The sequence below is a fragment of the Diprion similis genome, chromosome 13 (genome assembly GCF_021155765.1).
Source record: "Diprion similis isolate iyDipSimi1 chromosome 13, iyDipSimi1.1, whole genome shotgun sequence".
Classification (NCBI taxonomy): Eukaryota; Metazoa; Arthropoda; class Insecta; order Hymenoptera; family Diprionidae; genus Diprion; species Diprion similis.
The window spans coordinates 1,407,198-1,650,000 of NC_060117.1; the positions used below are offsets into that span (position 1 = coordinate 1,407,198).

Sequence of the window (242,803 nt, forward strand, 5' to 3'; positions counted from 1 at the left end):
CAAATACTATCCCATATGTTCTTCGTGTAGGTGTTCGTGAAGACAAGGTATGATGCATAATGTTCATCTACTACAAACATATGTGTATAGATATTAGTGTTATATGATGTTTCGTTTTAATATTTTCCTTATTTCGAACCGCTGGGTTACCACTCTATTGTAAAGAAAACTTTTCAAATGATATTTCTACGCAAGTTTCGAAAATTTTCGTGCACGACTTTTGGTCAGAGGGTGGAGAGTTGATAAGGGTATGAGTTTAGGTCATCTGTTCGCTATCAGCTTTCCTCGCTGTTGAATGTTATGTTTGTTGCGATATTTGGAGCTAAAAACTCATCTCGGATCTGATTAGGATTATCCTCTGTACTGTACACTCCGAGGAATCCACAAAACGCATTTAGAAGTCTCATGACCAACAGCCGAGGAAATATCTTGTTTTTGGGCTGTGACTTTTGATCCGCTGTTCGCAGTGACTCTGGACCACTCGCAATCGATTCTTTTCACAAAATGACCTTGATATAGAGTCTTAATGAATAAATTCTAGCTGTTTTAAAAATCTCCGAAAAAATTGGCGAAAATTACGAAGGACGTAATCCTACTTCCAGCGCGGCTTTCCGGGTAAGTTTATTCGTCTTAGAATAGATTAGCAGATGCTGCTTCCTAATAATTGGACCATGAGGAATTTATTCAAAAGACATTCAGACCATTGTAGAATCAAATACTGAACAAATACGATAACATAGTTTTGTCTCTATCACACTATCTTGGAAATTCCTATTCCGCTCAAATAGAAACAAGACGCAATCGACATTGGCCACAAAATACTGATCTTAACACCTTCAAAGTTTCTCAAAATTTTCATTCAAATATGGAATCTAAGTTCAATGCGTGGTAAATGACTACTGGAAATTGGACAATGTCGCTGATTCAAAAGTGTTGAACTGCGGGGAAAGGAAAGGGATTTTAGTTTTGACGCACTCACATTTCCACGTCATGATTTTCTTACTTCGTCTTCGACAATACTCTATAGAAAAGTATTCATAAAACAATGTTCGATTTCAAATGGCTTTCCGAAAGGGTATTATTAGATAAATAAAAATAGTCTGTGTGACTTAAAAAATTGACAGTGTGACAATCATTGTAGCAGTTACAAGTATTACAGACTATTCTATATGGTATGTGATAGAATTTGATTGTACTACGTTTGCCGCGTTCTATACGTGGTGTAAAATCATCGAGGAAAAATGACCCGATGATGAAGAAATAATAAAATACAAATTCTACGCAATTGCTATAATAGTAAAAGAAGACCATCATTAATGTTTTATAATGGAAATGATGCCACTTGCAGCGTGGGTCACCTCCGTTCCAGAGTTAGTAGGTACAATACACCATGAAATCCAACAATTCAACGGTCTTACACAGAGGTTTCCAAGTCCGGCAAGACCGAATTATTTCAATTCTTAGGATACTTTCTTAATCGATGACGAATGTCTCTTCTTTGATGAAAAACTCAATCGATTCCTCCTCAACATTCTTCGTATCAGAGTCCAGCTCGTCCGTGTCAATATCTAATAAAAAAAAAACAAAGAAATTAGTACGCGATTCAGTACACAAAAATATTAGCAAATCGGTACACATTATTTTCTATCTCCAGTTCAGCGACGGTAATACGTACTATTGCGTAGCTCAAGGCGACGCTTCTTTTGGCTGTTCCATTCTTCGATACGTTTTGATCGATATTCTTCGAATTCCTTCATCAGTGTACAACGCTTTTCGATCAATTCCTGGAAAAACAAGGGTAGAAATCATTCGAGGGTACGGGTAGTTTTTAAATGTTACGATAGAAAAAAATGAACTATACAAATAACTGAAAAGTCGCTAATTGATCACAAATATTCCGCATTGGAGTAAGGAAATATTACCTTCGAGGCGCGAGTGAGCCTCATTCGATCTTTGCTTTCGAATTGTGCCGAATACTTCTTCAGGTTCTTCTGAATTTCTTTGATTTGCTTGGCGGTCAGAAGCGTGACTGGCCTTGGACGCCATAGAAGCTGATTGAACGCCGTCAAATTGACTCTCTTCAAAATACGACCTTGGAACGACCAAATCCAATATCCGTTGTCAACGCTCGTCTTCCAGCTTGACACTCCAGTCACAACGTATCTGAAAGAAGGCGTATTTCATTTTTGATTCGTGTCATTTACCCACGTTCCCTGCTTCATTTCTAAGCTTATTATAAAACTAAATGTTTTCAAGTAGCTAGGGAAGAGATTAAAGTAAACTTCACAAGCAATAAAGGAACTTGAATTGGCGGTGCTAAAAAAAACAAAAAATTAGGCAAGAGAATAAATCAAATGAAATGAGAATAAATACCGGCCGGTAGGGTCCCACTCGACGTCAGAGGTCTGGTAGTGATCAGTGGTGTTCATTATAGTGAAATCGTTGGTATCAATAAACTCCAAGGCACCAGCCATGGTGGTAAGACCAGCGAGTACAATGAACTGGCCAGCAGGAGACCAGAACAGGTGATTGCACGCCTTCTTCTCGAGTTTTTCTAAAAAAGAGTTTGAAAAAATGAACAACTTGAAGGGACATTACAAGACTGAAGAACACGTGTTTGTTCTATAGACTGATATAGATATCTTCAGATATATACAGCACACGATTTCGTCTTATTTAATTGAATATAATTACTTCGCAAAACATTGAAACTGGATTGAAAAGCTTACTGAGAAGATCGGGATGTAGTCCAGGGCGTACACCGTAGAAGCTAACGTTTACGCTGGGTATTTCACCGTGAATGATGGCGAATTTACTACCCACAGGTTCCCAGGCGAACGCGTGAATCGGTTCCTTCATTTCGACACTATCGACCGGTATCTGCTTTTCACGCATGTGGAATATCTCGAAGTTGTACGACATTCCCTGCAAATAAATCAAGATAGCAAATTAAATACCAATAATATACTATAATTTAGGTAACTGGAAGAAGTTTAAAGAGCCTTTACTACGTGCTATACTTACAGTGTATTTTTGTTCAGTTTTTTCTTTCCTCTTTGCAAAACGGTCCACCTTGACACAGAGGTAATCACCACATTTTTGCCAGTGAATTTTACAGTCGGCAACATTGAATAGATTTTTGTTACGAATTTCGTTGCGGCTAGAAGGGAAAAAACACAAACACACATGAATTCCGCGAATCGGTATAAGAACCTAAGTTTTAACACAAGCTTTTGGTTGGTTAACTGACAAATGTGAGCAACATTTCAATTCCAACCTTGAACTCTATGCTATACCTGGGAATTTCCAAAAGTGTGACCCTAGCTGGGACGTCTTTGTCTTCCGGCACCCAATAGGCTAGAACATTATCAGTGGGAGACCAGCTGAAGTCTCTTATCCCTGGTATCTTGATGCTCTTTTTGTCAAGTAGTCCAAATGACTAAAAAATCAAAGAAATGCAAATGCTTAGAAGGGACTATAACATAGTTGAACATTCACACAATATAAAAATCGCCCAACTGGCGGAAAAAATGTAACATTGATGTGCAGATAGATCAAAAAAAGATAGTGAAAAAAACCTACAGGCGTTTCGTAGATACTGAGCACATCTTCGCCCATGCGAGCGAGATATTTGTCGTCGTGTGACCATCGAAAAATGGGCCAGACCGAGGACCCGTCAGGATTAAAAGATCGTTTTTCTTGACCGGAGAGAATATCCCAGACAACAAGCCGCTTCTGATCGACGCTGCTCTCAGCTCTGGGTGAATATGAGACGAGATAACGTTCGCAAGGTGAAAAGTCAACGCACTCGACCCCGCGCTGACCAAACTTTGCCTTCTGCTCGAACTTTGGACCACCCCACAATGCGACTCCTGGCTTATGGAAAGTCGCTATGTATGTGCCCAACGGAGACCACTTGACGTATGTATCTGTCCATCGCTGAGGTCAATTAAAAAAGGGGATTAAGCCGTGTGTATTTCAATTTGCACATTGATCTAGTCGAACTGTGAAAAACTGTTACCGGTCGGTCCTCCAGCAGCGTCGGTTCAGGTGCAGAATTTTGCCATATCTGAACAGAAACCGCAGGTCCATTTCCAGAGAGGACGCAGAATTGGTCGTACGCATCAGGATCAAGGAGATAGTAGTGAAGGTCACCGCTCGATGTATATGGCTGGGGCTTTGGCGGTTCCCACTCGTCCGGTGTATCCTCAAACTTTTTGAAATCCGTGAACAAATTCACCTTAAACGTGTGCTGCTTGTCGAGCTTGTAATTGTTCGTCAACTGGACTGCAGCTAATGCGTTCACCGGACTCTTGTACTCCAGGAATATGTAGCTGCGATACCAGTATTAATTAACAAAAAACCCAAGGAGTGGAAAGAAACAAGTAACGAGTTGTTTTAGTTTTTCTGCTATTTTAGCGTTATAGAATTAAAATTTATGCTCTTCTAATGATCTTTACCCTTTAGTCAGGCCATCTTCGTTCTTGGGGTACCACTCGTTGACGATGTCGCCAAACTTTCCAAACAGCTTGTTGATCACCATTTGGAGTTTTTCCAAACGCTCGGGTCCAACTTGCGGAACACCGTCGACGACAACGACAGCTTCAACGCCATCGGTCTCAGATGGTTTCTGCCTAATGAGCTCGCCAAGTAGTTCTAGGCAAAGGAATAAAAGTTGAATGAAAACATAACAAACTCGATTTAGAATTAAACGGCGAATCGGTGGCTGGTGTTAAATAACATTCAGGGGCTATTATGAATGCAAAATGTTATTTTGAATGTGTGCCAATACAAAATTGGGAAAATTAATTGACGCTCAAGTACCGAGTTAGGCCGTGTCACGTCTGAAGGAAAAATATCGCACTAACGTTCGGAGGTTAAAATGCTAAAGCAATAAAAAAAATTGAAGAGGTTATTGAAACTGGGCGGAAAATCGTCGGGATCCCGAGATGAGAAGGTATGGAGTTCGGAGAAGGTGTGCATATGCGATAACTTTCGTGCCACGCCATGCTAGCCATGCCATGCCGTGACCGAGCCCCGAGGAGTGATCGAGATGACACGAGTGACGCGAATGTGAAATGTAAGAGTAGAAATACCTTCGTCGGTTACATCGTCAACGAATCCCTCGGGATCGCTGAAGTTCGGCTCGTCGTCCGCGTTGATATTCTCATCGTCGTTTTTACCAGGATCATCGTTATGCGGCGTTTTATCCGCCTCCCGTTTCTTTGCCATCTTGGAAACCTCTTTCTAAAGGGACTGAAAGTGGTCGCAGAAAATGTATATCAACGCTTCCGTCTGACCCCATTCGATCTATCGCGACTCGGTTATATCGAATGAATCGATTCAGGCAGACGCATTTTGCTGACACCTTCGCGTTGTTGGGTTTGGCCAGTTGCCGCCTGTTAGGCGCTAAAGAGGGTCGGCCAGCCTGTGGATAGGCAATTTGTATTACGTTTTGTGATCCGTATCAACGTTGATATTTAATTTCATTTTTCTTCTCATCGGTTGCAATATAGTATTAAAAGAGAGTTCGTTTATATTTCTGCACATCTGACACAAGAAACGTGTTTTTCAATTGAATAAAAATTTGCTTTAGTCGGTGTCATTTCAAACAGCTTTGCAAAACTGGTACACAATTTTCTTCAAATAAATTCTCTTCAGCGATATACGTGATTGGGAAACCGAAAAATTGGAATCGAAAAGATACTACAGCTTTATTCACAGTGGTGTAATACACTATAAAACGATACCAAGTAAGTCATTATATACTTTTGCCATGTTTCAAAATATGAAATTCGGTGAAGAAAATGATTACCCCAGAGTTGAGCAATTGCTTTGTTGATTTGCAAGTTTGCGAACATTCGCCCTCTATTTATTCAGTTGAAAAGTATGTTTTCTTTATTTTTCGTTGCATGGAGAAACATTTTAATTTTAGTCTAAACTTCTGTGGGCTTCAAGCATGCGAAGAAAAACTGATAATAAATTACTGTGTCTAGTGTGAATGGTAAATTAATTGACAAAAGAAATAGGAATGAATCTGTCAAATTATTGGGAAAAGATCAAGCAAATCATTTCACAGTTGGAAATGCCACAATTTGACGTATAACACATTATAACAAAGAAATTAGACTAGAGGACCTTGTATTATCGGAACAGATATTAATGTCTTCGGGATATGGACTTTGAATACATTCACTTTAGCGATTGCACGTGATTAGTAATGTGAAAAGTGTCAAGTGTGACAGTATATCTATATAAAACATAATTGTTCAGTGTATAGCGTTCCGACAGTCGCCGAAAACAGTTCCGTACACTAGCTAACGAATTTCACTTTCAAATATTTCTCCATATATTACATAGTTCAAAATATTCCTTACATTGATAGACAATGTTTTAAACCTACTAGCGGTAAAATGTTCACTGTAAAAAAATCGTTTCTTCTTTTGATTGCGATTTCTTTGTCAAGGTGTGAAGTTATGTACCAAAAGTCGAATCATTGTTATGCTAAGAATGCCAATCCGTACGTAAAAATGGGTACCAGAACTGCATATCAATTCATTCACGGTAGAACACCGTTCGAAAAAGTACCAAGTAAGTTGCATAATTCGTTGGTTAATGTTTCTTGATGGCACTTTTTAAAACAGGAGACCAGTGTTTGTCGTTAAAAATACGCAAAACAATAAAGCACACTGTGTAAATTTATGTGCAGATTGCAAGCCGGTACAGATTTGGATGATGATAAGACACGGAACGCGATATCCAGGGCGACGAGTAATACAAACAATGTTGACCCTTTCCGAGTTGCGAGATCAGATAATTCAGAATCACAAAGTACGAGGATGTAAGTACGGAGAGGTACAGAAGCTTGCCAGTCAATTTACAAAAGAATGCGACGATTTACTTAGTCTCAAAAATTCACCGAGAATAATATTTATGTCTTATTGATACAGACGGCCATTTGTGTCTGGAGGATCTAGAGAATTTGAAGCGTTGGCGTCTCAGCAAATCAATCAGCATTGAAAATGCCGAAGCACTGCACCCACAGGGAGTAAAGGATATGAGTATGCTCGGTAAACGTATCAGAAATAATTTTCCTGAATTATTTCCACCATACGTGACTGACATCAGTCCAACGAATTACAAGGTACCGCCAAAGAGATTCTTAAATGTTTAGTAGAGTTGTTTGAAAAGAGAAGATCGATTCGTTTCTGTATTTCAGTTCCGTTCGTTGAGTGGAGGTCGATTGAGTTCCAGCGTAAAGGCGATGATGTCGGGACTCTTGGATGGAGTCGATATCCCCGGAGAAGAACTTTCAATCAACGAAACATTATTTGCGGTATGTTTACCGATCCACTAATAAATCTGAAAACAATGATGCTTTCTTACTCCAAACAGTTTTTAACACGCTTGAGGTTCAATGGATATGCTTGGCTCGCGAGCACAAAAATTTTACTTAGAGAAACAAATAATTGCATACCTGATGTTAATTACAGTAAAATTTTCTTAATTCCAGGCGTATCAACGATGTCCAAAGTGGAGAACCGAGGTGGCTAACAATCAGGAACATCTTGTAGAAGTGTCAAAATACATCCACGGCCCAGAGTATCGAAAACTGTTATCAAGTGTGAGTGAACGGCTTGGATTCCAGGACAATGTCGACATGGGTATGTCAGGGATTGAAAGAATACCGTTTCCACTATGAAAGAAATTTTTTCCGTGATCAATTGGAGCAGGAATGACAGATGATGAAAAAAATTTTATGCTTGTTAATCAGAAGTTAGTATAAACTTGAAATATGTAATTACCAGCAACGGTTCATCATATGTGGGATATGTGCCGTTATGAAATGGCGTGGGAAATCAACAAGTTGTCACCGTGGTGCGCCGTGTTTAGCGAAGAGGAATTAAAAGTCATCGAATACAAGGACTATTTAGTTGACTTCTACAAACGGGGATACGGTCACGAATTCAACATTCGTTTGGGGTGCCCTCCTCTGCGGGACATGATCCATAGTTTCCAGTGAGTCGTAGCGGAAGTCCAAGTGGATGGTCCAAGTCCTTGCCAAACATCTGTGAAAATTAATTTATGGGTGAAATTATTTTGTACAACCTATTAAACGTGCGTGCATCGAATCTTTACAGAAAAATCGAAAAGGACAATTACAGCTACTCGAAAGAACCGAAAGGAATATTCAACATCGGACGATCGGGAAGCTTGCATTTATTTATGACCGCGTTGGGACTCGCCAAGGATCCTATTCCTCTATTATCTAGCAATTTTAAAGGAATGAGTACGTATCAGTGGAGTACCTCTGAAATTGGATCATTCACCGCGAACGTCGCCGTTATATTTTACAAGTGAGTTGACATCGTTTAAAACAATCCAAATTTTATAAACTTTCGCTAAAATTTTCGAGGCATTATGTTCTGAGAATACTTTACACGGAGTATGTTTATTTTCAGATGTGACGATCCTGTGACTTCGAATAAAGTGAAATTTTACCTGGCCGAGAAGCCCGTAGACTATCCAGGATGTAAGAACGGTTTGTGCGACTGGAATTACTTGAAGAATAAGTTTCAAGAATTTGTATCGAATTGCAACGATGATTTTTGTCACGAAACTAGCAGCGATGCTTCATCGGCAAAGTTGCAAAAGATGTTCAAGTTGTTGCTGGTGCTGCCTGGCCTGGTCTTCCTTTTGGTCCACATACGACGTCCGAAACGGAAGTTGAGACAATTTTCTTTAGCTTGCAACAGGTACAAAAATAATCCGATGATAATGTAAAGAAAATAGAATTTTGTCAACTACAGCATTTGTCTGAGTGCCTGATGAAAAATTTTCAAAGAGGCGAAAATCTATCTTATGAAATGTCAAAATTCAGAAAGTCAGAATACAGGAAAGTCAAAATATAGTCTACATTCTAAACATATTCAACCCCACCTTATGAACTCGTTCTTTGCATACAAAGCAAAACCGCAAACGACTCGCAATAGAAATAAAGATTAGAAAAGATGGAGTTTTTTTGATTTCCACTGTTCAGTTATGCTAATTCTAAACTTTGATAAGGTTTTCTGAAACCTGAGGATAAATTAGTAAACGAAGTGATAGAATCCGAAAAAATATTACTAAAAGCGACCTCAGTGGAAAAAAATAACTAAAAGTAAATATAGTGATGCAATGTCAGCCTAGTTAAATTCTATTGTGATCTATTAATACTTGCACAAACACATTACGAATTGCATTTCCACGAGGCAGCTAGATATTTGGTACTTTGTAAATATCACACACATGTTACTTGTGTCGTATGACTACCGTGTTTTGAATAAAATTTAAATGAACTCGAGTGTATTTAATTAATGAATAAATATTTGAAGTGAAATATAAACGCACTGAAAATAGACACGATTTAAAGCTATCCGTTCAAGACAGAATTTTACAAAGTCTGTCGAGACGATCTGTTGTGCGGAAGGATTTCTCACAGTAAGAGAAAAAAATTTTAGTTCCAAATATTTCACCACGGTTTAACGATTTCTTAATTTTATCATTTGCTTTAAAGCATTTTTCTGAAACAATTCAAGTCTGTCCACGACCAAATGTTACGAGTAAAAGAATCGCTACTTATTCTAATCGCCACGTTGTTATCATCCGGCCACGTTTTATGTCAGAAAGCTGAGTATTGTTACGCTTACAATGAGAATCCATATTTAGGAATGGGCACGAAAACTGCCTACAAATTTATTCATGGCGGTGAAACACCGTACGAAACGGTACCAAGTAAGTTACGTTACATTATTTTATTCTATTATGCTTCTTCTTTATTGTAAAATTTCTACCCTGAACTAATGTCACATTCTCATTGCGTACAGTTCGTTTTACCGTTCGAAAAAAATTCAATAATTGAAATACTTTTAAGACGTTTCGATAGTTGAATCCCAAACGCGTCACGTTTGTGAATTAATGTCGTGTTTCTTATTTCACGTATGCCGATTGATCATGGCCTCAAATTATTTAACTGGCAAAATGCTTTACGTGGCCTTCATTACCAACTGTGCAAACAAGTACGAACAACCTTGCTTCGGTACAATTTGTCAATCTTAGTATTTGTATTGTCAGTAAGTTTTAACAGACAAAACGGGTGTTTTTAAATACAGTAGTTAGCGAGAAATTAATATTGTTGAAACTTATTCACAGACTGCAAGCCGATACAGATATGGATGATGGTAAGACATGGAACCCGATATCCGGGTACAAGAGAAATCCGCGGAATGAGATCCCTTCCAAAGTTACGAAATCAGATAATTTACAATCACAAAGTACGAGGATGTAAGTTAAAAAATATATATATACCGTGTGTCCATGAGGAAAGTGCACACCTTATGCGCTTGCTTAAAGTCGTTTGAATTTTATTGGACGACAATTACCACCTGATTAGAACTTACCGACAGTTACCGACAGTTACCGACTGTCAGAAAATGTCCCTAGGAGGAGACCATTAGCTGTGGGCCTAGGGACATTTTTTAACACTCGCGATTGGTACTGCGTCGGCTTCTCAATCAGGCGGTAACTGTCGGCCAATAAAATTCGAACAAAGAAAATAATCGAGAAGGATAAATATCGATGCACATTGACTGTAAAGCTGACAAATTAAGTTTTTTTCATCCGTGTTACAGCGGGTCGTTTGTGCCCTGAGGATCTGGAGAATCTGAAGCGTTGGCGACTCAGTAAATCTATTACATACGTTAACTCCGACCAACTAAATAGCCAGGGGATCGAGGACATGAATCAACTCGGCAAACGTATCAGGACTAATTTTCCGGAATTATTTCCACCTGCGGTAACTGATGTCAGCGCAAGGAATTACAAGGTATGAGTGACCGTAGGAAAAGAGAAATAATGTCTCGCAATTTAGCTTTGCAGGTGAAAGAAGAGAGCGGCGAAGAGGAGGGGGAGGGGGGGGGGGGGGGGTAAATACTGATCCTTGATTACAATTTTTTTCCATTCTATGCTCTTTTTATTTTAGTTCCGTATGGCGCGAGGGGGACGAATGAGTTCGAGCCTGACGGCATTTAGAGATGGACTCTTGAACGGAGTCTATGTTCCAAAAGATGAACTTCCAGCCAACAGCACATTGTGGGTGGTTCGTTTTTGATTCTACGATTTACAGTTTTTTTTTTTTATTTTGCTCGTGTCTGTGGTTTTTATTCGAATGATCAGGTTTGTCGAAGAACTCAGGTTTCTGCGTCATAAGCATAACTCTATCGCGCACCGAATCCTTTGCGCCTGATACACAAAGGCTGTTTTCCCTTTACTTCAATTTCCTGCCAAAACTCGACACGAAATGATTTCATTCAACGACATCACTTACAATTAGTATCGCGTTGTGTCAAAAAATTGAGGTAAAAGGCACTTTTTGACGAACTACTGGTATCGGTACAAAAATGAACCAAAGTATAGTTTACGTCACACACAATGTGGTTCTGGTACACTTTGGTTGCTATACCAGTGAATCGCCAAAAATTGACGTAAAAGGAAAGCGACCAAAGTCTGATACACATCCGTTTTAAATTCAGAACAAACTTGATGAACTGTGGGTTTTGAAAAAATTTCAGGCATATTCGCGTTGTCCAAGGTGGGAAACGGACGTGGCAAACGATCCAGTGCACCTCAACGAAGCAATAAAGTTTGTCCATGGTCCAGAGTACCAGAATCTGATAACAAACGTTAGTCAACGACTCGGATTCCACCACAATGTTAGTTCAGGTATGACAGCGTACGAAATAATGGCAAGATAAGAATAGGTGGCGAATTAATAACTGTGCAACCATCTGAGGGAAGAAATGAAGGTCAACGAGAATATAGAAATTCAAGGTTTTAGATGTTGAAAAAAATTAGTATAATTTTGAAAAAGTAAATATGTAATTACCAGATGCGGTTCGACAAATGTGGGAAATGTGCAGTTACGACAAGGCGTTGAAGGTGTCAAAGTTGTCGCCATGGTGCGCGGTCTTCACCGATGAGGAAATGAGGGTCTTCGAATACAAGGACGCCTTGATTGACTACTATAAGCGTGGAAACGCTCACGAATACAACGTCCGGTTGGGCTGCCCGCCTCTGCGAGACATGGTCGATAGTTTCCGGTGAGTCTCGATCGACGTCCAAGTTCCTGCTCGATGGTTGGAAGAGGGAAGAAGAATCCGATAGAGCCTCGTGATAAATCAGTGTGTGCGAAAATTTCACAGAAAAATCGAAGGCGAGGACGGTGGCTACTCGGTGGAGCCGAAAGGCGTTTTCAACGTCGGGAGATCGAGAAGCTACCATTTGTTCATGGCTGCCTTGGGCATCGTCAACGATTCCTCGCCCCTGCTAGCGAGCGATTTCAAACTTAGGAAAAAATACTTGTGGAATACGACGGAGATTGGATCATTCGGAGCCAACATCGCGGCTGTATTTTACAAGTGAGTCGAAGCGGGTAAGATGCCCGGAATTTCACATTTTTCAAAACTTTCGCCAGAGTTCGTCGTACTCCAGAAGTGCTTCGGAAAGAAAACGATGATATTGCTTCGAAGATCCCACTTGCTCTCCGTATTCTCAAACAACGTCGATTACTTTCCAGATGCAACGACACGGCCTCGCCTAACAAAGTCAAGTTTTATCAGACTGAAAAGCCCGTCGACTACCCGGGATGCGTGGAGGGTTTGTGCGACTGGGAGTACTTGAAGAGTAAATTTGAAAAAGCGGTAGCGAGATGTGACGATGTCGAGTTTTGTGGCCAAATTGTCGTCGCCGAACCGTTGATCGAGATTTTGCCGTCGTCGGAACAGTTCATGCTCGTACTTTGTGTCCTGATTCTCCTCGTCCTCAACGGACCGCGTCTGAAACGGATATTAAGAAAAATGCCACCATGTTGTTATTACAGATGCAGAAGTCGTCCATTTGTGATATTAAATGTATAAAATTTGACCTATATATAACACCAATTTGTCCGTATTACCTGATCGAACGAAAGGCAAACGATGAGTTGAATTTCACGTTTTCGTGAATGTTTTCACACGCCTGGTAATTGTTTACACGAAGTGCGGTAACGAGAACAAATATTTTATACCTACTCAAGGTGCAATGTAGATCAATGTGAGTATGTTTCTGCAGCATGAAAGTGGGCGTTAAACGCAAATGGCCAAAAGCCACGTTCAAATTCAATAATACATCAGTTTCAAGTGAAGCTGTTATACCGCTTGCGACATTCGCGCGCTTGTAAGACTCGTGTCGGTTCATCGTTACGTTCTAATCCCATGATTAGAGTTAATTGAGTTTACTGGAATAGGCAATACACGAGGAAACATTTGAACTGCAGTGGCGAAGTAAATTCCTCCCCAAATATTTCGTCGCAAATGAAATAGTGATATTATTTTAATACATTGCTCGTGTTCTAACATTTTTTAATTCTCTGTAATCAAATGTTTCGAGTAAAGGGATTACAGCTGATTTTATTCGCCTCGATTCTATCAACCAGTCAACTTTTCTCCTTAGAAACTGACCATTGTTATGCTCGTAATTACAATCCGTACGTGAAAATGGGGACGAAAACTGCCTACCACTTTATTCACGGTGGTGAAACACGATATAAAACGATACCAAGTAAGTTAACTAACTATTTGATGTACCGTGGATCCATGAGGAAAGTGCGCCCGTTAGCTGTGGGCTCCTAGGGACATTTTTTGACAGTTGTGATTGGTATTGCGGTGGCTGCTCAATCAGGCGTTGGCTGTCCGCCAATAAAATTCGAACGACTTGACGCACTCGCATAAGGAGTGCACTTTTCTCATGGAAATTCTTCAAGGCACTTGACTTGTCCGCACAGGCTTACCAGCCCTGTAATAGAGATGCGAAATAAAAATAACTAGATTGAAGTTGGTGACATTGCGTGACAAAACATTGGGGAAAAAATCACTATCTTTTTAATTTTACAATGATTCTTAAGGATATAAGATTTCGAAGTATGAGTGTGTTTTGGTTTATTACGGTTTACCGAATTTCAGACAGTTTAAAAATGGCAAAGTAACAGTTTTTACTCAGCATGAATCGTTGCGATAACGTTACTAACTTCAGTACGATTAAAAATAGTATTTCAAACTTTCTCATACATGTTTCTAATCTTATCGATCCAAATCGAACTCTACAATTGTCGATCACCACAATTTTTCGTAAAAATTTTTGCTCTTGCATGAGAATTCATCGAGTTCATAAAAAGTTATACTTTTCAACCAAATACTGAGATAATATAATACGAGAAATACAAAATTCATGTTGTCTGCATCCGAAATTTTTATTGTTTTTCAACGAAAATTGTAGATTTTCATCATTTTTTGCGGAAACTGGTAGTTTTTTTTTTTTTTTAGGAAATTCTACGAGTTCCCGCGAACAAAAAAAAATCTATTTCGTCCGTTATCGGAAATTATAATTATCTTTTATAGAAAATTGTAGAGTTTTAATAATTTTCCGTAAAAATTCGTCATTTTCTTTGGCTTAGAAATTATTTTCATCAGGGTTCCATTTGGATTTTGCTGCGATATCGGAGGTTGGTTTACGTAACCCTTAACCAGTCGGCAAACGACTTTATTTGCCATCTGTATAAAGTCTGTGAAGAACCTCGATGACAGTAGCTTTGAACAACAAATAAAAAATAAATAAATAAACAATAAAAGCGGGTATTTCGTTCGTATCTCAATATATGCGAAGCTTGTGAATAAAATTGTACAAAGTATGAACTTATCTGCAGACTGCAAGCCTGTAATGATATGGATGATGATCAGGCACGCAACGCGATATCCTATTCCAAGCGAAATCGAGAACATGAAGTTCCTCCCGAAGCTGCAAAGTCAGATAATTTACAATCACGAAATAGGACGATGTAAGTTGAAAGCGATATATTGGAAAGCATGAAAAGTGACTTGTAAGATGAAATGATATTTGCCTTCGATACAGCTGGTCGTTTGTGCCCCGAGGATCTGGAGAATCTGAAGCGTTGGCGACTCAGCGAATTCATCACTTACGAAAATTCCCTAAAAGTCAACGATCAAGGAATCAAAGAGATGAATGAATTCGGCAAACGTATCAGCCGTAATTTTCCCGAATTATTTCCACCTTCCATAACTGAGATTAGCGAAGAAAATTACAAGGTGAAGATATTTTTTTAGAAAAAAACAAAGGTCAATTTGGAATAAATCGACCATACCTAGATCGAAGAAAATCGATCGGTGATCATGGTTTCCCTCCATTTTTATTTTCATTTCAGTTTCGTGCGGCAAGTGGAACACGAATGGCTACCAGCCTGAATGCATTTATGGGTGGACTTTTAGGCAGAGAGGATATCCCGGAAGAAGAACTTGGAGCCAGCAGCAGGTTGTGGGCGGTTAGTTACCGATTCTTTTCCTTTTTTTTTCTTTTCTCCTCAATACAAGATTCTCCGAAAGCAAGTTTTTTTACATGCAATAAACATTTGTTTGAATTTTTCTTCGTTATCCAGAGGATTAAGTTGATCGACTTAAATTTTTGAGGTGGAAAGCAAAACGGACGCAAAAAATATCCTTGGAAGCTTCTAGAGAAAGTTAGATACGCACTTGATGTTGGCTAAGGTGAAGTTTGTAAACCGATTTGTTATAAATTTCAGGCTTATTCGCAGTGTCCAAAATGGGAAACGGACGTGGCGAACAATCCTGAGCATCTCAGAGAGATAAAAAAATTTATGGATGGTTTAGAGTATCGGAATATGATGTCAAGCGTCAGCGAACGACTTGGATTTCCTTACGATATCAACAAAGGTATAACGACTGGTTATTATCGATTGTACCGAAAAGTGTCATATGAAAAAGTTGATGCATTTGAAGGGGTAAAATGAATTTTGGAAGTGAATGTCATCTGAAGGTCATATCCTATGAGATTTCGGTAGTCGTGATGATTTTTTTGAATGGGGCTGCCTGTTTTCTTGCTCACTACAAGAAAGCTGGCATCGAAAGGCGTTCGAGCATGTGCAACAACATGACTTTCGAATGACTTTCGGATCCAAAATGCACTTATCCTTCGTTAAGACGCGTATTGACAGGTGCATTCGGGTTGTGATGCACAACATTGTGAACACCTGATAAAATGAATTCCGCAAAGGAAATATTGAATCCGCAAATACAATTCATTCCCCTTGAATTCCCACTTCCATTATTTGATGATGAATTTTGGATCCGCAGGTCATTCGAAGGTCGTGCTGTTGCACATGCATTTCGATGTCAGCTTCCTTGCAGTGAGCAAGAAAATAGGTAGTCCCATTTAAAAAAACATCGCGACTACCAAAATCTCATAGGATATGAACGTTAGATGACATTCACTTCCAAAACTCATTTTCCCCCTTCAAATGCAATAACTTTTTCATATGAAACTTTTCGGTACAATCGATAATAACGATCAAGTTATTCGGGGTGGACGGGTGGTCTGGGACACCCGGTATAAATGGCGAAGTAATTGTTATGATAATACAGAGAGAGAGAGAGCAGTTATAACAACTGAAAATGTTATAAATTCAGTACAAATGATCGAAAAACTTGGTGAAAATTTGGAAGTACAAAAATATTCAATTACCAGGATGGCTTTACCGCATGTGGACCATGTGCGGTTACGACATGGCGCTGAACGTCGGCAAGTTGTCACCTTGGTGCGCCGTTTTTACCGCCGAGGAAATGAGGGTCTTCGAATACAAGGACGCCTTGGTTGACTACTATAAGCGTGGAAACGCTCACGAATACAACGTCCGGTTGGGCTGCCCGCCTCTGCGAGACATGGTCGATAGTTTCCGGTGAGTCTCGATCGACGTCCAAGTTCCTGCTCGATGGTTGGAAGAGGGAAGAAGAATCCGATAGAGCCTCGTGATAAATCAGTGTGTGCGAAAATTTCACAGAAAAATCGAAGGCGAGGACGGTGGCTACTCGGTGGAGCCGAAAGGCGTTTTCAACGTCGGGAGATCGAGAAGCTACCATTTGTTCATGGCTGCCTTGGGCATCGTCAACGATTCCTCGCCCCTGCTAGCGAGCGATTTCAAACTTAGGAAAAAATACTTGTGGAATACGACGGAGATTGGATCATTCGGAGCCAACATCGCGGCTGTATTTTACAAGTGAGTCGAAGCGGGTAAGATGCCCGGAATTTCACATTTTTCAAAACTTTCGCCGGAGTTCGTCGTACTCCAGAAGTGCTTCGGAAAGAAAACGATGATATTGCTTCGAAGATCCCACTTGCTCTCCGTATTCTCAAACAACGTCGATTACTTTCCAGATGCAACGACACGGCCTCGCCTAACAAAGTCAAGTTTTATCAGACTGAAAAGCCCGTCGACTACCCGGGATGCGTGGAGGGTTTGTGCGACTGGGAGTACTTGAAGAATAAATTTCGGAAGCAGGTGTTGGAGTGCGACAACGTAGACTTCTGTTACAAAACTTTAAACGAATCATCGCGAGTTACTTTGCCACCAGTGGCAAAGTTGGTGCTCATATTTTCTGTCCTGATTCTCCTAATTTTCCGAAAGCCGCACCTGGAAAGAATGTCGAAGAGAATTCTAGTTTGTTGCGTTAGGCGCAGAAATACGCGGCTCTTGTAATGGGAAAATGAAACAAAAGCATGCCGTATCAGCTGGGATAATTTTTACGCATCCTCGATCGATCGGAAGATGAATGTTGAGAAATTTTCTCTGCTTCCGGTAATTGAATAAACTGTAAGTCATGTGCACATAAGAATAAGTAACAACGCCACAAGAAAAATGTAATTAATCCCCCCAATTATAACTCTCGTATAAAAATTTGGTTGAATCAAATGAAAAGCGAGGTCATGAGATAATGCAGAAAATATTGGGCTCTGCATTGCCGACAGCGGCGCTGATAGATCCTCTATCGATAAAATAGAGTCCAGCCTTGACAACAAAGCAATGCCGCAATTATTGATTTTTTTGACATCAATTTCTTATGCCTCGCGTCATTGTTAGCGCTCACCGTTCAATCATTGTTTCAATAATGATCATAAGTAAGGTTTCCGATTACAATAAAGAGGAAAAAAATTCAAGGAAAAATCGTTGCGTATTGTTCACATATCGATTGCTGTAAAAGTCGATTCGACGCGTACCTTCGCACTAAAAAGTCAATGAATCGCGTATGCAGTATTACAGGTGAAATGAAAGTTTCAACTGGTTATACGGCGACACGATTCTCTTCAGTCAGCGAGCCAGCGAGCTGTTTCGCAATACAGCCGTACGATACTATTTCACATCATACGATGGTGTATGCGCACACATCCATACGTGCATTATGCGCGTTAAGCACGAGTCAAGACCTGAGCGCAGCAGCAAGAATCAGCTCTAAACTTTAACGGTAGTTTAGCCCACTGCGGTTTGTCGCTCGCTGCTCATTGGCATCAAAGAGACGCAAACATTGTCCGCAACGATAACCGAAAAATTAAATAACGAATCAACTGATCAAGTATAATTGAACAGAGTGAGTTAAATGATGTAGGGAATGGAAAAAAAAAATTCGCACGTTGATGCTAAATTTTTTTTTTAGTTTTAATCAAATCTTTCGCATTGTATACACGGTATGAATTGAATAAATATTAATATAACAACAACAACAACAATAGTAAATTGGTTTAAAAAACTCGTCAAATTTCACATCGCTTCGTGGGAAGATCTCGAAAATATAAGTATCGATAAGCAGGTGAGGGTTCAGAGGCTACACGTGTTGTCGGTATATTATTTATACATGTGTGTGTTTTTTGACCAGCTACGCCCGCTATCGAGTTTATCGTGAGGTGGACTATATATAATTAGCAAGTGGCACAGAGGTAAATACGCGTGTGTCGAATCGAGAATAAAAAAAAAATAATAATAAGGATCAGGAACAGGAGCAGCGAGACTGACCGGGACCGAATTTTTTTGGTAAGAAATCAAAGATTTCACATTTTTCCGTTTTCATTTTCATACGTATATATATATATATATATAAACTATATATATATATTCAGAAACACGTTTTGCATTTGTGGTTTTCATTTTATTACTCTCTTGTAACCGAAATCAAACTCCTACAATATCTGAGAAAAATAAAAAAAATAGAAATTTTTTGAAATTTCAAGACAAAAATTCCTTAGTTTTTTCACCTCCTTTGGAAGTTGTTCCTTTTATTTTACCTTTGCTCTTCGGCGAGATATGAGGTTAAAAATTGAAAAGTATTAATGGAAAATAGCGATGATAATGATAAATTTTTATAATTCGGAATTCGCGTTACGTGTACATCGTTGCTGTTTTCACAACATCGATATTCAGCCGCGAGTCATTTACACCGTCTGTAATAATCATAATTAGAGGTATAAGCGTATTACGTATGGCTTAAGAAGACGCGTGAGATCATCATCTCGTCTTCGCTTCGACTATTTGTACTGTATATTATTATCCACCACGTGATATTGTGGAACAACATGCGTCTTTAATCGTTACAATGGTAAAAGGTAAAAATATACATTTTGTAACAAATAGAAAGAAAAAAAAAACGAGAAAAAGATATTGGAAAAGAAAAAAAATGGGAGGAACAAAAAACCGCTTCCTTAGTGATATAACTCCCATCATCATCATCATCTCTCTTCCCACTGCTACTATACCATACTAGTTGTAACACAACTTGTTGAGGACACGATAATTGAATACACGAGTATGTAGGTAAAATTTTTACACCGTCGCATCACCATTGCGATAGAGCCGTAAGTAAGCGCATGAAACAAACAAGCAGTCAGTCAGTCAGTCAGTCAGTTAGTCGTTGTATAACATCCGTACGTAATTTATAGTTAAACGGATCAAAGAGTGAGTGCAAAAAATAATATTAACCATTAAATTGCGTCGAAATTGATCATATCTTTCAAATATTATGTATGTATACATATTTTTCTGTACTTGGTAAAGAAATTTTTTTTAATAATCGAAATTTTTTCACTTTTCAGACGGAGCTGAAAATGTTGATTGGATTTAAAGAACTGGTCCTGATTTCGCTGGCCTTCGGTCAAACGATTTCACGAAGCACGGATTACTGCTACGCTGAAAATGATCAGCCCTATTTGAAATTCGGAACAAAAACTGCTTACACCTTTATTCACGGTGCTAAAAGACCCGCCCAAAATATACCGGGTGAGTCGATCGAGAATCATATTCTTCAATAAGTACAATAAACAACCGTGAAAAAATAAGATAAAACTTACATTCGCGATTTTGTTTTGTACATTTAGAAGGATATTAACGGTTTCTTTGTACGTATATTTATTTTTCACACTTCAAGCTGTTTTTTTTTATCTCGTAACTTCGTCAAATCAAACCGGTAATCACAGGGGGGGAGATCCGCATGGAAACCCGCACGACGGTGACGAAAGACTGGTTGCAGGATTTTCAGGCGTATTTTAGAGGGAAAATCAAATATCCGATTCATCCTGCAGTTCGTGTTTCTGTGTTTCTCACGTTGACGATATTGACGAGATCGTTAGTTTAGTCTTCAGAGTATATTTTTTTAACAAGTCAAAGACCGATTCTTTACGAAATCGGATAATAATACAAATTGCAGAAAAAGATTGAATAAAAAAAAAAAAAAGACAAAATTATCGTTCACTCGCAGGTTGTAAACCGATGCAAGTATGGATGCTGATGAGGCCAGGAACCTCGTATCCGGAAGCAGAGACGATATCGAAATTGAAAGCTCTGCCTAAACTCCGGGATCAAATAACATACAACCACGACACTTTGGGGTGTAAGTTAATTTGCAAATTTTTTAAGCTATTAATTAATAAACCGATTTCTTCAACTGTTTTTTCACTTTATTCGACAGATGGCCACTTGTGCGATCTCGATTTAGAGAACCTTAGAATTTGGCGCATCGACTCAGCAATGACGATGGAAAAGGCTGAGAATCTCGTTCCTCAGGGAACGGAGGACGTAATGTTGCTGGCTAGGAGACTGAAAACGCACTTGCCTGAACTATTTCCCCCGACTGTCAGTGACGTTAGCGAGAGAAATTACAAGGTGAGGGTGAATTGAGGAGGCCGTTCGTTTGGATGGATTCGGGACAAGAAAACTATCCAACTTGCGACTTTAACGCACTTTGTCGCGAAAAAAGGGTCCAAGACTTTAAACATTTGTTCTCAATTTTGTGATTTAATATTAAAAAACCCCGCGCTTTTGTCGCCATATTTCCTACTTCCAAACGCGCCAAAAGCGATTAGCCGATAAGAGAACGAATTGTGGCGGGAAAAAGCGCGGGTTTTTTGAATATTTAAACACAATATTGATTTTTAATGTTTTTTTACCGTCAGATCACTGATCCATGACTCGAAAAGAAAATCTATTCTTGAGCTTTAACGAAAGTGAAATAAATTCGTACCTTCGATCTGCGATCACGATTTTTCTCGTTTCAGTTCCGTTCAACGGGTGGAGAAAAGACGTCCAGCAGCCTGACGGCGTTCATGACGGGTCTCTTCGATCAATGGCAAATGCCGCCGACGGAGTCGCCGATGAACGACACGCAGTTCGCGGTTTGTCCTCAATGCACATTGATCCTGAAAAAAAAGAACATGCAGATTTGAGATACGCTCGCGATTGTTAACCGCAACGAATTTCAGTCTCACCTGACTTGTCCGGAGTGGAGGGAGGAGGTTTCCAACAATCCCGAAGCCATGATCGAGGTGACCAAATTCAAGTCCAGCCCCGAGTACCAGAATCTTCTGACAAACGTCAGCCGTCGACTTGGCTTCCGGAACAATATTACCGAAGGTGTTGTTTTAGCCTGAAATCAAGATAAATCGATCGTTTGATCGTCATTGCCGGTCATAAAAAATCGGCAAAAAAATCGCGACAATGATTCAAAGTATGCAAAAGTACCAATTCAAAAATTTCTCACCGCAGCTTCGCTGAATGCGATGTACGACATGTGCCGCTACGAGAAAGCTTGGACCCTGGACTCGATCTCGGCATGGTGCGCGGTCTTCAGTTTGGAGGAGCTCAAGGTCCTCGAATACAGGGACGACTTGACCGAGTACTACAAGTACGGCTATGGCAACAAGGTGAATCTGCATATGGGCTGCTCGCCGCTTCAGGATATGTTCAGGCACTTCAAGTGAGTGAGAATACAAAAAAAAAAAAAAAAAAGAACGACAACTTAGGTAACTTCTGCGACTAAAATGGTAAAAATTTTCAGGAAACTAGAGAGCGGCGATAACGCGAGCGAACCCAAAGGCTTGTTCAGCGTCGCGGAATTGGGAACATTGGAGCTTTTTATTGCGGCGATGAGATTCGCGGAGGATTCGACGCCTCTGCTGGCGAGCAATTATCAATCGATGAGTAAACGTCTGTGGAGAACGTCGGAAATCGGATCTTTCGCGGCGAACATACAGGCCGTATTTTACAGGTGAAATGAATTCCGTGATACGTTCGAAATTCGAAATTCGAAATTCAGGAACTAGTCGTGTATAGTCAAGTTACGGCTTTTGTAACGTTTTTTTTTTTTTCCAGATGCGACGATACCCAGGATCCTAACAAAGTGATATTCTACATGGGCGAAAAGCCGGTTCCTTACACGGGGTGCAAGGTCGGCCTATGTGATTGGGACGACTTGAAAAACAGATTTGACAAAACTTTGTCCGACTGCGAGTCCAACTTTTGCTATGCAAGCGGCGCGTTCTCGTCGCTAATTGCAGTGCCCACTGTGTTACTATGGCTCGGACTTCCGGCGTTGGCTTATTCCAGTCATTAAATTGAAGGCTGAAGGAATGAAGATTTTTTTATTTAATCATTAATACGTTTTACTTTACCTATAAGGTTAAATTTATATCGCTTTTTAAACCGCAAGTGTGAATAGATCTTGCAGGCTTGATATTTTAGCACGTAAGTCATCGACTAATTTTCCGTCCCAGTATCCGTCCACTTTTAAACGAAAAACTTGTTTTTGCAGTATTTTAAAACTGACTAATCTCTGATCAGACGTCGTTGGACAGATTTAGAACAAGTCCGGCTAGTTCAAAGTCTGCAACGTTTTTTTATGTTTGTTTTTTTTTTTTTGTATGTATTCGTTTTTTGTAACTATTGTATAACACGATTATCTACAGTACTGTAAATAAACAATGACGAAGTAGAAATTTGAATTAGATTATAGCTGTAATACAGTAGTGCGATAGATTAGAAATCGTAAAATAAAGTTTGACAAATCTACGGTCACGATATCAAGTTCAAACCTTTCGCAAATAATTTCATTTTCAGTTTATCAGTCTTTCCGCATGATATTACGCAATAATAAAAAAAAACGTACAGAAAGCAAGTCGAGCTGCGCTCTGACCTATGAAGCAGATACTGTTGAGTTTATCCACATATCGACAATATTTTCGAACAGATTTCCTCACTCCGTGGCGCAAGTCGTGATTACATAAACACTTTCTGCGAGAATGGATAGTTGAGTTGGGAATTCGGAACGACTGAAAGTTTCAATTTTTAATTGAGAATAGTTTGAAGAGTATAACGTAGAGCTACGAGGCTGTTGGGAAAAATGACAGAAGTTTGGATGATTTTCATCGCCTCGGCCTTAGTCGTCTTGACTATAATCTACTATTATGGTACACGCGGTTTGAGTTACTTCAAGAATAGAGGAATCCCGTATCTACCCGGTACACCTCTTCTGGGTAATATGGGAGACGTTTTCTTCAGCCGGAAGAGCCTCACGGATACGATTTTGCACGCCTACAATTACAATCGCGATGCAAAGTACGTAGGATTCTTTGACTTTGCAAGTCCCGTCGTTGTCATCAGAGATCCAGAGCTGATCACGCAGGTTTCCATAAAGAGTTTCGAGAGTTTTCCGGACCACAAAATGTTCGCCGAAGAAGTGCCCGATTTGTTCTTAAAGGACAGCTTGTTTGGGCTGAAAGGCGAGCGTTGGAAAGACACGAGGACGCTTTTGAGCCCCGCGTTTACGTCGAGTAAAATGAAGACGATGTTCAAACTGGTGAAGGAATGCTCTGTGAATTTGGTAAGACACTTGAAGACGCGGGGCGGCGATGCGAACCTCTTCGACGTCAGGAACATCTTGGCGAGGTACACGAACGACGTGATACTGACATCAGCGTTTGGCATAAGCATGGATTCGCTCGAGGAGCCGGAAAACGACTTTTACTCGATTGGTACAGAGGCGGTAAACTTCGAGGGCACCAGATCCAGGAAGTTGTTCATGCTCCGGATGTTTCCGCGCCTTTCGAAGCTCCTCAACGTGAGACTGTACGACGACAGGACGGTCGGTTTCTACAAGGACGTGGTTAAAACGACGGTCGCGACGAGGGACCAGAGAGGAATTTACCGCCCCGACATGCTTCAGCTGATGATGCAGGCGAGGAACAAAGCCCAGAAGTTCAAACTGACGACCGAAGAGATGACGGCTCACGCCTTCTTGTTCTACCTGGGCGGTTTCGACACGGTTTCCTTACTGATGACCTTCGCCACCCACGAGATAGCCGTGAATCCGGACGTACACGAGAAGCTTCAAGCGGAGGTCGATCGGGTCGTCGAAGAGTGCGACGGCGAGGTCACCTACGAGGCTCTCCACGCCATGCGGTACCTGGACGCCGTCGTCAACGAGACCCTGCGACTTCATTCGCCGGCTACGATGATCGACAGGGTTTGCAGAGAGAGATTCGAACTGCCGCCAGCGCTGCCAGGGCTGAAGCCGTTCGTCGTCGAGCCTGGAGTATCTCTGTGGTTTCCGACCGCAGCGTTGCACAGAGATCCGGAATATTTTCCTGACCCGGAGAAATTCGACCCTGAAAGATTCAACCACGCTAATAAAGCCTCAGTCGATTCCACGGCTTACATACCCTTTGGGATCGGACCCCGCATGTGCATTGGGAACAGATTTGCCCTCATGGAAGCTAAGTTAGTCTTGTTCGAACTGATGGCAAACTTCAACCTGTTACCGTGCAGCAAAACTGAGAATCCGATAAAAGTTAGTGTTTCGAGTTTTGTGTTTCGGCCTGAGGGGGCGGTCTGGCTGAAAGTCGAACCTAGAAATCACCAATAGGTTTAGAGATGAGAAAACGGTATTCACAGTTTCATTTTACGATAGAAAGGAACGAGGAATAATAGTTTTGAAGTAATAATTTTGGAAGCGTACCCTGCTGGAGAATTTATCTGTTTCTAATATCGACTGACTTCTCCGATGGTTTGTCACTAAACATTTCACTTTAGCTACGGTATGAAAATGCTTAAAACGAAGCAGGTGTCAAAGTTGAAAAAATAGCAATTTGCTACCAGAATATAAAATCTGCGGATATTAATATATGCAGTGATATTCTGACAGAGTAGAAATATATGTGCATACACATCCGTTCCAATTTAATATAAAATTCCTTCTATAAAAACTAAACTGTGCATGCGTAATCTTAAAAACTTAACTACGTAGCTCTCGAATGTTACGCTACAGTAGATATTGACACCGACGCATTTCAAAACGATGATAACAATAACAATAATAATAACAATTGTGTGAGTAGCATCAGTAAAAATGATGACGGAGTGTGGAAAATTCGTCTCTTTTTTTCTTCTTTATACAAATGATATCAAACAATACTCCCCGATTAAAAATAAATAGTTTTACATACAATAATTATTGACAGGACTTCCGGCGGTGGCAGTAATATCAACACTCGCTTCGATCGATACTGATCTTCGACGATACGATTCATGTCTGAAAATACGATAAATCGGTCGTTAGATCGTGTGTACAGGTAAAATTTTTGAAAACACCTGAGGTAATTACGAGAAATGAGTGAAAAAGGGGAAAAAGCGAGAGAAAGAAAGAAAGAAACTAAATAAATATTTAACCAAGAATAAATCAATTTGACAATTCGGTTTACCCACAGTTCCGGCTGACCAAAATCCTTCTTCCCCTTCTTGTCCTCATTTCCGCCTTTCAAACTCTTTCTGTTATCAATTTATTCACGTACCAGCCTAGGTCACGTTGTCTCGGACGATTTTCTGGACCTGTTAATTTTTTTCTGCTTGGCATTTTCGGCGGAGCTGTCGTTATCGGATACCGAAGAATCCCTCAGGGTTTTTCTACCTCGGCCTACGTTTCTTTCCTCGTTTTCAGAGCCGATCGATTCCCTGTTCGACTTTCGCCTTTGTCGCTGAGGCGGCTGATTGTGAGGCTCCATTGCCTCTCTTAGGTGCTTTCGCTTTGCCTCCCACAACATTTCCTGTCTCTGAGCAATTTCCGGATGTCTGGAAGCCCGGATAAGATCCATAAAAATTTATTCTCATCTCGTAAACGTTCAATATGAAGCCTAATTAAACTGTCGTATCGTCGGATTTTACCTGTCCAAAAAATCTTGATTTCGAGGCAGGATTAGAGTCCATCCTTTCTTAGTCTGATGACGGGCAAGATTTGTAAATATTTCAGTCACCTCTTCGGATGGTAATTTTACAACCGAAGATATAGTCTTGCGATCGATATGCTGAGATTCGGTGAACGCCAAAAGCTGGGGAAAAAATATTTGATATCATCATCGCTTACGAGCGATCGATAATTAATTTGAAAGACAATAAAACTCGCCATCGATGAAACACTTACGACGTAATCCCGGGCTCGACACATCAAGTCGGAGGGGATCCCGTTGTGCGAGGAAATTGTGTCCTTTGGATAAACCAGCTCGCTGTTTACGATCCAATTTCCTTGAACCAGCACTGCTACTTGTTGAAGGTACTTCAGCACGGCGGCGGGATCGTGCCCGCTGGAGAGAAGAATTCGCAGCTGGGAGAATGCCATGACTTTTGCTGTATGGATTGAAAAAATCACGTTGACGATACCGACGACAAGTAGCTAGCATATTAATACACTAAAACGTCGTAACATTGCCCAAATACTTGTGAGAAATTATTTATGCTTGTCAAATTACCATCCTTCACGAATATTCGTATCTGATCGAGAAGCGGCAGTGTGCGAATATATTTCAGAGACATGGTCGGGTTGGGAACAGCAGCCTTTACGATTTCATCCTCTTTCGGCGGCGGAGCCAAGAGTGAGAGGTACTTTTCACTACTTAGATTCAGAGTATTGACAGAGTCCTCGGTCGAAGCAGAAATCATTTCCATCCTAGTCAACTGTAGGAAAAAAGAATAATTAAAATAACATATAACACCAACGATCATCTGTAATGGAAAGAAATAATTTACTTCAACAGCCTGATGCTCACCTCTGCCTTTCCAGAAGTGGGTGTAACATATTCTGTGTGAATCCACCGCTCCTCTAAGCTCTTTTTAGTATGATGTTGAAACGACTGTTCCCGCATTTTTTTCAAAAACTCTGGCTCCTGTCTAGCAAATGTTACGTTCACCTGCTTGACAGTCTCCTCTTCGTCTTCAGCCTCTGCAGAAGGAAAAGCGCGGTATTAGCAAAGAATATCAATGCCCTTAGGTAGCTAAAAAAGCACAAGTTTACCTTCTCCAGCCACTTTAGCCTCGTCCTTCACTCTCTTGTCGCTCTTGTCCAGGTAATGGAATTGCGGACGCATTTGAACCACGCCTTTCAGTGGCGTTAGGTGCAGCTCTCCGTCCTGGAATACCCCAACAGCATAGTTTGAACAGTCGGGAAGAGCGCGCATGGAATGAAGAACTGTTTTGTCCATAATGTGACTGAAACCCGAAAATAAACAATCAATATCAATACAAGGCAAAGTTAGGTCCTAATCTGATTTATTTTCATACAAAACAACCAAACAAATCAGTCGATAAGTCTGATTGAAAAAAAGTTCAGGCGTAATAATCATACGGATAATATGATCGGACCGATCGCTTGTACCTGTCGAATGCTCTTTCGCCTTCCTGATCGTGTTTCAGAGCACCGTCGACATTGAGGGCGATCTGTTCCCCCTTGCTGTGATCGTAATTGACATTGTCGGTGTCGAGGGAAACCTCGAGTCGTACTTCCTGGTTTTCCGGCTTTATGGAGGACTTGGAGATGTTGAAGTTGTCGAATCCGCCACGCGACGACCGTAGAGGGTATTGGAAGATGAAAAGCTTCTCGGCGAGGGTTTTCGACAAGAATACGGGAATCTGGATGATTATAGAGTTGGTAAAAGGAAACATGCCACAATGATTGCTGAGTTAATGTTGAAAGTTAAGGCAAGCATAAACTGCGCCTAACCTCACCTCCTTGACGACCGGATCGGAGGCGCCGTCCTCCTCCATCGCGGAATCGCGATATTCGTCAACCAGGAATTACCGCGTCCTGATCCCCCTCACAAGTGGATTTCGATGCCGATCGGAAGGTCAATTCATTTCCGTAGACGCCGAAAGCTTCCAACTTGGCCAACCTGCTCCTAGAGTTCCGACGCTGATCGCGTAAAATGTAACATAACCTATCTAATTGAAGAAAATGGACATGTCGGTAATGGCGGAATCTGCATTAACACTTATTCCGAGACTTGCTGTGAATATGGATATCTGAATACGACGTCTAGAGACAAATTTGGCCACTCGCGGCGCTATTCGATTCGCTCTCGGTCCCTTACATTAAACTCTTAATACTCCATATAACTCAGGCAGCCTTCAAGTAACTAACAATTGATCATTGGCGACGTCAGTGTTTATATTTTTGATGAATTTATGATTATTCTACTTGGATGATAATTTCAAGACTGGCACATTCCCGTGCGGAAGAAGAATACTTGAGATATAAGAGTAATTGCGAGACTGCACGTTACTTGACATGAGCATGATAAATCACGCCTCGCTACATAACCTAAAAAAAGAAGTAGATGTCATTGAGAACGGTGACAATTCACCCGAGGTAAGATTATTATATATAGTATTATTATACGCTTAAACTTTTATACTTTGCTTATCGACATTTTTTTTCTCCTGTCACAATTCCATTGCAGAGACGTCATATTGAGACAGGAGAGGGCACGGGCGAGTGGGGACAAAACAATGTCAGTTACTGTGAGGAAATTATCATCTGCGATACGTTGCCAGATGATATTGACAATGAGAATTGTCAAATTTCAAATGAAATCGAATGCCTCGATCCATTGCAGATCCCAACCGAGCTTGAAGTTCCGGTATAAAATTGATTAGCAAATCAATCGTTTAGGCATGGATAGAATGAAGATTCTTAATAATTTTTCAATCTTCCGACAACTCGATGGCAAACTCTGACTCGACTAATCGAATTTTTCTTTTTTCCCCTAAAGCCGATGGTGTTGATAGAAGGAAACGTGCCCGGAACCGTTAAGTATGTTTGGTCTGGTCACATCTACTCGAGGGAAGGAGATTCACAATCGTTTGTTTGTTCAAATAGACAAGTCAATCAATGCAAAGGCAGAGTTATAGTGAGAAATGGTCATGCTGACGAAATTGAACCACATAAGCATCAGAGAATCATGAGCAAAATTTTCGGGGCCGAAATAGCAAAGAAATCAATGCTCAGGAGGGCACAAACTGAACCTTCGGTCAGTCTCCGCGACATTTATGACGACGCTTACAAGAAGTGGGTGGTATTCTTAATTAAATACATCGAAGTACGAGAACCAATGGGATGACAAGAAGAAGGACGCATTTTTCTCATATTAAGAATATTTTATTGTGTTTTCAGAACGCCTGGGCTGAGCTCGATTTACAACTGCGATACCATGATGAGATTGATGATGAAAGCCAGGTATGGAATGTACTCGACCGATAAGCCGATCCGTAAGCTGAACTTTGATATCGAATGGGCAAAAGGTGCGAGTATATCAAACTATATACCTAATAACGTGTCTGGAAAATTGCGATATCGCGACAAGCGCGCGATCGTTCCAACGCTGACTGATAAAATTTTGCATTTTGTTGACGCAGACTGGGCGGAGGTGGTGCCCGGACGAGTCCCAAAAATATTATGCAGGATATGCCAAGAGTACATTTTTTCTCCAACGTCAACTAAGATGGTTCGGCATCTTCATACCAAGTTACACACCTTGAATGGAAAGATCTCCAATGTTACAACAAAACAAAAGGTTTATGAGAAAAGCCACCGATTACAAGCGAGAATTGATTCGGTATATCTATTGAGGAATATTTTGAAAACCTGTGTTTGTATATTTACAGAGAAGCCGTCAAGATGACTCGGACTCCACGGATAACGACGAAAAATCGAAAAGACCGAAGACCGCCGACAGTCTGGTATTAGAAAATGACTTAGTCGTCGTAGAGCCGCTGCAACAAAAACGCAAAGAAGATACCAAAATGGTGACCCAAAAAATTTTAGAGAATAAGCGCCAGGACGACGCTGCCCGCCCGTTTCGTTATCCTGTAGTGAAGAAACAAGAGTGCGATGACCGTCTGACGTTTGCACCAGATCTCGTTGAGCTACCGCAACAGAAACGCAAAGAGGATCTCAAAAACGCGGATCGGAAAACATTACAGAAAAAACACCAAGACGATGCTGACCACCTAAGCAATAATGAGAATTTGAAGAAACAGGAGATTGTCGCTCGTTTGACGTTTCCAAAAGACTTCGTCGAGCAACCGAAACAGAAACGCGCGGAAAGTCCGAGAAACGTGAACGAAAAAATTTTAGAAAAAAAGCGCTGTAACGATACTAACGACCCGATTAATTACAAGAAATTAGGGAGACAACAGATCGTCAATCACATGGCATTTGCAAAAGACTTCTTGGAGGAACAGCAACAGAAACGCGAGGAAAATCTCAAAAACGTGGAGAAGAAAATTTTAGAGAAAAAGTGGCAGGACGATACTTATTACCCGATGACTTATAAGCAATTAGGGAGACAGCTGGTAGTCAATCATATGGCGTTTGCAAAAAATTTCAGAGAGCGATCGCGAGAGAAACCTGAAGAAAATTCGAAAAACGGGGAGCAGAAAATTTTAGAGAAAAAGCGACGGAACGATGCTTACAACCCGATCAATTGTGAGAATGTTAGGAGACACGACATCGTCAATCATATGGCGTTTGCAAAAGAACTCGCAGATCCACCGCAACAGAAACGTGAGGAAAATCCCACAAACTGGGACAAGAAAATTTTACAGCGACTTCTCGAAGGCGATGCTGATCGTCGGGTTAATTATGAGAATTTGAGAACACAGGAAATCGTCGATCACCCGACATTTACAAATGAACTCGTAGAGCAACTGCCACAGAGACGCGAGAAAAATCAGAAAAACGTGTACCAGAAAATTTTAGAGAACAAGCGCCAAAACAATGCTGATGAGCCGATTAATTATGAGAATATAAGGAGACAGGAGATCGTCGATCATCCGACGTTTGCAAAAGATCTCGTAGATCCACCGCAACAGAAACATGAGGAAAATCCCAAAAGTGTGGAGAAGAAAATATCAGAGAAAAAGCAAGAAAACGATACTGACTGCTGGATAAATGATGAGAAATCGAGACGGCAACAGAAACGTGAGGAAAGTCCCAAAATCCAGGACCAGAAAAATTTACGAAAAAAGTGCCAGGACGTCGCAACGTGTCCGAATATTTACGTGAAATTGAGAAGACAGGACATCGCTGACTATTTGGCGTATAAAAAGAAACTCACAGAGCAACCGCAGCAAGAACGCGAGGAAGATCCAAAAGAAGTAAAGAAGGAAATTTTAGATGAAGAGCACCCTGACGAGGCTGACCACACGAAAAATGATGAGCAATCAAAAGGACCGAACATCAACGACTCGTCGGTGTCTGAAAAAAATATTATAGAACCGCCGCAACAGACAAGCCAAGAAGATCCCGAAAACGCAGACGAGAAATTATCGGTACGGTAACAAGTATAATCAAAAAACTTACGTCAGGGTTTTTTCATTCAACATTTCATACAGTACAATATAAGTTTTTGTTTCATTTCAGATCGGGAGTGGCATGCTGCAATCCGTATCGCGAATCAGAGTTAAGACCGAAAATATTTTGGAACCTACGATATCCGAACAAGTTGATCCGGACCAGAATATATCGGTATGAAAACAAGTATCATCAATAAATTTGTGTCAGGATTTTTTCATTCAACATATCAGCCAATACAATATTACTTTTTCTTTAATTTCAGATGGAGAGCAGCACGGCGCAATCTATGCCGCAGATCACGATCAAGACTGAAAATATTTCGAAACCTGCGCTGTCCGTACAAGTTTTTGAACCCAGTACAGGTCAGCCGTCATCGGGGCTTGAGATAACGTTGCACATGTTGGGAAATGGCGTCTGGAATTTTATTGACAAAAAGTTTGTATAGCGCTAACTACAAAAACTGTTGACAATTTTTAAACTTTGACTTTTGGATTAAGTGTTGATTAACATGGTATTCGATTACAGGAAAACCGATCGGTTTGGTATATGCAGTGATTTGTCCTACGGTGAGAACGCAAACGTTGGTTTCTACAAATTGAATCTCGATATTTATTCGTACTACACCGAACGAGGGCAAAAGTGTCTTTATCCGTACATCGAGGTAAGTTTGGCATATAGTTTTTCAAAAGCGGTGACTCATATTTTTCATCGCCCGTTCCTCCTTTTCAGATACCTTTCGAAGTTGAAAATGCCGAACAGTCGTTGGATTTTCGTATCCAGTCGAGTCCTTTTGCTTACAACGTTTGCGGAAATTCAAAAAGTTGAGCTGCGGCGCAAAGAATCTCAGAATCTTGAATCGCATCGACAAGCAAAGCGCCCGTCTATTCAGACAGTATGTCTGTGAATGAGGTGACAATGCCAATAAATGAAAAAAGAAAACGAGCTTCCAAGACGAGTTTCATTCTCATTTGGCGAATAGTTTGCGACCATATAGCTATATTTTGGGCAGGGTGGGGATCTGGTCGCGGTCCAGAGACTAGAGACAACTATAAATAAAAATTCTCTTGGCGTCGTGTATCTGGGGTTGAGATTTTGGAGAAATCCATGAGCCGGACATTTTCAGAACAACAGTAACACGTCGCTGGCTGTGACTCGTTAGGTTTGAAATCTGCGCAATACTTGGATAACTTTTTTTTTTTTTTTTTTAATGCTAATGAAATTTTGAATCCATTCGAATTTATTACCAAGATCCTGAATTTCATTTCAATATCATTAGCTTATCCGTTTGTCAAACCTTAAGCTCGGAATCCGTCGTTTTACTAGGTATGAAAATTGACTGAACAAAATAGGGTGAAATTTTTCCATGATTTGTAGATAATAATTTTTATCAACGTCGACGTGTGGCGTCGAAACGTAGATTTTATTTTACTTTACGTAACGTTACCGTTGTCACGCGTAGCCGACATTTGTTAGTATACTAACACAGAAGTCTATTTTAATCGATTAATACGACTCGTGCGTGAGCCGTTGCTGACCGATACAAATATAAACTTCCGTCCTGTACGAAAAAGCTTGCCCAGTTGTGAACGCGCAAAAGAAGCTCGTGTTAATTTTTCTTACGGATTTTACCCGACATTATACAATATACAAATTGTGTTGATTTTTCTTAATTTTAAAATATACCCAAATTATATTAAGAGTTTCGCCTTTTCCTTGTCAATTCCTCTTTTAAACGCGTGCAGCAGAAACGATTTTCATACGCAAGATGATTACTTTATTTATAATATACATGCACATCTACTTTGCGAAAAGGTAGGCGGATTTCATTTCGAAAATATCTAAAGTTAAACGTAGCAGACTTGTAATACCGAGTAACGGGCCAAGTAGAAGAGAAGTAGAAGAAACGTACAGGCTATTAGAAAAAAAAAAAAGAGAAGAATCGTTAACTCAGTAAAAAAAACGTTTCAATTATCGTTATTCTTTCTTGTACAAGATATTGTACTAATGAAATTGCTTTTCGACACAAAAAGAAATAAATAAAAAATAATTATTCGTAAATGAATCGTTCCCTAGTTCATATATATATATATATATATATATATATGTATATATATATATATAATATTATATTTCAAACGGATCAAAATTAATAACATGTATCTATGTATTATATTATCACTAATAATATATTTAGCTCTTATTCTTTATTTATTTCATTAAATAATTACACTTTCGTTTTGGCATTTATACAAGACGCTATATTAAGAATCGTGCGCGTGTAAGCATAATCATTTTCCTTACAATACAATACAAAACAAAAAAACAAAAAAAAAAATCAACAACAAACAAAAAAGAAATTCCTTTCAGCGTTTGAACGCGTGTGGAAACATGCAGGTAATAATAAAATATCCATAACGTGGTACATTGTATTGCAGTATACACTATAATACAAATCATCGTCTTCGCTGCAATAATTACAGTCATAAAAAACGGGGAAAAAACAAAACTAAAAAAAAAAAAAGAAAGAAAAAAACTAACATTTGAGAAAAAATAAAAAATCAAATCATCTCTATAAAAAAAAAAAAAAATTAATACGTTTAAATTTCTCCCGTTCGGAATTATTAATTATTTTTTTTCATTAATTTCGCTTCGTTTTTTTTTCTTCTTCTTCTTCTTCTTCTAGTAAACCTCGACTTGCTTTTTCCTAAATAAATCTTTCGCGTATATTTCCATTGCTTCGCGTCAATGTGACGAAATGAAGTAGATATAAGTAATACGTAATGCGCGTAGCGATACAATTATGTCTAGAAATTATTTTGTATATCGCTTATATTATTATTTTATACATAATTGATTAATAATTCATGAAAATAGATTCATAAAATTACAATTACTATATATATATATATATTTATGCTCTGTATGCTTGCGTGTAGTTTCTACAGTATTTAATTATGTGATATGAAAAAATATCAGGTATGGTAAGGCCGATTTGATTTGTTTAGTTATCTCTTTAATTTCTATCCAATTACTATTATTACTATATCGTTATTGTTCTAGACTATTCAGGCGTTATATATGCAAATATCAATGTGCACCGATATATTTTTATATATAATACCAATATTGGGCAGAAAAGCTCGATTCGATTCTACATATAGTATTTCTCAAATATTCCAAGCCATTTAGTTATTGCAATACAATATTAGTAATGTAATATATTGTTGTATTGTATATATGATATTTACGTATACGTATACGTACCTACACAATATTCCATGCCCGACGAAATCTTACTGATTCCGTAAAATTTTCTCATCATAATCATGTGTTTGTATATATGAAAAATATTATTTAAATAAAAAATATATCATACTTTTAAAAATTTCATTTCATTCACGTACCCTGCTGTATGTATTTCTTGTAAAACGTCGCTTCCGCGGCTTAGAATAAAAGAAGAAAAAAATAAAAATAAAAAATTAGTAATAATAACAATAACGACATATTATTAAACCTACCGTTGTTACCGGGGTAGACATACAATAAATTATGATTAATAAATAATCGTATATATATATATATATATATATATATATATATGTACTTCCTTTTTTGATGCAAGATTCTTTCTTTCGTAAAATATAATATCAGTATCTATAAACTAATACTCATAAGACACAAGCAGTTGCGTTGCCGTATGATTATCCTATTATCATGCTACTGAGACGATTTTCGGTGATTTTTCCTTCCGTGTACATCAGCTGCAAGCATATATGCATATAGTATTACCAGTGTTAATCCGTAACAACGTCAATCAATCATCGTAATGATCATGGTCACTCGCAAATACGCGCAACTACGTAGTGAAATAAAATCTATATGCATATTTATACATGATACATACATTTATTTATTTATACCAAGAAAAGAAAAGAAAAGAAAAGTAAGTAAAGAAGAAGAGAGAGAAGAAAAACAGAAGAAAATCATTTTTTTTTTTTTCTTTCTTTCTTTCTTTCTTTCTTTTAAATAAATAAGAATAAGGAACAAACTCGCCTTACAGCTATGTATGTATGTATATTGTATAGTGTATTACACCTAATAGTGAATGCATCCATTTGTGTATGTATCAGTATACGATGTTAACAATAAGAGTATTAGCACTATATCCGTTGAAATTTGGCAAAATTTCAGTACATCCGTGATTGGAAAAATTGCACTATACCGTAAAAAAAAAAAAAAAAAAAAAAAGAAAGAAAAAAAATAGAAGAACGGAAAAAGAGATTTAAAAAATATGCAAGTAGTTGCTATTATTCCCGGTTTCACTGTAAAGCGTCCGCGAGAATTTCAATCTCCCCGTTCGGATGTAAAGTTCCAAATTCAAACTATAAAATCAGCACCTAATTAATAACGCGCCCTCTTACACATACACAAATCCATACAAATACTTATGCACAAATTTCCAATTTATCCACATTACAGAGGATAATCAATCAATCAATCAATCAATCAACAAAATTAATTCAACTCTCATTTCATCGTCCATCAGTTCCACGACCTCCTCTCTCGTTGTCACGTCTTTCCTCCATCGCTGCTGAGCGCCATCCTCTAGGTATGACTGACTTCAGGTGGAGGTAGAGGAATCGGTACATCGGAAACGGGTTTCGGCTGTTTCGTCTTTCTCGTCTTCCTGGGTGACTTGGTTGTAGTTTTGTCCACAGCCGCGGCGGCGGCGGCGTCGACGTCCATCATTTGCTGCTGGTGTCGATGTTCCCCCGGATCGCCTCCAGCTTCATTCGACTCCATCGGTTCGTCAGAAGTTTTCTCCGCACCATCCGCAGCGTCGTCCTGCTGCTGAGTTTCCATCGCCGTGACGGAGCCGGATTTTTCAGTCCGTATCGACGCTTCCGCGGCAGCAGCAAGAGCTGGATCATCATTGGCTGCATCCTCGTTCATCGGTTCGTCATCGTTCCGACGTTCCTCAGTTCGATGATCCTGGTCCTTCCTCTGTTGCGATAGGGAAGAATTTTCAGGTGGCGGTAAAGGTATCGCGACATTTTCGTCCCCCGTGCCGCTAGGATTGTTACCATCGTTCTTAACAGTCTCGGCGTCAGTCTCCATCGGTAATGCAGATTTACCCTGATCGGTGGTTACGGCGTTGTAATCGGAATTCTCGTTATCGGTGACTTCCTGACCGGGAATCGGTACCTTCGACTCTAACATCGCGATGCAATCCTGTATACTCTTTATCGCGTTTTTCCTCGCCTGCCTGACCTCGGGTTTACCTTCAGTCTCGATATCGTCGAGCTTGATGAGCTCTCTGGTCAACATCTCGTCGAGGTACATGTACTCCTTGCTCTGCCTCGAGTCACCCTGATACTTCTTGACCTCCTCCATCAGCGAGTCGACCTCCTTCTGAACGATGGCGACCCTCTCGAGTGGTTCCTTGGGTTGAATCTGTTTCAACTTCGTCGGTTCAGCCGTTGGTTCATCTTCCTTCTGTTGCTGTTGCTGTTGCTGTTGCTGTTGAGCAGCCCGTTGTTTTTCGGCCTGCTGTTGCCGATACTGTTGCTGTTGTTGCTGGTAGTGATTAGCCTTAGGGATCTGCTGCTCGTGTTGACTCGGCGGCGTTGCAGTTGGTTGCTGATGATAAAACTGTTGCTGGGGTTGCTGCCATGGCTGATGATGCCTGTTACCACCGCCTGCGAAGTGTTGATTGAAGTGCGACGGTCTCTGAAACTGAGGCGGTGATTGCGGCCGTTTCTGTTGCTGATGACTGGTGAACTGACCCGACGACGGCGACGACGACGACGACGTTGTCTCGTCGACGACGTTCTTTGGAATCACAGGCTCGTCCCTACCCTCAACGAATATCGGTATATGCCTGACGTTGCTCTTCGGTTGATGGGGTTGCTGCTGGTGCTGTCCCGACGATGTCTGACTCTGAGGTTGCTGTTGCTGTTGCTGTTGCTGTTGCTGTTGCTGTTGCTGTTGCTTAGGCGACATCGGCGGTTTAGCGCTGTCGGCCTGCTGTTGCTGAGGAGTAATATCGACCCTGGAAACGAATCGTTGATTAGGATTCGATCCCTGACTCTGTGGTTGAGCAGCTTGTTGCTGCTGGTGATTGTGCTCGTTGAAATTCTGTGCAGTCTGTCGATTCTCCGGCGGTGCCGAAGCGGATCGTTGACCCCGGTTCGTCTTCTCGTTCTCGCTGTTCTCCATGTTGTGACGATGCTGCCCGATGTCGACGGTGTTTCTCAGTCCGTACTGAGGAATGGGTTGATAGTGTTGATTACCGTTCCCCCCCTTCCTACTACGATTGTCGTCGTTCCTCTCGCGTTCGTCCTGTGGCTGTTCCTGGTTGTAATATCCCGTGTCCGCCTCGCCGTGAGAACTCACGCCACTGGCTCCGCTAGCCGCGCTTGCGGCGCTGCCTCCGCTCGCCTGACTCCTCGCGTCTTCGTCCGGATGACTCTGGTACGAGGACGAGGAGCCCAACCCTGAACCCCGTCTTCTGTTCCTCGGTGTGCCAAGGGGGAACGGAACGTCGCCCCAAGGCGGGCCCAGAAGGTGATCGGCAAACTCTGGATGACGAGCTGCTAGGTCGTCCAAATGGGATCTGATGTTGCCGCCGGCGCGTCTGCTGCCGCCGTCGAATCCGTCGTCGTCAAACGGGAAACCCTGAAACGATATAATCGAAGGTTTTACGTTAGATTTAAAGATCGTAGAATCGTGATGTTTGCTTTTTTTCTCGTATTTTCTTTCTATTGTCAAAAATTGCGGTCAGATTTTAGGTTAATTCTCGTAACTACTGCAGCCGGACCGCCATTTTGGCAATGCGTATGCAACAGACTGTAGCCTGAGCAGTAGGAAAATACGATAATCGTTATTAACATCGTCGTCATCGTCATCTTAACCGATTTATCGATAATTCCGGTTAATCGGTTTACCGATTAATCGATCAATCGACGGTTTAGATTAATCGCTTTAGCAAACGACGATATGTTAAATGAGTTGCGATTCGCGTACCGGTTATTATCGATCTGTAGAATTATTATTCGGCAACTTCGATTAATCGATTAATCGGAAAAACTTGATTAATCGATTAATCGCACAGCACTAATCCGTATAACTATAACTTGTACACTTATTTATTGGGATCTTGTTATCGAATGAAATAACAGAGACGACAACACCTCTGAGATACTCTACGAGAAAAAGAAAACATGTTAGGTTTAAAAAAGACACTCGTTCGCTTAGGAGAAGAACAATGCGAGTGTAATTATATCGGTTTCTTTTCCATATTCTTACTCTGGCTTGTTTGCTTCTTTTACTTTATTCCATTTCAATTTTTCTGACTGACTTAGCGCGTTTATCGTTTGTTCCACGAAAGTCTCTCCGAACGTTTCTTCGACATTCAATTCCAACCATAATGATCCCCGAATACCTGCACGTTACAGAATATACTACATAATATACTGAAACAAAGGTGCGTGCTTAACGATTTCTCGAACAATGAATTAAAAACGGTATTTATTTATTCCTTCACCACCGTCAAGCAGTCATCGCCATCTTCGTATACGATATACATATGAATTAGGCATTAGGAGCATGATCTTTAAAAAGAAGCAGCTCGACATTTTCAACTCGTGCATTTTATTACACGTCATTCGAAATTTGATCCCCTAAAAGCATGTTCGATTTTTGGTCTCACAAGGAACATCAGTTTGGTGTCCCCCTCTGATTTCATCGAGACTAATGTTTGTTGTTGAACATTGAAAACTAGGAGACACGCATTTTTTTTTTCATCTGCAAAAAAACAGTTTCAACGGGTGAAAACGACCCCCAAAGATGGGCACTAAACGGAGTGATTTCTCGACGCAATGCCGATCTTTCATGCCTGCCGGTAATTTTTTACCGACATTACACGCACGCATTACCGGCATGCGCGTAATGTCGGTAACAAATGTCGCCAAAATGAGATTTCGGTGTACTTCGTAATCGAAAACCAGATGAGCTGCCATTTCGTCATTTCACCATCAAATCTCATGGGACTGGGCTCAAAATGTGTGTTTCATCACCGCCTAGTGGCATCATACCGGATAGTTCGATCCATTCAGTGCAACTGTGAAAATTTGGCCAATTTCTGTGAATGGTAACCAATCTGTAAAATTTTTTTCAAAATTTCGAAAAAGTAAAAAGACGCACCACTTTTTGCCAAAATAAGGCATTAACTGCCCAAGTTTCACTCTAATCGTTTAAGCGGTATAGGAGTTCTGCATCCCCGCGTTTTCGAGGTGTACAACGGGTCTTTATAAGCACCTTAAAGAACACCAAGCTGATGTTTGTTGTTAACGATTGATCGGATTATTCGATTCTCAAAAATTCTCTCTCTTTCAGTTCTCCGGCTCGTAGTTAGCAATCGTAGTAACGCAAGCCGGTCGCAACTTCATTAAGGACTTACGTCAACCCCTTGACGTCAAGCCATAAATCGAAGGATATTCGACCTCGGATCGAATCCAATATGGCTAATGAATTCGGGCCTGTATAGCGTCTCTGCACATCCCTATATCCTATGCCCTATCGTATCACAATCATCATCACATATCTCACTGCGAAGGACGTTGACAATCTTAAAAGCAGCTTCAACGTAAAATAATACGTGTAAATCCGTATATATGTATGTATATACTTCCTGGTTTTATCGATCGAGTTATACTCAAGTTCGTTGCACGAAGGAAGAAGAAATAAAACGTCAAATGACAATTGAATTGAATGAATCGAATGACGTTCGTTCGCGTTATATCATACGAGAAAATTCATCGTGTATAATACATTAAAAGTTAAAACACGATCCCATCGATCCATTGATTGATTCATTCATTCATTCATTGATAAAACACTGTACACACATGCATACGTACATACGTATACATATATATGTATACATATGTATTTATACACGAGGGCGGTATAAACCGTGAGTTATAAATTATTACAGACGTTATACGCGAATGGAATATCTAATTACACGTCCATCTTTTCATTGTAAAATTACTATTTAATATGTATATTATGTACGTACACACTGGCTTTCAATGTCATAACTGCGATTCACGTGTCGTTTTAAAAAGCACCGCTAATTCTTCTTCCAATATCAAATAAGTTTATAATAATAATAACGATAATAACAATAATAATGATAAATGATTTTTAACAAAAATTACAATCAAGTGAGTGAAACTATCGACTAAGGACCTGTACCATAATTCAGTTCAACGTTCTAACTGAAAACTAGGATCAGATCGATAGGATTGTCCACCTCAGTTTATATTTCTATAAGGTGTGATTTGATTTATTATTTTCTTCTTCTTCTTCTTCTTCTTTTTTTTTGGTTTACTTGAATGTTCATACATAGTTTTGCATATTATTTATTATTATTTAAAGCCATCAACGCTGAACTGCCTCAGAATGATTGGAAAAAAATAATCACCAACAGATTAAACGTTGTGGAAGAAAATTTGTAAAAATTCCGGATCACTTTTTTGTGAGATAGAAAAATTGTATAAAAAAAAAAAATTCTGAAGCAAGGGTGGAAAAAAAAACAAAAACACAAACAAAAAATAATCAACGACCGATTGCGAGGAAAGATAATCGATTATACACTATTAATCGGGAATAAAATAATCAATTTAATCGAAAATGGATTGTTTTTAATCATTAAAATGAAATGATTCTACACAAGTTGTATCACGCGTCACTGCATCACGAGATATTATAAGCTGCGTGTAGGATATAATGCGTGAATAAAAGGTAGAAGGAAAAGAAGAGAGACAAAACAAAATATTTATGTGTCTTGCAGTTCAAACAACCTTGCTCAATATATATATATATACGTATACAAAAAACTTGCGAGTATTTTAATTGTATATTGAAACAACTTGGAATACCACGATCAGAATTAAATAATCGTTCAAAACGCGATAAGAAACGAAGGCTCGTTAAAATAACGATAAATTGTATATTATAAACCAGTTTTATATATATATGGGGCATTCCAGCTAACTTCGACCTACGTATACGCACCTTGACCTCTTGTATTTGGCCTAAAATTTTTTACACGATTTTTCTCAATTTGAAAAGCACCAATTTTTTACCGAATCAAAACTTTTGAGCCTGTTTCCGCGAGAAGAAAAAAAAAAAAGTTTTCCATTCTTTTACTTTAAAATCACCCTTGAATATTTCTTGTTCTTTTTTTTTTTTTTTTTTCTTTTTCTCGTTTCTTTCAACTCTGATAAACGATCATAATATACAACTCAGAGACGTACGTGAAGTTGGCAACCTTGCAGTGAATCGAGTATACATATATGTATAAGAAATGTGTCAGGCACTGTATATGCAGTAATATTATAGCAGCTGAACTGAACTGCATTGGCAGTGACGTTTTCTTATACCTATATATAGGATGTATATGTATTTGGCACCACCTCCTCGGTGCCTTACAGAGAATTCTTTTGTCAACTCTACTCTACTCTAGCTACTGCGCTGCATATGCGGAATGAATCGTTGAACGACATTCATTCGGCGTGAGACGAAATGTGCAGGCATAATTTAACGTGTCTGTACATATAAAGTAACGTGTATGTAGTTGGTTGTTACTGTATTAGCTATACCCGCGACAAGAATATTTCAAAAATCGATTTTCTTTTTATTCACGTTTCTAAAAATTTAAATCACGAAGAATATCGTGTGTATTAATTGCAAAATGAAATTTTGAAAAATCGCAGAAGTTCCGAACTTTAAACTCGACTATCTCAAAAACGACGGATCCAATTTTCACCAAATTTGGACAAAATGTTTTTGTACACTTTGTTTCGTTCACTGTGTATGGATTTTGGTTATTTGCTAAAAACAAAAACTTTTCTACAAACTTAGGCCGGAAAACAAAAGTTAAAGTCGAAACGTTCACCGTTTCGTTGATTGGAAAGAAGAAAAAAAAAAAAAAGCTTGCATTTTTTTTTTTTTCAGTCTTCAAAATGAAAAATTCCTCGATTTCACCTGGAATGTCCCATACATATGTCGTCTACATACGTATTATACATATATATACGTACGGAACGTTCGCGAGCAGCGTCTCATCCTTTTTTGGAAAAATTAGGTCACGGCGGCGTTTCGACGCAGTTTTTCTCCCCCCCCGCCCCCCCCCATCGCTGCCGCTACCAACCGCTCAAAGATCAATTATACGGATATTATTCGCAAAGTAAATCGTACGATACACGGTAACCCGCACATATGAATATCATATATATGTATTGTATACATATGATATGGGTGGGGGGGGGGGCAAAACGGGTTACTTAAGGAAATTACTTAGTTTTCGAGGGCTGAAATATGCTAGAAACCATTTTTTCTTGCTTTTTTTTTTTCCTTTTCGAATTTTAAAGAAAGAAAAATAAAAATGATTCGAAGCGGGGTGAAAATGATTTGTGTCTCAATTTCTACTGCGTTCGCATTATATATCCTATTCAACATCACGCGTGTATATGTATATGTATATATATATATATATATATATATATATATGTACAATAATAATTTATTAGGGTAATTCGGAATAAATGAAAAAAAAAAAAAAAAAAAAAAAAAAAAAAAAAAAATTTCGCGCAAACATTGCAGGCTCAAAACTTTCCTTTGCAATGTAAAAGCAAGCCTGTAAAAATTTTTTACACCGCACTTAACATTAGTATTAAGAAAAATCATTTTTTCCGTCTTATTTTTATGAATAAAAATTCACCCCCTATAACCTAATAAATATATATACACACACACACACACACGCACACACACACACACACATTTCGTGACGAATTTACAAACCGTTTGGAAAATTCCAAAAATGGGCGAAAGAGCGGAGAAGAAAAAGGTGGCGACGCGTGGGGGGGGGGGGGGGGGGGGGGGGCGTCTGCCGATCACTTTCATTTCTATTCGTTGCCGTCGTCGTCGTCTCGAATTCTCCGGCTACACAGAGATCAGCATCAGCATCAGCATCAGCATCAGCATCAGTATCAGAGATTTCAAGCGCAATACTTAAACTTCTCTCGCCCACGCCTCTGAATTCGGTAACCCTATTTCAGTGCACAACGTTGCCAAACCACATTTCCGTTCGCCAATATCACACACGTCATATATGTATAAGTTTTACAGCTTTTTTACATACACCTATGTGTTCAAGTATCTACATACATGTATACACATGTATTTTATACATACGTATGTATATGTATATGTATATGTATATAGTATACGTAAGTGTCAATGAGCGGCATGACAGATGAGAAATAATGAAAAATCTTACTACGACCAATATGTTACTGCTGTATATGCATATATATTATATGCAAAAGTATAAAAAAATTGTACTTCAATACCTATAAACAATAATAATAATAACGACAATAACAACAACAAAAACGACACATCGTGGCAAAAAAAAAAAAATTGTAAAAAAAATGGAATCTCTCGTTCGATTCTTTCTTAACCCCCCCCCCCCCCCCCCCCCCCCCCGCCCTCCGTACTTTTCCTTTCTTTTTTCTTCGTTCCTATACATTTCTATCTGTACAGAAAAAGTTGATAAACAACGAGGTAAAAAAAAAGAAAGAAAAACCACATCACTGGCTGATGATTCTACATGTACGTATGTAATATAAAATATATGTTTGAAGAGAGAAAAAAGAGAAAATAAAAGAGAAAAGAAGAAAAAAAAAAAAAAAAAGTAACGTAACGTAACGTACTTGTTATACGTGAACATAGTTTGATCAGGTGTGATATTGTATTGTAGCAGAGGAGGTATAATAACATCTCGTTCCTGTCTCGCTGAGAGATTTTCTAATTCGCGCAAGCAAATTGACTGGAAACTTGAATTACCACAAAAATAATAATCTTGAGAATAGGATTTATTAATCATAATAATAATAATAATAATCATAATCATAATAATAAGAAGAAGAAGAAGAAGAAGAATCAAAAGAGAAAAGAATGAAACGAACAAAAAAAAAAAAAAAAAAAGAACAAAAAAGAAAACGGTAAATACATCGCATCATGTGTATATTTGTTGTTAAAAAACCGGTTTCCACTCTTTGGAATAATTATACGTACTTATTATTACATATGTATACCTATACATATACGTACGAACATTATACACCGCATGATCTTAACGTGCAGTTCGATTTCATTCTCGCCTCGCACCGCGAGAAGAACAGAGAGAGAGAGGTTGGTGGTTGAGTGGGGGGGGGGGGGGGGGGGGATCGGTTAGATCACGAGTAAAAATATGTAAGACAGACGTAAGTGTACGCACGTAGGTGTGTGTAAAGAGATATGTGCAAAATTTCGCAGAATTTGAAACCAATAACATATTATACGTATATTATAATCGTTTGACTCTCAATGAAAAGAGAGAGAGAGAGAGAGAGAGAGAGACGAGAAGTGCCTGAATTGCGGAACAACTGCAATAACGTGTCATAATAATTAACGAAAAGATAAACGTCATTTTCGCATTTATTAATATTTTTCGCGACAACTTTTACCTCGCTAACAATAAATATAATTAGCTACGTGTATATATACACATATTACAGGTATAATTATATATTAGACTGTATAAAAAAAATTGACCATTTTTTTTTTTTTTTAATAGTATACTGAAAATATTGTTCAAGATGACGAAAAAGAAATAGCATAAAAATTTCAGATTTTAATATTGATATTTAGAGGTGCCTCGTCGCGATTTTCTACTTTCCATAAGAATAACATGGCAAAAATGGTTCTTGCTTCTTGCGATTTTTATAACTAGATAACGACGCGTTGTACAGAAAATTCATAAACATGTTTTTGTAGGAAATTGAACGTTCTACAAAAAAGGTCTCTTGTCATTTTACGATAAATCTACTCTTTCAAAAGTTATTTGAGGTCCTTTGCTGATGTTTAACCTCAAATAACTTTTGAAGGAGTAGATTTATCGTAAAATGACAAGAGACTTTTTTTGTAGAACGTTCAATTTCCTACTAAAACATGTTTATGAATTTTCTGTAGGACGCGTCGTTATCTAGTTATAAAAATCGCAAGGAGCAAGAACCATTTTTGCCATGTTATTCTTATGGAAAGTAGAAAATCGCGACGAGGCACCTATAAATATCAATATTAAAATCTGAAATTTTTATGCTATTTCTTTTTCGTCATCTTGAACAATATTTTCAGTATCCCATTAAAAAAAAAAAAAAATTGTCAATTTTTTTGATACAGTCTAATATATATATATATATATGTGTGTGTAATATTGTGTATATGTGAAGGATTGTAAGTAAGTAACTAAGATGAACAAAAACTGATAAGAAGTATCACAGGTGTGTTAAAAAAAAATTATCACCATACGTATATAGATTCATGCAAACGTCAAAACTTAGTTTCAATCATCATCGCGATTTTGAAAAAATATCTCGGTTCGAAGGACATAAATACATATATACATTTTTTCGTGGTGAAAGAATAAAAAAAAATTTCTTTTGTTTTTTTTTTTTTTGGCCCACCCTATTGCGTATATCCACACACACACACACGACAAATATATGATGCGAGCAAATTTTTTAACACAATGCGCAAACGCAGGCATGCAAAAAACGCGTTTTTTTCCCCTCTCTTCGATTGAAAAACATAATTGATAATAATAATTCATTCAAAGAGATGGTGATGACGATGATGATGACGTTAACAACGACAAAAAAAAAACAACAACAACAATAATAATAATAATAATAAATGAACACATAATGCAGAAATGGGTTTGAAAATATTGAAAGAAAAAAGAAAAAAAAGTCAAAACGAATGCGGAGATGATGGAAAATTTTTTTTTCTTCTTCTTCGTCCGGCACAGTGAATATGTATAATAATAAATATCATTTTATTATGCAATTAGACAAAACTTACAGGAAATGCGCGATCCTGCACGTACTGTCCAAATTCCGGTGTGCTGTCCAAGATGATAGGGGAATCCATGTTTGGTTGTTTTTTTTTTTGTTTTTTTGGTTATCTCTTATTGGTTCTTTTTTCTTTTTGTATTCGCTTTGTTCTTATTCTTTCGGATCTTTTGTTATATAGAAATAAAAAACGATGTTTGCATTATTCGCTTGTGAAATATGGCGAAGATAGATAAATAACAATAATAACAACAACCATAATAATAATAATAGTAACGCGTCGATCGGCCGAGATTTTATACCGATTCTATAATATGGAAAAATATCTCCTTTTTTTTCGATCAAATCGACCTTCGAGTTTAAAAAAAAAACAACAATAAATGTAATTGAGGATGTATCGATTAATTATCATTACTCTTAACGGTTTGATGACTGAGAAGGGAAGAAAAAAAAATAACAAAGAAAAAAAAAGGAAAGACCACAAAGATTGCGCGAACAAAAAGAGCATGGATTAGGAAAGCAAAAGAAAAAAAGGATTAAACAGAAAAAAAAAACGCACACACATCACCAACAAAAACAACAACAATAATAAAAACAACAACTACGGTAAAGGGTTTCAAGTATAGAGTAAAAGAAAAAGCAGATATAATTGAAAAATCGAATTGTTACGACAATCGAGTTATTTAACAATATAATTGTGTAAATTAATATAAAAATTTGACGAGAAAGAAGAAGAAGAAGAAGAAGAAAAAAACTTTACCAAAAACTTTTATCCGACTGATCGGATATTTTATTTATAATTTTTCTCTGTCTTTACACCGAAATATAATAAAAGTAGATACTTAAAAGTTGTTTCTCCTCCCTCGCTTCTGATTTAAAAGTTTTTTTTTTTTTTTTTTTTTTTTCTTTCACCACGAAAATTATATCCCTTCCATTTCGACAACTATTACTATTACTATTATTATTATTATTACTATTATTATTATTATACCTGGACGATTTAATTGAGCTATTTTTTTTTTTTCAAAACTGTGTAAATTTTTTTCGGCAACACTCTAGATTTAATTAAAATCACTGCGTTTAGACGTGTCATAATAACACGTTTAGTAGTAGTAGTGGTAGTGGTAGTGGTAGTGGTAGTAGCAGAAGTAGAAGTAGTTCGAAAACACTAATAATTTATATTGTTAAAATTTGTTTCATTATCATTATTATTATTTACGTACGTTACTTCCTTTACCTTTATTAATTTTCCGAACTTCTTTCCATCCGCAAACTCTCGTATCTTATTTATTATTATATGAAGTTAAGACAGATCGCACTGGTTAGTATATATATATATAGTTATACTAGTATACTTATTATTAGTATACTTGTACGAATGTGAATGTGTGTGTGCCTATATTTATTTTCCGTTCTGAGTCACTTTGGTGCGTCGACTGTTATAATAATCTATGTATTATATATTCTACCACCACCACCACCACCACCACCACCACCATCACCACCACCACTACCACTCGACTCGACTGTATTATACCTATCCAATCCTATATAGGAATGTACCTTATAAGTACGCAGGTACTCACTGTGCCAAAAATAACGACAATAAACAACAATTAAATCACCTTGTTTGCAGTCGTCAAAAGTTTATTACGTCATCCATTTATTTATTCAATTACTTTCATTTCGTTTGTTTGTTTGTTTGTTTGCTTTGCTTTTCCTTTCCTTTTTTTTCTTTTCTTTCTATTTTATGGTTTCTTTTTCTTCAAACTTGAAATATTATTATTAATAATATTGTTATTATTATTATTATCACGATTTCTCACTGTTATATATATATTATATTCGCGAGTTTTCTCTATAAGATAAGAGACGAGATCGTATATATCTAATATACGAAGGGGAAAAATAAGTAATATAATTGCAACGATTTGAAACGATGAAAATCGGCGTGAATTACGCGGAGTCCGCTTCTCTCGGCGTTAAAACCTTTACTGAAGACTAGGGTCAGGCATGTACGCGTTATATCTCTGAAACGAACGAGAGAACGTGCGAGAGGAGAGAAAAAGACGGAGAAGGAAGAGAGAGAGAGAGAGAAGGAGGGAGGAAGGGAGGGAGGGAGGGAATATATACTCTGAACAAGAATATATATATAAATATATGCGACGAGTAATCCTCACACTTGCAAATTCCTAAGCATAATACATACACGGATTATACATGCATATATAGTCGATGCACACCCACGTATTCACGCACATTGTTGCACTCTTCGAGATCTGCGAAAAGAGGGAGGGAGGGAGGGAGAAGAGGAGAGAATTTCGATGCGAGGCCATAAGAACATTTATACGTCATGTGTGCCTGCGAGTATGTTACACACGTGTGTGTATTATGGGTATACATGTGTGTGATGCAGTAACTGGTGTGTGTTTGTATTCGTGTATTATTCGCGGCTATTCCATGGAACGTGCCAAGTCATTCCACCGCCTTCGAGAAGCACACCTTTCTCGAATTTTATTCATCTATACGAAAAAAGGTATTTATATAGTGTATAATATACGTACGTTTAATTTTTGTGTATATATATATATATATTAGACTGTATAAAAAAAATTAACAATTTTTTTTTTTTTAATGGTATACTGAAAATATTGTTCAAGATGACGAAAAAGAAATAGCATAAAAATTTCAGATTTTAATATTGATATTTATAGGTGCCTCGTCGCGATTTTCTACTTTCCATAAGAATAACATGGCAAAAATGGTTCTTGCTTCTTGCGATTTTTATAACTAGATAACGACGCGTTGTACAGAAAATTCATAAACAGTTTTTTGTAGGAAATTGAACGTTCTGCAAAAAAGGTCTCTTGTCATTTTACGATAAATCTACTCTTTCAAAAGTTATTTGAGGTCCTTTGCTGATGTTTAACCTTAAATAACTTTTGAAAGAGTAGATTTATCGTAAAATGACGAGAGACCTTTTTTGTAGAACGTTCAATTTCCTACTAAAACATGTTTATGAATTTTCTGTACAACGCGTCGTTATCTAGTTATAAAAATCGCAAGAAGCAAGAACCATTTTTGCCATGTTATTCTTATGGAAAGTAGAAAATCGCGACGAGGCACCTCTAAATATCGATATTAAAATCTGAAATTTTTATGGTATTTCTTTTTCGTCACCTTGAACAATATTTTCAGTATAACATTAAAAAAAAAAAAAAATATTCAATTTTTTTGATACAGTCTAATATATACACACACATTAGGGTGTCCCTTATTTAGGGTGTTGACGATTTTTTCCCGGCCCAACCCTCGAAATCAACTTCAAATAATTAGAAAACAATTGCATAATTTTTTCACATTTTTACCTCAACTCTAAGACAGTCCACTTTGTGTTCAAAGTTTCTTTTAGAAATAACATATGGGAAAAACTTTTTTATTCTCAGTATATATTTTATTGTGAAAGTAATAATGTTGAGCAAAAATTTGTAACCGTGAGGTTATAGTCGGCAATAGTATTGCCGTCTGGGAAAAAATTCCCATAATCGTATCGGGCAATATCGACGAATTGCACACCCTCGAAATCTGAACTTTTTTTTTTGCATTCAGAGGAAGTGCAATTCGTCTATAGATTTGCTGGTATCGTGATGTAAATTTTTTTTACACATATAGTAGCACTAAAACCCACTAAAAACTCGCGTTTACAGATTTTTTTTTCACTGTTATATTACTCTGGCAACTAAATATATGCCGAGGAAACAAGATTTTCCCACGTTATTTCCATAAGAAACTTCGTTTTTTTTTTGTTTTTTTTTTTTTTAAACAAGTGTAAATTTTCAAATTCACTAAATTACATAATTCACATTTTTTTTCAACGGAATGATGACGATGACGATAATGACGACGACGACGACGACGACGATGATGATGATGATGATGATGATGATGATGATGATGATGATGATGGTGATGATGATGGTGGCGATGAAACAAAACCGTCAAATTCTACGAGGAATGAAAAAATAAGTAATAAAAAAAATAGAGAGACAAGAACGAAAGAAGTAGATCGAAGGACCTGAAAAGAAAAAACATGGACGCGAAAATCGAAAAAAGGAAGAAAGAAAAAAGGGAAAAACGAAAGAAAAGGAAAAAACATGTGTACAATGTACGTATATGTTTAGGTATGTATTTAACGCACCTCTCGACTCGACGTGAGAGAGGAAGAGAGAGAGAAAACGACTCTCCTCCCTGACTCAACCTCGGAATCGAGACCGACTCTGTTACGTGTATGAAACGTGTTTATTCCGTAGTATGTATGCATGCATATGCATGCATGTAAGCTATATGTATATATACGTATATAGCGGCGAACCGATGCGACGGTCACCTTTTATAGTCTTTTCGACGCGCTGCTAGTTAGTTAGTTAGTTAGTCAGTCAGTCAGTCAATGTAATGCACAGGCTGACACGTATACGTATGTGTGTAATCGTGTACATGCGTAGTAGAATGATTCGTTGAGTGAACTATTTTTCTTTTTTTTTTTTTTTTTTTTTTCCTTCACTATTAGCTACCTAAGATTTTATCGAAAATCTCGAAATAAAATATTTGCAGGACAAAAATTGCAAATTTGTTCATTCACGCAGCAGGGGTGAAAAAGAGCCCCACGCGTTATTACAGGAAAAGGGTTCAAAGGTCCTTCGTTATTTTTATCATCATACGAGGATAGGAAAAAAAAAGGAAAGGACCCTCCGAGAGAATGAAAGTGAAAATTTTACACCCTCATTATCCTACTGCTGCGGCGGAGAGAAAAATCATTTGACGTCCGAGTTGTCATAAGAAGAAGAATAAAAAAAAAAAAAGGTCGCACAGAATATACACATAACATAGCATAGGGGTAAAAACTTGGAAAGATCAATATTTGGAATGGCCGTAATATGACAAAATTTCAAACATGCGAAAATAAAACATTTCGAACAATTCATCTTTCTTCATTTTATTTCCAAAATGTTTGAAATTTCGTGATATATATATATCGGCCATTCGAAATATCGACCCTTCCACCGTCGGTAACCAGTCGGTAACTGTCGGTAAGTTCTGATCAAGCGGTGACCGTCGGTAACTTCTGACGAGGCGGTAACGGTCGGTAACTGTCGGTAACTTCTAGTCAGGCGGTAACTGTCGGCAAATAAAATTCGAGCGACTTGACGCACGCGCGTAAGGTGTGCACTTGCTTCATGGACACACGGTATACCTTCTCGAGTATACATACATTCTATGTATTGATTAGGTAAATGTACGTGGTACAAATTAGTATACATAGAGAGTCTATCCGAGTTGCGATCGATCGATTTTGTGGATCTTTCCCTCGTAAAGTATGACACAGGAACTAATTACCTCTCTGTACATACAACGAGTATACAAAGGTACGTATATATAGATATATATGGGGTATTCCACGTCAAACCAACGGGTCATTTTCGACCTGACTTTCTAGGATTTTGGTGTTCAATGGATTTTTCATTCGTTTTTGGTTGAAAATAATACCTCTAAATTTTCCAAAATTTTTTGCAACTTTTTAAGAAAAGTCTAGCGACACAAAATATCTTTGACACGAAGATGGAATCGATGAAACTTCTATTTTTTTTTTTTTTTTTTTTTTTTGTAATATCGGGTACTCGAAAACACACATCTTTTCTTAAAAGTTTTTTTCTTTCGAATTTTGTTTACCAGAAAAAGAGAAGAGAAAAAAAATAAAAGAAAATTATCTTGGAATTTATTTTTAATGGTCGATTTTCTTGGTGAAATTTGATTTTTTATTTTCAATTCAAGAGTGAAACGAAAAAATCAGGTTTCTCTTTTCTTTTTCGTATTAAGCATCGTTCCCTTCGTTTTTCTCTTAAAAAATGTTTTAAAAATATTTTTTTTTATACACATACGGGGTCGAACACCCATCTGGTAATTCTATTTTCTTTTCCTTATCTAGTTCGCAAATCGTTTCTATATATATACCATTCAGACTGCCTCATTATTTCTTCACATGCGGATAAAGCAGAAAGAGAGTAGAGATTAACAAAATATAAATGGCTGGATGGAAAAACAGGAGGAAAAAAAAACAGGGAGAATTCCCCGGAGAGTTATTTATTGACTGTCTGTGTGCAGACTTCCGATTAATTAACAATGAGAGGAAATGAAGAAAGTGGAAAGAGGAAAGAGGAAAAGAAAAACGTCAAGACTTCACTAATATTAATAATAATACAGACGCAAGAAATTGACGTGTAAGTTTATATATAGTACTGCACATATAGTGCATCATCATCATCATGATACCGTGATCAACAACGTTCGATTCGTCGTGGTTAATTCTAGCTACCGATTAATCCAATTCAAATCTCATGCATGATACGAAATGCAGGCCCACGCAAATTTTCGCGCCAATTAAATTATAGCGCACATGACGACGTACGATCGTACGTTTATTTGATAAAAATAAAAAAATAAAAAAAAAATAAAAAATTTTAGAAAATGGAATATGTATATTAATTAAGGAAATAATGCTGAAATGAAATAATAAAATCTTCCGTTATTATATACACGCTGTAAAATTGTCACAAAGTGAAAGAATGTGAGAGATTGAGGAGAAAAAAAAAACACAAACAAAAATGTATTGCAATATTGTTTTATAAAAGAGAATATATATAATTATAATAATGGTCAAAGAGCAGGTGAGAGTGAAAAGAATAATGTAAATTCTTCGCATTTTTCGTGTGTATATAGATATTTTTTGTTCTTTCTTTCTTTCTAAATCCGATGCTTTATTTTTTGTTTGTGAATATTATTTTAATTCTTTGTTCAGAAAAATTTGAGGTAAATAAAGTATTTTTTTGAGGATTTAATAATCGCAAGAGAAATCCGATAGAGTTTCGCGTTCCTCGGTCGATGTGACAACGACGACGATCTATAAGACAGGAATCATAAAAGAGGAGAGGCGATCGGCTAAAGGAAGTAGAAGACTAGTCGAAGTGGTGAAGGAATTTCGTCTGTAGAAATGCCAGACGAATCAATGGCAGCTATTTCTAGATGAGCAGCAGCAGCAGCAACGGCAGCGAGATGCCGAAGACCGACCACCGCTGACAACGAACTAAAACTCTCTTTCTCTTTCTCTCTCTCTCTCTTCTATTTGCGCAAACAGAGTCTCATGAGTTATGCGTGAAAAATATACAAAATATTCTCTAAATCCCTTTAGATCATACTAAAACGATGAGAAAATCATTTTTCGAATGTAGACCCAAATTCTGCTAGGCAACTTGAATTGCCTGCCGTAACGTATAGCGGTTTTTCAAAAATTCCTCGAATTTACAAAAATTTTTACTTTTCAACGAAGTTCTGAGAACACTGCGAGAAAAAAAAAAAATTTACGTTCTCTGGGTACGGAAATTGTAATAATATAATATTTCATAGAAAATTTCGAATTTTTTGCAGAAACGAAAAGAAAAAAAAAAAGAAAATTTTAATTTATCCTTTCCCGTATCAGAACAATTATGAACATCTTTTACGGAAAATTGTAGGCTATTTCTAACTTTCCTTAGAAATTTGTAATTTTCTATGCATATATGTATATATATATATATATATGCAAAATACTAAAGATTTTCGACGATTTTGCAAAGAATATAAATAAATTTGGAAAAAAAAAAAAAAAAAAAAAAAAACGTTCCATACTTTTCGACAAGTTCCTACGATTCTCACATATTTTCTACAATTTTCAATAAACTGTTCTACTTTATTGCAGTTCAGCGTGCAATAAACGAATAATATATGACTCGCGATGCACGTTATCCACATATTATGCAGCATCAGCGTCGTCAGCAGAATGCAAGAGGGGTGAAAATTAGATCAAAGATTCATAGAAAGTCATAACTTCTTATTATTATGCATATATATATATATATATTTATATATATATATATATCCCGCAGCAGCTGTTACAACGTGTAACGAATAATAAAACTCGATGGGTTTCCCCGACCCTCACATAATAATATATTAAGTTTTATGAAGCGATATTGCAATACTTTCTTTCTCTATCTCTAACTAGACTTGTATTTTGCGTTTGACGGATAAGAAAAATATTGAAACTCTTCTTTGATGAAGAAAAGCGTACGAAATGAGAGAGGAAGAAGAAAAAATAAAGAGGAAAGAAGAGTGATAGCGTGAAAAAAAAAGCGCTAAAATTTATATATCCGTCATATCGCAGACGATGATTTGAGAATAATACATATATATATAATATTTTTGATGTCTGTACGGTTGACATTAGGATGAAAAATTTTTTTACTTCGGCGTACGCGTTTTAACATACGTTAAAATCTGTATAGTACGTATATCGCCATGTATATACATATAGGCGTAGGTTTAAGAGAAATATTTAGGTTAATTTTACCGTTCCATTCTCACTGTGATATAAAATATGTATACATATAAATGGTGCGTTCCACGCCCAATCGGACGGTTTGAAAAATTTTGATTTTTGATTTCCTGAATTTTTTTTATATTCTTTAGTACCCCTCAAAAAAGCGTTTCTGGTAAATTTTGAGATTTTTTTCATGACTTGTTGGAATAATATAAAATTTTCAATAAAATCGCACTCTTTAGAAGCTTTTTTTTTTTTTTTTTTTTTTTTTTTTTTTTTTTTTTTTTTTTTTTTTTTTTTTTTTTTGCAAACATTGTTTTTACATGACCCTTACAGAAAGAAATACAAAGAAATTAAAAAATCTTCAAAGTGTTTTTGATTAAGATTTTTGAGTTTGTAATTTTAAATTGTATTTTTGTAAGTGAGTGGATATTTTGATTTTATTGAAAATTTGATATTTTTTTTTAACAAGTGATCAAAAAAATCTCTAAATTTACCAGAAACGCTCTTTTGAGGGATACTAAATGATATAAAAAGAATTGAGGAAATAATAATAAAAATTTTGCAAACCGTCCGATTTAGCGTGGAACACCCCATATATAAATATAATGTACTACCTAAGGCCAAGTAGGAAGAGATGACGCGTATGGAAAGCGCAGGATTATAACAGTAAATTCGCAAAAATGATTAGAAACAAATACAAGCATAACTTAATATGTATATAGTTTAATATAAATTATGAATAATTATGGTTTACAGTAAAAAATCCGCAACAAATTCAAGGACATTTTCAGGTTATGTATTCGAGGACATAAAAAATAGAATATTTCCAGGACGCAAGGAAAATTCAAGAATAATTTCCAACATGCCTTTTGAAGTTAATTCCACTTCTCTTTTTTTGTATACGAGTTTTCAATTCATTATCATTATTATTATTGTTGTTGTCGTTGTTGTTGTTGTTATTTCGAAGCAAGAAAAATTTTCGACAATCGATTATTATTATTCGGCAAAGAAGCTGATCGTGAAGAGTTAGAAAATAGTTATAGTTAAATGTACTTATTTACATACATATACGCCTTATATACAGGCAATGACTGTTCGACGCGACCGGAATTCGTATAATAGCCTGTCTATTGTGTGAACCTAACCTATGTACACCTGAATATACTTGCGTGTATATGTTAGGTTATAACCTAACCTAACCTAACCTAACCTAACCTAAGCTGCAGCACCCATTTCAGTTAGAATGTATGTATCTTATAGGACCCGCGATCGTCACGATTGTCGTCACAGCCGCGTCGTCTTCGATGTGCTAAAACACGTTTCCGTGTCAACAGAACAGACGCTCGACATTTAAGTATTCTCCAGCCGTCGTCTTGTCGTTCTCTTTTTCCGTATTCCATGCGCGCGAAAAGAGTGCTAATATACCAACATATATCGTATTATATACCTGTACTTATGCATGTGTGTGTGTGTGTGCGTAGTGTATGAAAGACACATTCTGTATGTTTGCGCATCGTTTAGCGCACGCGACCTACTTAAACGCCCACCACCGCACCCCAATGTCGAGAGTTGTAAGTTTTGCGTACACTTGTACATACTATTATTTATAATACATAATACAACGAAGAAGTAGAGGATGTTTCATTTTATCACCTGCAGTAATATCGGAATTTAAATCCGCCGCTACAGCCTATACGGCGGTGGTTAGTTTTAGAAATTTTATCAACAAATATGGCAGCGGCTCCATATTTCGCGGTCTTTTCGAAGATATTTCAGAAACCGCTCGACGTATCTGGATGAATTTTTTTCCAACGAATTACTTTCACCGTTTCAGGGTCAGCCGACGTTCCGGAACTCGCAATTTTCGCTTGCATTCCTTCAAATTTTTTTACCGCTTACGCCATCGTGTAAATGAAATCGAATGCATTGGGTATACGCGTAGCATCGTTGTCGGTGAACAAGACGTACTGTGAGGTTTATCCGTAGTATGTAGTAGAGATGATAATGTAAAATATAGCCGCTAGACATATATTTTTGTCGATTTCTTGTCATTTTTTACCTTCGTTTAGCCGTTATCTTTATTATAATAATTCTTTGAATCGAATAGATTAAAGCTGACGCGTTATCTTTTATCAGAGATATTTCAACGAATCATCCGTGAGACTAGGATTATATGTATTAAATGAATAATATATCTAACTACTTCTTAAACATGCATAAATGATTTAAGGTATAACAGCAATAATAATATGCATCAATAATGATATTTCGTGATGAGAAATGACATATGTGGTGTAAAAAGATTACAGCTATACGGCAGGAAATTGTTAAAAAAAAGAGATAACAACTAGAATGTATTTGTAGGAGAAGTAAAAAAGAGAAGGAAAGAATATATTTCTCGGTAAAGCGTCATCAGAGAGTGTATATGAAGATAAAGGAAAAGAGAAGAAGATGAAGAAGTGGAAAGCGAAAAAGAAAACCGACATATATACACATCCAAGCTTATAATTCAGTTTTAAAAATAGAGAGAGAATATCTGGGATGGGCTCGAGTTTCCGCTATATACATACATATATATATATATATATATATATATATATATATATATATTATAATGCCAACAACCTAACACTGCGATTTTGTTATCATTATTATCATTGTTATTTCATTCCAAGTTTTCTTTTAACCGGCAACATCAAAAAGATCCAATTTACTCCCCCCCCCGCCGCGAAATCACAACCTACCGCGGATGAAAAAATAATTGTTCAAGAAAAAATATGTTTTGATATTAAATCTCTAATTTTTTCAAGTTCCGACCTCATTACCGACGTGACGTAATCACTCGATACATGACGCAGGTCGCTACTGTACCTACATGCGAATCTCTATATGTATGTATGGAAAAAAATTCAACGAATGAGATTAAAAAAGTTCGCGTACACACGACGTGCATAATTAAACATTGAAGCGTAACAAATTGGAGTAATCTTAAATCTCTGTTAAAACAACTCCGTTGAATCTGACCTAGAACTTTTAATAGTTAATCGCCCTGATGATCATAATGATGATGATTACACCGAAAAAAGATCTAAAACGTATCTAGCTACGTCGTTTATTTATAGTCACAATCATCTTCGTCAAAAGAGAGTCGGAGACGAGCACAGCTGCTGCTACTGTCACTGTTGCTGCTGCTGCTGCTGCTGCTGCTGCTGCTCTTGGCACAGAAGTCATGCATCACCGTACAAACGACAAGGATATAGAAATAAAAAGAGTAGGAAAATTAAGAAAGAAGACAAATTGCGATCTCCGCCAAGTGTTTATAAAAAGTTTGTAGTTTTCTTTCAGCTTGCGGTTCTCTACAGTTTCGAAGAATTCAACAAAAAACATTCTCTACCCCCCCCACCGCCACCCTCGAACCATGAACATGTTTTTCGAGAGAAATGTCCCTGCATTATTCGGCGAAATTTTTTCATCGACTTCAACCAGACGAACGCATTTCTGCCGACTTGTGATGATGAATGTATATATAATATATACAGGATCATCGTCGACGCGCGTGTCAGCGTAGAAAAACACAACAAATCGTTACGCAACGTGCGAACGAACCTGCGATACGGAAACTTGTTTAAAAGAAAAAAAAAAAAAAAAAAAAAGGTATGAGACTGAAGTTAGTAACGTTACTGTAATGATTCGTGTTTCGGAAAACCCGTTAGAATTCCGTAATTTGTTGAAGAATTTCTGAAATGCAGTAAATTACAACCAGGCAAAACGGTAATGCATATTTTAGAAACTTCAACGTCACTGCAAAATTGGGAAATAGTGATTTTTTTCCGGCCAATGTTTCGTCAGGCTAACGTTACTAACTTCAGCCTGATAGAAAAGCGTATATCGTAAGTATGGAAAACAAGAGAGCATCGATAGATAAAAAACCTGGAAAATAACAAATGAACGCCAAACATTGACGAAACGAAGAACAAAAGACTATAAACTATAAAATTTGGTAGATTCGAGTAAAGAATGAGTCCCTCTTACCCTTGGAAAGCCGGTGTGATGACGTTCGAAGGGGTGATCGCGATCCCTGGAGCCGCGTTGCTGACTGCCGGTGCTCGTCGTCGTCGCCGGTTCGAAGAAAGATTTACTGTCCTGTTCAAATTGTCGTTTTAGCGATTCCAGCAGATCATCGCCGTCGTTAGCTGCAGCAGCAGGGTTGCTAGTGCCACCACCACTGCCTCTCAGTCTGTCACTGAACCTGATCGGTTTATCACGAAAATAATATGACATACCTGCCGATGTCCTGGTTCGCAATATTATTTATTTATTATAATTTTGTTATTTCTCTCCTTCGCTTATGATATTACTAGATTACAGTAGGGAATAGAAATATATATATATATAGAGAGAGAGAGAGAGAGAGAGAGATTTGAACAAAACACCGAGTCGTCGAGAAAAAACAAACGACGATAATATCAACGATTAATACTAATTATTTATACCTATGTTCACGTTGCTGATACAGTGACCGATATATTTATTGCATGTAAGAAATCGCATGGAATTTCGGTCTACACCGAATACTTGAACCCACGCGTCAGGGGATAATTCGTATGCGAAAAATAAGGTGACGAGAATATAGAGAAAAAAAATAATGAAAACACGCACGACGCAGCAAAGAGAGTAAGTATATGGGGCACACAATGCTAAACTCGGCGAGTTCGAGTTGTTATCGGCGCAGGTAGAGTGGGCGGTTAGAGTGAAACTGAATCAACGAACACCGTCAACGGTGAGTAGGAGGGAGGCAGGCGGTGGGTAGAACCACAAGGTGAAGAGCTGCGCCACCGAGAACCGTCGAGAATATTCGTCGGCATTCTAGCGTTTTCACTGCGGTAGCGATTATAGCTCGCAAAACTAGTTGCGGGGCCTTCCGCTTGCGGCAGCACCAAAGCCACGCGGCGACTGTCGAATGTTTCTTGCGTCATGGAGAGCCTGAGATACGTAGAAGAGCTGCGGGTGAGCCAAAATTATCGACGTGACAGTCGGCCGTCCCTGGTGGCGAAATATCGAACTAATCGAGGGTAAAATGCGAATTGCTTTACCGACAATCCGTCGACGCGGTAGCGTTGCATATTTTTTCTAGTTCAGATGGTTCAGAAATCACAGAGGAAGAGATAAATTCTGATTCTAGTTTTATTTCACTTATTGTTAGAGATAATAAATATGGTAATCTTTGCTGGGAAAATTCTGAACTGAATAACGAGGGTAGTTTATCGGCATATCGATGAATAAGTGTATTTTACAAGGTGCGATCACTTCACCGATACAATTTATCGCCGACTTTGATATTGCATCCGATTATTTGGCCTCATTATGAAAATAATAATTCACTCAATTTGAGTTACGGTAATGCTCGTGTGCCGGGTTACCTGTATCAAATGGGAATTAAATTCGAACAATGATCGATTGGACGAGATGATCTATGTTTTGCAATATTGGAGGGTGAAAAAGGCTCGCAATACTATACGGTGAAATGTCTCATAGAAAAATTTTCACCATCCGTTTACACATGAAATCACGAACAAAGTACCCAACATCTCGATCACGTCACTTTAACAGATCGCATGCGAGACTTACCGATCGCTCGATCTGGAGTAAACGACTCGATGTTTCCAAACGTAGAACCTGCCGAATCAGCTCACCTTGTCAATGAAAAAACGTCACGGGTTCGTTGGGGATGATCTTTGGTAGTTTTTAGCTCTGGATCAGCTCGCATATATCTGCTGCAAATTAAAAATAACACGGTTATACATACATACACATATCTGAATGGATACATAATCATATGGAATTTTTATAATTAATGATATATTGATATCAATAAATATATTGATTGATAATTGTAAAATATATAAGATCTTGTGTAATAAGAAATTGCAACAATACGTATTTCATTCTTTTACCTACATAGAATTTCCATTGTTCCTCCACAAGTCCTCTAACCCCATTCGCTTATCCTCAGATTATGGATAAATTCTTTATTCTTTGTCCCATTTGTCCCTCGATTTTAAATAATGGCGTCATTTAATTGAAATCGACCAAAAATCGGCGCATGCGTAGTAATTATACGGCAAAATTTTAAATTTTACCACGAAAACGGAAAAACTATCAAAGACGGTTAACAACATGACAGAAGGTGACTCGCTTTGTTGTTATTTATCTCATCCGTTGTTATTACACCCGATATTCCATAAGCATGAATTAAAACGTCTCATCTCTCCCTGGATTCACCAAATAAGATGGAAAAAATCTATCTCCGAAATCCATTTAAATAACAAACCCTTTTACAAAGCCTATTATAAGGTTATGTCAACCTAACCTACCAAAAGCGCTATTCCCTGGCGTCCCCAGTATTTAATTTCATCCTGGTTACAAAACCTGAAACTGATTGAGTTAGAATAAAACTTCTAACTAAAACAAAAAAAAAACAAAAAAAAAAATAGAATAACTAAAGAGCAACGATAATAATTATATTATATTCATAGAAATTTTTTTTACTTTCAGAGTATCTGAACGGGTGGAAACAAGCAGAAACCGAAGGCGGAGTTCCTTATTACATCAAGTAAGCGCTAATGTAACGACTCGAATTTAACTTTCAAAAATGTCTCGTTACAAGGCAAAATAGATTTTGCAATCTTAATTCGTCTCAACGTAGAAGGAGCACAATACATACACGATAATTTCGGTGTCACGATTAATCGATATTCTTTTTTTCTGCTATACAGCCACGCGACCAAGCAGACAGAATGGGATCATCCAAGAATGCGAGAGATAATGCGATCGGTCGAGGAATGCAATGTGATAAGATACGCGTCTTACAGAACAGCGGCTAAGATGAGAATCCTCCACAGAGATCTGAACAGTAAATGAATACATTACATTTTACCGAACTTAACGCATTAACTCTTGATACTTAAATTTAAACGTATTAAAAGTCGACGTAGCCTTTGATTGCTAATATTTTTCCATCTATTTTATTTTCATAAAGACACGAACGAAAGCCGTATTACAATTTGAAAAATAATAGCCAGTGAAAAGTGGCAAAAGAAGGCAACTGTATAATTTCTACTAATTCTTCCAGTGCAACAAGTTCGTCTAGAACTGATAGCCGGGGTTTTTGAGCGTCATCGTCTGTCCGTGACGGAGAATTCCGTCACCCTAGATCCTAGCGAACTGGAAGACGTGCTTTCTGACATATATTTCGCGGCCCAGAAGGAGGCGAACATAAATTTTAACACGGACCTTGCGACCAAGCTCGGTGTAAATTATATACTGAACATATTCGATAAGTACGTAACTACATACGCTTCACGTTCTCCTGTCCATGATCTTTTTTCCATGCTTCGTTATTTTCATTCGCAGAAAACGCGAGGGTAGCGTCTCAGTCTTTTCGGCAAAAGTTGCGCTCACATTGGCAAGCTGCAGCAAACTTCAGGACAAATACGGCTACCTATACCAACAGCTTGCCGATCACAACGCCTGCTTGTCCAGAGCTGCCCTGTTCTCGCTGCTCAGCAATATCTGCAAAGTTACCGACATGCTAGGCGAAAGCATCGCCTATGGATCGCACATGGTCCAGTTAGGCGTTGAAAATTGCTTCGTCGAGGTACAACGACGACGGTTATAAATCTTCTATAGTATACTCAAAATATAAAGATAAGAGAAAAAAAGACAGACAGAGAATGGAAAGTGTTAGCGAGTCTGATTTACACCAGAATCTCTTACGTTGGAAATCTAAATTGTAGAATTGACGAAACATTTACAGGCGATAATGATTCTCCGTTCCCTAAATTCCACTCTTTGGTATTTTGTTCAAAAGTCGCAGGGAAATCTTGGAGTCAGCGAAGTCGAATTTGCTGCTTGGCTGATGCAGGAGCCGCCGTTACTAATGTGGATAACAACGCTGAATCGAATGCAGGCAGCGGAAAACAGTAAGCGACGACAAAGCGACCGTTTACGTGCCTCGTGTACCAAACTTATTGTCGAAAATCTCCTCTTCCACAGTAATCCACAACGTCAAGTGTTCGTCGTGCAAAACTACGCCAATTCAGGGCCCGAGGTACTCGTGTCTGAGGTGCGCCGGTTATCACCAGTGTCAAGGTTGTTTTCTACTCGGAAAAGCAACGAGCAAACACAAGCTGAAACATCCGGTCAGGGAGTACTGTGTAAAGGTATTTTTCGAGTTGCAGAAACTATTGTTTTTTGTTTTTTTATGAGGGGAAAAGTTCACCCATGGTAGTCCCAAATCTTGTTTTCAGACGTCGAACAGAGAAGTGACGAAGCTGATCATCGAACTGATCAGAAACAAGCTGAGACTGTGCCCATCGAGGACAGTAATAGCAGATCCTGACGAGCCACCGCCAGAGATGCAGCAGTGAGTTTGACCGGCGTTCGCGCATCGGATTTTCACAAGTTTTTCAATCGATCTAAGATAATTTTCTTCGTCGCAGTTTAACGAACGACGAAAAGGACGGGGACAACGTGTCGCTGAGGAGCACGGTCAGGAGGAAAGTACTAAACAATCCACAACGTGAGTTGCAGAGCATAATAAGCCACCTCGAAGACGAAAACAGGCAGCTGCAAGCCGAGCTTTTGGAACTGTGCGGGACCAGAGCGGAGAGACTTCAGCGTCACAGAGCAACGATCGAGTCGCAACTTCAGCGTCTCAAGATTTTGAAGGTTTTTTTTCTTGTCTCTTTTGTCAGAACGTTAAATTTAGCGACGATGAAATTAGGTTTTGGGACGAGATCGAATTAAGTCGCGCTCAATGACTATGTTTTTTTTACCATATTTCAGAAATACCTCTTCAACCAGCCTGTTCAACCGCGCGTCATGACGCACATGGAAAGCACTCCCATGCTGCGTCCGATAGCTTCGAGAGTGACGCCGTTACCCTTGGAGTTTGAGCTCAGTCCAATCGTTCAGCAAGGAACAATCGAGAGAAAATTTAAGCGCGACTCGACTCTGAAAGGAAGAGACGCGCTGGCTATAGAAAACCTCGATTCGAGCCCTGTTACTTCTATGAATTCACGGAGAGACAAACTGAGGACGCAATCGTGCACAGATTCAAACTATCCGAGTTCTGGATTTGGCGGAAATCTCTCGGAATTCACGCCCGTCGATTTGAGCACCTGGATTGGCGGTGAGGAAATTTTTAGTCTATCTTATTTGGCGTGAATCTCGATTTCTTTCTCTGCGATTCAAGACTTTCGTTGTTCTCGTAATTTGAACATTGTTATTTATTGATATTCACATATGAAAGAACGACGAAACTAACTGTCCCATGAAATTGAAGTTAGTAACATTACTTCGACGATGTATGTTCAGAAAAAATCAATTCTTGGATCTTTAGAATATTCTGAAATTCAGCGAGTAAGTATAATAACAAAGAAAATATGTTAATTAGATTTGAAAAGTCAACTCTTTGAAAATCGTTGTGAAATTGAAAAGTAACAGATGTTTTCCATGACGTTTCGATTTCGTTACGTTACCGTCATAAGGAAGAATCAATTACAGGTGGGAAGGGAGCGAATGGAACGGGGCTGGTACCAAGCGGAAGTGGATTTTCGCAGTGGCTGCGATCGGGTAATACAGGAGAGAAGCCGGTAAAGCCAGTGGCGACGAGCAGTTCGCACGGGGATTCCCCACCGGCTGTTTCTCATTCGCCAATCGGATTGCCGAGAGAGAATAACACGCCGTCGTCTCTCCAGCGTCCTGACAAACATTCGCAGCACAGTAGTTTGCAGAATATCCAAGGCGACCTGAACGACATATTGGATAGACTGCAGAACATGGTGGCCAACGATTCTCTGCTCGAAGGTAAGAAAACTTCTCCAGAGTCCGATGATTGCGAGTTGTTTGTCTTTAATCCTTATTCAACGATCATCGAACAACGTCAATCCTTTCCTTGTGTGACAGGGTCACGTGCCCGTGTTGCAGGATCGTTCAGCGCCAATGATAATTGCGAGCTTAAACGAGCAGCTACGGAAATGGAGGATCTTTTAACCGGGCTTATTGAAGGCATGGAGTCCAGAAAGGGAAAACTTGCAACGGTAGTATAAAACCAAACGAATAATAATAATATAGGTATGACAAGCTCTCTACGAAGCTTGGCGAGGCACAAGAGGCTTTTTTATCAAACCAGAAATGAAAGTTTTGCAACATTTTCTTACTTTAAAAGAATATACATACGTGTATGTATGTAATTTGTATATGAAACTACTTTACCTGTAATACTTTGCGTGGAAATATTTTTTAATTCATTTAATCCAATTCCACCTTTTACAAAAAAAAAAAAACCGATATCTTTGAACAGAGATGCTTCGCGGAAGCGATTTATTGCAATTACAAAGATAAAAATTTCATACGATTGTAGGTATAAGCGTAATCGAAACAAACACTGCCCTTGCAATTTAGTATTACTGTAAGATGTACGAAAAGAAGACAGTAACTTTTTTTAATTTTATATGATTATATAAAATATTGCAATTACCAGATGCAATTGTAAAAATGCGAGTATTTCAAATACGTTAAAAATGCATTTATAGTTTATATGCACACATTATAATTTTACTCATTATTATGTATATCAGTATCACGCACATGAAATTATTTTACCTATTATACCTAGATATGTATGTACATACCATGTACGTAAACGCAATGCCTTTTTGATATTAAATTTTATACTATTTCTAAAATTCTGCACAGGTTTTCAGCTTCATTATGTCGTTTCCCCATTTTTATTTTCTCTTGAAACCTAATTTAAAAATTTTAATCGTTCAACTCAGTCTTGACCCGCCTATTTCTAGGCAACTGTATTTACGTAGGTGAAAGGATTGCCTATACACAGGCGTGTTCATAAGTCGATCTCTCAGCGTCAACTGAAGATATTCTACGACCTCGTGGATAATTGCAACGGATAAAATATTAGAGGGGAAATTAAAAAAAAATCATCTTACGTGTGACTGATCTCAAATCCTGCGTTGATGAAATTCTTGGAAATCCATCCGATTCAACTGCAAAACGATTTACCGAGTGCCGAGCGAACGGAATAACCAGTGGCCATTTTCAAAACTGACAAACCGCTCACTTCACGCCGGTCGCGATTTTTTTTCATGATACAAATTTGAAACATATTTCGTATGGAAATAAATGACGTCAATGAAATAGAAACTAACTAAATACACGGTTTGGAGCTAAAACCATCTCCTTGATTATCGACATAACCGTTGGATGAAACTAAACCATGTTCATCACACTTCGAGCAGATAACAATATCACAACTATATTTGTACATACAAGCGTTGACTGAGGATCTATATTAATAACGATGAAAAACAAGTCGGCCATAACCATACAAGGAAATTGTAACTGGTTACGCCGGAACACAGCAGCATCGTGTAATTAAACTTTAGATGGCACTTGTAGTTTCGATCGCGTGAGAAAAACAATCCGTATCAACAAGTTACACACGCGCGAAGAAGCTAAGAATTGACAGTCACTTGTATAGCCGTTAAACAGCGTTAAAATTAGGGGCAAAGCATCGCACAACACGTTCAGCACACCAGACATCGATTTTCAATCAATAATAACGTTCACTCGCTCTCGTCAAGTCGGATAATAATGAGAAAACATTCAAAAGAATCTTACCCGACGGTCGACCGCGATACTCTGAAGCTGGTCACTATTCAACGCCTGGAAATGATCAGTCAATTGTTTCGGCCCGCGAATCGTTCGAATACCTGTGGCGTCCGTTATTTCACACCTGCAACTAAAATATCCACTTAAGTAATAGTAAAATCGATCCGTAAAATGAGATTTAATTTTAGCGTTATGAAAAAGCTGATACCATATGATAATCAAGTGAGATTTACCGCTTGTTGCGTTGTTTCATAGATTAATTTCCAAGCTTCTTTCATCAGCATCTCCAGGTTTGCCAACCGAGCGATTCAACAGATTTCAACCAGTTTTACCAACCGACTTGATTTTTTCGCCAGGGATTAGGGAAGATGTTGGGCGGCTGAAGAAGAGAAGGATGTGAGCCTCGCGTCAGTTGGGTTCAACACGCTAGAACAGGATCGCTCTGATTTTTCCATGGAAAAGCAAAGAGTCAGGACACAGTTAAGTCTAACCCAAAAAAAAAAAAAAAAAAAGAATTCCGGGCTCTCGTCGAAGCGAACGTCTCGATCACGCGACCCGCGACGTGCTAAAATGCATTCGATAATTACATAATAATTCCGAATGACATGACATGACAGCATCGAACACACACACACGAGACGCATTCACACGAATTCATTTACGTGTTCCGCCAGACGGCAAACGTCAAAGGGAGTGAAAAATCACTAAACAGGGAACAAAGCAATAAAAATAAACATTCCAAGGGATTTTCACGCGATTTTCGCCTCTTTCAGAATAACTTCTCCAATTTCCAGCTATATTTATTCATCACCGCTTTTCTGATAATAATATTTGAATTATTCATCAGGCATGTGGTTTTCCTATATTCAGTTAACTAATCGCTTCTTCTGTACTACATATTCCACATTTTTGAGTAATTTTAATCCAGGTTGTCGCTCTGTTATGACACGTTTTAGAGTATGAGTCTCCGACGTTTCCCGTTGTCGATTCGCCTCTTCCACTTCTCGTCAGTTTATCTTCTTCATCTTGCTTCGGCAGTCGAAGGTGAAATTGGCTGATCGCGAAGTTTCGTTTCACTTCCGTCGCCTCACGCTCAAAGTCCTTTTTTCCTGTATTCCAGTAGCCTGTGGTCAATCAACGGCAATTGACGCCTGACCGACTTCTCCGGGGAGGGAGGAAACCGACTGCGAGAAAACGAAGAAACCATCGTCAGCAATCATGCCTGCCCCACCTCCGCCGCCTCCCAGCCTTCCAGAGGCCCCATCCAGGGACAAAACTGCCGACAATCGCCAGTCCGAGTCCCTTCCGCCCTGGGCCAAGATTACGCTGACTTCAGCCGAGGCTGAGATTGAGAAACTCATATCCAGAAACGAGCTCAAGGATGCCGAAGTCACCTACTTTTGCCAGGTTGAACCGATCCTGCAGGACGGACCTCAGTAAGTCACCGACCGTCTTGAAGCTCGATTCCTTGACGAAAGAAGCAAGATTTATTAAAAAAATTACGCTGTTTATATTTTTGAAAAACAGATGCGGCCTCGTTGCACTAGCGATGGCGTCGCAAGAGTACACCAAGCCAGTCTCGGTTACGCAGCTGCTAGCGGAGGCCAGAGTGAGGGGCTTTACGCAGCACGGAGAAGTCTACAGCGTCGACTACATGGGAACACTGGCGGCTGAATACCTGCCCGAACACAGGCCTGATATTCTGATAGATTTGCAGACTTGTCCAGATTCGTTGACGCACGCACTCGCCCACGGAGCGATGGTCCTCATTCCGTACGATTCGGACTTCAATCACGCTCCGTGTTTAAAAAGGGGACACAAAGCGCACTGGGCGTTGCTGGTGGGTCTTATTTCGTCGAGGTAAGTCGTAGAAAAGGACGCAAAGATAACTACTAGACAACGTTTGGTGTCACAAAGTAACTTGTCCCTCGTTTCAGACAAGGCTATCACGTCCTGGCCCGCCACGGCAAGTCTCGTCATCTAGCCTGCTGGCCTCTGCGGGATCTGATCGAGAGCAACGGGAACTTGGAGGAGGAAGGTGCCGCCAGGCACGCCGGAGGCTACGTCGTGCCCAAAGGCGGTGTCGGAGGACAAAGAGGTCTGCGTGGCAGAGCGCTGGCCCTTCATCCGTACATCTAGACATACATGGTGGAGGATAAACGGCAGGAAGTCCAACATCTGCGGGGAGTCGATTATAAATCCCAAAGAATAATGTAATTTTTACAGAAATTTTAAAATCGTGTGAGCCAGAGAGAAAGGAAAATAAGTCGAGAAGTATCTATGATCACGGCGATAAAGTGATGGAAATAAAAATGGCAATCAGCACTACGAATAAACTCGCGAAAAGAGTGAATTAGAAACACAAGAAACGTTGAAGAACAACGCGATCCATTGTAAGCTGTTTAAGATCTTCGTCGTCTAAATTGAAAACTTCAGATTCGGAATTTTCATTTTCTCCTTTTTCTCATACGGTTTCTTTGGATTTAGCAATTTCTCTACTACATGTCGATCGATGACATATACTTGCGATATAAAATGAATCTGAATCGTCTAGATCAAACATGCGAATGTCGCATGAAATGATGAAAAATTGAGCAAAAAAAAAAAAAAAGAAACTATTATAATTAGGTAGGCAGATTATCAAAATGATTATGCATCATTGTATGAAAATAATACGATCAAAAATCCGAATCGTGAAAAAGTTCGGTTCAGCTTTTTACGGAATCATAGTAAAAATACCACTAAAAATTTATCATATTATTTATGTAACGAATATTTAAATTATCAAATGTAAATTCGATTATTTATCATTGGTTAAGTTTGCGTCCCTCCAAAGAGATGAAAGAACATTTAACGCCAAAAAACAGAACATAGCTCGTTAAGTATGGGCACTAGTTTAGTAAGAATCGTGAATATCGAACAAATACCTAGTTAAGTATGTAAATTCGTTTAAATGTTAAATTGTTTTTTGTTCTATGTTGTTATTTTAAAAACGTTTTCTTTTCTTTTCTTTTCACTTACGTTGTTTCTGTTCCGAAATTCGCTACCATTGTTAAATTCGCGTTTTAACGCATTTCTAAACACATCCAATTAATCATAAACATACTTTATACATATATATATATATATACATATGTGTATAAAATATATATACATATATATAGGTATATGAAAAATAAATTCGCGAATGCAACGCACTGTGTATAAAACCGCGCGTAAGTTGGACTTTTTTCTTTCTTTTTTTTTCCTTTTTTTTTTTTCTTTATTCCAACAACGTCAACTGCAAAAATGCATTCTCACAGACAATTGCAAATTTGTTAATTATCATTAACGGCAGTATACCGGGACCATCTCTAGAAACTAAACAGGAACTGCGCATGCGCGAATTTAAATCCGCCGTCCGTGCAGTCTGGCCACCCCGAGACCCTGCTGTCAAACTCTGTTTCTGTCGGCGATGTAGTTCACATGCATTTTTGAGGTTAGAATCTCAAGTCATTGAGATAGTCACTCGGAAAGGCTTGGGAAGCATTTGTTATTGAAAATTGATTGTTCAAAGAACGGTCGGAATTTAATGCTGATGCTCTTTGAAAATTCGTCCTATTCGATTGAAACAAGAAATCTGTTCAAATGTTGGGTGCTTGGAAGAAACGAAGCAGGTAGGTGGGGACAATTTATTCAATCATTTTCATTACTTCATACATTATGAATAACAATGAAATTTTTTTCTTTCAACAGAAAATACAGCCAAAATAATAGCATCTCTGCTGTTAGCTGATGTCTTCTCTTCCCATTCAATTCGTGACACATGCAGAGATCATCGGCCACTTTTGTTGGTTGGAAAAGGAAGTTGTAGATCTTACGGTTTCTTTCAATTTCAAATCTAATCTAAAGAAATCTAATCCGAAGAGTAAAACTCAGAAACATTCTGTGACACAAGTTAAAAATCAACATTTTCAAAATGTGCCTCAGTAATTAACTTTAAGGATAATCATGTTTTAGAGTAATGTTCAGAACATTCATATGAAAATATTGACTTATCGGATTCAACATTGTACCCCTTGTTCCTTTGAAACAAATGAATATCTAATTTTCACTGAAGTTCATGAAAATATTTACTTAAACCTAAATCCAATACAATATCTTGTTCATAGTGCTCCGAACATCATCCAGTAACATGAATATCCGGAAGGAATCCCTCTGTCGCAGAAACCGTTATAAGGTTCTTTGTTTTTAACTTGTGCCACTAGATAACTTTTGCATTGCAGATTCCATTTCCAATCTTAGGATGAGATTTTTTGTTTCGAACAGTGTTAACATGGGATGCAGAATTAATTGTAATAAATGGAGATTCACAAACTCTCAGTTTCAATGAAGGACCATTGTAAGAGTATAAAATTGAATCTGGTTTCAAGCTTTCAATAAGTTACCGGATGACTCCCTGATAAAGATTCATCATAAAAAAGTTAGCCAGCAAGTAAGTCCTATTGTAGACAAAGTGATCATTTGTAACGTGTACTAGTAAGTGAATGCATTCCTTAGACCTTGCTGGGGTTGAACGAGGCTCAAGCACGGATGATAGCTGCAACTAGCTAGTCAGATGATACTGTCGATTAATATTGATTTTAAAGACATTTTCAACTGAAGTTATCCAACATTTTTAGATTGAGATTGGTTCAGTTTACACATCAAAATTCATCCTTGGAATATGATTTAACACTTGAAACACTATTCATCTGAATTGAATACCAAGAGAGTGAAAAATAAAATATCAAAACTGCCGAAAATAAAATTTGAAAAATAATGCGGGCCAATAATACTGCTTGGATTACAATGGTGCACGGAATGATTGCTCTGTAAAATTAGTTAGCAGCAATTGTTGAATAACAAACTTATTACTATTGGCTCGATAGATCTAAAATGATGGAATATTCAAACACCATGATCTGTAGTGTGTCGTGCTCTTCAATTTTGCCACGACTGATGTTCAGAAGGTGGCGATGACCAGAAGAAATTCCTTCGGATACCTGTTGTCTAATGGAACAACGGAACAACCAGGTTCGATGGTTGGAACGGTGGCACCAATCGAGAAACTAGGGTCCTAGCCACCAAAACGTTTCGACCATCAGGTAAGGTATGATTTTCATCCTATTATCCAAACTTGAAACTTCAAGTCTGTCAGAACAAACGAATTTTATCATTGAATACATGTGAAAATATTGTAATATGCAAATATCATAGTATCAGAAATTTACTTACACGCTTCAACGCCTGACAACTTTAGTCTCGCTTCGATGATGTTTGTTTCCCACATGAAAATATTAAAAGATATTATCATCAGACAAGAGCTTCTAATTGTTTTGAATACCACTAATTTTCAATAAATTGCGACAGAAAAACGAATTGCTACTTTTTGTACTCCTAAGCTTTGTGTTTCAAGATACACTATTTCTTTTATTCCTTGTTACTGATTTTATTTTAATATTTCATGTTCATTGGCACTGATTACTGGCTTCCGGAGCACTGCACTGTAACAAATTTACTCTGGAGCAACCCTCTACTGGGTTTCAACAATCCATTTATTTTTAATTTTATGTAAATAAAGAATCTGTTTGAAATAAACAATATTTTTACTTACCTGCCTCAGTTTGTCTAGACTCCCACTCGTTGATGACGTTCCACATTTAATTTCAGTTTTCTTCTTTCAATAAATAACTGATCCAATTTCTGTAGCTTTTGATATTTGTTTCTCCATTGACGCCTTTATTGTGTCGATTAAATATCTGCTAATATCAACTACGGTATTGCTGAATGACACTTTTCTTAGAAAATTCACGATAAGTAGGAATAAATAACAACCTAACCTCAATACGCTACTTTACGCGCGAGATATTCAGAGCCTTGTCACATTTCGTGTACGTTGGTCGCCTTGGTTAGCTGACGAAAATTACTCCGCGGGGCAATTTCGCTGGCCAATGAAATTGAATCATTTGGCGCATGCGCAGTTCCTGTTTAGTTTCTAGAGATGGTCCCGGTATACATTGTAAAAAATACCAATTATAATGATAATTACCGATTATGAACAATATAACTGTAATCTCTAGTCAAGAGTTAACAATGAAAGATACAAAATGATAAAAAACGAATGTAGAAAATGCAAATTTTCGATAAACTATAGATATTTTAATCAGGTAAATAACGTAACGTGTTATATATATATATATATATATATATTATAAATATTTGGATTTAATCATTGCTCTTTGTTGAAAATATATTCAATATCATTCAATTATTATCAATTAAATGTTTATATTTATATGTATACGTATTAAATATATTAAAACGTATATATACATATAATTATAAAACGTAAATTATGTATGTAACGAATATGCGATGTTGAAAAAACGAATTATTTCAATGAAATGGTCTTGTAAGAAAATCATTTGAGGATAAAGAGAAAAAAGAAGAAAAACAAACGTGTGTGTCTATACCTATCTATATACTTACTGTATAAAAAGAAGTGTCAACAAAAGTTACTCCACGGCAATTTACAGCGTACGAAGGATGTAACGATGAATATAATTAACAATCGTCTTCCTTTGCCATTTGTCGTAATGCTGCATATTAGACAGAGACGAGAGATTTTAATATTTCTTTACAACATAGAAATAAACATTTTCAAAAACAAGGAAACAATACCAATAATAACAACAACAACAATAAAAACCAGGCAAGATGTATTGAACGTATCACTTACGATATATTGACGACGTCGACTTCTGACAAAGTGGCCTTTACATTGTCGCTGGAAGAAATAATAATAAGAATAAGAATAACAACAACAACAACAACAACATGATATTATGGTATGTGATTTTAATTGTGCTCTTAATTATTATTATACACCTCATAGTAATGTGTAAACAAACGAACGAACGAAAGAAAATATTGTTATGTCTTAGAAATTTGAGAATTTATTTCATATTGTTTGTTTGTTTGTTTGTTTATTTATCAATTTCTTGACTTCTAAATCAACCGAGAAACGTTTGCTAAACCATGTTTCCTTCTCTCTATTATTACGAATTATTTTCTGAACGCTTTTTCAAACGGTAAATATGTAGTATTATTCGTGTATAAAAACAGGCTAGACAAGGTGTTTCTAAAAATTCAATCACACCGGTGATGTATCAAGGAAATAAAACTACGGCTACGAGTATCTGAGCTGAGGGCGCGTAACAAAATCTTTGTAAAAAGGAAAAATGCGTTACACTTATATTTCAAGCTTACAAACATCAACAACATTATTAATTCTTAATAATAACTATCAATATTTTCGTAATCACTATATTTACCGTTAAATTATTCGTCTTAAATTTTACTTATTGTTGCTTATTGATTATTTATTTAACATACACATACGTATGCAAATATGTTATGTATACATATATGTATATTGTATCATTTATTTGTTTCTTAGATAAACTAGCGGCTTTTTTATTATCATTATTATTATTATTATTATTATTATTACTACTGTAATTTTCTATCGCTCTAATTATTACTCGAGTCAGCTGCAGCTTTTTCATTCTCTGTTTATCAGTTACGTTATATATTAGCGTGCCCCACGTGAGAAAACGATTAGTTCGATCGTTGACATAATTTTAAGGATATTATTATTTCAACAATTCGCCAGGCTATTTTATTTTCAGTCTAAGTATCGTCTTTCGTTATACAATATTATCATTATTAGCATTTTGTCACATATTAATGATTATTCCGAAACAATATTTATGTAGGTAAATTGAATTATATAATAATTATTATATATTTTATATTATATAATATTATTATATAATAATTGTAACAGTTTTCTACGGCTATCTTCCAATGACAGACGAAAATGTCCGTTATTGTTATTATTACTATTATTGTTATCGTTAGCGATTACTTTGTGTTCTTGAACCAGTTTAATTTCATTTCATTATTATTATTATTATTATTATTATTATACAGGTATTCCGTTCGTCGGGGGGAGACATTAAAAAGAATTTGTGAAATCGATTCGACAGAAATAAACAACAACCGGTCGAGAGAGACGAGTAACGAGGGGCGCAATAATTATTTCTATTCTACCGAATAACTTGGGCGGTATAGGTATAACAACGTGATATCCTATACCGAATATAACGTTCAATAGTAGTAGTAATAATATATAACTATATCACATGTATAGGTATGTTTAATATTTATAAATTACAATATACGTATTACGAAAACCAGGGCGCAGGAAATTTAATCAACTTCTTTCTACCTCTTTTCATTTGTCACCTAACGTGTCAATTTCACTTCTTTACTTCTCGTCGAACGTATCGACTGATAATTGTACTCCTTCGAAAGAATCCGATATTATTGTTATTTTGAAAATCAGACAAAAAAGAAAAGAAAAAAAAATACAGAAAATTGTCGCTCGAATCGAAGGAAGATTGATTTTGTTCGCGACTCGCCTCCTTACGAGGTAATTTAATTAACTACGGTCTAAACTTCTTTTTGCGATTAAGCAGAATAAAGAGATATTTTAATCATAATATCGACCGATGATTTCAATTTTTTTTTTTCAATATTACACGTATAAGAATGTATATCGCCCTGATATTATCGACATTGAAATTTCTCTTACAGGATCAGTTTATAATCCTATCTTTTTTCTTCTCTTTTTTCTTTCTAATAGTTTGTTCTTTTCTTTTCTTTTTTTTTTCTTTTTAATTATTGTAACAATTGAGCTTTTGGCATCTGCATTATACCGATTGATAATTTCCATTCATTCGTCTAATTGCGTTTACTAATTCTAGCTCTAGCTTCTTATATTGTTTCTATTTTCTATCTCGTTATCCGAGCTTTGGATATTTCGACTTTGCGACTTTGCGTTATAATAATTACATTGACGGATACATCGCGGAGAGAAATTCAATCGTCCTATGCATTTTGACACAGCGTCGATTCCTCAAGTTCCTGGAATCTTTTCATTTATATTCACTCTAGTAAGTCTAGTCGTTATAAAGGACAATCTCAATTCAACCGATGTGTCGTACCGTAAATTTTACACCCGCAGAGTAATCGCACGATACATAATAATTCATCTAAACGTTATATATATATATATATATATATATATGTGTGTTTGCATGATATATTTATTTCATAACTCTGGAATTTTCATCGGATATATTTTCAACGATAATATAAGTTTATAATCTGACACGAGTCGTGAGTCTTGTTACAATTAAAGTTCTTCTTAACGTCTATTTTAGCTATAGCTGCGTACCTTATATTATGGTAATAAAATGATAAAAAAAATTCTTTTACAAAATCGAAATTACACGCAAGACTCGCTCAAAGTAGGAACAAAAAACAATAACGACTTTAACAATATCAACTAATAATTAATGAAGAAAAAAAGAAAGATGCGTACCAAAATGACGAGGAACTTTTCCTTTAAATAATAATAGTAGTAGTAATAATAATAATAATAATAATGCTTACTAAATAGCGCGCCTGTAGTGAGAGAAAGAAAATAAACGATCGAGAAGCACGAAAATTCACACGCATAATACACACCCATGTACGTAAATAATATCGCATAAAATACTGACTATTGCATGTATTATAATCTCCTCGATACAGATGCGATTTCCATGCAAATATTCATTTGTCTTCCCCTTTATTGATTTTCTTCGTTATCGTATAAATAAAAAATGTGGCCTCTTGGTTAAAATTGAATTTACAATTAAAACATAGATATTGCCGAGCATGATACTATGTATGTATAGTATATTACGTTTGTCTATTAGATATCCGACGACGATAAGATGTATGCGAGTATGTACGATAAAAAGTGTATCGCTTTTTAACTTAGGATTAACGGCAACGAAAATAATATAACGAGAACGACATCAATGATAATAACAATGATAATAGTAATACTACTATGCAATACGTGTGTATGTGTCAAGTTTTTTTTCTACACATGTTTCATTGAATTCCTCTTGTAAAACGTATCAAGAATGACAAAATCTTTCGTCTCTCAATTCTTTCTTACAATTATATCATGTGTGTGTGTGTGTGTGCGCTCGATAGCGTGATAAAATATTGTGCAAGTAAAAGAAAGAAGAAGTAGAAGAGAAAAGAATAAAAGTAATTTCATAATCATATAATTTTCGCCTAAATATTACGATATACTCGTCAGTCGTTATCCGCGGTATAAAATTACCCCAAATTATTCGATTAGAAAAAGCTGTGAGTATTTTTCTCTCCGTTTTCTATAACAATAAAAAGAAATTATACACAATAATATAACGTAAGTGCGAAGAAGTTTGACGAGTTATTTTGGCGCCATCAAAGAACATTGAAAAGACTATTTCTTCTGTTGATTTGGCAAATAATTTCAACGTCACACGTATTCCCTGGTTTTTGACGAGCGAAAGGTGAAAAGAGAAATAAAAAGTTGAAAACCTTAGCTATTTTCACTTACTAAACACGGAGCGAGAGTCCTACGGACTTTGGTATTTAACAAACGGTCGAGAAATTTAGACGAAAGAAAAAGAAGTAATAATATATGTATAAGAGGAGGGAGTCGAGAATATAAAATATATATATATGTATATATATGTATAATTTAATACTACCCATAATTATTACTGTTAAATTTAATATCAAAGTACGGCGTGCAAAGTTTCTTCACTGCCATTTTTTCAAAGGATGCTGCAACCACCCGTATACATATATATTATATATTATATAATATATATTATACATCGACTATGTATCGTAAACGTAATTTTATACTTATATGTATATATATATATATATATATATATATATATATTTAATATGTATAATATATACATAATTGTAACCAATAATTGAAAAATTGGTAGAATAAAGAAAAATAAATAAAACTTCTAAATCATTTAAACAATATCGTTCGTTCATCGTCGGTGTGAAAAGAAACATTAAGAGAAAAGAGAAACAATAACATGTAAATAAAGCTTGGATCTCGTTGCACGCGTCTCAAATTTAGAAAAAAGTAATCGATAACATAAGAAAAGAAATAAAATATATATATATATATATATAGGTATATATACACAACAGCCTGGTGAAGTATGATTAGAATTATCATTTTTTCGGACAACTTGATTTCATTTCCTTCGGCAAATTAATTAATATTTCAAGGGGGAGAAAAACAAAACAGAAAAAATAAAAATAAAACGTAATTTTTTGTTAAAGCGAGCTTTTGCGAAAACTTGCGTCTTTCAAATCAGCAGGATTTTCATATTCATAACGAGTAAATGAATAAACGAAAAAAACAATTATATCAAGCATGTATCTTTACACGAGAGAAGAACAATTTTCAAATCCTATTACGCGCACACACGTGTTTGGTATATTCTTAAAAGGAATATCGTGTGTTATGATTATTGGAAAAACAATAGATTCACCTTTCATTTATGCCAAACGCAAAGCGAACGCAGACTGACGATGCGACGTCAATGAAAATTGATTATTTTGTCAAGCGATACGATGATATGTTGTTCAATTCCTGCCGAATACTCAATGATTAATGTGTATTGTCACAAGTCTTGTTTTCTGCTGTTGTACAAATATCGGCGAAAGAAAGAAAGAAAGAGAGAAAAAAAAAAAAAAACAACAGAGAACAAAACGTAATGGTATTTTTTTTTTGTTCCTTAATACGAAAAGGGCAGAAGACATCGTAGATAAATTTGATTCATCGGAAGATTCTCGCCTAAAGATTAGATCTTTTCAAAATTATTGCACTTGAAGAAAAATATATATATGTATATATATATATATACTTATATATGTCTATAAAGTATAGGATAATTAAATAATTTGAAATATCAATCGAGGATCGTATTTTTCTTATAACTCGACGGATATGATTTGGCGTATCGCAGGCATAAGTACGGAAGAATAATAATCGATTTGGAATAAGAATTCGATACTACTACTACTACTACTTACACCCGATTACCTATTAAATCGTAATCCTACTCCGTTTGTAGGATCTTAATTCTCATAAGAGGATAAAATATATAAAACATGTATGAGATGAAATAAAACTGAAGAAACTAAAGACAACAGAAAAAAAAAAAAAAAAAAACACAATAAACGTAATGCATTATATATACACTAAATACCGGTAATGCAGAAAAAAGGAAATCAGTAGTACGTGGCCGATCAGGGCTGAAATCACTGTAAGCTGCACATGTCAAAGTCGAACTTTACTCGTGTCAATTGCAAGGTTTAGGTGATATTTAGGGACTGTTGCTGTACGTTGTAGGCCAATAACGATACGGGGAACGTCTTGATATGCGTCTGCCACTGCGCCGACAGCTGAAAGAATTTTACGCCGTACCATTCGGTGCCGTCTATACTGACTGGAAAAGAAAAATATACAAGGAGGAAATAATTCTTGTCCCGTATCTTTGTTTCGGTTTCTTAACAGAACGATGAGAAAGTATCTCTTTTGCATTTCTCAGTCGTGCGAAACTTACCTTTCAATGGAATGTTGTGGGTTTTTGCCGAGCATATCAGTCTCGCCACACCGTCGACAGTCTGACTTTTTGGCTCATTTTCCTTTTCCTTCTCCTTCTTCTTTCCCAGTCTCATTACTGTGATAAAATCAATGATTAAATACCAGAAATAAAACGTTTCGTGTTTACGTTGATAATCAATCAAATACGGGACATGAAAATTTTTAAATTAATGATCTTGAGCTGCTTTTTAATTAAAAAAAATTATTGGAAACTTGGTTTCAGGAAAAAAATTTTAAGAGTCCTGAATAAGTGTATATTGATGTGGAAATGAGAGAATTAAATTCCAATCTAAACCTGTACGATCGAGAGAAAATTATTGTACATACAACCTACCGAGACATGTTATTTTTTGCTCAAATTCTAACTCTATTATCGAAAAAATGCAATATTCAACATAAATGTGTGTTACTTTCTTAACATCTTGTTAATTACTATGTTACAAGTAATTAATATCAGTACCAAACCAAGAAAACCATTATTCATGTACATCCGTTTTCACCGCTGAAATTCTGATTCAAAAATCAATTTACAAAGAAGGTAGAAGACAGAAGTAGGCTAAAATCTTGAACCTGGTTGAATGGCGAAAATTCGGTAGCAAAGACTTGGCAAAATTTCACTACATGTAAAAGAAATGACTCCTAATCTAAGAACGGTGTCCAAAATTCGTTGTGACTTTGAAAAGAAGGCAAACTGACTTTTCTGCTTCTTCTCCTTTGTCGTGTAATTCATCGACATATGATGTCCAGGGTTTTCGCCGAGCGGTGGTAGCCTCTGGACGTGAAGCGCTCTGAACGCCTGCCTCAGCGTGATTTTCCCCTTATCTCCTATAGTTTGTTTTCCCCAATAGTCCAGTTGCAGCTCGACCGGCTCCCAGCCGTCCCTCGGCTGGCCAACGTTTGGGCTACTCGGAGGAGTCAGTCGGCTGGGAGGTGGAACTGGCAGACTCGGGGGAGGCAGGGAAGGCGGAGAACCGGACACAGCCATCGCCTCTTCCAGGTCGACGGAGGCCGACGCGCTGCTGTCTGGACAGCCGACTCGAACGTCGTTCACAAAGGGTATGAATATCTGGCTACTGTCGTCGGTCTCCCTGGTAAAATATAAATGTAGTACTTTGAGAAAAAAAAGTGCATTCAAAACCGAGCAGGGATGAATGAGAATTGGATGAAAAGAATTTATTTCAATGCTGTTGTATTCGGAGTTTCCATTCTTGTCTGCAAATGTTTTCAAGTATTAATGGGTTCCGCTGTGTCAATGAAATATTAGGGAAAAAGATGATTCGATGCTTTTGAACCGATTCTAACGTTTTTGGGCTAATTTTGTAAAGATTTTCGAATCTTCACCTGAGTAAGATTTCTTACAATCTGTCAGGATCTGGTCAATAAACAAAACGAGTTAAAAAAAACATTAGAATCGGATGAAAAAAAAACACAACAATTCAATCACTTTAAACATTTCAACGACTAACTTTTCTCAAATTGTTGATATCTCGTAGGGTCGTTGTGTAATTCATGCCCACAATCGACGGCGCAGATAAGATTGTTTTAGATTTTTTAGACGGTTCTTTTTTGTTCCCTAACTTATTATTCAACCAGCGAGGTCCATCGATTATCAAAATTCTGTTAGTTTCAAGTTGACTTGACTTTTCAACAAGTAAATTTAAATTCCCACCTGTAAGTCACCATCGCCTCGGCAATGGGAAGAGATAGGAGCGGTCCACAGGTGGCCAAATATTCCGTGACCCTTGCAGCGCCTTCGGTGGCGCCTCCGCCCTCGCGTTCCATGATTTCTTTCCACTCCTCGCCAAAGAGCATCGAGTACCTTGAATCGACGGAGCAGAGATACCTCGCTAGAGTGTTGGAGCCGAGGGGAACGACGAGGAATCTCAGGTAATTTTGCCAGTCGGGTGGCCTGAAGCTGAGGAGATCGACGTAATGGCGAAGCACAGCGTTGACGAAACTGTCTCCGCCCGCTATAACCACCTTAATGGGAGCCGGCGGTTTAGCAGAGCTGTTGCAGCTGTGGAAAGTCAGTTTTTAAATAAAACCGATGGTGAAAATTTCCATCCAGTTTCTCGTCTTCGCCTCAAAACCAAACTCACAATTTTTGAATGCGAGCAACGAGACAGGTGAACGTCGCCCTGATGTCGGCTGGTGACGCGGTGGTCAGAACGCGCTGATTTCGCTCCTGGAGTCGAGCGGCCAGAACCGCGCCACCTGGATCGGCGAGAGAAACGAGAGACACGGACTCTGGAAGACTATCGTCGGGCAGAACTCGACCCAATTGTTCGACGAGGGCCTTTCTCGGCTGAAAAGTTAGGATGAATGAGCGACGGCGCGGATTTGACGGCGCATAGATTTCTTACCTCGGCGTTGTTCATATCGGTAGCTGGTTTGAGGTCGACGCTGAGACTGTGTTTCTTGGACTTGTTGCTTCCCGGCGTTCCCCGATCCCTGGCAAAAAGTCTGCTTCTTCTGTCGGCGCCGTCACTTTTGTTGGGATGATCCGAGCTGGATTTTGGCGGTGATCCGGCAACCGCCTGTGGCGCATCGTTAGCTTCGTGATCCGTCCAGTTTTCTGGATGCGAATCGCTGTCTGCCCTCCTCGAACTGTCGTCGCTGAGTCGGTCCACCCCGCGTTCTGCAATATTACCAATTTTAACACGACAAGCGGAAGCGGATTTACCGGTGAATGGAGAATATCGGCACGTAGTTATACTTGTATAATTGTATTTCAAAATTGGCAAAAGAGATAATACACATCGGTTAGAACAGCTCGGAATGTCGGATCGAGCGATCGACGAAAGGTAGATGGGTGGATACAGCTCAGAGACAGATAAAAGGATAGACGCCGGATAAAGTGTGCAGCAGACAAAATTCAAAACAGGACAATCGTATTTGAAGACCGAACTAAAGTGCAGAAAAATGATTAAATGAATGGAAGAAACGATACGTTTTCACATACATATATACATACATACATATATATATATATATATATATATATATATATATATATATATATATATATATATATAGATGTAAATAAAAACACCTCTGGCGTGATGACAATAATTTTTTTTTCCTGCATTTAAATCAATATATTAAAGTGAATCAGCGTTAGACGTACTGTCAAAGAATGCCAAGGCTAGCATAGAGGCGCATATCGATCGTTACGTAACCACTGCATTAGCCAAATTCAGTATACGGTCATGCTAATTTTGCCAAGGATGCATTCGTTTTGAATAAGCTTTATTCGCCCCAACGGATTTATAAGTTTTTCAAACACAATAGGTTGTTACGGGTTGCGAGGTAATAGATGCGTTATACAAAGGCTGACAGAGACGTGCTGAATTGTGAGATTATGTATGTTATAATATACTCATAAATGTTTGTAACAATAATGATCATAATAGTCATAATGATAATAATAGAAACAACAACAACAACAACAACAACACAACAACAGCAATTACTTATAATTGTACCATCAGACAACGAAAATGAAGAAACGAACAATTTATTTATAGAGACACCCAAAATTTGTAAAACAAAGCAATAGAAACTGCAAATAGAAACGTACGAGTAAACATTCAGGCTGGTTTTTTTTTATTAGATATAGATGTACGTACGTTACACAGGTAGGTAGATAGATAGAAGCTTCGCAGCTGTCAGTATAAAAAGTTTAACAATAATAACAATAAGTAATAAACGATGGAAACTTATTCAATCAATTCGTTGGAAAAATAAAGAAAAATAAGGCAAACAGGAAAAAACACACAGCGTATTACATACTTTACGTACACGCACGCACGCACGCACACATCGTGTATATTATATATATTTATATATATATATATATATATATATATATATAATATACATATTCAACTGGGTTAAATAGCAATTTGATAGACTTTTGAACACGGCTCTCTACTAAAATATCATATACATGATAAAACATACAACATACCAAAAGACAGTGAAAATTCTCTACGATTCCGAACGACTTGAAGTAAAAAAAAAAAAACATTGCAAGAGACTATATTTGAAATCGAGAGAAAAAGAGATTGGTAACTTGACTTGAGAGAAATTCGCCGACAATATTCGAGACGACAAAACCATAAAAACCAAAACTAAAAAAAAAAAAAAAAAAAAAAACAAATTACCGTCATTGAATCGTAGCGTTGAAAGAAAACTTGCGAAAACACTATGGTTCGTTGTTCGTATCTTGAATCGAGATACTACGACAGATATTCGGCAACTAGTCGGCTTACGTACCTGGGGTAGTGTGTCCGATACGATTCTTCTCTTTGGTAGCCAGACAGGAATGAGGTTGAGCTACGGCGTTAGCGGAGTTGGTACCGATTTCCTCGCCGGTTACTACTACCGAATCGTACCATGCAACAATGCAAAGCCAAAAACCCACCAGACTTGAACATAGTTATTAATATGCGTCTGACTTACAAACAAAAGAAATATATATATTTTTCAAATTTTTTTTTTATGTCCCCCTCTTTCTACATTCTCGAAAAATTCTCCTAATCGAAAGCCTAAGGTCATCGTGTTTGAATGGAACAAAATTAAGGGTAACAAGAGTTGGTTGAATGTTCTCTCAAAGTATCAAAAATAACAACGGATCGTTCTACAGACAGCGTTCTTCTTCATACAGTTTTATTCAAGTGTGAAAATAATTATATTGATAATCAATTGATGTGATGATTAAATTATTATAATCTACGAATAGATGTGAAATTTTTTTTTTTAGTGAGAATTTAACTCATTTCATTCTCTCTTTTCCACGTCATCGTTTCACTACCAACCACGCACACGCTTTTTGCGAATTCATCTGCTAACGTGAAATACGGATCATTATACATATTTTTACGTATTATAATATTTTCTACACAACGTTCTGACATACAGACGACAAACGTTCTTCCGATAATGATTGTAATGATAATAATAGTAATAATAACAACATTAATTATAATAATAATGAACGTAATGAAAACGAAAAAGCATTATTACGAACACTACGAGCGAGAACAATTAAAAATACATTTTACGTATGTATAATAATAATAATGATAATAATAATAATGGCGGCGAAGGTAATAATAATAGTAGTAATAATAATAATAATAATAATAATATACTATAAACGTAATTCATTTGGTAAAATTAATGATGATTACAATAATATTAGTCAATAAATCAATCAAACAATCGATTATTAATCAATTATCTATTGTTGACTGTCTCAATGACATTCAACAGTAATAATAATAATACCAACTTGCCTCAATGTCTTATATTTTTTTAGTAACAGGGGGGGGGGGATTAATTTTCGTTGAAAAAAATTCGTCATCCCCCGTAAAGCGACTTTAACTTACCTGTGTGCGTCGGCGCCAAAAGAGATCGACTAGAGCTGAAGAACGGTCTCAATGACGGCTTTGGCGTGCTGCTGACGGACATTGTGTCTAGTTCTGGTCCGCTGTCAGACAAATCTTCCAGCTCGTCAAACAACTCCTCGATTTCCATGTCGCCGCCTGTAGTACAAAAACCACAATCGATGATCGATAAGATATGGATATCGATTAAATTACAAAAAAAAAAAAAAAACAAAAAAAAAACCATGAACCAAGCTTTACCTGAAAGTTTTTGCCCGATCTCTTCTTGGTCGTGTTCCAGTTCCTCGGAAACTCTAAACCTTTTCAGTAGCGCAATGAATTTCTGCTTCAAGTTTCTTTGCTGAAAGTAAAATTCGATTCAAATGAAAAACAACTTTAGATCCCCGCAATTAGCGATCTATCACAAAATCTGACTAATCAATAAGAATCAACACGCTTGTACATCAAGATTTATTCCCAGTTGTCAACCGTTGGACGCTCACCCTGGCGTTGGCGGGTATTTTTGCTCTACTCTTTCTTCTGTGTACTTCCAGTGTGGGTTCGCTGTCGCTGCCTTCAGCCTCTCCTTCGGAACTGAACTCTTCCTCGTCGTCGCTGAATTCAGTACCCAGTCTTTCGCTGGGATCGTTCAAAAGCCTCTTGTCGTGATCCACGGGCTGCGAACTCAACGCGACGACGCTAACCTTGGCTAGAACGACGGAATGACCGCCATACTTTTCCGACTTGTCAGAAATGAGCTCGAGCTCGAGGTCCATCTGCTTCTGCAGAACCTAAAAGCATGGAACGTTGTATCAGGTTTTGAAAAGATTTTATTTTGCTATTGATAAAATCCTTGGCCATGTGACTGCGAAAGCGCGCATACCTGTGCCATGTTGATGACTCCTTCAGCAAGGGTTTTATAACCAAGCATTGTTCTGTTCTTGTACCTCTTACGTCTTTGCAAAAGTATCAAAAGCTTGTTTCCGTCCCTTTTAAGAAAGTGGGGGTACTGAAGGGCGAACTGAAGTTCCAGTTCGGTGTCCAGCATACCGGCGGCTGGTACAGCTATCTCGTTCGATCTCAGCGTTCTTTTTGAACTCTGCATTTTAACAGCTAGACTGATCGACGCCAGATCGGCACCCAACGGTCTCAGAAGAACCAACCGACTCAGCGTCAATGAACAAAGTCTGCACAAACAAAACCGAGAATTCTTTAAATGGTACTACGAAAAGTTTTTTCAGAGTCAGTAAAGCGTGATTTTCAAATTGTAAATAGTTTGAAAATTGGATAGAAGATAATAATAACCAGTGTTTCTTTCACCGAGCTATTTTTTATAATTTGTAGATAAATAATTTAACGATATGATGGATCGATTCTCATCAATTTTTATTCGATACATGTACATCTACGAGTGAATTTTGCGCTGTTCATTCTCATTTTTTCACAACTTAATTGAAGGTAAAATCATACGCTAGACATTCTTGCCATAGTGCTATTTACCGTGAAACAGTGTACCACGACCGACGAGGCCTGGAAATAAATCTGACAGTAAAAATAAATCTGCAAGCGTGTCAAACGGCAACCACATTGGAATCCCGCAGTAAACATGGTCACATTTGACACGATTGCGATTTTATTTCGTCTGTATGATTATTTCAAGGCATCGTAAATCGTTAAACACCATTTTACAGTGTATGAAAAGATGGCAAAAGTATACAAAGTAGAATTTTATCACCGACCATATTCTAAAAATTTTGAATTTGGTCATAGAAATTCACTCGCGCCGGTGCGAGTTGCGTTGCGTGAATTTGTCCCTCAATTTCGATACTAACAGCAAGTAATGAAAGAACTAGAGAAAAAAATTAAATTACACGAAATTGATTAATATCTACATTTCATTTCAATCCTCCGTTGTCATATTTATACCTCATTCTCCCCCTAGTGCGATAAAAAAAAAAAAAGAGAGAAAGAAAAGAAGAAAAACAATAATAAAAATTTATCTTTATTTCCTCCCGGTTAAATTGGTAAAGCACACGCAATAACAGGGCAAGTTCGCGGTACGGAGGGCTGTAGGATAGATGGATGGATGGATAGGCGAACGTGGGGCGGTCGGTGACATTGAATCGATATTATATCGGAACTGTGCAGAAGGCAGGCAGGCAGGCAGGCATACCGGACGTGGAAAGCGTCGAGCCGAAGCCCAGGCACAACATTAACCCACACAAGCATTTCACCTCTCCCTCCGAGTTACGGTCAGTTGGTTTATGCGCATAATTTATGTCCAATTTGTTTGACATTATCCGAGTTAAAACACCTGCGTGCAAGCAGCTCGTGCTCGGGGAAGTAGCGCGTGTTGCCTGCGAGTAGGCGGATTTCACAGTCTCATGTTCGGCAAATAAAAAAATCCCTATGCCGTGATAATTCGCACGAAACGTGACGTCATCGGGCAAGAGTTCCTACCCGCCTGAATTCAGGCAACACCCTCCACAGGGATCGAACTGTACGGTTTATGAATCACCACGGCAAAGGGAATGAGTTTATCATGAATGGGGAGAATATCCAGAGTCCTCGTTGCGCATAAAGGAGTGACAGCGATGGGGGGGATGGACATACCTGTATAGCATACATATAGAAAATACAAGTGTATTGCGGGCGGAAAAAAAAAGGAAAAATCCAAAAAATCAGACGACAGATAGATTACAGGGAATCTCTTCTCTCCGCACCACTGAAGAATAAATACACAATCCGTGTACCTATATACATATATAAACCTATAACTCTATGGATGAAAATAGCAAAACTACGCCTGCAGTGAGTATAACCAGCAGCGCACCGATCCTTACGTCACTTGAGGTTGTCTGACGTATGCATAACATCATAGACACATTACGTTAGGACTCAAACCTCCGAAATTCAAATAATTCAGCGGAAGATATGTAAAATTGGAAACAAAATTCTATACGATCTTTATCATCTTCTATCTACCTACAGATGGCATATATAATATATTTATATAGTGATTATAATAGGAGCTGCCTTATCAATGTGAATTATTTTTTGCCACTCTTTACACTATTCACCTTATGTATAGATATAATTAGTTATACGCGTATCACACATGATATGAATTGATAAACCCTGTCGTTATATCGGTGTTCTAGAAAAAAAGAAATCCATTACCGTGGACATGTTCTAAAGATAATAAATGGAAGAAAAATAAACCAATAGTCACACCCCGACAAAGAAAAAAAATTGCATCCCTATATTTTCTACAAAAATAAATACAAAATAAAACACTGACCGATGTCAAAGAATAAAATTTCGCACTGCAGAAAAGAGAGAAGAAAACAAACAAAAAAAAAAAAAATCATTCGCAACTCGATACTGCGCACGTTATAGTTAATTGAACATGTTTCGCCATGCGGCGAAATCATACTTGGCGTTAAATTTTTTTCAAAATCTTATGTCCAATTACATCCAACTGACTGAAGCCTCGAGCGAAATACCCACAATAATAATAATGATAATAACAATAAACTTTCCTGTCCCGCACAGTTTCCAATAATCAATCTCTCTTTCACTCCTTCCCTCCATCTCTTCGCCCCTTCTTCCCTCTTTTCCTTCTTTCTCATTCTTCTCTTCTATTTGTAGCTGCAGGTTAATTAGAAACCTCTACACACACACACATCATCATCATCGCAGCAGCCGCAGGGTCACGACGTATTTTAGTTGTACGTAGGGGCGGCGATTATGTGCACATTATATACATAATCGCGTATATATACGTATGTATGTACATACATATATGTAAGCTTGTTACATAGGCGTGTACGTATGAATGTACGATATGTATGTACATACATACATAGCTTCTACACTATTTGCAGAAATCAAGGCCGCGCCGGCAGGCTGCTGTGTGATCTACGATGTGATTATACGTGTGTGTAATGTGTGTACCCTTTGTCATACATACATCGGAGATATCGTCATCTATTTTCGTGCATATTAACAAAATTTTCAATTATCTACAATTTTTATCGCCATTAAATCGACAATACATGTACATACATACTACATACATATTCAGTGCACATTATAAATAAATCGCGATACGAGAACGATGATTCATTTTTCACCGAAAGAGGAAAGAAAAAAAAAAAAAAAAAAAAAATCAGACAAGACACAATAATGGCATGAGGTGGATCAGCCTTCTCCGTTCTGCACAATGAATTTCACGTGAAGAAAAAATATATATAATACTGTATTATATATACAGTCCCCTATCGTTTCGTAAGATTGACGAAAATATTTTTTCCACGCATCTGCGATCACCTTCTGATTCTTTTTATGCATAATTTTATTTGAAGAGGAGAAAAAAAAAAAAAAAAAAAAAAAAAAAAAAAAAAAAAAAAAAAAAAAAAACTTTGGCAGAATGCGCATGGATCGATTTTATACATGCTCTCATCTGTAAATACCTCCCCTCCCCTCCCGCCCCTCGCGCTCATATCGCAACACGACGGCAGCAGAACGACGCATTAGATTCATACATAATACGGTATGTATGCATATCTACTCTTCTCGTCCCTGTTATACATAATGCATTGTATAGGTATGTACGTACATAAATGTATATGCCAAGCTGTTTCAATGATTTGAAATTAGCATATTTCGGTAGCACATACAAGGTATATACATATGTATCATACAATACATGCGCGTACGTGAGAAATAAGTGAGGACAACGTGACCGGACTAATATAGAGGAAGAATAATGAAGAGATGAAGGAAAAAAAAACAAAGGAAAAAAAAATTGCTACGTACATCAGACCCACGTTTTTCCGTTCCCTCATCATCCTCCTCAATCTTATCTACATTATTCTTGATACTTATATTAATTAGTTGAAAATAATATATATTTGATACTTAGGGTGCGTTCTGAAATTAGCTGCGGTGCGCGAAAGAGATAAAAGAATATCGACAGCACTGGAAGCAAATTTTTGGAACGCACCCATTACAGAGAGACTAGATCAAGTTTTCGTTTGTTTTTTCAATTTTGAAACAATCTACTACCGTCATAACGAATACACATATTACAAAAATTTTGAATCCGACAATAAATTGAATAACTCGCCATATAAATATCTATGATAAACAGATAGATTGAATAAATAAAGAAAAAGATACTCATCATGAATTAGGTGCGTTTTCCTTCCCCCTAGAGATCTCTAGTCGTTACATTATAAAACACTGTACAGATATGTTATATATATATATATATAACCTACCTATATGTAGTATACGGTGATTCAACAGCCGTATTATTATATTTTATTGCAAATATCCTGCACAGTGGCCGCAAATTTCAATGGGGAGAAGTATACCTATAATAAGACAGTACTATACATATGTCCATAGAATATATATACATAATATAGCATAGCAGCGCAAATGCAAATTAGTCTGCTTCACCGCAGACTGTAAACGAATATTGTATATATAAATTTGACATACAAAAATTATCGCCATATTTACGTATCCGATACCGTTATACAGGTTTATAATATTTTTCTGCATTTGTCATAAAAATTAATCAACGCGTACATACTTCTTTATAAATCGATATAATATACCGAGCGAGCATCTACGTTATTATAGAGTGAATGCGATTATCATCCCGTGTCTATAAATACATATCTTTATATGTATACTATTTTTGTCGGAGAGAGGCGAGAGAAAGAAAAAAAAAAATGACACAAACATACACGTATATGTACATACATGCAAAGAGGGACGGACTCGTTATCGATTTGGAGATAATTATTCATACGCTCTCTCGCTTTCTCTCCCCCTCAAAAGCTTTCTGTTTATCTATATGCATCTATGTATTTGTATATTTCATAAAGAATTCTACAGAATACAAAAAGATGTTATTTTGTGATTTTTGGGCTCATCGATTACAAGTCTGAAGTCAGATTTAAAAAATTCTCAAGATGGTGGATCCAATATGGTGGACGAAAATTTCAGATTTGATCGAATACAGTAAAAACACTTTATGCAGGAGTTTTCCGGGTTGCTAATTGGATACGCCATACCGAATTTTCAAAATCTGATTTCAGATTCGTAATCAGCGAGGTAAAAAACTCCTGGGCACAGTTTTTTTCTACATATTTGATGGAATTTAAAATTTTCGTCAGTCATGTAATATACGCCATCTTGAATTTTTGAAATGCACTAAGTACGTAACAAAAGAATTTTTAGTATTTTAAAACGTACTTTATCTACAGTATATATATAACAATAAACCGATTGTTCCGACGTTTAAGAATTTGTGAAAAAAACATACTTCGTGTCGCGTATCCGACCATAATACTACAAGAAGACGCGTAGTGATATAAATATTTGTGCAAAGAATTATCGTCATGACCGGCGATTGGTTGGTTTCACAGAAAAAATATCAATAATCCGATCAAAGTCCCGTCCTGTAAGACGTTACACACATACATATACGATCCAACGTTAAATTGTAATAACGTGTATAAAAATTGTATATATTTATCTTGTTTGTTTATTTTTAACAACCTGCATGCGAGTTTATTCGATCGGTGAAGAGATTAGAAAAATAGAGTAATGATAAGAAGAATCAGACGTCGTAATAATCATTGGCTAATTGAACGATAGGTAAAAAACGTCTCGCACACTGTATATGATGTTGTAAGTATGAATGATGATTGAGAGTTAGTGACCTAGATTACGATCTCGACTTTGAAGAGATTATCATGTTGATGAATCGTTATTATTCACAGATTTCCTCGCATCATCAGAGAGTTTCGTGATAATAAATATGATTTAGTCTATAGCAGCTGAATTAGGACGTTTGAAACGATAAAAAGGTAGTTTATTTTTTTTTTCTTCTTTCTTTGCGTCGTATAAAAATTATTACAATGAAGTTAGTAACGTTATTGTAATGATTGGGCTTTTGGAAAACCCGTTGTTATTTTGTAATTTTAGAAATCACTGAAATTCGGTCAATTATAATAAAGCAAAATTAATTCTATATTTTCACAAGTTAGCCATTTCAAAGTCACTATAATATTGCGCAAAATAGTGATTTTTTTCCCCCAACGTTTCGTTATGCTGACGTTACTAACTTCAGCCTCATGAAAAATCATGACCGCGAGGCTGGTGAAAATCCAGATTAAAAATACTGAGAAAACTTGCGAGGTAAGTGTAAGGAGAATCAACGGAAATAAGACTGCGCATTCCTTTAAAAGACATTGCTCGATTTATACACGCGGTATTTCTCTCGAAACAGTTACATATACTTGTCAGAAGTATTTCAGTACTATAGAGGAGAAAATGTCACGAGTCTAAAGTTAGTGACGTTATCGTAATGATTTACGTTTTGAGAAAATCGATATTTCATAATTTTAGGAACGACTGAAATTCAGTAAATTATAATAAAGAAAAATAAAATTATATTTTCATAATTTAGTCACTTCGAAGTTACTACAATATTGCAACATAGTGACTTTTTCCCCCCAATTTTGATAATTCAACTACTTCATAGTCACTAAAATATTACAAAACAGTGACTTTTATGCCAGTCAATGTTTCGATACGCTAATGTTACTAACTTCAGTCTGATAAAATTTTGTACATACATACATCGTGGTTATAGAAAAAAAAAAAAGAAAAACGCGTCATACAAAAAGCGTGTCGGCAGTCGGTTTCTTGCGTTGCGCGCGCGACAGCTTTTGACAGTTAACATCCGCCGTTGAACGACAGCCAAACAACGCAAACGTCAAACCGACCGTATAGTAGAGAAAACGCGCTTCTGACTAAAGAGTTTCGCCCTTCCCGATCCCTTCCGTCATTTGTTCAATACTACACGATGCATTCATGCGCCTATGTTCACACAGGTATTAATAAGAAAAAGAAGAAGAAGAAGAAGAAGAACCGGTACGATTGTATAGCTGTAGGCCGGAATGTGAAAACAAACAGCTCGAGGTATTCTCGGTACATTGTCCGATGCAGCAGCAGTATTAAGGCATAAATCGCAAGTTGCAAAAAAAAGTAAAAAAGAAATCGATCGACTTCGGTTGCAATATACAACAGAAAAGAAAAACAGACGAAAAAAGTAATTGGTCGTGAGGACAAAAGACGGTCGAGAAGAAAACGCTAAGATAAAAACGAATAAGTAGGATAAACACATGGTGGTATGTAGCCACCAGAAGCTGCGCGGTGAGAAACAATGTAAGTATTCCAGTTTGGAAAAACAGCAGCCACGTCGTCGTCCTCTTTGTTGAACCGGAGTAAGAAAGAAAGATAAGGGAGATAAGAAGGTCGGGATAAAGAGAACGGGGAAAAAGGGCGTGTTGAATACAGCTGCGCAGGATGATCTGAATATACTCGCAGTTTGTTGCGGGCGAGACGAGAGGAGAGAAAGAGAGAGAGAGATAAATAGATAGATAGAGAGAGAGAGAGAGAGTGTGTGGGTGACGAAAAGGCGGCAGGTTAATTACCTCGGTATGCAGTTGGGCGGCGTGCGATCGACTTCCCACGTAGCGAAGAGCTTCATGGGGACGGGCCGGGAAGCCGGGGTCGTTACCTTGTTTCTTTCCGCCATTTTTACGGCGCCAAGATACGACACAATACCTTCGGATGCGGATGACTCCCCTCGGGATTACCGATGATGCGGGGCGAGCCGCCGCTCCTCGCCGCCGCCGCCGCCGCCGCTACCCGCCAACATCAGAACGAAGGGAGACCGACGCAGAGGCTCGGACCCGGGAACAAGGCGAAGACGACACAACCTATCACTGCCACTCTTTCTTTCACTGTTTTTCACTGTTTTTCACTCGCACGCCCGCACACCGACGACGTTCGAGCGAGTCACTGACCGACTTCCCAGTTCCCACCACCGATGCACAGCAGCCGATTCCTCTAATCGCGGTGGTTTCTCACGGCCAACTGATGATGATTCGCTCGCTCATGTCTCATGGATTCGCCCTCCTCCTGGCTGCTGCTGGCCGCAAACTACCGCGACGTGAATCATTTGTTTCGGATTTAATCCTAGGTGGCGACACTTACAGGCCGATTTGCTGGTAACTGTTTACCGACCGGACTCTAATCGCAGAGAATGAATTGATGGTTACACTAAAATTAGAATTTATACATCGGTAGCTCAAACATGTAAAGATAAGTCGGTTGAATATTTGTAATTCGAGGGTGCCTGATATCGCTGTACGTATTTTTTGTAATTGAAGTTTTTTTTTTTTTTTTTTCTCATTCATCAACTTTCGGATCCTGGTTAAATGTCTTATCTATTCTCGTTATCGAGCAGCGACGACGGGCGGAGTTTTGTCTGCTAATTTTCTAACCTCTCGAACTGTCAGTGTCCGTTGATCGTACGTAAACAGGTGGGAAAACTAAAGCGACTAGTTTTTTTTTCAGGTCGTTTACGAATCTCTGATGTTTGTATCCTCTTCTTTATTCAGATTTGAATTTAGCGAAAGCACTTCGACGGTTATTCTAGTTCTGGAACGTTTTTTTTGACAACTGTCAATTTGACGTTTGAACAAAATGAGTTCTAACATTTTATGTACTACATACTTAATCTCTGTTTAATTGCACAGAGAATCGGAGACTCGCGAAGCTTCAAAATGACGTCCATATTCGACCAGTATGAGCAGGATTCCCAGAGGTCAAAACATCCTGTGGCTCCGTCCATCAGGCCTGATATCGTGAGTATATTTTACCAGCTAGCAATAAAACATGTAAAAAACTTGACAAATATATTCGATTAACTCGGACTGCGGAGATTGATTTCTGCTGTTTCAACTATTCGACAGAGACGATTACCGATTAACTTACCGAATAAAGAATTCTTTTTCTCAGAGCACAACTGGATTCATTCACATGAAGCTTCGGGATGATGGTCCCATATTCACCAAACAGAAAGTCAATTTCATGCCCTCGGACGACATCACGCATCTTGCGGTCAGCAGCAACTTGATCGTCATCGCCATGGCTAATAACGTTCTATTACGCATAGACATGAAGCACCCGGACAAACCTGAGGGTATCTTAATTTGAAAAATTGATATTTAGTTCCATTCCACCATGGATTTTGATTTAAAACTCAACTTTCAATTTGATCAGAGATCGACATCTCAAAGTACTCGGCGAACATGAAATTGTCCGGTCTTTTTCTGGATCCCCTTGGTCATCATCTGCTGCTCGCGATGGTTCCCAACAAAGGAGAGACTCCACCTGCAGAGCTCTTCTATCTTCACAGAAAAACGACGAAACTTAAGCAGGTAAGACGAGTTAGTAGCTACTAGAAACTTTTTAGAGTTAAACCTGCGATTCTAACTTTCAGGCTGGAAAATTTAGAGGTCACGAGATCACTGCTGTAGGATGGAATTTCGCCAACACTTCGGAGACCACCTCTGGTCCCATACTGCTCGGAACGTCGAAGGGGCTGATTTTTGAGACTGAAATCGCACTCGATGGTGACAAGATATTCAACACGAGCCTGGAGCAGTATTGGAGGCAGGTAAGTTGAGATAAAAACAAGTTTACGCGATCGACGTTGTTAGAAAATAGAAGCAGTAGTGATAATCACTGGTATTCGTTTCAAAGCTTCCCAATTATCTACCTCTCTACGGCAGTAAAGAGGTGGACGGACTCGTGAGTATAAGAAAATAACAAAAATTTAACTCGGTATCATATTTACTAAGGTAATTTAAGTCAGTCGTACATTTGGAATCGACTGGCAATTCCTCCTCTACGTTGCACAGTTCGTCGGTCTTTTTTTCAGGTATTCGACATAGGCGAGGAGAGCAAGCCGCCCATCACAGGTCTGGAGTTCCATAGATTGGGAAACAGCGACAGATACGTGGTGGTGGTTACGACTCTCATCAGGATTTATCAGTACATTGGGTCCGTCACTACTTTGGACGAGAAGCCGCTGCTTCAGCAGATCTTCAACAAATATTTAAACGCCAAGGGTAACATTTGCCGCATCATGGTCAATCTGTAGAACAAGATTCTGATCTATCAACATTGAATTCATTTGCACTTATTCCACAGAGAGATTCAATCAGTTGGACAGTACCCTGCCTTATTCAAAAATGCAGTTCTATTATTCGGAACCGAAACAGTTGCCAAAGTCTTTTGGCTGGTTGACCGAAACTGGCATAGTATATGCGCAGATCGATCCAAACGTCGACCCGAAAAACGTGTTGGTGAATAAAAAGGTGATAACATGCCCGGAAACGAGTCTGATCGGTGGAAACATTTCGCATTCATCAGAAAGGCCGCTATCTTTCGTGCTGACTGAATTTCATACGCTGCTTTTATACTCGGATCGGGTCAAGGGACTTTGCCTTCTCAACCAGGAGCTGATCTTTGAGGACATCTACAACGACGTACGAATTTCTTTTCTCCTATCGACGCGCTTCTGCTTATCCTTAAAACTTCTTAATCTCTTTCGCAGGCGTTCGGTAAGCTCGTCAACATAACTAAAGACCCCATGACAGGCTCTATATGGGCCTTTAGCGAGCGCGCCGTCTTCAAGTACAAAGTCACCAAAGAGGACAGGAACGTTTGGCAGGTAATGTTTCTCTCTTCGATGTTCGGGCGATTTCTTTGCCAAGAATTGTCCGTTTGCTCATATTAATTCGCCTCTTACTTCTCACAGATTTATGTTGACAAGGGAGAATTCGATCTGGCCAAGAAATACTGCAAGGATAATCCGGCGCACATTGATCACGTGCTGGTAAAACAAGCGGAAATGTTGTTCGCAAACAAGGAGTACGTGTACAATTCGAAGCAACTCATTTTGCACTCCATCGAAGATTGCTAATTTGATCTCAATTTCAGGTACGAACAGAGTGCGATCATTTACGCCGACACGCACTCGTCGTTCGAGGAGGTATCCCTGAAATTTTTGCAGGAGTGGCAGATCGAGGCGTTGAAAACGTTTCTGAAAAAGGCAAGGCTTCCGGGATTGTTGGACAGATTGGTAGGAAATCCTGGACTCATTATCGATTTTTGCAGAAGTTAGAGGGGCTCAAACCGCAGGATAAAACTCAGGTGACAATGATAGTCGTCTGGGTTGTGGAACTTTTTATGAACCAAATGGGCGCTCTGAGGGGCGACCACACTTCGCATCTCCACAATCCGCGGTATCAAGAACTCCAGAAACAGTTCGACAGCTTTTTAGCAATACCGAAAGTCGAGGTGAGATGATACGAGTGATAATTTTCGAGCCATTTTTTGTTATCGTATTCGTTTTTCACAGGAGTGCATACGAACGCACAAAAGCTCGATATACGACCTGATGGCGAGCCATGGAGACAAGGAGAACCTGATTCGCCTGACGATAATGCACCGCAATTACGAGGAAGTGATACGCCAGCATCTGTACAAAAACAACTACTTGGAGGCTCTGAACGTTCTGAAAAGTCAGGGAAACAGAGAACTGTTCTATCAATTCGCAGGCACGCTTTTGCAGGAGCTTCCGAAACCAACTGCGCTCGCACTCATCTCTCAAGGCTCGATGCTCAAGCCGTCCAAACTTCTGCCAGCCCTGGTCTCCTGCAACAACGATGAGAAACACGTAAGAACAGAAATCCGCAAAGGACTAGTAAAGGGCGTGAAACAACTTAATCGACACGTTTCAGGCCCAGGAAGTGATTCGCTACCTGGAATTCTGCGTCTACAAACAAGGCTGTCAGGAGCAGGCGATACACAATTACCTCCTGTCTCTGTACGCTCGCTACAAGTCAGACGAGGTGCTGCGATACATCAGTTCGCAAGGTGAATATCCGATCCTTTGTTACAGCGTTGATTTCCGTTGATTAAAAATCACTCACCCTATGCTCGTTCCATTTTCAAAAAAAAAAAACAACTAGGCCAAGACATCGGCATGGTTCCTTATGACGTTCATTTCGCACTGCGGCTATGCAAGGAGGCGAAGCTGACCAAAGCCTGTGTCCAGTTGTCGGCTCTGCTTGGGCTCTGGACGGCTGCGGTGGACTTGGCGTTGACGATAAGCGTCGATTTGGCCAAGCAGATTGCCTCTATGCCGTCGCAGAACGACGACGAGCTGAGGAAGAAGCTCTGGCTGAAAATAGGTGAGTGCGACTCGATCGGGGAGGCTAAATCCCAGCGTCGAAGTGACGCTTGAGTGTTTTTCACAGCTGAGCACGTGGTCAAAGAGCGGGACGATATCAAAGAGGCAATGGAGTTTCTGCAGCAGTGCGATTTGGTCAGAATCGAAGACATTCTTCCGTTTTTCTCGGATTTTGTTACCATCGATCACTTCAAAGACGCCATCTGCAACTCGTTACAGGTAAGAAAAGAAGAGAAGAGAAAACGGTATACTTGATCGGAGGTAATGGTTCGAGATTAACACCCGTTTAATAATCATAATTAGGAGTACAATCAACACATCCAAGACCTCAAGGAGGAGATGGAAGAGGGGACCAAGGCGGCGGAGCTGATCAGGAAAGACATACAGTCGTTTAGAAACAGGTACGTCCATCCCTCTCCCGAGAGCGAAGATGGAGTCTCTTTACTATATGAAAAAACCTGGAAGAGCAAGATGCAAATCCGCTTCTCAAATTTCAGATGCATTTTCATCCCAGCCAAAGACACCTGCAACACTTGCGATGTTCAGCTGCTGCTCAGATCGTTCTATGTATTTCCCTGCGGGCACAGATTTCACAGCGATTGTCTTGTCGCCGCCCTTATTCCCATGCTCTCCATGGAGCAGAGAACGAAGCTTGCCGATCTCCAGCGTCAGTTGACTACCGCCTCTGGGAAGGCCGAGGACACAAATTCCATCGGCTCAGTTTCCCTGTCCACCAAGGATCAGATCAAAGCCGACATCGACGATCTTGTCGCCTCCGAGTGCATCTACTGCGGAGAGCTAATGATCGAGTTAGTGCTGACTTAATTTTTTCTTTTCACACTTTTTCAGTGCCATTCAGGAGCGCCGAAGTCTATAAAGAATTTGCGTTAGTCGGAATTCAGTATTGAGTTGTGCTTTTTTTGCAGATCGATAGACAAGCCGTTCATCGAGGAGGAAGATTACGAGAGAGTGATGAAAGAGTGGGACTGAATTACGGCGCGGATAATAAAGGGAGTCGTATTCTTGATTCTCTACAACAATTAGCGGAAATTATTTTCCTAAAAACCCCGAAGCGAGATTAAAATCGAAGGGAAGGGCAGGTCGGAGTATTCAAAGAACAGAACACTGGCTTGTTATTTGTATAGGATTGTTTACAGCAGCGACAAAGGTCCGAGTAGGTATGTAAAAACAAGAGCAAAAAGTTAATGCAAAAACAATGTTTCTTTATAAAAGATACCAACATTTATCACAAATCGTTGTTTATCATTATCACACATGCATTGTACGGGAATTTGCCTCAAAAAAAGGTAATACTGTTCTGGTATATCAGGGCGTGGCATTTAAAAGAGCGTAAATTACCATTGGATTCAAGTTATTACTTAATAATAGAATTATACTATAAACGATGACGATGACGCACGCGAAGAAGACGGCGAGCGATTGCGAGTAGTACAAAGAGAATTAATAATCTTTCGTCTAGAAACTACATTCTGAGTTCTGCTTCAGCTTTTTTGTCTACTTTGCTAACAGACCGATCGCCGAGGACGTAGAATCTCAGAGGTTTCATTGCCCATTCGGGGCCAGCACTGTCGATACCGATTCTCGGGCACTCAACTATTTCGATGACACCAGCGCCGTCGTTTTCTTCGTCATCCTCGATCCACAGTCCCCGCCATTCGCACGCTGAATACTTTGTGTGATCTCTACTGAGCGCGAACGCTATGCAAAATTTTGATGGACCGTTGCTGAGCTCGTGTACTTTGAAGTTCTTCTTTGCCAATTTTTTGGCCCCGTCGACGCCTTGCTTCGGCTTCGAACCCGGTAGTGGCAAATTTCGAAACTCTGTCATCTGGTCCATTCCCTCGATAGGCGCTAGCGCTCTGATTAGCACACCGCTTCCGTCACCTGGAAAGAGCATACGGTCATTCGAGTGATCAAGACCGGGTGCAGACCGGAATAGATTACGGTTAAACTCACTACATGCTCATCGTCTACTGGAATTTACAAGAACTCTAAAAAGTCGTTATAGTGGTTCATTGGCTTATGATCAGAACCAATTTTCGCAGGCGAAATTTCTCTGGCTGACGCTAGTGTTATTGAATATATAAAACCGAAGGGGCTTTGCGGCCCACTCTGACCCCGCAGACTCGATGCCGATGCGAGGCGCGGATATGACTGTGAGGGGAGTGTCGTCCTTGGACTTGTCATTCTCAACCCAGAGTCTCGAGCATTTTGTGATGTCTTTTTCATTGAAGGTTTCTTTGTCGATCTCGAGCGCTGTGCAGAGTTTCGAAGGCCCGTTGCAGAGCTGGTGCGCCTTTAAAATCCTCAACTTCGACGTCATCACCTTCTCCTTGGATCCCTTTCTAAGCTGCGTATTGCGCAACAGTTCCATGTAGCTGTGACCTATCATCGGCTCCAGCGCTCTGATGAAGACCGAAGCTCCTGGCACTGTGGCGGGGAGGATATTAAATATCGAAGACCGAAAAGGGATCTCCGACAGTGATTTTTGGCGCAGCGACTCACCTTTGGAGGATATGTTGAAGCAGTGATACATGCCGTACGTCAGATAGACGTAAATTGTTCCAGGCGGCATGTACATAGGGACGTTACGGGGGGTGATTTTGTTCCCGTAGGTCTGCGACGCGCGGTCTTCGCCACCAAGATACGACTCCGTCTCGACTATTCTGCCCTTCAAAATAGTGCCATTCTCCAATCGCCTTACCAGAATCTTCCCTGCGTTTGTACAAATAGTCAGCCAACAGGGGGAATTAGTGTGCTACATTACTGCCTGGTAATAAATATTGAAGATGACTGTGTAATACCTAGAAGATTTTTCGCCAGCGTCTCACTGGGGACGTCGAAAAATTCGAAACTAAGTCGGTTGGCGGACAAAAGCTGTTCTTCGGGAGTTGTGGGTGGATCTTGACGCTGTTTTAGTTCGCTTTTCATCATTTCCATATCCACGACTGCCCGCAACGGACGTTTGTTAGATTTTAATTTCTCTGGTTCCGTTCCTACAGTGAAATTATGGTAAACATCGAGGAATTGTTGCCTGATTTTATGTTAAAAAAATTTTTTTCCTCACCAGCTTTAGGCAGCAGGCTTCCCAAGTTTAATTTGGCCTTTCCCGTCACCATTCCCAACGTAGTGCTCGTCTCAGATGCAACCTTGCTGACATCAGACTGCAGTGCTGTGCCATTTTCTGCTTCAAGCTACAAAATCGTGGAATCAGAGCCAGATCTGAGGTATTTATGTTATTGTTATCATCCGACGTAACGCCTGAGTGCAAATATTGAATAGAAAAATTTTAATTCGCTCATCTTGTGACCAAAAGTTGAACGACGAAGATACATAAGTAGGTGAATTGTTTCACTTTGCGATCGATACTGTAGGAAATTGAGTAGCTTGTGCGGGCAGTCACCTGTTTTCTATTTCTCACGAGCTTCTGAACTTTGGTGGCGAGTCTCTGTTTCTTTGGGGGCATGTCGCTCGTACCAGTTGATAATATTGACTGATCCGGATTCCTTGACGAGCAATTTGTATCGCTAGAGTCTATTACCGTTGCTTCCTGAGTAGAGGACAAACCAGTCGCAGACCTCTGAAAGACGAGGCGACACGTATCTGTAATATATCGTAGTAGAATCGATTAATTTTGAGTGAAGAGTGAACAAAACAGAAGGAGAGAGAAGTATAAGTGTTTTTCATTTTTTCTCTGTCTTTGTGTTCGCGCCGTTTTTATTTGGTATTATATAATTTTTCTTATTATCATCATCATATTATTACTTCTAAGGGTCGGATAACAAAAAAAAAAAATTGAAAACCAATAATACATTTGAGTTTCGAAACTGTGTTTATCGCCTAACGTAACCTATTCTAACCTCTTTCTTATAATTCAAGAATTCTCATCCGTTAGTTCTTGTACTCTTTGCTGTTATAACCATAACCACGATTCATTGTCATCTGCTGTCTTCTGTCAATTTTTCGTCTTTTGAATGTGATCGTTTGTGCAAATCACTTGCGAATGAATGAATGAATGAATGAATGAATGGACTAGTTATGGTCTTTACCGCTAGGGGCATTCGCGGAATTTGTACTACTCTACAGGTGCATGGGAACAGGTGCATAGACAAATGGAGCCGGTGCAGTAGCAAGTGCTAATCCTGTTAGTGGAAATACTGGAAATTAATTGAATTAGCACAGGTGCATTATGGCTGCATCGGAGCACGTGGTATGTATACCATGTATGAACGCCTGTGCCAGAGGTTTCAGGCTATCGAACATGCTGCTGAGTGTGTTGGGTTGCCTTTCAAAAGCGCATCAGGCGTATCGCACGATACAAGTCTGGTTATAAAAGTTTGACTGAATTGAACGAAAAAAAGTAAGCAAATCAAAACTAATGCAGGATACTTCAGTTTGTTAGCGAGTAAAGGGATCGAAGATTCCGATGGAAATATAAAAATTGTTAACGATTCTTAGAAAGCAGTTCTAGTTTTGTAACGTACAGCTTCATACTATGGGTTCGGAGTTTAAAAAAATACTAATATTTAATATATAACATGTAAGGTAATACAATCCGCGTAATTTATGCTATCGAAAATTATCCTGCGACTAATGACATCTTGAGTCTTCAATATTTTGATTAAATTCGAAGCCTTGTGGAGTAAGTTCAACTTACCGATAAGTCTCAAACTCCTTGTTCCAACATTTCGCGAACTGATCAGGAATTTTGGCAACAGCATGACGATAATTTTTCTTCTTTGATCATGTGTTGAATTCAACGATATTTGTACGTCTCTTGTGCACACAAACGTCAGAATATGATGATATTAATCTCGAATATAAGCGAGGCGTTGATCAAATGTCTCAATCACTATACCTATGACAAATTCATAGTGACCAACTTCACATAAGTTTACTTAAATATTGACTAACAATAAGAAATGGAACACCTTAATTATTATTACATATTTTATTACAACATTCTGTTTCTTTTAATTTATTGCAAATCGTCGGAAAAACGATGGACAAGGTTCGGTATCATATTCAGAACGTGTCTATTCGGCACAGTAAATGTCGGGGTACGGTTAGGGTTCATCTTCATCTTGTTTCACCTGTCTCAAAATCGTAAAATAGGATGCTGCAGAGCTGAGTACCTGCGGATAACGAGGGAGGAGGATTAATTATTTCATTCCGCTTCAATTGTCAAAGCTGCACATGTAACTGGATCATAAATATTGCGTAAGGATTCGAACTTGTCCGAATGTTTCCATGTTCATTATCTGAAGGTTGGCAGCAGTGAGTTAGCAGCACTTCTGCGATCTCTCTATGGTGAGTTGAAGGTCCAGTTGAAGACTGACCGAAAGTTGGTGCCAGGGAAAATCGTGGAAAATGGTTTCGCCGATGCTCCCGCTTTCACGGGCCAGAACCTCGCCCGCCGTGCAGTAGAAGAATAATTCAATCGATGTGCTGCAGAAGAAATTGGTAAACCTATAATTAGGGACATCCACGAAAACTTCAACTGAGAGAAAAACGTAATTGAATGAACAAAATGTCCGTTCACGGGCGATGAAATGAATATTTATTTGTGTCAATTCAAGATCTGTTGGTCCATAAAAATTTTTGGTTGATTTAAATAGTCTAAAATGATAACTGATAACTATAAACCTTTCTCTCAGTCTGTCCTCGAAGTCGGCCATTTTGTCGTTCCCGATTTTGATAAAAATTGGCTCTGTTCTATAGGCTGAGGGGTTTTGGAGAAAAAGAAAAACAGAATCGGGTCACTTTTCTCGGCAAATTTTTATCGAAAAATTTCAGACTTTTCAGGTATTTGACAATTTTTCAGAGATGCCTGATGCTACGAATGGAATCCTTCTATGTCCACCAGCATTCACTGCTTGACGTCTTGCTCGTGGGCGAATAAGTATTCGACGTCGAAACAATAAGGCTGTTTTCTCGTAAAAAATTTCGTACATGAAATAATCGTTACAGTTGTAAAAAAAAATTTGTTTGCTTTTTAACGAAAGGCGAGAAAGAATTTCAATTTCGTTTTTTATTTCACTGCCAATTTTCATCTAATTTTCATGTTTTTAATCAAATGTTACACCATTTTAATCTATGTGTAAATCAGCACATTAATCCAATCTTGAAATACGTAAGGACGTAACATTGTTATTGTTATTTTCGATTAGCTTTACCACTGAGTTATTATCGGCATACTTTTCACGCATCTCACTTCAAGTCTACAAATCGATTTTGCTTTACCGAACTTGACACGAATGACATTATATGTATGGATGCTACGTCAAAATCATGCGCTCTGCATTATTATGCTCCTGAAACTTGGATAAACTTGACGGATCGTCACTAAATTTTTTTTTTATAATAGTTTGACGACAGAAGTGAAAGATAATTTTAGAAGAATATGGTCAATTCATATTAGTTGATGATAATTGTTTAACTCAGAGTATTTGTGAATTTTTTCTACGGGCATGGCAGCTGGAATTAATAAAGCTCCCCGGGTTCAGGAGCATTCCAAAAATCATCTTGAAACCAACTCCAGGTTAAGAAATCCCCTCAATGTCGTTGTGGAGAAAGTTGGGAAGACGCGAGCCAGAGTTCACGGGGATGTGAGGTAGGTATTTGAATGAAATTTTTATCATTAAAACATCTCGGAATTGAGTCGCCGTGATTACTAAGCATTGAGCATTTCATTGCATGCTCATGATTTTACTTGCAGTGTCGAAAGCCTGAAGGAATTGTTGATGTCATCGCTGTCGCTCTTGCCAAATGCGAAGCAGGCTGATGCCCGTGGAGATTTGGAAAATTCCGCGACTGACGAAGGAGGAAAATTGTCGGCTGAGTCCAACGGCGGGAAAGCGAGACAAATCGAGGGTGACGGAGGGCTCGATTTTTCTTCGAAGGATGCGTATCGACGATACGGAAAAAGGAAAGACGCCTCCGAAGCTGCGGTGAAAAGGAAAATGAAAACCGAGGGGAAATCTCGGAGGGGGAAATTCTCCGGAGGACGATCCAACAAGCGTCGAGGATATAACGGGGAAGACGATGACGCTGTGGAAGCTGAAGGACTCGAAGCGGACGAGCAAGGAGCCGTCGAAAGCCTTCCGAGTTGCTTGAGCATCTCTGGTGAGAAAATCTAGTTCCTTTTTAAAAACTTACTAAAGACTTCTTGCGTCTCAAGCTATGCGGGAAAAATTAAGGAAATTTTAGCTCCAACGATTTTCAAACTTGAGCGATCATGAATACAAATTGTTTTTCTCTTACTCTTCCGGTTACGTCGTTGCAGCAGCCGGAAGTGAAGAATTACCGCTTTCGCACGACGGTCGTTGGCTGCGTAGACACTTCAAGAAGCCGTTGACACGCGCTTTGAGAGATATAGCGAATAAAAAACCAGCCGATCCTGTCGACTACCTCGCATTTTGGCTCAGGAAATATCGCAGCAACGAGGAACACTGGCAACGGAAACAGCAGTTTGAAAACGAGCTGCGTAGTTTGAGAATTGAGCCGACGATCCAGCAGGAGGTCCGACAGAGAGATAATATTTACATGAAAAAACAGCAAGTTGTTTATCGCATATTTTTTACTTTCTTTCTTTTCCAATTTATTCGCATTCTTAGGAACCCATCGAAGACCTGGAGGTGGAGTATTCAGTAGGAGAAGAAGGCGGTGGGAATGCTGACTGGAATTACCAAAATTATCATCCTACAACTCCAAATCTAGATCCGTAAGAGAAGAACAATTTATTATTTGGTTTTATTGCGTAAGCAAGTGGACCAAGGAAACGAATGACTATTCCGTTATTTCTTTTGAAACATTTATTTCATTATAAACTCGATTTAAAGAAGGTAATAAATTAGTAAGATCCACCTATGCGAAGACGGCTGATAGTGCTTCAAAGAGATTCAATGATTTTCGATCAGATGTGAAGCAATGATTTTTATTCGACCAAATCATGAATCTCGGGAAAAAAATGTGGATAACAACATTGCGGTTATCATACGTTCATAACCAACGATTTAAAATTAAATTGGTACGATTTAAACTACTTCTTCTAGGCGTCCGAAAAAAACGAAACCTAATTTCAACGTAAGATCAACGTCGTCGCCGATGATCAGATAATTCCGCTGACACATCTGCGATTCCGGTTGCCGCTGACAGGCGTCAGTTCGGCTTAAAAGAAGACTATGATCGCCTGCGATTAAAAAACCCCATCGCACGCATGCGTTCCCAGTTGCCGAAATCAGGGGCAAGTCATGCACACACGTAGCTTCTAGACGAAGACAGAGATGGCGCCACAAGCGAGGCGTCCGTTAATCCGCGAGTCGCAAACCAGCCGCGGCGCAGATTCAACTCGAGCCGGGGATGCCGGTGCGGTTATGAGAGGGTGGGTTTAACTCCGCTTTCCACCCCACCTGTATTCCTCGCAAAATTTCGTCGAACCTCGTAGGTTTCCGTGTGCGAAAAAGTTGGCTCATGCGTGGGAAAGGTGTCAACTCACAGTGTGCCGCGCGCAGTCGCCGAGAAAGGATATTATGAGGCGTTCGCAGCTGTGCGGGTAGAAAATCGCACCCCATCGTTCTATAAGAATTCTATCTGTCCGTGAAATAAATACGAGGTATCGCGAAAGGGGTTGCCGCGTTCGAGCCGAGGTGAAAACTCGGCGTATCGTCGCGCGTGTCAATCAATCGGCAAGTCGCGACTGGTCAACAGAGGCCACCTCGCTCTGCCCCAATTCAACCCCCGACCTCGGGACGCTGTGCGGAAAGGAAAGCAAAGACTTTCAAGGGTGAAAGCCGAGGCGGAAAACTAGGCCATTCGGATCTCTAGCAAACACTCGCCGCGTGTGCGACTCACTCGGAGCGACAGCCAGCGAGTCCGAAGTGCAGTGAGACAAGTGACAGGCTGGCGGACAGGTGAAAATTATTGACGCGAGGCTCGCGGCGGCCATGTTCTCGGCCTAGTTTGGGGGCCGGAGGCGAGATGTCGGGCGGGTCGTCGGGCGGCGGAAATCGCGTAGTTACGCTACCCTCGGCGGCGGCAGCAACGCGGAGGATGCTTGACCTGATGCCAGGGCGCGAGTCCCGCCTCGAAAAAGGCGCAGCAGCGAAACGGCGAGCGTGAATCCGCGCGGTTGATTCTCTTTTGTTTTCGAGGGCGGCTGACCCAGTGACGCGTCTGGTGTTCGCGAGAAAAACATCCCCCTCCCCCTGATCGGCGCCATCTTGCCTCCGCGTGCTTCCGTGCTTTAGGAACACGCAGAATTCCGAATTCCGAATTCCTAATTCCGATTTCCGATTTCCGCGCGTCTACGCGTGTCCGGCCGATCGCATCGTCTCGTTGCCAACTTCAGCATCCCCGCCAGTCTCACGGCGTCCCGCCCTCGCGATATTCGTACATACATACCTACGTGCAACATACGTACGATCGATAGTGCGATCAAGAATTAAATGCCCGTAAGTTTTAACGCGTGGATACTTATGTCGTCGGTACTCCTGTTGATTATCGCCTGCGGTGTGAAAATAATCAAGGAAACGAATAGGTAGATGAATAGATATAGAATAGTTACGTATAGATGGATAGATTGATCGAAACTGTGCGCGAGCGAAGGTTCAACAATAGATCTGAAGTTACCCGAAGTTGTTGTTGTTGTCATTTGTTCGTTAGAAAAACAGCGCGGAAACCGGATACGTAAACAGAAATGTCGATGTGAAGATGGAGATTCGATGCCGATGCTCCGCGGTATCATTCTTATTGTAGAATGACGAGGAAGAGGAGGAGGAGACGGATGATGGATGATTAGGTATATACTTAAACTTGAGCGCGGAGACGGAGAGTGAGAGAGACAAAATAGTTTTTCGAAAGCGTTAATATTCGACGTAGGAACACGTCTGCGAGTATAAAACGATCGTATTCTTTTGTGCATGGCAACAAGGCTGAATCGACGTTTTAAACTGATCGCTAGTTTCTTTTTTTAAATTCAACCGTTTCATTTCTCTCTCTCTCTTTCTCTTTCTCTCACCCTTTCTCTATAAATCACGTGCTTTAGCGCATTTCATTTTCCGTTCAAATATTTTGTTCTCTTTCAACTCCCTCGTTTGCGTAGTTTCGTTTTCTTAACCGTTCGTTTCTTCGAAACAAAGCACGATCGAACGAAAAACAAACATCTCTCTTATGAAGAAATTTTTGTTCACATTAAAAAAAAAAAAAAAACAAACGAAAAACAACAAAAATAACAGAAAGGAATTAGGAAAAAGATGAAGAAATTAAGTGCGAAAGAGAACAGTAAAGATGAAAGAATAACGTTCTGTAATTTTTATAGATACATATTTGCACAGTTGGTGCGAATCGTTGCCTCGTATTTAAACTGCGATGATAAAATAGGACAAAAATATCAATTTTTCTTTTTCACACAAATATATTTCACGCGTATGTATATATATCTGACCTAAGTGGTAGAAAGAAAAAAAAACAAAAACAAATCTGTATCGTTGTGATATTTATATATATATATATATATATATATATATATTATAATCGAATTTGTGGGGTGACAAAGCTGTTTCTGTGCAGAGTGAAGGTGAAATGAATAATAACAATAACAACAATAACAACGACAACAAAAACAATAATAATAATCGTAACAACAACAACAACAATCATACCGAGAGTAATTTTAGGCAACGATGATTCTCTTCGTCGATTTTAGTTTCGTGTAGTGCTGGTGGTGTTGGTGGTGGTGGTGGTGGTGGTTGGTGCTGGTGGTGGTGGTGGTGGTGGTGCCACTTTGGATAAGGATAATAAGGATAAAAAGGATTATATCGCACTTCTACCTACGCTACTTTGATCGCCACCTTCTGCAGGATACACACGCAGCAGGCTCCGACCTTATTCGCAACTTCTTACGCCTCGTTTTTCACACCTGAGAGAGAAGGTAAGTCGCGTATATATATATATATATATTATAAGAGAGCTGTGATATTATTAGAGAATTAATTAGACTTAAGTTTTAGTAACGTTTTCAAAACGTAAATTATTATCGACACTTTTACACTTTCGGGATTATTGACGAGAAAAGTTGAGGAAATTTTTCAGGTAAATCCAAGAGATATAATGATTTATAACGAGTTGTTTCTTTTTTTTTTTTTTTGTTTTTCTTTCTATTTTTAAATTTTTTGTGAACAAAGTTTTTCACATTGCGAATAATGTGTATACCTATATATGTATATATGTATGGATATATATTTATTTATATCATGAATGCCATAAATAACGGAAAAAAAAACGATCGTGGATGTTAAATTCTCAAGTCATTGTGATATTTATGCTTTAAGTTTGAAAAATTTGCTATGTATATTGTATATATATTGCTATATATATATATATATATATATAAATGTATATATATTAGACTGTATCAAAAAATTTGACTTTTTTTTTTTTTAATGGTACACTGAAAATATTGTTCAAGGTGACGAAAAAGAAATACCATAAAAATTTCAGATTTTAATATCGATATTTAGAGGTGCCTCGTTGCGATTTTCTACTTTCCATAAGAATAACATGGCAAAAATGGTTCTTGCTCCTTGCCATTTTTATAACTAGATAACGACGCGTCGTACAGAAAATTCAAAAACATGTTTTTGTAGGAAATTGAACGTTCTACAAAAAAGATTTCTTGTCATTTTAAGATAAATCTACTCCTGAAACAGTTATTTGAGGTCCTTTGCTGATGTTTGACCTGAAATAACTTTTGAAGGAGTAGACTTATCGTAAAATGACAAAAGACTTTTTTTGTAGAACGTTCAATTTCCTACAAGAACATGTTTATGAATTTTCTGTACGACGCGTCGTTATCTAGTTATAAAAATCGCAAGGAGCAAGAACCATTTTTGCCATGTTATTCTTATGGAAAGTAGAAAATCGCGACGAGGCACCTATAAATATCAATATTAAAATCTGAAATTTTTATGCTATTTCTTTTTCGTCATCTTGAACAATATTTTCAGTATCCCATTAAAAAAATAAATAGTCAATTTTTTTGATACAGTCTAATATATGTATATGTATATATTGTCGCCGTATTATTATAAATCGCTACCGCGATTTTTTTTGTTGTGTTACTTATTTACTTTGTTTTGTTTTTTTCGTAAAATTGTGTGCGAATTATTCCTCGACTGTGAGTAAAAGACAAAAAGAAAAAAAAAAAAAAATATCTGCGGAAAACTATGATACTCGGGAAGGTTAAAAATCGGATTTCGTTGTTGTTGTTTTATTCTTTGCTTTTTTTTGTTTTTTTTTTTTTATTTTTTTACGATTAAACTCAATCTATCTCTTAAGCCGAGCTTATTTCATTTTTTAAAGTCTCCTAATTTCGAATGAACAAATATTTTCTCATCAAGTGGACGAATAATATATGCAACACGGGTTTTAATAAATAAATAATATGTACACATACATATATATATATATATATATATATATATATAGGTATATATAATACACGCACTTTGCTCCGCTTAATTGAATTAATTACTCACCTCTCGTCTCGTCTCGTCTCGTCTCGACTCGTTTTGTCTTCATCTTCATCCTCGTCTTCGTCTTCGTCTTCGTCTTCGTCCTCGTCACCTTGATCTTTTGCTGCACGAGTGATATAATTTATAAGGCAAACTTTGAGCCCCGCTGCACTCAGCTAGCAAGCAAAAGCAGACAAGAGTAGATTAGCTGTGTGTGTGTGCGTGTGCGTGTGTCACGTCACATTACAATTTCGCACTGTATTATATACTTTCGATAGTTGTGTGTGTGTGTGTGTGTGTATATAAAAGATTTTTCCCAGCTGCACACACAGTTTTCTCTCATTAACGAGAGCAAAGCAAACGCTAAATCCTGATTACACGATCATTTTTTTAATCAGCAATTTATACAATAAATCAACAAATTTCTCTTCAAATTTTTTTTGAAGAATTTGAATTTATTGAAAAATTTAAAAATTATCGAAGAAAAAAGAAAAACAGCAATTATAATCGATCTTTAAATTTTCACAACGCGTGTTGCGTTTTTTTTTTTTTTTTTTTTTTATATCCGTTTTCCTGCTGTAACAGTTTAAATTTTTCTTTTCTTACGTACGACTTTCGTTAGTCTGTTTCTCCCTTTTTCTCTTCTTATCGCATCATCTCCCCCCTCTTTTCTCCTCTCGATGATCATATCTCTTCTTTTTTCTCTCTCTCTCTCTCTCTCTCTCTCTCTCTCAGACGTTGAAATATTATTACAAGTATTATTACTAATTATAATATAAAACGTTAAATTTTTGCGCCGCGCGTTTCAAGAGAAAATTACTTTACAGTATAGAAATGAAGAAGAGAGAGAGGAAAAAAAATAAATTAAAAATAAATAAATAATTCCTCTCGCTCATAGTCTGTTCAATAATTGATCCTGTGTGTATACATATATATATATATATATATATATTATATAAGAAATCGGGAGAGAAAAGAGAGAAGAGGAGAGGAAGCAGAAAGTTTGCTCAGCCGCCGACGGTGGTATTGATCCTCCTTGTTTTCGACCCCTCGACCCTCTGCAACTCTCTCTTTCTCTCTCTTTCTCTCTCTCTCTCTCTCTCTCTCTCTTTCGTCATCTCGCTGTTGCTCTCCACGCGTTTTCACCGTCAGAGTCAGAGTGGCCGGACACTCTTCGTTCTCCGTTTTTCCGTTTCCTCGGATTTTCGTTATCTTATTATTTTTCGATAAGAAACAACAGCGAATAAAAAAAAAGGAATCTACGACGTTAACGAATTATTATCGGAGACAAAGAAGAAAGTGGGGATGAAAAAAAAAAAAAAAAACAACAACAACAACAACAACAAAGTACTACAGATACGTTATAATATCTTTGCAAATAACGATGATAATTGATTCCGTTTCCTCCTTTATATATGTATATTACTTTTTTGTTATCCTATTTTCTTTTCTTCTATCGTCTATATATATAATGGCAAATTTGCAATATTAAAAATTGCTTCGGGTTTGTTTATATAATATTTATTGTCGTACAACTATTGTATTAAGTTTGTATATAACGTTATTGTAACGACGCATCATTGGGAAATGACGTTTTATTTTGCAATATTTAATACAATTGGCTGAAATTTAGCAAATTGTTAATAAATTATCCGCGAACTTGGGTGCCTCCCCCCCCCCCCCCCCCTCCCCCCAATTCAACCACTTTTCAGCTATTTTAAAGGTGTGTAAAATAGTTATTTGTCTTTCAACGTTTCGATGATGTACACTCTAACGTTACTAACTTCAGAACTTCGTATTGTAAAAAGAATTTATTCGTGAAATATTAAAAATATTGCAGGCAAATTATGCAAAGTAAATGTGAAAAAATAATACGAAATTTGGAAAAGGATGACACAATGAAAAAAAGAAATAAATAAATAATGATGATACATGGTGTAATTAAAAGATGACGTTTTACAGCTTGGTCTTGGAAATTATTATTGCTGTTGTTATTTGTTATTGTCGTTGTCGTTGTCGTTGTTGTTGTTGTTGTTGTTCCGTGCCTGTGCGCGCAACTTCAACAGGTAAAAACCAGCCAACCCCTATTTTCTCATCGCGTTTCACTCTATCGCGTATATGCAATAAAGTATACGGTCTGCTATGCTATACGCAGTTCTTATGGCTACATATACGAGTATATATACCCGAGGATGGAAGGACGAAAAGAAGGAAGGAAGGAAGGAAGAAAGGGTTGTATTCTATTGCCTGGGGTGTTGTAAATAGGATATAAAAGTATTATTTGTTGTCTCGTCGCGAGAAGGCGGTGAAATGGAAGAAAGATAAACGATAAATGATAAATTAAATTAAATTAGAAGTTGGAATGAAAACTGGAACGAACCTGCCAACCACTAACGTTTGATTCTCGCTCTATTTTTCATCTTGTCTAAAAGTGTTTTTTTTTTTTTTTTTTTTTTTTTTTTTAAAGAGCAATTTTCTAAACTATATATTGTATTAAACAAAATTTTGACCAAGAATTTTTTCAAATTTTTTCAGCCCACTGGTTCATTATTTGTAGTAAATATTGATAGTGATTTTGAAAAGGACGACCGTTTTTTTTTTAAACTTGTAAAAAATTTTGAAAAACTGTGGTTCCTTTTACAAAGAAATTTCAAGACGGTTGCCCATAATGGACTGATTTTATTTTGTATTTTGTATTTATTTTTTTCCTCTTTCTATAAGCACTCTCAAGTTTTTCATCAATTAAAAAACTGTTCAAAAATCCTCTGAAAATTGATAAAAATAATTTCAAAACTTCTATTTTTACTCTGAAAAATTTCTAGGCCGGTTTCATTATGAAGTTGATAGAAAAAAAAAATGCTGAATGTGTGAAAAAAATAGCACAAAAATCGCTGCATTCTTTAGCAACATTAGATCACTTATAAATTGTATAAAAAATTTCGAAGATAACGATCAGGTTACTCAGAATACTTTTTTTTTTTTTTTTCTCTTTTATAATTATCTTAATAATTTTATTGCGAATTATAGTTATAGCCAATCGTCGTCGCGCGGTATCTGCAGATTTACTCTTCGAATTATGCAATCCATGCATATTTGAATTTAAACGTATATATTTTTCCTTATTTAATCATTTGTTTATGCATTTTTTCTCTTGTTATTTCAGTATTTTTTAATTCGTGTCAAATTATTGAACGACGTCCGCGGAATTTTGTACAATTTCGAAACATACATTGTAGAATGTCATACGTCTACGTATTATGGGAGAGTGAGAGAGAGAGAGAGAGAGAAGCGCGCTCGTTTCCGGTTTGAAAAACAAAGCGGATAAAAATGAAAAATGAAAAGTTCCATGCACAGCATAAAAAGCTCTTCCTTGTCCATTGTTCCCTGTCTGCCGGTTTTGCAAAATTTTCGCGTAGTTTTCGACCAGCGGTAATAATAATGATAATAATAGTAATATTAACGACAAACTTTGTTTCATAAAAACAATGTATTATTACGATGTCTATAGATATATATATATATATATATATATATATATATATTACATATTTTTCAAAATAAATTCGAAAAATCTTTTTATCTTTTGATCTTTTTTATTGAGAGGAAAAAAAAAAACAAGATTTCACTTGGAACGCCCCATATTTAAAATAGAAAAAGGGGGAAGGAATTGTTAAAATAAATTCTTGTATAAGAATATGATTGATATTTAAATACAGTTAATAATTTCGATATATATCGTCGATAATGTTGCGACATTTTTTGTACAAAATTGTGTTAACGATGTGTTTCATCTCAGGATTCTCCACCTGGCATGCGAAGGCTGACGGTGAGAACGGAGCTTGGCTGTCGGGGCGGCGAAAATCTGCCAGCCAACGGAGCTGGGCTGGAGCAACGGTGAGCGCCGACCCGGGGCGACCATCAACGCTCCTGCTTCGCCCAAAAAGCGACTCTCCTCGTACACGCCACTGTCGACGAACAGCAGAACAGGTCAGTACTGAGCTCCGTTTTACTCCCAGTCCCGTGGCGATGTTACAAAAACAAAAACAATACGGAAAAACAGTCTTTTCGGATACCATTCGTCACCGTAAAAACCGAAGAGTCAGTTTGGTAAAAAAACTGGAAAAAACTGGAAAGTCTTTCACTATTTTTAAGATTTTTTTAAAAATAATTATTGTTGGTTGTAGAATGTTTAAATTTTTTGTCATTGTGCGTTGATGAGTACTTTGAGAAACATACAACCGCGTGTATAAACAATAAGATTTTATTGTTATAAAATTTCGACAAATTTTCTTCAAAGGAGTTGTTTCGATCGAGTTAACTCGACGTTGGGTATAACGAAGGGTGTGTAGGTTTAGGTATATATGTATAATATCAGGGTTAAGGACGAGAGGGAGAGAAAATGAGTTAGAAGGCGAAGAAGGAGAAGAGCGATCGCCGAGAAATTACATTTTAAATGAGTCGCCTAATGAAATCTGTTTTGCGATAATTAGGAACTCGCCGCCGTTGCGGAGCCAGGCTTGAAACTTCCGGACGCTTTTCTCGTGCGAATTTTATTCGGTAGGCTTGTGAATTCTCTGTCATACTAGTAATAATTTCTTCATCGTCGTCTCGGTCTTTGCCACCTATCGATTAATTCCTCTTTTTCATGGGCGGGTAGTAAGTGAAACAAATTGAAAATGGCGCCGCCCTGATTCTCGTAGAAACTTTTCAAGATGGATAACTTCTACGATTTTCGAAATACCCCGTCACAATTTGGTGGTCAATTTTTTGCCATCCACCCGCACCTTTATAAATTTTTTCACAATTTTCCAAACATGATTTGCGAAATGCCGTCCAATCGAACATTTCAGTTGGAGGATTTTCAGAGAGAGAAAGGGAGACGACGAACTTTCTACATATTTCACGATCGCCTTTTCGTCCTCGAATCCACGTGCCGATGGAAAGAAGGGGACAACTAGTTACTGCCGTTGTCCATTCTTCTCTCTTACATACTCTTTTCATTCTTCGCTTCCATTCGAGTAAACTTGCTTTATTCGCAATAAAGTTTCGACGATCTGAATATATTGTTGCCTATTACGTAGAAACGGATGAATCACAATACTGGATCGTGAATTCGTGCAACGATCGAAGAAAAATAAGTTACACAAACGTAGATATAAGTTTCTGCGCACAGATGCGCGCGGCTTGATAACTTTTCTACTCTCTCTTGAAGCTGGACAAGTTAAGTTATTGTGAATCTTATGGAAGATAAATATAGTTGTAAATTTTTTTAATATCATTCTTGATCTAGGAATTGCGTTGCGAACTTGTGGTATAGAACTCAATCATATAACTGTGCATACCTTGATATAGGAATAAAGAATTGCAACATATATATACCTAATACGAAGAGAGAAATAATTTATAGGTACAATCGACGAATGAGGGAATGAGTCTCGGAGGTTAATTATCGCGGCCCTGTAGCAGGTATTCCGTGTCTGCAGGTCCCGTTGGAAACCACCCTCGTTATTCCGGGGTGAATTTGATCATTGTGAGTCGCTCGTCGACGATGATGGGTGGTGGTGCGGTTATTTTGAGGACAATGGAACCAGCGTTCAGACCGTTACTAACTAGCTAATTCGAACCTATTCCTCATCAGGAGGAAAGCTCTGGAAAGCTCGTTGCTAGGGGTTGTTCCTGGAATCGCCCAAACGCCAAATCACCCGATTCGTTATCCTTATTTCCCGGCTGAACGCGGCAGCAGCAGTCTATGATGATGATTACCTTATTCCTCCGTGTTCTTTATGGCGCGAAAATTACGAATTTTCTCTTCAGGTGAAAAGTGCTCGTTCGTCAAGCCTCGTATATTTGCACCAATTCACTCTTATTTATTCTCTGTTATCGTTCACTGGGTATACGAAACTTTTTTAATCATTCAATACTCCTCCAATTCCAAACTCCTCCAACTGAAATGTTTGATTCGACGCCATTTCGTAGATCAACTTCGAAAAATTATGAAAAAATTTATAACGATGCGGGTGGATGGCAAAAAATTGTCCACCAAATTGCGACGAGGTGTTTGGAAAATCGTCGAAGTTATTTATCTTGAAAGACTTCTTCAGCAATCGTGGCCGCGCCATTTTGAAACAACATAAAAACATTTCTCAGAAAGAAAAATCGCTTGCCTCCAACTCGGAAATCTCGATCGAATAAATCAGAAGTAATAAGGGTCTTGTAGGAAAGGTAATGTTTATTACTATTACTGAAAGCCGAAGCCCTACTCGGGTTTCACCGAGAACCGACCGACCGACGGGGACGATGAGAGTGAAACCCCGCCGTATAAACCTGCGGCTAATAATCGCCCGGGGTAACGATTACATGCGTGGAGAATTGTTGTTGTTGCCTTATGGGTATACCTATATATACGCCCTTCATTTTCCCTTCGCGGTTAGGTATAAGATCCCTTACCGTTCAAGTTACACGTATGTATGTGCCTATTAAACGATTTTTTCCTCTCCCCTGTGTCTTCTACAAAGTTGATCTTAATTGCTTTGAAAAGTAGGCTGTACAGCAGCAGTGGAAAGATTTCATTCGAATTAAGTTCAATTGATTAGACAAATAAAGGCACGATATTCGCTATGACGAATGAATTCGTATTCTGTTTTACCGACCGTCGATATAAGGCTAGTCAATAAATCCGTCGGTAAAACAGAACTTAGTATGCGGTTTCGCGCTGCTGATGCAGTATGAAAAAGCGGCGTTGACGTTGAGTAATGAGATCTATTACAAAGAGACGCGTTCCTGGTAGATCTTCTCGAGTGGCACGACGGTCGTCGTCATCGTCGTCGTTTGCCACGCGATCGAGAAGTACGAGGACAAGAGTTCCCGCAGGTTTATGGCTTCATAAATTTTCGCGAGCCGGTATTCTTTCGGGCTAATAGATTTTTCTTATAGAGAGACAGACAAAAGAGATGAGAGTATATGTATGTATGTATATGTCAGCGGCAGCAGGAGAGAGAGAGAGAGAGAGAGAGAGAGAGAGAAACTCCACCGAGTTGAATGATGGAAGGGAGACGACAGAATTCTTCGCGTCTAAGTCGAGGATCGGGCAAGCATGGAAGAGGGCGAGAGAGCTCGGGGAAAGCCGGGAAACGCAGGAGAAACGAGCCACTTCGATTCGTCGCATTTGTTACACTCCTTGGGTGTACCTACCCTATCCATATATGCCGTTATACATAAAGAAAGAAGGAAAACACTCCACCCCTCCCCCCTCCCTGTTGACACCGCATCGGTAGGACTTGGGCGTCACCGCGTTCGATTTCATCATCATCATCATCATCATCATCGTCGTCATCGTCGTCATCGTTGTCATCGTTGTCATGAACAACCCCAACGTCATCTCAGCGATTTCCCGTTATCAGTATGAAAAGAAAAAAAAAATGACGAAAAAAATGTCTGCTTCTGCTGCAGTTGCAGATAGTGAGGTTGTAACAGCGAGACTTTTGCGGAAAATTCCAACATCATCTCCATTTTTAAATCAACCTCGATGGACTCGATAGAGGGAAAACTTCTTCAGACGTTTTAGCTTATCGATTTTTATTCAAAAGTCGATAAGCTAGTCGCCGTATTTTAGAAGTGAACAGATTGAGGTGAAAATCGTTACATGACGGATCATTGAATAAATCGATTTCACAATACGATGATGATCGCCAATGTTTCTTTCACAACTTTGAAAATCGCGTCAGTAACGAGAAAGTTGAACGTTAATGCGTACATAATTCTGATAATATGGAATATAATCGACGTTTTTTGTTTTTTTTTTTGTTTTTTTTTTTGCTATATTTCGATCGGCATTTCAACGACTTTCCCGTTGATTGCATCATCGGTTGAAGTCTAACGTCACGAATACCGGTCTGAAGTGGGTAGAGATAAAGTGCAGAGTGCGTTGGTTACTTTTTTCGTTCGTCGCTGGTTTCTCGCGTGTTTTACATACGAAAACACGTCAAATTGTCAGATATATTTTTTTCCTTCTTTTTGTCTTAAAAATTATTCTTCAGGTGTTCAGGAAGATGGTGATAAAAAAAAAAAAAAATTATTTTCGTTACGTAGTTTGAAGTAGAAGAAGAAGTAAAAAACAAACAATCAATGAAACAAGAAAGAAAGAAAGAAAAAATCATCAGCTCTCAAACCTCAGGTAAAAAATGCCGTGCAAATGTGACCCGGCGAAAAAACGGAGGGGCGAATGTACCTGCGACGAATCTGTACCACTTCCTGGTGGAAGTCCTCAGCGAGCCTTGAACAAGAAGAAATGTCCCAGGTATAATAATGACTCGAGACATCATACTTTAACGATTCAGAAAATTGAAACGAAAGAAAACGCGAAGAATCCGGGGGGTTATCCAGGATTCTTGAATATAGCATCCGTTCGAGGATCGATAATGCGATATTCAAACGTATTTTCTCTATTTTACACCATTGATATTGTACCTAATTTTTTCCGCCGTCGTGGAAGGATCGAGAACTGCGGTACCGGACTGCCGGACCAGCGGAAATGGCGAAAAAGGCAAGCGTTAGAAATCCGCAAGGTTGTTAGATGTGCGGAAACACTGGATAACCTGACATCGATTTAACAGCTCGACGATCCGCGTCGAGGATTATTACCCAAACCTGGACGCGATATCGAGGAAAAGGGGCGACGACGCGGAGCCTTCGACTTCCGTTTTGGGCTCCCAGGGTAACAGGAAGCCATGCGTATCGTTGGAGAGCAGGAAAAGGGCACCGTGCGCAAAGTTCCTTGGTCCTCAACCCTACCATCGAACATGTCCCGCGATGGAACCGGAACCTGCTGAAGAGCCACCGCCGTGCATGTGAGGAGAATTGAGTTCCGTTAAAAATTTCTCGAGATTCGTGTCGTCTCTTTTTCTTCAACCATTGGAATAACCGCGTGCAGGCGTGAAGAGCCAAGGCCTCGTAAGCCGCTGAAGAAGAAGGGACAATCGGACTCGAAGAACTTTTGCCAGCCTAGCAGAGTTGTGAAAACCTCGTGCGGAATGCCAGGCGAGGAAGGAACTCTGGCTGGACTTCCGGCGAAGATATTTGCCCTTGAGAAAACGGTGAGAGATGGGAATCGAGGGTTTTTTTTCCATAGAGAAAACGAAGAGAGAAAGAGAGAAAGTGACTTTTCTCTCTCTGTGTAAAACTTTCGTTGAATCATACATGATCCTCGCCTCGCGACCATGCTCGTATGGATTGTTCTTTGTCACCAAAGCACCGTTCTTTGTCCACTTTAGTTGAGCAAAACGCAGTGGCAAGACGCCGAGGGTTATCACTCAGCGTCCGTAACCATGAGTCAGTTATACCGTCCGGAAGACCGTGAGTATAAAATATGTCGCTGTTGTATTCTATCTTCTGTCTTACCGAAGGTAGAATGCTCATCATGGTGTTCCTTGGTGTTGTGCGATTAATCGATTATAACCGATGGTTTCGATTACTCGTTTTTTCAATTGATCGATCAATCGACAATTTCGATTCATGTACCGATTGACCTGAATAATTACTGCGAGAGGCAACTTCGATTGAGCGATTAATTGAAGAAACGATTAATCGAACGCTATCGATTAGTCGATTAATCGACGAACACTGATGTATATGAAATTGAAACAAGTCGTTTGGCACTTACGTCAGTGCGATATCGATCAGCGAGTTCATAACCTGCAATCATGATTGCAAAGATGATGCGTATGCGATCGTTAATCACCCCGAAGCGCGAAGGTCTGAGATATCATCTCTGCCTATCGGGTTGAGGAATTAGAAAAAAAAAACAAAAAAAAAAAAAAAAAAACGGCAGGGAAAAAGGAGAGGCAATCAGACGCGAGGCCGTCCGTAACGCTTTCTTCTTTTTTTTTTTTTTTGCCTGCTATTTCGGAATTGGGGATGTGGAGATTGATTTGGAAACTCTTGATGATTTTTTCACGACGAATATAAGAGGCTGCCAATGGTTCGGGAACGACGAAGAGCTGCAGCAGCGAAAAACGCCGGAATTATCTGCGCGCGAAACTGCGCGAACTGATGGGAGAGTCGAGACCCATTCCTGAGGGCGCCTTTCCCGAGGGGTGCGAAGCGAAACCCGAACCCGAAGTCGTAGCCGCTGCTCTCCTCATGTCTGAGGGGGAGGCTAACGACCTTGGAAAAACCAGACCTGATAATATTTTCCATCAACTATTCTCGAGCTCCTCTCCCGATCGATCTGTCGGTAGGTATCTCTCTCTCTCTCTCTCTCTCTCTCTGAAACTGACACTAGATTATTATGCCTCGTGAAATTGTCATCAGTCACTCACTTTATACCTGACTTCTTTGGTGCTGTTGCTGCTGTTGTGCTTACCTACTTTTTGCTTCCTTCTAATTTTGTCACCTCAGCCGCACTGATGGAGGGTAGTTTCTTTTCTTTTTCTTTTTCTTTTTTTGGTTGATTCTTTTGTCCGTTTTCTTCTCGACCCTGAAACGACGTTCGACGTGAATTGATTTGGTTTGGTCAGGGTAAGAAGAAAAGGAAAATGTCAAATTCTCCGATGATTTAAGTAATTTTTAAGCTTCTACAAAGTATTAAATTCTTTTACTTTTAACTTTCTTTACATTTTCATCCGAAACTTTTAGAATCTGTCTTTTCTTCTCTGTTTTTTTTTTTCTGCTTTTTCTTTCATTCTAAACTCTTTCAACATCCAACAGGCAATTCTTATCAAACTTCTGGAATTATTTTGCTACCAGTCAGAGATCTAACGCTTCTACGAATCGTTTCTTTGAATTTATAAACCGTGCTTAGAATTCTTTTCATCGAATCACCTGAAATCTCTCTTCAGAATTTTTTTTTCTCTCTCTACGTTTACTTCGCGAAGACGAGTCACGGGCGTAGTACTCCTCCGTGAAAAAGTCATTCTCAACTTTGTAGAACAGCATCGATGATTATATCAAAAAATTTTGCTCGTCCAAAAATCCTTGGACCGATTTTTTATCAGCCCTGGCTAGCGCGGCACCGGAACCGATGAACATGGTCGTCGTGCCGCTGACGGTCGATGGACAGAAGCCGGCTTCCCTCGACATGCCGAACCCCGAAAGAATGGTCCAGAAGACGCGAGGGGCGGCGGCACCGAGTCCCAGCGTCTTCCAGGACTCCGACACCTTCGACGACTTCTCGGAACGGCTCCACGACGACTTCGCCGGGCGATCTCCGGCCGTCGCCGACGTCTCCGGGTTCCTGGGGGCCCCGCTCGCCCACAGCAGCCTTCGGGAGCTCCAGGACGACGGCATCCTCGAGTACGTCATCAGGCCCGAACCCCCCTCCTACCGCAACCGCGTCCGTCTCAACGGCTCCGTCAGGCCCCCCTGGTTCCCCGGGTACGCCGTCGTGTCTCCCCTAGTTCCGGGCTGCGTCAGACTCTCCCAGAACCCCGGTGACGCCCTCAGGGACGCCTGGTGTCTGTGCAGGCCGAGACACTTCGACGATTTGTCAAAGTCCCTCGTCAACACCGGGTAAACGATGACGATCACGAATCGCGATGGGTTTGTGAAGTTGGTGACGTTGGCGTGACGATGTATGTTTGGGCAAAGATGTTTTTTTTTTTTTTTTTCGCAACTTCGGGATTGTCAGAATTTTTCTAAAACCGCGTGTTAATAGGATTTTGAAAATCCAACAATTTACAAAAAAAAAAATATTGTTAAATTGGAAAGTAATGATTTTTCTTGAAATATTTTTTTCACGCTAACGTTACTATCTCTTGAAGCTTGTGAATTTCGCTCGTGTTCTCATATGTCTCTTGTGATGTCGTTGAGTAATGAAATAAATTAAACGGACGTTGAAAATTTATTTTAGAAGAAACAAATGCTTGCTTGCACATTTTCTGAGGGTTTTTTTCATTTCTCTTTTTTTTCTACAATAATTTGCGACGGCCGGAAATAAATCGCTGAATTTCACGTGTCGGTAGATTTTTAAATTATCACCCAGTGCTGTCAATCGGCATTTTTTTTTTTCTATCTATTTTGCACCACCGATCTCTGCTTATTTCTCTCAGGGCTAGTTTTTTTTAGCGTCGCCATTGCGGCCATAAATTTCGGAGATCTAACCCATATTAGAACGAGAGAAAGCGAAACAAACGTTAGAAAAATGGCAGAAAGAAGCTAAAAGAATAATCATTGAATGCATAAAAGGAATTCAAAATTTTCGTCAATTTTTTTTTTACATCGATTCATTCCTCGTTTGTTTATCGAGATCCCACCTTGAAAGTTACGCGTATTCTGTGAAAATTTTTCAACGTTTCGAAAGAAAAAAACGATGAAAAAAATATTCAATAAATTTTCAAACTTTGAGCAAGGGCAAAAAGAACAAAAAAAAAAAAAAAACCGTCTCCGAGATCTTGAGCTCAATTTTAAGAGCTTTTCACAAGCGTAAACGAAACAAAAAAAAACCATCCTTTCTTTTTTCTTTTTTTTCGAAATTTTTTCGAAAGCTGAGATTTCTTTGCACAAAAAAAAAAAAAAAAAAAAACAAAAAAACAAACAAACAAACAAGAAGAAAATGAGTAAAACAAAAATTATATAACTGTATATGGAATACTCCATACAGTGATTTTGAAAATAAAAGGGAAAAAATGTAAAAAAAATTTGCGACGCTGTTTATCGGTGAGGACGTTCTGCTCGAAAAATTGTCAGAAGATCTGAGGCGGTTAGGTCGAATCCGACGACTAGAAGTCTATGTGTGTGTGTGTGTATAATGATGTATACATATATAGGTATATGCAAACCTCGCCCACCTTCCCGCCTTCCGCTCTAAATTTAGGAACGCCTGCGTCCCCCGTTTCTCGCTAAATGTGAAGCACCCTCGTTCGCTACTTCTGGCTTTTTCCCCTTCCTCTTCTGCCTTCTCCCTCCTCTCTGTCCTCTTCTTCGTCGTCGTCGTCGTCGTCGTCGTCGTCGTCGTCGTCGTCGTTCGCGTCTTAAGACCGACCTTAAAAGCGGCACCCGCAGGGTGGGTGTATAAAAAATTATATTATGTATTCCGAATGCACGCGAGGAAGAGAAAGTGAAAGACATGGACTGAGAGAAAAAGAGAGAGAGAAAGAGCGAGAGTAAGGGAGGGGAATGAGGGGGAGGGGGGGGGGGGTCAAATGGAATAAAAGATTTTCTTGTATCTTTGTAAGATACAGTAAGAAGGTCACTGAAAAGCTGGAAATGTATGAATTATGGTGAAAACGAATTTTACATGGAAAAATTTAAGGATATATTGTTAAACATATTGATATATGTTTAATAGTACACCAAAAAAAAAAAAAATTTGAAAGTAATTTGAAATTCCGTGTAAATACGTTTATGGGTGTAAAAATCAAAATTCGAACAAGAAGTGAAGTTGAAGTTTCTTTGCACGCATAGAGAATATATTCCTTTTTTTAGTTCCGAATAATATTTCCGATTCTTTATATTTATTAGATTAAATCGGGTATAATTATATAATTTTTTTTGGACGTAATTGCAAGAAAGAAAAAATATATGTATATATATATATATATATATATATATATATATATATGGAAGAAAATGTGGACGACTTTTAATTCTCTCGTTTTTTTTTTTGTGGTCTTTTTCTTTAATCATTCTGTGTTTGGCAGATTTGAGTTTTTGAACTATATTTGAGGATTTGAACCCCAGTTTCTCTCCCTCTGTAAGGAGCTGCAGGGGTGAGAGGAGCCCGGGTCGAGTTTCACTAATCGAGATACGTGTTCGGCATGAGAATAGAGCGAAGCTCGAGAAATATCGTGGCTTCAGATCAAGCCAGAAGTGTTTCTTCACTTTGTTTGCACCCTGAACGAAGAAGCAGAGGGGAGCCCTGCTCTGATATTATTATGGACCTGGAAGAGAAAAGATAGAAAAAAAAATAGCGAAGACAAAGAGGATGCGGGAAAACGAGCATGAATTTTATGTTATGAAAAGTAAATAAATAAAGTAATGAATGTCGCGTGATAATGCAGTGCTTGAGAGAAAGATTTTTCTTTTAATTATTATATTTATCTTCTTTCTATTATACTTTGCGTTATAAGCAGCATCGAGAATGAAAAGAAGGGATTTAGAAAAAGATTGCAGAAGAAAATTAATTTCTCTGAACTGTTGACAAAAACCGATTTTCTCAACTTACGATCCATGTGAATTTTTTGAAAATTTTGTTACCGTAATTTATAGAACAAATTGATGCAGAGAAGAAATTTTGAAAAAGTTGGTCATCATGTTATCGGACTAATTTTCTCGCTTTCTGTTTTCATTTCTTCTTTTGCTTCTAATTCTGACTCTTCTTATACACACTGTAATCGCTTCGATTCGTTGGGTGTGATATACCTTCTTTTCGCAATAACTTGATACGCGAGGAAATATAAAGAAGAAGAAGAAGAAGAAGAAGAAGAAGAAGGAGCACCGAGCGTATGAAGAAAAATAAAGAAGCCCCGGTCTGTTTGAGGAACCCGTCACTCGCGCAGAGGGTGAAGTGTATCATCAAGTAGTATAAACATGGCGGTCGGATCCGTGAGCGTTGGAAGGGGTTGTTTCGTTCCCTCAGCTTTTATGGGGATGGGCAAAGAAATTGGTACACAAAGCGAGGAATACCGATGTCATCGTTCTCCTAAAATTTCGTCCTCTTTTCTTTAAGCTTCTATACAACTCGACTAGCAAGTAGCAACAGTAGTGAAACGCCATACCACCAAACTGCAGAGAGATAAGAACGGGATGTCCCACAATCGCGACGACAAGTTTATTGCTTTTTTTTTTTTTTGTGAATATATATCTCTTCTAATGTCCATTTTTCTATCAATGAACCAGAAACACTTATTTGAACCATCATCACCGAGGTTGGAGGATGGGATGTGTCCGTACACTTGAAGTTACCTTTTTGTTTCCTAGAAATAATTATTTTACTTCTACTTGCACAAAGGAATACTGGATACAGGATGAACACTTCAAGGTTCGTTGGTCTCTAGGGCCCAAACTATTCACAGCGGAGGTTTTTTTTCAGAATCCCAAGATCTACGACCTGTCAAAAATCCAGATGATTTCACCGAAACCCGCAACAACCTCTTGTGCAAACTGGGCTTCAGTGAAATCACGTGGATTTTCGACAGGTCGTAGAACTTGGGATTCTGAAAAAAGTCTCCACAACCACGAATTGTTTTGACCACCGTTGTGTTATTATTTCGCAAAAGATCTATAATCGTTCTGTTTTACCGACGGCCAGTAAAACAGATCTTCACCTTATCGAACGGACCGTTTGTTTGGTCCATCGTTGTACCTAGAAAATACGTTATTACGGGTAAAACGAAGCAAGATTCAAAACGAATCTTGCCAACGATCCATGTATCTTTGGTTTCATCACCAACGAAACATCGAGAATTCCTCGTCAGTTTCGCAGATGACGATGCTCATCTCGTTTCACGGTTGGCGTAATTTTTTGCCGGTGATTTCCGCATCGTGTGCAACGTATGTAATTGTACGTTGGGAAAATTTCTGCACTCAGTTTCTCGTCGCGGAATCGCTCAGCTGGTTCGCAGAGCGCTCGAGTTCTGAGCCGTGATATTGATCGACCAACCAACCCTCTGTGCGCGGCCACGTCGTCTCCGTTGCTCGTTCACCAGCGTTTTGGCCTCTATGCAGAACACCAGCACCAACTCGGCTGCTGTTCGCCACACGGCAACAGCCATGCCCAGAGCCACAGCTTGGTGCACCCTTAGGCCGTGCATTTTCATTCCACCACAATTTTTTATTCGTACTTTTTTCTTGAAATTTTTCTTGACCAGATTCAACTCGATGAGTTTTAGTAGCCTTGTTAAACTGTCAGTTTGTTATGTCTGATTCGACAAATTTTTTGATCTGACCACACGTCCAATACATTTTAAAAAATAATTTCTCAAAGCATTTCAAGCCCTTTTCACGATTCCCTGATTAATCATCATCAACACGAAGTCTGGCTCAGGTATTTACGAGAGTCATACTTCTGCTCTCCTACATTTCAAACTGACAACCTGATCATCGCAACTAAATGCACGCACAGCTTCGGCTGCACCGCGTTTATAATCGTTGAACCGGAATCATGAATCTCCATAACGAACGATCATCGTCATCATCATCATCGTGACTCGGTACAACGTAATTTGCTCATCTGTTGATCACCGGAACGATCGAATCAGTACCACATATAGTTAGGATGTAACTGCAAATTGAAACTGGACACGAATTCGACACGACCAAAGGCCAAATCGTTCTCCAAATTTGCATCATTACCATCGTCCCGTCGCGCAGTCGACAAGGGATGAGTTCCTCTACACGGTGAACATCACCACGTCCAGTGTCCAGAGACACGGATCCTCTAGGTTTACGTGAGGGGTGAAACCAGTTGTTTGGATCAACGGAGAAGATAGCGTGACGACGACCGTTACGAGGCATATTCAATGGACGAAAACCCCCTGAATTCTCATCGCGATAACTTTATTCTAGTATCGCGTATAACAGCGGAGAAACCGGTACACCGACACTCGACTACAACCGTAATAATGCTTCTTCATCCCGACGGCTTTGTGGACCCCCGGAAACCGACCCTAGGCTCTTACTCCTTGCGATGCGTGGGTATAGTATAGTATAAGGTAGTGGAAGGTGGTTCGCCCACCCAACGAAAGTTATTTCCGGCTTGCGAAATTGGTCAGAATCCTTGCCATCCTAGAAACACACACGGAGGTGTCCTAGTAGTACATGTATACCCATATTACACACACGAAGTGACGTGTTTGTATATAAAAGAGGTTGGAGAATGCGTGGGAATAGAAAAGAAACGGGTTGGGATTAAAAAACGATGGCGAAAAAGCACAAGAAGCGGCAGTAAGGGGCTAATCTCCAGATGAACTCTGTAGGTACCTTCGTTCTTACTCTTCACTGCGCGCAGCGAAGTGAGTCAACTTCTTATGCATAGTGTCCAGTGGTCTTGGAAGTACTTGAGGTCCAGAAAATGTCCTTGAACTTTGCTTCTCCTTATGAAAGTCCTGGACATATTCCATTGTCAAGGTTTCCTGCGAATGATATATTCATTCGTGTTCACTGAGTAGCTGGTTTTAAAAAATGGATTCCCGCTTCGAATCGCATTTTCTGTTTTGCTCTACTAACGAAAGTACTTCGCACCGATTATGAACAGTGTCCTTCGCTCTCTGCATTTGTGTAGTTTTTATTTTTACCGAATGTCCTTGATTTTTTTACTAGACACCATGTGTTATGTCACTTTGTTGTTATAAGCAAGTCGCAAGGACTATAAACAGTTTTTAACTGAGCTCAACCGTTATGTCTTGCTACACTATACCGTAAAGTTATGGAACGCGAGTGTGTAATGGAATCAGACGAAAGAGGCAGAAACTAATCATCGTAGTTACCTTGCCCTGAAAATGGGTTTCGTTAACTTGACGAGATGGGGTCGCTGACTGTCTCACAAGAGAAAACCGTCTACCGGATAACATACAAGGTGTAACGCCAACATCAGGAAACGGGAAGCAGAATTTTCGTGTTTCCAATTTGCAGTGTTGGTACGCGTGCACAGTGCACCACCAGCGATAACAACAAGAGGGAAATTGAGTCTGACGATGAGAATAGAGTGGAGAGAGAAGTGCGGCAGTTTCCGTATCCCCGTAATTCGTTCTTCAGGATATGTCTATGTGTATCAGTGTGTGTAACAACGAGCGAAAAAGGAAGAAGATATAGAAATTGCACGAAGCACACCTACGTAACATCCTGGAACTACTTCCAGTTGGCTATCAGAGCCATCGTGTCCTTCTCTCATCCTATCCTTCCCATGTTCGTGGAAGCGTGAAGCAGCAGAAGCAGCATCAGCATCAGGAGTACCAGTAGTGCGATTTTCGCCCGTTAAATTAACCCTTTGTTGCAAGTCCATGGCCGGTATTAATTTATGTCTCGGTGGAAAATGGAAGAGGGAAGAGGAGGAACGGCGCGATGAGGGGCGAGCTGCTGGCAGGGTGCTTCATGCTCGCACGCATTTCTGCTATGTTCTGCTGCTGGTGCTGCGGGATACCTAGTTACTCATTGTTAGGAGTCGGCGAGTGTTCGCATGCCCGTACCTACCTACCTGCATGGTCCATGTTCCATGTTTCTCTCCATAATGGCCACGGCATGACGCGCGCGCGTGTTTCTGTGTGTGTATAAAACGCTGCAGGGACGAGGAGCTGGGAACCACCAGTATCCAACTCCACCATCAAAAGTTGGACACCGCTAATTGCCTGCCTCACTTTGCCCACCGTTCCCGCACATTTCGCCATCTTGTGTACATGTCTGGGTGGTTGTGTGTCTGTCCAGTGGTAGACAATACCGACTTACCACCCTTCTTTCTTCCTTTCTTCATCCCCGCTCTTAATTCTTCTTATTTCTACTTTTTTCTCGTTGTTCACTGTGTCGACGGATGATGACGGCGGTATTCCCTCCCCGAAATGAAACATGCGGCGAAGAGGGGAGGATAGTGGAACGTTTAAGGAAAAATTTTACACTGATCGAGAACGTCTTTTTTTTTCCTACAAATGTAAGAAGATCAATTTTATATCAATTTTTGACTCTCGTAACACTGATTACAGAGTACGAAAAATTTTAACAAAGTTTTATTCCTCAAGCTTGGCATTATACGTTTTATTATTATACTAGTAATAACAAATGTTCAAGGTGTTCAATTGTACAAAGATAGATCAATCAAATTCGGTCCAATCGATAACTTGGCGATCTGTATTGCTGGCCGTCGGTAAAACGGAACGATTATAGATCTTTCACAAAACGATAACACATAACGAAGTAATAACAAATGTTCAAGATACAACGATAGATCAAACAAATTCGGTCCGATCGATAACTTGGCGATCTGTATTGCTGGCCGTCGGTAAAACAGAACGTTTATAGATCCTTCACGAAATAAATGAAAGAAAAAACAAAAATGACAGGCTTGCAAACTTTTTTTTTTAATACAAGTGTATGTTAAATTCTACTTCTATTGAGCAAAAAACATGTAAAGCAATTTAGTTCTCGTTTCTTGCTAATTTATTGTCTTACTTTCATTTTCCTTGTTACCACTCGTAGGTATTAAAAAAAAAAAAAAGAAAAAAGATAACGATTTCAGGTTCGCGTTTACGCCCACACGGGAAAAAGTAATTCGCCGAACTAGAAAATCTCAGTGTTGACACAATGGCACAAAAAATTTGTACCGAAACAGTAATGGTTTTGCCAACTATATCCAAGCTAACATAAGTGTCAACGTATCCAACTTGCAAAATTCGCAAAATTAGGAGGTAAAAAAAATTGCTAAAGATGATTTTTTTTTTTGATTATGCTTGGTTGTATCAGGTTAATAGTCGACAAAACTGGCGACAAAAAACTTTTTACGATTATTACTATTAAAATAATACTGTTAACCCGACGTTAGCAACGTTATTATTACTAATTTCATTCTCTTTTTTTCTTCAGACGAAAAATAAACCGAGAAATCGTTGGAAAATTTTTTTCTCGTGTTTGGCGAGAGTAGGTACTCTAGGTGGATGAAGAATATAATTCTTTTTCGTAGAGCGAGCAAGCGAGGAGCAGTTTGGGATGTTAAAAATTTGAAATTAGCCGCGAGCCAGTGACGTGGCCGGAATTTTTTTCTCCCCCACGCTCTCTCTCTCTCTCTCTCTCTCTCTCTCTCTCTCTCTCTCTTTTTCTCTCTTGGTTATATAAGCCGAATTTCACGACCACTACATATATATATATATATACCGTAGAGAGATAAAGAGAGAAAAAGAGAGAAAGAGAGCGAGTAGGGGGCGGGGGGGGGGGGGGGGGGGCTGGTAGGTACCTACTATTAATTCCTTCCCTCTTGACGCTTGCAGCGCAACGCCGAACCATTTATTATCACTAAATTGGTAATTTTAAATATTGCGCCCTTTGGAGGAAAGAGAGAGAGAGAGAGAGAAAGAGAAAAAGAAAGAGGGAGAAAGGTGGCGGAGAAAAAAAGGAGGAAATCCCAACCCGCCAGGGTAAATTTATCACCTACTGCTAGCCGTGTAATGAAACGAGTCTGCGTGCCTGATTGTTAACAAATAAACGCGTCAGTGATTGAAACGAGGTTTCTATTTGTTCGACGTATAATAAGTGGTGAGGGAATTTGCAAGCTTTTTCATATTATCTTTCACATCGGCAATGTAGCATGATTATTTATTTATTCACTTTTTTTTTTTTTTTTTTTTACAATTCTCTATAGATCAATTTTGGTATTTTATTCATATAATTATACTATTTTCGGTTTGTTATTATTAATACCGTTATGCAGGTTTTTCTTTCGATTAATTTTTATTTTCAATTCTAAATTGATTAAATTTTCTAGAAAAAAAAAAAAAAAAATTTGAATTACGTTACGTAAAATCAATTAAGATTAATCCCTGTAACGATTAAAAAAAAATAAGAAAAAAAAAGATGCATGTTCACAAGTTTTCGAAATCATTTCTCGTCGAACGGTTGATGAATTTCGACCGCGGGGAGGGGGGGGGGGGGGTCGAAATAAAGAATAAATTAAAAAAATCTTTTTAATAAAAAAATAAATTATTTTTCCATCGTAGATACAATTATTTATTTTTATAGAAACTGAACGAAAGAAGGAGACCAAAATATGCTCGGTCTGCATCAGTGGCTCGAGAATCTGATTAATTAGTTTTCCTCGTTACGTGAAACGGTTCGTAAAGTATGGGGGGGGAGGAGGAGGGTGAGTTAGTTATACATTCGCTTGACCCTCCTTCCGACTCTCGTCGTTTCACTCTCTTCCTGTTCCTAAAATACGTAATAATAAATTTTCGTCCCGTTTATCGTATATTTACATTTCCAACATTTATAATATACATGACGACGGTGCGATAACAATTACGCAATTTTGTTGTTCAACGTTTGAAAAAAAAAGACAAAAACTATATATCACGCATCGATACAATAAAATAAATCCATTACAAATCGTTATGTTTTACATAATATTCCGGTACAAAATGATAAAGAGAAAAAAGGAAAAATAAAAACAAAAAAGGAGACAGAGACAGGTAGAATCGACGTACACGTTTGTACTAACCCTATTTCTAGCTTCTACTTGGGTATACATACCAGACCTATACCTTGTATATACGATCGAAGAAGGAAGAAGCAGTTTGCTTCCATGGACCACGATTCTAATCCGAACTTATTGATATTGGCTTACGTGCAGCCAGCATATCAATTTGATAGCGAGATCGCCCCGCAAGTGAGAGTCTCTCTTTCTCTCTCTCTCTCTCTCTCTCTCTCTCTCTCGTTCCCTGGTCTATCAGTGATCGCAATATCCCGTTTCCAATCCCCTCCGATTCCTTCAAGGATCTGATGACTATACCTGTATAATATAGGCTAGGGTAGGTGGTACACGCCCACCCTTCACACCGCGCGAACTTCGTCCTCCGGTTCTTCAGACGCGACCCGAATGATCGAACGGCAATACTTTATTTCATCGATTTCTCTTTATTTTTATCGACAGGCTGTCCTTAGAATAGTTCTTCTTCTTTTTTAATTTTCGTTTTTTTTTTTTTTTTTTCGATCGTAAATTTCATTGAAAATTTGAAGACTAAAGTGTTTTTTTTCTCTGTGTTACGATACATATCGTTAATCATCGATATTATCGTTATTCTTCTTGATATTATTTATACTGTTTTTAAAATAGGAAAAATTTTTTCTCGTCGAAGTTTCTTACGGAAATACCATATCGGAAAAACTTTTTTTCTCAGTACGTATGTATTTTATTGTGATAGTAATAATGTTGAAAAAAAAATTTCTAACCTTGAGGTTTTAGTCGAAAATAGTGTTGCCGTCTGAGAAAAAAATTCCCATAATCGTGCCGTGCAATATCGACGAATTGCACACCCTCGTAATCTGACCTTTTTTTTTTTGCATTCAGAGGAAGTGCAATTCGTCTAGATATGCTGGTATCGTGATGTAAATTTTTTTACACATAGTAGCACTAAAGCCCACTAAAACCTCGCGGTTACAGATTTTTTTCAATATTATTACTCTTGCAATAAAATATATGCCGAGGAAACAAGTTTTTCCCACGTTATTTCCGTAAGAAACTTCGATCGCAAAGCAAACTATCACAGATTTGAGGTAGAAATGTAAAAAAATTTGACAATTGTTTTCGAAGTTTTATTTTGGAAGTTGATTTGGGGGTTGGGGTGACAAAAATTCGTCAACACCCTAAACAAGGGACACCCTAATATGTATAAGTTTATCGCATGTCTTACGCAGCCCGTCTCGCGTAACACCCTTAAAACCCACCGCCGGCGCTGCTCCCGCAGAGCCTTCGAAAGCCTCGCACCTCGCGGCCTCATCGTGCCCCGGGGACTCCTAAATCTCCTAAGAGTTTATACGAAATGACATTAGAACGAATTGGAGACGATAAAATCGTTGTAGCTGCTCGTGTTTTGCGGTGGGTAGAACTTCGATGGGGTTTTCTTGTACACCATGGTGCAAGGTGCGAGGTACTTACTACACCCGCTGCTATAAGATTGGAAGAAAGAATTTTATTCACCTACATCGGGACTACAGATTTCGTCTCGCCATTTTACTCTATACAATGGTTTTTCCCCCCTTCATATTTTATCTGACGATATATTTTTTTTTTTTTTTCATTTCTTCTTCATTTTTCTCTCATTTTCAATTATATAATAAAAGAATTGAAAATATTTGAATATTAAATTTCGAAATTTTGTCGATATCTGTAAATGAAGTACATTATATTTACAAGACCCTAAACGTGTAGAAGAAAAAAAAAAAATCATTCACCCTGTAAGAGTCTTTCCGAATTAATTATATATCTCCAATAATATTAATGATGAAATGAAAAAAATAAAAGAAATAAAAAAATATTCCGTTGTATAAAATTTTCTGCAACTCGCTACAACCCCAATTACCGTTATCATTACGTCCCTGCGGTTTGTCAAATAAGTCACGTGCCCCCTCTCCCTCTCTTTCTCTCTCTCTCTCTCTCTCTCTCTCTCTCTCTCTCGCTCTTCTTTTGCTCTTGGTCTCCACCTCTTGTCCGGGTCGCCCCATGCACACCGCACAGAATCACCACCGACCGGAAGTCGCTGGTAGCTGGATCTCGGTCCAACTCTAGATGTTACTACATCCCGCTATATTCCCCCCCCCCCCCCCCCCTCCCTCCCCGTCTGCCCGCCCGCCCTTTTCTACCCCCAGTTGCAACATCTAGAAACTCGAGAGATAGCTTCCTGGCACTCGGGCACGTCTGATAATTAACGCTAATTAATTAAGGACGCTCTGTGACCAACTAGCGTTTCCTACCGCGATCTTAACCCCTAATTTTCACCCTTGGTGTCCCCTCCCTCCGAGTCTTAACCCCTTGCGAATACATGTAGGTATACGTGGGTATAACGTAGAGAAATCTTAGGATATATTCTTTCGTGGAAAACAGATTTCGTTTTGTTGTTGGTATAGATAGGTATTATAAAATTTTGACAAACTTGAAGTGAATAGAAAAATTAAATTTTTCTCGATCAGTTATTAATACATATATTATGCGAGTTCTTGTTTTACAGACTTTTTTTTAAAGTCAATCATTTAATACTTTGCGCAATTGACTTGTAGCGTATATTCATGTGCGTATGATATGTGCCATATATAATATTCCTGATGTATGTTTAATCGCGAATTTACAGTCTTGAAGTCTAACGAACTACCTCGTATAACCGCCACGTCGTGGCTCAGTCTCACTTCTCTTCGAACCCCTTTGAACACATATAAGGAGAGAAGAAGAGATGCAAGTACTGGTTTAGAATTGATCCAATGGTTTATACGGCGAGAGAAAGAAAAGAGGAGATGATAAATCGATGAGTAAATGGCGAAATGGAATAGAAAAAAATGATATTGAAAAAAAGAAGAGTAAAGTCCGAGTAAGAATAACGCGAAAACAAAGAAGAGTAGGTTGTAGAACGACGGGGTTGTTGTTGTTTGCTGGAGAGTTTCGTGCTGCAGGGTAATATAGGTATATTACACCTATACGTATACGTATACATGATAAAAAGGTTGTCCCTCTTGCCGATAAGGCTAAAATACGCCCGTGATATATGTATCTTCACCCATGTATGTATGTATGTGTGTATGTACGTGTAGATATGTCGGATATATTGCAGGTAGTTACCTCTCTTGTAACATATATATATATATAACGCGCGGTATCGAGCCTCCCTCGACGAGCTCTTCAGCCCCTGCAGCAGCAACAGCAGAAGTCTCGGGAATGCGTGGTGGAATATTACGAGAGAGGAGAGTAGAGAGAGAGATGAGAGAGAGCGAGCGTGAGAGACGGGGAGTGGTTTGGTGGAGAATTCTCGAAGGGATTCTGAAACAAGCAGGAAAGCTCAGATAGGACCGCGATTAAAATACCAACCGCCAACCGACTAAGGGGATTCCTACGACTCCTCCAATAATAATCTCGTACCATATATTTATTCCTCTGTGTGTATGTGCGCTCCGTCGGTTTAAACGTAAATTCAAGGCGAGCCCCCTCCCCCCGGGCGAGATGAATTACTGTTGCTTGGTTTCATCCAGACGAGCACACACAGGGGTAAATTTCACATCTGATTCGGCAAACGTTCATTCGTCACTTTTCTTACATCACGGATTCGACGCTCTGTTTACCGTCATCTGACAGCCGCCGTTGAGACGAATTCGACGAGCCTTTACTCGCCAAATTCGGGCCATCCGAGCCTGAGATGGCACGGTTTGAAGGGCGCCACTAGCGCGAACGAATCGCTCTAGTCGCGCTAGCCGCGCACTTCAACGGTAAATATCTCGAGAACGGATGGTCCGAAACGAGCGAGCGAGGAATCACTGGATTCGCCTCGACGAGCGCGTTCGGGATGTACCTACGTATTTTCTGGGAAAAACAAGCGATTTCCTAAATTGTTTTCTCAGACCAAAGCTCCCGCATCATCTCCTCGTAATCTGCGAACCTGGAAGCCCGAATGGGAGGTGAAATAAGGAAAAGGATAGGAGAATAATAAAGGGGATGGTGTACTGGCGTATTGATGAGAACTGACAGCTGCGTGCTTCGCCGAACAACCTCCCTCGCCTAACGCCTCTCACCCTTCCTCTGTATTTTGCAAACTAGTTTCGCCCACAGCAACCGGGCTTCTCGCCAGGGAGAGAAACGAGGGCAGCGCGAGGAAGAGGAACTTTGGTACAGGATACCGGATCCTATATGGTTCTTAAGGTTCGGTTTATTCCTCGCTAATGCCTTTGGCCGTCGTGCCCCCATGAGCAGTCGGGAAATTCCAAATAGTTTGCAAGCCGTCCGCGTTCCACGCCGAACTTATTCGTCTTATCCTTAAAACGCCCTTTGGGTCAAGACATTGTAAAATCGATCCTTTCCCGTAAGGCCGTCAATGATTTCTATCGAAAAGAGAGAACGACCCGAAGAACGAAATTTCTAGTCACCTTAACTTTCACCCAGGAACTGATGATGAAACTTGGCGATATTCGTCGCGTGGTTAGATGGGTGTACGCGTTATACACACACGGGTATCGTGTGTTCGGCGGACGGGATATTGAGCTTCTTTGTTTTTCTAGTTCTATGCTCGAAGAGATTATATCCCGTGTCCCCAGAGTGTCGCTCCGCTGCAGTCCGTTCGTTGAATGGCTCCTGGTTACCTACTCCGTCCAGTAGTAAACCACTACATTACACCACTCCACAGCCGAGGGACCAACGCGCCATTGTTCCTATTCTCTAATCTCTCACACGTTATTATACAACGGTGTAGGTGTATTAAACGTAATGCACGAATCTGCGATACAGGAAATATAATATAGCGATGCTGCGAGATGACGTCGCTGACGATAAAATTCCGAACACCTGATTGTGTTTTTAAAACTTGGCCACTTCAAAGTCACTATGATATTAAAAAATAGTGACTTTTTTTCGTTACGCTAACGTTATCAACTTCATTTCTTTTTTACTAGCCCCATTCGGAATAATTGTCCATGTAACATCTCCCAATATGTTCGATATCAACGTATATTCTCTCCCATAACTCATGCAAGCAATCCATAAAAGATCGGAAAATAAACAGAGAATGTCTTGGTGTCTGTTCCAGATGTCCTGACAGCGGGCCCCGGGCCACCAGGATGCCGACGGACGACGACTATGGCCGAAGAGAACGTCTCCTGTTGCACCAGCACACCGCCACCACGCAGTTCGGGCCATGCCCAACGGCATCGTCCCAATCCTCATCATCGTCATCGTCATTATCGCAGTCCCAGCCAGCACAGTCACTGCAGTCCCACCTGTCCCCCCAGCCATCGGCATCATCACTACAGTCTCACCACCAGCAGCAGCAGCAGCATCAGCAGCAAGCTACACTGCTGCACGCGTCGCATCCCCTGCACCACAATCACGTGCACCACGTGCATCACGGAAATGTCCATCAGCAGCAAAGTAGCAGCGGCTCATCGCCGCACCCGTCGAGCGCCTCGCCGGCACCCGGGGACCGAGAGCGATACATGCTCCAGCACCAGGACCGCGTCGGACTTCTCGACGGCGAGCATGCGGGGCCCCGATATTCGGGGGTCGGAGCGTCTCGCGAGCTGCATCGGTACACCCAGCAGCATGAGAAGCCCGATCAGCCTTCACCCGACGGAAGTTACCTGCAGGACCGGTACCTCGGGCTCCAGGGACTCCAGGGCTACCACCAGTTCGGCCTCGCCCGGGGGGACCGGTTCGCGATCTACGGAGCAGAACAGCACCACTTCATGGCCTCGGTGGTCCCGAAGGACGAGGGTCACTACGCGAGTCCCGGCGGCGGTATCGTCGTCGCCGACATTTTCCCCTCGCCGCCGTCGCCGGCGCCGACAAACGACCGGTTCATACCGCCGCCCCCGCTGTCGCCAACCCCGAGCGAAAGCTTCGCCTGCGCCGCCTCGCAGCCCAAGGATCCAGGTCCTCGGTTCCCCCTCTCCGAACGGCTGCTATCGCCATCCCCGATCCACCCGGCCCTCAACTCGGACCGTTTCGCCACCCGCCCTCTCGACAAGGCCCAATCCCAGCCATCCTCCTCGCCGAGGCACGACAGGAACTCTGCGTACCTCGAGCGCTACCTTTCGAGCTCACCTAACCCGGAGGGTGCCCTACAGAGGTACGCGTCCAGCACCGAGAGCCAATCATCGGCGGCTAGAAGGTATTCGGCATCGTCTTCACCCGCCGCTTGTCCCGCCCATCAGGACCTACAGCGGTACTCAACCAGCGCAGGCGATCGGCTCGGCGAGATTCTGGCCCAGCGGTACGGCGCCCATCAATCCAGGTTCGAGCACCCTCCGTCACCCAGTGGCGCCAGGAGCGGCAAGAATCAGCCTGAGAAGTACAAGAGTTCGGCCGCTATGCAGCAGCACCAGCAGCAGCAGTCGGGCTGGTCCCAAGCTTCGGGCCCCGATCAGCGGACCAGCAGAATCGAGCGATTTCACGGCTCGCCAGGTAGGGAGAAGGCCTACTTGTCCCTGCCGAAGCCCAAGGAGCGCTTCCCGTCCACAGGTCGCGTGGTAGCCGGCAGTACCGACCGCGCCTACGCCTCGGCACACACCCCGGTAGAGAGATACGTGCCGCAACCTCCACCGGAGATCCTTTATCCCGGGTACGTCGATCTCTACGTCACTCCGTCGGCACATACCCCGACGGACCGATACGTCCCGGCCGCCGATCCCGGGGACCCATATATGCGGAGGGACCTTGGATTCCATCATCATTATCGGCTACCACCGCCACCCGGGTATCCTTATCACCATCAGTCCCACTATCGAGGCTTTCGAGGCTTCGGATACGCCGCACCGCCACCGGCTAGTCGACTAGGCGGTAGTCCAGGATCATCCAGCTCGACCAGTAGTTCGAACTCTAATAATCAGCGGGGAGATTTTTCCACCTCACCTTTACTCAGGCAAAAAACTAGGCAGGGGAATAACAATAACGAGTTTAATGCTGGAGGTCAAGTGGTAGGGAGTGTTGGTGGTAGTGCTGGTGGTAGTGGCGGTAATTCGGGGAGGATTAATCAAACGCCGCATCAAAAGTGCTGCGAACATAGTGTTTCATCGGTCGTGCAACAGGGTGTGGTATCTAGTCAGAGGTCTGCTTCTTGCTGCAACAATTCTAGGAGGTCTTTGAATCAGTGTGTCAATATATCTAGTGAACGAAACTCTGGGGGCAATCAGAATCAGAATCAGAATCAGAACAGCAACAACAACAGCAACAACACCCAGCATACATCTTGGTGAGTTCAGTTTTCAAATTTCTCTTACGATGGTGGATGATTGTCATTATTATCAGACACAACTGCAAGCATTATAATAACTCGATATGTCATCGCTTTTACATGTTTTTTAAATACTGTTTACGTACTTTATGTTCCACACCATTACGGTAATGGATGGATCACAATGATTTTTTGAAATCACATCAAGTGAAGTTGATTACTCTGAATTATTATTCTTGTCAAAAATGACGATGACTCAACGGAATTAGATACGAAGAATGAAAGTTAGGGCTGCAAAGTTTGCTCTCTGTCTGTATAGAGAGTCAGCTGCTGATTTCGCCGTTGAATTGGCAGGTGGGTGAGGCGTTTGGATTTTGGTGGGTCGAGTTCTCGGTTTGTTCTTTTCTACCGCTACGGGGAGTCGCTTTTGACTCACCTAGGCAAGCAGGAGCAGCAGCTCAGTTGGTTCTGGCGTCGGAGCAATCAAGTTAATGGAGCATCGAGGGTTGTTTTATTTCCTATCCACTCCTCGCGGTGGTAGCTCTTAGCTCAGCTCCTCCTCCTTCTCCTCCTCCTCCTCCTCCTCCTCCTCCTTCTCCTCCTCCTCCTCCTTTGCTTCCTCCTTCTTCCACTCCTACTCCTCCTCCTCCGTCTTCTTCTTCTTCTTCTTCTCCTCCTCTTCATTCTGCTGCTCTTCCTCTTTCCACTAACCGCCAGTCAGTAGCACTCGGCTCGAGCTAAAAGTCATTAACGGCCCCTTAAAACTCTCTGTCTCATCTCGGCGAAAGAGAGAAACAGGAGAGAATTAGAGACTGTATAGTAGGGTACCTACGTATCTTATACTGTACCAGCTCTCCACTTACGACGGATAAAGGAGCCGAGGATATCGATTCGTCTCAGACGTCGTTTTAGTAGTTATAGTACCGGCACTATACGTCCTTCCATCTTTCCATCCTTCCTTCCTTCCTTCCTTCCTTCCTTCCTGTTACCACCAGTTGTATAATCTTAGTCGTTACAAGTCCACTCGATGTTCTCCTTCACCTCCACTTCTCAAACTTGACTGATCAGGTTACGCAATTATGCCCCATCAATCACTCGTTAAACGTATGACCTCGAAATTCTCGCCCCCCCCCCCCTCCCCCTCGTTTTTTTTTTTTAGCCAGTTCCTTCCGTTCGTCAATATATATCGGAAATTTTTTTTTGTCTTCCGTAAGCCTTATATAATTCTAAGATTCCTTGGACTACAGTATAAAAAAAATTCTTTGGGACTTTTTTTTTATGTTGTTTATGTTTTTTTTCTTTTTTCTCTTAAAAATTTCATTTGGCATGTTAAAAAATGTTCGATTTGGCATGTCAAAAAATCGTGGAGTAAAAAGAAACGTTCTCTATGACTTGTGAGAGAAGAGGAAAGTGGTGTAAAGACTTAACGATTTGTCACCTAATGCAGCGATCGTTACGTTCACCTGCGCGACAAAACGACATTAGCTTCGTGTCTTTTTACAGTTGGGCGAGGATTGCAGGAATTAGTGTGAGGGGGGGATCACGACGTGCAGATGGGATAGCCTTGATGTTACTTATCTCTCGAACACAGGGATTTCCTTACTCTTTTCTCCGTTTTCTCAGGCGGAGAAGACGGAGACGAAGAAAAGTAGTGACATTAACCGAAAGAACAGCATCGGACACTTTGGTGCTAATTATACCAACGAAATCCAGTAGGTAACCAGACATTGTCCATCAATCCGATAATTATCGTTTCTACTGTTAGGATGAACCTCCTTCACAAATCATCACTAATTTCCTGAAAAACACCAACGCGAACTTATACAGACTACCTTCATTGATCTCGTCACTCTCTCTCTCTCTCTGATTCAGTCTCTTGGGCTTCGGGCTTTTACACGTAGATACGTGTACGGATTTTTCTCATAGACGATATGTAGTGAGTAGAATTTTTTATCGACCTCTTATTTTCACCGCGTCTTTGATCTTGTTCACCTTCGAGAATTCTTCTCATTCGTGCGTAGGAAAATATATGTTTATCGATATAGTATGTATAAAGGTATTGAGAGATAGAAATACAAGAAAGATTTTTCTCTTTTCTTCACGTATAGTGTAACATGTATACATTTACGATATTCTTCTTCACGATATACGCCTGGTGTTAAAAAATCGAAAACCAAATTTCTTCTCTCTCATCTCTCTTCTTCGAAACCATGCAGTTTTTATTCATTCGATAACGAGAAGGAGAAGAGTAGAACTTATCTCAAGGGCCCCAGGGGGGTTCGTCCTCCCTCCCTCCCTCCCTCTCACCTTCCTTCCTTCCTTCCCTTCCTTCCAGTCTCAGCAAATCTGCTCTCATCCTCCTCGTCGTGGCGTCGGGCTTATCGGATGTACCTAGAAAAGTTTTAATTAGTTGATGATCCTCCTTGACGGGTGCTACCAGCGTATACCTGTGACGTGGATGACTTTAAAGACTATACTACCCGCACTCGGCATGGTGTACAGTGCTCCAGGAAATCTCCTTGGATTTTGCTAGTCTTTTAAACGTCCCGGAAATTATCCTTGAATTTTTCTTGCGTTATGGAAATATTCCATTTTTAATGTCCTTGAATAATCTGAAAATCTCCCAGAATTCTTACTGAACACCATGCATTGGTACTCGTTGCTATTACCATTGCTAATTTAACACCTGCAGCAATATTTACGGAATTACCGTTCGCCAATCACATATCGCAGTTTTTATACTCTCTGGTTAAAGATTCGGTCAGCATTTTGGAAAAGAGATGAAAAGAATTGGGAAAATTTCGCTACAGAAATTGGGAACAATAGAGGAACCACATTTTGGTGGATGGGCTAAGAATAAGGAGAACCAGGCGCCTGATTACCGGAATGTAATGCTGGTTGCTCGACTAGCAGGCGGTGAAAAAAAACCTTACAGTTCGAATTTACTCTATAACTACAGGGTCAGTGGATAATAATATCCAAATTACGTGTAACAAAAGGAACTTTATTGTCACTAAGGATGATCGATGATGATTCGCATATTTTATAACGATTTCACACAATTCGAACTATAAGTTTCAAGTGAAATCCGAGCCCCAGTAGAGATTCTTAATTTCTTTCCTATTTTCTTTTACTCGCATGTTGTTTGGCATTATTTATTCGTGAAATTTTAACTCTCAACGATCACCAGGTACATGTGAAAGTGCCGTTCATCACGCCCAAATCGAATCCATTCTCCGTCTTGAGCACATGTATCTGGCTGATGGTCCACGGTAGTCGTCGGAGCAGAATGACGTCATCGTCGGCTGAATAATAATAAGTGTTAATCTAAGTTTATTGTTCTTCGTTTATAGAAAAGGTTAAGTATTCGCTGATACATGTACCTACGAGTAGTATTTAACGTAAATATGCATTCAGCTGGAGCGTCTAGCATCTGCTGGAACGTCGTGAGGCGCAGCGGCTAGACTCGACCCAAATTTTATCTGAAATGAAAAATCTTCATTAACTTGAGTGTCGTCGTAACATCCGTATTCATATCGCGTATTATATGCCGCAGGCCACGTAACGATACCGCGATTTTTTACGAGCTTCAAGTTAGTAAAGTTACTCTGACGATGCGTGTTCAGAAAAAATCGTTACTTGGATCCTTTGGATTTTTGGAAAGTCAGATAGTAAATAATAAATAGTCAATTCATCTTGAAAGTACTTTCAAATTGTAACGACTATGTAACGATTGTGTTTTTCCATCACGTTAATGCTACTAACTTAAGCCTAACTTTTGGCTTTTTGTTTCTATATTAGAACAACGTAAAAGTAAAAAAAAAAAAAAAAAAAAAAAGAAAAGAAATATATATCATACGAAGCTGTTCCAATTTCTGTATAAGAAATTCTTAGTAACAGTCCCAACCTTTTTAGGCAACAACAGCCCACCTTAGACCGAGTTTCGTACTCATGCAAGTAGGTTTAAGGTGTGAGGAGGACCACGTGGTCGCGTTATTATCAAATCAAGCTTGAGGCTTGAATCGGTGGAAGGAGAAGAAAAGTGACTCAGTCGAGTTTGGTTTAGTCACTCAGTCAGAGAGCTGCAGCAGCCGAACTTCGGGTGTCTCTCGGTTTTCTGGCTTACATTTAGTGTATTCATAACACTTCGAGTCGCGTTTCTGAGGCTCTTCTGCTTATTCTTGCTCTCTCTCTCTCTCTCTCCCTCTCTCTCTCTCTCATGCACGTACACTTTGTCAGTTATTTCCATCAACGGTTCTTCCTCAGCTAGTCGCCACTCGTTCGTTCAACGATCAACCACCACCACGAACTTTAGAACGCAAGGAAATGGAAAGGAAAAGAGACTCGCCATCAGGCAGCCAGCTGCTTACCACTCTTTAGCTGTCCAAGTTACAAACTCGACGGTTAACGGTTCTTGACCTTCTCACTCGATTATACTCGATGCGATTCCTAAACCAACGAAATTGTTCACGGAACAACAACAACAACAAGAATAACCACGACGACGATGACGTTAACGTGCTCGTGCATCATGGATATGCGAAGTGAAAAGATCGGTTCCTTGGTCTTGTGTATCGTGTCTTCTCAGTAGAACCGGTCAAGTGTTTATCTCCGTTTTCCCTTGTCTCTTTCCTCACTTTACTCAAAACCAGCCATATTGCTTTCGATGTGAAGACACACCGGATTGCGAAAACATTTGTGGGTATCATCATCATCATCCATCCGTGTGGAGGGAAGAAATGGATTCATTATCTTTTCACGCGAATATCGGCATCGTCGCATCGTTCTTATCTCCATGGATAACCGGCCAGGCATTATTACGTGAGTATATTGTACAAGGTATACGGTCTTAACACCTATACGACAAACAAGCGTGTCGTACAAACGTTGTATCGTAAGCTGGTAGCGGGTCAAGGACCAAGTTTCGCCTGACGCACGTGTGTTTAACAGAGTGTCAAGTATTCATGGAAATTATGGAATCAGGGAATATCTGGGAATTTCATGTCGTATATGGAATATAATAATTTTCATCCTAGGTTCATGAATAAAAATTTAACTATTTGGTGAGAAGATAAATCTTTTTTGTTATTTCAATTTTCAGCCAATAATGGTCACGAACCAAGTCTTGACTTCTTAAAAATTTTACCTGCAAGCGAATTATTACAAATTCGTCTGACAACGAGCTGTGCTATAGTTTTGTATTTTTTATTTATTGACCGCACGAGGACAAACTGGATAAACAATGATTCTTGTCTGAAAAACACCTGGAATTCTCAGGGAATTACGTTTTCACGAATAACTAGATAACACCCTGGTTTACCCATTTTCTTCTTCCACGGCACGTGTCGATACCTTTTCTCTATATTTCTTCACATTACATATATATACGCTAACTATACTAAACTAACAACAAATCTCTTCGTGCTTGTATTATATCTAAACGAGCGGCTGGTTGCGTGTTATTTTTGTACAAATACGTCTTAGTATTTGGATGTATATACTATTTAAAATTTTTTTTTTTTTTTTTTTAATGTCAAATTTCAGGGCTGCTACTTTCGGAGGATTTTTATTTCGATGTGTTCGGTAAAATTTTAGGTCGGAAGTGAAGCAAAAAAAAAAAAAAAAAAAATAATCGTCTCAATGAATCGCTCTAGTATGTATGTGTATATGTATATATCTAATCAATTAAATATAAATCATATACATTTCTGAATCTGGCGAGGAACGTAAATTTCATTTCTCAATTTCGTTTTTTACGCTGTGTTTCGTTATTAAATATACATATATATATATATATATTTGCCCGAGCAGGAGTTGTTTGAGTGAAAATCAAATGTTTACCTTATACTTTTCAATTTACTTAAATCTTTTTTTATCTTTCATTTTTTTTCTTTGATTAAAATGTATAAAACGAGAAAAAAAAAAACAAAAATCAAAAGAAACAAGTAACGAATTACGTTGCGGCGAGGGGGGAGGGGGGGGGGGGGAGGGGGGTTAAGCGAAATAAAGCGAAAATTTCTAAAGTAAACGAACGGCGTGGAACTCTTCTCTTTTTCTTTTTGTGTAACTTGACTTTAGTGAAAACGAGATAAAAATCTTTCACGATATTCATGTCTTCGGGTACATTCGGTTGATTATTTTTATCGACCGCATATATTGAACATGATGACATGGACGAGTATAATATACTGCGCGCGTGTGTGTGTGTGTGTGTGTGTGTGTGGGTGTGTGGGTGTACACGAACGTCGGATGAAATAAAATCCGACACAATACTGACAGTGCGCAGTTTGTGTCAGTGTCTGAAGGAAATAAAATAAAATATCACCAGCTCAGGAGTAAAATGGGATATACGTATATATATATATATATATATATTTATTCTAGAATAGAGCAGAATGAAAATGGAATTGAATTGAATTCAACTGAATTCAATGGAATGGAATTGAATTAATCCTTCCTTGATTCCAGACAATAGTTATGTGTACAGTGTATATATATATATATATTATATATATATAGATACTATATATATATATATATATATATAGATGCAGATCTTTGTATGTATACCTATATGTATGATTATTTTTTATTAATGCAACGAACTTTGAAAGCTTTGATACGTGCATGTGAAGAGAGATAGAAAGATAGATAGATAGATAGATAGATAGAGAGAGAAAGAGAGAGAGAGAGATCGAATGAGTGGGAAACGAGGGGGGAGAACGAATTTTCGTGATTCTCGTACTGTATAATTCTCTACCCGTTGCAGATTAAATCGCGCATGAAATTGCACGTCGCTCGATCGGTATGGTAGGTATAATGAAAATACCGATACCTGACGTACGTAATTCGTAATTCGTTCGATATTCGTCGTTGAAAATTGTATTACAGGAGATTATAATAGAGAGCAAAGCTGGCTGCTCGCTGCTGGCTGCTGGCTGCTCGGCGAAAAGCGAAAATATATATATATATATATACATAGTAGAATGAAAATTGAAAGAGAAAAAAAAAATATGCTCATTCTTTTAAATTTTCATCGTAAAAGTAGATTATCCGCCTTGCGTCTAATAAATTTTCTATAATATAATTGTTGTTGTTCGTGTTGTTGTCGTTATTACTATATTTTTGTTTCTAATCTTTAATTTCTCATTCAACGTTTTCGGTATAAGGAATTAGAAAAAAAAAATTTTTTTGTTTTTTTTACACTATACTTATCTATTATCAATTATTAGTATTATTATAATTATTTTATACGGATAAAACAGTAATAATGATAATAATTGAACAGCAGCAGCAGCTAACAGGTTCAGAACCGCCCTCCGGACCGCGAACAGAGGAGAGCCGGAAATATAATTCGCCAGCTCTTTGTTTGTGACACTTGCAAATTACTCTACCACCCCCACCCCCACCTCCAGCCCCACCTTTCCCTCGACCAAATAATATTCCTCTAAATTCCGTGTGTATTTTATATAATGCTGCACGGCGAGGAGAGAGAGAGAGAGAGAGTAACGTTACGGGAATCAGTTAAGAGAGATTATTTGTAATAAATATGTTAATATAATGCGTTGTTGCGATAAGAAAGAAATTTTTTCATAAGTAGAAGGAGAGAGAGATAAGGGGATAGGAAAAGAGAGAAAGAAAAGAAAACAAAACAAACGGCAAGTAATCAAAAAAAACTATAGGGATGTTTAAAAAATAATCGAAATCGTTAATTATCTATTGAAAATTTTAATTTCCGTATTATTGTTCAGTTTTGTTTAATTTAAAATTTTTTTTTTTTTTTTCTATTTGTGTTTCTTTGTATTATAGTATATATAACTATTATTTTCACTTAAGAGATATTATTACGCGCTCATTTTGTGAGAGAGAAATTTTATCCGTAAACTTCTCTTATACCGGTCGCTTTTCGGTTATTACCGGTTTTCGCGAATCAGTTTCCGCTCGTTTACTTTCCTCCTCCTCCTTTTCCTTTTCCTTTTCTTTTTCCACCCTTGCTCCTCCAGCTTTTCCTTATATTCTTCCCTTTTCCAATTCTCGTTAAAATTCAGCTACTTATTCTCTCACGTTTTCCACCCATTCGCGTGCGTACATATATATGGGGCATTCCAGCTCACTTTGGTCTACGTAAATTCCTTGACCTCTCGGATTTGGCTCGCAATTTTTTATACGATTTATTTCACTTTGAAAAGCGCCAGCTTTCTTTTTTACATTTTTTTTAACACGGTTCAAATATTCTACAATTTTTCTCAACCATCTTGTTGATCGATACAATTTAAAAAATCTGAATAAATTCTGTAAAAATCATCTGTCAGGTATCAAAATTTTTAAGCTTACAGCCGGAGTGAGGAGATTTTTTTTTTTTTTACTGTTTTTAAGCTTTTGTTGCTAAATAATGTTGAAAAAAAAATTAGAAGCGTCATTTTACTATATATCATTGCTGAAACATTTTCATATATGTCGTACCGGATTTTTTATAATTTTTTTTTTTCTCACCATTTTTCTCACCATTTTACGATTTGCAAATTTTTTCATCGTCACACAAACAAGACTTGCGCGCGTTATTTTCCACCGTAGCGTCTAACTTCTGTGTTTATTCTATTCATTATTGCTATTCTCTTTCTTTTTATGTCTCATCTTTAAATTTACTTTCACCAGAATAGTCAGACGAGAAAATTAAAACTCAAACGATTGTACACACAAGAATACTTTTTTTTTTTTTTTTCTTTTTTTCATCAAGTTGTTCACGTCTTCGCGTGTATAACGGATGAAAAATATGGAAATGAAAATCGATCCGTCAAAGAAATAAAAATAAGAATAATAATGATAATAATATGAACAAGACGAAGAAGAAGGAGAGAATCGAGTGTAACGTGAAATACCGTACATGCTTGAGAATCGAGGGAAATTGCGTCACAGCCGCAGCGTCTCTTCTTCGACTCACTTTGTTCGCATGAAATTTGCGAGAGGCTAGCAGGAAAAGAAGAGAAAAATGCGCGGAAGTTACGCTGCGGTTGCCAGGAGAATTGGAGTGTAAGGGACACATTTATATTATACACACACACACACATATATATATATATATAAATTATACGTATGTATATGCATGTGTGTATCACACCAACGCTGAAAGTGTTTGCACTCAAGAAGTACTCTTTCCATTTTATTATCTTTATTCGCTTGCGCTTCGGTCGCAACTTTTTCTTCTATTTCTTCGTCATATGCTTCGCGGTGGAAAGGAAAGAGGGAAGGAGATGTCGGCGAGGAGGGGAGGAAGATATCTTAAGTTTAAGGGTCGAAGAAGAATACTTTTGTAATAATTGCAAACTCCCAAGGGATCCACGGCTCGCTTCCAACCGACCCTCGAGCTACTTAAGATCATGTAGTATGACTGCCTTTACCGACCGAGTCGACTCACTTTTTTTTATTCCTATCATAAATAAACTAAGGACTGAAAGGGTTGAAATTTCGACGGTGTATCGGTCTTTATGTTGCCGAATTTAAGAAATTTATTCCTGTTTTGAAAATCGTAAAAAAAGATATAATCTTCGGGATATGAGTAACTTTCCTGAATTTCGTTACGAATCAGCGATACACCGTTGAAATTTGAACCCTCTTCGTTCGTTTGTTTATTTAATATAGGAGGAAAAAGGGTGAGTTTGCTCGGTCGGTAAAGGTAGGAGTACTTCATTACATTAAGATTCGGGTTTCCCTTCGTCCGTCGGTATTTGTTATATCCTGATAAATCCAGGCTGGGATGTAGAAGCAATAATTCAAACCCCGAGGCTGTACGTTGGGGAAAATATAATTTTCAGTATACATATACGTAGTATTAACTCACCTCACCACCATCACTATGTAATTAACTTGGGTTCTTAATTAAGAATTTTTCCATTCTCTTCTGATCGTTATGCCGCTATTGTATATGAAATTGAACCAACTAGAATTCGGGAAATTATAGTTGTTTTCAAATTTAATATTCTTTATTGTACGACGAATAGTTTTCCAAAAATCAAATTTTTGATTCTACTTGTCTTGAAAATTTTTCACGCAATAATCTGAAGATAAAAAAAAAAGTCGAGAAATGTTTTCACGCCGTGCACTAATTTACCAGAATAGAAAAAAAAAAAAAAATTAAGTCAATGAGCTCTGAGGGTAAGTTGAATCGATAAACTGGAAATCCTCCCTGAAGGTATATAAATTTTTCACTCAAAATAATAAGTGATCAAACGTAATTTCCAACAAAGTCAAGTCGATGTAACAAGTCGTTTATTACAAAGTTCAGATTCGTTGTCAGTGTTGTTTTAAAATTGTGTTCTTAGTCACAGGGATCCTTTTTTTTAATCGTTACACATTCAAACTTGATTTATTAGTTTCATTTTCATCCCTTGACAAACTTTTTTCTCTCACCTTTCCGCACTGACCAAGATATTATTCAACAAATATCTTTATTACAACCGACAATTGCAATTTAGGTAATACTACGATATATAATCAAACCCAACAACCCACATCCATACACACATACCTACACCCATATCTCAGTCTTCCCCTCGTTAATCTTCGGCCAATCTTAATCTCTTGGATTAAATGGGAATCTGGCGAAAGGGATCTGCACCCACGTCTCCTGCATGCATGCATGCGGACCACCACCACCACCACCACCACCTCCAACAACAACAATAACAACCGGCTGATTGTTCGCCGGTGGTAATTGTTGCTAATGGTATCGGATTGCCGACCCATCGCTGCTGCAGCAGCTCTCGAGTGTTCAGTGTGCAAGCCGAACACATCCTTGACTCAGGTGTTACACTGCATCCAGTAACTAGCACTGCGCCAGATGCTGCTGCTTGCAATCCCTCACGTTGGTTAGGTAGACCATTAGACCATTAGACAGTTGCAATCTTACATGGACCAATGGTCATTGGCCATTGGTTTTTTATTCAATGCGTTTAATAATCCACAAGGAATAGAAGAAGAAGAAGAAGAAAAAGACGAAGAAGAAGAGGACTGTTTGGAAGAGATTGAAATGGTTTCGAGGTTCGATTAACCGAGTCATCAAAAGGTTGTCATCGTCATCCGTCTTCAAGACGGAAGCGAAAGTCGAACGGTGTGTAGGTACTACTTTCAATTGCTCCATTTCGAAACATGTCCAAGTTGAAGTTAGTCACGTTAAAGTAACGGAAGATCGCGGAGAAATTCTATCATACTTCACACCTCAGCCTCGTCGATGAAGAGTGGTTGTGATGAAAAAACAGTGGAACGATAACTCAAGATGCAAAGAAGAACAAGCCGAAATTCAGCTCCTTTTTCACTTCCTCCGTCCCGTTCGGTTCATGTATCTTGTTGTTATAACGTACCCAAGAGGCGTGCCTGGGAAAATCCCTGAGGTATCTTAAGGGCGGGTGAAAGGCGGAACCACAAGGTTTGAACTTCTTCTTTCCATGAGACCCTCTGACCTCCTGACTGATTCGCGGACGTACGTTGGCGGTGGATGCAGGGCGAGATCCTCACCCACCTTTTCATCTTTTCTTCTTCTTCTATTTTTATCCTCCTCTCCTCTCCTCTCCTCTCCTCTCCTCTCCTCTCCTTTCCAAGGAGATACGTCATCACCGTCGGCAGACGACGCGACGGGGACCACGCGGTGTTATCGAGCGGGCTGCACCCCGAGTTTGAACAACGAGATGGCACGAAGAGTGCCGAAGCCTGGCGAGCCGAGCAACCGACCCTTCGACTCCTCTCTGGGTCAGGTCACGCTGGGTCAAAACCCCGACTGACTCGTTAATGTCCCTGCTGCTTCTGCTGCTGCTGCTCTTGCAGACCGTCAACCCCGGTACGCGATGTCATACTGTCCTTGATATCGTACTTCCTTCCTTCCATCCTTGATCCTAGTTTCTCCACCGTAGTCGCTATCATCAATTGGCCAGGACTCCTTGTCTTCTTCTTCTTCGTCCTCTTTGGTTCTTGTACAACACGTGCTATACCTTGGAACTCGATGTCTTCAGGGTCCAATGACTCCAAACTTTAACGTACTTATGGAACAGCTTGAACGATTGATGCACCATGGATAGTGAACACGAATTAGACGACATATCTGGTGTGGTGACAGCAATGATTTGGATCGAATTATAGAGTAACATGAATTAAGGTGTCGATAGTAGTTTGAGAAAAGGTTTTGTACCTAGAACGTAATTCGAAATGCCTGGGAATGCAACCAGTGAATGAACAACCGTGTCAATATCGGTATGTGTAGGTGTGCTTTTATGTAGTTTGTTCAATCACTGGTATCTAGTCATCGCCTTGGTTTGATGAATTATTGAAATATTTACTCAAGCATCACACTGATATCGTTATGATAATAACTCAATCTGATACAAGCGAAGCGCGAAGAGATGAAGTTCGTTCAGGTTGCCTATCGGAATTCAGAGCGAATCAACGGACACCAGGGATTCGGTTACACAGAAGCTCTGAACCGCGACGATCAAAGGGCTAATTAGTACAGTTAGAAATTAGTTAACGCCGAATATTGGCCTCATCCTTGAAAACGGGACGGTCAAGTCCGGCAAGTCTGATCCTCATCTTACGGAGGAGGGGGAGAAGAGGAGTAGCAAGTATCATCATCGGGGTTCACTTCGCCGCTCGACACGCAAGACCGAGTTTCTCAATTAGGAATTCCCGAAGGTATCTGGATATCTATCTATCCATCCATCCATCGGGTTTGGATTATGTAATCGCAGCTTCATCGTAATGAAAGCGGGAACAGATATATAGACAGAGAGGGACGAGGAAAATTGGACAGAATGAAAGATCAAAATTATTCATTCTCTCTCTCTCTCTCAATATTACACAAATCGGAACAGCCTCCGCGGATGTAAATAACACCGTATAACCTATTAAACCCATCGAGAATATTATATACACGAACAACATTTTCCCAATTAAGTGTATATTATACATATATATACATATAGATATAGATATAGATATAGATATTGAACCACGAATTCCTGTTATACCTCTGTATTATATCCCCGGGATTACCAGAGGGTTAAACAAGCATTCGAAGCGCTTCGATCAGCTACTGCCAAGTAGATGTATACATAAACCGAATCGCGATACCGCTGGTGGGGTTTCAGCGTATCATCGTCATCATGATCATCATCAAAGAGAGGAATTATTCAGCTCCACGGAATACATGTTGTACCTATGTGTATAGGTGCTTCTACAATCCGGTTCAGACTGCATATAGATTCCAGGCATCTGGGGCTGCAACACCGATGCATATCTCTATGTCTGCGTTACAACTTGCTGAATGCAATGGCGGGGGGTAAAAATGTGGCTGTTTGTTGGTAGACCGATGTAATCGTACCCGTAACCGTCACCTCGATATATATATGTGCCTATGATCATTGCTCGATATCACCTGCAGCACGGACTAATACAGAATCTTTATTTTGCGGCTGATCAGTCACACGGCTGAGAATTATATTTATCGAAAATACCTGTTTATTTTTACACCATCGTATTAAGTGAGAAAAATCAAGACCGGTTTGATTCAACGATTTTTTTCTACGGTTAACCGTTTTCAAATCGCAGACGTTCGACTGTACCGACCAATTGGAACGCGCGGCGCATCCGACCGTTACACTTTAGCCGTGCGCCGATTGGCCCGCAACTTGAAAACGTTCCAGTTTGAAAACTGTCAGAGTCACGATCTTTCGGCTGAGACATATTCGTCTCGGAATTTCGGGCTGCGTGGCTTCGCGAGGTAATAAAAGTTGATTAAAAAAAAACAAAAAAAAAAAAAATCTCTTTATATACTATTCCTCTCACTTGAATATACAGACATAATCGTTGTATAATAATTACAAACCGGCAATTACTTGTTATGCGTATATTATAACAGTTTTTGGTATATACAACAGATATTACGTACTCAAGCTGCAGCGTGGATACGTAACTTGTAATTGTTATCCCTTCTTAACGGTGGCCCGTATTCCTTGGAATAATTTTTATTGCAGCGTTCACCTAATTACGGGTTATTATTATTATTATTATCATTATTATTATACGTATACGAGTACTTGTGTTGAAACGCGTGCATGACACCGTTCACACATTGCCTCGTTCGCCTTCTTCCCACCTACAATTAGCATATAATCTCATCAGTTTAATTCAAATCTCTTAATACTGCTTGTAGCAGTAGTTACACGTATACTTTATACAAAATTTACTTTTATTTTTTTCGGCCTCTAATTTTTTCTTGCCCGACAGTCAATTGTTGTTACTCGAGCGAGAAGTCGATACACAAACTTGAAAGATTTCTTTTTTTTTTCTTCTTTTATTTTTATTTTTTTTTTTTATTCCCTGCGTTTTTGACGTAAAAGTAAAACATATTGACAAATAAAAAATCTTAACACTCTTTCGAAACTCGCGACGGAACGTTTGGTACTATGTTAGAATTCTCGAAATTCCAGAACAGTTTCAGGGCGGAAAACTTCTTCGGTAGAATGCCGTCTGCATGTCTCTGTTGGGGTGTGAAACGCGGGTGTAGTTTAGGCAACAGGGCGTTATAGTTTCCGACCAGGAAACCAACTAAACGGGTTTAAGTTTAACGCATAAATACGTCAACCAGTTTCCACGTACCGAAACACTATCTTCAACCTTTGCGCGTCATATAACGAACGACGCAAGCCTTGATTCATGCAACACTAACGGCATACGAAGTTGTATAACCAATGGTCCACCCTCTACATCGATCTCTCCGTGCGAATCGGATCGTGAAATGATAAAATTTGCTTTGTATATGGGTTTTTTTATTTCTATTTTTATTTTTATTTCGACGACTTTTAAATTGTGAAGTTTCGAACAGCGTCAGGCGGGCCCCGTCCGAATCGTTTTGATTTCTGTCTTATCGACCGTCGGTAAAACAGAGCCATAGACTAGAAGATGCGCGTAGATCGCTAAGCTGACTTACAAATATATGCCTTACAGGTTTGTGCATAGGTATAACTCTAATATGCGGTGTGTGTCTGTGTATAGCACAACATTTTAGCCGGAAATTAAACGACTATATCACGAAGACATGATTTGGGGCCTCCCATACGTATGTATGTATACCTACAGAGCCATACGTTGGTAGGGTGCATGGTAGAGATAAATAGGTGGTCGCATATATTCTTACCCGTATGAATCAACATCCGCAGAGCAAGGCGAGAAGCGAGGAGGAGAGACGAGAACGTAGGAGGTGACTGTGAGAAACTAATCGATACAACTCTAGCTGCGTTATTATGTTATGTATGGTGTACGAATCGGACTATACATATAGGTATACATATATCACATTCGTCATGTTGCGAAATCGGGAGAAAAAACTCAGCGCGTCGCTTACAAAAAAATTGCCAATATTCGCATGCATCGATATGCAATGGAAAAGAAACTTTTATTATTACGTGACTATAATAATATAGTAGATAAAAATTTGTATAAAAAATTCTTAACAAAATTTGAGCAAAAAAAAAAAAAAAAAGAATGTAGCTCGATTCGACGTGGAATGTATCCTATATATATATACCAAACGCCCTAGCGTCTTCGTATTCGTCTTCGTCGTCTATGGTCACCCGATCATTAATCGCAGTCAGTTGGTTAGGAGACCTGGGACCGTCCATTAACCTCGGTATTGTATACAGCCAGCAGCGGCATTATCTCGGTTCGCCGACCTGAGAATCAGACCCGGTATCCCAATCCTGCTTTTGACTTTTCACCGGGAATTTATCCCGACTATTTGCAAGGCATACAAAGAGTCTTGAATCAATTAACAATAAGACGAGGATCGATGCTAACGACAGTTGGTTGAAAGTGTTTTTTGAGAAAGATAAAAAAAAATTGTACATATATTAGGGTGACGCAAGAAAACCGACTTTTTTTTTTTTTAAGTCTCGCGTGACAAAATGTTAGTTTTTGATGTTTTGAGAGCCCACTCCAAAGGACAGTTAAAAAAAAAAATTTCAAGAGGTCGCTCCACATTTTTTAAAACGTCAGAAATCGTCAAAAATCGATTTTCTTTTTTATAATTTTTTTCTCGTTACGGTATAATTTTATAGACAAAAAAAAAATAAGTTTCCGAAAGTTTCAGTTCAAAATTTGAACTTTGAAAGGTCGCTCATAATTTTTTTTCAATTTTTTGGCGCATTTCTTTAGATCTTTTCGAGCGACCTTTTAATATTCATATTAAAATTTCATACATTTTTTTTCTCTAATTTAGTAAGAAAGAATCTATAACAATACACCACGACATGAATTAAAAATCAAACAGAATACTGGAAATATAATTGTTTTAATTTAATTTTATGACGATTTTAGACATTTTAAAAAATTTGGAGCGACCTCTTAAAAATTTTTTTTATTGAGTTGCCCTTTGGAGTGGGCTCTTAAAACATCAAAATTAACATTTTATCACACGGACTCAATAAAAAAATGATTTCATGTTTTTTTCCAACATTCTACTTGATAAAATATGTGACCAAATTTTTTTTCAAACATTTTTATTGAACCGTTTATTTTTTATAAATATTTCAAGTCGGTTGCGATACTGAAAAAATTCTCAAAAATTCAGTGAATGACACAAAACACCCCCCGTTAAGGAAAACGTGGGCCGAATTTTTTTTTTCTCTTTAACTGTTATAGAATACTTTTCTTCACAAAGTTTGAAATAATGTTGCGTGCGTAGTTTTTGAGACGCATAATTTTAAATAAAAAATTGAAAAACTAGGTATTTAGGAGAGAGAAAAAAAAATATCTTTCAATATACGTAAGCGGTAATAATTAAGGTGCAACAGAGAAGAAGAGAAGGGGTGAGAGAGGAAAATAATAACGACCAAAGTATGGGGTTGTGTATCGTAAACTTATAGAAAATTGAGAAAATTCCACGCGGTGAACTGATTGCGAACTAATCAAAATCCCTCGGTTCGTTGCATCCATTGACGAAACGAAACAAAGCGTGGAGAACGAAAGAGATGAAGACGAGAGAGACTGTCTGCGGAAATGGATGCGGCCGTGAATGTCTACGTAGCTAGATATTAATTATTGAGAAAATATCACGAACCCTTCGTTATACCATGTCGTATATATTACGGGTACACGTGTGTTCGAAGTACGAATACATGTGCAAATTTTTACACGTATTTCTTTCCGCTTCATTATTGTGATAATTGTACTCGTCGAAAATGAGAATGAATAAGAGAAAACGAGAAATGGAATGGAAAAAAAAAAACAATCTCACGACTTGGATAATTTTCCCAGGTTTCATTTATTCAAAATTGTTTTGCGAAAATTTATAGATACAATGAAGTAAAACAACGAATAGGAGGATGAAGGAGAATCCAATTTTGATATTATTAAATTTCCCCCTTTATTTTACGTTTGCAAATAACCTGTATATATATGTATATAGAATTTTTCTCTCTCATCTTGTCGTTATATTCCTTCAATATTTTTTCGCTCTTTGATCTTCCATCTGCGACCAAGGCTCAATCCGAAAGCTGGGCTGCTGATTGCGGGTATGAGCTTACAGCTTAACCCGTGACTTTACATTCTGAGAGAGAGAAAGAGAGAGAGATAAATAGACAGACAGACACGGACGCATTCACGTCGTATGTAATATGTCGCGTGTCAAATAGTCCTGTATGTACGTATAGGTATGTGTATGTAAGCTTGGAAAGGGGGGGGGGGAGAAAAAAGGGGCGAAGCTGCAAGCTCGTTGCCGAGTCATGAATAGATGAGGACCGACAGATAGGATTCACCTTTCGGCAAACTGCAGCTGACCCCGGATGCACTGGAGGGTAAAACGAAAACGACGAAATCAGAAAGAAAGACAAATAAAATTTCTAAGACTTTATTTTTTACATTATTTTTCTTCCTGTGATATGAAAGTTTTTCAAAACTTATGCGAAAATGAGAAATAAATACGAAGAAAAGATAATGAAAAAAGTCTTGCGAAATATTAGCACGAGAATGTATTCACGGATTATTATTTTTTTTTTATTGATCAAGATTACGGCTGGATTACTTAAATACTGGAACGAAGGTTTTACCCGACTTACAATGATTTTTTCTATGACGTTACGTAGAATGTTACTGCAGGGTTAGATATTTTAAAACACGTTGTATATTTGTGTTGTTAGGATTTTCCGAAGCTACGACCCCAGATTTTTATCGATCGACTGTAACAACCGTTCTTTTCCACTGCGAAACAATAATTACAATGAATAAATTAAACAAACGAAAATCATTTTCCACTACATTTTAAATGTGATTTCAAAAAGTCTCCATCATCGATCGTACAATATAAAACAATTTTTTAATATCAAGAATCCTACAGATGACCGGAGGACAAAATTTTATCTGTATACCTACAATATTCTTTTTTTTTTCAATACTTTTCCAAATATTGTAATTTCCATCAATAATATGGTATGAAATTTGAACTACAGACGGTGTCCGCCAAAAAAAAAAAAAAAAAAAAAAATCAATTCCCAATTTCAAAACTTGAATATATCAACCGCAAAAATAACCCAACAATAATTTTCGTTTTCGCAGGCAATCATCGCCAGGTTCTGGGACGACGAGTACGTCGACGGGTTCCTCCTCGGGGGTCCAAGATGGCGGCGGCGTTGCCGGAGGAGGGGGAGGAATGGGCCTGGTGATAGGAGGAACGCCGCAGAGCATCAGCATGTACGCTGTAGGGGCGGGGGCGGCGGGGGGAAACGGAGGTGGGGGAGACGGGCTGCCCCCGAATATACAGCAACAACAACAACAACAACAACAACAACAACAACAACAACAGCAACAGCAACAGCAGCAGCAGCAACAGCAGCAGCAAACCGTCGGGGGCCAGCAGCAGCAGAGCACCGCCGCAGGGAGCGTTGGCAACCCCTCGAAAATGAGGTCGGAATCCCCGGGTAATCCGGCTTCTTCTGCAACGACCACTTCACCACCCGTGCCTTTGGCCGCAAGCCTCGCGAGGAGCGCCTCGGCCCCAACCGGGCCCAGACCCCACCACCTAAACGGACCCAACTTCATCGGCCAATCGAACGACGCCGCCGCCGTTCACAATCAGAGGCTACGGCGCACCCTAAGTCGCACCGAAACCATCAAAAAGTAAGATATCTGAAGACTCGATGGTGTTTATTGAGTTTGTCGTAGAGTTCCGGCGAAACAGAGTCCGGACTATCACCGCCATCTTGTTGGCCGCCATTTACCGACGAACCGAAATTGTGGGAAGTTTTAATCGCGTATGTAAGTGGGTAGAGAGGTTGAGCTTATGTGATAAACACATTGCAATGTTAGCTGGTAATCAACATCGACGTTTCTACTTACTTATGTGCTTTTCAAACTTCCCGCAATTTTGGTTCGGAGGAATATGGCGGCCAAGATGAAGGCGATTGACTGGACTCTGTTTTGGTTTGTCACTTTGCAGCTCGCCTTATTTGGGGAGGAAAAAAATTGAAAACTAATGCAACCAGCCTGACAGTTAACCTAATTTATGCGTGACATGAATAATTTCAAAAACCAAAGAGTTACGATTTGCCTCCATTACAATTACGAAACTTAGGTTATATAGTGATAAAATGGCGCCGACGCCCAAGACGTCTGACGTTATGAGGACATTTTCCAATACGGGCTCAACGTGATTTTTTAAAGAAGGGCGCGAGGGGGGGGGGGGAGGATCTTTTATTTATATTATATTTCTTAAAACAGAAGAACGAATCCTTATCGATATTTTATACATATCGTGAAAGAACGGAAAAAACTCTAGGAACGTAATCACAACGACGAGAAAAATGAAATTTTTTTTTATCAAATAGAGAATAGATGGAATATCTTAAGCTTGAGAAATGTTTCAACTACAATCATCAAAATCACGTAGAAAATCCAATCAGTTGAATTCTACCGTTTCAAGTACATACCATAAATAAACCGTCGCTTCTTATACTATACATGTATATACGTATAGTTTATACCTATATGTATATCCGAATGGTTATGACAGGAGGAGGAAGCATTATATTTCCGAACCGTGTTAATTTAATTACTCTCCGAGGTAAATTCTGAGAGTTAACGATCTCTCGTCGTAACTGAGATCCGTTAGTATCCATGTACAAGTTTTAACCCGGCTCGTGTATGTATAGGTAGGTATGTACTTAGTTATTACCTGACTCATATAGTAACGATACAGAGGGTGTCTGGTAATAACGCGGAGAGCATTCCCAATTTGGTTTGACGTGTATGGTTAAATGTTAATTTTTTTCTAAATTCAACCGATGATTCTATATTACCGATATCTGAGCAATCGTTAGATATTTTTTGAAAACGTGCAGATCACCTCGAGAAAACAAATTTTATTCCTATGTGAAGTTGAATTTAGCCGCATGAATTCGAATCGCGAGTGAAAACAAATTATTGCTCCGTTTTTTTTAAATAATTTAATTCGAAAATAGAATAGGTGTGACTTTTCGTTTTTTTTTTTCGTTCTGTGCTTGACGGACGTTTTATTTAATTCCAGTTACATAAAACGGGAAACGGCGACGTTTTTTGGCGTCGACGAAGACTCGGAGGCTCAGGAAAAGCAACGATGGCTCGAACGACGTAGACGAATGGCGTCTAGGAAGTACGGGGCTCTTCTGCCGGAACATAGACCTCCGGATCCTGACATAACCCGCGATGTACCCGACTCTTCAGAAATACCCGAGGTCAGTCTTCGATCCACCTTCTGACCTTCGTCCTACGTTTCCTTTTCATTTCTTTTTTTTTCTCATCACTCTCGTTCCACAGCTGCAGGCTTTTGAAAAATGCAAAAGATTTCAGGTATTGGGATTGTCACTTGCAATCCGCCGTATGGTGTGAAAAAATCAAACTAATGCAACCAGGTTAACGTCAGGTGACCTTTGACCCTGCTTTTTCACGTATGGATAATAGGAAAGACGTATTATTAATTACGTTAAATAAATTTATGTGACATGAGTGATTCGGAAAGCTAATAATTACGCTTTGCCAACATTGAAATTAAAAACTTAGGTTATGTGGTGATAAAATGGCGTCGATAACCAAGACGCCTGACGTCATGAGGATATTTAAAACGTGTGTTCATATTGCATCTGATGCTGTTTTCAATTAAGAGAAAAAAAAAAGAAGTAAACGATGTTACGGGGAAAAAAGTTTTAAATTTGATCCGAATTTATTCGATTTTTCTTTCTTCATTTCGCAGGGTGTCACACTACGCAGATCGTGGCATCAGCCGGTCAGACGAAAGGATTCTGTAGCCAGAATGACGTTGTCCGGTCTTTCCTACATGGTTACGGTAAGTTCTTTTTATTACATTTATATAGGTATAGATCACTGCACATGTGTACATACATACAGCTATAAAGTTAGTTTGTTTTATCGGACAACTTTATACTTTCTTCAATTCTCCGCGCCTTTAGTAGAGGTATAAAATTTTCTTTACTATGCCCGTATAAGAAAGTGTCATTGGATTTTACCACACTGCGATTGTCAGACGCGTAAAAGTTGATTTTTTATATATATAATTTTCGTGTGAAAAAGATAGATAATACACTTTATACAGAAGTTTTTTGACTTTCGTAGGTAATTTCCAGAATTGTTACGTCGTTTGTTTTTTCCTTAAATATTTGAGAGCCGACACACCCTTTGTGTGGGCTTACAGTATACATCACGTAACGAGTATATTATACGATACATGTTTATGCACAACGGATGGTAATTGTGCGATTATTAATTGATACAACTTGAGCGGTGGTTGGTTGGTTAGTTGGTTATAAGAGCCTCGCGTTAACCTGAAAGACGAAGAGACTGCGACGCTGAGAGGACAGCTGGGAGAGAGATCGAGAGGTTCTGAGTGTCTGAGACAGGCAGCAAGGAGGTTAATGTTACACGCTATTATATATCCTGCAGTACAGCCGGTGTATAATCTGATAACAATAATTACACTGAAATCTAATTACGAGAGTAAAAGAGAGAGACGGAGAGAAACGGAGAGAGAGAGAGAGAGAGTGGCGCATAATCGTTAGATTTACATTATAGCCTACCCGCAGCCCTTATTCTTTCATGTTATGGGTAGATATTAATTATCATACGAAAATGGATCTTGGATGTATAGATAGAAATTAGACTGTTAGATATATAGATAACTCAAACTTGGACAGATGTTGTGGATAAACGATTACTCGAGACTTAGATAGATAGATATATAGATATATATCTATAGATAGACGATAACTCAAGACTTAGATAGATACCATAGATAGACGACAAATCAATCCGTGGATAGATATTATGGATAGACGATAACTCAAGACTTAAACAGATATTATAGATAGACGACAACTCAAGCCTTTGATAGACATTGTAGATAGACGATAAGTCAAGCCTTGTATATTATAGATAGACGATAACTCAAGACTTGAACAGATGTTGTAGATGGAGGATAACTCAAGATTTAAATAGATATTATAGATATATAGACGATAACTCGAGATTTAGACAGATATTATAGATAGACGATAACTCAAGATTTAAATAGATATTATAGATAGACGACAACTCAAGCCTTGTATAGATATTATAGATAGACAATAACTCAAGATTTAAATCGATATTATAGATAGACGATAACTCAGGACTTGAACAGATTTTATACATGGAGGATAAGTCATGACTTAAATAGGTCTTATAGATAGAGGATAACTCACGATTTGTATTATTTTAGATAGATATTATAGATAGACGATAACTCAAGATTTAAATAGATATTATAGATAGACGACAACTCAAGCCTTTGATAGATATTGTAGGTAGACGATAAGTCAAGCCTTGTATAGATATTATAGATAGACAATAACTCAAGATTTAAATCGATATTATAGATAGACGATAACTCAGGACTTGAACAGATTTTATACATGGAGGATAAGTCATGACTTAAATAGGTCTTATAGATAGAGGATAACTCACGATTTGTATTATTTTAGATAGATATTATAGATAGACGATAACTCAAGATTTAAATCGATATTATAGATAGACGATAACTCAGGACTTGAACAGATTTTATACATGGAGGATAAGTCATGACTTAAATAGGTCTTATAGATAGAGGATAACTCACGATTTGTATTATTTTAGATAGATATTATAGATAGACGATAACTCAAGCCTTAGATAGATATTATAGATAGACGATAACTCAAGCCTTGGATAGATCTCATAGATAGACGATAATCTGCGACAGATCTTATAGATAGACGATAAATGAAGAGCCACTGACTGTCCATATCCATTTTTTTTTTACTTTCACAAGAATCAACCTTTTCTCCTGCAATCCTAAAACCTTATGCAGGTACCGTCACTTCCCATCCCTACGTTCCAATATTTTATTGATTGCGTCGTCTGTCGCCGCCTGAAGTAAGGAATCAGAATGATCTATCTACTTTTCTCTAAGTAAACTAGAGACTCAGGGGATCGAAATTTGAAGCTTTGAGCATAGCAGGGCAGCGTGTCACGTCAGTTCTAATCCCTGCCTTCTGGTTTTAGTGTATACACGCATATACATACATACATACATACTTATATATATACACATATACAATATGTACAGAAAATCCTTTCGGGAAAAGCCCTGAGGACTGGAAGACTAGAAGACCTGAATTTATAAGCCTCGGCGATCCCGTCACTCTCTCTTCTTCACTTGCCTTTACTTCCCTCCATACTTCTCTTCCCTCACCTTCCATTGTCTCGACAGAATTTTCGGCGTGCCGAACACTGCCTGGATAACGGACTATCTCTACCCTGTTTTCTCTCTCTTTCTCTCTCTCTCTCTCCCTCCTTGCTTTCAGTTTTGACTTTCCAACCCACCTCCTCCTACTCCTCCTCCTCCTCCTCCTCCTCCTCGATTTTCTCCCCCCTTGAAACTCCCCATCGCGAACAGGAGACTCAAACAATACCTTCTGTGCTCCACCAAAGTACATATGTACATATTTCTGTGTATAATTTTATATAAAGCCGAAAGTTGCACGGAGTGACAACAATTGATTATTATTATTATCATTATTATTAATATTATTATCAGCATCATCATCATTATCATTATCCTTATTATTATGCATTCTTAATCTAATTTTCTTTCCATAAAAGTTGAAAACAAGGGAAAAATTCTGTCAAGTTTACTTTTGCTCGAATTGAGTGATTAGCTTTCACATATATTATTTGATGTATTCGATTTTTTTTTTTTCTTCTAATACTCTACGTTTTCTTTATTTGTTAAAATTATTATCGAAAAGAGAAAAAAAATCAACGTTTTCCGTTAATTATCTTAAAAATTAACGTTCTTACTCTTGGCTTGTGACGCAGAAATCTGTATTACCGGCATATAAAAGACGTCCTTGCGGTCGCTAAGGCTGAGCCTTAATTAAGGCATAGATTTTTTTCATTCCCAATTATGTAACACAAATTTGCCAGGTTATTCGTATCGATATTTTATACAATATAACACCTGACTGACTTTATAATAATAATAATAATAATAATGATAGTGAGAATAATAATAATACGAATGATAATTATAATATTAATAGGTCAAAACAAATCGGGCAAAAATATTGAGATTTTTTAACAACAAAGTCTTCTTCTTTTTTGTTTTCTTTTAATTAACTGCCGTTTCACGTGATACAGGATAAGAACGCTATAAGTTGAAAGAATTAAAAGGAAAGAATGGCGGGAATTAAATTTCCACGATGAATAAATAAGAATTAGCGAATGAAAATGTTGTTTTTATAATCCGTTGGTGCCCGACGCGGAATTAAACGAGGAATGAAAAATTGATTAAGAAATTTTCTTTCCTTTTGTACGCAGGGGGGTGTTCATTGTTTAAATTGTTCATTTGTTCATTGTATATGTTCTTTTGTATTAAATAAACTTATTATATAACTTTATTAATAAACAAATTGTACGTATACGTACAGCATCTATTTTTTTTTTTTTTTTCATCTTTCTCTCTCCGCGTCATTCTCGAGCGTTATTGAATAATTTTCGTTCACTTATTTTCCTCCATTTTTCGAATTCAAGATATTGAATCCGCGGGACAAGTTTTTCGTTTTTCTTTTCGTTCGGTTCGTCGTATTTTTTTTTTTTTTTTTTGGTAAAAGAAAAATCGAATTAATTTTCAATAAAGAAAGTCTATCAATAACTGCGTAGAATTGTCGAATCATTAGGATAACAATAATAACAACAATAACGATAATTCGCGCGAGGTTTGCAACTTACTCGAATACCGTATTGGAATTGGAAAAATTTCAATCACAAAACGGTAAATAAACAATTTTAACAATTAATTTGAGTAGATGGACGCTGCTTGAGAGCGAATTTGAAAAAGAAAAAAATTAAGAAAAGCGTCAAAGAAGAAAGAAACACGGTCGAGAATTGTTTTCACCATCATCATCATCATCATCATCATTATCATCATTATTATTATTACCATTATTATTATTATTATTATTATTATTAAACACGCAGGTCTAAATTTTGCATTTTTTTTTTGTTTTTTTTTTCAATTTTTTTTTTTTTCACGGAAGGAGGGGGGAGGAAATCCTGTCTGATGACTGAAGGGAAAGGGCGGGGAAGGGAGGTTTTGAACGAACGAACGATGCTCTCTCTCCCATTCCATTAGCTTTTCAATATGCGAGCGGGGCTGCAGCTATAAACCCTCTATATACATATACACGAATGTTAATTTCGACACGAAATTAAATTCCCTTCGATTTTATACACAAGGTGCTGTTTCATGTAACTTCTCGATCCAGCTGTATACAATCTATTATACGATTTTTACGCAACGGGAGGCGCGCAACTCGCGGGTACCGTTACAAGTTATAATTCTTTTCAACATACATCTGTTTCCGTCGTGTGAAAAAAACTCATGACAATCGTAATCTCGTGCGAAAAAAACGGAGAGAGAAGAAAAAAAAAAAAAAAAAAAAAGAGAAGGAAAGAACGAAAGAAAGACTAGGCGCGGAAATTACCCCACGACGACGTCGCAGAGTGCAAAATAAAAAGAAAAGAAAAGAAAAGTAAATAAATAAATAAAATGTTAAAGTTGCAACAGAAGTCGAGAATATATATATATTTTTTTTTTTGTTTGGTTTTTTTTTTATTCTTGATTTTTCGTTTTCGTTCAACCGTTGTAACAATAAACTCGATAATCTGCAATCAGATATATGTATGTATATATGTATATATACTGAATTTCAATCAGATATTAATCAATATCGAAATATCAACACGCATATCGTTATACAATTGAACGGAGTAATTGTTGGTGGGGGAAATCATGAAAAGTTTTTTTTCCTGTAATTTTGTATCACCGATGGCAAACTGTATTACATTTGTTTATATTGCAGTATAACTGTTATTCGATATAATATGGGTGTAGGGTGCACCGCTGCAGTTCTCTCGCAATTAGTTTCGTGGGTATCGATAAACGATTACAACACTGGCAGCAGCAGCAGGCTATGCTGGCTATGGACCAAACCGAAACCGAAACCTGAAATCGTTAATCGTTATCAATAATATCGTTAAACTACACGCCTGTACACACATTTTTCATCCTGCAGGCTCGTAAATTAAATATGTCTGTATGCATGACGTGATACATATGGGGTATTCCATGCCAACTCGATCAGTGTTAAGTCTCGACCGTCTCAAAATCATTTCATATTTTTTTCTAACGTTCTAATCGGTAAAAAACGTGACCCTAATTTTTTTCAAATTTTTTTTATCAAACCGTTTAGTTTTTATAAATATTTCAAGACGATTGATAATGTCCATTTTTTTTTTTAATTTGAATAAATTCTCAATTTTTATCACGTAATTCGGAATTTTGTAATTTTTAAACACATTTGTTTTTTTACCGAATAGAACGTTAGAAAAAAACATGAAATGATTTTCAGATCGGGGTCGAGGTTTAACGCTGGTCGAGTTGAAAACATTTCATACACAATGTGGGTAATTATTATTGATTTATGTCGAAACACATCGGATGTCGTTATACGTTTACACAGATATTTACACATACATTCATTATATAATACGTGTAACACGCAGTAATTAAACACGCAATTGGCGCGATTAATTAATTATTATTACAGTCAAATTTATACGTTTCGGTTAATTATTCTCTCTGATCACGTCGTAATTATTCTAACGATAACAAATCTCACTTAATCAACTATATCTTAATCATCACTGACAATAACTCGTGCAGAAAGCCTCCAGTCACCTCGTATATTTATTTATTTATTCTAACGCAACGTTATACACCAAGTAATTTCGCTCTTGCATCTTGACAACCGGAAGTACGTTTGAGTAAAATGAATTTTGAATTTCATTGAGCTTAACAGGTTACGATAGATCCTTTTTTTTTTTCTTTATTTTCTTCTATTCTTTTTCTTTACACGGAAAATTGAAAATTTTCAAATTACAGAAGTTACATTTGTCTAAAATATTGTAAAAATATGGGAAAAAATTGTCATAATTTTTACCCTCGTTTCAACTGTCGTTATTTTATTTTTACCTTTTTATTTTCTTCTTTTTTTTTTTCTCTTTTCATAATTTTGCAAACAATTTTCATTTCGAATCGAAACTTTCTTTATTATATCTTGTGTGTCTCTCGTCTTCTTTGCAGAGAATATATATTTTTTTTTTTCTCAAAGACTTTGTGTTAAACGGAAATCGATTTAAGATTATAAATATTTTTTTGGGGGATGATGGGGTGTAAAATTTTCTCGCAGATTAATTTCCAACGAATTTCTTTACCCCGCAGACAATGGCGAGGCATCGGCCACGAGAAAGAGACGAGACTCGGCCTGAATCCCGAAGCTTTCCTCCGAGTACCGTTCCGTCTTCTGTCTCACCGGAAGTTCCCGCCGCCGCCGACGAGGAGGAGGAAGCCTTTTTCGAGAGGCCACCGCCGCCCTCGCCTCAAACGAATCAACAGCACCAAACGGAACTGGCGAACGGAACTCAGAACGACACTCCTCCCGGGACAATCAGGGAAGACTCAGCATCCGCTTCCGGTGTAACCGATCTCGTCGACGCGCCTTCATCATCCTCCCTTGATCGCAATCTCACGGAGGAATTAGTTAGGTCGGTATACCCGGTTATTCAAGGAAAGACGGAGTAACATTCATTTCCGTTTATCAAGGGCTGCCAGAATTTCTCATTAATTTTTATTGTGAAAATAATTTATACGATTTTCAACGAATTTTGAAAATTTTTCAAAATTTTTTTTTACAACCAAAAACAACATTGTTCTCGTACAATAATTATAGATAGTAAGTATAGATAGTTTCTTTTATGAGAATTTTTGTTTTTTGGGTAGAGAAAAAAGAAAATAATCAACAAGATAATAGATCATTTTTAAAGAAAATTAACAATTTAATTCTTTATTAAACATTATACTCACAATTTTGTACGAAATAGTGCGAATGGTTTTAATTTCCGTAGAAATTTGTTGTTGGATTTTAACGATAAAGTAGTGAGAAACGGAAAATTGGAGAAATTTTTTTTTTTTCTTCTTTTTGTTCAGTATTGGCAAATCTTCTTTCTCTACAGGTTTACAACGACGAATGGCGAGGGACTTTCGTCGTCGGAAATATTGAGTAGAAGACCTAGGCAGACATCCAGGGACCATTACACTTCCAGGTGAGTTTACAAACTCAAAGAAAACGAGGAGAAATTTTATAATCTATGTATCTATGCCTGATTTTTATCCGTTAGATTCAATTTAGTTACTTTTTTGATTTCTATCCTTTTTTCCCATTTTCGAACCGTATCGCAATTCACACTCGCAGTTTTATTTATACATTGACATTCACGCTTCGCCTTTGTAGTCGCCACGGGAATGGCTGATCTATCTATATGAATAAGAATAAAACAGTAAATATCTAAGAAAAAAAAAAAATAATAAAGAACTCGTCGATTTTATTCTAACCTAGTATCGTCATTTGAACAGTATTTTTTTTAGGAAGAAGACAACAAGAATAATAAGAATTAACTTCTTTATTATCTTTAGGCGTAATAATACTAAATTCTTTTCATCCAATCGTTGATAAGAATTTTATTATCGAAATCACGCTAACAGCGAGAAGTCTAAGAAAACGAGGAAGCAATTCGCTATATTTGGCTACTGAAAAAAAAAGGGAAATTATTCGGGCGACAGTGAAATGTGGTATGAATTAATAAAGGCGGGGTTACAGAACGTCGGGTTGGCGCAGGTCGCGAGAATCGGGCGGCCATGGAGCTTCCGGTCCATCGGAAGAGGCTGTAACTCTGAGGAGGCAGGCGAACAGCGGCACCAGGATAGCGCCGAACATGATTGACCGGATATTCGACAACAGCAACAGGAGGCAGTACGGAATGGGATTAATCGGGCGATTATATGGGTAAGCGAGAAGAACATTAAGAAAAAAAAAAAAAAAAAGAAAACACAATTTTTGTTATTCACAGCAGTAATTCCTCGCAGATAATGATGATTTCGAAAGGCGACTGATTAAACCAAATTTTCGCTTTCAGACGTTCGTTTAGAAAAAGCGTCGCTCATAAACCTGACGTGAAAAAACAGCTGGACGATATCGAAGATCACAGGCCCTTCTTTACCTACTGGATAACCACCGTTCAGGTCATGATCCTCGTCATATCTTTGGCCTGCTACGGCTTCGGACCATTCGGCTTTGAGCTCAATCACAGATCTGGCTTGGTGAGAAAATTAGACGCGATTTTTGTTTTTCCTTTTCGTATAAACGTCACTTTTCATCCTTTGCCATGCTCGCAGGTACTCGTCACGAGCTTATCCCTTCAACAAGTCGACTATCAGGAGCCTGCAAACTTTTGGATCGGTCCAAGAGCCGCGGACCTTATTCATCTGGGGGCTAAATTCGCACCCTGCATGCGGAGGGACATTAAAATCCTGAAGGAAATAGACGTGTGGAGAGAAAGGGAACGCGACACCGCCTGTTGCATACGCAACGACGACTCGGGATGCGTTCAGTCGAGCAAACAAGACTGCTCTGTGAGTAATCGAACTACCTTATCCACGTTTTTGATTCTCGAAATTGGGTTTTTTGTTTTTTTTTGTTTTTTTATCTTGAAACTAAGCGAGTTCTGGTCCGATTTATAATATTCGTTCTGTGTCCTTGCAATCAACTGGTCCGGGGATTGAGATCAACTATGACGGTAATTAAACCAGGGTTATAGACCCTGATCCTCGTCTTCTGTATTGGGAACGAAAATGTGGCGCTGTGACATCTGGTAGCAAAATATGTAACGTCTAACTCTAAGTCTTAATATTGCTAATCAGTCACGCCTTCACGTTCGTTCGCAATAACCGCATGTATGAAACTACGTTTATTTGTAGAAAACTTGTGGATTATTCATCGCTAATGCTTTTTCTTTTTTCTCTCTCTCTCTCTCTCTCCTGAAATTCTCGTACAGAACACCATATCTACGTGGAAGAAATGGGGCCCAGGAGACAGCGGACCCGGAGGACGGATAAGCGGATCGGTTTGCGGACTTGATCCAAAATTCTGCGACGCTCCAGCCAGCATCGCGCCATACGAATGGCCCGACGACATCACCAAGTGGCCTATATGTCGGAAAACCAATCCGTTTAACCAGAGGTTCAGGTGAGTCGAATGAAACGTTGGATTACATCTTGCTAAACGGAATATCCTTCCAATTTTTCTCACCAATCAAAATCCCACAGCAAGGGTGGAAGCAACCAGATGTTTCCGGTGGGTCGTCACATGGACAAGATGGCGGAGCATATGGTTTGCGAAGTCATTGGTCATCCCTGCTGCATCGGGATTCATGGGATGTGTCGAATAACCACAAAGGAGTACTGCGACTTCGTACACGGATATTTTCACGAGGAGGCGTCGCTGTGTTCCCAGGTCGAGTGTCTCCACGACGTATGCGGCATGATTCCGTTCCTCCATCCGGAGTGGCCCGATCAATTCTACCGTCTATTCACCTCGATTTTTCTCCACGCTGGGTGAGGGTTTTTTTTTTTTTTTTTTTTTTTTTTTGTGTACGATTCGATTATCCAAATAGCCTGATTCCTGTCTTACCTTGACGCGTGATTTATTTTTCTCCAGGATATTTCACCTCGTCATCACCCTCTTCGTTCAGTACTTCTTCATGAGAGACTTGGAGAAGCTCACGGGATCCTTCCGCATTGCGATTATATACTTCACTGGTGGACTTGCTGGAAATTTGGCCAGCGCTATATTTGTTCCTTACAGAGCTGAGGTGAGCAGCGCAACTAAAACGTCCAACTGTTGCTTGGTACACGCGATGATAGGATTGAGAATTAGGAATGAATGCAATTTTTGAGAAAATATAGTACTGAAAACTGAAACTGTCGTTTCAAAATAATCGACGATATATTTTTCGAGAGGATATAGAAATTTGAAGTATAACACTTTCGGGAAAAATGAAAGTACTTTCTTTTGTGCTAAATTCTGACGTTTACTTTACCCTGTAATTCTTCCTCGAGTAGCATTTTCATTATTATGATCATCGAGCGGAATATTTACTCCAAGCTCTTTTCAATCGAAATTTCTGTTTGAACAGCAAGTGGAAAGTGAAAGGGGTCGTCCCCTGTTGTTTGATGGGTCACTGTTCGCCGGTTAAATATTGCCAGAATCGTTCAATAATGTAACAGAAACGCGCGCAATGTTCGATATCGATATTAGGTAGGCTTTTAAACTGGTAGGACTCGAGTTTTACAGGCAAAATGGTCTTGAGGAGACGACGGTGAGTGGAGTCGAAAAGTCGGGATGGTAGTCGGAAGCGTTGGGAGAGGCGAGAATATAATCAGAGAAGTTTTAATTGAATACATCTGAGCAAGAGAGGCGGAAGAAGTAGCAGCTGTAGCAACAGCACCCAGAAGCATTGGACGGACGATTTAACAGACAGGATTTTATTGTGTGTTCGCAATTTAATCAACACACTTGTGGCTGTTTCCATCTCTCTCTCCCTCTCTCTTTCTCTCTTTTCAAGAATCAACTGCAGCCCTCGGAGGGGAAAGCAGAAATTCTCTTCGCTCTTTCTTTCCTCTACTGCTAAAGTTTCTCGAAGACTCTTGAAGCAGCCCTAAACTCGCACACAGACGTACGGACTTTTGTGCAGGGTGCAACGAACGAACTCTATTCTAAATACTCGCGTTCGCATTTCTCGTTCCACTTCATTGTACGTACGATATGCCTGCACAGTTTTGTTCGCATTCTTTCTTCAAACTCACGTCTCAGGAAAACAATTTCAATTCTAAGTTTAAATTCCCGATCAGATATATTCTTAATGTCCAATACTCGATGGCGAAATTGCGTGCGATACAAATTCAGATGAAATTTCACAGTTCAGTGCCTCGCCAATGACTTATCGAATTGATTTGAATAAGAACTGAGTTAGAAAATGTCTGACAAGGTATTTTTCTTACCTTTTTAACTCGGCCTTTGGTGATAATTAGTACAAAATAATCGTCTTCAAACTCTGTAACTCTCTCGAACCTTAATACTCAGGAAAACTGTTCCAACGATCATCTGCTAAGCTTAAAATTTTTTTTTCTCTTCCAGGTGGGACCAGCGGGAGCGCATTTTGCCCTCCTCGCGACGCTCGTCGTGGAGGTTTTAAACAGCTGGCCAATGCTGAAGCACCCTCGCAGGGCGCTTTCAAAGCTGCTTCTCTCGCTGTTCGTGCTGCTGCTGCTCGGGGCTTTGCCCTGGATCGACAACTACGCTCATCTCTTCGGCTTCGTGTTCGGTTTCCTGGCCGCATACGCCGTGATGCCGTTCATATCCTTCGGGAAGTACGACCGACGACGAAAGATCCTCCTGATCTGGGTCTGCCTGGTTCTGATAGTCGGACTGTTCGCGATGCTCCTCGCCCTCTTCTACAACGTTCCAGTCTACGAGTGCGAGATCTGCAAACTCTTCACCTGCATACCGTTCACCAAGGACTTCTGCGCCTCTCAGAATATCAATTTCAAGAGGGAGGAACCCGTATGACACCGGGGGCAGCGGTCAAGAGCCGAGCTGGCAGTTCCGCTCGGCTTCTGGTCAAAAGCTCAGCATCCGCCGCTGCCGGTCCGTAAATTCGGAATAACACTGCCCAGTTTCGATTCGAATTGGGATTTGGATGATTTCTGGTTTCCTTATGTCGGGAGTCGCCGTTACGTCGCTCCGATTTTCATCGATTTCGGTATAGATTATCGCAGCTAAGGGTAAATACGTTGGTGTCGGTCCCACCTTATCACCTATACCTAAAATAATCTACACAGATTAGCCGGTTCTACCTCCCCAATTTCCTCTTTTCCCTCCGCCTAAACATTCCCGCACGAGGAGATAAAAGAAATCGGAGAAAAAAAATAAATATTTTATCCAAATAAAGAAGAAGGAGGAAAACAAAGTGAGAAAAAAAAATTACCTACCGGACTAGGTATAAGGACGTGAAATATTTTTCTCGAATAATACCGATGCACTGACAGCACAAATAATATTGTTTAACAATATTAATCGATTAACAAATACTCGTATAAATATTACTACTGGGATAGAAACATTCTTACAAAAAAATATCAAACGGAAGAGATATTTTTGTGTGGTGATATAGTGATAATAATAATAATGATGATGCTGATGATGATGATGATGATGATGATGATGATGGTGGTGGTGTGGTGGTCGTAAATATTACACGCGACGTGGGTGTTGTTAATTCTTTTTCTTCAATATATCAATAACTGAATACGCGAAAGATATGAGAAACTTTACAAGCAATTGAATAACACGAAGTTGTAAATATAATAATAATAATTCATAGTACTAACAACAATAATAATAGTAATGATAATAATAATAATAATAATAACCATACCCATACCTATGACGACGACGACGACGACGACGACGATGACGATGACGATGACAATCTTTTTTTTCGACAAACGACCGATGACAACGATTCGTCGTATAACATAAATAGCATATGTGTGTATACATATGTGTATATGTATAATATGTATATATGCCTGTGTATACAACACGGATGACGGTGAGAGATGAAATGAAGAGGTGAATATATAACATCTTAGTTATTATTAATAATAATAATGACACTAATACTAACATTAACGATAATATTATAAGACTTGATAAGACATTTTGATTAATTACAACTATATGCATGTATTCGTATATTCATATATGTATGTGTGCACACACGTGCACCCATATAGGTATGTATGCGTATATGTTAGTGAAAATTAATATGCGATATATTATACAATATACATATAAATATAATGATAATGATGATATTGTGGATGTGTATTTTATTATAAACGCGTAAAATAATTATACCATACGTACATCTATATATACATAATATTCATATACATATAACATTATATTATACTAACTATAAGTTATACAATAATAATATGTATAATGATTATACATGCATCATAGGTATATATATATATATATATATAATATACATATATATATACACGTACATATACAGAATTACATACACACAAACACACACACACACACACACACACGCGTGCATATAAATATTATACTTATAACATAAATGATAACGTTATGTAAAATTATAAAAATAATAATAATAATAATAATAATAACAATAATATTACAACTTACGATGATTCTTAGGAAGAAAAGTGGTGAAAGTTTTAACTCGGGAAACAAACAAAAAAAAATCGATAAATCATTAAAGATTATTAATATCGTATTATTATTGTTATTATTATTGTTATTAATATTATTATTCTCATTATTATCATTGTTGTTATTATTATTCTCATTATTATTATTATTATTGTTGTTGTTATTATGATTATTATTAATATAATTATTCCTATTCGTCGAGAGTGAAATAGCTTAAGAAGAAAAACGTGCGAACAATTAATTAAAGGGGAAAAAAAAAAAAAAAAAATGAAACGAAATGATAGATGCGTGATAATAATAATAATAATGATAACGATAATATTCATAATAATGCTAATAATGATAATGATCTTTCGTAAGGATTGTAAAGCGTGATCGGAGATCGCAAGAGGAAGAGAAGATATTAAGAGAAAATTTCATTTCAAATAATAACGTATCACAGAGTGAAAGAAAGAGAGAAAGAAAGAAAGAAAGAAAGAGTCGATGAAGATAACGCATTAAAAAAAAAAAAAACAAAAAAAAAAAAAAGTAGTAGAAGATGAAGAAGAAGAAGAAGAAAAAGAAGAAAAGAAGAAGATATGTGCCACGAAGAAATTTACGATATACAAAAAAAAAAAAAAAGGAAACATTAATTATACATATACAAATATACATGAATATATATATGTATATGTATATTAATAATAAACTAGGTACGTGTAATGTATATTATTATATACAATCACGCGATTAATCAGAAATGTATTTGAAACCACCCCCACGTTCAATCGATCGATCTTTTTCCTCGATTTCCACTGTATTCATAACACACACACACACATATATATAAAAAAAAGAACAAACAACATTATTATCAATATTACTCAAACTTCTTTTCATACGTTTTTTTTTTTTTTTTTTTTAATCCTTTTTCCTTCTATTATTATTTCCACTTTTTTTTCTTATTCCTTGCATAATTATTACGTCAAATCCATTTACTGAGACTAATAATTATCGATGTATTTGAAATAAATAAAATGATGGGAAAAATGAAAAACAAAAAACAAAAAAAAAAAAAAAAAAAACTAATAAAAACGAATGAAACGAAAAATAATCGTCGCGTACTTTTATGTGAAGTTTCTGTTCTTTAATTACCCCTCGTCTCTTGTCGCCTTGCATATAATTATTGACAGCAGAAGATATTCAATATATTTCATTGATTATACGATTGATTTACAATCTTAAGTTGATTTCTGTAGAATGCGATGAAAACGCGAGTGGTCGATAATTTTAAAAATATCGTAAAACTTCGGGTATTAAGAGGTAAGGAAAATAAAATCGAAAATAATGGAGTTACACGTGCATTGACTTGCGTGCGGAAATATTTTCGGACAGGCTGAAAGGTGATGAAATATCTAAACCTACTTGGAAAATAGCCGAAAGAAATTCACTGTGATTTAATTTTCTTAAACCAAACGATTATAAACATCTTTCTTTTTTTTTTTTTTTTTTGTATTTTTTTTTTTTTCGCGTTTTTCTAGCTTTTGAAGGCAATTTGTTCTTCAGAATTCGATTTTCATCGTATAAAAATAAATAGATGATAGTAATAATGATAAATAATAATTATAAACTAACAATAACGATACAGTATCTCTCTCTCTCTCTCTTTATATATATTATTAAATAAAAATAACGGTAACGGTAAATTTTATGACGAAGTTAAAACTTAAAATTAAGAGATTAATCGTAATAATTATAATAAAAAATGGACCAAAGCTGTACCTACACAACGATTGTTGCACATGCCTGCGGACGTAGTTCCTTTTCTTTTCTTTTTTTTTTTTTTCTTTTTTGCGCTGTTGCGTTTTCTTTTCGTTTATTCCTTATTCTCCGATAGAATCAATCGAAAGACACGTGCTCTGTAAGAATAGTTTTGATTTCTTGTGTATATTGAACAAGAAGAAGAAGAAAAGAGAAGAGCAGAGAGAGAGTCTCACTTTTTCTTCGTTTTTATATTACATATATAAAATATTATAAATATTATTGTACCAGTCACTGTTACACGAATCATGCATATACATACCATCGCCCATTAGTAGTAATAATAACAATAATAATAATAATAATAATAATAATAATAATAATAATAATATATCAGTTTAAATAACAATAAAGAGAATGTATAAAAACAATCCTCACGCGTACAGGCAATTCTTCTATACGTTATACATTGTATAATATTCATTCCGTCATGTTTTGAAATCATTTTATTTTTATCGTCTGATAATATCATTGAAATAGAAAGAGAAAAACTCGTTTCTTCATTCCGTGAATCGTTCGTCGTCGTCGTCGTCATCATCATCATCCATTCGTGTAGTGAAAATCATGAACATTTTACTTTTAATTTCCTCGTTACTTTTTTCTTAATCGACAAAATTCTCACGATCATCCGCGCGTGGAAAATTCTTACGTAAAAAAAAAAAAAAAAAAAAAAAAAGACAGAGATTCGTCACGGAAGTATGTAAACAAATATCATGAATAAATCATTCTCGGATCTAAATTTTTCCACCACTTCAATAATACGGACTGCGAATCTAACGGGCGTGCCGGAAAACTTTCGCGAATTATTATAGTTGTTACGGTCATTTTATACGGTATTATTCGTAATAAACACCGACGACGATCCCGACGGCGTACATTTGCGAACTTTCGAATGTAAAAGTCGAGTGATTGTCTCTCTCAATGTCCCACAGCCTGCCATTAGCGACTTGCAAACTTTGTCCGGTCTTTTCTACTATCGTCACCTGCACTATGAACTTGTACCTGAAACGAGACGATGCAAATAATTATTTTCCTTTCACCGCGGTTATGATTTCAAATCGCTTCATGCGATTTTCGGTGAAATTCGAAAATCGGTGCAATATCTCGCCTGTCGTAGTCCTTTCGGTATATCCGATTCCTTATCTCAGCCGTCATGTCCTGGCAGAGTTTCATACAAACCTCCGGGTTGTATTTCATCCCGGTCAGGGTGGTGGTCATAACTTCTTCGAGAACCTTGTCGACGACTTCCTGTTTCCAAGGGTTGTGGGCATACAATCGATAGCTGTTCTGGTACCTCGGAATCTGCGTTACGAATCAAAAGGCGGCAACGAGTTACAGAAGAAAACGAATTCTTACCTGCAGCTAATGTTCGAGTAAAAAGTTTTCCATCCGTTTATAAATGTAAAATCGAACCTTGAATCCTCCCTTTACGCTTCGGTAAGTTGCACTTGTGACTTGATGGCCCGGAACCAGAGAAACTGAACTCATGCCGATTTTTGACTGCTGGGAGAAGCCTTTGCTCAGTGGCCTTTGGCCCTTGGACAGAGAGAGGCGACCATTCGACGAGTCTCTCGTCGTCGAGGCGATTTTCACAGGCGCGGTTTGAGGGTGGCTTGAATTTTGAGGGGCGTAATTTTTCGAGAAGCTCATTTTCACCAGTTTATTTTTCACTCTCGTTTATTCGTTCGCATTTACATCCGTCTAGATCCTATAATAATATGATATATCTGGCTAATTTACAATCGATAACTGAAAGAAAAAACCTCTCTCGCTCTCTTGCTGATCTGTCTCTCCGTCATTCATTCAAACGTCAGTCAGTCAGTCGTCGTCGTCGGCGTCGTCGTCGTCGTTGACGCATATGACGTGAATTACACATGAGAAAAAGGAAAATTTAAGAAAAAGAAGAAGGAGAAACAGCGAAACGGTCGTCGGTTGTCCGGATGATCTTGATCCAGTCCGGAATTCACTCGCAGTAAACGCCGAAGACGCAACAATAGGCGAAAAAGGTTCTCGTCTCGAATGTGAAAGTGGAGTAATTATCCCTCTGCACGTCCCAGAGGAATCTCATCGACGCTTGTATTCCTTGACTAGCCTTTTCGTTGATCGTCACTATCACTACGATTTTGTACCTGATGATAGAACACATTTTTTTTTTTTACTTTAAACATTAAGGTGCTTATAAAGGCGCGTTCTACACCTCGAAAACGCGGGGATGCAAAACTCCTATACCGCCTGAGCGATCAGAGTAGAACTTGGGCAGTTAATGCCTTATTTTGGCAAAAAGTGGAGCGTCTTTTTATTTTTTCAAAATTTGGAAAAAAAATTTACAGATTGGTTACCACCCACAGAAATTGGCCAAATTTTCACAGTTGCACTGAATGGATCGAACTATCCGGTATGATGCCACTCGGCGGTGATGAAACACACATTTTAAGCCCAGTCCCATGAGATTTGATGGTGAAATGACGAAATGGCAGCTGATCTGGTTTTTGATTATGAAGAACACCGAAATCTCATTTTGGCTACATTTGTTACCGACCTTTCACGCATGCCGGTAATGTATGCGTGTAATGTCGGTAAAAAATTACCGGCATGCGTGAAAGATCGGTAACAAATGTCGCCAAAATGAGATTCCGGTGCTGATGCCTAGTTTAAAAATTCCTTGTGCAACAAACCAACCTGTCGAAGTTTTGTTTCCGAATCCGATCTCGGATGTCAGCGCTAATTTCTGCACAGAGTTTCGGACACTCTTTGGAATCGTATACGATGTCTTCGAGGTTGTTGGTCATGACTTGCCTGATGATTTTATCCACGGGATCAACGTTGAAAGGTTTGTTTGACTCCAGACGGTAGCTGTTCTGATATTTCGGCGCCTAGGGAAGAGAGAAATGAAATAAAGTATGAATTTCATGCCCAGCGGAGAGAAAAATGAAAGGTCAAGATCGGAATATAAATAAAATAACACTTGTAATTCTCTTCAGGTTTTTTGCGAGGCGGAAAATGTGAAAAATAAAAACTACATCAAGCAGATTTTTTTTTTATTTTTACCTGATCATGATTTTCGTCAGCTGAAACTGCGCCCTCAAATTGCGTCGGCATGATTTTGTCGTACAAAATAAAATGCGGTAAAAATTGTACAGCCAAACTAATCTATCGGATAGAAAATTTCTGAAGTAAGGTATGAACGTAAAAAAAATTTATTGTTAAATAAGGAAATCATAAACGACAGGATAAATAGCGATATTCCAAGACTGCACAACCGTTCTTCGGTATGTATCACCGAGGACTTTATACCAGGTATAAGCTTTGTTCGCATCAAGTCCCTTATTTAACTAGGGATCGATCGATCTCGTACCACCGAGCACCAACAGGCACATATTTTTCACATTTTCATTATACAAGCCCGCGTATCCTGTGATACCTTCTTCTGTCTCTGTGATTACACTTTGCCTGTCGCCAATTTGTTTTCGCACGTTTTTGAAATTGCGAATTTCGCTGTTACCTTGGGTGTCGCAGAGTTGTTGATTGCGGCTTGTACGCTACTCTGACGATTTATGGCTGCTGCAGGACGTCCGTCGTTTCTCTTCTTTATCTTAAAATTCAAATAATTTTCAAAATTAATTCAGACCGATATGCAATGCAGCTTCTACTACTCGTGTGGAAAATTCGATCCTCTTGCTGTATAACGTCGATCGACGATTCTCGCCTCCGGGGTGATAAATTTTAAATGGATAAATTCGAGGGACATTGCGATCACGAACTTAATACCGAATAAGAAAATTTGCATAACTATCATTGCATGCTACGCTCCGTTCTCGAAGGCTATATATATAATCTATCTGATAAGCGTCTATCTATGAACTACAATACCGCTTTGGATAGGACTGAAATTGACTAGACGACGGGTAATTATGAACAAAGATGATGAGAAAAATCGCTAAAGCTGGTATCAACGAACGAATTATAACAGGGACCGATTAAGTTGATTGAAGTTTGTCTTTTTTTTATCCATTTTGGTGTTCGCCCGAGTTGCTTTATCAAGCTTATAAAAATCTTTATTATAAGTTATTAAAGGCGGAATAATGGAGCGGCGATTATAACTCGAGGTCGTAATTAAAAAAGTTTTTCATTTTTTCGATAGCCAGACTAGACTGACAATGAGATAAAAACTTACGGATTTTACAAGTGTCGTCGCCATCGTTATACACCAGTGGATGCTGCCGAAAGAGTTTAGTTACCGTTTCTTTCACAGTTCTGACGAGTATTTTTCAATTTTTCCGACGAACTTTCTGCCGTCGATTTCCCTCGAGACTGGTAGGTAATAGAACGGCTGGAACAGGTGTGACTAAATATCACGAAATCAGTACGAATATCGACCATTTCTTCGCGCATAGGATGAATCACTCTTCGTGTCTATTTCGCTCTTTCTATTATTCTAGTTCTCCCTCACACTCTTCTATATATAAACCTTTTCGGCTTGCAGTAAGTCATGCAAGGCGAGCTGTAATTTGGAAGCACCTGAAACTATCGCAATCATCATTATCACATTGGCAATGGCTAAAATACAAAATTGGATGTTCAAATGAGTATAGTATATAGTATAGTATATAGTACTGGAGTATTCGTATTCAGATAAGAAACTAAAAAATATTAAAGATATGTCCGATTTCCGCAAAAAAATATACAACTTTCAAAGAGGGATCGACATTATTTTGCTTAAGAGAAAGATTGCGCGAAGTTATTGGAATTTATTACATGAAATTTCGATGGAAGTGTGGCTTTCTATTGTCTTCAGCTGTTTGATTGACTAGTTTATGCAATATTTTTGACTTATCACACTCGGATTCGTACGTTGATTCAAATATGGTATTGCAAGTGTACGGCTGTGGTACAGACTTTTCTTTCAGAAATATGAGATCTATATATGACAGCTAAATGATCATTTGCAATGACAAAATCATTACTTTTACACGCCGTTGTGGTCTCTTTTCGTATAACAAGTTTAATTTTTGTTGCATACCGAAAAGACAAGAGTTCCAGAAGCTAGGCAATCTGAGTACACTAATTTATAGCTGGTAACGATGCACTAGGCGTTGGTGAAGTGTGGATTACAAGTCTGGAATCTGATCATCGTAAGACTTCGATGCGAAACGAAGAATATAATACCAGGGAATTTTGTTCGTGAAAATATTTGTGAATTTCATGTGTACAGAATCTAGTGAATAAACGTATACTTGGATATATATTTTCATTGCTTATTAGTTTCCTGCCTCTTCTACGCGTAATTCCCAGATATTAAGGGGACATGAATGTAAACATGGATTTCAGGTGAACAAGCATGCATTGAGACACACAGTATGGACACCACAAGCGATCAATCTGTCAGTACCTGTTTTTAGATGACCTCCTCGGCTTAGATGGTCTCCTAATACCAGGAGCACTTGAACGCTGAAATGTCTCCGATTTAGTCATCTCTAAGTAGAAATTAGATGGTTAGTAAGACCTAAGATGAATGTTGACCTCTTTGTATTTTTTCCGTTCATTTTCCGGAGTTTTTAGGAAAATACTCCACTTTGTTTATTCTTCTCTTACTTATGAAGTAGTTTTGCCAAAGAATCCGATTGCATCCAGTCGAAAAACGGTGTAAACAACAAATACAGGGGACAGTCAGAGAATTTGACATTTACACCAGGTTCTCGTGGTGGTGAAAAATAATTGAAGAAGAAGATTCGAGTCTCAGTTTATTCGAAATACATTATTTCTGGTACAAGTGTTCTCGTGTTAGTATGGTGCACTACAAGAAATTTTCAGATGACAATGAGGTAAAAGACGATTGAATATATATGATTCACAATCACATACAAAATCAAGAAAAGACGCGAGCACGAAAAAGTGCAACTTGCATTGTCATAGGAAAAAAATGTGGAATGATATTTAGGATTTTTGGGGGTACGGTTTATAAGTATAATTGCAAGTTCCAGCTTGCGTAAACGAGTAATGCGGCTCGACAGAATTCGTCGTGTATGAATTATGATATTGTGATATTATTGTTGTTCAAACGAGTAAGTGGGCCCATTGGATTTTTGGCGAAAATTTCGACGATTCCAAAAAGTGCTACAATAAGATCTTTCAGGCACTATTCCGACGTGATTTTGCGAGCGAAATCGATTAAGCGTAGTCCCAATACGCTGCAAGCGATAGTTCAAAAGTTACAGCCGAAAAACTCATGATTTTCGTCGTCATTTCTCTTCTGCAGGTCCTACGCTATTTTTGATGTGTTTTCTGAGTTCCTGGGGGTCGAATTACTCTGGAAAGGGTCATGCGAATCGAATTCCAGACGAAAGATTTTTCGGCAAAAAAAAATCGAAGGCTAACCCCTTTGGATTTTTGGCGAAAATTTCGGCGATTCCGAAAAGTGCTGCAAGGAATTCTTTCAGGCACAATTCCGACGTAATTTTGCGAGAGGAATCGATTAAGCGTAGTCCCAATACGCTGCGAGCGATAGTTCAAAAGTGACAGCCGAAAAACTCATGATTTTCGTCGTCATTTCTCTTCTGCAGGTCCTACGCTGATTTTGATGTGTTTTCTGAGTTCCTCGGGGTCGAATTACTCTAGAAAGGGTCATGCGAATCGAATTCCAGACGAAAGATTTTTCGGCAAAAAAAAATCGAAGGCTAACCCCTTTGGATTTTTGGCGAAAATTTCGGCGATTCCGAAAAGTGCTGCAAGGAATTCTTTCAGGCACAATTCCGACGTAATTTTGCGAGAGGAATCGATTAAGCGTAGACCCAATACGCTGCGAGCGATAGTTCAAAAGTTACAGCAGAAAAACTCATGATTTTCGTCGTCATTTCTCTTCTGCAGGTCCTACGCTGATTTTGATGTGTTTCCTGAGTTCCTGGGGGTCGAATTACTCTAGAAAGGGTCATGCGAATCGAATTCCAGCCGAAAGATTTTTCGGCAAAAAAAAATCGAAGGCTAACCCCTTTGGATTTTTGGCGAAAATTTCGGCGATTCCGAAAAGTGCTGCAATAAATTCTTTCAGGCACTATTCCGACGTAATTTTGCGAGAGGAATCGATTGAGCGTAGTCCCAATACGCTGCGAGCGATAGTTCAAAAGTTACAGCCGAAAAACTCATGATTTTCGTCGTCATTCCTCTGCTGCTGGTCCTACGCTATTTTTCACGTGTTTTCTGAGTTCCTGAGCCTCGAATTAGTCTAAAAAGCGTCATACGGATCGATTCCCAGACGAAAGATTTTTCGGCAAAAAAAAATCGAAGGCTAACCCCTTTGGATTTTTGGCGAAAATTTCGGCGATTCCGAAAAGTGCTGCAAGAAATTCTTTCAGGCACTATTCCGACGTAATTTCGCGAGAGGAATCGATTAAGCGTAGACCCAATACGCTGCGAGCGATAGTTCAAAAGTTACAGCAGAAAAACTCATGATTTTCGTCGTCATTTCTCTTCTGCAGGTCCTACGCTGATTTTGATGTGTTTCCTGAGTTCCTGGGGGTCGAATTACTCTAGAAAGGGTCATGCGAATCGAATTCCAGCCGAAAGATTTTTCGGCAAAAAAAAATCGAAGGCTAACCCCTTTGGATTTTTGGCGAAAATTTCGGCGATTCCGAAAAGTGCTGCAATAAATTCTTTCAGGCACTATTCCGACGTAATTTTGCGAGAGGAATCGATTGAGCGTAGTCCCAATACGCTGCGAGCGATAGTTCAAAAGTTACAGCCGAAAAACTCATGATTTTCGTCGTCATTCCTCTGCTGCTGGTCCTACGCTATTTTTCACGTGTTTTCTGAGTTCCTGAGCCTCGAATTAGTCTAAAAAGCGTCATACGGATCGATTCCCAGACGAAAGATTTTTCGGCAAAAAAAAATCGAAGGCTAACCCCTTTGGATTTTTGGCGAAAATTTCGGCGATTCCGAAAAGTGCTGCAAGAAATTCTTTCAGGCACTATTCCGACGTAATTTCGCGAGAGGAATCGATTAAGCGTAGACCCAATACGCTGCGAGCGATAGTTCAAAAGTTACAGCAGAAAAACTCATGATTTTCGTCGTCATTTCTCTTCTGCAGGTCCTACGCTGATTTTGATGTGTTTCCTGAGTTCCTGGGGGTCGAATTACTCTAGAAAGGGTCATGCGAATCGAATTCCAGACGAAAGATTTTTCGGCAAAAAAAAATCGAAGGCTAACCCCTTTGGATTTTTGGCGAAAATTTCGGCGATTCCGAAAAGTGCTGCAAGAAATTCTTTCAGGCACTATTCCGACGTAATTTTGCGAGAGGAATCGATTGAGCGTAGTCCCAATACGCTGCGAGCGATAGTTCAAAAGTTACAGCCGAAAAACTCATGATTTTCGTCGTCATTTCTCTGCTGCTGGTCCTACGCTATTTTTCACGTGTTTTCTGAGTTCCTGAGCCTCGAATTAGTCTAAAAAGCGTCATACGGATTGATTCCCAGACGAAAGATTTTTCGGCAAAAAAAAATCGAAGGCTAACCCCTTTGGATTTTTGGCGAAAATTTCGGCGATTCCGAAAAGTGCTGCAAGAAATTCTTTCAGGCACTATTCCGACGTAATTTTGCGAGAGGAATCGATTGAGCGTAGTCCCAATACGCTGCGAGCGATAGTTCAAAAGTTACAGCCGAAAAACTCATGATTTTCGTCGTCATTTCTCTGCTGCTGGTCCTACGCTATTTTTCACGTGTTTTCTGAGTTCCTGAGCCTCAAATTAGTCTAAAAAGCGTCATACGGATTGATTTCCAGACGAAAGATTTTTCGGCAAAAAAAAATCGAAGGCTAACCCCTTTGGATTTTTGGCGAAAATTTCGGCGATTCCGAAAAGTGCTGCAAGAAATTCTTTCAGGCACTATTCCGACGTAATTTTGCGAGAGGAATCGATTGAGCGTAGTCCCAATACGCTGCGAGCGATAGTTCAAAAGTGACAGCCGAAAAACTCATGATTTTCGTCGTCATTTCTCTGCTGCTGGTCCTACGCTATTTTTGATGTGTTTTCTGAGTTCCTGGGGGTCGAATTACTCTGGAAAGGGTCATGCGAATCGAATTCCAGACGAAAGATTTTTCGGCAAAAAAAAATCGAAGGCTAACCCCTTTGGATTTTTGGCGAAAATTTCGGCGATTCCGAAAAGTGCTGCAAGAAATTCTTTCAGGCACTATTCCGACGTAATTTTGCGAGAGGAATCGATTGAGCGTAGTCCCAATACGCTGCGAGCGATAGTTCAAAAGTTACAGCCGAAAAACTCATGATTTTCGTCGTCATTTCTCTGCTGCTGGTCCTACGCTATTTTTCACGTGTTTTCTGAGTTCCTGAGCCTCAAATTAGTCTAAAAAGCGTCATACGGATTGATTCCCAGACGAAAGATTTTTCGGCAAAAAAAAATCGAAGGCTAACCCCTTTGGATTTTTGGCGAAAATTTCGGCGATTCCGAAAAGTGCTGCAAGAAATTCTTTCAGGCACTATTCCGACGTAATTTCGCGAGAGGAATCGATTAAGCGTAGACCCAATACGCTGCGAGCGATAGTTCAAAAGTTACAGCAGAAAAACTCATGATTTTCGTCGTCATTTCTCTTCTGCAGGTCCTACGCTGATTTTGATGTGTTTCCTGAGTTCCTGGGGGTCGAATTACTCTAGAAAGGGTCATGCGAATCGAATTCCAGACGAAAGATTTTTCGGCAAAAAAAAATCGAAGGCTAACCCCTTTGGATTTTTGGCGAAAATTTCGGCGATTCCGAAAAGTGCTGCAAGAAATTCTTTCAGGCACTATTCCGACGTAATTTTGCGAGAGGAATCGATTGAGCGTAGTCCCAATACGCTGCGAGCGATAGTTCAAAAGTTACAGCCGAAAAACTCATGATTTTCGTCGTCATTTCTCTGCTGCTGGTCCTACGCTATTTTTCACGTGTTTTCTGAGTTCCTGAGCCTCGAATTAGTCTAAAAAGCGTCATACGGATTGATTCCCAGACGAAAGATTTTTCGGCAAAAAAAAATCGAAGGCTAACCCCTTTGGATTTTTGGCGAAAATTTCGGCGATTCCGAAAAGTGCTGCAAGAAATTCTTTCAGGCACTATTCCGACGTAATTTTGCGAGAGGAATCGATTGAGCGTAGTCCCAATACGCTGCGAGCGATAGTTCAAAAGTGACAGCCGAAAAACTCATGATTTTCGTCGTCATTTCTCTGCTGCTGGTCCTACGCTATTTTTGATGTGTTTTCTGAGTTCCTGGGGGTCGAATTACTCTGGAAAGGGTCATGCGAATCGAATTCCAGACGAAAGATTTTTCGGCAAAAAAAAATCGAAGGCTAACCCCTTTGGATTTTTGGCGAAAATTTCGGCGATTCCGAAAAGTGCTGCAATAAATTTTTTCAGGCACTATTCCGACGTAATTTTGCGAAAGGAATCGATTAGGCGTAGTCCCAATACGCTGCGAGCGATAGTTCAAAAGTTACAGCCGAAAAACTCATGATTTTCGTCGTCATTTCTCTGCTGCTGGTCCTACGCTTTTTTTGATGTGTTTTCTGAGTTCCTGGGGGTCGAATTACTCTGGAAAGGGTCATGCGAATCGAATTCCAGACGAAAGATTTTTCGGCAAAAAAAAATCGAAGGCTAACCCCTTTGGATTTTTGGCGAAAATTTCGGCGATTCCGAAAAGTGCTGCAATAAATTTTTTCAGGCACTATTCCGACGTAATTTTGCGAGAGGAATCGATTAGGCGTAGTCCCAATACGCTGCGAGCGATAGTTCAAAAGTTACAGCCGAAAAACTCATGATTTTCGTCGTCATTTCTCTGCTGCTGGTCCTACGCTATTTTTCACGTGTTTTCTGAGTTCCTGAGCCTCGAATTAGTCTAAAAAGCGTCATACGGATCGATTCCCAGACGAAAGATTTTTCGGCAAAAAAAAATCGAAGGCTAACCCCTTTGGATTTTTGGCGAAAATTTCGGCGATTCCGAAAAGTGCTGCAAGGAATTCTTCCAGGCACAATTCCGACGTAATTTTGCGAGAGGAATCGATTAAGCGTAGTCCCAATACGCTGCGAGCGATAGTTCAAAAGTGACAGCCGAAAAACTCATGATTTTCGTCGTCATTTCTCTTCTGCAGGTCCTACGCTGATTTTGATGTGTTTTCTGAGTTCCTCGGGGTCGAATTACTCTAGAAAGGGTCATGCGAATCGAATTCCAGACGAAAGATTTTTCGGCAAAAAAAAATCGAAGGCTAACCCCTTTGGATTTTTGGCGAAAATTTCGGCGATTCCGAAAAGTGCTGCAATAAATTTTTTCAGGCACTATTCCGACGTAATTTTGCGAGAGGAATCGATTAGGCGTAGTCCCAATACGCTGCGAGCGATAGTTCAAAAGTTACAGCCGAAAAACTCATGATTTTCGTCGTCATTTCTCTGCTGCTGGTCCTACGCTATTTTTCACGTGTTTTCTGAGTTCCTGAGCCTCGAATTAGTCTAAAAAGCGTCATACGGATCGATTCCCAGACGAAAGATTTTTCGGCAAAAAAAAATCGAAGGCTAACCCCTTTGGATTTTTGGCGAAAATTTCGGCGATTCCGAAAAGTGCTGCAAGGAATTCTTCCAGGCACAATTCCGACGTAATTTTGCGAGAGGAATCGATTAAGCGTAGTCCCAATACGCTGCGAGCGATAGTTCAAAAGTGACAGCCGAAAAACTCATGATTTTCGTCGTCATTTCTCTTCTGCAGGTCCTACGCTGATTTTGATGTGTTTTCTGAGTTCCTCGGGGTCGAATTACTCTAGAAAGGGTCATGCGAATCGAATTCCAGACGAAAGATTTTTCGGCAAAAAAAAATCGAAGGCTAACCCCTTTGGATTTTTGGCAAAAATTTCGGCGATTCCGAAAAGTGCTGCAAGAAATTCTTTCAGGCACTATTCCGACGTAATTTTGCGAGAGGAATCGATTGAGCGTAGTCCCAATACGCTGCGAGCGATAGTTCAAAAGTTACAGCCGAAAAACTCATGATTTTCGTCGTCATTTCTCTGCTGCTGGTCCTACGCTATTTTTCACGTGTTTTCTGAGTTCCTGAGCCTCGAATTAGTCTAAAAAGCGTCATACGGATCGATTCCCAGATGAAAGATTTTTCGGCAAAAAAAAATCGAAGGCTAACCCCTTTGGATATTTGGCGAAAATTTCGGCGATTCCGAAAAGTGCTGCAAGAAATTCTTTCAGGCACTATTCCGACGTAATTTTGCGAGAGGAATCGATTAAGCGTAGTCCCAATACGCTGCGAGCGATAGTTCAAAAGTTACAGCCGAAAAACTCATGATTTTCGTCGTCATTTCTCTGCTGCTGGTCCTACGCTATTTTTCACGTGTTTTCTGAGTTCCTGAGCCTCGAATTAGTCTAAAAAGCGTCATACGGATTGATTCCCAGACGAAAGATTTTTCGGCAAAAAAAAATCGAAGGCTAACCCCTTTGGATTTTTGGCGAAAATTTCGGCGATTCCGAAAAGTGCTGCAAGAAATTCTTTCAGGCACTATTCCGACGTAATTTTGCGAGAGGAATCGATTAAGCGTAGTCCCAATACGCTGCGAGCGATAGTTCAAAAGTTACAGCCGAAAAACTCATGATTTTCGTCGTCATTTCTCTTCTGCAGGTCCTACGCTGATTTTGATGTGTTTCCTGAGTTCCTGGGGGTCGAATTACTCTTGAAAGGGTCATGCAAATCGAATTCCAGACGAGAAAATTTCGGCTTCAAAAATGACCGAAAAAGTAAGGCTTACCCTTTTGGATTTTTGGCGAAAATTTCGACGATTTCGAAAAGTGCTGCAATAAATTTTTACAGGCACTATTCCGTCGTAATTTTGCGAGAGAAATCGGTTAAACTCAGTCCCAATACGCTGCGAGCGATAGCTGAAATGTTACAGCCGAAAAACTCGTGGTCTTCATCGTCGTATCTCTGCTGTTGGTCCTATGCTTTTTTTCACGCTGAAATTTTTCTGATTTGCCTAATCGCAAAATTCATTTGTCCAGCCAGCAGGCATTCTCTAAATGCATTGAGACCTACAGCATCCACTACCCAATCAATCGTATCACGTAATCTATACTACAGCTCTCATAGGTATAAGGTAAAATACAATGAATACATGGATGCATATATTTATTCTGCCATATGTCAATAACCTGGTAATTCCTTCATACATTCCGCATACAAATACAAATTCTGAACTACAATAAAATCAATAGCCTACTTGTAGCATAGCTTGCACGTAACAATAATATATTGAACAAGAATACAAGGCAGAAAAAACCCACACGTGCTTTGATACATGATTTTCAATTATATTCTCAATTCATCATTTCAGCAGGATGATATTTCTATCACACAAGAGCCGCATCAGCCCTGATCAGACACCAACCTATCAGACACGCGAATAATTGGACCCAACACTTTTGGCCGTAAAGATTTTTTTTGACACTGCCGGATTGAACGCCGAGAATCATTCGACACAGTCTAATTGTGTACAAGTACTTTTTGACACAGCTCAACTGAACTCCAGCGATATTGGCTACACAGCCAGAAGATTCATTTGTTATCGACAATAGGTCCGAAAATGGAACTCCACTATTACTTTTCACCCGTGAGAAATGTTATTTTAATCGAGTTTTCAAATATATTTTTTCACTATTATTATTATCACTTATATTATCATCAATCCTTGGAGCCGGATAAGGCTGTGTCCGCAATACCGCCATTGTTATAATAGGCTGTGTCCAATATCGCCGGTTTCTCATTGGGTCGTGTCCAACCATCTAACAAATCTCAGCCTTCTTCAAAGCCCCCGTTACTTCTCAGTACGTTTCACTCCAAACAATTTCACTCAATCCACTTCGGCGCCTAATACATTTCTGTACGGCTACCCAACATACGCAGTGGCATGCCGGACAGCCTAAGTTTCCTAGCACAGGCGCAAACTCGCCAGAGTTAAAATGGGCTCCGTCACATATCGCTGGTGTCTAATTGGGTGGTGTCCAACCATTAAACAAATCTGAGCCCGTACCAAACCCCGTCACTTTTTAGTACGTCTAAATCTAAGCAATTTCACCCAATCTACTTTAGGCGCCTAACACGTTTTCAACGGTCACTCAACATACGCATTGGCATGGCGGATGGCCTAAAATTCTTAGCGCAGGCGAAAACATACAAGCGCGTTGGGGTATCTGCTCAAATTTCCTGAATCAATCAATCAAACTAAAATTAATTCCAGCATTAATTACTGAATTGTATCATTTAATTCTGTATCAAGTATTTCAACAAACTCGATCGAAAGGTATGTTTATTCGTGAATGCGACGATCCGACCACTGATTTGTGTATTTGCACCTGATAATACGTAAATCACTTTCAAATTAATGCTTCTTAATTAAACCCGAGCGCAGCAAAAATAAGACTTTGATCAATTCATGAAAATCTTGATCGGTTCCCTAGTATTCAAATTATTTTAACCACGATGATTTTTCAGCTGACTACAATCATCATCAGGGTTGTGTAAGACAGCAATATTTTCGAAGTTACAACAATGGCGAAAATATTGACATAGCTAAAATTGAGCGAATAATTTCTTCCTCAATCATTAGTCTACCATGAATTATATCATTACTCATATGATACTTATTTACTTATATTTACTTATATGATACGGTCGACCAGTAAATAGTTTGTGAAAAAAAATTTATTTTACATTCAACCAGAAGTATCACACTAATTTTAATATTCATTTAACTTATCGCCCATCAATCGTCGAATTATCGACTAGCGCAAGAAATATCTTCTTTCCAGCTTTAAAGCGTTTTCTATCACTCTTGATGCCACTCATGATAGCTAAATCATTTGGGAGATCCAGAGCTGAATGAGCCACACCAAAACCACTGCGAGTGATTTCCATTTCCTCAAGTTGATCGAATCAGGAGGTCTAGAACAAAAGTAAAAGAAAATAGAATTAGATATCGTTTCCAATGAGCAAAAACTAATGTCATCAAAAAATTATCAATCAGCGAATGGAAGGGTGATATAGTTACCCAATTAATCGCCTTGAGAAATAGGAGATCCCCTGTCTCGCTTCGACCCCTTTCCTTTCCCCTTGGACTTGGAATCCCGTTTCCTACTGGAGGAAGATGTGGAGGTCGTGGATGCGGAATCTGCGGGACTGGAATGGCTGGAAACTTCGAGATCCCACCTGGCCAAAGCGTCCCTTAAATTCTGGCCATCCCCTTCTTCGTAGGTGTCGACGTCGACGTGAAGATTGTCCTGATTAGAATGTCCATTGTTGGTGGTCTCAAGATTGGCACGCATGTCCTTCCGCTGGTCGTCGGTGTGTTGTGGACATCGCATCGACCTTGTGCAGAGTTTCTTAGTGTGTTCGGAAACCACCCCGCAGATTTGTGTCAACAGGGCGCGTTTGTCCTCAACAGACATGTTCTCATAGTTCGAGGGAGAGTTCTCATTGCTCGTATGATTGTTGTCACCTCCGGCAGATCCGATGTCCCCGTTTCTATGAACGCTCTTGCTCTGCTTCGACTTCTTTAGTCCATTTCGATCCTTGCGTCTTTTTCGTTTGTCGTTTGTCAGGCTCCAGTCGACATCGTCGTCGTCGTCGCTCAGGACGCCACTAAGAGTGCTCAGGTCTTTGGAACTGTTCGCAATACGCCTTGACGCTATCCTTGAACTGTTCCTTCCCATTCCCATGCACTTCTCCAGGTGCGTGGCAAAGCGACAGGCCGCTACACCCCGGTCACAGTTAGGACAAGCGCAGTCCTGAGATTTCTTTATCGCCTGCTGGCCAAAGACGTCGAGACCCGGCAGGTCGACTATGGCGTATGACTCGTCGTCGGGAATGCCCTCTTCGACGTCCGAACTGCCTGTTTTCACGGTTCTGTGAACATCAAAAACGAAGCCCATCATCACCTCGTCCAAAAGGTCCTCGTATATCTCTTTAGACGCCGCGTCAACGTTTTCCGGTTTGCTCATGAACTCTAAAAACTTTTTGTTCAATTCGTCAACCCGCTCGTCGATCCCAGACATCGTATCTCTTAACCTCTACTTGCGAAATGTTCGAAGGCGTTTTTCAATTCTCTTCGACGTATACCAAAAGTTTTGCAGTCTTTATTCAACCACGATGGAATATCATCCACTCAATTATGCAACGAATCTAAGAATATTTCATTAGAATCTTTACGCCGACATCTGAGGCTCTGAGAAATGTTTATTTTGTCCGAGAATGACAGATCATCCCCCCCTTTTGACGCTCTATAAGCAGCACTGATGTAGATTGTAGACTACGGAGCTAGGGAAATGCTTTTTTATCATTTCCCCTAGATTTTACTGCATGCACTGACTGACTTTATTTGTATCGAGCGCCCGTCGCGTAGCGTGCGTGCCTTGGATTTACCTGTTTACTGTGTGAATGGACGGCGGTATCTAAATACGGTGTATCGAATAGTTTTTGATTTCGATGAAACGGCGTGTTTCCGACATCGTCGATAACCCAGTGAAGCAACGATGTACGTCAAGTCGATGGTAATAGACGGCTTCAAGTCGTACGGAAAGAGAGTCGAGGTAAACGGATTTGACAAGGAATTCAATGCCATCACCGGCCTCAACGGAAGCGGGAAATCAAACGTGCTTGACGCGATATGCTTCGTACTGGGAATCACAAATCTCTCGCAGGTAATATGAAGTCGAATAACAGCCCTTTGATCAATAGCCGAACAATTGGACATAACCTCTCGCCGTTTTCCCTCTTCTTTTCGACTGTGATTTGAAAAGTTGTACGTTACGATTGTTCGGACAAGGCTGCCAACTTGTCGGCCATTTTTGTCCCTAGATTCAAATAACGTTCCTAATTCAAAATGTAAGTTAAGCTCTCTGTGTTTTAGATTCGAGCAACTTCGCTCCAAGATTTGGTCTACAAGTCCGGACAGGCCGGAGTGACCAAAGCCAGCGTTACAATAACGTTTGACAATCGAGATCGCAGTTCGTCGCCAATGGGATATGAAGACTATGAGGAGATTACAGTCACCCGGCAGGTTCAGATCGGTGGAAAAAACAAGTACATGATCAACGGATCCACTGTGCAAAACAAGCGAGCCCACGATATGTTCTGCTCCGTTCAGCTGAATGTTAACAATCCACACTTCTTGATTATGCAAGGAAGAATAACAAAGGTTTTGAACATGAAGCCTGTAGAGATTCTGTCAATGATTGAGGAGGCAGCTGGCACAAGCTTGTATGAAAATAAAAAGAACATTGCTTTGAAAACTATTGAGAAAAAGGACAGCAAGTTGAAGGAAATTACAAGCGTAAGTTTAGGTTGTTCTTTTAATTCGTCAATTACGTGCATGAGTGACATTCAATTGGTTGCAGGTCATTAAAGAGGTGCTCGAGCCGAGACTGCGGAAATTGAAGGATCAGAAGTCGCAGTATTTAGAATTCCAGCGAGTCGAGAGGGAGCTGGATCACTGTCACAGAATTTATATTGCCTGGGAATACGTATCCACTTTGGAAAAGATTACCAGCACTGCAGACCAAGTGAACAAGGTCCAAAGTGTCGTCCAGGCAAAGCAAAAGGCTATTGACGACGGGGCACAGGAAATCGTGGACATCGATCAGCGAATGGAAGAAATTCATAGGGCTAGGGATGCGGTAATTTACATAGTCATAAAACTAGCTTCGATTGTTTGATTCTCTATCTTGGATCCCCGTTACTATTGATCTTTAACTTCAGGACAGGGGCAACAAGCTTGAGGAGATCGAAAGCGAGCTGAAGAGCACCGAGAGCCAGGAGCATAAGCTTTCGGCAGAGGCGAACAGCACCAAAGAGAGTATCGAGGCAGAGACGAAGCTGGTTGGGCAGCTGAAGACGAACATAAAGGACGACGAGGCAGCTCTGACGACAAAGGAAAAGGAGTTGGCAAAAGTCGGCGAACTATTCAGGAGCTTGAAGGCACAGTGCGAGGAGGACTCGGCACTGTATCAGGCGGCGCAAGAGCGATACGAGAAAGTCAGCTCAGGGCTGCTGCTGAGTGAGGATGGAGAAAACGCGACGCTGGAACAACAGCTAATGAACGCAAAGCAGCAAGCGACCAAGGCGAAAACGGAGATTAAACAATGCCAAATGACACTGAAGCACAGCAAGGAGCAGCTGGCGAAAAAACAGTCGGAGATGGGCAGCACAGAGATCCAGTACAAAAAGGACAGTAAAAATCTCGAGGAAATGGAAAAGGAACTGAAAAGCCTTCAAAGTGAGATCGACAAGCTTGACTACAACGAGGCCTCCAGGGAGACGCTTCAAGAGGAAGTGAAGGTCCTCAGCAGGAACGTGGCGACGCTGCGCTCGCGGAGTGATAATTTTGAAGCACGTCACTCGCAGCTCAGGTTCCAATACCAGGACCCAGAGCCGAATTTCGATCGAAACTCGGTCAAGGGGCTAGTCTGCAAACTGTTCACGGTAAAAGACTCGGCCGCTGCTACCGCCCTGGAAACCGCAGCCGGTGGCCGGCTATTCAATGTGGTTGTCGACACAGAGACGACGAGCAAAAAGTTGCTGCAGCGCGGGCAGCTTCAGCAACGAGTGACGATCATTCCTCTGAACAAGATAAGCGGTCGTGCAATGGACCCGAAGATAGTGAAGCTCGCGGAGTCGGTCGGTGGTAAGGGAAACGTGCAAACAGCTTTGTCGCTGATCGACTATCCTCCGGAAGTCGCTAAAGCGATGAACTGGATATTCGGTCAGATATTCGTGTGCAAGGACATGGAGACCGCTCAGAAAGTAACCTTCCACGAACGCATTATGAAGAAGTGCGTCACCCTCGAAGGCGACGTCTTTGACCCTGCTGGAACGCTCAGCGGCGGCGCTAGTTCAAAAACTGGCTCGTTGTTGCTCCAGCTTGACGAGCTTAAAACTATCCAGAAAAATCTGAACGAGGACGAGAGATCACTGGCTGAAATTAACCGAAGGTTAACCAGCAGCGCCGATGTCGCGAAGAAATTCCAGGCCCTCAAGCAGCGGTTCGATCTCAGGAATCACGAGGTCGAATTGGTCCGTCAGAGACTCCAGCAAACTTCGCATCACAAATTGCGACAGGAGGTTCGTATTTGAGCGCAATTGATCGTAGCGCGGTAAATTCTTATTCTATATGGTTGGCTAAAAGCGTTTTTTCTTCCTTGTCACAGGTCGAGATGCTGAAGTCGACGATAGAGGAGGCGACGCAAACGCTGGAGACGGCGAAGCGAGTCGAAGCGGATAGCACAAAGCGGGCCAACGACATCGAGGGGCAGTTGAAGGACGCGGTCAACATCCGAGAACGCCAATTGAAGGCGGTCGAGATGGAGATGAAGGATATGAAGCAGAAGTCGACCAAGAGCAGAGAGCAGTGGCAGAGGCGAGAGCAGGAATCGGAAACGCTTAACTTGGAGATAACTGAGCTGAGGAAAGCGATTCAGACTGGGAAAGAACAGCTTGTTGCGGCCGAGGAGAAGCTAGCGAAGTTGAAGGAGGCGTCGGTGACGCGAGGCGAGAGTCTTGCCGAAATCAGAGAACACGTTAAGGCGCTTCAGACCAAGATAAAGATGCAGAAAGAGGCGATAAACCAGAAGAACAAAGAAATCCAAAAGCTTTTGAACAGGAAAGAGGAAATCGGCAAACAGAAAACCGACTTCGAGCTCGAGATACAAAAATTGAATCACGAGATAGCCGCAATTCAGGGTACAGCCAGCGAGAGCGAATCGAGGATCAAAGCGCTGACGAGGAAGTACGATTGGATCGAGAAGGACAAGGCCTACTTTGGAACTGCGGGTAAGTGGCGTGTTTCCAGTTTACGATTCACTCGAGACACTTTCGACCGGATTTTATTCGGTACATGAAAATTCCAGGTGGCATCTACGACTTCAACGCCGACTCGCCGACGGAAATAGGTCGTAGGATATCACAGCTTCAAAAGGAGCACGACAAGCTGAGTAGAAACATAAACACCAGAGCAATGGATTTGCTGAGCAGGGAAGAGGAGGAGTACAGCAAGCTGATGAAGAAGAAACAGATAGTGGAGAGCGACAAGAAAAAAATACTTGAGGCCATCAACGAACTCGACGAAAAGAAGAAGGAGATATTGGTCAAGGCATGCAAACAGGTACGAAAAAAATAAGGATACCACCACAAAAAGCAAGAAAGTACTTTCTTCTTATCTGTTTCCCTTCTCTCTCGCAGGTCAACAAGGACTTTGGTTCTATATTCAGCACGCTGTTGCCAGGTGCGGACGCGAAGCTGGAGCCGCCGGAAAACAAGACTTACCTCGATGGACTCGAGGTGAAAATCGGTTTTTCTGGTATCTGGAAGGAATCGCTGAGCGAGTTGTCGGGCGGTCAGAGGTCGCTGATCGCCTTGTCGCTGATCCTGGCGATGCTGCTGTTCAAACCGGCGCCTCTCTACATTCTGGACGAAGTCGACGCTGCGTTAGATTTATCCCACACCCAGAATATCGGCAGCATGCTCAAGCGGCATTTCACTCAGTCACAGTTCATAATCGTCTCGTTGAAGGACGGCATGTTCAACAACGCGAATGTCCTTTTCAGGACGAAATTCATCGACGGTTTTTCAGCCGTCGTAAGAACTGCGAGCACTTCCGCGGCCCGCAAGAACTAGGAGATATCCGGTTCGTGGCTCGAGGTAGTAATTTCGTTTCCATTTGCCCGCATTTTGCTAATATTGACTATTCATTAGCTTTTCTTTCAACTTATAAAATTATCCATCGATTATTTTTTAAGCCTTTTTACCAGTCAGTCGTGAAATTTTGAAAACCATTTTAATCACTAGTATCTGTTTGTTTACAGAAAAAAAGTAGGCAGTGCGTGTTCCTAGCGAAGTAATCGCACTACTGCCAAGTTTTTCTTCTTCTTTCTAATACTTTCTTGTCTTATTCTTACGTGAAAATTCATTTTAATCTGTAATATATTATGGAAGAGTAAGTGATTTGGAAGAAAAATTGTTATATCTAGATATACGAGATAAATGTAGATAATTTTAAAGAGAAACATAGAACCTGTGATGTTTGCATAAATATACTTTTTCTACCGTTCATCAGAGTATCGACTTGGATTTTTTTCAAAAACTTCTTTTTATTTATCTTCCATTTCTTATATCCTTTTTATCGAGCTCATATGTATAATTAATACTAATTTACACCGATACATGCTTTAAAAGTAGTCTGATTTACGTAGAGTAACAAATTTTCGACACGGATAAGGAAAGTTCGGTGAATATCGACGAACCGTTTCGAGTAAAAAAGAAACAACAAAAGTGGAAAGGAAACTTTGTACTAAAGTAAAGACACAAATTTCTAGACATATTTTATACAGTGATATTCCAAAATACTGACGACACGTCGAATTAATTGTTTCAAAAACCGTTCGCAAATTTTACAACTTGTAGCATAAAACCGTATTAGTCAGATCGTCTCAGGCCAGCAACGCGATCGGTAATAACCGTGATAGCGGGAAGTTGACCTAAAAATATAATTCATTTTGTATTCGATAATTGTAAATTCGTGTATTTTCAAGAATTCAACACGGAGTAAAACCGGCGAACCGTTTCGCGCTCTTAAACAACAGGATGCGTGATAAAGTTTTTCCATCATTGTCAATATTTGACTTTTGACTAGACAACTTTTATTTATCTAAAAATAATAAACAAATTGTATAAAAGAAAATTTTAAACTTGTCGATTGCCGTATATCATTTCTTTACACGTATGTAGGTATTCAGTGGTGAAAAAGTAATACAAACTTCTGTTTACACGGTGTGAACAACGCGTGATTTCATTTGCAAACAATTGGCACTTGCGGATTTCGCGCATACACGTACAATAAGTACACACGTTGTATACATATAATATTATTACACCTACACGATTTGCGTGTGGTACCTACGTCATCCTGTTCGCAAAGCTCTCACCGCAATTCATCTAGTTGCCACCTACGTGTGCAAGGAACCGACAGTTAGAGAGGCCAAAAGATATCGTTAAATACTCGATTCGAATAAGCAGGCGTGGAGTCGAATTTACTAATGACTTTATTTAATAATAATTATTAATCCAAAGAAAAATACTATTAAAATTTGAATACATTTCTTTCTAATCTAAAGTCCTTTTCCGTTTTTTTTTTTTCAAACCATATGAAAGTACTGTAATTAATTATATGTACAATATATGTATACAACTGTATAATGTTAGTACTATCCTGTCATACTGTTATATTCCTGTAAGTATCGATCTTAGAAGTATTTAGATCAGAAACGGAAGTACGCGGCTTCGGTTTCCCGCTAAAACCATAGCCAGTCAAAAATGAAATAAGAAAATTGGGCAACCGAGACGCTTTGCGTAATTATACGTGATGTATGATACACCCAGGATATGGAGAAATCAGTGGCTAATTGCCGAAACGGAAAAACCTAGGTGGTCACCACTGATTCACACGTATAACAATTGGATCCGTACTTAAACGATTCGATTACACAATGCGCAAAATGATTATTGAAATTTCGCACAATACTAGGACGTGAATTTTGTTACGCTAAAATTTGTGAAGTTTTTTCTTCTTCAATTACATGTATAACAGTACGTTAGTTTAATGTAAACGGAAAATATTTCATCGAAGAGATTATAAAATAAAGAAAGGAAGAAAAAGTTTCTCGGGACGAAAGAAAACGTACCTACGGGAGAAAGAGAAGAGAAAAAGTGTTTTAGAAAACTTTCTCTGTGACCAAATTTCTATAAATCGTCTAACTCCGAACTTGACGTACCTCTACTATTTCCAGTGTAATAATATGATACGAGAAGTGAAGTCTGAAGAGAAAGAAACTACTGCTGAGTATGTGATTTCATTTCAATGATAAGAATGCAAAGAAATGTTATTGAAATAGATTTATTATGCCTAATATTTAACTATTTTAAAAGCGATATAAATATTTTTGAAAAACTTTCTTATTTTTAAGAAAAATTAATAAAGCAAAGTACAATGAATAGTTTTGTTATAATAATTCTTAACATATAAGATTACGGCGCAGCAAATTGTATTTCGGTTCGGATAATCATGAATCGATCAGCAGACATCTGCAGACAAGCAATTTAATTCATCGATCAGAACGGTGGCTGTTTTGGTTTACTTAATTTTCTTTCAACTCGTTAAATTTCAAATTCCACGGCCCCTCTCGCGCCTCAGCCTCGCCGGTTTCGATCCTCCTTTTCAGCTCCATACCGCGCGACACTTTCTACATACATTGACGCACACATGATTCCGAGGCCATCCACCTCGGTATCTACTACGGTGTACCGGTCATAATGCGTGCCTAAAATTTCAAAGGTTGCAGAGAAAAAATGTAATGTAGATTCTACGTCTGCTATGATGAAAATATGGTCAGCATTTTTTTCCAGTCAAATCTACGTCAACTCTTAACTTTTCAAAGATATTGAAGGAACTAAACTTTCGGAATACGAGTGTGTTTTGATTTATTACGGTTTACTGAATTTCAGACAATTCCAAAACCGCGAAATAACGGTTTTACCACGGTATGATAATCGTTACGATAACGTTACCAACTTCAATATGAAGTACAAATTCTGAAATAGAAATGGTCAAAATTTTTCCTAATTCAATCAACACATCACAGATTTTTTCTATAAGCCGATGAGAATTTTTATTACGACTACCTACAGTGAAGAAGAAGATTTTTCGATTTCTACCCATTCAAATTTCGAACAATACCGCAACCGCAATGACACGGCCCTCTGCAATCGTTTGCGCAGGTATGCGCGTACCTATAAACGGACTGCGGAGAAATAGGTATATGGACGAATCCGCAAACTCGAGTAGGAGATACATCCTGCCTATGAATGTGTGCGAGTGCGGAGGCCGCAATGACAGCGGCGTAAAATACACTTTGTGAAAAGAGTGGCGGTGGTAGGTCACCGTTATCCTACCTACATAATACGTACCGCATTTGCAAACGTCCGGGTTTCACAGGTAACGAATTTAACGCTATACGTACATACGTGCAATAACGTACATGCATACATACATACATACATACATACATACATACACACGAGCGGTATATGATGATCGCGACGCAAAACAAGCGTCATCATCGCTACCCGCCTTTCCTGCGATATACCGTGTGTTCATGAGGAAAGTGCGCACCTTATGCGCGTGCGTCAAGTTGTTCGAATTTTATTGGCCGATAGTTACCGGCTGATCAGAAGTTACCGACAGTTACCGACAGTTACCGACTTCCAGAAAATGTCCCTAGGAGCCGACCGTTAGCTGGGGACATTTTCTGCCACGCGTGATTGGTATGCCGTCGATTATTGAATCAGACGGTAGCTGTTGACCAATAAAATTCGAACGATTTAACGCACGCGCATAAGGTGCGCACTTTTCTCATAGACACACGGTATATCGGACTTCGTCGAGCTAGATTTATTAATTGATAAAATACCCCGGATATACGCTCGCGGAGAGCACTCAGAGCCGCTTCGGCACTAACCTACATCCGGTAGATTCCGTAGCCGTGGATGGGAATTCGGGATACGCGTCGTTGCACGGAACGATCGGCGTCGTGGAATTGCAAACAAACGTTTGTCGGAACCGAGAAAAATTTATTTAACGAGAAATTTATAGTGTATCATCAACAATATTGATAATGTCCAATTTCCAGTTTAACTTTTTTTTTTTTTGCACTACTTATATGGCCTGTTTAAAATTTTGAAGTATACAATTCGAAACATACTTTATAAATGCAAACGAACGATACTGTCTCAAAATTCGATTACTTAGTGCAATATTTATTATCGATAATTTGATGAAAAAATCGGCATTAAACAGAGAGAGAAAGAGCCAGCGAGTGAAATTAGAAAGACATCTACGAAATTTCGGAAGTGTACTCTTTAGTGGGTGAATAGCCGAAAAATGACTCATAATTAGGTGTACCGGAACCGAGTGCAGTGTGTCAAGGCGCGTTGAAATCACCGGGACAAGGAAGCTCAGCGACCTAGACCTTCGATCACGGATTTCACGGCGTCTTCTCGCTCCCACCGTGCAGCTCGGACTTCCCCTCCTTTTCCCGTCGTTTGAAAATCCTTCGATATAGGATTCTTATCAGCGATACTCTCTCTCTCTCTATCTATTTCTCTTTCTCCGAAGAGAGATGTGAAAAATGTGAAAACAGATAAAAAGTCCGGGACGATTATCGTCGTGAGGAATTTGAAAATCGGAATAGAAATTGGGGGAAAAAATGTTGAAAAAACGATACCAAAAACAAACGAAACATCAGAGGTACGATAATTTCGACGTGGGACGGCGCGCGATGCAGGTGAAGAACCTGCCTCAGAAAAAGAGAAATAAAGAGAGAAGGAGAGAAAAAGGGGGGAGGCGCCGCGTCACGAACGGTCGAATGTCGGTCACTGGGCCTCGACGAAGAAACGCCTTCAGGCGTTTCGGAATGCCGTCGCCTGCATGAGAGCGGGTTCAACCGCCAAGACTGGAACCCGTTCTTCGTCCAACTGAACGCAACCAACGGACTGACTCTCCTCGCCTGGTCTGCTGCAGCAGAGATTTGTTCGACATGTTTGAAATCAGATCAGTTTTGCCATTTCTGGCCGAGTGTATGAGCTGTTCGAAAGAGGATGAAAATCGCATGTCGCCTAGATGTTATTAAATTTGTACAACTGTAATTATAATGTACGCGTGGAAACGTTGCGAAGTATTTTAGAAATTACTAGGATATTATTTTCTGTCAAACTCTCACTGCATAATGTCAGGAGACATGAAATCAAAGCTGGTATTAATGTTTCAATATCACCTGGCGATAGACAATGTAGCTTCGGTTGCCTAACGATAGGCGTCGGGCGATTTCATTCACAGAAAACTGCACCCTGCAAATTATTTAGTGTTAAGAAACGGATACTCGAATATAGTTAAATAAATGTTTCGTTATTGCTATCAAATTTTAGTCCAGTTAAATACGATTTGTTAACTGGTAACAAATTTCTATCGATCATTTTATTTGGTTCAAATGATATTTGATAATAATAACGAAACAATTATTTCACCATATCCAAATATACGTTTGCATTTTGTTAATTTGTGAAACAATTAAACTTTTTTCTCAGTGCGCCAACTTCTGGCTTGATTAAAAAAAGTATCGGGAAAGCTTATCCGAGCTCAGGGCCCTGAGAGCGGGAAGTTACGGAGAGCCTAGAGCGTGATAAGTCCTCTTAGCAATTGTTACTTTTACCTAATCCAGGTTAAGCCCATAGTCGAGCCGATTCATCGCCGTAACCTTCACCCCGATAGTCTCGAGTTTCGGAGAAGAAACTTCCAACGAATGGGGTGAACTGATCTATAGATCCTGGACGCGATGGTCATTCACGGATCCACGGGGCCGATTCCTCCAGGATCAGCGGTTCACCGCTCTCATCTTTTCCCCTCAACGATAAAGTGAGAGAAAAAGAGAGAGAGAAGAGAGAGAGGCTGGAAAACGAGAAGAAAAAAGTTAGGAAGAAGGGGGTCATCGTATCGCATGCAGTGGGGATGGACTCTTGGCTCTTAAAGCAACTCAACTAGCATCGGCTTTTGAACGGGACGCTCGACGTTTCAGTCTGACTTTGTGCACCGGACAATAAACATTGTGTGTGCGTATTCAAAACGATTCGATCGAACCGCGTTCTTTGTCTCACGTTGATTAGGTATACGCTCAATTTTTCCCTTAGACATATTTCTTTCGTTATAAATTAATAATAGTAATAATTCTACGATATAAATCGTTGTGTGAAACCAAAGAACGATTTTTCACTTCTTATATATTTTTTCTTACTTACCTTGATCGATCAAAAAATCAAGGAATAATAATCGAGATTAACCGAAAAATTTTGAAAGAAAAGAAAAGTTTATATTTTTCATTTTACAATCGAATAACAATTACTGTAAATAGTAATAACCGTAGTAATAATATAATAAAAATTACGAAAAAAACACCGTCTACGATCATTCGCATAAAAATACGAACTTGATAAAAGTAAATAAGAAGAAACAAATTGACTGCGAGATTAATAATTCATCAATTTTTTTTCTGTGTCTTCGTGCGTTTTTTTTTGGATTATCCAAATTAAGGTGAGTAACACTTGAATTTTTGATTTTTTAAACAACACCATTCGTAACTATTATCACATTAAAAAAAAAAAAAAAATTTCCATTTCGCGACCCTGGATAACAAAATACATCCTGATATTATAAACAGTTAACGATATCGACGGGTTAAACAGATCGGAACTGTAGCCTAGATTTAAACTCTTGACACCGATTTCTGCGCTGTGCGCAGCATCAACGTGCAGAAACGGGTTTGTTCGTATTATATAAGTAATTAACATTCACGACTAATGCGCTATCAACATACCATCAACATCATCATCATAATTATCATTGTTGAAACAAGTTTTCTCGCAAAGTGCGAATAATTATATACTCATCGTTACCGTTCCCTCAATTTCCCCATAAACTTTTCCCATCGAATTTCATTATTATTATTATTATTATTATTACTGTTATCATTAAAATGATGATGATTCACAAACTGCTAGGATTTATCTGCACGAAACTGTGTTAATATGACAGTAACGGTGAGATGCATGCAGAGATAAGAGAACAAGAGCGACGGTAATTAAATCGCCGCGTTCCAAATTCAAATATCGTACGTTTCGCGTCAATTGACCTATTTAAAATCACGTTGTTTTTCCACTTTTTTCAAATCGAGAGATGCAGAAAAAATTTTTTTTGGAAAGGAAAGAAAGGTAGATGGAACCACGCATGATTATGGATCGAAATTCTACAGTTTGCGCATTGTAAGAATGGGAAAATTTGAAATAAGGAGCCGGTTTGCGACGGGGAGAAGAGAGAAACGATTTCTAAAATTTCTACATACGTTGAATGTGTATATACTTATGAACCCGATGAACGGCGTAGTTAGAAATTATTATTCCATCGTGAAAGAAGCGTGTTATTATGCGAGTAAAAGCTTTGCGCTGCACGTGCAGTGGATGGATGGATAGATGGAAAGTGTGTTTATGCAAAATTTCGTTTAAACTAAGCCTGTAAAACAATAATTAACTATCGTGTGCGTCTACTGCTTTTAATTAAGGGTATAAATAACACCCGTAAGTGAATATCAATTTACGGATCGATCGTGTTTCCTCTTATAGTTAACACTGAAGCCGCACCGATGCTGTCCGCAATTCGAGACGTCAAAGTTCGTAAACATAGGGAACCTCTTTGTCAGCGTTGAAAAATAAAAAAGAATGAGAAAACGTACAACGCAAATAAACGGATTTAAATGCAACAGAGGGAAAATAATTTGTTGCGATTCACGCTTACCGTGGTCTAGTATTAAGGGTATGAAGTACTTCCACCTTTACCGACCGAGCACTCTCACCTTCTTCTTCCTACGTTATATAAACAAATGAACGAAACGGGTTCAAATTTCAACGGTGCATCGCTCTTTTGTAGCGGGATTTTGGAAAGTTAGTCACACCTCCAAAATCGGGCATCTTTTATTTACGAAATCAGTGTAATTTTAATTCTCGTCTAGCGACCTCAATATTGCATGAAAACAGTCTCACGATCGCTCATTTTAGTTCTCATTCTTTCCGGAATTTCGCAAAGCATCTCAACTATGCACTTTTTGCTCCTGAAATGTGAGAAATATGGGAATAGTAACGTGTGTAAAAAAACAACAAATTTTTATGACGATTGTTTCGAAATTTGAACCCCTTCCGTTCATTTCTTAATCTAATACAGGAGGAAAAGGAGCAAGTTTGCTCGGTCGGTAAAAGTAGTAATACTACATACCCTTAAACAGAAGAACTGATAGAAACCAACGAGTGTAAATTATCACCTTCGCACATAGAACGGCGACAAAAAAGATTGCAGTACTAATCGGGAAGTTATTTAGTCTGCAGGAAAATTAACGAATGTCGTATTCTCTCAAATTCTCCCTGCACAAAATTTTGATACAGGCATCAAGATACGCTTGAATTTTTGCGTCACTTTTAATAAGCTAACAATCGCGACGGGAAATAAAAAGAAAGTGCCGAATGACTGTACGGACAACGATGCATAGCAGTAGGCGGTGAAGGAAGTTCGTGTATAACTAATTGCAGCCAGGTGACGCGTACATCCCATATATTGCCTGTGCATACGACGTGGGATACATCGGATATGTACATATAGAAATGCGTGTTAAAGTCTGTAGCTGTTGCATGGCGAGTACGACAATAGAAAGTTCTCGCATGGTACGGAGAGACACGTCGCAACGGCGACCCGGAAGGAACTACAAATTACGAATATTGACCCACATCCGGTGTCCGAGAGTACGCAACGCTGCTGCCAGCGCATCTGTAGATCCGATGAAAATAATTACGCAGAGACTCGTCGTGCAAACAGGAAATCCTGCAATTCATGAATATTTGGACAATGTCAAAAGAGTGAGAAACAGACGGTTTTTCATAGTCAACGATCCTAATTCTCGGCTGGTTTCTTTCGGCCGGCACGACGTCATCCTGACGCGAGGCGATATTGGCGTCATAAATAATGCAACAGCTTTCAAAATATGATTTCCATTAATATAAACGGGGCTTAGCCTCGATCCGAATCCACATCCTCGACTCCTTTAATATACTCGTTGTATGAAACGCCTTGTGCAGACTTCTTTGACGGATGTAGGCGGAGGTTTGAGTCATTAAAAAATTTGAAATAGGCGATGCTTTTACCTTCGGAAGATATCGATTGAGGCAACCCGTTGGGTGAAAGCAAACGATTAAAAAAAAGACACAAGTTCCTAACGATGAAATGTGTTTCCTCTTCTTTCAGAATAGTGAGGTATTAAAAATCCGCTTGATGTGTTGAGGATGCGCCGTGACTTTTGCAGCGGGGGAAATGCCTGCGCCGTTGTGTGGGTGTTGATATTAACCGTCCAGATCTTCGCCTTGTTTTCATCGCATTCCGTTACAGCCGGTGAGTAGAATGTTCCAGGTTTGCCGATCGTCCGAAGAATCCACACAAGCATTCGTATAATTCGTCTGTAAGATTGAAAACACAGTCGCTGTATTAACTCAGTGTATAATAAATTGAATAAAATTTCTACATCTCTTTCAACCGGTAAAGGTTATTACAAAAGAATCATCAATATTTATACGACGCGTCCCTGTAACAATAAATAATTAATAATTCATCGACGATTGTTCAATCCTAATTCAATATGAGCAGATGTTGAAATAACGAATTCTATTCCGTGATTCGAATTCAAGATTTTCATCGCGACGCAACAATCGCGTTACATATTGTGATATTATATACGAGCACACTGCATGCCTAAAGTTATGCAAGCTGTGCTAAATTTCTAAACCGACGTTGCATAAAGAAGAAGAATCCCTAAAAGTAAACGAAAGAATAAAAAACATGAACAATGAGCAATAACAGCATACCGTAACTATGAACAATGATAACAATAATGACTGTGCGCGGTATTAGAAAACGGACACTTTCTTTCCCTCTGCATACGGAAATGTGTAACATGTATAAACGAATGTGATTGACGCGTCCGCAAAACTATACTATATTGTTCATGCGAAAGTTTCGCGCTGTTCGCGAATTCGAAAAATCTCAACTCCACAAGTTTAAATTGGTGTTCACGTGCGATTCGAGGCTACAATAAGGAAATACCTTGTGCCATATAACTAAAGAGCGACACAATGATCGTTTCGGTGATTAAATCATGTCGTTTCACTTCGATGGCTCGGTATTTCTATTATAAACAACGATTTAAATTCCAAACAAAGAACACAATCGCCGCTCCCTGATCTATTGTCCAATTAATTTCACAGCACGTAACGGTTCATATTGAGGATCCGTTAGCTGCCACGCCAATTGTCCGGCATTATGTAGATATATAACAATAATTGTTCGTTCTACGAAAAAATATACCTAATCAAGTTTTATCTATCGCTCAAATCGTTCGCCCGTGTATGGAAAACGAAGAAAAAATTTTTGTGGGAATTTGACTACTGTAAAGAAAAAACAAACAAAAAAACTATAGAAAGAAAAACGATCAAGCCATTATACTTAATATGAGATAGCTTTTTAACCACCTATTTTAACGTCAAACGCTCATTTGACGTGTGACAAGGATTTGATTTTCAAGGTACAAGTCTTGGTACGCGTATTTATCATCTGATCGTAATTTCCTTTCTAGCATCATCTTACAGATCATCCAATTTACCGTTTTCGCAGAGCACTCAGCGCTCCACGTGACGGGACGATGTCCGACGCTATTGAAGCAGAATATTTGCCCGGCGAGAGCTGCGGCCTGTAAAAGCGATCCGGAGTGCGCAGCTTCTGATGAAAGATGCTGCGACACAGCCTGCGGGAAGCGATGCGTCTCACCGGAGCTAACCGGGTGCCAGCAGGTGGCTCTGGCCGCGACGAGGAGGTCAAGGGCGCTGCGCCGTGGCTCGCCACCGCAGTTCATTCCGAAGTGCAACAACGTGACCGGGGATTTTGAAGAAATTCAATGCGACGGAACGGGGAAATCCTGCTGGTGCGTCGACAACCTCGGTGGGGAAATTCCCGGCACCAGAGCTTCCACCAAGCAGCTGGTCAACTGCAGGAGTCCAAAACCATGCCCGGCACATAGCTGTCGGATGCTCTGCCCACTCGGATTTGAGGTAATAATTAGTAGCTCTGCAAGTTTAGAGGAAAAAAGTGGGTCAATTTAGGGAATTTGTAACTCTACTATCAGTTATTCAATTTGATTGTGGTTTGTTTTTGTTCAAAATTATATAATAATGTATAGGTCACGATAAACTTTTCAAGGATTCTGGCTATTCCAAAATTGAAGTAAATCGGTCCAACCGTTTCTGAGACATCCCAAAATTCATCCGTTTCGCAATCAAAAACCCATATTATTTTTAATATTTATTCATTAATTTCAATAAAAAAAATTCTCAAATGTTCTTGAAACTATAAATAATTAGGTCCTGAAACTCAAGTTGCTCTAAGTGTTTTTATTTTCTTTAAAAGAAATTCCTAAAATAGGTATCATTTTAGACCGTCCAAGCTGTGTTCCCCTGAAAAAAAGAGCGTGGACAACCGCCCTTACTAGTAGTGGGAATTTTGAATGAGCTGGGTTATATTTCGGGGCGATACTCTGCTTCGACTGAGATACACGTTTTTCTGGCTTTCACTTCTCATGATAACGTTTTTCCGTAGGTTGATACACGCACGGGTTGCCAGAAATGCGAGTGTAGAGATCCGTGCCGCGGAGTAACGTGTCCGGGTCCGAACCAGGCCTGCGAGCTGGTCGACGCACCCTGTGCGAGCCCGCCATGTCCACCGATCCCGAGCTGCCGCAGAGCAAAGTCTCTGTCGTCGGTTTGTCCGGCGGGCGAGCCGCTGCAGATAACCGATTCCCCGCGTCCATTCCTCTGCGGAAATACACCGGGTAAACCGAACTGTCCACCGCTCTACAGATGCCTCGTCGAGCCGAACCAGGAGTACGGAGTTTGTTGTCCCTCCAGCGTGAGCCTCAAGCGACCCGGATTCTGTCCCACCAAGGAAGCCCCCGTCTGCGGAGCCTTCTGTCAACATGACCTGGAGTGTCCGACGCCCCAGAAGTGCTGCAACAGCAAACGCTGCGGCGGTGGTCATTGCGTCGCTCCTCAAGGGCTCAGTGCCTGCAATCAGCACAGAGTATTAGCCGAGCTTTTGAGCATTTCAGAGCGGCAAGGACGCGGCTACATTCCGCAGTGCGACGAAGGTGCGTTGCTTTAACCAATGCCTAGAGCGAATGGTTGACAAGATTGATTTTCAGACGTCTTGCACGCAGAGAATGAAAGAGAAGATTTTCCTCAAAAGTGCAGAAAAATAGGCACACGTCAGGTTGTTTGGTAAAATATATATCGTAAAGTGCACAATTTACTGTAGAGTAAAATCTGCTCAAAAGATTATTTTACATTTATAGTAAAAAATATAGTTGACATTGGTATTTTTTTTTTGTCAAATACCCTGATGTATCACTTTCTTCTTGCAATTTTGAGTAAAATCTTTTTCTTTTCTGCATGACTTAGGCAATAAACCCAGCCCCGGCTTTGCTCACAACAGACAAGTTTGATTACAGTTTTTCATTTTTTCATGCTCTAGGTGGAGATTTCAAATCTAAACAGTGCTCTCGCAACGGTTTAGTCTGCTGGTGCGTCGATCCGGCTGGCCGGAAGTTGTCGGGCTCGATGGGTCCGGCGGAGAAGGTGGATTGCAGAGCGTTGCCAAAGGCCAGATCGTTGTCGGCGATGTGTGCACCCCAGCAGTGCGCCCAGGTCTGCCAGTACGGTTTTAAAAGCGACCCAACGGGGTGCCCGACTTGCGAATGTGACAACGCATGCGAGGGGTGAGAAAAGCGGCTGGTTTACCCTTCTGATAGACATTCGCAACGGTTTCATGAAGTAAGAACACAACCTTTTCTCCCACGCAGATATCCCTGTCCCTCAGGACAGAGTTGCGTGCTGATTCGGGAAGCGGGCTGTCCGGATTTCCTTTGTCCAACGAAGCCGGAATGTAAACCGAAGAAGTCCTACGCCAGTCCTTGCACCACCGGCGCTCCTGTGACCGACGACGCGGGAAACGCGGTAACTTGTGCCGCAGATTCGGAGTGCCCAAACAACCACAAGTGCTCGATCGTTCCTGAAGCCGACCAATCAGTTTGCTGCCCAGTCACGCAATCCCGGTTGAGACCCTCGACAAGTAAGTGCAGATCAGTTGTTTCCTGTTATCTGAAGCAGAAGAAGTGTAGGAGTTGTTATAAAATGTTCAGGCTGCGTGCGATGACAATTTTAAAAACCTTCAACACGTCTAAATCGTCTTTAGGATGATAAGTTTTGTTGCATTGAATGTCTTTTAGCCTTTCTTTTGTAGTATTTACACAGTTATGGAACATAATGATTCAAATAAAAAAGAAAAAAAACGAAAAGTTGCGCAAATCATTTTATGAAATTTATCTTTCCAGTGTGCGAATACCTGAGAGATTTTTCTGAGCGTATGGAGGGAACGCGGGACGGAATGTCACTGGCATTGGCGGCACCGGAGTGTGAGGAGGACGGTAGCTACAAGTCGTTGCAGTGCAGAAACGGTAGCTGTTCGTGCGTAAACAAGCGAGGAACAACGCTCCGGGAGTCGGTGACCGGTGTGTCGGAGTGCAAAGCGTTGGAGGAGTCGTTGGTCAGTTGTCCAGCCCTGAACTGTCCGCTGGATTGCAGCTACGGGTACTCGGTCGATTCCCGAGGTTGCGAGCGATGCGAGTGCCGCGAACCATGCAAGGAGGTGAGCTGCGGAGATGGGCAGTCTTGCGTGATGGTCGACGTGAACTGCGGCCGAGGTGAGCAGTGCCCACCGGTGCCGGCCTGCCTGACGGCGAAGGCTGGCCAGTGTCCGTACCTGGTTCCACGTTCCTCTAGCTGCGAGCTCAAGTGCGGCAACGACCAGGAATGCCAAGGCGCGGAAAAGTGCTGCTCCACGGGCTGCGGCACGCAGTGCGTCGCTCCCGTCGTTGCGACGGCCTGTCAGCACGCTCGTGCCCTGGCCGAGCACGCCGCCCGGGAATCTGGCGAGCCGGCACGTCGGCTCTACATCCCTAGGTGTGACTCCAACGGCGCTTTTGAGCCGGTACAGTGTCACGGAGGTCTCTGCTGGTGCGTCGACGACGAGGGTCGGGAGGCGGCCGGCACCCGGGTGGTGGAGGGCGTCGTCCCGCGGTGCAACAAGCCTCTGCACTGCCCGGAAGTCGCCTGCACGCTCTCGTGCCCCGAGGGTCTAGCCCTGGACACGGCCTCCGGGTGTCCCGTCTGCGCCTGCCGCGATCCCTGTAAGGACGTCGCCTGTCGCGGCGAGGGCGAGGCTTGCCGCATGGTCGAGGTTGCTTGTAGCGCTCCTCCGTGTCCACCGGTCCCGGTCTGCCTTCCCAGGAAGGAGAACCCCTGCCCGAACGGGAAACCGCTTCTGGCCCCCAGCGGCGAGCCGGCGACCTGTGGACCTCGAGGATCGGCCTGCCCGTCATCGCACAAGTGCGAACTCTCACCCCTCGACGAGTACGCCGTCTGCTGTCCCAAACCCAGGGACGTCTGTTTCGAGGTGCCCCAGGAGATGTCCTGTCAGGGCAGAGAGGCCGGCGAGGCGGGACGTTGGTACTTCGATCCGGAACGGAACGAGTGTCGGCAGAGATCGGGCTGCGTTGTCGGACACAACGACTTCGCAAGCAAGATGATGTGCGACGCGGTTTGCCCGGTTTTGTCGCAGTGCGAGAGGATCAGGGAGAGGAACTCCAGGGCCGCACAGCGGCTCAAACAGCCCACCTTCCTGCCCAGGTGCAACCCGGAGACCGGCGTCTGGGAGCCGATTCAATGCCTCGATCACGTCGGGGTTTGCTGGTGCGTCGACAGGCATGGCGAGCCGATGAAGGGCTCGCTGACCAGGGAGGCTGAGCCCAAGTGCAACTTCAGGCAGGCCAGGAGGGGCCGTGGGCCACCGGATATAGACGCACTGATCAAGGAGTACATGGAGCACTCCCTTACGGAACCGGAAATCCACGCCAGAGGGACCAGGTGCCAGCGCATGAGGGAGGCTGGACACATTACCGCCATTTGCGACAAGTTCGGCAGATTTGAGCCCACTCAGTGCGCCGGGACGCATTGCTGGTGCGTGGATGAGGCCGGAAACCAGCTCAGCGAATCCGAACCGTTTCCTCAGGGGTCGAGGATCTGTCGTAAGTGTTCATAGCCAGTCGAAAAAAGGACGTACAAGTGCGTCGATCTAATTAGGAAATAGTCGCTGTGAAAACGCCTGACGTGAATGTGCCTCAAGGGTATCAACGCCGTTCCTGAAAACCAATTTATAGTAATATATAGCGTTTATGAATTCGATTTTTAATTGTGGCATAGAATAATTGCGGGGTCTCGGCAAAGTGACAATATTTTACTAAGAACTAAGAAAATCAATTTTTGACCAAACCTATTTTATTTGTTTTTCAGTGCCAACCCCGGTCGAGGCGGTGGAGGTAACGCTGCATTTTCCTGGACACTTTCAGCCCTCTGACGAGGCGAGACTGATTATGGCGGCGGAGACGCTGCTGCGAAAACTGGGTGGTAATCTGCGGGACAAAATCGTTGCGGAGATAAAAGACGGCTCGGCTTCTCTCGGCTTCGAGATAACCGGACCGAACAAAGTGGACGTAGCGTTTCACCTGGAGGAGTTGACGAGGTCGCATAATTTGTCCCTGATCAACTCGACGGTCGATGCAACGGCGTCGCGATTCCGCCACAGGGCGGTTCCCCAATTTCCAAACGCCAGGATCGTCGCCCTGGAGCAGAGGGAAATAGTCACCGAGGTCAACTTGCCCTTCTACCAGACGGCCACCGTTGTTCTCGGCGCCGCGAGTGCCTTCGTCATCTGCAGTCTCCTCATACTACTGATGATCTACCGGAGAAAGGTGAGTCGATCCCGAAAGCGGGACCGCGAAGTTAAAGAGTGGCATTAAGTTGCGGGGAGTCGACTGTAGTTCTCTTCTCGTTTTTCGGTTTCTTCATTTGCTTCGTCAAAACGTGTTGCAGATGAACGTGAAAGACCCGTCAAAGACGCTGCCTCTGGATCAGCGATTTTTGGCCCACAGCCATCAGCCGGTTTACGTTATTTCCGGGTTGGAAAAGGATGAGAAGGAGAAGGAAGCCGCACTGAGTCAACTTCACGAGGGTGTCAAGCTCTCGGAAACTGCTGCGCCCGCGTGAGCCGTCGATCATCTCTGAGCTTTGATGCAGAAGCTGGAAAAGTTCGATCATGGATTATATTATTTATTCGGCGTAAAATTCTCGACAAAATCGTTCATATACTGTCGAGCTGAGACGAGAATTCGCTTCTACATATACAATTCGCGCAAATCAAATCATCATGTATCGATAATTATAGATATTATACTCTCTTCAGGATCGCGCATTGCGTAAACTCATGGTTATTGAAATGAATAGAAGAAAATTAGTTCTATTCTGTGAGGCTAGGAATAGATTTTTTTTTCTCTTAGTGGATAAGAAAAGGTGTAAATATTAGACTGCACTGTATTATCGCTAAACGTAATTTAAAATTTCTTCGCCGTTCGTTGTTACGTGCCTAAGACAGATCAGTTGGATTTAAGAGGACAAGGTTTCGGTTTTTCCGTTCTGAAACCCTGCTGATATGCAATATCGGTCAGACAATATTATTATGTAACATTCCAGTAGCAGGATTATTATATACACAAAAACGATCAACGAACTTGAAGAAATACACAAGATCCTTACGTTTTCTATACATATATTCGAACACTGTGCAGTATTGAAACCGGAAACACCAGTGACGACATACCGCACGACGATTTGAAAACGTATGGATCAGATGTCTAGCATAAAGTTGATGTAATTTATTTATTTGACTAACACTTCGATGATGATGTTCTAATAAATTTAGCTTTATTAATTTACACGATGATTGCCTCGCTCTTATTGCCATTCATCTGCATCCAATCCTGTTCCTCCAAAGATCCTCATGTTTAAAAAAAACCGTCATTCCAGGGAATATTGATCGACCGTTAAATCGCGTTGCTTGGCGACAATATTGTACACATAAGCATGTGCGTCGTGTCTTGAAACCTGACGATTTCGCCACCGACGTCATTCAGCGGATACGATAATGCAAATTTGAAGCCACATTCACACCGGCGAATGTCAAAATTCTCACTGCCGAAGGATGGCTGTAATATTCAGCGAAAGATTCGCGGCCAGTTTTGATATGCAGTAAAGAATATCGAGCGAGGTAAGCGTCGCAGTTGAATGAAAGCTACAGGGTCAGTTATTCTGTAACTAAAACCACCGTCGATCGGTGTTCTTCGTTTAAAAAATTCAACCGGCTTGAAAATAAGATTCGTTTTGAAACTGCGACACGTGTTTCTTTTTTAGAAATGACAAGATGTAACCGTTGCAACTATAACAATCGTCTGAAGAGCTCAGGTATGAGATTTGACTTTCGTTACACAAGGTATGATCGACCTCCGATCGACTAATTTGTGTACATCATCTGCTCGCACAGCTTACAACCCCTCGGGGCAGCGGCACGAGGTGCAATTGACGACGTACAACGCGATGACTAATCATCTTCGCAGAGTGCTGCTGGCGAAGAGCGTCGTGGACTGTGGAAAGGTCGACGGGGTCTCGAAGAAAAACCCAAGACGAGGGAGAACGTCAGCAAGGGGACGAGAGGTCCGGACGGCGAAGGAGTCTCTTTCGCAAAACGTCATCGACAGGCTCGCCTACGACACGAAATATCATCCCAATGTGCGTGCGCTTAAGGATCTGAAATTTGAAAATTCGCTTTACTACTAATCAAAGAGACGTCAGGAATTATCTAGGATGAATTTTGTAAATTCTCAGACAGGGTGTCTACTGTCAATGACGTATCCCGGTTATAGATTAATATTTTAAACGAAAATAGACATTCTTTCAGGACTCGGTTCAACCCAAGTTTAATAACAAAACTCACCTTCTTAAATGAAAATTAGATAAAAATTAGACATCAGATGTTTACGTCGTAAGTTGAAATAGTACAATTTTTCCTTGAGTTCAGTTTTGCTTAAACTTAATTTCCCTGACAGCTAGACGCCCTGGACTCACTATTACCGTTTCTTTCGTCTTTTATGATGCATATCATTACATATCGCTAAACATTCAGCTTTCAACTGACCGAAAAAACGATTATTTCTTACCAAAAGATTCCAGGAAGTTTATAGACTTCCAGCATTTGTGGGAAATATCGTATCGTCTTCTCTTCAGGTGGTAGCGAAGATGAGCTGGCGGCACGACACAATTTCCTCCAGATTTTTCTCCAGGGAGAGAAGCGATTGTTCAAATTCGCCCGATGCAAGCGACGATTCCAGTCTCCAGGACCATCGAGTTTCACCGAAACACTCCGAGGAAGATCTTTGCGCAATTTGTGCCGCTCGACTAACGTCACCAACTCCAAAACGATCAGAGGATTCAGGATCAGCGTTCCATGGTGGCGTCAAGGAGTCGAAAATTTGTCGCAATGCAATGCCACGGTAACTTTTCGCTGATCAAATTCGCAGCTAGATGACGAAGAAGTTACGTAGTTGACTAGTCGATTTCTGTCGGCAGCTTGACGTCCTCCTCACAAATATCCTGTCCCGAATCCCAAGAGTTCGAGGTTTGCATTCCCAGAGCAACGTCGAGCGTCACCTTCGAGGGGTTTTCCAGTAGCAGCGAGGTCTCGATGTACATTAATTTCGTCTACGACATGACCAAGGAGATAATGGACATGGGCTTCTACGCGGACGAGGATATCGAGGCGGTGTTCGAGCGGCATTTCGAGAAGAATTTGGGCCGATTGGACAAGGTAGCAGAGTAGCTTTTTCCCTTGTAGCGTTTTCTCTTGGCCATTACCTGCGAAAATATCATCGAGTCATTTAGGCAATCGGTAAATCATGATACGAGTGTAGAATAGAATGGAAACCTAGAATATATGTATTAGGGTGGTCCTTACGTGGGTAACGGACAAATTTCCGTCAAGTTTATAACGTAGTTTATAATATAAGTCACGCCTGCGTACAAGTGGAAGTATGTCCACCACTTTAGGAGACCAAATCTTGTTCTTCATGTAAATTATTTTGTAAATTTACTGATGTGGCAAGACATATTATTATTATTATATTACCATTTCATTCAGGAAAAAATGTTGCAAGAGATTAACTGTCTGAAAAAGGCTCTGAGCGTAAACTGCGAGTCCGAAAATGATGTGGAAGTCGATGCGGTAGTCAGCAGCTGCGAACGATTGCTTTGCTCGGCAACCAGCCTTCCCGGGACTTCCGGTGGCCTGAAGAATTTCAAGGAGAGGGCAAAGCCGTCAGCGAAGCGAGACCCAGTCTCAGGCATGAAGGTCGGATCTTCGCTATCTGTGGAAAATAAATCTGCAGATATTATCGTTACTCAAGAGGACGTGATGAATACTTTGTTGGACATGGATTTGAAACCCGACAAGGCGAAGGAGATCTATAAGACTTTGAAGAACAGGAGTAAGGAGCTAACCTTCGGACAGGTATTGAATCTGAGCAATCCGGAACTAGAATACCGTGATGCAAAAAAATGAAGCCCGGTATCGTTTCTTTGGTGCAAAATATTCTAAACACAATACGCACTGCTGCATGTTTGCACAGCGATATCACAGTTGCGCACTTATAAAACTATTGTAATTAATAAACGAGTTTTTAAGAATCGAATTTGGTTTACGCTCATTATCTAAATGCATGAAACGAGGTATCATATTTTGGGATACCGTGTGATTCCCCGCGGTGATGAAATTATTTTCTGATTACGTAGAGCAGAGATTGGAACAGTGGCAATAATACTCAGCCGAGGGCTTACAGTTTGCTTAGCCAACCGCAGCCAAGGTACAAAATTTTAACGGATATTAATAAACGAATCTTGATATTGGTCAGAATATTTGGTAACAAATTTTTCAGCCTTCCAATTAAGCCAGCATTGCCTAACGCGGAAGCATCTCGAATCTGTAATTCAAAGATACGTGAGAACAGGTTGCTCGATGATCGATGCAGTGCTACTGATGAAGGAGCGGGAATAGAAGCAGCTTGTGCGGTTGACAAAAAAGCTGCCGCTGCCTCGGTCGCTGCAGAGCTTGAAACAAAGGAAAGTACAGGTATTGAATCAAGTTTCAATATCCAAGCGGTTCGTAATGTATCGAACCATCTTTGAACCGTCCGATACGCATTGTATTGAAATAAATCTGTTTTTGACGACTTTGTCATTTAGAGAGTAAAGATTAGCAGTATTTGGGGCATCGTAAAACAACAATACTTGAAAGTATTTACCAAAGAAAATGTTTCTAGATGATAGTCGATTGGGGCCAAAATGCACAAAGCAAAGACTTCTCAACGTCGACTTTGACCTCGCTGATGACTCAAAGGCCATCGAGCTGCCCACGGAAATAGAATCTGAATCTACTCAGGATGCGAAAAGTCGTTTCGATTCTGGCCAACCGTTAATCCTGGAAGATAAATGAATTAGAGAAGAATACTGAGTTCCGGTACATTGCTTTAAGTGAATATCAACCCACCTTTAATCCGGTATTACTAATAGATCAAAGACAGAAATGTCGCGGCAAGATTTGTTCCAGATTATGTTAATTAACATAATCGTTGGAATGAAATTAGTAGATTAACAGAATAGTAGAGCACTAGACCTAATGTCCTTAATCTATGAATTAAAGAGAAATAGATAAATGTAAAAATGAGACATGTACAAGATACTTGGATATTTATTACATCGCAATTGTAGTATTCATTACGAATGATACATTGTAATTCACGTACATACGTATATATTGCAGGCTCACAATGTTACATTACATAATACCTATTACCAAAAATGCCTGCGCTGTATGCGTGTAGCGTGAAACGTAGAGAAACAGAAGCAAAATTATATAAAAACAACCGCAAACAAAAAAAAAAAAAAAAAAAATGTAAATTAACGAAAAGAACGGCCAAAGAAATATTCTTTGCTTGACTTACTAATTATTGGTATCTCGCTTGGTACGTTTTAATGGATATTCAACAGCAATAAAATATATACAGTGAAAAAATATATGTCAACACGCATCATATTATTTTTGTATTCTTTGTGACTGAACGAAGCCAACGGCTGTTGTCACGTAACTGTATCCACGCATGGTATACACGGTGGTATAATCATCTGTTTTACGTATAAGTACGTACATGCCTACATAGTACTTACGATAAGTTTGAAAATAATATTATACAGAGACAGAAGAAACGAATACAGAATATTGTACACAAGATTAGGTGGGTGATATATAAGGTATCGTTCCGAATATAAGTCGATGCTCTTTGTCATTGACAGCAGCCTGCCAAAACCGTCGTCGTTTTGTACGCAGACTCATCTTACATGCTGGTAACTAATAGAAATACCCTAAAATACTGTCTTAGAACTGAGGATCGTCTTATACTGGGAAAAATACGGTATATAATTTTTTTTTTTTTTTTTTTTTTTCAAATAGTATTAATCTAACGTACACATTTTACCTACAAGTGTTGTATGTGAATATATGTATGTGTATTATTCTAAAATAAACCGTTAAAAAAATAGAATATAAATATATATACGATTTTTTTTTTTATTAATATTTTTTTTCTTTTCTTTTTTCTTCTTTTTTGAAAATATCTATATACATATTATATTCTCTTTCTTTCTTTACGCTTCTTAACAAAATTTGCCGCATTTTCTCGTTTTGATCTTCTTCTTCTTCTTCTTCTTCTTCTCTCTCTCTACTTTGCCTCAATCTTTACGGCAATATTAAGCGACGCACGTATTAAGCGTGCTCCTGTCTTTGTACATACATGTATTAATATATCTAAATTATCTACGATTTATCTTCAAGTGAATTGTTTTTCTGGAGTTAAATAGGAGTCGATATGGTTCGTTCGATTTTCTATAATTACCATTACCGACTAACAATGACAATAACAATAGTAATAATATTTCAACGACGTTTGTAATTTACGTACGAATATCCATCCATTTACTCTACGCTGCAACTGGGTCGGTTGATCACGTCATAAGGGGGCGAAGCGGAAATGAATAGAAAATACCGGGAAGTGGTAAGAAAATAAAAATAAAATAAGTATCGAATGACGAGGGAAAGAAAGAGAAAAAAGAAAGTACGACCAGCCTACTCTACAACCTAAGACAATTGAATCATTCTGAGACTTACGTTGCTGGAGAAAACGTATCGCAAAGTGTTAGTTTTATAAATGAATTAATCGACGATGAATCAAGTACCTATGTTATACGTATATTATAAGAAATTTATAATTAATAACAGTCTAGTATTGCAGTCTACCAAATCGTTCGTTGGTTCTGGCTCTGGTTAGAAAAGATCCCGATCTCCGAGTTGACTAACGTCTATTGTAAGAATCGAACTTGCGCAAGCCAAGACCTTGAAACAACACTACGAACGTGTTCAAGGATTTGAAAACAGATTTTTTACAACTCTTCGAAGAACACTTTGTACATTCTATAGCGATGCATTTAAATACCTAATCATCTGCTTTAGTGGAAAAAGAGAAAGAAAAACAAGGTAGTAATAATAAAAAAAAACTAGAATAAGTTCTACAATAAGATATCGATGTTTCAAAGTATCGTCGAAACATCATTTCTTCGATATTTCATTTACTTTTCCCCTTCACCCTTTAAGATAGCTAGTCCAAATTACTGCTTCCGCGGGTGAGAATAGTAATGATAATATGAATAAAAGTATCTACGAACGGTTAAATTCGTAAAGTGACAAGACGAAGTGCCAGACGTTTTTAGGAGGGGTTCTCTATGCGAAATTAGCTAAATTAAGTCTCGTAACTTTATAATATATCTCTACTGAGAATTGAGACATGACACGTGTCTCGAAGAACGATCTATCCTCCCATCAGCTGCCGTCCGAAGCATTCGACGACGAATCTTCCAGCTCCGGTGCTCCTGGCCCACGATTCAGGACACTGGAGACATCGGTGGCGTGTTTTATAGTCACGTCCGGCTTCGGATCCCCAGCGCAAAGTCGCGGCTTGTCTGTCGTCGGTATCCACACCGTTCCTCCAAGCCCAGCTTCGATGCCCCCTGTTCAATTCGTCAAACGTTACACATCGAACTTTGGTCGTGTAGAATCTTATGAGTAATTACGCAATCTAATCGACCGTGGAACGGTTCAAGGATCGACTGACTTTAATCTCAAGTTCACACGACGAGAGCGATTGTTGGTCAGGGTCACTGATTTGACATTGATAAAGAGAAACGTGCACAGATCGTTGGATTACCTTGAATGTCGGTCTCCAGCTTATCGCCGACCATAATACACTCGACCGGTGTGACTTTCAGGCATTGGCAGGCCTCCTCGAATATCCTCGGGTCAGGTTTTTCCCATGGAAGATCTCCGGAGACTAGAATGAGGTCGAAGTACTGGTTCAACGAGAGCTTACGGATTTTTTCCCACTGTGCGTTGGACGGTCCGTTTGTGATTAAAGCGATGAGGTATTTCTTCCTGAGCTGAAGCAGCATGGAGATTGTGTCGCCGGCGAGCGCGAGGTAGTGGTATCTCAGCTCCAGCCATCTTTCGTAGACAGCTTTGGTCAGGTACGAGTAACTTTCGCCCAGCGCTTTGCTCCACAGCGATATCCTCCAGACGTCTAAACTATACTTTGGATTGTCCGGGCATTTTCTAAACTGCTTCAAATAACTGGTCGTTATTTTGCTCGACAATTCTTGCGGCACTCCGTACTCCTGAGTCAATTCCTCAGACAGCTAAAGTGCGATTGGATGCAAAAAAAAAACAAAAAACAAACAAACACATGGATTACAAATTTTGAATACCTCGACACGTGATGTTTAGTTACAGTTGATGGTAAATATTAAAACTTAGCAATACAGATGAATTGTAAAAGAAATAGTCAAGTATGCAAGAGTTTTACGCCGCATTCAATAAATCATCCTCTCTCTCTCTCTCTCTCTCTCTCTCTCTAAGACGTTGACGTTCTTAGTTTAGAAACAAGCAAAATATGTCATTCCTTTTTCTAGGCCAATGTTATTGATAAATTACTATTTCTAAAATTTATAAACAACTCATCCGCTTGCCCGATTCACGATCTTTCTACGAGTTAGTTTATGTAACTGAGTGTCGTAATCACACTGATAGAATAAAAACAAATATAAGCAATCGGATGAGGCGCCTTAATAGTTTTTTTTTTTTAATCAATTTGCTCGAAAGCTGGTTTGCACCTTCCGACAAGGATTAACTTATTGTATACGGCGTAAATGTAAAAAGGCAAGGGCGAGGAAGGACGAATGTGATCAGGGATAAAGGCTGTTCAGTAGGACACTATATCATATTAATGATTACCTATAAAATGCATTGATTCATTCAAATCTTTGAGGCGATTATTGGACACTCGAAGTGGCCCCCACGATCACTGCTGTAATCACAACAAAATCAGTTGTGCCAACGACGGACTTATCAAGTACACCACTAGCAGACCTGATTGCGAAGTGGAAAAACGATTGTTTGCAATCAAAGAAACCGCAGCACCCGTCAAACGATTTATACGAATGGAATAAGCGGCTCTTTTTTCACCCACTTGCGCGGTGTCTCTGGGTTTTTCCCCGCTTCGTTGATCGTACGCAATTCATTTTCCCACTTCTGACACACATTTGGTAATAATAAAAAATCATAAAAATGAGTCTTACTCTAAATCACTTGAAATTCCTTATCGTTAACGGATGTATCGAGCTTACGCTAATCGATTAAGATTACCATAAAATGAGTGCGGGATTTCGAAAGAAAACAAGAAATGATTTTTTTTTCTTCAAATTATATCGTGTAATGTGTAATTTGGACAAGGAAAAAGATGAGAAAAAAAAACATCATCTCCCTGCGTCAGGTTTTACAAATATTGTGTTAAAACTGTTATATTAAACCGACTACCGTGTTACTTTCAGTATACAAATGCTAATCCGTACAGAGCATTAGTAGTAATAATAAATTACGTCGTATTTATATTATAGATAGTGTATATGTTTATTGAAATTTTGTAGATACAAAAATAAAAATAACACAGCCGTTAAAATCGGCACATCAGTCTCTCACACGCGACAATTTATAGTATAACATAGCATCGTATAGAATTGAGTTTAATTAAGTATACACAAGTGTAGTACATACTAATTAAACGTAATTCGAATGTTGAACAACTAGGAGAAAAAGTACAAAAGATAGAAAAGTAGGGGAAAAAAAAGCAACTGCATAGAATAACGAAGTTGTATAGGAAATTTTTGCATTGGAAAGGTATCCGCAAAAATTTTCGTCAACGGGATAAAATATCGAAGGAGCATCGAATATTGAAAATCTGTCCTGAAATTGCTAGTATACATTTTTTTTTTACTCTTTCTTTGTTCTATTGCCTAGTAACAGATGTACGGCATAACACACACACACACACACACACTCAAGTCGAGTCTGCGCTAAAAACAGGGAGTACAAATCATGTGAGTGTCGTATCCGCAGCTGTTGCCTCCAGCCAAGATGAAACCGATAATCTAATTATACCACAGAATCTAAGCGTTGGAAAGACATACGACCAAGGAGGTCCTTAGCGAAAGTGATATCTCAACTGCGCTCGGCGTTGTCGTCGATCTATTTTTACTCTCAACACGGACTAAATATATTCATTAGAATAGTGCATAGTTTGTTTGACACGTGCGACTTAGCCAAGTGCAGCGGAAAGTCAAACTTGATTAGGAAAACGACGGTGCTAACGGTATGATTAACAGCTTTGGCTATGAGGCGTGATATTTTTGGCTCATTCTCCGAGATACATTTGAATTCAAATTTGGAAGGATAATACATTTGGTTGGACAGTATCCGCGATATCTAAGCTATAAATACGGTGAAAAAAAATTCAAAGAAATGTCCTTGATACATCGGTTTCCTCTTTGCGATACACCTGAATGCGGGTGTGGCCGCGGACTTGGGTAAATAGAAACGCAATTTCTAATCTCCGAAAAGATGTTTTCCAAGTTCCATCATACGATGCGATCTGCAGACTGTCAAGGCGCCGCATTTCTTCAGTACAGCGGCGACGCTTTCATCGGCCGTTACCAAGTGGCAGAGAAGATCTTCGTAAGCGGATTTAACGTTGGGTGGCAGGCCTCCGACCTTTACTTTTTTCAAAGTTTCAATGATTCCCTCGGCCCAGCCAGATTCAATGGCAAATTCCGACAGCCAGGGAACGAGTTGAAGAACGCCGGCCATTGTCTGCATGCCGAGGAACCACAGTTCCATTATTTCCATCCAATGTTCCTTGTAAGATATCGCTACGACTAATTCGGTCGGATCGTTACTCTCGTCGACGATGTAGGCGTCCCAGAGGAACCTGATGGTCGCCTGAATATAGCGACATATGGAAAAGTCGTTTTTCTTGACGCGCTTGGCCTGCTGTTTCAGCAGAAGAAGTCCGAGTATGGCGAGATGTCCGTGCAGCACCAGGTTTTCGGGGATCTGCTTGAGCTCCGGCAGGTTGTTGAATATGAACTTCAGCAGCGATACAAACGTCGGCGATTCCTCCACCATCTTCGCCTCCAGCACAGTTATATTCATCAGAACATTGCAGACGGAGACCATCGCGGCTCTAGAGTCCTTCATTTCGCTGAGTAGCGCAGGGTCGAGTTCCTTCTCCGGTTCTTTGAGCGCTTTCAGACGTTCTGACCTCGGGACAGGCGGCTTCTTGTAATAGACAATGGTCCAGTGGTAGGACAAACATTCAAAAAGCACTTCCTCCTGTTTGTGCTTGAGCAAAATTTTCCGCGCCTCCTCCTCTACGGCCAGATAACAAAGCGCCGGCAGCAGTAGCCTCAGCACATCGACCTGGCTGAGGGGATCGTGGACCACAGGTTCGCCGGAGGAGTTTCCTTCCTCAGGCTTAGCCGCAGCCTTGGATTTTTCCGACATTTTCCGATTTCGATGAGCGTAGAACGTGTCGTTTGCCACTGTCAGGACGTACGGCAAGACCGAATAGACTTGGGGTCGCATCGCCGACGTCTCCTGAGCCAACCAGGCGGCGAGAACGCGAACCATGGCACAGACAAAGAGGCGCTCCTTTACATCGGTGAGCTCTTTCATCTTTGAGACGGCGGTGAGGAGGCCGATTACCGCGGCAAATGCGCCCTTCAGCGCCGTGTACAAAGACTGTTTCTCTTTCTGCTCTAGGTCTAACTGGTCGCTGGTTATGTAGGCGAGCGATATCTCCAGTATAGTGAAACACGACGTGATTAAATCTGCATTGGCGACAACAGCTTTCAGCTGTTTACCCTCCAGTTGCATCCTGACCTCGATCGACGAGAGCTGGACTAGTAAAAGGAAGAATACTTTGGGTTTCTCCTCGTCCGAAAGTGCCCAATCGACGCCGAGTAGCTCAAGCATTACAGCGGAGAGTTTGAGTGCCGGGTCTCTCTGATTCTTGCCGATTCTTGAGCCAAGGATATCGTTCAGCGCCTTGTGGATGCTGCCGGGCCACGACTCCTCCTTGGACGTCTCCTCAATGGCATTTTGCCTGCATGACGAAAGCAGCGCCTGGAGTATGGTGCAGACTTCAAATTTGCGCTCCGTGTGATCCGTCTCAAAGTCCAGCGCAATTTTGTTTATTATGGCGTGAAACGGCTTTGTGTCCACCGCGTCCCAGGCGTCCGGTCCAAATGTTGTGACCAGGGTTACCAGGATATTCAGCGCTTCGTCCGTCTGGAAGCTCTTCTCCGCGTAGATTTCGCACATCTTTGGTATCGCCTTCTGCTGCAGCAGCGCCTTCTGACCCGGCGGATATTGAGCGATGCTTTGTAGACAAGCGTAAGCTTCGCTCACGATGATCAACGTATCGTCGGGAGCGTCGTCGTCAGCCTTGGAGACGATTTCCAACAACGCTGGAACGTGTCCCACCATGTCAGGATGCGCGGCAAGTTCCTCGTCGCCGCAGAAAGCGGACAGAATGGATAGCGCGACTGACTTGTAGACCTGGGGCGGACAGTCCACGGGAACATCGTCGCTGGACAAAAGCTTGCGCATAAACTTTGCCCCGATCGCTTCGAACAATAGCTTCTTTGCCGCCGGAGTGCAGTCCTTTCCGTCGACCAGTTTAGTCACCATAAATAGCGCGGCAAACTTCTCCGAGTCGTTGCTAACCATCTTCAAGATGGCCACGCACTTCTTAACGCTCTCTGGTATGCTCATCTTGTGTCGATCAAACTTCTTGGCACTTGGTTTAAAGCGTTATCTACTCGTAACGCAGGGCGATGCCCATGGGTTGGTGAAAACTAAAAGAGAAAGCGATCGCAGTCTCGTTTCCAGGATTCGTCGCTTCGGACTTTGTTTCAGACCCAACGAAAGTTGGTAAGAGAGCGTAAACAGAGCTGAGAAACTTAGTTGGAGAGTGTCACTGATGAGGACGAGGACAGAAGCGCCTTGTCATGCACATTTCACGACACGCGACGAGTTCACACAAGTTTATTGTCCCTCGCACAGCACTTGCGGACTCCCAGAAGAGGGGATATAGATACAAAAGGATGCTTTGATAACCTTGAATTTTGCAGCCGCAATGACGACCCGGCGAGCTTCAGGTCCAGCGGGCAAATCGAATGCCCGAAAGACGACTAGATTTTTTCAAGACGAGAGAGTAGTAACAGAGGAGAAACTGAGAGTTACAGCGAATGGGAGGAGGAAAGTCGCTATAAATAAGCCGAATAGAAACGGCTATATCGGGATATTCCGTATCGCGTTACCAGAAGGTTATTTTTAACCAAGACGCGAGTATCGTTCAACGATTCGCACCGCGTGCTCTACGCGCCGAATGAAGCGCAGAGATTTTGACGGTAGCATTGATGAAATCACACTCACAATCGGTGTGCTTTATTTTTATTATTACTGTTTTATTCAGGGCCTCTATTTTAGACTTTTCCAACACGCGTGAAACTCTCGAGTTGATTCTTCCCAGCCATCGAGTCGTCATCGCGTCGTCTGCTTTTAATTGGGGGGGGATGATTATGTTGGTAGCAGTGACTGAGTCTTACCCATCAGCTGTTATGACCGAAACCAATGAAACCAATGCTCGAAATGAGCGTAAAAAAAATTGAATGATACTCTGCCATTATTTAATATTAAATTCTTGTAAAACATGAAAACAATATATAAAATGTTCGTTCCTCAGTCGAATAGAGCGAATCTAGAAGACATATAATCGTTGTTAAAATAATGTCGTTGATAGCTTGACATTATTATTTACACAATGATCACGTGTGTAATTTCTCAGAAGGAATAATACTTGCAATGATAAGTCTTGAATGACGAATGAATCTTTCAAATCCGAAGTATTACGCATCGGTTCTATAAATAAGATTAAACATCAAACAGACAAGTATAAATTACTGGAGGATAACGTACGATACGTAAAAAGCATTCTAAACTCAAGTGTTATAAGAATGAAGCTTTCATTGTTAGGTTAAATTAAAGTTATGAATCTGGGCAATGGATTTAACGATATCAGACATAGACAGTTCAGTAAACATTGATGTTAGAAAATCCAGTAATAAATTCTTTCTCTATAACGAGCATTTAAACATCAGCTGACGTAAATCAATGCGAATATTCGACAGTACGTAACGGGAAGTATGAACACTGCTGCCAACGTAATTGTACATACATGCAAAAATTTTCGATGTCGAGTTCAACTCGCAACATCCGCGTCACGACGACGCTGTGACCTCACGTGCCCTTCGAAAGTAGTTCTCACAGCGTGAAACTGTGAAACATACGTTGGCGGTATTTTTCCAGGGATATAGCTGGCCTCGCTCGATGCGTCGTACGTTCGTTCGTTCGTTCGCAACGCGCACAGCCATGCACTAGTCGAAGGCGAGCGAGAGAATGAGAAGCAGACGGGTCTATTATATACGGACTATTTTCTTCGATCCGTAATTTTTTTTTTTTTTTCTTTTTGTGGACCCGTCTCCCTCTCATTTTGATTTTCGTTCGCCGCGGCGACGAGAGACACGGATACACGCGTCGACGCACGCACTGCAGGTAGTGATGAATCGGTGAAAATAAACTAAATCAAGGATAACGCGTGCCCGACGTCTTGGCGGGTTTATTTCTCAGCACGTACCTTTCTACAGGCTAAACTATCCCCCTTTCTAGTCTCGATCAACGTGTTGTCCAGGTCGAATAGAACTGTGGTTATAGCCGCCACTGCTGTCGTCGTCGACGTCGTCATCGTCGTCGTCGTCGTAGAATTTTCCCTTCCAAAGGCTGCCATCCTGTCTGTGTATCGCTAAGTACCTTCCGTTAGCTCGTACTGATTCCGCGCTGTTTGGCTCTGCTTTGACTTCTCTGGTGCTCGGCAGTCTCTTATGAGACAACATGAGCTTGTATTAATGAAATAACGACCTGCTGCTTCGTCATTCGGCCACCCGACCAGTGGCAGGTACTGTAGAAAAGGCAGTGGAGGGGGGCAGCAGTGGTGGTTTTTCCTCGCCTGACGTCACGGCTCTTCGCGTAATTTTTTTAGTCGATAAGTGCGGCGCTCTGACTTACCGGTCAAGTCGCTCCTCGGTCGGTAATAATGTTTCCTGACTCGTGGATATTGTTATGGCGGGAAACGATTGGCAACAGTGAAATTGTGATTGGATCGTCCCGAAATTCGACTATAGAATTACGCACCAAGTGATCTTCTTTTACTTCGCTCAGCAGTAAAAAAATAACAGAAATGGCAGTAACGGCCACGGCAACTACCGCGTCTATCCAGGGCGACGAGGATTTAGAAGAATTTAATCCACAGGCCAAATTGATAAAGGCTATAGAAGTGAGTAATGCGTGCGACCCAACCTAACCTAAATTGGCCCAACTCAAGATGAAGTGAACTTTCTCTAACAATAGAAGATTCCCGGTTTTAGCTTGTTTTTTCACCGCTCGTTGGAACAATTATCAAAGTTTCAACCTTTTTTAGGGCAATGGCATTACCGCGGGTGATGTTAAAAAACTGCAGGAGGCAGGCTACTACACTGTCGAGTCAGTGGCGTACACACCGAAGAAGCAGCTCATCACGATAAAAGGATTGAGCGACGCAAAGGTGGATAAAATACTAGATGCTGCGTACAAGATGGTGGTCATGGGCTTCAAGACGGCAACCGAGATCCACCAGTACAGGGCAAACACTGTGTATCTGACAACGGGATCCGCGGAACTGGACAGACTCCTGGGCGGAGGGATTGAGACAGGTTCGATAACCGAGATATTCGGGGAGTTCAGAACAGGCAAGACTCAGATATGTCATACGCTCGCGGTCAATTGCCAATTGCCAGTGGACATGGGTGGTGGGGAAGGAAAGTGCCTCTACATCGATACGGAGGGAACGTTTCGCCCTGAGAGGATAATCGCGGTAGCAGAGCGTTACAAGATCAGCTCTGAGTCTGTTTTGGACAACGTCGCCTGTGCTAGAGCCTTCAATACCGATCATCAAACACAGCTGCTCATCCAGGCTTGCGCGATGATGACGGAGTCTCGATACGCGCTGCTAATCGTCGATAGCGCCACAGGCCTGTACAGAACGGACTATTCGGGTAGGGGGGAGTTGTCAGCTAGACAAATGCACCTTGCAAGGTTCCTAAGAATGCTGCTTAGAATCGCCGACGAGCACGGCGTAGCCGTTGTAATTACGAACCAGGTTGTCGCCCAGGTCGACGGCGCGGCCAGTATGTTTGGCGGCGATCAGAAAAAGCCCATCGGTGGTAACATCATCGCTCATGCCAGCACCACAAGGTTGTATTTAAGAAAGGGCAGAGGGGAGACTAGGGTTTGCAAAATATACGACTCGCCCTGTCTGCCGGAGAGCGAAGCTATGTTCTCTATAAATTCGGATGGCGTTGGCGACGCCAAAGAATAGTATCGGTAACAAGTTGACTAATTTTTGTGATACGATATACTACGTAGGATAAGATAACTCTTAACATCAAAGATTTAATATTTTTATATATGAAAACGTATTAATTTGTATCGTAGATTAGTATTTTTAATTTACCGTTAATAGTTAAGAAATTTAATTACAATAATTGAATGAATAAATGGATAATTTTCCTTGTGTAAAAATTGTATGACTGGTATTAATATAAAATGCGTGTATTACGAATTAACAGAAGAAAAAACAAATCATAATGAATTAATAAATTATCTTCACTTTCTTTGCTTTCTTCTTAATCATTTTCAATCGTTATTCCAGACCTTTGAATATTTTTTTTAAATAATCATCCGAATTCCTATAAAGAAGTTACACTTCGAATTAACTAGAGTTCAGTGGGTATGGCTTATCGCGGTGTGAATCGATTCTAGAAAAAATCGATTGTCAAAATATCGATACAGAACATCGACTATCGCGACATGAAATATCGATTCTTGAGGAGATCGATCTAGAATCGTCGATCCCTAGTGCGATTGTAATACTGTAGAGTGGTTTATACATACGTCTCATGAGTGTGTATGTGAAACTACACACGACACCAACGACCGGCGAAAAATAATCGTTTAGGTTAAGTTATCAGTAACGTAATCGTGTCAGTTTTATAATCGCGTATAATTTTGAGCCCAGTTCGGCATTCTTCGTCCCGAAGATAAAAAGTACAAAACTGTTTGTTGTGAAACGGTCTTGAATAATTCCAGATTTAAAGGTGGAGCCTGTTTCCTTACTTCTGTTAACTTTCAATTTTCTCCTCTGTCTAATTATTCACATAATATTATCTCAATCATCATGATTATGATGAAACGATGCGTGCCGCGAATTCTGCTGCAGCTTAGAGTAAACAGAAAAACAAAGACGAATCGCGCGTTCGATGCGAAAAGTTTAATAAGCATGGAGGAAAGATCGTTTGGTACACGCAATTTCGAGTCAATAACAGACGTTAAATGGAGGTTGAATAACGTGAAAAGAGGTTATTGTTTTTGGTGGGTTCACGAAGGATTTAAGAATATTAAAATCTCAACACGACCGCCGTCTCGTAATCTCTCTTCAGTTTTTCTATCGTCGAACTTCTCGCCTCTTGTTCAACCACCGTTTTCCTTTTTTCCAGCCAGTCTCGCGCCTTCGCTATGACGTCAGACGATCATTCTCACTTCACGCTTCCCAACAACCAGCCAGTCGTCGCCTTAGAATGTGAAACTGCCTTCAACGCCTTGACTACCAAAGAGAAGCTCTACGCTCACTATCTCAGCCAAGCAGCCTGGAACGGAGGTCTGATCGTCCTGATCCAAACCTCTCCCGAATCGCCTCTAATCTTTGCGCTCCTCCACTCGATCTTCTCTGCCGAGCCAATTTCAGACCTCAAAAAGTCTGCACTTACTGCCGGAGTGACCGACGATGAATTTACGGTAACGGAAACGAGGATCTACCGCGAACAATTATTTCTGCGACCTTGTTAGTCGATACATATTTTAATCGATCCTCTTTCAGGCATTTCTGGTCTACGCAGCAGGGCTTTTGTCCAATGCAGGAAACTACAAATCTTTCGGAGATAGCAAGATCGTGCCAAACCTGGAGAAGAAAAAGTTTGAGGATATCGTCAAGGCCTCCAAGGCTTACGCGCAAAGTTTACAAGACATACAGTCTCTTTGGAGTAAAGTAGAAGCGAGGCTCTACTCTCTTGACGACAGAGCAAAGTCGCTCGGCCTTGGCGACAAGGGGACAACGACTTACTTCTCTGCCAACTGCACGACGGAAGATGCTGACCTGGTGAACAGGTTAGATGTTCGATGTTTTATCGGTAGTTTTATAAAAATGCTGGAAAGAAATTAAGAAAGAAAAAAACTCAGAGTATACATGTAGTATTGTACAAGAATAGAACTTAGAACTTATTCAGTTGTTGATTTAAAACTAAAGGTTCATGCAGAGCAAGGGAATGGAGTCGTACAACGCGCGGTGCTTTAAGACGGTACAGCCTGTGACTGACCCTGGCAAAAAGGGCTCCGTGACGTACGAGATCAGACTGGCATCCGTAATGACTGGAGACGATCCAAAGGTTACATTGCGTGAAGAAACGTTCGAAGAGTCAAAGTTCAGGGTAACAAGAGGCGACTACAGCAAGCTGCTCGTTCCTGTTGTGGATAACTTGAGAAAAGCGAAAGAGTACGCGTCCAACGAGACGGAGAAACAAATGTTGGACAAGTATATCAGCCATTTTAGTAGCGGTTCGCTGAACGAGCATAAGGATGGATCGAGATTTTGGATCAAGGATAAGGGGCCGGCAATAGAGACCTACATCGGATTCATAGAGACGTACAGAGACCCTGCAGGGCAGCGGGGCGAGTTCGAAGGGTTCGTAGCGATGGTGAACAGCGAGATGTCTCAGAAGTTCACTACGCTTGTTAATCGGGCCGAAGAGCTACTGACAAAACTGCCCTGGGGCAGGGACTTTGAGAAGGACGAGTTCTTGCGGCCGGACTTCACCAGTTTGGACGTCCTGACTTTTGCCGGCTCAGGCATTCCCGCCGGTATAAACATTCCCAACTATGACGAGATCCGTCAGTCGGAGGGTTTCAAGAACGTCTCCTTGGGAAACGTCATACCTGCGAACATGAAGCAGGATGTAATACCGTTTTTGTCCAACGAGGATCAGGCGCTAATGAACAAGTTCAGGATTCAGAGTTTCGAAGTGCAGGTCGGACTCCATGAGCTTCTTGGTCACGGCAGTGGAAAGCTCTTCAGAAAGCTGCCCTCCGACAAGTTCAACTTCGATATTGAGCGTGTGAAAAATCCGCTCAACAGGGAGCCGATCACCAAGTATTTCAACGAGGGTGAAACATACGATTCTAAATTTGGCGCTATGGGTTCCACCTATGAGGAGTGCCGGGCCGAAGCTGTTGGCCTGTATCTCAGCTTGGAGAAGGATATAATAAAGATATTTGGGTACGAAGGACAGGATGCGGATGACATAATATATGTAAACTGGCTCAGTCTATTGTGGAACGGATGTGCCAAGGCCCTCGAGATGTATCAACCGTCGACGAAGAAGTGGCTTCAAGCTCACTCTCAGGCACGCTACGTCCTACTCAGAGTCTGTCTGGAAGCAGGCGAGGGGCTGGTCAGTGTCGTCGAAAGCGAGCCGGGCAAGAACCTGAGGATTGTTTTGGACAGGAGCAAAGTAGCCACGGTCGGAAAGACCGCGGTCGGACAATTTCTCACAAAATTACAAGTCTACAAGAGCACAGGCGATGTCGAAGCGGCTAAAGCCATGTACGACAAGTATAGCGAGGTCCCTGAATCCGGTCCTCAGCCCTGGGCTCTTTGGAGGAAAATTGTGCTCGATCATAAACAGCCGAGAAAAATATTCGTGCAGTCTAACACCTTCGCGAACAGTGGTAAGTATCGATTCGAGAACTTAGTTTCAATGCTTTTTAACTATGGAATTTCACAGATTTTGACTCTTGGGAAGGGTTGATAATAACTGAACGAATAATTATCCATCCTTGAATTTCTGCAGAGGCTGGTAAGCCACCCACTAGCGTGACGTTGAAGAACTACGAGCCGACGTTTAATGGTCTGATCGAGTCCTGGGTGGATCGTTTCCCGTCTACCGAGGTGACCACGACCCTTCTCGAACTGTGGGCAAAGGACCAGAAATACTTTTCAGAATAGGAAAAAGAACGCCACTGCATAAATTTGCGTCAATTCAGGGTGTTGCTTGTGATACCGTGGTATCGATACTTACCATGGAGTAAACAAATTTTTCAACCTTTGTCTTTGATGGAGGTGAGTTCTCGGTGTTGAAGGTCAATAAGAACGGCATTAATAATTCTGACCTTTTACCCTGGGGGTGTAAGGCTCTTCTTAGAACTAAAATTTATTATATTTAAGAATTCAAACAAAGGGAACAGAGAATGCGGCAAGAAATGGTGGCAAATTTATAATATACTACCAGTAATCCCGGATACGCATTACTGTGACTTAGCTCAAAATAATGATCTGCAAAAAACTAAACAAAAAGATTTTTTTCTCTAGTTAATTAGAGATGCATCAAAATCCATTGAAAATCAGTCAATTACACATAAAAGACAAACAGAAACTTTCGTAAATTATTTGTATCCGGTATTCAAGCCTCGGTCGTTTTCATCCTCCCAAAAGGCTGAAACGGCTAGATCATAATAAGAATAGTGATAATATTAAATAACAGTAAATATACGTTTGATACAATATTGATTGAAACGAAATATTGATAATAATAATTATCTCGTCGTATTTTCGATCTTACCCGGCTCACGATCCTCTCCAGCCTTTCCTCAATCGCAATATAAGAGTGCGAATTGTTTGTTCGTGGTCTGTATAAAAATAATGATCGGTAATTAGTTATTTTAAGATTTTTTGTGTCATCTCTTAGTAAAGTCTTGAAATTTAATCAGATATACAATTTAAAATAGATTTTTCGAAATAATTTTTGAAGTGAATACGTTACCGACATACATTTTTCATTCAAACTTAGTTCCAAAGTCTGCCGCAGGCGTCGCTGTTGCGCGCCATCTTTCTGTGCTATCTTCAAGGCACGCACGGAATTCTGGGACGCCGAGGAGTTCGAACGTGCCTGCGTCGTATCCTGCGTTCCGGATTCGTGCGACTTTGAGATGAATTTAATAGATTTCTGTTATTAACTCGATACGTGGAGCTGATCTTGGTAAGTAATTGTCAAATAAACATTTCAAAGTCACACGGAGTTGTATTATCACGTGGTATGTTTGCGACTGTTTTTTTTTTTCATCGGTAAACAAATGACGATCGGAGTTTGGCCGTTGCGTTCTTACACCGCCGACTTTTCTAAATTCGTAAATATTTTCGGTATATTCGTAAAGTAATCATGTGTTGAATGTGTTAGTTACTCTAAAACGTTCCATTTTTCGTTTTGTTGCGATTATTTCGAGTCCAAAAGTGTATACGATCGCTATAACAACGTTCTTACATTGCACGAAGAGTCAATCGATATTGAATCGTGTTTTCGCAAAGCTGTTGATCGATGTGAAGTTGTTTCGGGTACGAATTGCATTCGAATAGTGTAATAGAAACAACAAATATAAACCCTTCGACTCTGTATAACTGTTATTTTGAATTTTCAACAGGCATATGGGCGAGCGCGAGAGCTGACTAAACCATCGACTTTACGTGGTGAAGATAATCGCCGACGAAGTTCTTGACATCTTGGGGTTGACAATGAGAGCTGATTTGAACGATTCAACATTTTCGAAACATCCAACGACCGGTAAATTTTTGCATGCGAATTGTTATAAACTATATCGAGACGCCGGCTTCTTGGCCCACGTTCATGCATGTTTAAATAGAATGAAATGTTTTCGTAAATCCGAATTCGTCGTACGCCATTGCGAGTTTTTTTCACCCTCTAATATTTTGGGAAACTGATAATTCGATCTTAAGCTTGCCACGCCGAAATGTTGAATACATTTCCTCCTTGCAATTGTCGCAACGAATTTTGTAAACTATTATTTTCACGATGTGGGCAATTGGACGGGTTATCGAATTCGACAATTGTAGTGGTAGAAGTGATGACTTTGCGATCTTGGCCTTTGTTGAAAAATACACTTTCTAAATCAGGAATTTTTTGGCTTTATCATTATAAATTACTGTGATTGTTTTTTTTTTATCTGATTACAGAAATAAACTGTACCAAGATTGATCGACGTTATCGAATATTTGAGTCGAATGCAGACCCAAGGAACAAATACTGGAAAACAAAACGCAGAAGCTGAACAGGTCAAAATGTAAGTAAGTAAAAATACACTTTCGAGATCATTCTTTATTGCACTATCATGCGTCTTTGGCTTTTAGAAAGTTGCCCATTATATACGAAAACCATACTAATATTTCAATGTTGTGTGTATTGATTTTGAAGATAAAGTAATAATAAATTTTCATTATTTTTACCCGATAATAGGCACAGACTGTACCGTAGTACTACAGGCCGCATTTAGCAAAGATCTGAACCAACATGGACAGATGCTACTTCATTCAATGCATGAAGTAACTGCAAGAAAGAGGTAAGAGAAATACGAATATTGTTTTTAATCATCGATGATGTTAGCGCTTGATTTCGACGAATATTGAATTCTTCTTACTTACTTGATGCATTTATTTGATGCTGGTGTTTATTCGATATGCCTTTGTATAGTCACATGAAGTCTGATCAATGTATATGGCGTGTCTAATGTTTTATTATATTTTTATCACAGTGTGAAAAGTGCGACGCTTCGACATTCAACCTGGACAGACGCTGCGAGAGTAGCTTCATCTAAAGTTTGCTAGAAGGAGCAACCTGGAGAAGGTAAGAATACTCATTTTAATAACAGTTTGATAATTTAAGGGGAGCTTACCTTACAGATGTACTAATCAGAAGTAATGGTCGTAAAAGCTTGCACATTTTTTTTTAAATACTGTTGTAACCGTACCTAAGATGCGGTGAATAAGCATGGAAATAGACAATTGCAATGATTAATTTAGGAACTGAAAATCTGCCGTATACTAAATTAATTCGGATTTCTTGTTTCGTTTTTTCCAGAATTAAGCAGCGGCATCCGAGTAACTTCTCCATTACTTGGCAACGTTGGTGAGTTTGCATGTGTTGGGTTATTGGTATATTTCCCTGGGACTCCTTCACCACGTGGCGTGGCGGTAACAATTGTTATACACAAATTTTCGATATCTTAACTGCACAGATAGGCTCATTCGCGATCCCAACGTTGCTTGACTTTGAGTCGAATCACTTTTTTGCAATTGATCTCACCATAGCTTCAGTAAATTAAAAATTTTTGCACGTTGTTGAGAGCGGAATGAGCATCGCGACAGGTAACCATCGCTTACTCGGCATTCGCGGTATCAAATTGTGTTTAGTTATTGCAAATGAAAAAATCTACGTTATTAAATTTAACAATGCTGTCGTTTCAGCGGTGGATCCACCTGAGGTTTAATTTTATTTACATAAATTTTCAATTTGCATACTATATTCATTATCTTGAATCATTTAGAATTTTTGTAAGTATCAATCAACCGCAAACTTAGCTCGCTTAGATAAATGCTGATGAGCATGTAGGATGTTTCTATATCCCATTTTACAAAATGTTAATGTACCATCGACAGTCAGATTAAAAAATTACGATTCTCTATCATATCAGCTATCAAGTCAAGTTATTTCCTGAATTAGTCATACTAGTTGTCAAAATGTTTAATGACAATAATGTCATTAAAATAACCGTCTAACGTTGTTTTGACTTAGTTTATCATTTTTCGAGTATCACTATTTTCAACAAGATTGTATATAAGCAGCTGAGTGACTGTATGGTACCAAAACATTTTTCTCCCTACAGGTAATCAACGGAAAAGTAAGTCAGAGTTACCACGGTGCAAATGAGTAAGAATGACGTGTGTTGGAGAGAATGGAGAATCGTGTAGATCGGATATAGGTAATCGGGTAGGTAGGAAGGTGTTCGTTTTGGGATTCGTCGCGGGGTTTATGCATGTGCGTGTGAGTGTCTTTCTTTAAAACATTTCCGTTGGGTGGTTTATTTGGGAATCAGGCGAGGGTAGGAAGGTCGCGATGTACCGCGATGCTACTAACTTTTGTATTCCACAGCGTCAAACGATCACTGATATTGTTCCCCTTAAAAATTTTTAAGCTTTAAAATTTGATGAGATTTAATTTTCCATTCTTTTGTCACTCTGCAACAATTTTTCAACCCTCATTAAGTCTAATTATTCATTAATTATCAGTCATGATGTCGTTCCATGAATCTCTGTGATCGTCTGAATGGGCAAAACGCATCTCTGGATCATCTATCGCGTTCCGTGGTACGCTATAGATGAGGAGAGATGCTGAGCTCGAAGACTTCGCGTCGAAGAGGACCGCCGACCGCCACGCCACACAATAATGCATGCCTTAATCCCATCTCCCTCTCCCTGGACTTTCGCATCTGAGAACAACAATTCCCATCGGAATGTGTCGGATTAGAAAATACGCAGATGAGAATTGTATTTCTACAGAATTTTGCGACTAGTTCTAGTGATTTAAGGCTTTTACAAAAGATTGTCATAAACTATAGACGACAATCGTCTTTTGCGTGACAATTACGCCAGCGGTATATCACACAAATTTAAAGCACTCTTGACGCGTTTTTTTTTACGAATAGTGAAGTGTTCAAGTTTGAACGCGCGTTTTTCGCGCTGACTTGATACTCTTCGGCTCTGAGTGAAAGCATGACATTTGTGATTTGGCGTTCAACGAGCGGGTATAAAAATCTCGGGATCTATGGATCTACGTGTGGTAGTCCACGTAATGAATAATAGTGAAGAATCTTGTAAGTATTTATGAAATATATCTGAGATGTATGTATGTACAAGGAATATTCATTTTACTGATAGTATTTTTCTTATGTTTCAGGACAGCGAAACAATTTTTTCACAAGTACACTGATTGTGAGAAATAAAGAGAGTATTCAGTCTATCACAATATTGACATTACTAATCTTTAGTAGAAAAATGATGTTAATTAAAAAAAAAAAAAAAAAAAATACAGTAATCAAGCAATAGACGGGCTATTGAAGCGAATCTGATGTTGGGCTCAACATATTTTCCATCAGTGTAAGTAATACTTTTCTCGTTTTGCTGGTCGTACTTTTGTCTATGTTACGGTTGATCAATTTTTTCCTTATCTCAGATATAATGTTAAGGTTTTTCATATCTAGAGCTAATTACTTTTTCGTCCGTTTCAGCCTTATTTCGACGGATTTACAATTACCGATGGAGTTCACAATCGCCGTAATTACAAAGTAGGTATAGTCAAATTAATTAATTGTAGTATTTAAGGATTTGGTCATTTTTGTTGATCCTTTTTGTGACGTAATTTCATCTCGAGTTGCTCACAGTCCGTTATATAAATTTCGCTGAAGAATTTCGCAGCCGTCATTCCTGGGTACAAATTTTGTTAATCTTTATTCATATACAGTGTGTACCTACGTTGAAAATGCGTTCAGTGTTATCTATCGATGCAACGCCTCTGAGCGTTACTTTATCCTAACTCAACTATCAAGAGTTGATCTTTTCTCACCCTAAAATATCAGTTTTTAAATAACACCGTCGTCTCTACTAGTTTTTAAGTTTTATCCTAAATTTAATAAGACAAGAAAAGCGACTGAAACCCTAAGCCAGCATTTCCGTTTAGCGTCATAATCATGTGACGTACAAATACGGACTTCTTATTGGCTGACAGAAACGCGATGCAATATGGCCGACGGCGGGCGCCATTTTGATAATGTCGTTGCGACGGTAACGACGAAGGTAAACACTAAACAGGTTATGTTACATAACCTAGTAATCGAGTTGTTTCCAGTGTGTTTGTGCAGATTTGAAGAAAAATTTGCGAGCTAGTCTTAGAGGAGGAATACTTAAGAGAAATGGTATCGAACGAAGAAGACATCGTCGCCGAGGAAGACGCTGACCGGGTAAAAATTTTATCGAGGTTTCAGAATTTTATTTCACGTTATGTATATTGCAGCTGGATTTTATGCTCTAAAATAAGTTAGCAAAGAAATTCTAACTGAATTGTTTAATTCTCAGGTGAAAATCCGCGAGGAATTATCGACAATGAGTTTCGAGGATTTGCAAAAATTGAAGCAAAAGCTTGGCACGAAAGTTTACAACGAGGCAATGTTCGGAGCGAGTCGCAGGAAGAAGACTGACTTCAAAAGAGAAAACAAGAACAGGCCTCGCGAGATGACGTCGAAGCTCCAGGTTCCGAGGTTCAAGGAAATTGTACCCGTGAAGAAAAAAATTGTCAGAGATCCGCGTTACGACAGCCTGTGCGGAACGTTCAATGAAAAGGCTTTTAAAAATTCGTATAAATTTCTAAACAATATCGTGGAGAATGACGTCAAAGCGTTGAAAAAGGAACTCGAAGAAACCGAAGATCCCAAGATGATCAAAAAGATAAAATACCTAATTCAAAGGCTGGAGAACCGTCAGAGAGAAGAAAAGAGGCGAGAAATTAAGGAGCTCAGAGAAGCTGAAGAGAAACAGGAGAAAATCGAGACTCTTAAACGCGGCGAGAAGCCAGTATTCAAAAAGAAATGTAAGCTTGCTAGTTTTCTACTAGATTAATATATCCTAATTTCATTTATTTCCTTAACTTTGAATCAAACTATCAGTTTGTTGTAAGATCGCCCCTGTCGTTTGACCGTTATCGAAATAGTCGATCGAGCGTTTCGTGCCGATGTTCATATTCATATTTGTAGCGAACCAACTAACTTAGATGGAATATTCTTTCAGCGGAGAAACGAGTGCTGGAATTGGTTAGTCAGTACGAGGAATTGAAAAAGTCTGGAAAATTGAAGAAACACATCGAACGTTTGCGCAAAAAGAACGCCAGTAAAGACAGAAAGAAACTTGCGATACGGGATACGGATCTATGAATTATTATTATTATTATTATTATTATTATTCGTATATTACCGTTGTTCATATTTTTGAATAAAAAAAGAAAAAAAAACTACAGTTCGTACGTTTTTTTACTCGTGGTAAATTTTATTTTGGAAAATGGGAAATCAGGTTCGGGTTTACGGATCGCCGCACGAATAAAAATAGAAAACATGTCTATTAATTATGTATTTTTTATTTAACATCAAAAGTAATGACACTTGGGTTGGACAATGTCGTTCGTTTTTTGTTTTTATAATTTTTTTTTTTTTTTTCGTTTTTTTGTTTGGTTTTTTTTTTCTCAAAGGTTTTTTTCCAACGGTTTTTTGCGTTTTCCTTTTCCTCTTCTCATTCCGTGTTTACACCGAAGTTATTTTCTTACGTCTTTTCTTTGTATATCTCTTCCTTTCCTCAAAATCATCATTATTTTCCATAATTCGTCGTCGTCCTGATCGTCTTCGTCTTCGTCTTCTTCGTCATATTTTCTTACCTTGTCTCGTTATTTTGTTTACTTTTATGTTATATTTATTTATCGATTTTTTTCTTGTCATTTATCGTTTACTTTTTTACGTGTGAAAATGAAACATAGCATAGAGAGATAACGAGTAATAATCGCTTAATCAATCAATCAATCAATCAATCAACTAATCAATCAATTAATCGCCGTACGAAAGAAGAAATTATTTATAGTCGAAGTAAATAATTATAGATGAACAATAGACGCGGGTATTTGTTTAATATAATAAAAGTATAACTGACGTAGGGATAAAAGCTGCGTATATGATGTTTGTTTGTTTGTTTGTGAATGTGTGTGTGTGTGTGTGTGTTTTTTTTTTTTTTTAATGTTTATTCCATATTCTAATACATACATATATATATTGTTGTTGTTTTTTAATTTTCTTTTTTTTGTCTCTCTTTTCTTCAAATCTTCTTTCGAATCGGATCCCCATGCAGTCACGCAAACGATCTGTCTGTGTCCGTGTAATATAATTATCATTATTATGTTTTTCCTTGAAAATATGTACAATACTGATGAAACATTATTAAAGTTTTTTGTTGCTGTTGTTGTTGTTGTTGTTGTTTTTTTTTTTTTTTTTTTGTTGTCGTCGTTGTCGTCGTTGTCGTTTCTCGGTGGTTTTTTTTTTTCTTTTCTCGCTGGCTCCATTTGTTTGTCAAGTTTCGTTTGTTTTCATTCTTTTTAATTACATATCGTTTAATCATTAAATGATTATTGAATATATGTATATCGTGGTTAAAATTATTTTCTACGTAAACGCGATTGTAGGCATTTATGTTATTATAATTGCGAGTAATAGGCTGGGCGAGATTTTATATAGGATAATATTATGTAATATCGCTTGTCTAACAATAAATACAATTTCATAATAGACGTATAATAATTGTACAAATATACGATTAAATGTGATCAATAATTTTCGATCTTTCAATAGAGACAGAGAGAGAGAGAGAGAGAGAGAGAATAAAAATAAATAAAGTAAAAATAAAAATCCTAATTATACGTTGCAAAAATCTCGTTCAATAAAAGATATACGTACGTACGTACAATTATTTATTATATGCAAAAGAATAAAGTAAGAAGAAGAAGAAGAAGAAGAAGAAGAAGAAGAAGGACGATGAAAAAGTATAAGAAAACGAAAGAACAAATATTCATATCGTGGAGGAAAAATTTTTCCTTTCTCAATAATAATAATGTCAATAAGAAAGTCCCGGAATTTGAGCACAACTTTCTTGCATTAGTTCAAAAGACATTAATTATTAAACCCATATAATATCGTACAATATTATACGATAATTATTTTATTGTATATCGTAGGATTTTGTTTTTTTGTTTTCTATTTTTTGGAAATTATAACAATAATCAATATTCAATAATTGAGACAATAATAGTCTTGTGGATATTTTTTTTTTCACCCCGTTAATAAATAAATAAATACCGATTAATATTATTTTATAATAAATAATGTATTACATATAGACGCGATATTACAAAATTTTCTCCGTTCTGTAATTGTAATTCAGCCTTGCCCCGCGTTCGCAATTTGGTCTTGGACCAAAATTTTTTCTTACACATTTTCATTCGTTTAATTTCACTATTTGTTTTTAATATATCTTTCTCCCTCAACTTTTTTTCGCATCCTTTTCATTTTCATCTTCTTTTTATATGCACGGAGTACGGAGTTTTCTTTTGCGTTAATTATTTTCATTTTTTGTCTTTTGTGTGTGTGTGTTTTTTTTTTCGTCGGGTTTCTTTTTCCCGTTAATCTTTTTTTCCTTTCAACAACACGATCTAGACTAAACCATACGTGTGTGTATATATGATAGTAGTAGTAACAATAACAATAACAATAACAATAACAATAATAATAATAATAGTAATAATTACGTTTAATAATATCTTATTGTAACAAGTATATTATCAGATTTATCATTATTGTTATTATTAAAGTAATGACGCTTTTCTTTTCTTTTTTTTTTTCTAATCGTTAGTATCCTTCATTAAGTTCATTGTTTCCTTCTTCTTCTTCTTCTTCTTCTTCTTGTTCTTCATTTTCATCTTCTCATAATTTATATAGCTATTATTATTATTATTATTATTATTATTGTTGTTGTTATTGTTATAATATATTTATATATATTATCGTTACATAAAATTTTAATATTCATACGTAAATAATTATGTATATTAGCCTAGGGCATGAGGCGCGGCGCACGACGGCAAAGCGTATTATTATTATTATTATTATTATTATTATTATTATTATTATTATTATTATTGTTGTTGTTAATCTCTATTTATTGATATCATTTTTTTTTTTTTTTGTTTTTCTATTCCCAATCTTTTCTCGTTTTTTTCTCATATAACGCACGGTTGCGCGGGAGCTTTTTTTTTTCTACGCAATTAAATAGATATAGATATATATATATAGATGATAGATAGATATATGAGGGTGGTGTACGAACGAATGTGTGTGTGTGTGTGTGTGTGTGTGTCGAGTGTATGTGTGTATACGAATGAATAATATTAACGCAATAAATGACCGCGTCATCCTCCGGAAGAAACGCCCTGTTAAATCTACGCACCTGAAACGTGTGCTTTTTACTTCTTCCTTCTTTCGAAAGTTTTTCAGATTTTTTTTTTTTTTTTTTTACATTCCGTCTCGACGTAGTATTAAAAATTTTTATTTTCCTTTTCCATTTTTTTTCCTTTCTTTTCCGTCTTTGCCCCCCCCCCCCCCCCCCCCCCCCCCAAGTATGTTGTTCGCTTTGTTCGCTCGAGCTGCTGGTTGTTTATTTTTTGTTTTTTTTTTAAATTTATTTGTTTCTTGTTGTTGTTTTTTTTTATGCTTCTTTTTTTAACGAGAGCGAGAGAGAGAGAGAGAGAGAGAGAGAGAGAGAGAGAGAGAAAAGGGGAGACCGGCAACACGAAAAAAAGAAAAACATTTTCGTTCCTTCGATCGGTTCAGATTTTTCAGACTCGCAATTGATGCGACGCGGAACGACGATGTTGAAAGGTTTGAACACTTTGGGTAGATATTAATAAAACCGGTACCCTAAGGTATGCATACATATATATGCATACACATATGTGTGTACGTGTAAAATGATGAAAATTGAAACGAATTAAAAGCAGAGGATGGAACAAAAAAACACAAAAAAACAACGACAACAACAACAACGTCGTCGTACCTCTTTGCGTTTTCACACGACGAAAGGAAGTATTGTAGGTTCTCTCAACGAGACTTACTGGAAAAACTTTATTCCTGCAACGACGACGGTTGCGATGATTTTATAATTATCGTCAAGTACAGCGATAACCTCGTTAACGATAATGATAATTATTATTACAACAACAACAACAGCAACAACAACAACAGCATTAACATCAACAACAACAATAACGATAGTAGTAGTAGTGGTGGTAGTAGTAACA

The 242,803-nt window shown here is 39.4% G+C and overlaps 28 protein-coding genes across 42 annotated transcripts; 18 read left to right on the forward strand and 10 right to left on the reverse strand.

The window, feature by feature from the left end:
• Positions 1 to 908: 908 nt before the first annotated feature.
• On the reverse strand, positions 909 to 5,275 carry LOC124413766 (eukaryotic translation initiation factor 3 subunit B). 2 transcript variants are annotated; one of them, XM_046894523.1, is made up of 12 exons: positions 5,097 to 5,275; positions 4,461 to 4,656; positions 4,022 to 4,334; positions 3,583 to 3,939; positions 3,297 to 3,439; positions 3,025 to 3,160; positions 2,730 to 2,925; positions 2,374 to 2,554; positions 1,923 to 2,163; positions 1,676 to 1,784; positions 1,474 to 1,568; positions 909 to 1,021 (listed from the first exon to the last, which is right to left on the reverse strand). In XM_046894523.1, exons 1-11 carry the CDS (start codon positions 5,230 to 5,232, stop codon positions 1,474 to 1,476), a joined length of 2,103 nt encoding a protein of 700 aa, XP_046750479.1. In that variant the 5' UTR covers positions 5,233 to 5,275; the 3' UTR covers positions 909 to 1,021. The 2 variants fall into 2 exon arrangements, with proteins under 2 accessions (XP_046750479.1, XP_046750478.1); XM_046894522.1 differs by lacking the exon at positions 909 to 1,021 and having other exon boundaries at positions 1,276 to 1,568.
• A 1,138-nt stretch (positions 5,276 to 6,413) lies between these two features.
• LOC124414200 (multiple inositol polyphosphate phosphatase 1-like) lies at positions 6,414 to 9,484 on the forward strand. The gene is made up of 10 exons (XM_046895178.1): positions 6,414 to 6,591; positions 6,710 to 6,841; positions 6,951 to 7,144; positions 7,220 to 7,336; positions 7,514 to 7,664; positions 7,809 to 8,019; positions 8,142 to 8,357; positions 8,463 to 8,756; positions 9,185 to 9,273; positions 9,375 to 9,484. Exons 1-10 carry the CDS (start codon positions 6,414 to 6,416, stop codon positions 9,482 to 9,484), a joined length of 1,692 nt encoding a protein of 563 aa, XP_046751134.1.
• An 81-nt stretch (positions 9,485 to 9,565) lies between these two features.
• LOC124413767 (multiple inositol polyphosphate phosphatase 1-like) lies at positions 9,566 to 12,960 on the forward strand. Its single transcript, XM_046894524.1, has 8 exons — positions 9,566 to 9,774; positions 10,192 to 10,323; positions 10,671 to 10,864; positions 11,021 to 11,137; positions 11,610 to 11,760; positions 11,927 to 12,137; positions 12,240 to 12,455; positions 12,614 to 12,960. The coding sequence occupies exons 1-8, from the start codon at positions 9,594 to 9,596 to the stop codon at positions 12,951 to 12,953; spliced, it is 1,542 nt and encodes a 513-aa protein (XP_046750480.1). The 5' UTR covers positions 9,566 to 9,593; the 3' UTR covers positions 12,954 to 12,960.
• A 489-nt stretch (positions 12,961 to 13,449) lies between these two features.
• LOC124414201 (multiple inositol polyphosphate phosphatase 1-like) lies at positions 13,450 to 16,050 on the forward strand. Its single transcript, XM_046895179.1, has 6 exons — positions 13,450 to 13,635; positions 14,777 to 14,908; positions 14,983 to 15,176; positions 15,293 to 15,409; positions 15,668 to 15,818; positions 15,947 to 16,050. Exons 1-6 carry the CDS (start codon positions 13,455 to 13,457, stop codon positions 16,048 to 16,050), a joined length of 879 nt encoding a protein of 292 aa, XP_046751135.1. The 5' UTR covers positions 13,450 to 13,454.
• Positions 16,051 to 16,064: 14 nt separating this feature from the next.
• LOC124414202 (multiple inositol polyphosphate phosphatase 1-like) lies at positions 16,065 to 17,638 on the forward strand. Its single transcript, XM_046895180.1, has 5 exons — positions 16,065 to 16,089; positions 16,239 to 16,291; positions 16,608 to 16,840; positions 16,943 to 17,158; positions 17,317 to 17,638. The coding sequence occupies exons 1-5, from the start codon at positions 16,065 to 16,067 to the stop codon at positions 17,636 to 17,638; spliced, it is 849 nt and encodes a 282-aa protein (XP_046751136.1).
• Positions 17,639 to 19,800: 2,162 nt separating this feature from the next.
• LOC124413768 (multiple inositol polyphosphate phosphatase 1-like) lies at positions 19,801 to 23,266 on the forward strand. Its single transcript, XM_046894526.1, has 9 exons — positions 19,801 to 19,882; positions 20,020 to 20,203; positions 20,682 to 20,813; positions 20,892 to 21,085; positions 21,478 to 21,594; positions 21,682 to 21,832; positions 21,965 to 22,175; positions 22,257 to 22,466; positions 22,571 to 23,266. The coding sequence occupies exons 2-9, from the start codon at positions 20,032 to 20,034 to the stop codon at positions 22,809 to 22,811; spliced, it is 1,428 nt and encodes a 475-aa protein (XP_046750482.1). The 5' UTR covers positions 19,801 to 19,882; positions 20,020 to 20,031; the 3' UTR covers positions 22,812 to 23,266.
• A 203-nt stretch (positions 23,267 to 23,469) lies between these two features.
• LOC124413958 (cytochrome P450 9e2-like) lies at positions 23,470 to 25,360 on the forward strand. The gene has a single exon (XM_046894779.1). It carries the CDS (start codon positions 23,598 to 23,600, stop codon positions 25,116 to 25,118), a length of 1,521 nt encoding a protein of 506 aa, XP_046750735.1. The 5' UTR covers positions 23,470 to 23,597; the 3' UTR covers positions 25,119 to 25,360.
• A 78-nt stretch (positions 25,361 to 25,438) lies between these two features.
• On the reverse strand, positions 25,439 to 28,509 carry LOC124413959 (DNA-directed RNA polymerase III subunit RPC5). Of its 2 annotated transcripts, XM_046894781.1 has the most exons (9): positions 28,247 to 28,509; positions 27,897 to 28,150; positions 27,537 to 27,730; positions 27,292 to 27,464; positions 26,995 to 27,199; positions 26,670 to 26,872; positions 26,414 to 26,577; positions 26,044 to 26,320; positions 25,439 to 25,784 (listed from the first exon to the last, which is right to left on the reverse strand). In XM_046894781.1, exons 1-8 carry the CDS (start codon positions 28,283 to 28,285, stop codon positions 26,053 to 26,055), a joined length of 1,500 nt encoding a protein of 499 aa, XP_046750737.1. In that variant the 5' UTR covers positions 28,286 to 28,509; the 3' UTR covers positions 25,439 to 25,784; positions 26,044 to 26,052. The 2 variants fall into 2 exon arrangements, with proteins under 2 accessions (XP_046750737.1, XP_046750736.1); XM_046894780.1 differs by lacking the exon at positions 25,439 to 25,784 and having other exon boundaries at positions 26,005 to 26,320.
• A 149-nt stretch (positions 28,510 to 28,658) lies between these two features.
• LOC124414243 lies at positions 28,659 to 33,547 on the forward strand. Its single transcript, XM_046895228.1, has 10 exons — positions 28,659 to 28,886; positions 28,978 to 29,157; positions 29,290 to 29,585; positions 29,691 to 29,818; positions 29,933 to 30,090; positions 30,182 to 31,849; positions 31,941 to 32,045; positions 32,137 to 32,309; positions 32,400 to 32,535; positions 32,604 to 33,547. The coding sequence occupies exons 1-10, from the start codon at positions 28,806 to 28,808 to the stop codon at positions 32,697 to 32,699; spliced, it is 3,021 nt and encodes a 1,006-aa protein (XP_046751184.1). The 5' UTR covers positions 28,659 to 28,805; the 3' UTR covers positions 32,700 to 33,547.
• A 2,343-nt stretch (positions 33,548 to 35,890) lies between these two features.
• Positions 35,891 to 59,563, reverse strand: LOC124414244 (BAG domain-containing protein Samui-like). Of its 2 annotated transcripts, none has more exons than XM_046895229.1 (2): positions 59,289 to 59,563; positions 35,891 to 38,552 (listed from the first exon to the last, which is right to left on the reverse strand). In XM_046895229.1, the coding sequence occupies exons 1-2, from the start codon at positions 59,535 to 59,537 to the stop codon at positions 36,480 to 36,482; spliced, it is 2,322 nt and encodes a 773-aa protein (XP_046751185.1). In that variant the 5' UTR covers positions 59,538 to 59,563; the 3' UTR covers positions 35,891 to 36,479. The 2 variants fall into 2 exon arrangements, with proteins under 2 accessions (XP_046751185.1, XP_046751186.1); XM_046895230.1 differs by lacking the exon at positions 59,289 to 59,563 and adding an exon at positions 46,854 to 46,997.
• Positions 59,564 to 61,401: 1,838 nt separating this feature from the next.
• LOC124414245 (dystrophin-like) lies at positions 61,402 to 65,575 on the forward strand. 2 transcript variants are annotated; one of them, XM_046895231.1, is made up of 12 exons: positions 61,402 to 61,443; positions 61,812 to 61,869; positions 62,033 to 62,169; positions 62,389 to 62,596; positions 62,670 to 62,913; positions 63,127 to 63,238; positions 63,312 to 63,478; positions 63,566 to 63,681; positions 63,758 to 63,986; positions 64,104 to 64,449; positions 64,824 to 65,126; positions 65,226 to 65,575. In XM_046895231.1, the coding sequence occupies exons 1-12, from the start codon at positions 61,434 to 61,436 to the stop codon at positions 65,366 to 65,368; spliced, it is 2,073 nt and encodes a 690-aa protein (XP_046751187.1). In that variant the 5' UTR covers positions 61,402 to 61,433; the 3' UTR covers positions 65,369 to 65,575. The 2 variants fall into 2 exon arrangements, with proteins under 2 accessions (XP_046751187.1, XP_046751188.1); XM_046895232.1 differs by having other exon boundaries at positions 65,247 to 65,575.
• Positions 65,576 to 67,265: 1,690 nt separating this feature from the next.
• LOC124414246 (UPF0692 protein CG33108) lies at positions 67,266 to 70,012 on the forward strand. 2 transcript variants are annotated; one of them, XM_046895233.1, is made up of 4 exons: positions 67,266 to 67,429; positions 68,071 to 68,386; positions 68,478 to 68,810; positions 68,888 to 70,011. In XM_046895233.1, the coding sequence occupies exons 2-4, from the start codon at positions 68,169 to 68,171 to the stop codon at positions 69,087 to 69,089; spliced, it is 753 nt and encodes a 250-aa protein (XP_046751189.1). In that variant the 5' UTR covers positions 67,266 to 67,429; positions 68,071 to 68,168; the 3' UTR covers positions 69,090 to 70,011. The 2 variants fall into 2 exon arrangements, with proteins under 2 accessions (XP_046751189.1, XP_046751191.1); XM_046895235.1 differs by having other exon boundaries at positions 67,269 to 67,429; positions 68,074 to 68,386; positions 68,888 to 70,012.
• Positions 70,013 to 78,897: 8,885 nt separating this feature from the next.
• LOC124414061 (phosphofurin acidic cluster sorting protein 2) lies at positions 78,898 to 93,754 on the reverse strand. Of its 2 annotated transcripts, XM_046894937.1 has the most exons (12): positions 93,482 to 93,754; positions 85,843 to 86,146; positions 85,463 to 85,750; positions 85,221 to 85,320; positions 84,963 to 85,118; positions 83,848 to 83,952; positions 81,933 to 82,207; positions 81,669 to 81,874; positions 81,239 to 81,586; positions 80,266 to 80,657; positions 79,529 to 79,645; positions 78,898 to 79,411 (listed from the first exon to the last, which is right to left on the reverse strand). In XM_046894937.1, exons 1-12 carry the CDS (start codon positions 93,583 to 93,585, stop codon positions 79,278 to 79,280), a joined length of 2,529 nt encoding a protein of 842 aa, XP_046750893.1. In that variant the 5' UTR covers positions 93,586 to 93,754; the 3' UTR covers positions 78,898 to 79,277. The 2 variants fall into 2 exon arrangements, with proteins under 2 accessions (XP_046750893.1, XP_046750894.1); XM_046894938.1 differs by lacking the exon at positions 83,848 to 83,952.
• Positions 93,755 to 94,179: 425 nt separating this feature from the next.
• LOC124413967 (vacuolar protein sorting-associated protein 18 homolog) lies at positions 94,180 to 99,293 on the forward strand. 5 transcript variants are annotated; one of them, XM_046894792.1, is made up of 19 exons: positions 94,180 to 94,199; positions 94,592 to 94,699; positions 94,854 to 95,037; positions 95,118 to 95,275; positions 95,338 to 95,514; positions 95,601 to 95,648; positions 95,779 to 95,968; positions 96,051 to 96,388; positions 96,457 to 96,573; positions 96,661 to 96,773; positions 96,843 to 96,954; positions 97,020 to 97,202; positions 97,264 to 97,581; positions 97,646 to 97,781; positions 97,877 to 98,098; positions 98,165 to 98,316; positions 98,401 to 98,498; positions 98,595 to 98,906; positions 99,024 to 99,293. In XM_046894792.1, the coding sequence occupies exons 2-19, from the start codon at positions 94,619 to 94,621 to the stop codon at positions 99,085 to 99,087; spliced, it is 3,003 nt and encodes a 1,000-aa protein (XP_046750748.1). In that variant the 5' UTR covers positions 94,180 to 94,199; positions 94,592 to 94,618; the 3' UTR covers positions 99,088 to 99,293. The 5 variants fall into 5 exon arrangements, with proteins under 5 accessions (XP_046750748.1, XP_046750746.1, XP_046750750.1 ...); XM_046894790.1 differs by lacking the exon at positions 94,180 to 94,199 and adding an exon at positions 94,288 to 94,375; XM_046894793.1 differs by lacking the exon at positions 94,180 to 94,199 and adding an exon at positions 94,330 to 94,346.
• Positions 99,157 to 102,087, reverse strand: LOC124413969 (DNA-3-methyladenine glycosylase-like). 2 transcript variants are annotated; one of them, XM_046894796.1, is made up of 6 exons: positions 101,979 to 102,087; positions 101,522 to 101,721; positions 101,189 to 101,312; positions 100,923 to 101,114; positions 100,624 to 100,833; positions 99,157 to 100,002 (listed from the first exon to the last, which is right to left on the reverse strand). In XM_046894796.1, exons 2-6 carry the CDS (start codon positions 101,582 to 101,584, stop codon positions 99,581 to 99,583), a joined length of 1,011 nt encoding a protein of 336 aa, XP_046750752.1. In that variant the 5' UTR covers positions 101,585 to 101,721; positions 101,979 to 102,087; the 3' UTR covers positions 99,157 to 99,580. The 2 variants fall into 2 exon arrangements, with proteins under 2 accessions (XP_046750752.1, XP_046750751.1); XM_046894795.1 differs by having other exon boundaries at positions 101,186 to 101,312.
• A 2,715-nt stretch (positions 102,088 to 104,802) lies between these two features.
• LOC124413963 lies at positions 104,803 to 107,879 on the forward strand. The gene is made up of 5 exons (XM_046894785.1): positions 104,803 to 105,243; positions 105,404 to 105,639; positions 105,735 to 105,841; positions 107,219 to 107,234; positions 107,814 to 107,879. The coding sequence occupies exons 1-5, from the start codon at positions 104,862 to 104,864 to the stop codon at positions 107,877 to 107,879; spliced, it is 807 nt and encodes a 268-aa protein (XP_046750741.1). The 5' UTR covers positions 104,803 to 104,861.
• Positions 107,880 to 114,447: 6,568 nt separating this feature from the next.
• LOC124413962 lies at positions 114,448 to 172,694 on the forward strand. Its single transcript, XM_046894783.1, has 15 exons — positions 114,448 to 114,617; positions 136,817 to 138,976; positions 157,553 to 158,113; positions 159,519 to 159,705; positions 160,221 to 160,313; positions 166,848 to 167,170; positions 167,639 to 167,728; positions 168,271 to 168,468; positions 168,599 to 168,782; positions 168,858 to 169,093; positions 169,231 to 169,258; positions 169,517 to 169,707; positions 169,788 to 170,075; positions 170,179 to 170,332; positions 171,658 to 172,694. The coding sequence occupies exons 2-15, from the start codon at positions 136,848 to 136,850 to the stop codon at positions 172,087 to 172,089; spliced, it is 5,094 nt and encodes a 1,697-aa protein (XP_046750739.1). The 5' UTR covers positions 114,448 to 114,617; positions 136,817 to 136,847; the 3' UTR covers positions 172,090 to 172,694.
• Positions 172,695 to 176,411: 3,717 nt separating this feature from the next.
• LOC124414203 (dynein light chain Tctex-type 5-like) lies at positions 176,412 to 177,402 on the reverse strand. The gene is made up of 3 exons (XM_046895181.1): positions 176,989 to 177,402; positions 176,684 to 176,877; positions 176,412 to 176,577 (listed from the first exon to the last, which is right to left on the reverse strand). The coding sequence occupies exons 1-3, from the start codon at positions 177,223 to 177,225 to the stop codon at positions 176,412 to 176,414; spliced, it is 597 nt and encodes a 198-aa protein (XP_046751137.1). The 5' UTR covers positions 177,226 to 177,402.
• Positions 177,403 to 177,474: 72 nt separating this feature from the next.
• LOC124414113 (dynein light chain Tctex-type 5-like) lies at positions 177,475 to 180,141 on the reverse strand. 2 transcript variants are annotated; one of them, XM_046895034.1, is made up of 4 exons: positions 179,750 to 180,141; positions 179,078 to 179,167; positions 178,255 to 178,448; positions 177,475 to 177,704 (listed from the first exon to the last, which is right to left on the reverse strand). In XM_046895034.1, exons 1-4 carry the CDS (start codon positions 179,771 to 179,773, stop codon positions 177,539 to 177,541), a joined length of 474 nt encoding a protein of 157 aa, XP_046750990.1. In that variant the 5' UTR covers positions 179,774 to 180,141; the 3' UTR covers positions 177,475 to 177,538. The 2 variants fall into 2 exon arrangements, with proteins under 2 accessions (XP_046750990.1, XP_046750991.1); XM_046895035.1 differs by lacking the exons at positions 179,078 to 179,167; positions 179,750 to 180,141 and adding an exon at positions 178,624 to 178,701.
• A 10,217-nt stretch (positions 180,142 to 190,358) lies between these two features.
• LOC124414111 (ataxin-7-like protein 3) lies at positions 190,359 to 191,792 on the reverse strand. Its single transcript, XM_046895031.1, has 2 exons — positions 190,638 to 191,792; positions 190,359 to 190,531 (listed from the first exon to the last, which is right to left on the reverse strand). The coding sequence occupies exon 1, from the start codon at positions 191,638 to 191,640 to the stop codon at positions 190,642 to 190,644; it is 999 nt and encodes a 332-aa protein (XP_046750987.1). The 5' UTR covers positions 191,641 to 191,792; the 3' UTR covers positions 190,359 to 190,531; positions 190,638 to 190,641.
• A 197-nt stretch (positions 191,793 to 191,989) lies between these two features.
• Positions 191,990 to 196,378, forward strand: LOC124414107 (structural maintenance of chromosomes protein 2). Its single transcript, XM_046895027.1, has 7 exons — positions 191,990 to 192,285; positions 192,495 to 192,917; positions 192,982 to 193,260; positions 193,343 to 194,704; positions 194,791 to 195,412; positions 195,490 to 195,743; positions 195,821 to 196,378. The coding sequence occupies exons 1-7, from the start codon at positions 192,118 to 192,120 to the stop codon at positions 196,253 to 196,255; spliced, it is 3,543 nt and encodes a 1,180-aa protein (XP_046750983.1). The 5' UTR covers positions 191,990 to 192,117; the 3' UTR covers positions 196,256 to 196,378.
• Positions 196,379 to 199,478: 3,100 nt separating this feature from the next.
• On the forward strand, positions 199,479 to 231,605 carry LOC124414106 (balbiani ring protein 3-like). 3 transcript variants are annotated; one of them, XR_006929922.1, is made up of 11 exons: positions 202,697 to 202,775; positions 205,527 to 205,670; positions 206,946 to 207,379; positions 207,924 to 208,470; positions 208,854 to 209,097; positions 209,182 to 209,450; positions 209,713 to 211,464; positions 211,730 to 212,187; positions 212,309 to 212,585; positions 228,874 to 228,876; positions 231,595 to 231,605. XR_006929922.1 is itself a non-coding variant. In XM_046895026.1 (9 exons), the coding sequence occupies exons 2-9, from the start codon at positions 205,565 to 205,567 to the stop codon at positions 212,480 to 212,482; spliced, it is 3,984 nt and encodes a 1,327-aa protein (XP_046750982.1). In that variant the 5' UTR covers positions 199,479 to 199,628; positions 205,527 to 205,564; the 3' UTR covers positions 212,483 to 213,207. The 3 variants fall into 3 exon arrangements, 2 of the variants coding, with proteins under 2 accessions (XP_046750982.1, XP_046750980.1); XM_046895026.1 differs by lacking the exons at positions 202,697 to 202,775; positions 228,874 to 228,876; positions 231,595 to 231,605 and adding an exon at positions 199,479 to 199,628 and having other exon boundaries at positions 212,309 to 213,207; XM_046895024.1 differs by lacking the exons at positions 228,874 to 228,876; positions 231,595 to 231,605 and having other exon boundaries at positions 212,309 to 213,207.
• Positions 213,375 to 217,234, forward strand: LOC124414114. The gene is made up of 9 exons (XM_046895036.1): positions 213,375 to 213,539; positions 213,683 to 213,733; positions 213,813 to 214,057; positions 214,553 to 214,818; positions 214,895 to 215,132; positions 215,463 to 215,831; positions 216,113 to 216,183; positions 216,256 to 216,449; positions 216,640 to 217,234. Exons 2-9 carry the CDS (start codon positions 213,685 to 213,687, stop codon positions 216,810 to 216,812), a joined length of 1,605 nt encoding a protein of 534 aa, XP_046750992.1. The 5' UTR covers positions 213,375 to 213,539; positions 213,683 to 213,684; the 3' UTR covers positions 216,813 to 217,234.
• Positions 218,104 to 226,830, reverse strand: LOC124414112 (N-acylneuraminate-9-phosphatase). The gene is made up of 3 exons (XM_046895033.1): positions 226,513 to 226,830; positions 219,634 to 220,117; positions 218,104 to 219,436 (listed from the first exon to the last, which is right to left on the reverse strand). The coding sequence occupies exons 1-3, from the start codon at positions 226,660 to 226,662 to the stop codon at positions 219,249 to 219,251; spliced, it is 822 nt and encodes a 273-aa protein (XP_046750989.1). The 5' UTR covers positions 226,663 to 226,830; the 3' UTR covers positions 218,104 to 219,248.
• LOC124414108 (neurochondrin homolog) lies at positions 221,367 to 225,337 on the reverse strand. The gene has a single exon (XM_046895028.1). The coding sequence runs from the start codon at positions 224,586 to 224,588 to the stop codon at positions 222,360 to 222,362; it is 2,229 nt and encodes a 742-aa protein (XP_046750984.1). The 5' UTR covers positions 224,589 to 225,337; the 3' UTR covers positions 221,367 to 222,359.
• On the forward strand, positions 227,018 to 228,375 carry LOC124414110 (DNA repair protein RAD51 homolog 1). Its single transcript, XM_046895030.1, has 2 exons — positions 227,018 to 227,208; positions 227,353 to 228,375. Exons 1-2 carry the CDS (start codon positions 227,113 to 227,115, stop codon positions 228,286 to 228,288), a joined length of 1,032 nt encoding a protein of 343 aa, XP_046750986.1. The 5' UTR covers positions 227,018 to 227,112; the 3' UTR covers positions 228,289 to 228,375.
• Positions 228,883 to 232,517, forward strand: LOC124414109 (dipeptidyl peptidase 3). The gene is made up of 5 exons (XM_046895029.1): positions 228,883 to 229,066; positions 229,466 to 229,763; positions 229,846 to 230,132; positions 230,272 to 231,749; positions 231,872 to 232,517. The coding sequence occupies exons 2-5, from the start codon at positions 229,485 to 229,487 to the stop codon at positions 232,024 to 232,026; spliced, it is 2,199 nt and encodes a 732-aa protein (XP_046750985.1). The 5' UTR covers positions 228,883 to 229,066; positions 229,466 to 229,484; the 3' UTR covers positions 232,027 to 232,517.
• A 5,266-nt stretch (positions 232,518 to 237,783) lies between these two features.
• LOC124413806 (ribosomal RNA processing protein 36 homolog) lies at positions 237,784 to 238,891 on the forward strand. Its single transcript, XM_046894585.1, has 3 exons — positions 237,784 to 237,881; positions 237,997 to 238,507; positions 238,705 to 238,891. Exons 1-3 carry the CDS (start codon positions 237,834 to 237,836, stop codon positions 238,845 to 238,847), a joined length of 702 nt encoding a protein of 233 aa, XP_046750541.1. The 5' UTR covers positions 237,784 to 237,833; the 3' UTR covers positions 238,848 to 238,891.
• The last annotated feature ends 3,912 nt before the right edge of the window (positions 238,892 to 242,803 follow it).

Bases quoted from the DNA above. Each gene is read 5' to 3' on its own strand.
- LOC124414201 (XM_046895179.1), top strand. From the start codon at position 13,455: ATGTTTCGAGTAAAGGGATTACAGCTGATTTTATTCGCCTCGATTCTA. The intron at 13,636-14,776 runs GTAAGTTAACTA...ACTTATCTGCAG, and splicing joins ACGATATAAAACGATACCAA to ACTGCAAGCCTGTAATGATA. The intron at 15,819-15,946 runs GTATAACGACTG...AGATTTCGGTAG, and splicing joins TCCTTACGATATCAACAAAG to TCGTGATGATTTTTTTGAAT.
- LOC124413969 (XM_046894795.1), bottom strand. From the start codon at position 101,584: ATGCCCCCAAAGAAACAGAGACTCGCCACCAAAGTTCAGAAGCTCGTG. The intron at 100,834-100,922 runs GTATTACACAGT...GTACAAACGCAG, and splicing joins GCTGGCGAAAAATCTTCTAG to GGAAGATTCTGGTAAGGCGA. The intron at 100,003-100,623 runs GTGAGTCGCTGC...TGCTCTTTCCAG, and splicing joins CTTCAACATATCCTCCAAAG to GTGACGGAAGCGGTGTGCTA.
- LOC124414111 (XM_046895031.1), bottom strand. From the start codon at position 191,640: ATGTCTGGGATCGACGAGCGGGTTGACGAATTGAACAAAAAGTTTTTA.
- LOC124413806 (XM_046894585.1), top strand. From the start codon at position 237,834: ATGGTATCGAACGAAGAAGACATCGTCGCCGAGGAAGACGCTGACCGG. The intron at 237,882-237,996 runs GTAAAAATTTTA...TTTAATTCTCAG, and splicing joins CCGAGGAAGACGCTGACCGG to GTGAAAATCCGCGAGGAATT. The intron at 238,508-238,704 runs GTAAGCTTGCTA...ATATTCTTTCAG, and splicing joins GCCAGTATTCAAAAAGAAAT to CGGAGAAACGAGTGCTGGAA.
- LOC124414112 (XM_046895033.1), bottom strand. From the start codon at position 226,662: ATGGCAGCCTTTGGAAGGGAAAATTCTACGACGACGACGACGATGACG. The intron at 220,118-226,512 runs GTACGTGCTGAG...ATCGCACTTTAG, and splicing joins ATAGTTTAGCCTGTAGAAAG to CTGTCTGAGGAATTGACTCA. The intron at 219,437-219,633 runs GTAATCCAACGA...CGAATTGAACAG, and splicing joins GCTGGAGACCGACATTCAAG to GGGGCATCGAAGCTGGGCTT.
- LOC124413962 (XM_046894783.1), top strand. From the start codon at position 136,848: ATGCCGACGGACGACGACTATGGCCGAAGAGAACGTCTCCTGTTGCAC. The intron at 158,114-159,518 runs GTAAGATATCTG...ATTTAATTCCAG, and splicing joins CGCACCGAAACCATCAAAAA to TTACATAAAACGGGAAACGG. The intron at 169,259-169,516 runs GTAATTAAACCA...ATTCTCGTACAG, and splicing joins GATTGAGATCAACTATGACG to AACACCATATCTACGTGGAA.
- LOC124414110 (XM_046895030.1), top strand. From the start codon at position 227,113: ATGGCAGTAACGGCCACGGCAACTACCGCGTCTATCCAGGGCGACGAG. The intron at 227,209-227,352 runs GTGAGTAATGCG...AACCTTTTTTAG, and splicing joins AATTGATAAAGGCTATAGAA to GGCAATGGCATTACCGCGGG.
- LOC124414202 (XM_046895180.1), top strand. From the start codon at position 16,065: ATGCACTTATCCTTCGTTAAGACGC. The intron at 16,090-16,238 runs GTATTGACAGGT...TTGGATCCGCAG, and splicing joins CTTATCCTTCGTTAAGACGC to GTCATTCGAAGGTCGTGCTG. The intron at 17,159-17,316 runs GTGAGTCGAAGC...ATTACTTTCCAG, and splicing joins ATCGCGGCTGTATTTTACAA to ATGCAACGACACGGCCTCGC.
- LOC124413967 (XM_046894792.1), top strand. From the start codon at position 94,619: ATGACGTCCATATTCGACCAGTATGAGCAGGATTCCCAGAGGTCAAAA. The intron at 97,203-97,263 runs GTGAGATGATAC...CGTTTTTCACAG, and splicing joins TAGCAATACCGAAAGTCGAG to GAGTGCATACGAACGCACAA. The intron at 98,099-98,164 runs GTGAGTGCGACT...TGTTTTTCACAG, and splicing joins GAAGCTCTGGCTGAAAATAG to CTGAGCACGTGGTCAAAGAG.
- LOC124413767 (XM_046894524.1), top strand. From the start codon at position 9,594: ATGTTACGAGTAAAAGAATCGCTACTTATTCTAATCGCCACGTTGTTA. The intron at 10,324-10,670 runs GTAAGTTAAAAA...TCCGTGTTACAG, and splicing joins CAATCACAAAGTACGAGGAT to CGGGTCGTTTGTGCCCTGAG. The intron at 11,761-11,926 runs GTATGACAGCGT...TGTAATTACCAG, and splicing joins CCACCACAATGTTAGTTCAG to ATGCGGTTCGACAAATGTGG.
- LOC124414246 (XM_046895233.1), top strand. From the start codon at position 68,169: ATGCCTGCCCCACCTCCGCCGCCTCCCAGCCTTCCAGAGGCCCCATCC. The intron at 68,387-68,477 runs GTAAGTCACCGA...TTTGAAAAACAG, and splicing joins ATCCTGCAGGACGGACCTCA to ATGCGGCCTCGTTGCACTAG. The intron at 68,811-68,887 runs GTAAGTCGTAGA...CCCTCGTTTCAG, and splicing joins GTGGGTCTTATTTCGTCGAG to ACAAGGCTATCACGTCCTGG.
- LOC124414203 (XM_046895181.1), bottom strand. From the start codon at position 177,225: ATGAGCTTCTCGAAAAATTACGCCCCTCAAAATTCAAGCCACCCTCAA. The intron at 176,878-176,988 runs GTTCGATTTTAC...TTCGTAACGCAG, and splicing joins GCGTAAAGGGAGGATTCAAG to ATTCCGAGGTACCAGAACAG. The intron at 176,578-176,683 runs GCGAGATATTGC...GTCTCGTTTCAG, and splicing joins TACCGAAAGGACTACGACAG to GTACAAGTTCATAGTGCAGG.
- LOC124414061 (XM_046894937.1), bottom strand. From the start codon at position 93,585: ATGGCGGAAAGAAACAAGGTAACGACCCCGGCTTCCCGGCCCGTCCCC. The intron at 86,147-93,481 runs GTAATTAACCTG...TTGTTTGTGCAG, and splicing joins CCGCCCAACTGCATACCGAG to ACTTTGTTCATTGACGCTGA. The intron at 80,658-81,238 runs GTGGGAATTTAA...ATATTTTACCAG, and splicing joins GAGGCGATGGTGACTTACAG to GGAGACCGACGACAGTAGCC.
- LOC124414200 (XM_046895178.1), top strand. From the start codon at position 6,414: ATGTTCACTGTAAAAAAATCGTTTCTTCTTTTGATTGCGATTTCTTTG. The intron at 7,145-7,219 runs GTACCGCCAAAG...TCTGTATTTCAG, and splicing joins TCAGTCCAACGAATTACAAG to TTCCGTTCGTTGAGTGGAGG. The intron at 8,020-8,141 runs GTGAGTCGTAGC...GAATCTTTACAG, and splicing joins GACATGATCCATAGTTTCCA to AAAAATCGAAAAGGACAATT.
- LOC124414245 (XM_046895231.1), top strand. The intron at 63,682-63,757 runs GTGAGTTTGACC...TCTTCGTCGCAG, and splicing joins CCACCGCCAGAGATGCAGCA to TTTAACGAACGACGAAAAGG. The intron at 64,450-64,823 runs GTGAGGAAATTT...AATCAATTACAG, and splicing joins TTTGAGCACCTGGATTGGCG to GTGGGAAGGGAGCGAATGGA.
- LOC124414106 (XM_046895026.1), top strand. From the start codon at position 205,565: ATGCGCCGTGACTTTTGCAGCGGGGGAAATGCCTGCGCCGTTGTGTGG. The intron at 209,451-209,712 runs GTAAGTGCAGAT...TTATCTTTCCAG, and splicing joins CCGGTTGAGACCCTCGACAA to TGTGCGAATACCTGAGAGAT. The intron at 211,465-211,729 runs GTAAGTGTTCAT...TTTGTTTTTCAG, and splicing joins TCAGGGGTCGAGGATCTGTC to TGCCAACCCCGGTCGAGGCG.
- LOC124414244 (XM_046895229.1), bottom strand. From the start codon at position 59,537: ATGTCATATTATTTTCGTGATAAACCGATCAGGTTCAGTGACAGACTG. The intron at 38,553-59,288 runs GTAAGAGGGACT...ATATCGTTTCAG, and splicing joins ATCACACCGGCTTTCCAAGG to GGTTTCCCGTTTGACGACGA.
- LOC124413959 (XM_046894781.1), bottom strand. From the start codon at position 28,285: ATGGAGGAGGACGGCGCCTCCGATCCGGTCGTCAAGGAG. The intron at 27,731-27,896 runs GTACAAGCGATC...TTCGGGTTTCAG, and splicing joins GGCGAAAGAGCATTCGACAG to TCACATTATGGACAAAACAG. The intron at 27,465-27,536 runs GTAAACTTGTGC...TTCCTTCTGCAG, and splicing joins GGCTAAAGTGGCTGGAGAAG to AGGCTGAAGACGAAGAGGAG.
- LOC124413766 (XM_046894523.1), bottom strand. From the start codon at position 5,232: ATGGCAAAGAAACGGGAGGCGGATAAAACGCCGCATAACGATGATCCT. The intron at 4,657-5,096 runs GTATTTCTACTC...TCCTTTGCCTAG, and splicing joins TGACGATGTAACCGACGAAG to AACTACTTGGCGAGCTCATT. The intron at 2,926-3,024 runs GTAAGTATAGCA...ATTTATTTGCAG, and splicing joins AAACTGAACAAAAATACACT to GGAATGTCGTACAACTTCGA.
- LOC124414114 (XM_046895036.1), top strand. From the start codon at position 213,685: ATGACAAGATGTAACCGTTGCAACTATAACAATCGTCTGAAGAGCTCA. The intron at 214,058-214,552 runs GTGCGTGCGCTT...TCTTCTCTTCAG, and splicing joins ACACGAAATATCATCCCAAT to GTGGTAGCGAAGATGAGCTG. The intron at 215,832-216,112 runs GTATTGAATCTG...CTGATTACGTAG, and splicing joins AGGAGCTAACCTTCGGACAG to AGCAGAGATTGGAACAGTGG.
- LOC124413963 (XM_046894785.1), top strand. From the start codon at position 104,862: ATGTCATCGCTGTCGCTCTTGCCAAATGCGAAGCAGGCTGATGCCCGT. The intron at 105,244-105,403 runs GTGAGAAAATCT...ACGTCGTTGCAG, and splicing joins GAGTTGCTTGAGCATCTCTG to CAGCCGGAAGTGAAGAATTA. The intron at 105,640-105,734 runs GTCCGACAGAGA...TCGCATTCTTAG, and splicing joins AGCCGACGATCCAGCAGGAG to GAACCCATCGAAGACCTGGA.
- LOC124413768 (XM_046894526.1), top strand. From the start codon at position 20,032: ATGTTGATTGGATTTAAAGAACTGGTCCTGATTTCGCTGGCCTTCGGT. The intron at 21,595-21,681 runs GTTTGTCCTCAA...AACGAATTTCAG, and splicing joins TGAACGACACGCAGTTCGCG to TCTCACCTGACTTGTCCGGA. The intron at 22,467-22,570 runs GTGAAATGAATT...TTTTTTTTCCAG, and splicing joins ATACAGGCCGTATTTTACAG to ATGCGACGATACCCAGGATC.
- LOC124414108 (XM_046895028.1), bottom strand. From the start codon at position 224,588: ATGAGCATACCAGAGAGCGTTAAGAAGTGCGTGGCCATCTTGAAGATG.
- LOC124414107 (XM_046895027.1), top strand. From the start codon at position 192,118: ATGTACGTCAAGTCGATGGTAATAGACGGCTTCAAGTCGTACGGAAAG. The intron at 192,286-192,494 runs GTAATATGAAGT...TCTGTGTTTTAG, and splicing joins GAATCACAAATCTCTCGCAG to ATTCGAGCAACTTCGCTCCA. The intron at 195,744-195,820 runs GTACGAAAAAAA...TCTCTCTCGCAG, and splicing joins TGGTCAAGGCATGCAAACAG to GTCAACAAGGACTTTGGTTC.
- LOC124414113 (XM_046895034.1), bottom strand. From the start codon at position 179,773: ATGGCGACGACACTTGTAAAATCC. The intron at 179,168-179,749 runs GTAAGTTTTTAT...TTGAATTTTAAG, and splicing joins CGACGACACTTGTAAAATCC to ATAAAGAAGAGAAACGACGG. The intron at 177,705-178,254 runs GTTGGTTTGTTG...TTCTATCATCAG, and splicing joins CGGAAACAAAACTTCGACAG to GTACAAAATCGTAGTGATAG.
- LOC124414109 (XM_046895029.1), top strand. From the start codon at position 229,485: ATGACGTCAGACGATCATTCTCACTTCACGCTTCCCAACAACCAGCCA. The intron at 229,764-229,845 runs GTAACGGAAACG...ATCCTCTTTCAG, and splicing joins TGACCGACGATGAATTTACG to GCATTTCTGGTCTACGCAGC. The intron at 230,133-230,271 runs GTTAGATGTTCG...TTAAAACTAAAG, and splicing joins GATGCTGACCTGGTGAACAG to GTTCATGCAGAGCAAGGGAA.
- LOC124413958 (XM_046894779.1), top strand. From the start codon at position 23,598: ATGACAGAAGTTTGGATGATTTTCATCGCCTCGGCCTTAGTCGTCTTG.
- LOC124414243 (XM_046895228.1), top strand. From the start codon at position 28,806: ATGAGCATGATAAATCACGCCTCGCTACATAACCTAAAAAAAGAAGTA. The intron at 29,586-29,690 runs GTGGGTGGTATT...TTGTGTTTTCAG, and splicing joins TATGACGACGCTTACAAGAA to AACGCCTGGGCTGAGCTCGA. The intron at 29,819-29,932 runs GTGCGAGTATAT...TTGTTGACGCAG, and splicing joins TGATATCGAATGGGCAAAAG to ACTGGGCGGAGGTGGTGCCC.